The sequence below is a fragment of the Loxodonta africana genome, chromosome 3 (genome assembly GCF_030014295.1).
Source record: "Loxodonta africana isolate mLoxAfr1 chromosome 3, mLoxAfr1.hap2, whole genome shotgun sequence".
NCBI lineage: Eukaryota > Metazoa > Chordata > Mammalia > Proboscidea > Elephantidae > Loxodonta > Loxodonta africana.
Genome location: NC_087344.1, coordinates 154,472,057 through 154,760,414, shown reverse-complemented (window position 1 = coordinate 154,760,414; position 288,358 = coordinate 154,472,057). Strand labels below are relative to the sequence as shown.

Below are 288,358 nucleotides of genomic sequence, written 5' to 3'. Positions count from 1 at the left end.
AAATCCCACTATAATAAGTACCTTAACATTCACTCATTTCAAATAATATTTTCCTTTTTCTGAATCCTCTGAAAAAAATAATTTGGGCTGTTTTCTTTAATCTCACTTTGACCTATATAACCAGAACTCCCTACCCATCTTTTTCCATTTAACCCTAGATTTTTAGATCTCATTTAGCACCAGTTTTTAAATTTAAAAAAAATTTTTTTTTTTTTTTCTATGAAGAAAGTAAGGTGTTCAAGTCTGACTCTTTCCATTTAAGAGGCCTAGCTAAGTGGAAGGAGTCCCTGCATGGTGCAAATAGCTATTGTGGTTGGCTGCTAATGGAAAAGTTGGTAGTTCGAGTCCACTCAGAGGCACCTCAGGAGAAAGGCCTAGCAAACTAACAAAAAAATCAGTCATTGCAAACCCTGTGAAGCATAGCTCTACTTTGACACATGTGGCGTCTCCATGAGTCAGAACTGACTCAACAGTAACTGGTTTAACGAAGTGGCAAGAATGACTACCAATGGTGTGTATCTGAAAAAAAATCTATGTCATTTGGAGCAAATGTTATCTATATTTAATCTTTCTCATTCTCTTCATTATTCAAATTTGTTTAAAAATATCTTGATGCTTTTACACCTTTAATCAATGATTCTTCTTGGTACAACATCAGTAGCTAACACTTAAATAGTGCTTAATAGCATATGGGAGGAGGAACCCTGGTGGCACAATGGTTGAGCACTCAGCTGCTAACTGAAAGGTCAGTGGTTTGAACTCACCAGCCACTCCACGGGAGAAAGATGTGGCAGTCTGCTTCCGTAAGATTATAATCTTGGAAACCCTATGGGGCAGCTCTACTCTATAGTATACGGTTGCTATGAGTCAGAACCGGCTCCACGTGGAATAGCATATGGAGTTCCTGAGTGGTACAGATGGTTAAGCACTAGGCTATTAACTGAAAGATTGGTGGTTCAAATCTACCCAGAGGCACCTCAGAAGAAAGGCCTGGTGATCTTCTTCCAAAGGATCACAGCCATTGACAACCCTGTGGAGCAAAGTCCTACTCTGAAATACATGGGGTTGCCATGAGTCAATCAACTCAATGAGGCAGCTGGTTTAGTTTTTTTTTTTACTTAATAGCGTAGAAGGTGCTTTTACATACATGATTTCACTTGATCCTCACCATAACCCCATGAGATTGGTAGCCACCACCCCCATTTTACAGATAAATTTTCTCATCTGTAATCAGAACAATTGCTCTTTGCTTGAAGAGAAAATGCAGGGGGATGTCCCATATGCCAGAAGAGTCCCAGGAGGCAGGTATTTCCCCCTCCTGATAAGTGCTACAGGAGCCCTGGTGGCAAAGTTGTTAAGGCTCTCAGCTCCTAACCAAAAGGTTAGCAGCTCGAACCCATCAGCCAGTCTGTGGGAGAAAGATGTGGCAGTCTGCTTCCGTAAAGATTTACAGCCTTGGAAATCCTGTGGGGCAGTTCTACTCTGTCCTATAAGGTCACTATGAGTTGGAATAGACTCGATGGCAGTGAGTTTGGTCTTCTTGTTTGTTTGTTTGTTTTTGGTTAATAAGTGCTAGAAGAGCCAATTCTGAATCTGATGCTTCTTCTGTCTACTTTATTACAGCCAGAGATGAGATAGGAAAGTTTTCCATTATAGTTCTTTAATCCCTTCCACTTGCCAGTTCATTTCTGGCTCTGCTCTTTTGGAAAAAAAAAAAAAACCTACCCTTTTTCTCATTCCACCCCCACTACTGCCACCCAAAGTCATAGTCCTTTCCACTCCAAACCTCTTCCTGTTCCTGAGAATTGCATCATATTCTTGGCTTGATGTAGGCCAACACCCCCACATTGGCACCAGGGAGTGTATAGGCCTTCTTTATTGGTTGGAAGTTCTTGTCTGATGAGCACACAAAAAGTCACTCACTTCCTGACTTCCAGTCCTGGCTGCATTTGCCTCTGGAGGAAAAAATATATATATATATATTCCTCAGGCTTTTGTTGGATTTTTTGTTTACAAATCTTCTTTACTACAGTCCTATTTTGGAATGAGCAAGATTTTACCAAGTAGGGAAGTTATGAAAGAGCATTTGAGGTACAGAGGATAAATAGTATGTGCTCCTTGCTGAATGAGCTATTTACCCTTGCTGTTTCTAATTCCTCACTTCACCCTCACTTGTCAACACAGTCTCAGGCTGCTAATCAAAAGTTCAGCAGTTTGAATCCACCAACCATTGCTTGGAAACTCTATGAGGTGGTACTACTCTGTCGTGTGGGGCTGCTATGAGTGGCTATTGACTCAATGGCAATGGGTTTTTTATTTTATATGCAAGCGACACCCAAGTCTCTACCTCCCCTGAACTCCAGAGTCATATATTCCGCTGCCTTCTAGAATCTGTAATTGGAAATCTGGAAGCCACGTTAACTCACTCCCTCAAGAACCTATCCTTCTAATATTTCTTATCCAGATATATGCCAACTCATCTACCCAGTTGCTGTAGCCAGAAACCTAGAACTCATCCTTGATAACTCTCTTGCTCACCCTCCACATTCAATCAATAACCAAGTCCAGTCAAATCTACTTTCTAAATGAATCTTGAATCTATCCACTTCTTCCCATCCCTGTTGTCACCTGCTGGACTTGATGATTATCATCTGTGTGGATTTTTGCAGCAATCTTCTTGCTAGTTTCCTGCCCCCAGTTTTTCTCCCCTAGGAGCAAATGATTGCCAGCCGCCAGAAGGTTCTTTATAAATGCAATTCTGATAAATTTACCCCTTTTCTTTAAAATCCTTTAGTTGCTTACCACTATCCTAAGAAAGTACAGGCTTCTTAACACAGCCCACAAGCCCATCATGATGAGGAACCTGCCTATCTGCCATCAGGCTGCACCCCACTCATGCTAGACTTCCAGTTTTTTTAACATCCTGTTGCCTTTTGCTTCTAGGTCTTTACAAATACTGTTTCCTTTGCCTAGAACACTCTATTACAGGACCTCAAACATATCTCGACTAAATTCTACCCCAGATTGTCATTTATCACATTCCTGAATCAAGACCAAATGTGGATACTTAATTTTTAATTAATTCTTAAAGTCAGAATGAACTCTACCTTATCCTGTATGTTTTTATTCTTTGAGAAATATACCCAAAGGTATATTCTAAGGAAAATGTACTTCAACTAATATTAACTTAAATCAAGATTGACTTTTACCACAGCTGAATGTAAACTGGAACTTTTTTTTTTTTTTAATGTACTGGAATGTTTTCTTGATTGTTACTCATTGTGACATTCTAGCTTTGGAATTTGGTCTTCATTTCCAGCTGGCTACTACCACTCTCTTTTCTTACTTCTCAACCCTGCCCCTCTGGTTGCCCTATACTTGCCCCATGATGGACCCAGTTTGCACGCAGTGGTAGCTGCTGTGGGGCTGCGGTTATGTAGAACTGTTCAAGACTGCAACAGGAAAGCACTGAATCGAAAGCAAAGGGGAGGAAGCACAAACCGATACCCACCACAAAGCTGCTGAGTGCCCAGCGTGACCCAAGCCGCACCCTCTGATGAGGAGTCTTATGGAGGAGTAAGAAGCCACAGAGTTTAATAAGTCATCAGCATGGTCTGTCCTCCACTTCCTCTGATCCAGCCTTCCTGGGTCACCATGAGTGTCACCAGATACTAACCTAAGAAGGTGGGTGGTATCAGAAAAGTCACCAGAGAGGTAGAAGCTGAGGGAGAAGGTCCCTGAAGTCAATGACTCTGGACTATCCATATTACCCACCCCCCCACCCCCCCATAGTCCAGCTCAGTAAGCATGAAGCTGCTGGCTATGAGAGTGTTCGTGAAGAGCTCTCTACCTGGGGTGGTTCCCAGATGAAGGCTCCTGTGCTTCCTAAAAATACATTTACTACTTGTCTAAAAGGCTGCTTCTAGTAGTAGCCAATTTTTTTTTTATTTTTTAACTGAAGAAAAAGGAGCCCTGGTGGCGCAACAGTTAAGTGCTTGGCTGCTAACCAAAAGATTGGTGGTTAAAACCCACCACAGCTCCACAGGAGAAAAGACCTGGTGATCTGCTCCCATAAAGACTATAGCCTTGGAAACCCTATGGGCTAGTTCTACTCTGTCCTCTGGGGTTGCTGTAAGTCCAAGTTGACTCGACAGCATACGACAATGACAACTAAAGTCAAATCCCTGTGAGATACAATGAAACCAAACCAAACCCGTTGCCATCGAGTCAATTCCAACTCACAGGGACCCTACAGGACAGAGTAGAGCTGCCCCATAGGGTTTCCGAGGAGTGGCTGGTGGATTCGAACTGCCAGCCTTATGGTTAGCAGCCAAGCTTTTAACCACTGTCCCACCAGGGCTCTGAGATACAGTTGGAGAACTTTAAATTCACACTAAGGAATACATGCCTATTTTCAGGTTCTTTTCTCGTTGTGGCTTCAGTGGGTGAAGAAGGAGAAAGAAAGGTGATGAGAGCATCAAAGACCTATTTGATCTGCTTTCTGATTTGGCCCATGGCCTACCCTGACTATTTATATTTGCCCCTTTGCTATCAAAGGAGATGCTAATTCTTCAGCAGCCCGAGTATGGGGAACGGAATGAAAAGTGGGAAAACATTGGTGACTAGGTCCAGATTTTAAACATGGGTGAGGGTAGAAACTCTTTGGAATTACAGGATCTCACACTGCTTCATTACCTCAGAATCTGGGAAGGTGAGACTGGGCCCTGATTTTGCAGCTAGAGAGCCAGAGCACAGGGAACGGAGGTGACCATCTCAGCCTGCAGGGCAGCTGCTTTGCTTTACTGGAAATGGGCACTTGCATCCTCTCAGAGTGCCAGCCTCACACTTCAGATAACAGAACAGGAAATACTGTTAGTGCAGCTGGGAGGAAAGAGAACTTACTGTATACCCAAGACCATTAAGTTACTCACCAGCCTCTCTGCACTGCTCTGCCCTATTCGGTATGTGACCGGGACCGACTTTAGGGCAGCATTGTGAAGTAGGTAATGTGTGCCTTGAGCCCTGCCCCCTTCCATTGTAGCAATCTTACCTGATCCTGTTATGCTTAGCTTCTTTAGTTTCTTGAACCCAGAAAATCTTCCAAGATCGAGATCATTCATGAAGTTTAAGAGGAGGAATTTTAGGCACTGTGATAGGAGGTTGGGAAACAAATCCTGCAGTATAGGGAGCTTCTTGGAATCTCTCACAAGGCCAGAGCTACAAGTGGTAAAGATGTGTGTCCTCTGTTTTAGCAACCCCAACAGTAGTGAGCTGGCAGAGAGACCTAATAATAAAGGAAAAAGAAATTGGAATTTGTACTCAGATAACTTTGTTTGGAAATGGCTCTTTCCTTCCTTCCTTGATTCTTTCCTTCCTTGATTCCTTCCTCAGAAGAGGAAGGAAGGGCAAAGGTAGCCATAGAATGGGGAGCCCTGCAAGCCTCCCAAGCCCTGGTGCTTTCCCAGAGTTTGCTCACTTTCCTCAGTTGTCAAAGGCTTTCCTCCTGTTAAACCCTCGAGTTGTGTCCACCTATGTATGATCCAAGCTGCAGGAGCTGGGCGACTGTGCCCCCAGTTGCGGTCTTTCAGCTTGTGACCTGACTTAGTATGTTACATTCCTTAAAAAAAAAAAAATTCCTTAGACAAGGAAAATTAACAGGATGAGTGTGAAAATGGGGAGACAAGGAAGTGTAAGCTACTCTTTGAAAAAACCTGAATGTGAAAAAAGAGAGCTAGGTTAGCTGGAGGGCACATGGAGTAAAGAATGGATTTTTTTTTTTAACTGAGGAAAGTTTGGGTATGTTTATAGACTTGAGGAGAAAGAGCGCAGTGAGAGAATTCAAGCAAGTTATTTAATTCCTAAGCTCTGAAGAAAAACTGGAGTGGGGGGGGGTTGCTATAAAAGTTAAAATTAAATTAAAATCATATACACAGTAGTGGCTTGTGCACTGAGAGCCCTTTGCACATGTTAATTATTATAGCAATTATCACCTAGCGGCTGTACAGATGAGTAAGCCCCGGTCACAGCTGTTCTGTCTCTTCTCCCCTATATGACAAGGCTGCCAGGAAGAGACGGGCTTTTGAGTGGGCAGGGTTAAGACACATCAGGGGGAGGCTGATAGTGGTGTGAATTGTAACTTGGCATGCTTAAAACCTCTGGGGGATGGTGTGTGTGTTACTAGATACAAGGTGTTACCATTGAATTATTCATTTTAAATCACCCTGTATTCTTACTTTAAAATATTTATTTTAAGACTAATGGACCACAAGTACCACAGCCTCCACCAGACTGAGTCCAGTACAACTAACTAGATGGTGCCCAGCTACCACCACTGACTGCTCTGAGAGGGATCACAATAGAGGGTCCCGGACAGAGCTGGAGAAGAATGTAGAACAAAATTCTAACTCACAAAAATAGATCAGACTTACTGGTCTGACAGAGACTGAAGAAACCCCAAGAGTATGGCCCCCGGATGCCCTTTCAGCTCAGTAATGAAGTCACTCCTGAGGTTCACCATTCAGCCAAAGATTAGACAGCCCCATAAGACAAAATGAGATTAAAGGGGCACAACAGCACAGGTGCAATGACTAGAAGACGGGAGGGGACAGGAAAAGTGATAATAGGGAACCCAAGGTTGAGAAGGGAGACTGTTGACATGTGGTGGGGTTGGTAACCAATGTCACAAAACAATATGTGTGCTGTTTGATGAGAAGCTAGTTCTGTAAACCTTCATCTAAAAAAAAAAAAAATCTTATTTAGAAAAAATGGACACATTTCAGACCCAACGTGTCTCTAAAAAGCTCTAGTTTAGGGGAAATATTTTTAGAAAGTAAAAAATTACTGTGGTGAAAAATACATACCCACCTTGAGATGTAAGGGGCTAGGCAAATGAGATTGCATGCATGGACTTCTGCTAAGACAAAGGAGCAGTTTCCTAAAACGTTTTCTAATGTTAATCCACAGCTTTGTCTGTAGGAAGGGTTAACCTTTTGTCTTTTCTAGCTATCTGCAGAATTCCATTATAATTTTGCTTGGATACAAAGTCGGCAACAGTAATCATAATTTCTTTTTCTAATTGGCTACAGTGCTTGCATGCTTTTACCAAATTCTCATCTGCTGTGCGTGGCATTATATACTCAGCAAATCGGTAAAGTCTTTCTCCTCTTAGTTATTTATATCCTGCAAATTCCACCCCTCCTTGTTCTCTCTCTTTCTTACCTGGCTTTCTCACCTTAAGATGATTTGTGCTTCCATTTCTGGGTACATTCCTTTGCCTATTTCTTATCTTTCCTCCTCCATCCCTTATTCCATCCTCTTTTTCCCATGGCCCTTCTCCACCTACAGTGTTTGTCACTAGCAACCCCTTCAGCCAATCTCACAGCATGCTTCTTCATGCATTACAGGAACAAATTTTTTTTGAGGTCACTGAACCAAACAATGGAAACCTTGGTGGCGTAGTGGTTAAGGTTGCTAACCAAAAGGTGGGCAGTTCAAATCCGCCAGGTGCTCCTTGGAAACCCTATGGGGCAGTTCTACTCTGTCCGACAGGGTTGCTATGAATCAAAATTGACTCGACGGTAATGGGTTTGCTTTTTGGTTTGGAACCAAACAATCTGGTGTCTTTTTCTAATAGTGAACAAGAAGTTCCCACTTAGAAAAGAAAAAAAGCTTTATTGAAATGCAATTTATATACTATAAATCTCACTTGTTAAAATATACAATTCAATAGTTTTTAGTATATTTATAGGGTTGTGCAACCACCACCATAATCTAATTTTAGAACATTTTCATCATCCCCAAAAGAAAGGTTGTACCTGCTCACCGTTTCCACTCCCACCTGCTTTCTCCCCCTACTTTCTGTCTCTATGGAGTTACCTGTCCTGGACCAGTCTTTTGTGGCTGGCTTCTTTTATCTAGTATGAAATTGTATAAAGAGGAGTGAGAAGGTACACTTTGGAGTTGTGTGGAGGGTTGAGGTGGTCCTTTGAAAATGATGCCAAACTGTTGGGGGAGGGGTATAAGGGAGCCCAAACGGTTGGTAAACTTCCAACCCGGGTGAGAGGAATGTTTGTTCAGAGGAGGCAGTTTGATCTAGCACCAGGGGTTATTGAGAAAGCATAATTGAAATTGTTAAGCCCATTGATCTCTCCAGAAGAAAACAAGGTCTCTAAGTAAGCAGCATTGTTAGTCTGTTGACTCTTTCAGAAGATTCTCAGCCAAACTAAGGGAAGCAGCTGGCCCTTTCTCAGGGCTATAAGACAAGAGGAAAATGAAGAAATTGTTCCCTGACTTTTCTTACCTTTCTGTGTGGATAGCCCTGACCTTTGTCCATCCTTCTAAGTTCCCTAAAAAGAGAAGGAGGGAGAGAGAGAGAAAAAGAAGAAAACGATAATGGAAGAGATGGTTAGAGGTGCTAGGGATAGGAGAGGAATTCTTTTTTTTTTTTATAATTTTTTTTATTGTGCTTTAAGTGAAAGGTTACAAATCAAGTCAGTCTCTCATACAAAAATTTATATATACTTTGCTATATACTCCCAATTGCTCTCCCCCTAATGAGACAGCACACTCCTTCCCTCCACTCTCTCTTTTAATGTCCATTCGGCCAGCTTCTGACCCCCTCTGCCCTCTCATCTTCCCTCCAGACAGGAGATGTCAACATAGTCTCATGTGTCTACTTGATCCAAGGAGCTCACTCTTCACCAGTATCATTTTCTATCCCATTGTCCAGTCCAGTCCCTGTCTGAAGAGTTGGCTTAGGGAATGGTTCCTGCCTTGGGCTTACAGAAGGTCTGGGGGTCATGACCACCGGGGTGCTTCTAGTCTCAGTCAGACCATTAAGTCTGGTCTTTTTATGAGAATTTGGGGTCTGCATCCCATTGCTCTCCTGCTCCCTCAGGAGTTCTCTGTTGTGTTCCCTGTCAGAGCAATCATCGCTTGTAGCTGGGCACCATCTAGTTCTTCTGGTCTCAGGCTGATGTAGTCTTTGGTTTATGTGGCCCTTTCTGTCTCTTGGGCTTGTAATTACCTTGTGTCTTTGGTGTTCTTTATTCTCCTTTGCTCCAGGTGGCTTGAGACCAATTGATGCATCTTAGATGGCCACTTGCCAGCATTTAAGACCCCAGACGCCACTCTCCAAAGTAGGATGCAGAATGTTTTCTTAATAGATTTTATTATGCCAAATGACTTAGATGTCCCCCGAAACCATGGTCGCCAAACCTCTGCCCCTGCTACGCTGGCCTTCAAAGCCCATTCAGTTTATTCAGGAAACATCTTTGCTTATGGTTTCGTCCGGTTGTGCTGACCAGGAGAGGAATTCTTAAAGACCTCTAATGTACTGCTGTTGAGCCTCCGATGTAATATGACAACATGTAGCAAGAGCCATAAGGGTGATCACATTCTTTGACTAAGTAATTGAACCCCTGGGAATTTATCCTAAGGAAACAAGACATGCACAAAGTATGAGTAGGAACATTAAGCAGAATATTATCTACTGTAATAATAATAGTACAAGCTGGAACAGCCTAAATCTTTAAAATAGGAGCATGTTTTATGACATTATGGTGGGCTCCACTGTCAATATGTACCTGAATTCACACACGTGCTGTGCACTTTCCACCACCCTGGGTCCAAGTCACCATCATCTCTCACCTGAATTACTGCAATGGCCTCGTAACTGGTCTTCCTGCTTCAGTTCGTGCCTCCCCTCCCCCAATTTATTCTCAACACAGCTTCCATAGTAATCTTTTGAAAAACCTAAACCCGCCAATCCTCTACTCAAAGGCTTCCATGGCTCCCTCTCACTTAAGAGCCAAGTCCTTGTACTGGCTCCAGGCTTTTCCTCATCTGGCCCGTTGGCCCCCAGACCTCATCTGACACTGCTCTCCCTCTTGCACATTCCAGTCTGATCAGACAGGCCTCTTGCCTGTGTCTTAAACACACCAGCTTCCTCCTGTCTCAATGACTTTGCACTCTCTTCCCTCTGCCTAGAACTCTTCTCCCACAAATCCATTTGACTTATTCCCTTACAGCCTTCAGATCTTTGCTCAAATGTTACAGGATGTCCCTGATCAACCTATTGAAAACTGGTATCTTCCCTAACCCCCTGGCTCCTAGCATTTCCTAGTCTCCTTTTCTGCTTTATTTTTCCCTGTTGCACTTATCACCTTCTAGTATACTACATACCTGACTTCTTCTTTTGGGTTACTGTCTGATTGACCCCCCTAAAATCTATATGAGAGCAGGGATTTATGCATGTTTTCATCACTACTATGTCCTCAGTGTCTTGACTCTGCCTGGCATACAGTAGCTGTTTAATAAATATTTGTTGAATGAATAAAAAGTAATAATTATAAAGAGTAAGTTGTAATTTGGAAAATGGGAAAGAATAAAAGTAAAACTGACATGCACAGTGGCTTTAGCAAGGTGGTGCAGCCATAATGAGTATTGTTGTGAAAATTAAATGACAAAATACATGTGAACACCTGGCTCATCCCAGACCCCGTTGCCATCAAATCGATCATGATGCATGGTGACCACATGTGTGTCAGAGTAGAACTGTGCTCCACAGAGTTTTCAATGGCTGATTTTTCAGAAGTAGATTTCCAGGACTTTCTTCCGAGGTACCTCTGGGTAGACCCAAACCTTCAACCTTTTGATTAGCAGCTGAATGTGTTAACCATTTGCTCCATCCAGGAACACCCACGTGGCACATAGTAGGTTCTCTATGAATGTGAAATCTTTAATTCATCTCTTCCCCTAAGGAAGAATATAAGTCCTGTGGATAAGAACTGGATGTAACTATGCAAAAATGGAAATGGGAAGTTGTGCCAAATAGAGGGATTATGAATTTTTATAAACATTTTATTTTCTTGAATAATCAAGCAGTCCCTAAACACAGATACTTGTGAAGAGTGCTGGGCTGGGAATGAGGAGACCTGGGTTCTGGGTTCATCTCTGACAATTACAGGGTGTGTGACATTAAGTAAATTTTAACCTCTCTGGCTCTCTTTCTTCATCTGTAACACGAAGGGGTTGAATTTAGTCACTTCTAGTCCCATCAATGCAAAAATGCCATAATTGAAGAAGACAGACCATCCCACCTCGTTTTGCCCCACTTCAGGCCCGGCCTGACTCACATGTGCTGACCAGATGTTTCTAATCTCCAGCGTAAGACGCTCTATTCTTTGGTATTCAGAGGCCAAAGGAAACTGGAACATTTAGGAAAAGCACTAAGCAGGCAAGCTTTCCTTTTTCTCTCTGATGCTTAAACAGCCACATGGATATTGTTGAAACGTAAGGCAACATGAAAAGAGAAGCAAGGCAAATCTGCACATTTGGGTGCAGATCATGTATGTAAAGCTTTAGCCATGAAGGAAGACGTTTTGGGGGAGTGTTTCTGTTTGTTTGTTTAAGCAGCAACAAAAAAGTAAACATCAGCAGAGGAAATACCTGCTCAACCATAACTATAAACCTGTACCCACATGGCTGTGAGCCCAAGCGTGAGGAGGGAATGGCTGGAGGGAATGGTTAGAGGGAACGGTTAGTGCCTTCCCCTGCTCTGGAAAGCTCATGGCTTTGTTTTCTGCATTGCTCCACCAAGGCAGAGAAGAGGAGGATGTTTGGGTTTGAAGGCCGCTGGCCACTGTCAGCAAGTCTGCAGCCCTGGCTTCACTTCCCTGAAGAGGGGTCAGCTGCCCTGGCCTCCTTCCAGCATGTGAGCTGCAGAAGATTCAGATACCCCATCAGTTGCGCGGCTGAAAACTGACGATCTCATAAGGGAAGGGTCAGTTAAAAAATGACAGAATTGCCCAAAGTAAACAGAGGCAGCAACCACCACAGAAACTTTCTCTGCAATGTTTCCTTATAATTACTGGCCATCCCAACAGAGCTCTGGTCAGCCACCGCCCACCCGCCCTGTTGCCCCCACACCGCCTTGTTTGAGTAAGCCCCAGCTGACCTGAGGATCGCAGCCAGCCCTTTCAGCAAGCCTCTGCTCCGCCCTCTCCCCGGAGAGCAGGGAGCCTCCAAATTGCAGGGAGTTTTGAGATCAGAGCTTGGGGACTGTCAGAAAAGAAGGAAGGCACTTTAGAGCTCATTTATGAGTGAATTCAGCTTCAATCCTGTGCCCAAAGTTGGAGAGTAAATATGGAACAGAACTGATCTCCGTATTCCTAACCTAGTGTTCTTTCCAGATTATCATACCCTGTTGTCAGGGACTCAAATAGGGAAGTTAATTTTTCAAGTTCTCTTTGGCCACCTTTTCTTTCTAACCAAATCTTACCTTGTTGATATTCGGGGCTATGTAGAAAACATGTTTTGAATTTAGACTTGAGGAGAAGGACAAAATCTTAAACTATGTGTAACATGTTGTGGACATACTTCAGAGTTCATGAACTGTGTTCACGTTACCTATTTGCTCTTCTGGAAGGCATTGTGAGGTCACCAGCTGAGTGGGTAGGACAGGGCCTCTGGAATCCAGCCTCAGCATCTGGCTCTACACTTTCTAGCTGTGTGAAATTCTATGAGTCGATTAAGTCCTCTAAGCTTAGTTTCCATGCCTGCAACATGGGAACAATTATGATTGTTCTATCTCATAGTATCGTCCTGAGGATTTCGTGAGATGAGACATGCAAAGCACTTAACACAGCAAAAAACTCCATAGATGTTACAGATTGTTAGTAGTACTAGAGGGCAATTCTTGTCCCCTTAATGAGAAAATTAAGGCTCAGTTATGAAAGATTAACCTCAGTTATACAAAGGGTTAGTAAGGGAGCCAGGGTTCACTCTCCAGTCTCCTGACTCCAGATCTAAGGCACTTGCTGCTCCACTGTTGAGCGTAGATAGTTGAGGGTGGCTCAGGGCCATGAATCAGATGTGTCTGTCCCTAGCATCATGGAATGGCATGTTATTTATTAAGCCCTCAAAGACTTGAGGTGCCAGGAAATGGATGCTTTGGGGGTGAGGTAGGCTCTTAGTGTGCAGCCTTTTTATCAAGCAGCCTTTGAGCAGACATCAGCCAAAGAAACCAAGCCTGGTTCTAATCCTGGCTCAAATCTGGGGATGCTGGGCTCAGGGGCTAGGTCAGAAGTCCTCGAATAATCCGTTTTCCTTTTCTCTGGCAATGCTTCCTTGATGCCCTAAGAATACTTTGCCTTCCCCTGATATTAGAACTCTCTTCACACTCTGTAGCCTTACAGTATTTTAGGGTATCTGCAATTACTGGTAGTGCATGCTTGTTTTTTTTTTTTTTTTTAATTGATGGCGTAGCATGATGAAGAGATTTTGGAGATAATCATCCTAAAGTGTAAGCTCCTCAAGGGCAGGGGATATGTCTTATTCTGATTGTATCCTACCCACATCCCCATTATCTAGCACTCCGTGACCATTCGCTAATGAGTGAATTTGGCATCTATGTGAACTTGGTTGTGTTTCTCCATTTCCTTCCCACCTTGTCCTCCGTCTGATATAATATTTGTTCAGTACTGTGCAAAGACCTGAGCAAATAATAAGCTCTGTTTGAGAAGCTGTAATGAGTTCAAGGTGCCAGGAGAAAAACTGGGAAGTACAAGACAGGAAGTTCTAAAGAAGATACTTAGCGGCAGTTGAGAAGTCAAACTTCATGGAAGAATTCATGGATACGAGGTCAGGCATGGAGCACCAGCACTGCTTTCTGCCAAGACAAGTGCGGTCTGAGCATCTGAGAGGTCTCAAACTGAGCACTGCCCTACCTCTTCTGCTTGACGCCGCAGGAAGAAGTTGCAAGAACATTTCATTGTTAGAGAAAGAAGCCCCACCTTGGTCACCATCCTACTTGGTTGATCTTGGGCAAGACACTTTGCCTCCCTCCTCTCCCCCAGGAAAATAATTCCCCACCTACAAATGAAATTGGATTAGATTATTTCAGAGGTTCCTTCATGTTCTGAAGCAGCCCAAATATAGGTGGAATTGGCAGTTTTCCACATGAGTGGATTTACGCTTTGAGTGGCACCATGAGGCCCACTTGACCAAAAGTATCAGCTTACCACCTTACTAAAATTACCTACTTTAAAGTATTCTATATCATTTGCTTGTTTTAAATAAATAAACCATTTTAGTAATTAAAAACAAAACTATTTTGAAAATAAAATTTAAAGTTGTATACAAATGCTTCAATAATATTTGTAATAAATGGTAGCAGCTTGTTCAAGAAGAAGCTCTACCAGAAGTAAATCTGCATCTTGATACTGCATTACCATTTTTGTTAAAGTCCTTTATATACAAAGATTCTAAGGAGGATAGGGCCCTGGACTGGGGGGCAAGAGGCCTTAACCACACAATCAGAAACTCTCATTGGTTAACCTTGGTCACATCATATAGTTTAACTGGAGTTTGGTTTTCTCCACTGTAAAATAAGGCTGGCAAACTAAATGACCTATATGGATGTTTTTACTCTGAAGTTCTATGATTCTCAATACCAGTGCATGCACAAGAGCCAGCCAGGAAAGTGGGTCTGTCAGATGGGAGCCAAGAAAGAGTTTGACTCTCTTCCCCAAACAAAGTGAAAATTTATGGGGAAAGTCCTCCTTTCTTTCTTCTTTCTTTCCTGTCTCCTTCTCTCTTCCTCCAGTTCTTTTTCCTCTCCCATTTCTCTGTGTCTTATTATCTAAACTCTCTATATTTGGGAAATTCCCCTCATTATGAGTTCAGATGGGGTACAGAGACAACATCCCACTATAGAAGCTGAAAATGTCAGATACTTATTTTCCAGACTCCCTTGCAGCTATGCCCAGGCATGTGACCTAAGCTCTGTCATGCGTAAGGATCTGCTCTCCATTTTGATTCAGGAACTAATAACCCCAAGTATCAAAGGCTGCTGAATCTGATCTGCAGAGGGTGGCATCAGCTAAGTAACCACATTCAGTTTCCAGAGGCTGCAGTGGTAAGGATTCCAAGAGCAGGGACGAGCATCCAGACTTGGGGCACTCACTATCCTAGCAGTAGTGCCCATGTAGTGGAGGCAGTGGTGTCTTCATGGGATTGTTCTGCAACATAATTCTAGATGTTGCGTCTAGCTGTGAGGCCTCTAAACCTGGGTCTCCAATCTTACTGTCCAATCTTACTGTGAACCACCCAATATTTTCTGCTAAATTAGCTAGAGTTTGTTTCTGTTGCTTGCAATCAAGAATCTTGATTAAGCATCCATTACTTTTTGAAGAATGTTTTAAAAAATGTTTTAAGCTTTTAAATTCTAAAAATATTTTTAAAAAGTAAATGTTTTTAAGAAAAAAAATAAGTCTCTTTTCCTGACTCCTTTTTTCCAGTTCCCCTCTCTAAACCAAAACCAAACCCAGTGCCGTCAACTTGATTCCAACTCATAGCGACCCTGTAGGATGGAGTAGAACTGCCCCGTAGAGTTTCCAAGGAGCGCCTGGTGGATTCAAACTGCCAATCTTTTGGTTAGCAGCTGTAGCACTTAACGACCACACCACCCGGGTTCCCCTCCAAAGGCATCCATAATAATCTTTTTTTTTTTTTAATGCATTTCTCCAGAGATATTCCGTGTGTCTGCAAGAATATCTATGGATTAAAAAACACCATACTCACAAATGTGGTCTTTCCATATATGCTGTCCTGTACCTTGCTTTTAAACTTAAAAATACGTGTTGGAGATAATTGCATAAATATAAATCTGCTTCATTCTTTTTAATGGCTGCTTAGTATTCCATTGAATGAATATGCTATAATCTATGCAGCCAGTAACAGACTGTGAAAAGTAGGGTTACTTATAATTTTTGTGACAACAAATAATGCTGCAGTGAATACCCTTGTAAATATGTCTCCGTGCCCATTGCAAGCAAGCTCATAGGATAAATTTCTGGCAATACATCTGCTGTATCAAAGAGTATACTATTTAAATTTTGGCAAATAATACTAAACTGCACTACAAAGAAGTTATACCAGTTTTTAGTTCCACTGAAGTGTTTCAGACTCCCATTCTGCCCAGATCCTCACCTATTATCAGATGCTTGGACATATTATCAGACGCTTGGAATTTTGCCATTCTGATAAGTGAAAAATGGTTTCTCCTTGTTCTGATTTTCATTCTTTAAATAATGAGTAAGGTTGGGCATTTTTCATATATTTAAAAGTCATTTGTACTTATTTACCTTTGCATTCTACTCATGTCCTTTGTCTTGTTTTCTATTTGATTTTGGTCTGATCTTAATTGCTTTGTAAGAACTCCATATTTTAAGGAAATTAGTCCTTTTCATATGTGTTGCAAATATTTTTTTCCCAATTTGTTTTTGGTCTTCTGACTTTGTTTATTTGATTTGATAGATTTTTGGTTTTTGCCTTGTAGGAATCTTTAATTTTAATGGAGTCAAGCATGTCTGTATTTTTGCTTGTGGCTTCTGGGTTTGCTCAGAAAGGCTTTTGGTTGGGAAGCTTTTCAGCATCTCAATATCGAAGTTGCTAACTTAGAAAAACAACATGTGAGACTTCTGGTTAAAGACAGCAGACTAAACACATGCATGGTGCACCATTCTCTCCTAGAACTAAATCAAAACTGGATGTTTTCATTAGGCAAACATTCATACGGTTCTAAAACCAAAAAATATAAAGACGCAACAGGGCAAAACGTTTTCTTTATCTATGTCTCCCATTGGCCCAACGCCTGCCTTCTTCTCGTCCATAAGTAAGTGCTGCTGCTAGTTTCTCTATAAATATATAAGCAAATAAGAATGTAGACAAGGGCATTTTTAAAGGATAAACCTATAAGGAAAAACGAGAACATGAAAGAGACAACGGCAGCATAATTTTAAGGGCTGGAAAGTAGATGATGAGTGGTGGCTGAATCAAGAGACCTGGGAAACTTGAATTCTGAGCCAGCTAAGAAAGCTAGAGCTCGTTGATTTTCACATCAGAACCCTCCAAATACCCAGTAATTGGTGGCACCAGGTGCTTTTGGATATAGAGATGAAGGTGTGGCTAAAACAGTGGGATAAGTTGCAAGTCAGTTCAGGAAGCAATGAGGCCCCCTAATCCCTTCTGCCTCTCCCTGCAGTCAGGTGGACTGCCCCTTCCCCGCAATGGCCAAAGGGCAGATGGAATTTTTTAATTCTGGGAGGGAGGGATAAAAGAGATGAGGGTCCAGGCATAGTGTGTGAAAAGACAACATACTAAGAGGAGATTATAAGAAAATTTACCTAAAGAATTTGGAGAACACTCAACTTCTTCCATTTCTTAGGTCATAGAGCCCTGACAGCCTGCCAGGAAATCAGGAGAATCTTCTGTAGGAAACCCGACACACCTGAAAGAAATAACCTAGAGATAATGTGGAAAGAACAATTCGTAAGAGAGATAAGAGTTATAGTGCGTATATGAAACAAGAAAGGGATGTGTCTGTCACCTAGTGCTGCAATAACAGAAATACCACAAGTAGATGGATTTAACAAAGAGAAATTTATTCACTCACAGTCTAGGAGGCTAGAAGTCCAAATTCAGGGTGCTAGCTCCAGGGGAAGGTCTTGAGGAATGTCCTTGTCATCAATCTTTCCCTGGTATAGGAGCTTCTCTGTGCAGGGATCCCAGGTCCAAAGGATGTGCTCCTACTTTCCTGGTGGTTTGAGGTCCCCTGTCCCTCTGCTTATTTCTATCTTTTATATCTCAAAAGAGATTGACTCAAGATACAACTTAATCTTGTAGATTTCATCTTGACTCATTAATATAACTGCCTTTAATCCTGCCTCATTAACTTCATAGAGGTAGGATTTACAACACATAGGGAAATTTTATCAGATGACAAAATAGTGGACAATCAATCACACAATATTGGGAATCATGGCCCAGCCAAGTTGACACACATTTTGGGGGGCACAATTCAAGCCGTAACAGGATGTTATTTTTTAAAAGGAACATTCAGAGGACAAAGAAAGAGATCTTAAAATTTAAGTACGACATCAGGAAAAAAAAAAAAAAAAGAACTCAGAAGTCTTGGCAAGTAGAAACTAAAGCAAAGAGATAAGAGATGGGAAACAAAATAAAAGAGCACAGTAATTTATCCGGGAGATGATCCCAGAAGACACCTGTAGGGGAGTGGAGGAGTGAGATGAGGTAGAAAAGGAAGCCAGTATACCAAGCAAGTTACTGTGGACAACTGTAGCTGTGGACAACAGGAACTTGATTCTTCTGGGAAACTCTGGGAGACCTTCATAAAAAACACACCCCAGAGCTATCTCATCTCAGGGCTAAGCAACCTTCAGTGGCCAGAACAAGCCCTTAGGCAAAGAGATATATGTGCTGACAATTGGTAGTTGGTGCTTATGGATGTGGTAAGTGCCAAGAGAATAAAGGCAGAGCACTGACAGTATCTGCTACATCTTACATGCGCTCTTTCTTAGGAAGTTACTGGAGGATACGCTTCACCAAAACAATGGAGTGAATCAAGAAAGAGGAAGATGTGGAATCAAGGAACCAGAGTATTCAACACAAGAGGTGAAGGGAATCCCCAGGATGTGGTGAAGGGAGATCCCAAAATGACAGCTGTGCAGCAGCCTAGAAACCAATCAGTCCAGAAAGGGGCTAGGCTCTGGAAGAACTTTCTCCAAGAAAATGAAATTGATAGACTGTCAACTTTGTTTGAACATATCGAGAGGAGACTTAAACGACTGGAGGAGTGTTTGGATTAAATTAGTGATATGCATAGAAAAATTGAGCAAATGAAAAATATGAGACAATCATTAGCTCCAGCTGATCATAGCTTATTACATAGCACAGTTGTGAAGAGTATTTATTTTATCATAATGTAAACATTGAGTGTTTATCTAATAATGACATAGGTATATTTGAAGGGGTAAAGCCAGGAAATATACATGTGTGTGGTATGAGAAGGGAATGAAAAATCTCCACATTCCATAGTGGGAAGCCAGTAGATAAAACCAAGTAGAAATATAAAGATGTTACATAGCCATATGGTGATTATTTAAAAAAAAAAAATTAGTTAAAACATTCAAAGTGCCTCTGAGTAGTGAGAAATGGGGAAGCGATGTTTGGAGTGGGGAATTGCTATTTTTGGTAAAAAAATAATGTAGAACTCTTGACCAAGACAAAGTCATAGAAGCCTCCTAGACACAACCAAACACCTTAAGGGACCAAGTTACTGAGGCTGAGGACTGGGGACCATGGTCTCAAGGGACATCGAAGTGAATTGGCATAACATAGTTCATAAAGAAAATGTTCTAATCCTACAGTGGAAAGTACTGCCTGGGGTCTTAAAAGCTTGTGAGCTGCCATCTAAGATACATCTATTGGTCCCATCAGGTCCAGGGCAAAGAAGAATAAAAAACCCCAAAGACGCAGGAAAATATTAAGCCAAAAGTCTAATTGACCACATGAACCACAGTCTCCACCAGCCTGAGCCCAGAAGAGCTACATGGTACCTGGCTGGCTACCACCACTGACCACTCTGACAGGGATCACAATAGAGGGTCCAGAACAGAGTCGGAGAAAAATGTAGAACAATTCAAATTCACACACACACACACACACACACACACACACACACACACACGAAAGACCAGACTTACCGGTCTAACAGAGACTGGAGGAACCCTGTAGACTATAGCCCATGGACACCTTACTAACTCAGAACTGAAGCCACTCCCAAAGTTCACCTTTCAGCCAAAGATTAGACAGGCCTATAAAACAAGCGGTAACACACATGAGGAATATGTTTCTTTGTTCAATCAAGTATACGAGACCAAATGGGCAACACCTGCCCAAAAGCGAAGGCAGAAAGGGACAGCAACTGGATGAATGGACACAGGGAACCCCGGGTGGAAAGGGGGAGAGTGCCGACACATGGCAGAGATTGCAACCAATGTCACAAAATGAATGAGAAACTAATTTGCTCTGTAAACTTTCACCTAAAGCACAACAATAATAATAATAAATAATGTGGAACTATTTGATTCTTCAAACTATGTGCATATTTAATTTGACAAAGTTCAACACCCATTAATGATTAAAAAAACTCTCAGCAAAATAGGAATAGAAGAAAAATTCCTCAACATAATAAAGGGCATTTATACAAAGCCAACAGCCAACATCATCCTAAATGGAGACAGCCTGAAAGCATTCCCCTTGAGATCGGGAACTAGACAAGGATGCCCTTTATCACCACTCGTATTCAACATTGTGCTGGAGGTCCTAGCCAGAGCAATTAGGCTAGATGAAGAAGTAAAGGACAACCAGTTTGGCAAGGAAGAAGTAAAAGTATCTCTATTCGCAGATGACATGATCTTATACACAGAAAACCCTAAGCAATCCTCAAGAAAACTACTGAAACTAATAGAAGAGTTCAGCAGAGTATCGGGATACAAGATAAACACACAAAAATCAGTGGGATTCCTCTACCCCAACAAAAAGAATATCGAAGAGGAAATCACCAAATAAATACCATTTACAGCAGCCCCAGGAAGATGAAAAACTTAGGAATAAATCTTACTAGAGATGTAAAAGGCTTATACAAAGAAAACTACTAAACATTTCTGCAAGAAACCAAAAGAGACCTACACAGGTAGAAAAACATACCTTGCTCATGGATAGGAAGACTTAACGTTATAAAAATGTCTATTCTACCAAAAGCAATCTATAGATTTAATGCAATTCCAATTGCAATGACATTTTTTAATGAGATGGAGAAACAAATCACCAACTTCATATGGAAGGAAAAGAGGCCCCAGGTAAGTAAAGCATTACTGAAAAAGAAGAACAAAGTAGGAGGAGCTGCTCTACCTGATCTTAGAACCTATTATATCGCCACAGTAGTGAAAACAGCCTACTACTGGTACAACAGATACATAGACCAATGGAACAGAATTGAGAATCCAGACATAAATCCATCCACATATGAGCAGCTGATATTTGACAAAGGCCCCAAAACAGTTAAATGGGGAAAAGACAGTCTTTTTAGCAAATGGTGCTGGCATAACTGGATATCCATCTGCAAAAAAATGAAACAAGACCCACATCTCACTCCATGCACAGAAACGAGCTCAAAATGGATCAAAGACCTAAATATAAAATCTAAAACGATAAAGATCATGGAAGAAAAAATAGGGACAACGTTAGGAACCCTTATACACGGCATAAACAGTATACAAAACATTACTAACAATCCAGAAGAAAAACTGGATAACTGGGAGCTCCTAAAAAATCAAACACCTATGCTCATCCAAAGACTTCACCAAAAGAGTAAAAAGATTACTTGTAGACTGGGAAAAAGTTTTTAGCTATGACATTTCCTACCAGCACCTGATCTCTAAAATCTACATGATACTGCAAAAACTCAACTGCAAAAAGAAGAATAACCTAATTAAACAATGGGCAAAAGATATGAAGAGACACTTCACTAAAGAGGACATTCAGTTAGCTAACAGATACATGAGGAAATGCTCATGATTATTAGCCATTACAGAAATGCAAATCAAAACTACAGTGAGATTCCATCTCACTCCAACAAGGCTGGCATTAATCCAAGAAACACATAATAATAAATGTTGGAGAGGTTGTGGAGAGATAGGAACACTTATACACTGCTGGTGGGAATGTAAAATGGTACAAGCATTTTGGAAATCGATTTGGAGCTTCCTTAAAATGCTAGAAATAGGACTACCATACTATCCAGCAATCCCACTCTTTGGAATATATCATAGAGAAGTAAGAGCCTTTACACAAACAGATATATGCACACCCATGTTTATTGCAGCACTGTTTACAAGAGCAAAAAGCTGGAAGCAACCAAGGTGCCCATCAACGGATAAATAGATAAATAAATTATGGTATATTCACATGATGGAATACTACGCATCGATAAAGAACAGTGATGAATCTGTGAAACATTTCATAACATGGAGGAATCTGGAAGGCATTATGCTGAGTGAAATTAGTCAGTTGCAAAAGAACAAATATTGTATAAGACCACTATTATAAGAACTGGGGAAATAGTTTAAACAGAGAAGAAAATATTCTTTGATGGTTATGAGAAGGGGGAGGGAGGGAGGGTGGGAGAGGGGTATTCACTAATTTGGTAGTAGATTAGAATGACTTTAGGTGACAGGAAAGACAACACACAATATAGCCAAGGTCAGCACAACTGGACTAAACTAAAAGCAAAGAAGTTTCCTGAATAAACCGAATGGGCTTTGAAGGCCAGTGTAGCAGGGGCAGGGGTTTGGGGACCATGGTTTCAGGGGACAACTAAGTCAATTGGCATAATAAAATCTATGAAGAAAACATTCTGCATCCCACTTTGGAGAGTGGCGTCTGGGGTCTTAAACGCTAGCACGTGGCCATCTAAAATGCATCAATTGGTCTCAACCCATCTGGATCAAAGGAGAATGAAGAACACCAAGGACACAAGGTAATTACGAGCCCAAGAGACAGAAAGGGCCACATAAACCAAAGACTACATCAGCCTGAGACCAGAAGAACTAGATGGTGCCCTGCTACAACCAATGGCTGCCCTGACAGGGAACTCAACAGAGAACCCCTGAGGGAGCAGGAGAGCAGTGGGATGCAGACCCCAAATTCTAGTAAAAAGACCAGACTTAATGGTCTGACTGAGACTAGAAGGACCCCAGTGGTCATGGCCTCCAGACCTTCTGATGGCCCAGGAAAGGAACCATTCCCGAAGCCAACTCTTCAGACAGGGACTGGACTGGACAATGGGATGGAGAAGGATGCTGGTGAGGAGCGAGCTTCTTGGATCAAGTGGACACTTGAGACTCTGTTGGCATCTCCTTCCTGGAGGGGAGATGAGAGGGTGGAGGGGGTTAGAAGCTGGTAAAATGGACATGAAAAGAGAGAGTGGAGGGAGGGAGCGGGCTGTCTCATTAGGGGAGAGAGTAATTGGAAGTATGTAGCAAGGTGTATATAAGTTTTTGTGTGAGAGACTAACTTGGTTTGTAAACTTTCACTTAAAGAAGAATAAAAATTTTTTAAAAGTGCAAAACAATACACATAAACTAATTTTCACATTGCTGTCTGAAATTCTATCCCAGCTATAGTGAATGGGGATTATTTACAAAAAAAAAAAAAAAACCTTAAAATGGTTCTTTTCATTTTTTCGTTTTTAATATACCAAGTGTTTCAGTAACCAATGTTTTCTAAGCACACAAAAAAAAAGGCATTTAAAATAACAGTGTATTGGGGAACCCTGTCCTTCTGTTAAGAGTGATGGAAAATTTGGGGGATGGTTAATGGTGATGGTTGAACAACATGATGAATATATTTAACGTCACTTAACTGTAGATGTAAAAATTGTTGAAATAGCAAATGTTTTGTAACCTATGTATTTCCACAATAAAAAAAGTAAAAACAAAACAAAACTATGTGCATATTTAACTAAAGTCAGCCATCTCTCTTTTTTTCTTCTGCTGTGTGAAAATGGGAGGAGGCGTGATGGAAAAGGTCCATCACATGCAGCTGACAAAGACCTTCGGCAGGTAAGATGAAATTTCCTTGTTCCATGAGTTCATCAACCCAGCAGGTTCACTGTCTTTCCATCTGCTGTTGAGGCAGAAAAAGAAAAAAAAATTATGAACTTAAGACTTAGGAATGTAAGACTTGAAAAACTTTAGAAGAGCTGTTGTTGCTACCTAACTGATCTGAAATGTGGGGCTTCCCTAGGAGGGTTTTGACCCAAAGAAATGATCCAAGGTAAGTAAGACAAAAAAGATTCTATCAAAATAAAAAATAAAATCAGGATTACATTAAAACCGTCGAGTTGATTCTGACTCATAGTGACCCTGTAGGGCAGTGTAGAACTGCCCCACAGGGTTTCCAAAAAGTAGCTGGTGAATTTGAACTATTAACCTTTTGGTTAGCAGACAAACGCTTAACTGCTGCGCCACTATTGATAACACTTAAGCATCAGTGGAAAATGTTCTGAATTGTGTTTGGATATGAATTTCTTGAAATTTTACTGTAAATAATTTCAGATTAAAAAAATGATTATTTTGATTTATAGTTTTAATTTTACAAAAACCGTGGAAATGTTCTGTATAGTTTTTAATTAACCATATCTTTGACTGAAATCTCATTATTTAGGTGTGTGGCCCTATCAACACACCAGAGTCTACCACTTTCTAATTGCAGGCAAAGCACTCATGGAGATGTGGCCTCTTGAAAGCAGAATCAGTCCTACTTTCTAATCTCTCTCTATCTATTAGGTCCTTTTCCTCAGCCCAGGAAATGCTAAAAATATTCCCAGCCTTAAATAAAAGTAAAGAAGAAATTCTGTCTTTAGCTATCCCCTCAACTTTCTCTTTTCCTTTATCACAGCACTTCTAAAGAGAATAGATGCTCACTTCCTTCTCATCCTTCACTTTCTCACCACATACAAATTCTTAACCTCAGGCAATCGAGATTTCACTATCACCAGCACACTGAACCTGTTACCTCAGGGGTCTCAAAGGACTTCTTACTCTTTAAATCCCTTGATCCATTTTAGTCCTCATCCTCTTCAACCTCTTTAAGCCTCTGGCTTTTAACACCTCACCTCTCTCTCTGTCCTCTCTCTCAACTCCCTTTTGTATTCTCGTGTCACTCTTCTTTCCTGGTTTTCCTACCTCTTTTATTAGTCTTTCTTTGGCTGTCCTCTTCCCCCTTACCCTCTGAAAATAGGCATCTATTAATAACAATATCCTGTCAATATCCCACAATTTCCTGCAAGACTTGGTATATGTCCACCCTGTTCCCCCTTGCTCACTACAGTTACAGTGATGTTTCTTTCAGTTTCTCTAATACACCAATCTCTTTATGGCCTTAGGACCTATTCCCTCTTCCTGGGGCACTTTTTCCCACCCCCACCTAACCCCATCTCTTTATCTGGCTATTTCCAATTCAACATTCAGATCTCAGCTTAATATCACTTTCTCATGTGGCCCTCTCTAAGTGCCACCCACCCACCCCCTCCTGCCAAACAAAGTCAGTTCCCCCATTTTTCTATCTTAGAAACACTTTTTCCTTTTGAGTTACTTGTACAATTTATGGAGCCCTGTTGGCCCAGTGGTTAAGAGTTCAGGCTGCTAACCAAAAGGTCAGCAGTTCGAATCCAGCAACTGCTCCTTTGAAACCCCATGGGACAGTTCTATTCTGTCTCATAGGGTCGCTATGAGTCAGAATCGACATGATAGCAAAGGGTTTGCTCTTCTTTTCTACACAATTTAGAATTATTGTTTTAGTTGTATGCTTATTTGCTTTAAATGTCTACCTTTCTCTCCAGAGTGTAAGTTCCCTGAAGACATGAAGCATGTCAGTTATGTTTACTATATACTTAGCATTCAATGCTGTCTCTGAAACATAGCAGACTAAATATTTGCTAAATAAATGAATGAATGAACAACATACTTTCTTCATGCCAGGCATTGTAGTAAGTATTTCACATACATCACCTCATGTTTATTTTTACAACAACCCTATGCATAGGTGCTATTATCTGGCCTATTTTCAGATAAGGAAACTGAAACTTAGAAAGACTGAGTAATTTTCCCAAGATCTCAGAGAAAAAATGAATGTCAGAGCTAGGATTTGAAAACAGAGTTCTCTGGCTTTATGTAGGACTTCTTAATTTTTGTATTATTTGCTTCCTAGTTGATAAACCTTCTACTTTGCCTTCTACAGCTTTCCTTGTGTTTATTACCTCTCGTTTCTGTGGTTTCTCTTGTGTCCTCCACCCAGGGTCTGTTCCAAGCTGGATAATGGTACATGGGTGGGGAACTGTGGTCATGGCAGAGATTGTGGTCCTGGCAGGTTTCCTTTTCTGACACATGTTTCTGAGGAGCTCTCAGGAAACCTGTGAAGCAGGCAAACCATGATGGTGGTCGATATTCTGACCACTTTCCTGCCCTTGCTGTATACTCTTCTCATTTCCTCTCCCCAACCCCCACTCTAAGTCTTTGAGTGGCTCTCATTATGGTGCCCCACTCAGGCCTTCTCCCCCTGCCCATACACTGGGCATATTCCAGTCCCTTTCCCTGATGAAATGTACCTATCCTGGAAAATGTTCATGGTAGAGTGATAAGTGGGAAAAAAAAGTAAGATGCAATATTGTATAAGTAGTATAATCCTAATTTTTTATTACTTATTTTATTTCTGTTGTTGAGAGTATAAACAGCAGAACATACACCAATATAAACAATTTCTACATGTACAATTCAGTGACATTGATTACATTCTTTGAGTTGTTCATCCAGTATAATCCTAATTTTATAAAACAAACCAAACCGATATATATATACTTACATGTATATATGATGTATATACATGCACACACACAAATTCATAAAAAGATCATGCAAATTATAGGAAGAACTAAAACACACACACACATACAACACTAGAAGGAAATACGTAAAATATGTAATAGATCTTATGGGAGGGTGGCTGAGGGATAATCTTGCTTTGTACTTTTCTTTGCACCTTTGTGTATTTTCTTGGTTCTCTTAGTTCTCTCTGATGTTATGTGTTGTTACATAGACAAATCCCTGAGCCCCAGTTTCCTCATCTGTAATATGAGAATAGCCATCCCGATCTTCCAGTGTTCTTACAAGGATTAAAGTGCCTGGCCCTTAGTAGATTGGCTCGTCCCCCTTCAGTAGGGAGGGCAGCTCCAAACATGTTGAGCAGGGCATAATAGCCTGAGTCCTATTATCATTAGAGGGGACACTAGTTCTTAGAAGAAAGCTTCACAGCCACATCCAAGCAGGGTGTACTGGATGTGGTGCAGCACTGTCCTCTGTGTGTTAAGGGTGCAAGTGGAGAGAGAAGGTGGTACGTACTTGGGTGTGAGAGGGTCAGCAAAGAAAAGCAAAAGAGGTTGAAAGATTGATCAGAGGAAGGTTGGTTAAATGGGGACAACTTAACCCATTTGGGTAATATTAGTTTGGTGTGGTGGGTTGAACATAATGAGAATATTGGACTTCAATGGGCAGGGATGGATTACCCAAAAAGCAAGGTAAGCAAGTGCTTAGGGCATCAACGAAACAGAGTCACCAGCTGTCTAAAGCAAAGACCTGTAGATGCCAAACAGACAGTGCTGCAATGGAAAGGAACTGGAAGAGCACTAAATGAAATTGCTACCAGCTCCAATGCGTGAGATTGTGCTGGCCGGAAATAAAGCAGAGTCACAAGGGTGCCCCGTGCAAGGTTGTTTAAGCTATGAGGCCCCTACCACTTCAATGCCTTTCTTGACATCTGTCTCCTACAGTCCCCTCCCATGTAATTGAAATTCCTTATCTTGGTGGGTCTCTTGCGAGTATACTAATTCTTTCTAATAAACAAGAGGTGGGGGGGGGTGCTGTCAAGTCTAACCCTTGCTACATTCACCCAGTATGCAACTGGATCCAAGATAAGTGGTTACTGGGCAAGGACAGATTATATTAATAGATAACAGGTCTCTGACTGATTTTGAGAGAACCGTCTTGTACATCCACATCTGCTGATCCAGCAACTCCAGCCAGGAGGGCCAGCAATGCTCTTTGCATGATATAAACACAAAGGTATGCTCTTGCACATGCCTTGGCAAACAACCAATGGAAACTTCAGTCCCAGGTGATATGCAAAATCAAGGGAACTGGATTAAGTTGACTGTTGCAATGAATTCAATCAAGTTACTTTTTAATGGCATAACATACAGAATTTTGTAAACAATAATATTTATAGCTTTAACTTTAAAATATGTTTGACATACATGCGGATGCAATGTAGCGTATATTTAATATAATACTAACATGGGGGATAATTTAACATAATACTAACATAGCAAACGTAAAAAAAATACTGGAAATGTTAATATTTATCTAACGAAAAGTTTTAATTTATGTATCAAGTGAGTTTCGTTTTTTACTGTCTGTTATGTGGGACCCAGTGCTGGATGTTACTCTCTATATGATAATAAATGAGGTATTAGGCACATTAAGAGGATGCAAAATTCAATATTTATTTATCATGTGAAATAATAGTAATTTGTTGTAATATTTGTTTTCTGATCTGAATTTTCTCTTATGGCATCTTTTCATTTGTTCATTTATAATCATAGAATTTTTTATCTAACAAGCATCAAAACTGAAGTACGAGCCATTTAAAGAAAAATTGGTGAAAGTCAATTTTTCTTTGTGGGAGATCAGCAGAATTTTACATTGATTGTTGAAACAATTCAGTTCACTGAGCCATTTTCTTTGTTGTAGAATATGTGGAATATGCTTTTTGTTAAAAATGTGGTATGTAGTAAAAATCTTAGTATATAGTAAAAATATATAGTAAGAAATGTTATATAGTAAAAATTCACTAAAAATTTTATAATCCAGTTCATCTCTTCGCTAAAATGGCATATGCCGCTTTTGTGTTCCACTGCTAATAAAGAAGTTACGTCATGGATAGCTAAGACATACACACACACACATATACCTGTATAAATATATAGAACTCACATATCCCATTTGAAGTGTGAGTAAACAGAGGAGGGGAAACCACAGCTTATCAGTGTTTAGGGCCCTCACATGACTTAATCTGGCCCTGCTAATGGGACAAATGAAAAGGAAAGAGGGACCAAGATAAAGTAGAAAACATATTCAGGAAGCCAAACAATTTCCCCAGACAGAACAGCTGCTCTGCTCCTCATTTCTGCTCTGAAAACCCTCGGGGAGTGGGAGAGGGCAATATAAGTTACTTATTGTAATTTTCCACAGCCCATGGGAAGATGTTCTTTCCTGAGAAGGGGTGTGCCCTAAACATGCCTCCTTCTGGCCATATCTGTGGTAAGATGTTCTTTTCTGGAGACTGTTCAGGTAGATGTTCCCAAAACATTTAGACTTGCCTCTGACCTATCTCAATAAACCCACCACTACTGAGTTGACTCCAGCTCATAGCGACCCTGTAGGATAGTGCAGAACTGCCCCATAGGGTTTCCAAGGCTGTAATCTTTTTTTTTTTTAATCTTTACAGAAGTACACTGCCACATTTTTCTACCATAGAGCAGCCAGTGGGTTTAAGCCACTGACTTTTCAGTTAGCAGCTGAATGCTTAAACCACTGTACCACCAGAGCTAGGCCATGATTTCCAGTATTGTGTAGTTGTCCTGCACTTGGTGATCTGATGTACTTGTTCTCCATTTTGTGATGTGTTGTAAATCCTAATCTTTATGAGGCAGGATTAGGGTGGGGTGTATCTTGAGTCACTGCCTTACAAGAAGGTGTGTAACTCAAGTCACACCCTTACCCTAACTCAAATCACACCTCTCATTTTGTAAGAGAGAAAAGGAGAGAGAAGCAAGCAGAGACAGGGGACCTCACCACAACCAAGAAAAAAGAGCCAGGGGTGAAGTGCATCCTTTGGACCTGGGGTCCGTGTGCTGAGTACCTCCTAGACCCAGGAGACAGAGAGCTGTAATACTGGAGATGGCGAAAGATGGTGAGAAGTGGCAGCAGAGAACCGGTATCAGCAGAACCAGGAGACCAGCAGGAGATGGCAGAGTGGGTGTGCCAACAGATGGTGTGAAAGAGCTGAGTACCTTCGGGTAGGGGGCTTGCTGGCAGAGTGGGTTCCTTGTAATACTTCCACAAGCAGAGTAGAGGCCGAGCTGACAGAGAAAGAGAGGCCAACCTGTGGGCATGGCTGAGAAGCTGCCCTGACCGAAGAACTGTATCCTGAGTTGTTTCTGATCCTGAATCGTAGCCTGTTATGGCAAGACACATGGAGATTTCCAAGGAATGCTGGGCCCGCATACGCTGAAAGGAGACAAGGGCCTTCCCCTAGAGCCAACAGAGAGAGAAAGCCTTCCCCTAGAGCTGGCTCCCTGAATTAGATCAAAGTGTGTCAACAAATGGATTCAGCACTTGGAGGTGCTCATTCATTATGCCAAGAAGTTTGGAAGACAGCTACCTGGCCAACAGACTAGAAGAGATTCATATTGTGCCCATTCCAAAGAAAGGTGATCCAATGGAATATGGAAATTATCAAACAATATTGTTAATATCACACGCAAGTAAAATTTCACAGAAGATCATTCAAAGGTGGTTGCAGCAGTTCATGGACCGGGAACTGCCAGAAATTCAAGTCAGATTCAGAAGAGGATGTGGAACAAGAGATATCATTGCTGATGTCAGATGCATCTTGGCTGAAATCAAAGAATACCAGAAAGATGTTTATCTGTGTTTTTACTGACTATGCAAAAGCATTCGACTGTGTGGCTCATAACAAATGGATAATGTTGCAAAGAATGGGAATTCCAGAAATTTTACTGTGCTCATGAGGAATCTGTATATAGACAAAGAGGCGGTCATTTTAACAGAGCGAGGGGATACTGCATTAAAAACAGGAAAGGTGTGTGTCAGGGTTGTATCCTTTCCCCATACTTATTCAACCTGTATGCTGAGCAAATAATCTGAGAAGCTGTACTATATGAAGAAGAATGTGGCCTCAGGATTGGGGTAAGACTCACTAACAACCTGCAATACGCAGATGACACAACCTTGCTTGCTGAAAGTGAACAGGACTTGAAACACTACTATAAAGTCTGAAGTTTTCAGTATGGATTACACCTCAATATAAAGACAACAGAAATCATCACAACTGGACCAAAAAGTAATACCATGAGAAACAGAGAAAAGACTGAAGTTGTCAAGGATTTCATTTTACTTGGATCCACAATCAACACCTGTGGAAGCAGCAGTCAAGAAATCAAAAGATTCATTGCATTGGGCAAATCTGCTGCAAAACACCTCTTTATAGTGTTAAAAAGCAAAGATGTCACCTTGAAGACTAAGGTGCACCTGAACCACACCATGGTGTTTTCAATTGCCTCACATGCATGTGAAAGCTGGATAATGAGTAAGGAAGATCAAAGAAAAATTGACGCCTTTGAATTATGGTGGGGGTGAAGAATACTGAATATACCATGGACTGCCAAAAGAAGGAACAAATCTGTCTTAGGAGAAATACAGACAGAATGCTCCTTAGAAGTGAGGATGGTGAGACTTCGTCTCATGTTTGTTGGACATGTTGTCAGGAGGGGCCAAATCCTGGAGAAGGAGCTCTGGTGGTGCAGTGGTTAAAGCGGTCCACTGCTAATCAAAAGGTCAGCATTTCAAAACTACTAGCAGAGAGGCTTCATGGGAGAAAGATGTGGCAATCTGCTTCTACAGAGATTTATAGCCCTGGTAAACCCTCGATGGCAGTGGGTTTAATCCCTGGAGAAGAACATCATGCTTGGTAAAGTACAGAGTAAGCGAAAAAGAGGAAGACCTTCAACAAGATGAACTGACACAGTGACTGCAACAATGAGCTCAGACATGACAGCGATTGTGAGGATGGTGCAGGACCAGGCAGTGTTTCGTTCTATTGTACAGAGGGTCACTATAAGTAGAAGCTGACTCGATGACACCTACAACAGCTGCCCAAACTGTGAGAGAATAAATTTCTGTTTGTTAAAGCCATCCATTTGCAGTATTTCTGTTATAGCAACACTAGATAATTAATTAAGACAGGATTTGGTCTTAGTTTATCTCAACAGGGTAGGTTAATTGCATTGATTCTTGAATTTAAGCACTTGTGACTCCAAATTAATCCTTGCCCTCCAAAAATATTGCTCTTTTTTGCTTCTTCATACTCCCTTGTGCCTTATCTATCTCAGTTCTCAATCCCAGCAACTCAGAAGAACTGGATTGCCACAAATAATATTCATAATCCATTCCTTTAGGGGAGGTCACTGATGCCCTTTCCCCACTTTCCTTGCCAAAACCTACATGTCTCTTTTCATTCCAAATTTTAATCTGCAAGATTATGTAGCAATGTGAAAAAGAATTTGCATGTGAATTAGGACTCTAACTACGTAAAAAATGCATAGAAGGAATATAAGCCTGGAAGGAAACAATCCAAAAAATTAATAATGGTTAGATTAAAGAACAGGCATTGTGGATTTTTTTTTTTTCTCTTCACTTTCTCTCAAAATTTTAACCTAATGGAAAAAATGCTTTTATAATTAAAAACCAGGCTAACTAAGATAAGGTAAAGGGCAGAATGCACAAAAAAGTTTGCAAAAATAAATAAAAAGGAAAGTTAGTCATAGATAAGGTTTTCTGGGAGTGAATATATGTAACTCTCCACTGAATGTGTGTGAACTGATGGAGAAATATGACCACGGAACTCTTCTGGAAGAAATTTAACCACTTGTCACCACCCTGTTGTCTACTCTGAGAAGGACCAAAAGAAAGAACAACACAGGTATGACTTCATACCTGTTAGACATTTGAGAGGAGCTGGGGGTTTGGAAGGCCAGGCAGATCAGAGGTTTGAGGGCTGCGGGGAGGCTTTGTAGAAGTTATCAAATTTGGGGGTTTCCAGGAAGTGCTTCAAGCATGACATGATGAGGCTGTGATACTGTTTATTTTTAGAAGTCCTATTGAGAGGAGTATCTTTCACCTCGCACTGAATTAACTATGCTCCTTGGAACCATGGACATCTTTCTGCTGTAGCAGCAATAGGATCAAAGCACGTGTTTAGAAAGAGAAGTGAAAAACACCAGATGTGAGCAAAACCACAAGGGGAATTTCAGACAGGCAGCATGCACCAGATTACCCAATTTGGAATGTGGCCCAGGCCCCAGGACAAGCAGACCCGCTAAGGATCAGGCCAGAGGGACAGAGGTTATTGGTCCTGATTTAAGCCAAATGCTTTAACTTGATCTGTGACCTTGCTCAAGCCATTGACCTCCATCATCCAAACCACTTTCACCACCTGTATAATGGCAGGGCTGCTTATTTCCTCAGGAATAGTTAATGGAAACCATGCTAAAAACTGGAGGTAAGAACCAGGCATGCTCTTGTGATCATGAAGATGAATGGTAAATTGTATTTGAGTATGTAAATACCACAACACATACACACTTAGAGTGTATAGATAAACATATTTTATGGAAAGAATGTGTGTAAAAAGCTAAAACGTACTGCCTAGCACATCGCCAGCACTGAACGAATGTTAGAGTAGAATTTAAGCTTCAAATTACAGCTGTCTTTACCACTTAGTTGCTATGTGGCCTTAGCAAGTTACTCCATGATTTTTTGCCTTGGCTTCCTCATTTGTAAAAAGGAGATAATACTAACATCTACCTCACAGTATTGTTGTGAAGTTTGAATAAATATATCTAAAGAGCTTAGAAGAGTGCTGGGCGGATAATGTTTGTTATTACCTTCCAAAACTTCAGTGTGGAGATTACAGCTCTCTGCATTTCTTTATTTTGTTTCCGTTTTCTCATCCAAATGTTTTCCATAATTTGCACTATTCAAGAATGTTTCTTGTCTATCTTATTCATGTCTGTAGGATATTGCTCCCTCCAGACTCTAAGCCAGGCTTTCTCATCCTCACAAAATCCATTCATTTACTCTTTTCATGCCAATTTTGAGTCAATCTCTAAGTTAAACCTATGACCAGAAATCTATGAAGCATCACTAAGTCCACTATTCTCCCACTCCTAGGCAGCCTCCACAACAGATGCTTTCTTAATCAGAGGGGGTGTCCCACCAAAGACGCAAAGTATCTTTGGCCTATCAGGATATGATCGGGCAAAACCAAGTGGAATGTTGGAGAATTACTTCTCCTATAGTATGAATAAGGAGCCCTGGTGGTGCAGTGGTTAAGAGCTCAGCTGTTAACCAAAAGGCCGGTGGTTGGAACCTACCAGCTGCACTGCAGAGAAAGATGCGGCAATCTGCTTCCATAAAGATTTACAGCCTTGCAAATCCTATGGGACAGTTCTACTCTGTCCTATAGGGTCACTATGAGTCAAAATCAACTCAATGGCAATGAGTTTTCTTGGGTCAAAGTACCAACGTGAATTGGCCCTACTTTGGCACGAATCAAAGTAGCAGGGAGAGGACACAATCCTTCTCTGGACAACTTTTGGAGCAGTTTTACCAGCACTTAGCGACATTCCTTTCCATGAGCGTCCTTGTCTTTCACCACTACCAAGTTTGATTATTTGATCATTGTCATTGTCACTGTCATTATCTCCTTCAAATCACTTAGACTGTCTTTCATCCCTCCACCATATCAGCCTTCAGGATGTTTTTACTATGTTATCATGTCGTTGTAGTAGTTAGCTGCCATCAAGTCTGTACTTAATTCATGGTGACCCCGTGCAAAATAGGATGAAAAGCTGCCGAGTCCTGTGCCATCCCCATGATCAGTTACCAATCCGACTGTTGTGATCCCTAGAGTTTTCACTGGCTGATTTTTGGAAGTAGTAGATCTCCATTCTTTCTTCCTAATCCACCTTAGGCTGGAAGCTCTGCTGAAACCTGTTCAGAATCAGAGCTACATGTAAGCCTCCACTGATAGATGGGTGGTGGCTGTGCCTAAGGTGCATTGGCTGGGAACTGAACGCAGGTCTCCCACATGAAAGGTGAGAATTCTACCACTGAAACACCAATACCCACTACATGATCAGAAGAGTCCATAAAGAGAATCCAATCCTATAGAAATTTTTCAGTCCCTATTATACAAAACTAAATCCTGGGAAACACCAAGTAAAATGAAAAAAAATATGGCCAGTTCTCTTAAGGAGCCAATATTACATGATTTAGGCAGAATTAGGTTGTTAACCGATGCTTAATCCACCTCATAGGAATCAGCTTTGGGCTGATGCTGATGGTGATTTTCTCTCCCCCTTATGAAGTTAGAGGAGGCCAGATGCCACCCCTATGCCATTTTTACACTTACCTTTGAACACAACTACAGTGTGAAGGAGCTAGGTTTAAGGTTATACTTGGTTACTACCCGGTACATCAGAAACTCTGGTGGTATAGTGGTTAAGTGCCGTGGCTGCTAACCAAAAGGCCAGCAGTTCAAGTCTACCAGGTATTCCTTTGAAACTCTATGGGGCAGTTCTACTCTGTCCTATAATGTCACTATGAGTTGGAATTGACAAGATAGCAATGGGTTTGGTTTTTACCTGGTACATAGCTACTGCTTAGTATTCTTGTCTCTCCTCCCACAGAGTGGAGTGCACTCCATTGTACTTCCCTCTTTCAGCTATTATGTAGTCAGTCACAGTTGAGACACATTAAGTTCTTATTTGAGCCTATCTTCAGAGGCACTTAAGAGGGAAATGGACAAATCTCCATTACAATGGTGAGCAGCTGGTAACTCCACGTTCTGTGCTGCTCTCCAATATCCTTGTGCCAACACCTTTCTCAGGAACCAAGTACCCTTCATATAACTCCCTGATTCTACATGGGTTAAAAAGATAAATGCAAAATTTCTTAGTTTGTTATTCAATGATCTTAAGTAATTAAAGGTAAAGTCAATCATATAAATATTCAGCTTCCAAGGAAGGACAGGGGAATGGGCTTCCAAGGAAATTTCTTTCTTACTGGAAAAAGCATTTAAGACAAAGGGCGGTATTACGTTTCCATTGATAGTGATCCTACTTCTTAGAAGGGGTCCAGTTAATACTGACCTAATAAGGGATATAGTAAATCTCAGGGTTTCTGGCTACTCAGAATAAAACCCCAAGGCGTGGAGGAATGGCCCACTAAACAAATTCAGGCCACCATAGATTAAATGTGCTCACAGAACAGCATAGCATTAGAATAGAGATTGTTGTTAGGTGCCATTGAGTTGGTTCCGACTCACAGCAACCCTACCGGACAGAGTAGAACTGCCCCATAGGGTTTCCAAGGAGTGGCTGGTAGATTTGAACTGCCAACTTTTTGGTTAGCAGCTGAGCTCTTCACCACTATGCTACCAGGGCTCCAGAACAGAGATAGGTATCATAAATTGTGTCAGATTAACAGACCAGGAATACAATTTGGCATGAGATATTCTGTGTTTAAATTCCAGCTCAGGTTCCTCTTTGCCAACTGTGTGGCCTTGGGCAATTTACTTAGCTTCTCTGCTCCTCAATTTTCTCATTTGCATAAAACAGATTAAAAATCCCTATCTCATCAGTTTTTTTTTTTTTTTAGGATTACAGAACATGACATAATTGAAGGCACTTGGCGCAAGGTAAACAAACAAACAAAACCCATTGCTGTCCAGTTGATTCTGACTCAGCAACACTCTAGGACAGAGTAGAACCGCCCCATAGAGTTTCCAAGGCTGCAAATCTTTACAGAAACTGACTGCCACATCTTTCTCCATGGAGCAGCTGGTGGGTTCGAACCGCCAACCTTTCAATAGGCAGCTGAGCTCTTAACCACTGTTTCACCAGGGCTCCTTATGATTCCCCAACTGTCCACTCAGTTTTGCCCCAATGTATCCCGATAGGCCAAAGATACTTTTGCATATTTGGTGGGACACCCACTCTGATTATGTTACAGAGGCTGCCCAGGAATGGGAAAACAGTGGACTTAGTGATGCTTCATAGATTTCTGGGCTCTTTCAGAGTAGACACTCCATAAATGCGTCATTCTTCCCTTAATTTTGCAGATAAGGAACCAAAGCCTAGAGAACTAATCTAACTGGTCTGAGAGCAACAGTTAACCCGTCCCACCTGGACTAAAGCCCCTGGCTTCCTGACTCCTGTCCAGCTGTCTTTCTATTGTTTCCATAATAGGAGCAGTGGCAAAGATCATTGAAAACCCATTTATCTCTGGTTTCCAAAGCTTTGTTGTTGTTAGGTGCCGACGAGTTGATTTTCGACTCATATAGTCTCTATGTGACAGTGTAGAATTGCCCCATAGGTTTTCTAGGATGTAATCTTTACAGGAGCAAGCAGTTCGCTAGCCCTTTCTCCCTTGGAGCTGCTGGATGGGTTTGAACTACCAACCTTTCAGGTGGCAGCCAAGGGCTTAACCACTGTGCCACCAGGGCTTCTTTGAAGGGGATGACATTAGAAAAAAGGGAGGAGGCTGATATGGGGTGAGAGGTGCAGGAGCCGATTTACTTTCCCGGTTTTACATTACTTTCCTGAGTTTACATTTCTTGAGTACACTCCCACTAATGGTGGAGGGAAGTGGCAGAGCATAGCCAACAAGGGATTAAAGACTGTGTCACATCAATCCACAAAGTAAACAGTCTACATGTGGACAATTGGGGGGTGTGACAGGGTATATTTTTTTCTCTCTTATACATAGCTCTTTGGGTCTCCTGAGGTCACCCAAGATCTAGACTGATTTTCCAGAAGGTCCTACATAAACCTTTTCATTGGAGTTCTGATCTTGCAAATGTGAAGATTAGCAAAGAAAAGTGCAAATTGAAGGGGATATTCATTTTATGAAAAATCATTTGTAATCTGAAAATTATTTCTGTGGGGGGATCAGTGCTCCATGTGACTGAGTAGAAAGAGTCCTGGGTCAGAGACAGGATACCTGACTTCTTCTCCTAGCACTGTCATAATGAGCTGGGGGGACCCAGAAACGGGAGTTAACCCCTCTGGGTATCTGTTTGCCACCTGTAAAAATGCCAGGTAATTATTTCCTAAATATTGCACTCAAAACACCACATTTTCTTTATACTTATAAAAACCCCATGAGGTAGATATTGTCATTGTTGGGTGCCATCGAGTTTTCTAGGTTGTAATCTTTACAGAAGCAGATTACCAGGTCTTTCTCCCGAGGAGTTATTGAGTGGATTCAAACTACCAACCTTTTGGTTAGCAGCTGAGCACTGCACCATTTTCACCACCAGAACCAAACCCATTGCCCTTGACTAGATTCCGACTCACAGTGACCCCATAGGATAGAGTAGAACTGCCCCATATGGTTTCCAAGGAGCACCTGGTAGAGTCAAACTGCCAACCTTTTGGTTAGCAGCCATAGCTGTTAAGCACTACACTACACCAAAAAACAAACAAACAAACAAACAAAAACCCAGTGCCATAGAGTCGATTCCGACTCATAGTACTACACTACAAAAAAAAAAACAAAAAACACTACAGGCCTCCTTAAAACCAAAAAACCAAACCTGTTGCCACTGAGTCGATTTTGACTCATACCAACCCTATAGGACAGAGTAGAACTGCGCCCACAGAGTTTCCAAGGAGTGGCTGGTGAGTTTGAACTATCCACCTTTTGGTTAGCAGCTGAGCTCTTAACCATTGTGTCACCAGGGCTCCACAAGGGCTCCTTCGTCTTCCCGTATTACAGTTGAAGAAATAGAGGTTTAGAGACATTGTGATTTGCCCGATTTCACAGAGCTAGTGGATAGCAGAATACGGATTTGAACCCAGAATACGCTCCTAACCTCCAATCCATACTGCCTGTATTGTGAGAGAGGAAATGGATGTCAAAGCTTAAAGTGCTTTAAAGGCATTCAAACAAATGGTTGTTACAATCATTTACAGGGGGTGTATGTAATCCATAGGAGGTGCCTGTATTCAAGGTATTTTCGCTCATTGACTTTCTTATTTATTGCCTTTCATCTGATCTGTAGGCATCAAACCACAGTTATCCTCTTTCACCTCATTTGTTTTTGGTGTCACTTCTCCTCCCACACTGACTGCTTTCAGGCAGAGCCAGCATCCCTTCTTGTCGAGTGAGGGACTGTTAAGTATAGAAAGCCACTCACACACACACATATGTTCATATCAGTTTTTTCTACCCATACATGGTTTCAGAAACTGACAATTCAAGAATATATCATTATTATGTCAGAGCATATATCGTGTCTAAATAATTACCCAGAATTGGGGTTTGGAGTGAAAACACCATGATAAAGTAATAGGAAGTACAAAGACATGTACAAAAAGAATACCAAGAGACTTAGAGTTTTCTGGCTTCAGCTCCAACCCTAAATTCTGCTATAAGCTTATGCATTTCTCCCAGCTCATTCAGGCACCTGAAAGACCCTTACTCTTGGCAGGCAACAAGTTTGATGCAAGCTTCATGAACTGACTCTGAGCGTTTGCTCTGTTATCTGCCTGTGTGCTTCCTTCAGGCAGCGGTGGTCATCAGACTGTAAACTTCTGAGGTTCAGGGTCACACCTGTGGAATTCTCCCTTCAGTGGTTTGGCACTGCATGCAATTAGCTCTTTGGTGATGACAACATTTTTCATTCTTGCTACTGCTTTTTGTTTGTTTTACTCTGGAGATGGACACAAAAGATCCCGAGTCTCATTTAATTATGTTTAGCTGAGAATTGTGGCAATTAAAGAATGAATTTATTTATTAAACTTACACTTGTTGAACATCTGCTGTGGTAATATTATTTCACTTTTGCATTAACCCTTAATGGTCACAAAGCACATCAAGATTAGCGTCACACCCAGAATTCCCAAGAATCCATCGAGAAGAGCAGAAAGGGATAAAAATTGTCTACTCTGTGGGGTTTGTGAAGACATAATGTGATAAACTACAAAAAGCACTAAGCATGGTAGCTGGCACAGGGCAAGCATTCAATAACTACTAGATGCTATGGAGTTAACTCTGACTCATGGCGACCCCACATGTGTCAAAGTAGAACTGTCCTCCACTGAGTTTTCAGTGGCTGATTTTTTCAGCAGTTGATCTTCAGGCCTTTCTTCTGAGGTGCCTCTGAGTAGACTTGAACCTCCAACCTTTCAGTTAGCAGCTGAGTATACTATTACAATTGTTAGCCCACATTACTGATGAGGAACCACAGCTGAGAGCTGCTAAGTCATTTGCTCAAGGTCGTATAGCCAGTAAGCAGTAGAATTCAGTTAAGAATCTAAGTTTCCAGACTCCAAGCCTGTTTTATGAAACTATCAGCTGAGAACACCACCACAGGAGGAAAAAGGCAGCATCTCAAAGGAAGAGTATACATGCCAGGTTTTATGGTGTGTGAGTGGGCAGAAATGTTTAAGAAAAAAGTACTGCTCAAGGGAGAGGGCGAAGCCCAGGTCATATACCGCAAGCTGTACTATTCATTTTTGGTTCCTCAAATGCTCTGTCTTCCCTCAGGGCCTTCATATACATTATTCTCCTTCCCCTCTGCCTCCCCCAACCACAACTTTCCACTCAAACAACTCTTACGCTCCATGCTGAACCCAAGGAGGCTTTGCCTAAGCCCCCGTCTGGGTTTAAACCCACTGATACATCTGCACCCGTAACACTCTGAATATTTCCTTTTGAGAATACTTGTCAAATATATGTCCTCCCAGTTCAAATGTAAGCTCTGAGAACTCATCAACTTTGTCTCGCTTCCTGGGTGATGCATCCTCAGCACCATGACAGCGTCTGGCACACGTTTGCTAAACGTAGAGGGTGATGGCCAGTATACACCTGGAGAGGAGGAAGCCTAAGAACAAAGTGGGAGGACATGAAAACAGATGCTCTACAGTGTTGCCCTAGAACACCTCTGAGTGGTGGTGTTGGGAGAGGGGAGGCAGCTAGCTGAGGAAGGGAAGACTTTCAGAATGTGGAGGAGGCCACAGCGAGGAGAAGAAAGATGCTAACAACTTAAGAAAGGCATGGTGAAGTAAATCAGCGTAAAGAGTAACAACCACAGGTGTTCATCCTCAAGAGCCCAGGTCATTGTTGTGTGCTGTAGAGTGATTCCAACTCACAGCGACCCCGCAGGACAAAGTAGAACTGCCCCATGGAGTGTCCGAGGCTCTAAATCTTTACAAAAGCAAATTGTCACGTCTTTTCTACCACTGAGCAGCTGGTGAGTTCAAACCACTGACCTTTCAGTTAGCAGCTGAGCACTTAATCACTACGCCACTAGGGCTCCTAAGGAGCCCATAGCTATGCTAAGTCTTCAGGCACAAATTAGAAGGGGCTGAGAATTAGCCATCTGTCCTAAACAGCCCGTTGTTTCTGCCTGCTGCCCTTTTCCAGAAAGAGATCAGGAAGGGCTTTGTGGTGCAGTGGTTAAGTGCTCAGCTGCTAACCAAAGGTTGAATGGTTTAACCCACCAGCCGCTCTGCAGGAGAAAGATGTGGCAGTCCGTTTCCGTAAAGATTCCAGCCTTGGAAACCCTCTGGGACAGTTCTACTCTGTCCTATAGGGCTGCTACCAAGTACCAAGCGGAATCCACTCCACGGCAATGGGTTTGAGTTTTTTTTTTTTTTTTTTGCTCTCTACAGATGACTAAGCATGGAGCTGTGTAGGCAATGCGCAATGCAGTGATAAACCTGCATGAGAAGAGGCAGGGAAGGAGAGTTTCCCTCCACCAGGCTGATATATTTCTGATTCTCCCCTTGGACAGCAAAAGGAGCCAGTTGTGGGGCTTTTGGCAGGAAATGTCCACTACTGGGGGAGTCAGAATGGTGTGGGGAGGTGCGAGCCACCCTGGCACCCCAGTGCTGCAGCTTGCTTTCCTTTGCAGCCCTCACAGCAGTGGCTAGATTACCTCTCATATGCTTCCTCCTAGGTTAGGGCGGTGCTGAGGGAGGATGAGATGCCCTGAGCTTCTCAAGCTACTCATGGTATCAACAGGGGCCATTTTGTTTATGTTCCCAATCCTTCACCCTGGGAAGCCCCGAGTTCCCACACTCACTGAGGCAGGAAGGTCACCACGGACACCTCATCTGTCTGGGTCGTTGACTAACTACAGATAAGCAGCAGCTGCTGCATGCATGTTGGGGTCACCTCCCAGATTGTTCACCCTGGAACCAGGCAGGAGAAGCCCCAACCCTTCCCCATTCCACTGTACTTGAGGGCCGCTGGCAGAAGCTAAGGCCAGGACAACAGCAAAGGCACCCCCCGAAAAATTTGCTTTTGTAGGAGACACTAGATATGGATCAGGAAATGAGAGATGTTGGACATGCCTACACAACACATCCCCACCAAGAGAACGCTACCTTTCGAACCTCATTTTTGTCAATGCTTTACAGTTTTACAGTGCTCTGCTGTAGACATTTTCTCACATGACTCTGACCACCACCCCGTGAAGATGCAAAGCAGGTGTTACGGTACCCATTTTGCAGATGAGTAAACAGCCTCAGGATGTTTGAGAGACTTGCCCAAACTCACAGCTAATTAGTGGTAGACACTGTTTTTCCATCTCCTGTTATATGGTCTCTCCACTAGTCCATGTAAACATACCAAGTCAAGATGACAAGCCCCAACTTTTACGCCTGAAAGGGAACTATTCCCCCCAGGTTTAATTTGTCTTTCACTTAAGCCTAGGGTGTAATGAGAAACATATCTGTCTCTTAGTTTGAACTGTGATTCCTCTTCTTATCAGCCAAGTAATTAAGCAGCTGCGTGATTTGGGGCTTGATTTCTCTGAAAATTCGTTTCTAGTGTGTAAAATGGAGATAATGTTTCTTAACTTGCATGTTGTGTGGGTTAAGAATAGCAATAAACATGTATTGCCTACTTCCTATTTTCTTGGCTCAGTTCTAAGCACTTTCTATGCATTGACTCACTAAACTCTCACAGCTACCTCATGCTATCGTTATCCCAGCTTTACAGAGAAGGACACAGAGAGGTAAAGTGACTTATCCCAGGTCACACAGCAAGCAAGTGGCAGAGCTAGGATCCCAACCTGGGCTGTCTGGCTCCAGAGTCTAGTGTCTAAACTCTGCTCTACTGACTATCCAAAGTATGTTTACTCTACACAATAGGTACTCAATCAATAGCTGTTACTAAGAATTGGGGCAGGGTTGGCTTTATTTATAAGCAAAGTGAACAGCTAACTACCTGAACTAATTAGATAAACCAAATAGCCTGCCCATTCAAAAGTATCTTCTGCTTAACATACTATAGTTTCAAATTTCCCACCACTAGAGTCATTTTTCAGAGCAGGGAGACCCCTCCCACACTACCACCCTCAGGGACATTTGGCAACATCTGGAGATATTTTTGGTTGTCACAACTGTGGGAGTGCTACTGGCGTCTAGTGGGTAAGGCCAGGGTGCTGCTAAACATCCTACAATGCACAGCACAGTCCCCCACAACAGAAAATGATCTGGCCTCATTTGTTATTATTTGTGTGCCCGAGAAATGGTCAGGCTGATTTGAAGATTTTGGCAGAGTTATAAAACTGAAGTTGCTCCTCTATAAAATTATACCACCAACCCCTAAATTGTTGACATATCTGCCAATAAGTTGAAGTAGGTCATCAATAAATTCACAACAATGTCATTTCCCTTTCAGCATGCAACTCTATGAATCCCTAACAGCTCTAAAAGCTCTTGCTTTTTCCCCCATTGTGTACACAACAATCTATATATATATACACACACACATACTATTGGCTCCTTTTGGAAATTCTGCAGGCACTGATATCTTCAAAATTGTAAGAATTTATTTTGCCATACAGACCTTTAACTGGAAGAACAATCTTGGAATCCTGTGATGCTTGGTGGCACATCTAAATTTCTTGCTTTGTTGGAGAGTGCTATGCCTCACATATCATGACTCGTTGATGTTCACATCATCATTCATTAGCTTCAAAGACTTTATGAATTATCTCGAAAGGAATTGTATTCGTTCGTTTAGGTTAGGTTAAGATGCAGTAACAAATGATCCCAATAGTCTAACAATAAGAAAGATTTATTTCTAGTTCATGTTGAGTGTATATCACGAATTAGCTGTTACTGTGTTTCTTGCCTTTTTCTTTGCACAATCTGGGCTGAAGGAGCAAATCCTATTTTGAGACGTGAGGAAAAAGAGCAATGGTAGAACCACATGATTGCTCTTAAAGCTTCTGCTCAGTAGTGGCACCTGTCATTTACGCTCACATTCCACTGGCCAGCGAAAGTCAATGGCCATTGAATGGATCAGAGATGTATATTCTTCCTATAGGCCCCATAGAGAGGGGCAGTGAATATTCTGAACAATAATATAAGCTACTACAGGAGCCTAGTGATTGCCACCAAAGTCATGAACTTCCTCAAAGCCAGTGCCTTGGCTTTGAATCACCATCTTTCTAAGAAGTTTTTATCAAGAGATGGGGGAAAAATATAAAGTGAAGGAGTTGAAGAAGCAAAATTGCCAGAATCTAATGACTGATTTGATGAGGAGAAGCAGAGGCAGGTGGCAATGTCAAGGAAAAGACAAGAGCAAAGGATGACTTCCAGGATTCCAGCTTGAGTGACTGATGAATTATGGTGCCAAGATTTGTGGTTGGCCTGGCTTTTGAACTCTGTACCTGTGTGCTCTTGTCTGAGGCTTAGAAAAGGAAAAGGAGGTTTAGAAAGATAAAAGACAAGTTTTATTTTGATCCAATGAACATGAGGTGTCTTTGGGACATTCGTGTAGAAATATACAGTAGGCAGATGGACATATATGACTATGGCTCCTGAGAGACTACTGAGCTGGAAACAAATATCTGATATTCAATAGTATATAAATAGAAATAATAGCCACTAACCAAACCAAACCCATGGCCATCGAGTCAATTCCGATTCATAGCAACCCTAGAGGACAGAGTAGAACTGCCTCATAGGGTTTCCAAGGAGTGGCTGGTGGATTCAAACCACCAACCTTTTGGTTAGCAGCCAAGCTTTTAACCACTATACCACTAGGGCTCCAATCGCTACTGAATACTTGCTGTAGGCCAGGCATTGTGCTAAGAATTTACATACATTTTCTTATTTAATTATCATATTAATTTTATAAGCTAGTTGGTGGTATTTATCACATTCTGTAGATAAGGAAACTGAGGCCTAGACAAGTTTGAATAAAATATAAAACAAAATTTAGTCTACGTCTCACAGTTAAGAAATTGTAGAAAGGACTCAACTGCTCTTTCTCCACAACCCTCCCTTTAAACAATCATACTCTTAGTCAGAAGAACAGAAGTGGACGAAAACACCCAGGTGCCATGGGTAGAAAGAGAAGAGCATTGGGCCAAGGACAGAGAAATATGAAGATTTAGGGATCAAGAAGAGAAAGAGGAAGCAGAAGAAGAGCCCTTGAAGAAGACAGAGAAGGAACAGGCAGGAAGTGTGTAGAGAGCATCAACAAAAAGGGGGTGTCTATTTAACAGAGTCAAGGACAGCAGAGTACTCAAAGAGCAGGGCTGGAAAATGTCCATTGGAGTTGATTGTGGGGTCTAGCTCCCAACAGCATCTCTAACATCCGGGAAGCCTCTGACCAGCCATGTTACCCCTCCAGAATTACAGGAATAGAATATGAACCAGAGGTGGCTGGTTACATGCTGACATTGGAAGCACTGACCGTTGCTGGTTCATTCTCTTTGATCTCTGCTTCTTGAGACTGCCTTGGCATTTTGCTTACTTTGGCAAGTCTTTGTTTCTGGGTCTTGGTGACCTGGATTTTGGACTCTGTACTTACCTGCACTTCTCTGAGGTCCTGGACTGTCCGTTCAGCTTGGAAAACCAGCCTTGCGCCACATCCCCACTCTTGATTACTACCTGCCTCCACCTTGAGGGAGTGAGGCTGGGCACTGTCCCTCAATCCACAAGTCTGTGTCTCCTGCTAATTCTCTGCAGCTCAGTCTCCAGAAGGGAAGTGAGTAGCTGTGGTCTCAAATGGTGTCTGCTGTCTCATTCTGTAGGTGTGACAAATTACTAACAATGGGACTACTGGCTTTGAGATCACAGGCTGCTGGCCAGACCTTGCCAAGTCTACCAATGTCTGGTGCCAGAGCAGACTTTTTGTCTTCAGGTGAGTCCACCCAGTTTCCAGGGCTTTCTTTTTTTTTTTTTTTTTGGTTGTTATTTTTACTTTTTTTTGAGTGGTATACATACATATATATATATATATATGTATGTATGTACGTAACAAAACATTTGCCATTTCAACAACCTTCGCATGTACAGTTCAGTGACATTATGTTCATCATATCATTCAACTTTCACCCTTAATTGTTCCTGAATTTTTCCATCGCCCTCAACAGAAGCTCACTGTCCCCTAAGCATTGTGTCTTCCTCTCCCTCTCCCTCCTGCTGCCCCTGGTAACCACAAATAAACTGATCTCTACACTCGCTATGAGTTGGAATGAACTCAATGGCATACCTATTCTAGATAATTCATATAAGTGGGATCATGCAATATTTGTCCTTTTATGACTGACTTATTTCACTCAGCATAATGTTTTCAAGGTTCATCCATGTGATATCATGTATTAGGACTTCATTTCTCTTTATGGCTGAGCAACAGTCCTTGTATAGATTTACCACATTTTGTTTATCCATTCCTCTGTTGATGGACATTTAGTCTGTTTCCACCTTTGGCTATTGTGTTGCTATACTTTTAATCCAGATCCGGCAGGTTGTGGAGATATGAGGTTAATATTTGAGGGCAAGAAGACACTTATGTTATGCAACTTCTCATGTCCGCTGAGAAAGCAGGGCACTGGACCATCATCCTGCTACATCCTGGAGGCTCTGCAAGCACCAATGGGACTTCCTCGCAGTCCTGACTGATTGATGAGAGCCCACACTGTTCATAGAGTGGCCAACTGTCATATTAGAGTATATTAGAATAATATTAGGGTAGGTAGTTAAATATCGAAACCAACCTCACTTACAATGACTGGAACTGAATAAACCAGTATTATGGGATACCTCAGAAGTCAGGGCACCAAAATCCTCTGGAGTCCCTGCTCTGTGTATTCAGTTGGAGCCTGCACCCATCCATCAGCCTTCCACAACCCTACGACCCATTGAGTGTTGCCAGATGTAGCAAATAGACATATAGGCTGTCCAGTTAAATTTGAATTTCAGGTAAAATACAAATAATTCCTTAGAATAAATATGTTCCATGCACTATTTGGGATATACTTGTACTAAGAAGTCATTCATTGTTTATCTGAAATTCGGGTTTAACTAGGTGTCCTGAATTTTGTCTGGCAACCCTATGACCACTACAATCTCCATAACCTGAAACTCAGTAGGAATTCATAGGCTTTGGGATCCATTGGGCCTATGCTTCTCCCAAAAAGACTTTGGAACACTTTGTGAAGAAGAAAAGCAGAGAACTGGGTCTCTGCTAGAACTACTGAGGTCCTGATTAAGTCTAGTCTCCTCATGCTTCTGGGCCAGCTCTTGGTGTCTGTGAAATTAGACCTTCTGAGCTCTCATGGGAGCCCTGGTGGCACAGTGGTTAAGAACTCACTGCTAACCAAAAGCTTGGCAGTTCGAATCCACCAGTCATTCCTTGGAAACCCTATGGGGCAGTTCCACTCTGGCCTATAGGGTCACTATGAGTCAGAATCAACTCGGGGGCAATGGGTTTTTTTTTTTTTTTTTGAGTTTCCATGACCTCGCTTGCCTTTCGTCAGCTGAATTTGGAAGGAAGAGAGTGGAAGATGGCTTTCTTCAAGTGTCTAGACAGTTTGCAGAGACCATGATGCCCCTTGACCTGTGTGTGCCAGCACCAAATGTTCAGTGTCCTGCATGACTTTCTAGAGAATGACTTTTTCTCATCTTGGACAATATCTGTATAGACCCTTGAACACTTCCCCACACACACTATCCCAACCATGTCTCATACAATCCTCTAGTCCTGGCAGTCCTAGGTTACCTGAAGCCTCAGAACCTCCAAAAAAGCCTCTAGAAACATCTGACATTTCTGGGCCAGTTCAGTGCAGCCAGGTATCTGTGGATCTGAAGTGAGAGACCCTCTGGTCACTTGCAGACACCTAGAAATTCCCAGATATGGCCATGTATTAATAGCATTTTGTTCTTTTCTGTGCAACTGCCCTAGTGATGACCTACTAAAAAAAGAAGGAAGTTTGCTGATATGCTGAGGTTGACACTATGATCAGGCAACTCAAGGCTCCCTTCACCTCTACTCCAATACTGAACTAGCAAGCACTTACTACGTGCCAGTTATTGTTCTAAGGACTTGACCTGCATTAACTTATTTAATCCGCATAACACTCTATGAGGTATGTACTGCTATTATTCCTGTTTTACAGATCATGGAATGCAGACATGGAGAGATAAAGTAAATCCTTTGTGGTCACACAGGTAAAAAGTTACTAAGAGGTACAAGCTGAGAGTTGAATGTGGGCAATCCAGCTCCAGGGCCTGCCCTCTTAACTGCAATACTTTACCACCTCTGTGCCATCACTAGGCATCCCGGGCCCCACTTGCTTCAGCCTTGTGCTGTTTGGATTGATGTTGCTGACACTGTGGGGGGGATCAGGAGGAATCCTGTTTTGTCCCTCCATTATCTTGTTGGTGAATGGGAATGACTTGCTATTTAGGCTGCCTGGTAGCGTAGTGGTAGAGAGCTACGGCTGCTAACCAAAAGATCAGCAGTTCAAATCCACCAGGTGTTCCTTGGAAACCCTATGGGGCAGTTCTACTCTGTCCAATAGGGTTACTATGAGCTCAAATAGACTCAATGGTGACGGGTTTTTTTTCTTTTGGTTAAGACCCAGAGGGCCTAATGCATGATAGTGAGCTCAGTCCACTGTGACCTGGAACAGCCAGTACAGACCTGGAGGCTCAGTTTATGCTCTGCAAGGTGGTTCACCTTATCTCCATGCTGCAGGTGCTCCATCAGCTGTGTACTCAGCAACCAGAATCACAGAGCAGATGCTCTGTCCTGTAAACCTGAGTATAAGAGGCAACAGAGAGACTCACCAGCAGAAGACTCTGGCTTGAGTATTTCACAGCCATTCAGCCCAAGTGATATCTTTTAGACACTTCTGCAGGGTCCTAATCCAGATCCAAGGCCTCTTGGAGGCAACTCAGAGGTGTGAAATGCTAGGAAGGGCTCTATATGACTAGCATGGTGCACATTCCTGCTGGGAAGGCTAGAACATATCATCAGCCCAGCCACCTACCTGTTTTACAATCCAAACGTGATCTGTGGGGACTTATGGACCCTCTCGGGCATGACATGCTCTGTACCTTGGGCCAAGATAACCTTGGCTTCCAGAAGAGTAGCTATGACTTCCAATCCCCACCCACCTCCAGGATCCCAGGCACTGGACTGCCATCTCTGTGGTGCAGTGAATTCATTGACATGGCCCTTCTAGCCATGTTTTTTGTGACTCCTACACAATGATTGGGTACATCTATGCAAATAAGGTGCTTGTGGCCCACCAAGGGGATTGGACAGCTTGCTGCTAACGCAAATGAGGTGCATGGAACACTTGTGGGGATGGGACCGTGCAAATAAGGTGTATGGAACCATAATGAGGGGATTGGTCACTTTTGCCGTGCTGCTAGGCTTCAAGAGAGACACACAGAGAGAGGAAGTAGCTGTAACACAGAACACAGCAAGAGACAGTGGCACAGCAGTAGCAAGAGTGAAAGTGGCACAAGACGGTAGGAACCAGAAGACTGGTGTGATATGGCTGTGGTGGGGCTTGCCGACCCATGGAGCTAAGAGCTGTAACCTTTGCCCAACAAGGCCCTGAGCAGGACCAAGTAGCAGATGCAAGAAGAAGCTGTCCTGATTAAGAACTGTATCCTGAGTTGTACCCTGTTACTTCCCTAATAAACCACTTAACTGTGAGTATAGTTGGTAAGTTCTGTGAGACGTTGCAGCAAATTATAGAACCCAAAGATAGGAAGGGGGAGTATTAAGGGAAGGGGAGCAGATGATGTTAGAGATGATGGAGTGGTACAGCTGTTTGGAGAAGCTGGACATTTAGGACATCTTTAACCTCCACTGATAGGAACCAGCTTTGTGCTGATCCTTAAAAAAGAAATTATTCATTTAATCTCCGATCTGCCCCCTTGTCCAGTCATGACTGTGTTGGCAGTTGACAGCTGCATTTAGATGTCAAGCTTCACTCCTTGCATTACTCTTCCAGCCTCTGGTACCCTGAAGGGTTAAAGAGATTTTCTGTTTTCATGATCTTTCAGGTCACTGATTTCCAACCAGAGCCCTCAGCTTGTGTCCCAGTTTGGGCCTTTGATATCCACCTGCCCATCACCCCTAGACCGGCAACGAGAATGGTACATAGAGAATGTTGCTGCTGGTTGCCCTTAAGTCAGCCCCCAGCTCAAGGTGACCCCATGCACAACAGAATGAACTACTGCCTGGGCCTGCACCAGCGCCATGATCAGTTGCAGATCGGACCATTGTTTTCATCGGCCGATTTCCAGGGGTAGATCACCAGGCCTTTCTTCCCAGGAAGTCTTAGTCTGGAAGCTCCTCTGAAACCTGTTCAGCATCATAGCAACACACATGCCTCCACTGACAAATGGGCCCTGGCTACACGTGATGTGCGTTGGCCAGGAATAGAACTCTGGTCTCCTGCATGGAAGGCAAGAATTCCACCACTGAACCACCAAGATTCTCATGCTTTCAGAATACCTTTGCTAAAGAATACCTGTACTTTTTTTTTTTACCTCCTACAGACAGCTGCCTGTTCTACTTGATGTCACTGCCAGAGTTTGTTGCTATAATTTATTGTTTCCCCCCTTCCAGAACTACTTTTCTGTGCAAAAGCAGTTTTAATCCTTACCTTTTTCTTGTACCCCTGTATTTGCAGCACTATTGATACTCTTGCAACTAGACAGTATCTAGGGAGCTAAACACCAACTAGAAGGAATTTTGATAAGTGTACCAAGTACTGGCTGGCAGCAGCCTTCAGGGAGAAGATTTGAATTTAGGATGTCATCTAATTCTCCCCTAGCACATTCATTCTATTCACCTAATGTGAAATTTAGAGGATTGCTGATGATAATAACAACATCAACCACAACAGCTAACATTTACTGAGCATGTATTATGGGCCAGGTGCTGTGCTAAATGCTTTGGAATCATTTTCTCACTTAATCTTCACAATAGTGCAGTGAGGAGGGTGCTATTTTATCTCCAACTTACAGCTGAGAAAACTGAATTCCCAAAAGTCACATAATGAGTAAAAGATACAGCCAAATTTTCAAACCCCAGTTAATTTAAAGCCCAGACATTCGGCTGACTTCTCCATGCCCAATCTCCCATTGTCTTCTGGTTTTTGTTTTTCCTCTTCTCCTCATTCTCCAGCCACCTACCTCATGATAAAAAAAAAAGGGGGGGATAAACATGAACTGTGATCCCAAGAGGGAGAAGATTTACAACCACACCATAGCTGACCTCGGCAACTGGACCATGAGAAAGGGGGAGGGCAAGAGGATTGGTTTTAATTTAGCCCTTTGAAAGAGAGATCCTACCTCAAGTAATGAAGGATTTGTTATAAACTTTCCTGTTTGATTCATTGATGAAACCAAACACCTCACATTATGGCTAGCTCATAGTAGGTGCCCAGCAAACGTTAGCATGGAACCCAGGGAAGTCAGGCTTGACCAAAAGAAGAGAGGAGCTTTAGTGAATTGAGGGGTGAGAAGGTGGTGTTTGGTAAAGCTAGATGACAGGATCTTCATTTCTCAGTTACTCTTTGCAGGTTTGCTTCTTTTTGTCCTATCCCAACTTACAAATTCTCGCTATTTACACTTCATGTGTTTTCTCTGCCTCATAATTGATGGTTATTCATAAATTCTGAGTCCTTATCATACTTTTCTGCTTCCTCATAACTCTCCATGAGCCCTACTCCACTACATGGCATCCTTCCAGCTTCAGTTTCCATGGATAACTGCCTTATTGTCTCCACGTTTTCCAGTTCAAATCCAGAAGGAGAGAATTTGATTGACCAAACAAACTGTCCATTCAAGCTCTGGTTTGTAGAGGGACAGCCCTGGTATCAGGGGCTAATCCCTGGTCCAATCAGGAGGCATCCCTGGGTAAAGAACAAGCTAGCTCTGCTTCTCAGAGCAGGGGGCTGTGGGTGGGGCAGTTTCATCTCGAAGAGGAAGTTGGGTGTGTCAGGCACTGTGTTGACATATCCAGTGCTCCTGGGAGCCCATCTCTCACCTCTGAAATCTGATTCTGTAGGTTATGACTTTTTATCAGGCATTCCCAGGAAAACCCAGCCAAATGCACCTGGTAACTTGCTGAGTTTGGAATTCCTCTGGGCCTGCCATCCCCTTCTACTCTTCCTTCTGGGACTACCATGGTTTGTCAGCTCATTACCTGTTTGGAGTTGGCTTGTTTCTGGACTTTCCATTCTGCTTAGGTGACTTGGCTTCTAACTGGACTGTTTGGATCTTGGATAAGGTGAGTGTTTGGATTCAACTTTGGTTCTGATCAGGCTTTCAGCTTGGAAGAAATGACCTCACCTCTTGCTTCCTTGTCCCCTGTCCCCTCCCTTCCACCCAAATCTACCCTGCTCCAAGTTATCATTTACCTGAGGGTACTCTCCCTTCCCAGACCTACTAATATACTGCTGAGGGAATAACATTAAAAAGTAATTGGTGGCTTCATGGAGAGCTATTTTAGAGGAGTGGTCTAGACAACAACCAGATAGAAGCAAGTTGAGGAAGTGGGAACAGTGAGTGTAAAACTACTCTTCTGAGAAGTTTAGGTGAAAGGGGCTGCGGTGGAGGGGATACCTAGGTGGCAAGAATTTGTTATTTTTAAGAATTTGTCTCTGATTGTATAAGTAATACATGATTTTATAAAACATTTTGAAAAAACAAAAAACTATAAAGAAAAAATTTATGTTGTTGCTGTTAGGTACCATCAAGTCGGTTCTGACTCATAGCGATCCTGTGTACAACAGAACAAACACTGTCCATCCTGGGCTATGTTCACAATCATTGCTATGTTTAAGTCCATTGTTTCAGCCACTGTGTCAATCCATCTCATTGAGGGTCTTCCTCTTTTTCACTGACCCTTTACCTTACCAAGCATGATGTTCTTCTCCTGTGACTGGTCCCTCCTGATAACATGACCAAAGTATATGAGACGAAGTTTTGCCATTCTTGCTTCTAAGGAGCATTCTCTCTGCATTTCTTCCAAGACAGATTTGTTCATTCTTCTGGCAGTCCATGGTATATTCAATATTCTTCATCAACACCACAATTCAAATGCATCAATTCTTCTCTAGCTTTCCTTATTCATGGTCCAGCTTTCACATGCATATGAGGCAATTGAAAATACCATGGCTTAGGTGAGGCTCACCTTAGTCCTCTAGCTGACATTTGCTTTTTTAACACTTTTTAAAGAGGTCTTTTGCAGCAGATTTGCCCAATGCAATACATCGTTTGATTTCTTGACTGCTGCTTCCATGAGTGTTGATTGTGGATCCAAGTAAAATGAAATCCTTAACAACGTCAAACTTTTCTCTATTCATCATGATGTTGCTTATTAGTCCAGTTGTAAGGATTTTTGTTTTCTCTGTGTTGAGGTGTAATCCATACTGGAGGTTGTAGTCTTTGATCTTCATCAGTAAGTGCGCCAAGTCCTCTTCACTTTCAGCAAGCAAGGTTGTATCATCTGCATATTACAATCCTGATGCCATGTTCTTCTTCATATAGTCCAGTTTCTCAGATTATTTGCTCAGTATGTAGACTGAATAAGTATGGCAGAAGGATACAACCATGACATACACTGCTCCTGATTTTAAACCACACAATACCCCCCCTTGTTCTTTTTGAGCAACTGCCTCTTGGTCTATATACAGGTTCTGCATGAGCTCAGTTAAGCATTCTGGAATTCCCATTCTTCACAATGTTATCCATAATTTATTATGATCCACATAATCGAATGCCTTTGCATAATCTATAAAACACAGGTAAACTCTTTTCTGGTATTCTCTGCTTTCAGCCAAGATCCATCTGACATCAGCAATGATATACCTTAGACCACTTTCTTCTGAATCCAACTTGAATTCATAATTCCCCATAATTCTCCCACCTAAATAATTATCACAGCTATCAAATCTTGAGCACCTACTAAACAGCAGAATTATGCTAGGCACTTTACAAATGATGTTTCTTTCCCTGTGTAATACAAAGTCTCAGCTGGGCCAGATTTAAGGCAGATATGTCCCTGATGCCGAGTAAGACAATACCCCTTCTTTTCAAGTAATGACTGGCATCCATTGATTTACAAGGGGCTGAGAAGTTTCCTGGTGAAAACCTCAAATCCTTGCTTCAGGAGGGTTTTAGTCATGGACACACAAGTTTGGGGGAGTTTCAGTGGAAGGCAAGTTGCTGAGAGGAAGAGTGGGGTCCCAAGAGAGAGCACGGCCTGCTGAGGAAGGGGTCTGGCATGGTTTGACAGGGCTTTAGTGCTGGAAGGCCATGGACAGTCTGGCTGTCATAGGGCTGGGCCTAACCCAACTTGCCCTATGTGTGCCTTCCCTGAAGAAAACAAAGACAGGCCTCTGTGCAATAGGAAGAGCCATTTTATGAAACTTGGCAATGCCCTAGGGCCTATCGCCCTGTGGGTAACTGAGTGTAACATTGAGGAAGAGAGCTTTTCCTTTCTCACTTTGAAAGAGGATGATGACAGGCATCCTAGGAGCTATCATAGCCCTACGTTTTCCACAAAATAGCACTACAAGGCCAGCTGATGCTGCAGGAAAAGTTTTAGTCCAACTTGCAGCGAGGTAATAGCAATGGATTTCAACTAATTCAATAACACTTTGCCATGAGCATTAGTGCTGAACAAAACAGGCTGTCTTACTTCCTGTTTTTCAAAAACATCCTTGACTAAGGTAACTGTGCAAGGCTCTGTACTGACACCCTGGTTGTGGACTTCTAGCTCACAGTGGTGTTGCCAGAGCTGGCATCACACTGCCTGGCCAAACCAACTGTAGCAATAAATATGAAAGCGCTGATTCAAGAGCACAAGTAAGATCTGCCCACTGACAACTTACTCAATGTCTTGGCACATACATCCACCGTGTACAGAACTGAATAACCCCCTGCCACCACCCACCTCTTCAGTGCCACCTGTTCTTTCTCCCCAGAGCATGTATCACTATTTCACCTGTTATAATTTTTTTTACATCTTCTTTTTTAAAATTTTATTTTATTGTCTCTTTCCTTGTCCTAGAATGCCAACTCCTTGAAAGCAGCATCCAGGACTGTTGGTTTATTGCTGTGTCCCCAGCACTTAGAACAGTGGCTGGCACAGAATCTTTTTTTTTTTTTTTTTTTGATATTCATTGAGTTAATCCATTTTGTGGTTTCCCAGAAATATTTGGGGGAGGGTGAGAACTATTAAGATTTTAAATTAGCATCACCACATTTAGATCTGTAGCCTGTATTTGATTACATTTATAACAGCCCCACAAGGCACATACTACAATAAGCCTATTTTACAGATGGGGAAACTGGGGAATAGAGTGAAAGCAACTTGCCCAAGGCCCCACTGATAACAAGGGCCAGGTCCAGTGTAAACTGGCATCTTGGTCATCTAGTGATACTGTAATAGAAATACCACAAGTGGATGGCTCTAACAAATAGAAATTTATTCTTTCATAGTCTAGTAGGCTACAAGTCCAAATTCAGGGCGTCAGTTTCAGGGGAAGTCCTTCTTTCTCCATTGGCTCTGGAGGAAGGTCCCTGTCATCAATCTTCCCTTGGTCTAGGACATTCTCTGGTCAGGAACCTCAGGTCCAAAGGACACACTCTGCTCCTGGCACTGCTTTCTTGGTGGCATGAGGTACCCATGTCTTTCTGCCCTCTTCTCTCTTTTATACCTCAAAAGAGATCGGCTTAAGATGCTATCTAATCTTGTAGATCTCATCAACATAACGACCTCTAATCCATCTCACTAATATCATAGTGATAGGATTTACAACACACTGGGAAATCATATCAGATTACAAAATGGTAGACAATCATACATTACTGGGAATCATGACCTAGCCAAGTGGACAGATAGTTTTTGGGGAAAACAATTCAATTCATGACAACTGGTAAAATAAGTAAGAAGACCATGTAGGAGGTATCCTGTAGCTGAGGCAAGACCTAACAAAGGCCTGAATCGTTATGGTAGAAAATGGGAACAGAAAGAAAGGGACTGAAAAGAAAGAAGCTGTGAAGACTGATTAGAAATATAGACGACAGTATTCAACACATTACTAGAAGTAGCCTCTAAAAATCAAACAAGAAAAGGAGGGTTTCCCCTAAGAGAGGGTTACTTCAGTGTATTTCAGAAAGAGAAGATTGGCTAGTTGAAAACCAAGAAAGAAACAAACCAAGTAAATTCAAGTCCTTACAGTTTTTAGCAAATCTATGGTAAAACTACGTTAATATGGATTTTATCATTACATTCTAACTGTGCAACGGATAAGAATAAAACACTTTATGACAAAAAGAGTCAAAGTAGAGTGACAACAATGGGAAAGGTGCTCTGGTAACAGTATTCAAGGAAGAGAATCAGAGAGCAGTGCAAAGATTTGGGAAGTTGGGATTCTCAACATGAGGACTCAGGATTGTTAATCATGAGGCTACCGGGCAATATAAGAGACCCTGGAAACGCCTTGGCTTGGGGGAAAGGAACATAAGAGCCAGTTAGGAATGTCAGGCTCGTCCTCTTCCCCACCCATCAGGTGAGGCTACAGACTAAGCTGTGGTCCTCCCAGAGGTTTTAGAGGGAGATCCAGAGGCAGATGACTGGATCAGAAAGGCTAGCTAGCTAGGACGGCCAGCAATACATGGTGAAGGGCAGGTAGAGAAACTGAAGATTAATGCATACGAGAAACCCCAGGAGACTAAATCCATCTCAAGTCACAGTGGATACTGGTGATGGGAGTAGCAGCTTATTTACTCAATTAATCAGTATTTACTGAGTGTCCTTTATATGCCAGGCATTGTGCCAGGCACTGAACTAGGTGCTGAGAATAAAACTTTGAATAAGCTATTTCCTGATTTCTCCCCTCTCTTCTGGAGGAAGGATTGGAACAAGGTCTAGTTCTTACTGGCACAGAGTTTGATCAGGGCTGCATCCACAAGAGACAAACATCGTCTTGGGCAATAGAGTCAGGCTCGGGTCAGAAGGGCCGATCTGGCTGATACAATACTTTTATTGTACCCCAAATTTGTGTTTATTTTCTATTCTCAACTTGATAGCTTGTTTATATTTCATAGGTAAATTAATTAATCTATGCTTTCTTATAAGTAATATTTTGATATACAGAGTGATGACATTTTTGAGGGGTTATTGTGGTACAACTCATTGTTGTCAAGTTGATTCTAACTCACTGCGACCCTATATGACAGAATAGAACTGCTCCATGGGGCTTCCTAGGCTCTAGGGTTGCTGTGAGTCTGAATCGACTTGACAGGAGCGGGTTCGGTTTGGGGTTTCATTGTGGTACAATGGCTAACCATTTGGCTGCTAACTGAAAGGTCAGTGGTTTGAACCCACCAGTCACTCTGCAGGAGAAAAGACCCAGTGATCTGCTCCTATAAATATTAATCAAACTCATTGCCGTCGAGTCAATTCTGACTCATAGTAATCCTGCAGCCTAGGGAACCATATGGGGCAGCCCTACTCTGTCCTATAGGGTCCCTATGAGTAGGATGAGTCAGAATCAACTAGATGGCAACAGTTTTTTTTTTGGGGGGGGTGTATTATATATATATATATATATACATATATATATATATATATACATATGTATGCACGTATGTGTTGTTATGGTTGTTGTTAAGTGCCATTGAGTCAGTTCCCACTCGTAGCCACCTTATGTACAACAGAACAAAAAAACTGCCTGGTCCCGTGCCATCCCCACAATCGTTATGCTTGAGGCTTGAGACATTGTTGCAGCCACTGTGTCAACCCAGCTCTTTGAGGATCTTCCTCTTTTTCACTGACCCTCTACTTTACCAAGCTCGATGTTCCGTTCCAGTGACTGATCACTACTGATAGCATGTGAGATGTGGTATTAGCATCCTTGCTTCAAAGGAGCATTCTGGTTGTATTTCTTCCAAGACAGATTTGTTTGTTCTTCTGGCAGTCCATGGTATAGTCAATATTCTTCACCAACACCACAATTCAAAGGTGTCAGTTCTTTTTCAGTCTTCCTTATTAATCATCCAGCTTTCGCATGCATATGAGGCAACTGAAAACACCATAGCTTGGGTCACGCGCACCCTAATCTTCAAGGTGACATCTTTGCTTTTTAACAATTTAAAGAGGTCACTGGAATTCACGGAAAAAAAGATTACACTGGCAGAAAAATGGGAAAAGGAGAATGAATGAGAAGAGGAGCAAGTATGATCATAGGTAAAGATTCTAGCTGAAAAGATTGCCATTTCTGCCTTCATGTGAACGATGAGGATTCCAGGAGACAGAAAATTTTAGGAGCCACTTTTTAAAATTTCCAGATCTGTCTCAGTCCTACACCCCATTAAAAATTGAAGCCATTCACTGCTATAAAGAATTTTAAAGCAGTATCAGCCAATGTCATTCAATCTTGACTGAAAGAAAAGAATTTTCTTTAGCATTGATTAATTGCTCACAGTATGCCAGGCACTTTTCTAATCATTTTATATGCATTAATTCATTCAACCTGCACCAAACAGTGATGTAGGTTATCATTATTGTTCCCATGTCACAGATGAGGTAATTGAGGCACACAGAGTAAATAACTTGTCCAAGATCTCCCAGCTAGTGAATGACTAAGCCAGGATTCACACCCAGGTAGTGCGACTCCGGAGGTCACACCTGCAACTATTGGTCTACGTTAGCTCTGCAGACTTATTTACCTCAGTACAAATATGCTTCTGTCAGATGATTATAAATAACCTGTGGAAATGTATTGTTTATGTTTAAAAGTGACCAGCTTAGTTTTATAAGTAATTAGTCTGTTGTTCTCTTTTTCACAAGAGGGAGTTGTTTGGATAGCAGCCTTGTAAGAACCAAAGCAAGTGAAATAGAGCTACTTTTGTGGGAGTAAAAGGTGGAAGACAGTTCTTTCTCAGAATTATATGAGCTGGGCCAGCATGCCAGGACCTTGATTGTATAATTGCCAGTATACAAAGATACCTTACATACCAATGGGATTAATATTCAAAAAAATCATAAAAAATGTTTGTTTATATGCATTAAAATCTTCCTATGTTACAAAAGGAACCTTTCATTTTTCTTATCTGCCATTTTTCTTAAGTCAGTACACAGCTCCTTTCCATTTCACCCAGGTTTGATGTAAGACTTGCCTTTTCACAAGTGATGTCCCTACAGAAAAACCAGGAGAAAGGAACTGGATGTAAAGCATTTTTATTTTATATTTAGTAGTTTGTAATTTCAATAGCTCTATCACGCTATTTTCTTCACCTTCCGTGAGGTTTGGAATGGGGGAAGAGAAACTTTGGGGTGACAACATTTCTCCTTTCCATTATTATTTCCTGTATAAAACATTTACAAATGCAATCTTGTAATCATGTCACTTCGGAGATAAGGAAAGGAACAGCAAGTATCAGCCTGCATATTGGGGATTTTCCTAGAGAAATTATTTCTCTTTTCTTCATGAGATAGAAGAAAAACTAAAATTATACCCACTCCTGAGTTTCAGGTAATGCATTTTGGTTTAAAATTAGCTGTAAATTTTAGAACTTCCTATGGTATCTTGAAGACCTAGCTAGATGACTCTTGATTGCTAAGGGCTATTAATTTTATACCTCCAAATATATTTCATATGCAGTTCAAGAAATGAAAATTAGTTGCTCTGAATGGGTGTAGGGCAAATAAGCTAATGAGAATAAGGCCTTTCTTATGTAACAGCCTGGGAGAAGTGAAGCAAGCAAGACTAGTCCTGCCTCGCCTCATGCTCAAGAGGGCTGAGGGGAGGAAGAAGAAGCACTGTAAAAAGGCTGAAGCCCTCTCTGGAGGCAGAGCTGCTACAGTACACATCCTGTTTGCTTAAATGATGTTCTGAGATCCAAATCCATCCTGTTAGCTTCTTCATCAACAACAAGGCAAGCAATGGAAAACAGAATCCAAGCTCCATAAGTCAAAGCCCAGGGCCTTTACTCATCCCACCTGGACCATGAGGGTGTCTGCGAGAGAATAAGGGGTGGGTGATGTCACCACTATCTTTCTCTTTCTGTCCACCAAACTACTCCTCAGGCCCTGTTTCCTTTTCTAAAGGTCTGTTGTAAAGGAGGCTCAACTCAGTTGAGGCAGCTTACAGGACTTTCTGTAGAAATTATGCCCTGACACAAACTTATCAGCTATGTTTATAGTAAAAAGGAACCATAAGACGTAGTTTATTATGAGACTATGGTCAAAGTGAGAATTTTCTTTTATTTTATAGAGAAATATAGACGTTATATTAAGAAATTAGGTAATTTACATCTTTAAACCTTAATACTAGATAAACCAGTAAAACCAGTTGCCATCAAGTAGATTCCAACTCACAGCGACCCCATGTGCATCACAGTAGAACTGTCCTCCACAGGGTTTTCAGTGACTGATTTTCAGAAGTAAATTGCTAGGCCTTTCTTCTGAGGTGCCTCTGGTTGGACTCAAACCTCCAACCTTTTGGTTATCAGTCGAACATGTTAACTAATACTAGATAAAAAAAAAAAATACTAGATACTGAATATTATTTCTTAGGAAAAAGCTAATACACCATTAAACTTTTAAAAATTAAACATACATCTCTGAAAATTTAAACTTAAATAATTACATTCTTATGTCAATGGACAAAGATCATGGTGGCGAAGTACATTCCGGGACCTTATTTTTTAATTAAGAAAAACAACCTCTAAGTAAAAGACAGTAAACTAAAATCATCAGCAAAATCAGATGTTTTACAAGAACTATTTAAAGGCTAATGTGTTATCAAGATACAGATCAAATATCACAGAGGCTAAGAGAAACTTTTGCTTTATTTTTCGGTCAACTGAAATTGGTTCTGTTACTAGAAATCCTGAAATTTAGATTCAGGTAATCATCCCAGCATTATGTGGGTGAAGGAGAAATGTCAGCCCCTATTCTCTTAAGTCAAAGATATACAAGAATTATGAAAGGGGCATGGAAGGCCTGGTAGGGCTCTGGTACTCTGCTGAGCTAATGAAGAGAGAACCAGCTAATTTAAGGTAGATAAAACTGTTGAGTTTCTCCCAGGCTTCTAATGTTTTCAAGGTGTATTTGCCATATCACTTAAAGGCTTATAGTAATAATAACCTTAAGTTCTGTTTATTTTCCTTAAAAAAGGAATAAGCATTTGAGGAGACAATGTTGTACCCCCTCAGCAGGAAAAACCCGTCCTTTTAACCATGTGAACAATATAACCAGAATCATTGCCCATATTCAGGGAATGGTTTATATAACCTTTGGGTCAGCCTGTGTTTCATGGTGCACTAAGCTCTTGACACTCACCTCTGTAAACTGGAAACAGATTTGTTATTTGTATTAACCAAATATTGACTGCAAACTCAAAAAGGAACCTCCCTTACAGAATTACAGAATGTTAGAGCAAAAGAGAATTGAAAGGTGATCTGTGTAATCCATCACTTTATAGGTGGCAGAAGCTCAGCATGACTTACTCATGCCTCACCAAGCTGAGGCACAGCCCAGCCTCCAGCTCTGATCCCCCGACTCTCAGACCCACATTCCCGCACCGACATCACGTAGTCTCTCTCTTACTGCTCGGTGAGTGAGTGTGTTAGGCACCAGGAAGACAAGAATGAAAAAGATGTAATCTTAGACATTAAGAAACTCACAACTGAAATAGGGAAAATAGATACGTAAAACAAAAGCATTTTTAAATGGCATTATATTGCACTCTGTACACCTGCTAGAATGATCTTTGTAAAGACACAAAATGAAACTTACCTGTCTCCTGCTTAGCACCTCCACCTTTACCTGCAAGGTAAAGTTAGGCTCCTTACCATTAGTTTCCTCCTTGTTCTACAACCTCCTATCTAACTGAGTCTATGCTGATGCCCAAGACTTAGCCATGGAGAACCAATTGCTTTTCTCTAAATAACATGCTGTTTCATTCTGATGGGCCTATGCAACATGCTGTTTTCTGCCTGCAGTGCCTGGAATGCTCTCCCCTCATCATCCTCCAGGAGGGTTATTTTCTTTATAAAGTATTTCCTTAGGTTTCTCTCCTCTGATCTCCGATCTCTCAGGTAGGATTGACCACTTTATCCTTTGTTTATTGTCCTTTGTGTCCTGCCCATACTTCTCCTACTGCACCTATAGTGTTTTGCAACATTGATTTTTTAATTAATAAATACACTTGCTATTTAAATTTCTGTCTTTCTCTCCTAATTGCAGGTAATCTCCTTGATGGTAGAACCAACTTCTTTGTACCCCTAGAACCTAGCTCAGGGTCTGGCTCATGAAAACTGCATAGAATGAACTGCCAATAGAGACCTTTACAAAGTCTTATGAGAATGCAATGGAAGGAGAAGTAACTTGTGCTTGGAGGAGCTGGCCCAGGGGATGAAGCATATGCAACAAGTCTTAGATGAACAATGGTCCATCAAGGCAGAGGGTGGCTATTGGTTCATACCCAGTGGCAAGAATGGAATGCACAAAGGTAAGGAAACCCAGGAAATGGTGAAAATGATAGTATGTTGGGAAATATTGAGGAGACCTGAGAGAATAGAATGTGAGGTATGGTGGTCTTTTTGTTGTTAAACTAGAAAAAGAGGCTACAAAATCAGTCAGGGCCTGCATGTGAAAGGCCTGGTAACCCATGCTAAGAATGATTGTATCAAAAAGAGCTAGACGGAGAAGAGCTGCCAAGGTCAGTATTCTAGAGTATGATATGATTAGATTTGCCGTCAAAGAAAAAGGGCAATGCAGCAGCAGAGTACAGGCTGCTGTAGAAAAGGGTAGGACTGGAAGCTGTGAATCCAGGCAGGACAACTGGTGATCTAGGGGTTCAGAGAACTGAGATTGGTCCTAGTGAGAAATGATGACAGGCTGAAGGAAAACAGTGGAAATGGAGAAAAAGAGAATGAGCAGAGAAATATAACATTGGTGGAATGTTGAGTAGTGACTGGTTGAAGATGAGGAAATGGGAAAGGGAGAAGTCGAGAATGAGTCCAAGTTTTTATTCTGAATGTTTATGTAGATGGTGATGTCCCGATGTTGCATGCAGGAAGAAGAAGTTTTTGAAAAATAATATTGAGCTTGAGGTGCTTGTAAGATACTTAAATGAAGCATTGAGAAAGCAATTGGAATTGTGTGTCTCATACAGAGAGGAGAGTTCAGGTCATGAGTGTGTCTAGATGACAACTGAGTCTATAGAAGAGGGTGAAAGCATCAGGATATCATGTGAGAATGAGAGAAGGACTAGGACGAGGCCCTTGGGAAAAGGGGAGAGAGAGACAACAAAGACTACTTTAGAGTAGACAACGCAATAAGAGTAAATCCAATAGGAAGCCACGGAAGACATACAGAGTTTCTTAAGAGGGAAGATAGAATTAATAGTGTCAAAATCAAAGGAACGATAAGGAGAATAAGAACTGAAAATAATAGTGTCAAAATCAAAGGAAGGATAAGGAGAATAAGAACTGAAAAAAGTCCTGGAAGGGCTGAAATATAAAGCCACGAATGTACTCATTGAGGACTGGAAGAAGTCTAGCATATGCTGGCCCCAGTGTTGAGTCACTGAATCAAACACAAAAGTTTCCTTCTGTTTCCTAGTTTTGCCCAGTTTGCCTGAGGTTGATTTGAAACTATGGTTTATGCTAAATAGCCTCATTTACTTAGGGCTGGGAAAACTGAGGTGGTTGGACTAGTTATCTCTGGAAAGAGGAGCAAGGACTTGATGAAGAACTGAGGGGCTTTCATATTAATTTTATTCTTCATTTGTATGAGTTTGAATTGGGTTAAGGAGATCGTTGACAAGAGAAGCAAAAGAAAAACATGAAAAGGAAGGGAGAGAATAAGAAGTATTTACTCTTTAAAAAGGTGATATACCAAATAGCAGTCCTAGAGCTCTTCATTCTCCTAACTCCACATAGTCTAGTGTCTATTTATACGAAAAATATAGACTACTATGGCCATATGGAGCCCTGGTCGTGTAGTGGTTAAAAGATTGGCTGCTATCCAAAAGGTCGGCAGTTCAAATCCACCAGATGCTCCTTGGAAACCCTATAGGGCAGTTCTACTCTGTCTCATAGGGTCACTATGAGTCAGAATCCACTTGACAGCAATGGATTTGATTTGGTTTATGGCCAATATGGGCTTCAGTGGACTAGCAAAAAAAAAAGTGATCACCCTGTAATAAAAGTGATCATCTTGTAATTAGGCTTCTATAGGAAAATTTATTCCAATTTCCATAACACTGTCTTATTCAAGGACTTTGGACTAATGCTACTCAGAGTTGCTCTACGGACAGTGCTGAGACAGAACAGAAATTGAGAGCAAGCATTTAGGAATGTTTAGAGCAAGTTAGGAATGCTGTGACTTCCAAGCATGTTATCAGCGGACTCATGACATTGAACAGGGTATGGACAAGTTTGGGTGTCATAGAATTACACAGTGATCCACATGTGGCATGAGCTATGTCCTAGTCACTTACAGAAGGACCACGTATCAGGACACAACAATTTGGAAATTAAAAAATAAAACAAAAACAGCAAACTGGCTCTTCCCCACAGATAGTTTGAGAAGCGCTGCTTTAGACCACAGCCCACTTGGTTAAGACTTTTTATAGTTAGTTTGGGCCAGCGTAGTTAGAGCAGGCTTGAGCACACACCAAGAAATTTATATGTATAGTGAGAGGAATTCGGAAGTGGTTGTAAAAGATGTGAGTTGGAGGTGGAAAAATCCAAAATTAGCTTCTGAAAAAAAGTTTCTCAACTAAATGTAGGTTAGGTTTTGCTTGTTTTGTTCATTATGCCATTCCCAGAGTCTATAACAGTATCTGGCACATGGAAGGTGCTAAATAAGTATATATTGAATTCTGAACTAGTTGCTCTAACTGCCACATAGGGAATAGATTGAGGAGGTAAAATGCTGAAATTAGGAAATGTGTCTAGGAGGATATACAGATGGTCCAGGCATCAGGTGGTGGAACTAATCAGCCTGGTAGATACAGAAATAAGGAAAAAATCAATCTAAGAAATATTGAGAGGAACCTCCAGTTTTCCCCATCTCAGTAGGCAGCATGGCCATCTACCAAGGTCAGAAATCTGATGTTATCCTTTACTATTCCCTTTTTTTTTTTTTCCCTTAGCCTCAATACCCAGTAACTCTCTGAGGCCTAAATCTCTATTCTGTCTTTTCCATCTCCTTTTTTTACTCACTTTGCTTTAGTTCCAACTACATCACTTCTCCCCAGAACTTTTGCAACAGCTTTTCCTAAATAGTCTCGTGCCCCAGTTTCTTTCCTATTCAGCCTTTTCTCAAAATTGAAAATCCAGTGCTGTCACTTCATTGTTTAAAGCCATTAAATGGCTCTCCATTTACATTCTAAACTCAAGTAACCCCTAAGCACCCAGGTAGGGCCATTCCTTTGTTTTGTTGTTGTTGTGTGCCATCCAATGATTCTGACTCATAGTGACCCTATAGGACAGAGTAGAACTGCTCGGTAGGGTTTCCTAGGCTGTAGTCCTTACAGGAGCAGATCGCCTTACTGGGCTGTCTATCATCTGCCCCTTGCCTCATCTCCTACACTTTTCTTCTGTTCCTTACTTTGTGCTTTTTGAACCTAAGCAATGCTAAACTATTTGTAACCCCTGCCCCAGGGTGTTCCATGCTATTTCATGTGATTTTCCATGCTTTGCTTGTGATTTTCCTTCTGCCTGGAATGCCCTCCACCCCCAGCCCCTACCTGTCTCCCCATCTGTATTATCTAGCATTGCTGCTGCAACAAATACACGAATGTGGTGGCTTAAAACAGCCCAGGTTTATTATCTTACACTTTCAGAGGTCAGAAGTCTGAAATGGGTTTTCTGGGGCTAAAATCAAGGTGTCCACAGAGCTGTGTTCCTTCTGGAGGTTCAGGGACAATCTGTTCTTTGCCTTTTCCAGCTTCTAGAAGCTGCCTACATTCCTTAGCTGATGGCCACATTACTCTGACTCTGCTTCTGTCCTCACATCTCAGTCTCTGACTCTGATACTCCTGCCTCCCACTAACCCCCCTCGTGATTACATAGGGCCCACCTGGATAATCCAGAATAATCTTCCCATCTTTTCTTAATTTAATCATGTCTTCAAAGTCACTTTTGCCATGTAAGGTAGCATACTCAAAAGTTTAAGAAGTGGATGTCTTTGGGGAGCCATTATTCTGCCTCCTGCACCATCCATCTCCAATTGACCTCTTAAAGCTCCGCTCAGATAGCATGTTTTCTCTGATATCCTTTGCTCATCCTCTCACTTAGAGTCAGTTACTCTGTTTAGTGTCGTGCACATACTACCATCACTGCATGCAATAGCTTGTATTGCGGGTATTAATTTTCTAACATATCTATCTCTCTACTAGATATTTATCTTAGTATCCACAGCACCTAGCACGGTACAGACACTATAGTATTGTTAGCTGCTGTCGAGTCTGCTCCAACTAAAGGTGGTCCCACATACAACAGATAAAATGTCGCTCAGTCCTGTGCCATCTTCAAGATTGTTGGTATGTTTGAGTCCTTTGTTGTGTCCACTGGGTATTTTGAGTGTCTTCCAACCTGGGGGGTTCATCTTCTGGCACTATATTGGACAATATTCAGTTGTGATCTTAGTTATCTAGTGCCACTATAATAGAAACACCACAAGTGAATGGCTTTAACAAAGAGAAATTTATTCTTTCACAATCCAGGAGGCTAAAAGTCCAAATTCAGAGTGCCAGTTCCAGGGGAAGGCTTTCTCTGATGGCTGTGGGGGAAGGTCCTTGTCATCAGTCTTCCCCTGGCCTAGGAGCTTCTCAGGGCAGGGACCCTGGGTTCAAAGGACATGCTCTGCTCCTGGTGCTTCTTTCTTGGTGATATGAGGTCCCTCCCCTCTCTGCTCACTTCTCTGTTTTATATCCCAAAAGAGATTGACTCAAAATATAACCTAATCTTGTGATTGTGTCCTGCCTCATTAACATAACTGCTTCTAATCTTGCCTCATTCATCACAGAGGTTAGGATTTGCAACATATAGGATAACCGCGGCAGATCACAAAATGGTGGAAAACCACACAATACTGGAAATCATGGCCTACCCAAGTTGATACACATTTTGAGGGGACACGATTCAATCCATAACATGATTTATAGAGTTTCAGTGGCTAATTTTCAGAAGTAGATCACCAGGCCTTTATTCCCAGTCCTAGTCTGTAAGCTCCATTGAAACCTGTCCAGCATAGGTGACCCTGCTCGTATTTGAAATACCAGTGGCATAGCTTCCAGCATCCTAGCAACATGCAAGCCACCACAGTATGACACACTGACAGATGGGGTGGTAGGACATACAGTAACATGAACTAAATTTTTTTTTAATGAATATAAATAGGTCAGCACTGTGCTGACCCATTCTGATAATGTCTCCCAGCCTAGAGATGTAGATTCAAATGGTGATGAAGCTACAGTGAGTCCTGGACTCTCCAGGGTGATCTCCTACCACCCCAACCCCATTCTCAGACCTGCTTCCCTTCCAGCCACATGGACTTTCTAATCCTGCTTGATTATGCTGTAACTTCCTCATCCTCATCTCTCTATCTATAATGTTCTTCCTCCATCTTTTCTGGTTTATGGACACCCCATTTATTCTTCAAGGCACAGATCACAATGTTTACTTCTGCAATGCCTTTTATGATCACATCCAGACAGAATCAAACACTTCCTTATTTGAGTTCATAAGATATTTTGTACATATATAAATTACCCATCTCTCACCTTGTTTTGCTTGGTTATATATCTGTTTCCCCACAAGAGTATTCAAAGGATATATCTTGTTTGTACCAGTGCTTGGCATATAGCAAGCATTCAACAACATAGTTTTTTTTTATTGTGCTTTAAGTGAAAGTTTACAAATCAAGTCAGTCTCTCACACAAAAACTTATATATACCTTGCTGCACACTCCCAATTACTCTCCCCCTAATGAGACAGCTGGGTGCCTCCCTCCGCTTTCTCTTTTCCTGTCCATTTCGCTAGCTTCTAACCCCCTCTATCCTCTCATCTCCCCTCCGGACAGGAGATGCCAACATAGTCTCAAGTGTCCACCGAATCCAAGAAGCTCACTACCCACCAGCATCCCTCTAGATCCAATTGTCCAGTCCAATCCCTGTCTGAAGAGTTGGCTTAGGGAATGGTTCCTGTCCTGGGCCATCAGAAGGTCTAGAGGCCATGACCATTGGGGTCCTTCTAGTCTCAGTCAGACCATTAAGTCTGGTCTTTTTACGAGAATTTGGGGCCTGCATCCTACAACTCTCCTGCTCCCTCAGGGGTTCTCCGTTCTACACCATCTAGTTCTTCTGGTCTCGGGCTGATATAGTCTCTGATTTATGAGGCCCTTTCTGTCTCTCAGGCTCATAATTACCTCCTGTCCTTGGTGTTCTTCATTCTCCTTTGATCCAGGTGAGTTGAGACCAATTGATGCATCTTAGGTGGCTGCGTGCTAGCATTTAAGACCCCAGATGCCACTATCCAAAGTGGGATGCAGAATGTTTTCTTCATAGATTTCATTATGCCTATTGACTTAGATGTCCCCTGAAACCATGGTCCCCAAAACCCCGCCCGTGCGACGCTGGCCTTCGAAGCATTCAGTTTATTCAGGAAACTTCTTTGCTTTTGGTTTAGTCCAGTTGTGCTGGCCTCCCCTTTATTGTGTGTTATCTTTCTCATCACCTAAAGTAGTTCTTATCTACTATCTAATTAGTGAATACCCCCTCCCACCCTCCCTCCCTCCCCTCTCTCATAACCATCAAAGAATATTTTCTTCTCTGTTTAAACTATTTCTTGGGTTCTTATAATAGTGGTCTTAAACAATATTTGTCCTTTTGCAACTGATTAATTTCACTTAGCATAAAGGCTTCCAGATTCTTCCATGTTATGAAATGTTTCACAGATTGATCATTGTTCTTTATTGCTACGTAGTATTCCATTCTGTGAATATACCATAATTTATCCATTCATCCGTTGATGGACACCTTGGTTGCTTCCAGCTTTTTGCTATGGTAAACAGTGCTGCAGTGAAGATGGGTGTGCATATATCTGTTCATGTAAGGGCTCTTAGTTCTCTACGATGTTTTCCAAGGAGTGGGATTGCTGGATTGTATGGTAGTTCCACTTCCAGCTTTTTAAGGAAGTGCCAAATCGATTTCCAAAGTGGTTGTACCATTTTACATTCCCACCAGCAGTGTATAAGTGTTCCAATCTCTCCACAGCCTCTCCAACATTTATTATTTTATGTTTTTTGGATTAATGCCAGCCTTGTTGGAGTGAGATGGAATCTCATTGTAGTTTTGATCTGCATTTCTCTAAAGGCTAATGATCGAGAGCATTTCCTCATATATCTGTTAGCTAACCAAATGTCTTCTTTAGTGAAGTGTCTGTTCATATCTTTTGCCCATTGTTTAATTGGGTTGTCTTTTGGTAGTTGAGTTTTTGCAGTATCATGTAGATTTTAGAGATCAGGTGCTGACTGGAAATGTCATAGCTAAAAACTTTTTCCCAGTCTGTAGGTAATCTTTTCACTCTTTTGGTGAAGTCTTTGGATGAGCATAGATGTTTGATTTTTAGGAGCTCCCAGTTATCTAGTTTTTCTTTTGCATTATTAGTAATGCTTTGTATACTGTTTATGCCATGTGTTAGGGCTCCTAACATTGTCCCTATTTTTTTTCCATGATGGTTATCATTTTAGATTTTATATTTAGGTCTTTGATCCATCTTGAGCTCGTTTCTGTGCATGGAGTGAGGTATGGGTCTTGTTTCATTTTTTTGCAGATGGATATCCAGTTATGCCAGCACCATTTGCTAAAAAGACTGTCTTTTCCCCATTTAACTGTTTTGGGACCTTTGTCAAATATCAACTGCTCTTATGTGGATGGATTTATGTCTGGATTCTCAATTCTGTTCCATTGGTCTATGTATCTGTTGTACCAGTAGTAGGCTGTTTTGACTACCTGTGGCAGTATAATAGGTTCTAAGATGAGGTAGGGCAACTCCTCCCACTTCGTTCTTCTTTTTCAGTAATGCTTTACTTATCCGGGGCCTCTTTCCCTTCCATATGAAGTTGGTGATTTGTTTCTCCATCTCATTAAAGAATGTCCTTGGGATTTGGATCAGAATTGCATTAGATGTATAGATTGCTTTTGGTAGAATAGACATTTTTATAATGTTAAGTCTTCTTATCCATGAGCAAGGTGTGTTTTTCCACTTATGTAGGTCTCTTTTGGTTTCTTGCAGAAGCGTTTAGTAGTTTTCTTTGTATAAGTCTTTTACATCTCTAGTAAGATTTATTCCTAAGTATTTTGTCTTCTTGGGGGCTACTGTAAGTGGTATTGACTAGGTGATTTCCTCTTCGATGTTCTTTTTGTTGATGTAGAGGAATCCCACTGATTTTTTATGTTTATCTTGTATCCTGATACTCTGCTGAACTCTTCTATTAGTTTCAGTAGTTTTCTTGAGGATTCCTTAGGGTTTCCTTTGTATAAGATCATTTCATCTGCAAATAGAGATACTTTTACTTCTTCCTTGCCAAACTGGATGCCCTTTATTTCTTTAATTGCTCTGGCTAGGACTTCCAGCACCATGTTGAATAAGAGTGGTGATAAAGGGCATCCTTGCCTGGTTCCCAAACTCAAAGGGAATGCTTTCAGGCTGTCTCCATTTAGGATGATGTTGGCTGTTGGCTGTTGGCTTTGTATAAATGCCCTTTATTACGTTGAGGAATTTTCCTTCTATTCCTATTTTGCTGAGAGTTTTTATCATGAATGGGTGTTGAACTTTGTGAAATGTCTTTTCTGCATCAACTGATAAAATCATGTGATTCTTGTGTTTTGTTGGAGTACATTAATTGTTTTTCTAATGTTGAACCATCCCTGCATACCTGGTATGAATCCCACTTGCTTATGGTGAATTATTTTTTTGATATGTTGTTGAATTTTATTAGCTAGAATTTTGTTGAGGATTTTTGCATCTACATTCCTAAGGGATATAGGTCTATAATTTTCTTTTCTTGTGGTGTCTTTACCTGGTTTTGGTGTCAGGGATATGGTGGCTTCATAAAATGAGTTTGGTAGTATTCCGTCCTTTTCCATGCTCTGAAATACCTTTAGTAGTAGTGGTGTTAACTCTTGTCTGAAAGTTTGGTAGAACTCTGCAGTGAAGCCATCAGGACCAGGGCTTTTTTTTTTTTTTAGGAGTTTTTTGATTACCTTTTCAATCTCTTCTTTTGTTATGGGTCTTTTTAGTTGTTTGACCTCTGTTTGTGTTAGTTTAGGTAGGTAGTGTGTTTCTAGGAATTCATTCATTTCTTCTACATTTTCAAATTTGTTAGAGTACAATTTTTCTTAGTAATCTGATATGATTCTTTTAATTTCAGTTGGGTCTATTGTAATATCGCCCATCTCATTTCTTACTTGGGTTATTTGCTTCCTCTCCTGTTTTTCTTTTGTCACTTTGGTCAATGGTTTATCAATTTTGTTGATTTTTTCAAAGAACCAGCTTTTGGTCTTGTTAATTCTTTCAATTGTTTTTCTGTTTTCTGTTTCATTTAGTTCAGCTCTAATTTTCATTATTTGTTTTCTTCTGGTGCCTGAGGGTTTCTTTTGTTGCTTTCTTTCTATTTGTTCAAGTTGTAGGGATAATTCCTTGATTTTGGCCCTTTCTTCTTTTTGGATGTGTGCATTTACTGATATAAATTGACCTCTGAGCACTGCTTTCACTGTGTCCCATAGGTTCTATATTCCATCATTAACGTCTTCTATGATCCAGTCTTTTTTGAGCAGGATATTATTCAGTTTCCAAGTGTTTGATTTCTTTTCCCTGATTTTTCTGTTATTGATTTCCACTTTTATGGCCATACATTTTTTTTTTTTTTTAGTCAGATAAGATGCTTTGTAATGTTTCAATGTTTTGGATTCTGCTAAGGCTTGCTTTATGAACTAATATGTGGTATATTCTAGAGAATGTTCCATATGCACTAGAAAAGAAAGTATACTTGGTTGCTGTTGGGTGGAGTGTTCTGTATATGTCTACGAGGTCAAGCTGGTTGATTATAGCATTTAGATCTTCTGTGTCTTTACTGAGCTTCTTTCTGGATGTCCTGTCCTTCACCGAAAGTGGTGTGTTGAAGTCTCCTACTATTATTGTGGAGCTGTGTATCTCACTTTTCAATGCTGATAGAGTTTGTTTTATGTATCTTGGAGCCCTCTCTTTGGGTGCATAAATATTTAACATGGTTATATCACCTTGGTATATTGTCCCTTTAATCATTATGTAGTGTCCTTCCTTATCCTTTCTGATGGATTTAACTTTAAATTCTATTTTGTCAGAAATTAATATTGCCACTTCTGCTCTTTTTTGATTGTTGTTTGCTTGATATATGTATTTTTTCCATCCTCTGAGTTTTAGTTTGTTTGTGTCTCTAAGTCTAAGGTGTGTCTCTTGTAGGCAGCGTATAGACGGATCGTGTTTTTTAATCCATTCTGCCACTCTCTGTGTCTTTACTGGTGCATTTAGTCCATTTACATTCAGCGTAATTATGGATGGGAATGAATTCAGTGCTATCGTTTTGATGTCTTTTTTTGTGTGTTGTGACAGTTTCTTTTTCCCACTTAATTTTATGTGCTGAGTAGATAATCTGTATATATTGTCTTTTCCTCATATTCGTTGTTGTTGATTTTGTTTCTGCTGTGTCTCTATTTTTTTCTTGTATTTTATTTTGATGTGTAGGATATTTGTCTCCTTTGTAGATACCTTATTATTCACCCCTATTTTTCTAAATTTAAACCTAACTTATTTCTTTGTGTCACGTTATCTTCCTCTCCATATGGAAGGTCTGTGACTACATTTCTTAGTCTGTCTTTATTTTTTTAATGTTGTCTTCTTTTACATAATAACATCGCTGTTACCCTGCTTTGAGTGTTTTTTTTTTTTTTTTTTAATCTTGATTTATTGTTTTGATTTCCCTGTCTGGGTTGATTTCTGATCGCTCTGCCCAGCGTTCTAGTCTTTGGTTGATACCTGATATTATTGATTTTCTAACCGAAGAACTCCGTTTAGTATTTCTTGTAGTTTTGGTTTGGTTTTTACGAATTCCCTAAACTTCTGTTTATCTGGAAATGTCCTAATTTCACCTTCATATTTGAGAAACAGTTTTGCTGGATATATGATTCTTGACTGGCAATTTTTTTCCTTCAATTTTTTATATAAGTCATCCCATTGCCTTCTTGACTGCATGGTTTCTGCTGAGTAGTCCGAGTTTATTCTTATTGGCTCTCTTTTGTAGATGACTTTTCGTTTATCCCTAGCTACTCTTTAAATTCTGTATCTTTGGTTTTGGCAAGTTTGCTTACAATATGTCTTGGTGACACTCTTTGAACATCTACCTTATGTGGAGTTCAATGAGCCTCTTAGATAGACATCTTCTCATCTTTCGTGATACCTGGGAATTCTTCTGCCAGCAAATCTTCAACAATTTTCTCTGTATTTTCTGTTATCCTTCCCTGTTCTGGAACTCCAGTCACTAGTAGGTTATTTCTCTTGATAGAGTCTTACATGATTCTTAAGGTTTCTTTATTTTTTTAAGTTCTTTTATCTGATTTTTCTTCAAGTATATTAGTGCCAAGTGCTTTATCTCAAGTTCAGAAATTCTGTCTTCCGCTTGCTCAATTTTGCTTCTCTGACTTTCTATTGAGTTGTCTACTTCTGCAATTTTATTGTTAATCTTCTGAATTTCTAATTGCTGTCTGTCTATGGATTTTTCCAGCTTACTAAGTTTTTCATTATGTTCCTGAATAATCTTTTTAATTTCTTCATTGGCTTTATCTGTGTGTTCCTTGGCTTGTTGTGCATATTGCCTCATTTCCTTCCTGATATCTTGAAGGGTTCTGTACATTAATCTTTTGTATTCTGCTTCTGGTAACTCCAGGAAGGCACTTTCATCTAGAAGATCCTTGGATTCTTTGTTTTGAGAGCTCGTTGAGGCAATCATGGTCTGTTTCTTTATGTGACTTGATATTGACTGTTGTCTCCAAGCCATCTATAAGTTATTGTATTAGTTTATTTTATGTTTGCTTACTGTGTCATAGCTTCTTGCTTTGTTTTGTTTTGATATGCCGAAATGGGTTGCTTTGGTGAGCTAGCCAGATGGCTAGAGCTGTTATCAGGTATATCAGTCTAGGAGTCCATTCAGTTTTCTTGTATGAATTCAGTTCAGGTGTCATCAAATGCGTGGTACAGGCTCTGTCCTACAGTCTTAGAGGGGCAGGGTGATTGGTGTAGGTACTGGTATCTGGTTGCAGCAGGGGGTCACACTCTGAACAGGGCAGGGGGTTGAGAATTGTCCCCAGCGTGTCTCAGAGGAAAGCGTGTCCTTGTTCCCTAGAGCATACAAGTGGGTGGGCTCTGCAGAGGGACCATGGGCACTCAATGTTTTGGGTTGTAAGGACTGGGAGGTACCAGTTATCCTTTGACCTAAGTGGAGCTACTAGTCCTTAGGCCCCTGACGTGGGTAGGTGAGGACCCTGTTTAATAGGCAAAGCAATGTGAAACATCAAACACCCACCACTCCACCGCACAGCTGAAATGGTTGGAGTCTGCCAACAAGGGCCTATTCTCCTGAAATAGGCCCACATAGATCCATGCAGAGGGGAAACATACTCGAAGTCCACGGGCCGTTTATGCCTGGACAGGAGCCACTTCTGTCCTGAGTTCCTCCTGTTAGTGGAGCTGGCAAATTATCTTTTCCCCTAATTGCAAATTTATTCCTTCTCCAAGGCCAGAAGGATGGCTCTAGGAATTCAACAGGGCCTATCTCAGGCCCAGGGAAATCAGCCACTGATGCTGGCTTGGGAGGGTGGGGGCAGTAAAATATACTCAGGTACTTAGCTTTTGCAGAGACTGCCGTTCTTCTCTGGTTCTGGAGGTGCGAGTAGGCTGTGTGGCTGGCTGCTTTTCCTTGAGGAAACTGCGGCCGAACACTAGTACCAGCCCACCGCCACCACTCTGGGAATGGTGCCTGAGGGCTCCTCGTGATTCAGGTCTGGTAACTCCTCTCCGCTTCTGAACCATCTCTTCCTCCGCCTGCCCTTCAGTTCACTTTCTAAGCTTGCCTTTGATGTTCAGGGCTCCTAGCTTGTCATAGATATACTCATTTCACTTGTTTTTTCAGGTCTTTGTTGTAAAGAGGGCTCGCTGGAAGTGTCTGTCTATTCTGCCATCTTGACTCCACCTCCCAACAATGTTTATTAAATTAAATTGAACATATGAACAGATAAAATTTTAGAGGAGCTAAGCATGGAGGGCTGTATGACAGAACCAAAGGACAAAGAATGCCTTTGATAAAAGGTAAGGAGGAAGGACAAGATAGAGAAAACACTTTCAGGGAGCATTCAGAAGACTCAGGAGGCAGAGTATGATGAAGGCCACAGTTAGAATGGCTGACCTGAATTAAAGAGGAGAGCTTGAACAGCAGCACCAAATGCCACTGAGATACTGACCAGTGAAATCAGTGAGGAAAGTCCATTAGATTTTACAATTAAGAGATCCTAATGACTTTAGGCAGCACCATTTTGGGAGTGCCCTGTTAGGACCTTGGTTCTTCTCCTGTTTTTTGGTTAAGAGAGGCAGGATCTCCAGAAGATAAATGACTTGAGGGGGAGGAAGACCGGGCTTTTTATTTGATTAAAACCTTCGTGCATGTCTGAGGACCTACATACCCCAACACAGCACCAAGTCAGATTGGAAGACTTGGTTCTTTTATCAGACACAGAGAGTTTAAAGTACTGGGGAATGTGGATGGATTTCAGGTAATACAGGGACCAATTTGATATGTTCCCCTACAATAACAGAGGTTTTCATCAGTAGGGCACAATCAGCCTGGTAGTCCAGGGATTCTCAAGATCAAAGGTGAAATGTCGTAGGTCCGGTCGGACCTGATCAGAGTAGTTTCATTTCCAGGGAGCTTTTCTGGATGTTGGGATTTCTCTGTATGTGGCATTCTCTCATTGGACCCAGTGGACCAATATTCTCCATGTCCCTGCCTGCCTTGAACCTTCCTCTTCTGTCTTCGACCAACACTGCCCTCAGCTGCATTCTCTATGTCCTGCTTGGCTAACCTCTATGGCCAGCAATCTGTCTTGACCCATACTAAGCCTGACCTAGACAAACTCCTATGCCTGCCACCTGCCTGGATTTTTGCCCAACTTGATTTCACCTAGCATCTATTTCTGAGATCTGCATCTGTTGTGTCCTAGATCAGCCTACTGTGACCTGATGGGTGATACACTCTCAGTGGGGGGAGGATGGCTCCTGTGGAACAAAATAAACCTTAGTCTTCTTATATATAAAGCACATATATATACAGTACATAAACTGATGTAACAATATATCCATGGTATTAAAAATCCTTGGAGGAAGCTGTTAGGGAAAAAAGGTAAAAAGTCTGGCGGTGGTTGTTGTTTGCTGGGGAGTTGATTTTGACTCATAAGGACCATAAGATCTGTCCCAGGGGGTTTTCTAGGCTATACTCTTTATGGGAGCAGATCACCAGGTCTTTCTCCTACAGAGCTGCTGCGTGGGTTTGAACCACTAGCCTTTCGGTTAGCAGCCCAATGTTTAACCATTGCGCCACCAGGGCTCCTTAACCTTTTGGTGACCCATGGACTTACGGTATCCCAATCACTTTTTATGCCTCTGGAGTTCTTTGGGAGTATACTTTATCACTGAAAGTATTTGCTGCCCTTCGGCAGGGACTTACATAACAGCAAAAAGCAAAAGAAACATTTAGTTGAAGCAAAATACACACCTGGAGTGTGAGGCTTGAAAGTAAGGTAGTGCAAGCAGGAAGTGTTATTGGGTAAAAGTTTTGTCTCATTTGGCTTTTGAACCCCTAGATAAGCCTTGTAATCAAATTTATATTTTCCTGCGTGATAGTTAGGGAACCCTGGTGGGCTTGGTTTTGATTTTTTTGTGTCATATTTGGAAAATCAGAGGTTCCTCATGTAACCTAATGGAAGGTACCCCACCATATTTTCAGCAATGAAGCCCACCATATTTTCTGCAACTAAGGCTCATTGGGACAGATGGTCACCCATTAATCAGCAAGCTTGAGAATACAAAAAGTTCAGTGGTAACCTTATAGTCCCGGATAATATTTCTAAAAATCTGTATTACCAACCAAAAATTTAAATACACTCCATGGTTCAGCATACCTCCATCAGTAAAAACACATGGTATAAAAGAGAAAAAAAAATCAAAGCAGAAAATAATAGGGCCACCAATTAAAAGGCTCTTTAAACAAAACAAAAACCAAACCTGTTGCCATTGAGTCAATTCTGACACATAGTGACCCTATACGACAGAGTAGAACTGCCCCACAGGGCTTCCAAAGAGCAACCAGTGGATTCAAACTGCCAATCTTTTTGTTAGCAGCCATAGCTGTTAACCACTATACCACCAGAGCTCCAAAAGTCTCTTAAGAAGAGCAATAATGAAAACACAGATTGAAAAACAGGTGCCGTGGCTGAGATTCAAGTTGCAAGAGGACAAGAAGAATAGATAGTGAGAAAATAAAGATGGCCATGGTTGTTATTTGGCTGAGAAGCAGATTGTGGAGATGACTCCAATTCAGGAAACATTTTGAGCACATATTACGTGCCATGAACTCTATGAAACCCTTTCACAGTTATTAGCAAAGAGCTCTTCCTTATTTTAGTCTCAATATACATATTCCTTGCAGGAGCACCAGCAACATTTTTCATTTAAACAGTAGCTCACCTACCTCCTCTCTACTTCTGAAGCTTTTCTTATAATTACCCACTTAGAGGTAACTCCTCATTCACATTTTGCAACAAAGGAAAATGAAGAACACAGCCCAGTTTGTGTTTGTAGAAGCTCCTTTCATGGCAGCCTTTCAACGGGTTGTGCAATTTAAAAGATGCAATTGTAATCATGACTAACTCATTAAGATGCTTGAGGGAAACCTGAACATCCTTAACCTACTTTTGAAAAGAAAGGCAAGGAAAATTCTGGAGTAGGAATGATCCAAGGAAAACAATTCTAAGTCTTTGAACAATAGACTCTAAAACCTCCTTAGCTGGTTGTCTTAAGCTGGGTTCTCTAGAGAAGCAAAACCAGTAAAGTGGATAAATATATAGAGACAGAGATTTATATCAGGGAAAGGGCTCATGTGACTGTACAGGCTGGAACATCCCAAGTCCATCATTAGGATAGAGGCTTCTGCTGATTCGCGTAGCTGAAGGGGCTGGCGAACTCAAGAGAGCAGGGCTCTTTTTCACTGGCTATGAAGGTCCACGAACCCCAAGATATGCAGATAAGCCACTAGCTCAAGTCCCAAGAACCGGAGGCCAGACGAACAGGAGCCACCTGTAGAATCCAGAGAGAGAGAAAGCCAGAACGTCTGCTTATACCCGGATGCAGGCCGCATGCCCAAGGAAACCCCTTTTCAACTGATTGGCTACTCACAGCAGATCCCATCATGGGGGTGATCCCATATAAATACTAAGAATCATGACCCAGCCAAGCTGACACACAATCTTAACCATCACACTGGGCTTCAATTAGGCTATGATAAGAAAAGAGAATGTTGCTTAAAGGAAGCCCAGAAATCATGTGTGTCTACTTGCTCTTCTGGAGTGTGACCATTTTTTTGTTAGTTTGTTTTGATTTAAAAAACGCTCTTCTTTGTTTTCTCACAATATTCACTAAGATTTACTACTGAGTCTTTGCATTTAATCTTAGGCAGATCATCTGTGCTATGTACTCATCTGTTCTTGACCCCTGTGCTGGTCTTCTAGCCTATTCCCGACTCTTGTCATCAGTGTTGAAGCAGGGATGATGTTGCGGTGGAAACCTGAAGTGGGGAGATGGACGAGCCATGGAGTCCACTTAGGATCCACCACCAGCTCCTAGCAGCTTATCCTTGATAAATCTTGCTTTCAGCTTTTTGTTGGCTTTATTACCCACTCTGTATGCTTAACTCGGGATAGATGGACATTATCACCAGCTTTGTTTATACACAATGCCAAGAGTACTGGTTGAATAGGAAAATATCAGGCAAACCAACTATTTAGGCGTCAAGTTGAAACAGAAAAAAAAAATCATGATTGTTTTACTGCATTTGGATTGTTTTAGAAATAAACAGTCATTTATATTTTGTTAAACTAGTTGTGCAGGTAGGCATGGTCTCACATAGTCTTATTCCTCCTTTATGGTCATATTTTGCACTCCTGAGGGAGGAGCAGAGAAGGAAAGCTTTTTTTTTTTTTTTTTTAATTTATTGTGCTTTAGGTGAAAGTTTACAAATCAAGTCAGTCTCTCATACAAAAGGCCATACCCACCCCACCGTGCACTCCCAGCTGCTCGCCCGTTAATGAGACAGCACATTCCTCCTCTCCACCCTGTATTCCCTGTGTCCATGAGGAGGAAAGATTTTTAAAGTACTGCTCCCAGAGAGGCTCTGGACCACAGGTAAGTGTGTGAGTTTAGGGGAGAGAGGAGCATCTCTGTTCCTGCAATCAACTGACAGAGGTCATTAACTACAGGAGAGTAGAGACCAGGGAACCTGGATAAGTATTCAGACAGCTCTCTCAGTTCTTGCGAGCCTTTTTCACTTCAGTATGTTTTTTGAAGTCTTGTGAATTCTTGGAATACCAAACATAACCATTCAAATATAAATGAAACAATTATACAGGAATTCTTTTGACATAGTGGATATTTGTGGGCTTCCCTGGAAACTAGGACACTTGAGTTTCATCCCTGCTGTGACTTTGGCTGACCATGTAACTTTCAGCCTTTTCAGTCCTCCAAGATGGTATGAGTACTGGAAAGCATACAGGCTTTGGAATTATTACAAAATGAGTTCAAATCCTACCCTTACATCTTATTAGCTTGCTGACCATGGGCAAGTTATTTGACTTCTTTAAGCTTCAGTATCTTTATTTGTCAAATAGATGGACATATATCTCCCTTGCAGGGATGTTGTGAGGATCTAATGCAATCATGCACGTAAAACACCTAAGCACATTTAGGAGTCACTAAATAAATGACTCCTCTCATAGGGATATCAGCACAGAGGTAGGGAAAGTCTAGGTGAGAGAGGCATGGCTGTGCCGAGCTCATTAGCTGACAAATGTTTCCCTAACCTTATGGTATTATTAGAGAATGAGGAGAATGTAGCCTGGTCACATAGAAACCCAGGCCTGTTTTGTTTCTGCAGGATCTGGTCACCACAGCAATCAGAATGTGCAAGGGCAAGGGAGAGGGAGAGGGAGAGAAATAAGAAGAATGGAAAGGACCCGTTTTCCCCATAGGCAGAGTCTCCCAGCACTCCTTCAGCAATACTGCCTGCTGGTGATGTGCACCAAGCCAAGGTACCAAGCTGTTCCCTGCTCATTCTCCACAGATGTTCCTCCTTAGTCCTGAGTAAGACCCATAGCAAATATTTTGCCAAAAGCAGGAAAGGCAGCTGCATAACCGCCTGCTCCACTATTATCATCAAAGAAAAATAAAGTTATGGGGAAAAAAAGCACATGGTGCATCCTCTCAGTCAGGGAGTCAGGTAGCTGTGAGGTGGCACGTTTGACTTGCTCATTAATGAAGTTTCTCTTTGTGTTCTCCTCCTCCTCCTTGCATGCCTGCCCACTGCTAAATTCCAGGGGGTAGGCAGCGAATGCCAACCCAAATCATTATTTATTGAGTGTGTACTACGTACCCAACATATATTCAACACACCTACATTGAATGTCTTCTATGAGAATAACAAAAATATTATGATGGACTCAGTGTGTGCACTCAGTAGCTCCCAATACAGTAGTGATGTGTTCAACTAATTGTTAAACGGTATAGGTAATATGCAGAAACCAACTGCAGGGGGATCAGAGAAAGGGACAACTAAGCCGAGGGCTGAAGAGAGGAGATGATCTTTGAGCTAGGCCTTCGGCTAGGATTCCACAGGTTGTGGGGAAAACAGGGGAGGGGAGTGGAAGGGGTAAGGGCATACCAGGTGCAGGAAAGAGCACGTGCAGAGGTGAAGAGGACATGAGCCCACAGAATGTCTTGGGACTGGCCAGTGGTTTGATGTGTCTTGAGCATAGTCTGTGCAATATGGAGCAGCAGCAGGAGAGGAGATAAATGCTGCTGGATGCAAAGGGCTTTCTGTGCCAACCTGTGGAGTGTGAACTTTAACCACAGGGAAAGGTGAGCCCCTGACGGGTTTTAAGCACAGAGTGATGGAATTATATTTGTATTTTGGATAGTCCTGTGGGCTTCATGGTAATGAAGTGACTAAAAGAAGGTTGGACTGGAAGCTGGGAGACAGGTAAGAGGTCACTGAAAATCCCAATGGTGTCAAATGCTGCAAACTGTTCAAGGAGGATGAGAACAGAGAATGAGTTCACTGGGTTTGGCAGTTGGAGATCTTTGGTGACATCTAAAAATGATTTCAGCAGACTGATTCAGGCAAAAACCAGGTTACACAGCACAGCTATAAACCCCAAGCCAGTGGTTCTTAAAGTGTGGTCCCCAGACCAGCAGAACCAGTATCATCTGGGAACTAGCTAGAAATGCAAAATACCAGCCCCCATCCTAGACCCTACCCCAAAACTCTGGGAGTGGAGCCCAGAAATCTGTGTTTTCATAAGCCCTCTGGGTGATTCTGATACATGCTGAGAACATTAGTTTAAACAAATCTTTCTTCATCTCTTTTCTACACATTCCTTACTATGAACTCAACTCTTCCAATGATTGAGCTGGCAGTGTTTTGTTCTGTTGTACACAGGGTCACTATGAGTTGGAACCGACTCAATAGCACCTCACAACAACAAATAATAATCAATATTGTGTTTTTTCAGCCCTTTGGATAAGTTGCGTGTCATGTGCTATCCTCACTCAATATAGTCTCTACCTAGCAATGCTGAAGTTATGCCCAAAGCCTAACTCAAGTGTTATCTCCCTAGGAATTCTCTCCAGTTTTCCCCCAGGTGGCACTTTTTAGATACTTTTGCATATATTTCTATTATGACACTTAGTTGTGTTGTTTTGGTTTACCAGCTGTCTTTTACACTAACTATAAGCTCCTCAAGAGTGAGGACCACTTTGTTTATCTCTATTTCACCAGTGCTTTTCACAAATGATGCTCAATAAGTGTAGGAAGACGAAGCTGTAATGAGTTGAGAAATTAAAGCAGCAAGGGATAAACTGCTCTTTTAAGGGATTTGGGATTGAAAGTAAAGAGAAATTTGTCTGAGTCTACAATAGAAAGTGAGTGAGTGAGTGAGTGAGTGTTTGAAAGGCTAGGAGACAATCGTTTGTTGCCTGAGGAGATTAAGCCAGTAAAAAAGGAGAGAATGACAGAGATAGTGGAGGATAGGCCGAGCAAGGTGGGTAATGAACAGCAAAATTGTCTTGGAAAAGGCAGAAGGAGATGAAATCAATCGCTAATGCAGGATTAGCCTTGGAAAGAAGGAAAGACTCTTTTCTCTAGATATAAGGGAAGGAAGTAAAGATGAGTCCACAAAAGAGAAGTTGTGAGGCTGAGGGAAGAGAGGTTGGGGAGTTCTTAAAAGGCCTCCCCTGTATAGAAATGGTGAGGGAGGGGAAGGTTTTGCAGGGGAGGTGATACTTGTGCTAAGAGAAGTCTTCAGTAAAGTAGGAAGTGAGGCCTTTTGCTGGGAAGGCAACAGGGAACAGAAAGAAGGAAAGAGGCCCAAGGAGAGTGGTAAAGACTTGCAATGCTATGGAGGGGGCAGGCAGTCAGGCTGGAGAGTAGCAGCAGGAGATACTTTTGGGTTGGCCAATCTACCCGATTCTAGATAAAGAAGAGTCTACCTATTCACCCCGTTGGCTTGGCAAAGGATGCAGTATGAGTGGATTGTCTGCAGGGGCCCTTTCTGCAGTAAGATAGATATCATCCGGATATAGCCCAAATAATAATATAGAAAGCATTCTAGGTCTGCATATCATCAGTGTTGAATATTATTCAGACAATAACAATGCTACATATGGCAACTATGTAGCAACAAAGGAACATGTTTATGATATATGGGTTAGGGTACAAACTATATGTATGTCTTGATTATGATGTCGTTGTTGTTGCGTGCCATTGAGTCCATTCCAAGTCATAGCAATTCTATAGGACAGAATAGAACCCCCAAGTCTGAAATCTTTATGGGAGCAGATTGCCAGGTCTTTTCTCCCAAGGAGCAGCTGGTGGGTTTTAACTATGTAGAAATACGCGTATGAAGAACAAGTAAATAAAATAGGCCACAATGGTATTAGTGCTGGTATTATAGGTGATTTTTTTCTTTAAGTTTTAAAATGATCTTTTATGCTTATAATTTAATAAAGCCATGGTAGAGAAATGGCTAAGCACTTGGCTGCTACCTGAAAGGTTGGTGGTTCAAACTCACCCAGTGGCTCCGCAGGAGAAATACCTGTCGATCTGTTCCCTTAAAGATTGTTGTCATTGTTGAGTGCTGTCATGTCAATTTCAACTCACGGCAACCCTACAGGACAGAGTAGAACTGCCCTGTAGGGTTTCCTAGGCTATAAATCTTTACAGGAGCAGATTGACACATCTTTTCTCCCACAGAATTGCTGATGGGTTTAAACCACCAACCTTTTAGTAAGCAGCCGAGCCTTAACCTTTGTACCATCAGGGCTCCTTCCATAGAAAACCCTATGAGATAGTTCTCCGTCACATGGGGTCACTATGAGTTGAAAATCGACTTGACAGTACCTAACAATAACAATAATATAGGATAAATAGAATTAATTCTTTTGTCTTTTATTAGGTACACTTAGAACAGAATATTTGGAAATACAAAATTGTAATGAGGAGCCAGCCAGCAGAGTTGTTTGACTTTCTCCAATTTGGGAGGCAGGAACAGGGAAAAGATACCCCTGAGTTGCCCTAAGGATGGGGGCTGACAAATCAGATTGCGCACCATGCTATAGGGGAGCACAAAGGAAGGAAATGATCAAACCCTTGTTTCACAATACACTTGGGAAACAAAGCTTACAATAAATGACTAGAGAACAACTTAGCGCTCAAGTGGGTTATCTAAACAACAGGTGTTGGAGCTCTGATGCTCTGTGGGCAGGCACTACCATGCAGAGGTCAACTGTGTGCCACTGGAGTTGGTCAGAGGTACCTGGGCCTATACCCCCACACCACTACTTAGCAGCTGTGTGATCCTGGGCAACTTATGCAAGCTTCACCCTCTGTCAAGTGGGAATAATAATATCTATTTGTAAGCTGGCTGGAAGATTACAAGTGATGGAGCACTTAAAGTACTTAATATAATGCTTGATACCTAGTCAGCACTCAATAGATGTTTACTAATTATTATTGCTGGAAATTCTGGTGGCGTGGTGGTTAAGAGCTATGGCTGCTAACCAAAAGGTCGGCAGTTCGAATGCACTGGGCGCTCCTTGGAAACTCTATGGGCAGTTCTACTCTGTCCTATAGGGCCGCTATGAGTTGGAATTGACTGAACGGCAATGGGAATTATTATTGCTACTATTATTATTCTTACTATTATCCATGAATATTTATGATGGAGGGAACTGATTTGGGCTGGGGACACCTTGAATTCTTTGGAGAGAGTTCAGTGGGGTGTCCTGAGGGCGGTTCTGTCTTACCCCAGGCCTTCAGGAGGGAAGAGGGAAATGTACAAGGGGGAACTACACTTTGGTTCTTCATTTGATAGCGTTAATGCTACTTCCCCCCTTCTCAACAGGTGCGTGTTACTCCAGAGCACCCTTTCACCTTCCTCTCCCACTCTTCCGTTCTGTTTTTCTTCTCTTCAACTCTTATTACTTCCCTTTTCTCCTCAAAACCCCAAATGGTGGATGAGTAAGGAACTATATTACCTTTCATATGTTCTAAATTTGCCTCTTTGTAACTTAAAGGGTATGTCCTAATTCTAGTCCTTTGAGTTTACATAAGCAAGTCTGTGTTCATTCCATCCATTTCTTCCCTTGCTTTAAAAAATTTATACCCCCAAGATCAAAGATGTGGCAAAACCCACATGAAATTGTGCAATACAGATTAGTAAGCGAACACAAGTAAACCCCTGCGTACCTTGCTTACTGGTTAATCTGCCCCTGCCCCCAGCCATTGTCTTAAGTAAATATCCTTAAGTGGTGGCCATTGGTAAAGTGACAAAGATTTCAGAACTTAAGAGTTCAATTAAGGAAGGCTCTTTTGAGGTAACTATCTCTTGCAGTAGAAACCTACAGAGGTGTGAACTGTCCACAGGACTGTTTTTGCACTGTTAGGTACCTTCCTGGACACAGATACAGATCACGATGTAGGAAAGTCTCTGTCTTGCTAGCACCTGTTCTTTCTCTTCTTGTTTAGGCCTTTAGTAAGTATTGTAAGTGGGAAAGAGTTCAAGGTTTGAAAGAAAAATGATGGGACCGGTGGTCTGAGAGAGGGAACAGAGTAGTTACATTAAATAATTTTAAACAGATGCCAGAATGATTAAAAACAAAAACAAGTTGGTATCCAGAATATTCAGGTACAACTACTACTCGCCTGCCAAATTCCAATTTCACATTCCATTCCACATTAATGAATAAAAATTATGTACTTTTACCTTTGTGGAGGCCACGTAGTGCAGTGGTTAAGTGTTCGTCTGCTAACAAAAATGTTGGCAGTTTGAATTCACCAGCTGCTCCTTGGAAACCCTACAGGGCAGTTCTACTGTGTTCTACAGGGTCGCTTTGAGTCGGAGTTGACTCCACGGCATGGGTTTGGTTTTCTCGGGTTTTTACCTTTGTTGGAAACTTTATTTGCATATTTACAAGAGCATTATCTTCAGCAACAGATACCTCCTCTGCGCCCAGCAATTACCACCTGTCTCTTTGCGCACATTAGCAGACATATACACCACTGATTTGTACTTGCCCGTAAAATTACTCTTTCCCGTTTTAATTAGAATGTTTTCAGAAGTACACCCCATCGTTAAGGCCATGTACGCTTCCATTATAAATACCTGTTGCCAGCCATTAATTATCTCCTGAACAATTATTTATTTGAAAGGAAACTTTTTTAATGCCTACTTTTAAAAAGTGGGATTTCTTTTCCTTACTTTTAAGGCCCTGGCCTTCTGCTTAGTTAACCATTTTAAATTCCACATAACAAGGAAGTGTTCCCTTTTCTTTGGCTTCAGGGGATTCGTATGTGATCTGCACCCAGGTCGTATGAAGGTATTCTGTACTTTAAGGTGGAAACCTTCTGTATGCCTGGACCTCACTGCTCAAGAATTTCTTGGCTAATTGTGAAGGAAGAACATGAGAATGTTGGTAGAAACAATTGAATAGTCTCTGAGAATAAACACCAAAACATTTCACAAATACCCAGAGTTGCATAACCATTTTAGTGACTGAAACACTGCGCAACTCATCCAATAATATTGTGGTTTGATAATTACATAGTTGTGGATTTATGCTGTTCATGAACTGGGGCGATGTCCTGATACATACAGGTTGGCCCTTTTGGACATTGTTATATATAAGGAACATATACCAACTTAGGAATTAAAGTGTAATACCTTCCAGCATAAAATACTTAAAAGAAGTGTAGAAGTCAGGTAGTGCTAAAGTGAGCCTTCCTACATTAACTTTCCTGCTCAACTCTTGGGTTGCAGAGAATTTTAGATTTCCAGTTACGTTTTATAGGTACCATTTGTCATACAGGGCGTGCACTTGAGAAAGCATCAGTTACACAAGGACCCTCTTCAGTTGTCCTCTCCTTGACAGAAATTAAATCGAGATCATTCAATTCCTAAAAGAGGAAAAAAAAAAATATATATGCCAAGAAGCCCAAATTACAGCTGCTTATTTTTTTTTTTTATATATATATATTATTTACAGGAGTCCCTGGGTGGCAAAAAGCACTCAGCTACTGCCCAAAAGGTTGGCAGTTTGAACCCACACCCAGAGGGGCCTTGGAAGAATGGCCTGGAGTGCAGTTCTACTCTGCAAATATGAGGTAGCCGTGAGTCAGAACTGACTTTTGACGGTAACTGTTTTTTTTTTTTTTTTGGTTTTATATTACTCACAGCCTTGATCAGGGCAGACATTTGGGTCTATGTCCTGTTGAAGGATGTAATTGGCTTCTAATTCTCAGAGCTGGTTTGAATCTTGAGGTTAACTCCCAGCTTCTGGAGCTTGTCCTCTGTTTGGTTAAACCTTGTAACCTTCTCAGAATGTGGGTCATTATCAGCAGAGCTGTATTGAGTACTCACTCTATGCAAGGCAAAGAACCAACTACTGTGGAGTTTTATCAACATGGGTAAAAAGAGATGGTTTGTGTCTTAAGACTGTTCAGTCTTCTTATATAGGCCACCTCAGTCTATACCTTCAGGCTGGGGACAGGTTGCAATGAAAGTGACCTTAGAATTAATCACAGGGCTCTCCTCTTTCCCAGGGCCCCATGCATTATCTCTGTTGTAGTTACATTGTTTGTATGTTGGCCTCCTTCAGTGCACAGAGGCTGGGTCTTACTTGTGTCTGTATTGCTACAGAGTCAAGGACATGATTTGCAGAGGGTATGCTCTCCAAATACAAGAATGCATTCACTTGTTTAGGTTTCTTCATTACAGTGGGTCAGCTTGTACCAATACGGAAGTGATAAGAAGCTGGTGGACCTCTGCCCAAAGGTCCCTGCACTAAATATTCTTTCAGATGTGCTTCACACCTTTGCAAGACAGTGCAGTGAAATGAAACCAAGTAAGTCAGAAACAGTAGAGTTTTTGTCTCAGCTCTGTCACTAATTACTTATTTAACCTTGGGCAAGCCACTTAAACTCTATCTCAACTTTTTCATATGTAAAATGGGAATAATAACGACTGGTCTGCCTATTTCCCACGATTGCTTTGAGGATCAAATGAGATAAGAGTATCTTGGAAGGTCTAAAAAAAAAAATAAATAAAGCACTGCATAAATGCAAGCTATTATTTTGCATAGAAATCTCCCTTTTAATTTCTACTTCCACAAACGCCCTCATTACACACCCTTGAGTCCCTAGGTTATGTGGTAAGATGTGTGCGGTAGCTCAGATATGCTTGAGGTGTATCCTAGAATCTCTTCTTCCACATCTATAGTGTCTAACTGATTTAGCCTGGGATTCTCCAAGACATCTACACTTTCTGCCAATTTTGCAAATACATCACTTCTCTCCAATTTATATTCCTCTTTCAACATTTATTTAAAACATATACTATTGAGCACTTATGTGCACTACTGTGCTAGAAACTGGGGCAAAATAGACAAATAAGACAAAATCTCTCCCTTGAGGGATAGGGTCTGAGAGGACAGACTTGACCGCAATTAAGTGCCCAATTCTACATTTTTGAGGGGGAGGAAATTTTACATGCGAGTTTTAATTAGTAACAACATGAATGTATTTAGTTTTGACTGAAGCTAAAACTAGCGTTAGCCCTTATCCATGTTTTTCCAATGTCAATGGTCTGCAGATTTTAATTTAATCCTGGAGACAGATCTTTTCTCTATTTAGAGGAAAGCCCGTGGGATTCCATTTTTCTTTGCATCGGTGAAATTATGAAACTTCAAGGAATAGCAGAAGCTATGATTTGTTGTAGGATCACCTGAATGTTTTCTTGCTAATTTCTTCACCAGAAGCACTATCCTTGCAAAAGACCATTCCCCAATCCAGTTGAATAATTAAACTGCTGAGTACTATGGGACTGACATCCCTAGGCAGATCCCGGAATGTCATGTTTTCAGCTGCTACTCAAGTTGTGAGACACCAGCACAAGTCCCCCTGGATTCTAATAGGAATCAGAGAAATACTCAGCTAAATGAACACAGTGGGATTTAGGCTTAGCTTTGGGAGGAGGTCAGTAGTAGAAGGCGTGTTTCAGTGACATTCCATCCTGCTAATGAGCTCCTACCAAAAATCAAAAAAGAACAAAGGCTGCTGCCATAGTGTTGATTCCAACTCACACAAAACCTATAGGACAGAATAGAACTGCCCCATAGAGTTTCCAAGGAGTGTCTGGTGCATTCAAACTGCTGATGTTTTGGTTAACAGCTGAGCTCTTAACCACTGTGCAACCAGGACTCCAGCCTCCAGCTCTTCTTAATTCAGTCAACAGCCACACTGGTACTCCTGGAAAGTTTTCTATCTGCTCCTCCCTTTCCCCCCTCCCCTGCACGCCAGCTATATTGATCTCTTGCCTACTTCTCTACCAAACCTCTTCTGTTTCCCCTATTTTGGATTAAATCAGTTTATGTCTGAGTCATCTAGTGCTGCTATAACAGAAATACCACAAGTGGATGGCTTTAACAAAGAGAAATTTATTTCCTCACAGTAAAGTAGGTTACAAGTCCAAATTCAAGGCATCAGCTCCAGGGGAAGGGTTCTCTCTCTGCCAGCTCTGGAGGAAGGTCCTTGTTATCAATCTTCCCATGGTCAATGAGCTTCTCAGGTGCAGGGACCCCAGGCCCAAAGGACGTGCTCTGCTCCTGGTGCTGCTTTCTTGGCGGTATGAGGTCCCCAACTCTCTGCTTGCTTCCTTTTCCTTTTATCTCTTGAGAGATAAAAGCTGGTGCAGGTCACACTCCAGGGAAAATCATTCTACGTTGGATCAGGGATGTGGCCTGAGCAAGGATGTTACATCCCATCCTAATCCTCTTTAACCACAGGCAGAGATTATGATTTATAACACATAGGAAAATCACAAAATGGAGGACAACCACACATGGCCTAACCAAGTTGACACATATTTTGGGGGCACATAATTCAGTCCATTACACTGTCATTGCACTGAGTGGATTCTAACTCATGGTGACCCCATGTGTGCGGAGTAGAACTGCACTCCATAAGATTTTGAAGACTGTGACCTTTCAGAAGTAGATCATTAGGACTTTCTTCTGAGGCACCTCTAGGTGGGTTTGAACCACCAACCTTTTGGTTAGTAGTTGAGTGCCCAACCATTTGCACCATCATACCTCAAGGCATTGCTGATTCCTCCATCTACCTTTCCTCTCTCATCTAAGCAGTCACTAGTCTTAGAAGCCAATGCCCACCTTCTCGCATTCTCACAGCCCCTGCCTAAATTATCTTCCCATTTTAGGGAACGGGTCTGGTCTGTTTTATTTACCTGCCTCTATACCTGTTGTTCCCTATACCTGGAACAGCCTTAAACCTCCAAACATGAGAAATCCCCTCTTCTTCTTTACCTGATTAAATTAACCTTCAACGCTTAGTCCAGCTGTTGGGTTCTTCCTGGAAGCCTTCCCTGACCACTCCTGGGCTGGGTTAAGACACACAGCCCCTCAGCTGTGAGCTCACAACACTCTGTACTTGTTACACGGGATTTTAATTATCAGACTCTGTATCTCTCTTGCCTTATGAGTGTATCCTCGACCCCTCCTAAAGAGTCTGGCCCACAATAAATATTCACTAAAGTGCTAGTTGATGGGTTGGCTGACTTGTTCTCATCTATCAGTCTTTGCAGATTCCAGTTTCTTTCCTCTATTTTCAGCTCCTTATTTCTTTCTTTATTATTATTATTGCCAATTTATGTCTATGCCCAAACAAACAACCCATTGCCGTTGAGTTGATTCTGACTCATAGCGACCCTACAGGACAGAGTAGAACTGCCCCATAGGGTTTCCAAGGAGCGGCTGGTGAATTTGAACTGCCAACCTTTTGGTTAATAGCCGAGCTCTTAACCACTGGCCTCCTTCAAAACCTTTCAAAGCACCTCTTCAGTCAAAACCTTCTACTTCCATTTATAACGTTTACTCTTTATTCCTCTTGCCCTTGTGGGAACATATATAATAAGTTTGACATTATAAATATCCAACATAAGTCATATGTGAAAATAATAGTTGCTTTCTTTAAAATAGTCACCTTGAGAAATTGCATACCTGTTTTAACAATGTTGTCATAGCCATGGCCATTTCAGGAGCTGCTCTTTGGAAATGACTACCTTCAAAGTACATTCTTCTGAATATATTTTAATAGTGACATATTCAATCTTTTTAGGTAATTATAAAAAATTGTGTATAGCCAAGTCATACAGCTATACTTAGGAAATAATGAGGATGGTCGTGCTGGGAAATACTGATTTGGGTCAACAACTAAAAATTAATGTTATTATCTTTCTCTGAACACAAATGCACAAAAGAAATTCCAAAATTATTTTGACTACGTTATTTTTGAAAAGAGTTTCTAGCATCTCAAAAGTGACTACTTTTAATAATAGTACTTGATTATCTGTGATAAAGTGGTTATTAAAATACAGTTTGGAATTTCATAGGCCTATTGCTCATACTGATTTGCACTTGTTCAGCATTGTTTTCCATTCTTAATTCAACATCCATTATGTGATAGACCCTGGGGATACAGAGATGAATAAAGCCTTGATCCTTGCCCATTTTGTTGTTGTTAGGTGCTGTCGAGTCAGTTCCAACTCATAGCGAACCTATGTACAACAGGACGGACCACTGCCCGGTCTTGCGTCATCCTCACAATCATTATGCTTGAGCCCATTGTTGCAGCCACTATCAATCCATCTCACTGAGGGTCATCCTCTTTTCTGCTGACCCTCTACTTTATCAAGCATGATGTCCTTCTCCAGGGACTCCTTGCCTGTAAAGACCTTCTAATCTGGTTGAGAAGACAGACACATAAGCAGTCCTGTGAGAAAAATAGATTTCGGCACAAGAGAAAACAGCAGTATAGAGGAGGCCCTGTCTGTGAGGGGTAGAAATTTGTTATAGTGTAGGCAAAGCCTGCTGGGGACTGAAGAATGGTGATGGTCAGTTCACCAAGTGGGGCAGGGACGGAGGCTCCAAGAGTCATTCTAAGCCAAGGGAACAGAAAACAGAGATTTAAACAGCAAGGTTCAGGCCTTGGGTGGTCTGTTTCTCTTTGCCATCTACTCTCATTTCCTTTTAATTTTCCAGAAGTTGCCTCTCCTAATTTTTTAATGTTAATGTGGTAAAATTTATATTACAAAGCCTTTGCCATTTTAACAATTTTTAAGTGTACAATTCAGTGACATTAATTACATTCATCATGTGCAATCATCACCACTATCCATTTCCAAAACTTTTCATTACACCAGAAAGAAACCATGCCCAAAAAGCTATCACTCCCCACTCCTCCCTCCACTGAGTCCCTGGTAACCATTCCTTTTTTCTCTACGTGTTTGCTTACTCTATATTTCATATAAGCGGGTTCATATATGTTCTTTTGTGCCTGACATTTCACTTAGTATAATGTTTTCAAGGTTCATTCATGTTTTAGCATGGATCGCAACTTCATTTCTTTTGTATGTACTGCATTTTGTTTATCCATTCATCTGTTCGTGGACATTTGGGGAGTCTCAAGTTGTTCAATATATATTGTTGTTGTGTAAAGTTCAAGGGGCAGGGGGCAGGGATGAGAGGAGATGAGGCTGGAGACCAGGCAGGAGTACAACGACGGAAAGGCCTTTTTAAAAGTTTGGACTTTATCTTATAGGAACCAGGGAGAGGCTTTATGGATAGGATTTCCCATCCCAACTAGACTGTAAACTCCCACATTGAGTTAGTCCCATAAGTTTGCCCTCCTTCCCTTTATTTCATATTGCCTCAGATCTGGCAGAATCAACTCGACTGCAGTGGGTGTGTCAAATCCATCCTTTCTCTCCCATGGTGATTTCCACCTCATTAATTTAGGCCTTCATCACCCCATGCCTGGGTTTTTTTTTTGTTTGTTTGTTTGTTTTTTTTTTTAGTATTCTTCTAATTTTTTTAAATTAAGTTTTGTTGTGCTTCAAGTGAAAGTTTACAAATCAGGTTAGTCTCTCATACAAAAATTTACATACACCTTGCTATACACTCTTAATTGCTCTCCGTCTGATGAGATAGCACAGTCCTTCCCTCCACTCTCTCTCCTTGTGTCCATTTGGGCAGCTTCTGGCCCCCTGTGCCCTCTCATCTCCCCTCCAGACAGGAGATGCCAACATAGTATCATGTGTCCACTTGTTCCAAGAAGCTTGTTCTTCACCAGTCTCATTTTCCATCCCCTATTCCAGTCTAATCCCTGTCTGAAGAGTTGGTTTTGGGAATGGTTCCTGCCTTGGGGCAACAGAAGGTCTGGGGTCCATGGCCTCCGGGGTTCCTCCAGTCCCAGTCATGCCTGAATTTTTTCACAAACTCCTGAGTGGTCCTTGGGCTCGAGTTTACCTCTGTCTCCAAACAATCAATTTTGCACGGGATATCAGAGCAACCTTCCTTTCCATCAAGTCTCACCCTGTTCAAGAACTGTCAGTGGTTTTCTATGGCCCTGCATAATCTGGTCCCAACCTGCCCTTTCCTCCTTGACTCCCCGCACTACTAGCAATGCTGGAACTATCTACTTATTCCCTTGTCTGCGTCTTTGCTTTTAGGGTGGCTCTCCCCTGGAATGCTGCTCTCCCTGTACAACTTTTTGGTTAATTCCATATGAGTCAGAATTGACTCGACAGCAACAGATTTGGTTTTTTTTAGTCTTACATATGATGACCCAGGCCTGATCACACCCCCCACTCTTCTGCCCTGGAAGTGGCCACCATTCTGGTTAGATCCTTTTACTATATACATATGCATCCATAAACAATATATAGCAATGTTTTGAAAAAAGTTTACTTGTATATGAAGGGTATTATACTTTGTCACCTCTGCAATTAGTTTTTTCCACTATCATTTTGTTTTTAAGATTTATCCCTGTTGACATATATGAATACAGTCTTTTCAACTACTGTATTGTATTTCATTTTATAAATATAAATATGGTAATACATTATTCATCCATTCTTCTATTGGTGGGCCTTTAGGTTGTTTCCAATTTTTGGCTATTACAATGTTGCAATGAGTATTCTTAGCTTGTGTTCTTATACAAATTTTACTAACCTTTCAAGATCCTGCTCCCTTCCCACCTCCTCCATAAAACCCTTCCCTGGACCCTCCAGCCCACAGTAGTCTCTCTCCTCAGAACTCAGAGTAGCTTGTACATCACGAGCCTTTGCTATCATTCCATTGTGCCTAGCACACTGCTTCACAAAGTAAGGCGCTTAAAACGTATTTGCTGAATGAATGAATAGTGCAACACAACTCAGTTGATGGTTCTGTTCATTTAAAATGGACTTTGGCGCCCTAGCCCCCATTTCCTTCTTTGACAGCACTGGACCCTCTCTACCGCATCCCTTTAGCTAGCAGGGGGTGTATGGATGTGTGAGTGTGTGGGGGTGATACCTGTCTCACTGGATGAGGTCTGTCTCTCCCTGCAAGTTCACGGTCCAGGCAGCCTTAGTGTTTGAAGTTCAGAGTCCTAACGTCCACCCCCTTCAGAAGTGTGCGGCCCAGGCAGGCACTCCAGCGTCGATTGAGTTAAGGCGCATCGGGACCCGGGTTGAGGGGAGATGGGTGTGTGGGGGGTGGGAGGGGGTCTAACAAGTCGTAGTAGATCCCTCCGCGTGGAGCTTTGACCGGCGCTTCTTCCTGCGGGAAACCCCTGGGTGCCGAAGGCGGCGGGCCGAGGCCCCGGCGACAGGGGGGCGGGGCTTTGCGGTGGGAGGAGGAGGCCGAGGCGGAAGGACACACGAGGTTGCTTCGCTGCACACCCGAGAAAGTTTCAGCCAAACTTCGGGCGGCGACTGAGGCGGCGGCCGGGGAGCGGCGACTTCGGGTGCAGGGAGTCGAGGCATTTAAGCCTGAGCTTCAGGGCGCCGCGCGAGGCTGTGAACCGCAGAAGCAGTAGGAGGGAAGGAGAAAGTGGGGGCTCCTGTGTAGGGACCCCCTCCCCATGTGGATCTGCCCAGGCGGCGGCGGCGGCGGAGGAGGCGACGGAGAAGATGCCTGCCCTGCGCCCCGCTCGGCTGTGGGCGCTGCTGGCGCTCTGGCTGTGCCGCACCGCCCCCGCGCATGGTGAGTATAGGGCTGGGGGGTGCTGTCCCCTGAGCCGGGGCCGCGCACCGCCGCCCCCGCCGCGGCCGGGGCCACCTGGGGCGACCCTTCCTCTCTACTCTTGTCCTCCCGCTGCGCGCAGGACAAGGCCGGGGCTTCGCCACCGGAGCGGAGTGGGGCCACTTGGTTCCCGAAAGTTTGGACATCATCGGGGGGCCCCCTCTCCAGGCGCCCTCTCCCCTGCGCTCTCCTCTGCCTCCTGCTCCCCTCGGCCCATTGCCCCACACACGCCTCCTTTGCCAGAGGGAGCCGGGCAGCAAAGTCTTAGAAATTCTCATTTTCCAGTCCTGAAGTTCGGGGAGTTGGGCAGTTTTGCCTTTTTGGTTCCGCGTTTGCTGAGGTCGGGGTAGAGGCGAGGCAGAGCCACCGAGGCGAACCCTCGCCCGCAGCGGACCACAGTTGGGCTAAGCCAAGGAATGCCAGATTCCGGCGTGGAGAGAGCGGGGGCAGGGCCGCCAAGCCCAACGGCTTGCACCTTCACAGTCAGACAGAGTTTTGCCAAAGGCAGGCACACAGTCTGGGTGGAAGAGTGGGTTTTTGGGTGGGGACAGGATTTTGCAGTGCGCCGGAGTTTTGACACTCCAACCGGATGGTCCCGATGAGTCGGGTGTGTTTTGCTGGCGTCTTTGAAAGGTGGTGGCAGGAGCAGTAGAGAAACTGGTGTGGCCGCATGCTGAGCCACATGATTTAAAAATCTCAACTGCTGTTATTCTTTCCGAGGCGCGGAGCTCGGGCGCTGTTTCAGTCTGTGTCCAGCCCCAGGAATGTGGTGTGACGATCACCAACTCCGCCAACCTGGCAGCAACATTTTACTGTTCTTTTGCCTTGGGGTGGGGGGAGGGCGCAGGAGCGGGTGAGGAAAAGTGGATACGTTGATTCAAAATGCTTCCTTAGAAAGCCTCTTTATGGTTGGATATTTGCAGCAGCCTTTTCGAATACAGTTGGACCAAGGAAAGGAAATTGAATCATATTTTAATCATCCCACTGCACTCTGAGATTCTAAATTTCTTCAGGCTGTTCAGTGGAGAGTTTGGGCTTTGGAACCCTGCTCACTCTCTAATCCTGGGTTCAAATTTGGTTCTGCTGTATGAGCTCACCAGTAAGATGGAAATGAAATTACCCAGCTAAAAGGATTAATTAAGATAAGTAAATTAAACCCATGGTACTCAAAAGTTGTTCGGAGAGCACTTTCAGAGAATGGGCTGTGTTTTATTTTTTCTGTACTCCCTGTCTCCCTCCTTGTAGTAGGATGTGTGTTGGGTATGTTTATTGAATGGAAAGGGGCCCCTCTTTCCTGAGTGTAATCTAAGAAAGATCTTACCTTTATTTGTATATGTAGGTGTGTATATATATATACACACACGGATATATATGTGTGTACGTATATGTATATACACACACACATACACACAACACATGCACGCATAAACAAAAACACCATGCTACATGAGCTTGGTCTCTTTCAAAGAAAAAGTTATGATGAGTTTCAGGAAAAGTTGGTCTTTGTTCATTGTCAGCAGGCAGTGGATGTTCCTGTCACAGATGCTTAAAAGAGAACAAGCTATTTATCACCTGAAAAACGTAGTACTGGGTTATTCAGCACCAGATACTTCTTGGAAGTTCAAGTTCCATACACCTCGAAGTCTCTGAGAATTTCAAAAGTGGACCAGGAGGTTGTGTGATGATGAACCATGATTGTAGTTTCTAAAGCATTTAATTAAAAAAAAAAATATGATGGTATTTTTGTCTTTCCTTTTGTCCTTGAGTGAAAGGATTAGTGTAAGTGTAGATTTAGGATAGAGAGGAGTGGGAATAATGGGCTAGTCTGAGAGTTACATTCCTGGTCTACCATTAACTTGTTTTAGTAAGTAATCTTCACCTAAGAAATGGGACCAAAGGAATAACCTACCTCTGAGATTTATAGGGAATAACAAATAGGACTGTAAAATGATTTGCAAAATTAAGTGTTAAGTTATAAGACTGATGTCAGGAATACAATGACCATGACACATAGGGCGTGTCTCATCTAGGACCTCAGTGCCTTGAACTGTATCCTCCTTTATGCATTTGTACTGGGAATGTCTTGCTATTCTTAGCTTTTAGGTGGATAAATTGAGTGTTAGTCAAGTTAGCTCAAAGGACAAGATTTAGACATTTTGATTTTTAGACAGGTGTTTTTCAGGTGCTAAACTACTGCAATGGAAGAGATTAAAGCTGGTTACTTAGTACAAAATCTTAAATCTCAGATTCTAACAGCGAAGGCTTCTTGGATCTTCTTAATCTGTTGTCATTGTGTTTTATCAAGGTACCAATTATAACACACCCTTCCAACCTTTTGAGGGTTCCTGAATTTGGCTTGTAGCCAATTGTTAATTTAAACATCACTGAGTTCCTAACCCAAGGAGCTGTCAACCCATCTGTCTGATTGTCTAAACAATTATCCAGGACCACCAGTTGCTCCTTGTTTTCTTCTGCTTTGCAATGGGAAGTGACTGCCTGGGTTAGCTGCCTGCTGGATAATTTCTCAGCTGAATTCTTACTTTTTAAAAAAAATTACAAAGAGCAACTTTTTTTTTCCTTTCAGCTGGAGATGAAATTTGCCCTAAAACTATTTTCTTTTTCTCTTTCTTATTGTTCCATAATTTCTTCTAAAAATTCTTTATTATGATACCTTTTTGGGGGGAGGGAGGAGAGTAACTACTTCTAGTCACTCTTTTGTTTTTTTGGTGTTTTGATTTAAGAAAAAATCTTTACCCACATCCCCTTAACATCTCTCTGTCCCATTTCCACTCTGCTGCCTCTTCTCTAGGCTTTTTATGGCACAGAGGAGGAGTTTGGGGATCACCTGGCTTGTAGTTGCTGACTTCAGGACTTTTAGAGAATGTTTAAATTCAGTGGGATATGCTTGGATGCGTCAGAGCAGCCTTACAATACATTTTAAAAATATCACACCCACAGAAATTCTATTTTGCCCACAGAATTTGCATCGATCTAGTTCCCACTCTCTGATGCCATTCCTAATGATCTTCCTCCCTACCCCTTCCGTAGAGTTATTGTGGCAGAACAAAGCTTCGTGTTCTGGCTGCATCAAAATCGGCTGGAGTGATTCTGGGGCCCAACACCCAGGGATTCTGATAAAGCAGGTCCAAGAATCTGTGGGGTTCCCCCCCCAGGGCATATAGGTGATTCTGATACAGTAAGTTGGTTACCCCCACAGCCTTTGAGTCAATTCCAGCTCAGCACCTTATAGAACAGAATAGAGCTGACCTATAGGGTTTCCAAGGCTGTAGTCTTTATGGAAGCTGACTGCCACATCTTTCTCCTGCAGAGCTGTTGGTGGGTTTAAACTGCTGACCTTTTGGGTAAAAGCTAGCACTTAACCACCGTGCCAACAGGGCTCCTTAGTAAGCTGGTCAAAATCCATTAATTCAGTCCAGTTTTCTGCGTTCAGGTGTGTATGTAGGGTGTGGGGCCTTTCTTAATTTTAATAATTTCCAGAATGAGTTTAACTTCAGTCATCCATTTCTGTTTAACCTTCCTGACTTTCAAGGAATTTTAAAATTGCTATAAGCTCAGCTGCTAGCCAAAAGGTCGGCAGTTCAAATCCACCAGCCACTCCTTGGAAACCCTATGGAGCAGTTCTATTCTGTCCTGTAGGGTCGTTATGAGTCAGAATCAACTCGACAGCCACAGGTTTAACATAAAAGCTATAGAGTTTAACATAAAACTTATAGGTTTAACATAAAAACTATAGAGTATAATGCCATTTCTTCTTGTTTTACCCAGGCAGAATGGGTCCCTTTTGTCTCGTTAGAAGAACATATATTTGAGAGGTCCCTGGGTGGTGCAAACAGTTAACATGCTTGGCTGCTAACCGAAAGGTTGGAGGTTTGATCCCATCCAGAGGCACCTCAGAGAAAGGCCTAGCAATCTACTTCTGAAAAATCAGTCATTGAAAACTCTGTGGAGCACATTTCTAATCTGAAATCCATGGGGTTCCCATGAGTCAGGATTGATTTAATGGTACTTTTTTAGTATTTAGGTCATATATTTGAGTGATATTATTATAAATGCCTTCGCTTCCTTTTCTTCTCTGTTATCACTTTTCTCTCAGGCTTCATTCGTATGTGTCATTTTTGGACCCTTTATTTATCCTTAATGGTTTCAGAGTAAAAGACTCTAAGGTATGATCTGAATGAAAATTATACATCATTGTCAATCTATGCTACTTGTGCGCCTTATCTAAGTGCTTCCTTTGTTGACGTCTCTATCTGGATGCCGCAGCTTGAAGCTTCTGTTTTCCTCCCACTCTTTCCTGATTCTCTTTCTTCTGTCTTCTCTTTTTCTGCAAATGCCTTGAAACCAGAAGACATTTTCTTTCTTTTTTGTCCCCCTACTCTTTTTTCTTCTCCAGTCTACTGGTATGTATAGTATTTTGGAAAGATCACTGGGTTAGGATCCAGTAGACCAGAATTCTACCCCAAGTCTGTTCTTAATTGGTCTTGTGACCCTGGAATATTGGTATTGTTTTAGTCCTCAGCTTGTTCAGGTACCTTGTCCACAGTCACAGGTGCCAGTTACAGAGTTGAGACTAGAATCTCTGTCCTGTCCGCAATCCGGTGCTCTGTCCACTCTCTGCACTGCCTTGATCTCATGTACAAATGAGGCCATGGACACAGAAACACTTAGAACATCTCCAAGTGCGTGTCGTTAATGTGTGCTTCTGGAGAAAAAGGACTGTTTTCTCATTTATGTGTTTATTCTCATGTTCCCAGCTCTACCCCCATAATAACCCAAACCCATTGCCTTCGAGTCAGTTCTGACTTACAGAGACGCTGTAGGACAGATTAGAACTGCCCCATAGGGTTTCCAAGGAGCTGCTGGTTGATTCGAACTGGTGAACTTTTTGGGTAACTGCTGGCTGAACTCTTTAACCATTATGCCACCAGTGCCCCACCCCTGTAATAGGCAGTCGATAAACAATGGTTTAGTTGACCAACTACTGTTAGTTATTTTCTCAATTTGAGCTATTATGATACTCTAAGACAGTTTTTTGTAGTATTTGCAAGAGTCATTGTTTACCTTACATTTGGGGAAATACCACATTTTTCCCTCCTTAGATGTTTTATTTAAACTTGCCGCTTTGAATTTCTGTGTGTGTGTTTCTGATCACTTCTGCAATTTGTAAAGGTCACTTTGACTTTGGAATCTAACATCAAAGACACTGGCATCCACCCCCAGCCTCTCATTTCATTACTTCTAGTGCTTCCTGTGCAGTAGGCCAGCAATTTCTATTAATTTTGTTCAGAGTTTCCACACCTTAATGTAATTTGGCCATTTCTGGCCCTATTGTAATGGTATTTTTTAAAATGAGTTAGCTAGATTTATGTTTGTTTTGATGATTTTTTTGTTGTCGTTGAGATTTTGCATCTTCAGCTAGATATTACAAACTTGTACCAAACTAAAAGTATATGTCCATTTTAGTAAAGTATATTTGTTCTCTCTTTTTTTTTTTCTCCCACCGTGAGATTTCACTGAAAGCAAACACCACCAACAAAAACTCTAAAGGCAAGACAGGATAAATTTCCAAATGAACAGTACAGTGTGTGAGATATCTCCTTAACAAGGTTTACTCACTGGGGGCGGGGCTATGCCCACACATCCCTTGTCTGTCTGTGGAACTTGTCTGGGATATGCCTAGCATGCAGAGTCAGCTGAGCAGCAGGACTTGGTCATAGCACCTGTGACTCCTGCCCAGCCCTCCTCACCTTTGGGACATTCTGTAGGAGAGGCTGATCGTGAGTTAGGGGTGTGTCTCGATGCTCCTTTCTTCTGTGAAGAGATGAGATCAGTTGAAAGTGGACCCCACCTACAGACTTTTATGCCATTCCTTTTTATTAATTAATGGGTAGCTGCAGTTTTCCTCTGTTGATTTATGTGTTAGAAGGAACTTTAAAATTCTATCTATCCCATGCTGGATCTGATCCTCTTAAAAATCTTGGTCAAGCAATAGCCTTCTTTTTTTCTGCATTAACATCTCTCGTGATACGCAGCACCCTGCCTCCAGACGCAGTTCAGTCAATCTTTGGACACCTCTGTGTAGCTCTGACTCCTAAAAAGATCTTATACTCAGTCTGATCTTTACCCATTGGCATTTTCTCAGGAATTTGCCTCATAGAGTCCTGAGCCCTGTGTGGGTAACAGGGATCCAGAAGGGGTGGCTTATGTACCCATTACTGAACTGATGCGTACCCTCCCATAAAAGGGTGAAACCTAATGAGGGTCATGAAGAGAATCCTGTCCAGGGTGATTGTTTAAGTTAACTATTTTAGCCCTATATGTTGGAAGGAAAGGATTTGTGGAGCAGTGTTGCCCTAACCTTTGTTATGTTAAAAATGCTCCTGAGTGTTCTCCTGGAGATTCTGTTCAGTGGTACTGGAATGGTGTCTGGGGACTTGCAGGTGTAAGAAATTAACAGGTGATTCTCTCATCAGGGAAGTTTTGGAATCACTGCAGAGTGCATCTGGGAAGGTAAGTTTTTGTTTGTGTTTGGTTTTGGTTTGTTTCTTTGATAGTGCTGGAGATGTGTTGCTTTGCCTGGGTCCTGTGGTCATTTTTTTCCCTTGAAAGTGCCTGTATTTTGCTGAATGCCTAGTTCACTGGGGAGGAGGCCGCTCTGCTGTTATTATAAGGATAGTAAAGTTGTTTTGTTCTTTTAAAAAAATCTGCAAATTATCTTATGTCACAACTGTTGCGTGCGTCATACATGAGTTTAGTGGAAGCTTTCTTATCTCTTCATCAGAATATTACCTGGGATGCCAGATTATATACGAGCTTCATAGTCTTTTTGGTGACCATTAGGGAATTCTGGTCTCAGCCCTGGTGAATGACACTGTATTTGAGGATGCATGCTTTGTTAGCCCATCAACACGTATTTGGTGTTAGGGACTTCCCTTAGATGTGTTAGTGCAAATAGATATAAAGGTCATTCATTTCAAGCAGTCCTGCTTTTGGGGTGTCTAGGCCGCCAGCAGCAAGTGGAGTAAAGAAGGGAGAGTAAAGGAGGAACCAAGAGCTTCCCGAGCAGAACAGAGTAGCCTGCAAGGAGGAGCCCATGATTGCACCTCTGACAAAGACACTTGATCTTGCTATCCTTGATAGGAAGAAGGAGGTGGCTTCAGATCTGAAAGGAGATGCTCACAGGCTCTGTATGGGACAAACTGTGTCATCTCCACTAGTAGCAATAGGAGGTTTGCTGTAGACCAGTTCTTTCTCTCCTTTTCTTTCTAAGGGGAATACTGGCTGTGAGGCAGAAATGCCTTGTGGCCTTAAGAAGAAGAGTAAAGCCAAGGAGGGAGGATGATAAGAGCCATATCTTGGAGTGAGCAAAGCAAAGCAATTATTGTATCAGTTTATTTGTATATGGAAATAAGTGTCTACCTAATTCTCTGGTAGGATCCCTAACTGTTGGCTCTAAGATTTATTATCTTTGTAGCTCTCCTGTTTTAGCAGTGTCAGGATTGTGGTGTGTTGTCATCCTTAATTTGTGTGTTTCCTTTGGCACCGTGTGGTAGGAGGTCCAGGGAGTTCTCCTCTTCCAGATGTGTGGGGATCATTGACCAAGCAGAAGATATGGTCCCTGCCCCCAAGGAGCTGACACCATGATGGAGACAATTCAGATGAGCACACAGTTAGGAATATCAAGTACAGTCATTTATCCATGCTCTCTGAAAGCAGTTTCTGGCAGTCAGAGTGACTCAGAGCTATAGGGTCTGTGGGGACTAAACTTTCAGGTCCCTGATACTACCAGGGAACAGCTGCCCCCAACTCAACCCTGTTGGGCTTGTCTGTTGTTTTAAGCTCTATGCCATTTTCCTCTTTCTCTGTTGTTCATTTAGAAGGAAAAAAACTTGAGGTAAAGACAAAGACCCCTTTGTCCAGTGGGAGTGTAAATATATATTTGGCACATATTATGGTGTCTATTATGTCTGTTAGTGGGTTTGTGAGAAGAGAAAAGATTGTTTCTGAATCCTGGATGCCAAGCCTGATCTAGGACAAGTGAAGATAGAAGAGTCTCCTGTGGAAGGTCCAGTTCTCAGTGAGAGTAATTGAAGGAACCTCTCCCCACGCCAGGCAGTGACTGAGGTGTGTTATGGACACACCCAGAGTTACTGCCTCAGGTGGCATTGATTAATTATACCACCATCTCTCTCACTCTCTTATGCTTGTCTTGGCAAAACCCTGTTCTACCAGCTCCTCAAAAGTTTGGGTTTTTACTGGTTATGATTGCACAAGCTTTTGGGGGTTCATTTTACTTTCTCTTGCCCCTTCTGAACTGCAGGTCATTTGCCTTAGTTTAGTTATGGTGCCCTTGATCCTCTGGCCAGGCTGTGAGGAGTCTGGGTCTCTCTTCTCATTGTATTGAAGCACCTTTCCTCAGAGGCCTGCCTAGGGTGGTTTCTGGTCTCTAAGTCAGTTCCTTGTGCAGGATATTGGCAGCCAGGTAGTGACTCTGGGTTCTTTGAATACATCATGCCAAGACGGACTCATTGCCACACAAATACAGGTTGGATCTCTAAGTGTTGCAGAACCTGTTTCTGGGTTAAGAGTAGCTCTCCCACCCTCATATATATTTATTCATATGAAGTGTGTGTGTGTGTATTTGTGGAGTAAGGAAAACATGATCACAATATCTTGATAGGAGTCGAGTATTGTGTCCTTCATGATATATTTTAACAAATAGCATTCCCTCAAAATACAGTTTTGCTCACTGGATAAGGTGTCGTGTAAGAAACTGCTCACGTCCTAAAATAGACTGCCCTGTTCAGAGGCATTCTCATTTTTTAAGTTGTATTTTTCTTCCAGTTTCTTTTGATCTTTTCATTCTCATCTTTCTTTAAGGAGAATACTTTGGAAGGGTCTTAAGAATCAACAATTAAATAAGCGATTTTAACTGGAACCTACCCAGCAGGCTGAGGTTGCTATTTTGGGACACTTATCCACCATTCAGATAAGAATAATTGAATCCTCTCTATTCACTAATATATTCTGTTGAGTTTCTGAATATGAATAGTCACAAAACAAGGTAGTGCTAAATGCATAACTTCTCTAAATGGTAAATGTGGGGAACTGCAAAGAAACTTTTGAGTTAATTCCCTGCTTTCATATCTTTTGTTTGTGCAGAAAGTGCTGAGACTCATTGAAGTTTGATTATTTTGATTATTGCTTTTATTATGTGTTTGCTGTGAACATGGATCTTCTTTAATTGGAAACACTAGGAACATTTACTTTATTACGGTATTTAAAGTACTTTCAAATCCTTGTGAGGACTATTAGAGAAAAACATGTACATCACCCAAGTCTGACAGTATGCTACTGTTTAAAGTAAGTAACAATATATAGTGATTCCTGTGAGATATGCTTTTGAAGAGATTTAAGGAAATTGGTTATAACTAAAAACAAACATTGTAACCTGTTAAGGTAGGTTTACTTAGCAACAGAATTATTTCCTAATGTTTGTACAGAACTCAGATTTCTACTTTGTAGATTTTCTCTGGCATCTTTACAAGTTTTTTTTAATTTTTATTTTTTGGTTATTTTAAAAGTAGTTACTTCTAAAAGTACTTAAGCAGGTTTGAAAAATGTGGAAAAATGGAAGAAAAGTATCTATGATCCCACAACTCTTAATATTTTAGTATATAACTTTTGGTTTCTTTTCCTACCCTTAAATTAAATAAAAAAGTGGTTGATTCATGGTATTTACAGTTTTCTGTTCTGCCTTTATTCATATAAAAAAAAAAGGTGGTTATAAATATTTTTCATATTTTTAAACATTCTTCATCGATTTATTTCTAATAGTTTAATAATATTCTAATTAGTAACTTTACTATGTTTTTACCATTCTCTTTTCTTTGGATATTTGGTGTTGATGCCCTTTTTTTTTTTTTTTTTTTTTGCATTAGTAAACAGTACGGATCATTATACTTAAGATTTTTTCCATTTAAGCTGGGTTTTCATAAGAGAAGTTACTACACCAATGACAGTGAATATTTTTAAAATAATTTTAAAATGTTTTTAAAGAATATGTGTTCATTTTTGAAAATTTAGGACAGAAAAACATAAGAGAAAATGAAAATCTCTAGTAGTCCCATCACTCCAACCAAAACCCACTGTAAACTTTTTTTTTTAAATATCGTGACTAGATATGTAACAGAACATTTGCCATGTCAGCAATCTTCCCATGTATAGCTCAGTGACATTAATTATGTTCATTTTGTTGTTCACCCATCAGTCACCCCTATCCATGGTTAACATTTTAATGCATTTTTCAGACAGTTTTTTTTTTATTGTAATTGAAATTTTAACCTACATACAGTTTTATCATCTGCATTTGCATCATTTAAAATACTGTGAAAAATTTTCCACATATGTAAATATTCTTAAAGAACATGGTTTTAAATGCTCCGTACTGTTCTACCTTAAGGACCCACTATATTTTATTAAGACTGAAATCTGTTTTTAGTTCTCCGTTTTAATAATTCTAAATAATGCTGTGATGAACATTCTTATAGGTATATTTATCTCAGTAGGCATATTTATTTCCTTAACATAAAATCTCAGAAATGAAGTTACGGGATCAAAGGGTACGGACCTTTCTAAGTCTTTTGATACATACCGCCAAAGTCTTTACCGTATAGTGTGTACCAAGTTCTACTTCCATTAGCAGAATACACCACTGTCAGTTTTCCCAGCCATTGTCAACAATAGGTTTTATTTTTAAAACCCTTTGATAAGTGGTAAAATGCTAGCTTGTCTTAATTTGCCTTATTCATTATCGTGATGCTGAATGTTTTTTCATATGGTCAGTGGTCATTTGTATTGCCTTCTTTATTGATTCATTTATTTTGCTAAACTGTGTCTTACCCATTGAGGTGTTCATTTTTTTTGTTACTGATTTGAAAAAGCTCCTTAAATATTACAGGTATTAGTCTTTTGTCTATCTTAAATGTACTGCAATGCCTATGGACAAAAGTCAAACCATGTAATATCAAATTACTACCAACATTGTTATCAAAAGTTGTTTATTTGATAGATTAATTTTTTTTATCCTTTGATTTCTTATGAGGCCGGCCAATTTTCTGTGTAATTTGCTAAGCGGTATTTTCTGTAGCCACTTCACAGTTCTAATCTGACAGTATCATAACCAGCGTGCTGTCAGTCTATGTGCCTGGGAAATGCACGTTTATTTTATTATGCAATAAAAAGATACTGGAGGAAAACAACACATTCTGGAGTTTTGGAGGGAGGTATCTGCTACCGTGCTTTCTTCCTGCATATCCAAGATTGAAGTCGGTGACACTCCTGAAAGGCAGGACTAATGCTGTGTGCATCCTGCCCTGCTGAACCTGACATTGTGACCTAATTGATAAGCTGGGCAGTGGTCTAGTCCGTCAGTTTGGTCAAACAACAGGATGACTAAGATTCCCTTCCCTTGCCCCTCACCAAATTGATTAGTTGTGGGATGGAACTGACTAAATCAACCTGTTGTTTTGGCACCCCATGGACACCACCTGTTTCTTCCATTTCTCCCTCCAGCCCCCCACCGCTCTAGCGCAGTGCTGTGTGCACAGTGGGTAGGAGATCAGTGTTGTTGCTGAAGAATGTTGCAGTAAAGAAGAGTAGATTGCTTTTTCTTCAAGCTCGTGAGTTCTTGAGGCGCCCCACTGCTCTTGACATTCAGAGCTACAGCTGAACTGCTCTCTGCTCAAGTCCTTCAGGTCTTAAGTGCTTGGTTCAGAGTAATTTAAGGCAATATGAATGCTTTCTTAAGTATCATTGGAATTTACTGGTTGTTTGCCAGCTATTACCACATTTAACATGAGGAGACCTGGGGAACAAGAACATTTCTGATCAGCCAAAGAAGAAAACCCCTTTGAAGGATTGTAACCTTTTGTTTTTTTAAATTGTTGTTAGGAGGCTGCCGGCTAAGAGTAAGATTCCAGTTCTGTGCCCCCTGGTCTTTATTTCTGTGCTGTCTCCACAAGCTGAATTTCTAGTTGAGAAAAGAGATTTGATAGTGAAGCTGTTTCTCACCCTGAAGCCTAACACTGTTTCTGGGAGGAAGTTCAGAGAATTATTATGCCCAGACTAGGCTCTGACAGAATTAATCCGCAGGTGAAGCTGCTGAGTAAAAATATCGGTCAGGTGGAGTTTGTGCTCATCCCTTTAAGGCTTATTCAAAGTTTTTGGCTTTGTCCTGGATTGAATTTATTTTGGCCTACCTCTTGCATCCACCCTGCTTTTAGAAATAGCAGCTCCTCTCTGTGGCTTAAAGTTTCTCTGCCGCAGTTTTTCCATTTAAAAGATGAAGATAGTACTTGGAAGGACTGGTAAACAAAAATTAACATAAAAATTATTTTTACAAAGTGTAACAACCTCTCACACTTACATAAAAACAAAAATCAAATCTGTTGCCATCAAGTCAATTCCAACTCACAGTAACCCTATAGGACAGAGTAGAACTGCCCCATAGGGTTTCAAGGCTGTAATCTTTATGGAAGCAGAATCTTTCTCCTGCAGAGGGCTAGTGGGTTCGAACTGCCGACCTTTCAGTTAGCAGCTGAGCTCTTTTAACCACTGCACCACCACAGCTCCTTCACGTTTACGTAGCACTTTATAATTTACAGGGAGCCCTGATGGTGGAATGTTTAAGAGCTGGGCTCCATTTAATCCATGAAGCCACCCTTGGTTAGCAGCCATAGCACTTAACCACTACGCCACCAGGGTTTCCTCCTTTGGGGTAGATAGTATTTATCCACTTTATAGGTGAGGCAATTTGAGCTTAAATTCATAGCTTTGGGTTTTAGGTTGAATCAAACAGTTAGCGAGGGACGGAGCTATGATTCAAACCCCTCTCTGGCCTTTGGGGCTCCGCATTCAGTCACAGTGCTTTAAGTATGTGCACAGAGTTATACCTCACAACAACCTTATGGGGTATGGAGTAGGCTGATGGGGAAACTGAGACTTGTAACATGCTTAGGATAATAGAACCAAGTAGTGGCAGAGTTGAGATTCAGCACGAAGGCAGACTGTCTCCATAGCCTGTGCTTGTTCCCCTTCAAGTTGTCATTCCCAGCATAGTACACCATGTGATTGTCCGATTCAAAATGGCCAATTCCAGTCCATTTCAGCTCACTAATGCCTAGGATATCTATCTTCAAGAGTTCCATTTCATTTTTGACCATTTCCAATTTTCCTAGATTCATACTTCCTACATTCCATGTTCTGATTATTAATGGATGTTTGCATCTGTTTCTTCTCATTTTGAGTCATGTCACATCAGCAGATGAAGGTCCTGAAAGCTTTACTCCATTCACATCATTAAGGTCAGCTCTGCTTTGAGGAGGCAGCTCTTCCCCAGTCGTCTTGTGAATGTCTTCAACCTAGGGGCTTATCTTTCGGCACTATATCAGACAACGATCAGCTGCTATTCATAAGGCTTCCGCTGGCTAATTTTTTTCAAAAGTAGATTGCCGGGTCCTTCTTCCTGGTCTGTCTTAGTCTGGAAGCTCAGCTGAAACCTGTCCGCGTGGGTGACCCTGCTGGTACCTGTGAATGTGGGTGGCATAGCTTCAGCATCACAGCAACACGCAAGCCCCTACAGTATGACAAACTGACAGACGTGTGGGGGTTTTATGATATATAGAACTAAAATTTAGCTCATAAAATTGTCAGCTCTTTGAAGGCAGGGGCCAACTGTTAGGAGTCTAAGCCAAAATAGACCACAGCTCTGGGCTCTTCAGAGGACTGTTCTCAGGAGAAACAGCCCACTCCACGGGCTCTGCTTGGGGGCATTCTTGTTTGTTTTTCTGAAGATGTCTCTGAGGGAGTTGTCAGCCTTTGGGGAGAGAGGAAAGAGATACTTACAGGTCTGACTCTAAACTTATTAGCCATATGTCTTTGGGCAAATTTCTTAAACACTCTTTGCCTCACTTTCCTTATCTATAAAATAAGCATAATAGCAGTATGTGATTGATAGGGTTGTTGTGAGAATTAAATTAGTAAGTGTTCAGTTCCTAAAATAGTGCCTGGCATGTATTAAGAGTCTATATAGTAAATACTTGTAGGTGGCGGTGTTATTTTATGTTGTGGTATGGGCTGACTTTTTTTCTTTAATCAAAAGTGGATAAGTGATGGGGTTTTTGGAGGGAATAGGAGCTTTACCTTAGCAGCATGTGGATTGCTCTTTGGTTCTGTGTGACCTTATTAATATTTCAGGGTACTGATCTTGAGTCCATTTTCTTAATGGGGTATACCTCCAATTTGGAGAAATTTTGTCTAGTACACGAATTGCCAGTGGCAAATCATTCCACCCTTATTCATTAACCAGACATTCGTGATTAGATAGTATGTTTAGTACAGATACCATGACTTTCTGAGGTGTAGCTCTAAGGACAATATCAGGTCCCATACTCTTGTTACTGAATTTCCTATAACATGGCAGTCACACAGATTACCACGTGCCATCCAGTGTCACCATAGGAAATACTAGCCTAAAGCCAAAATACTTGATGCTTTATTTAGACTTATAGCAGTTAATGGACTGTCTCTGTTGTCGTGTGCCGTTGAGTTGATTTTGACTCACAGCAACCCTATAGGACAGAGTAGAACTGCCCCACAGGGTTTCCTAGGCTGTAGAATCGACTCGACGGCAGTGGTTTTTTTTAAGTCTTTATGGGAGTAGATCACCAGGTCTTTCCTTCCACAGAGCCACTGGGTGCGTTCGAACTGCCGACCTTTCAGTTCACACCCAAGCACTTAACGGAGGTAGAAGGAGCCATCCGGACTCCTTCTACCTCCGTTAGACATTTTGAAACAATGAAAATATCTTGTGATCTCTTACTACAACCTCAGGGACCTCTGTAGATTCTGGATCTCAGTCTGAGAACCAATCATCTAATGCATTTCATTTTTACAGATGAGTAAACCAAACCCCAAAGAAGCGAAGTGACTGGCCCAAGGGCCCAGAGGTAGGTCAGAGTTGAGGCCAGAATCCAAGCTCTTGATTTCTGATAAGTTTGCTTTCCTGTAAACTCATTACTCAAATGATGTATCAATATGTTGATAATCTGCTTTTTGAGGCCTGTAAAGGGTTGGTGTCAGACCCAACAGAAGTGAAGGAGTGCGAAGGTGGGAGAGCGGGGTAGGGAAGGTGTGGCCGTGTTGAAAATGCCTGTGACAGGGGAGAAAATATTTGCTTGTGAGCCCTCGCCTGTCCCTTTGGACTTCTCTGTAGTAAAGACAACCCAGCAGGGCTGGTCTCATTAATGATTCAGAATTGGATTAGCTAGGCCTGGTGGAGTTACTTTCTCTGCAAAAGGCTTCATATTTTGACGTTTGTTTCCCATGCCACTTTGCTTATTCTCAAGTTCTGGCAGCTTTGACCAAATGGTTGTCAGGTTTTTGTTTTGTTTTAAGACAAAACTCCACATTTTATTTTGAAGATTTAGTAAACTGTCTTCCATTTACCACTCCCTTCTGCTCCCTCTATAATTATATCTAAGACTTTGTTTTTCAGTTGTGGGAGCACTATGAAAAATGTTCTCCTGTAGTCTATTTATAATTATGTGCAAGCATACTGTTTACAGAAAATATAAGTAGTGCATATGTTAACCCAAATACCCTTAAAGCACTTCAATACTTAAGTCTTTCCAAAATGCAGTTGAAGCAGCTTATAGTAGAAGTATGAACTAAGGATAGCCGCATTTGAGTGTAATCAGTATTGATAAATGTCTATGTCACTCTGGAGGAACTGGAGTATTTGTATGAAAACTGACCAAGGCATTGTTGTTAGGTGCCGTCATGTCAGTTCCGACTCATAGCAACCCTGTGTACAACAGAACAAAACACTGCCTGGTCCTGCTCCATCCTGACAGGGGTTGCTATGCTTGAGCCCATTGTTGCAGCCACTGTGTCAGTCCATCTCGTTGAGGGTCTTCCTCTTTTTCGCTGACCCTCTACTTTACCAAGCATGATGTCCTTCTCCAGGGACTAGTCCATCCTGGTAATAGGTCCAGAGTACATGAGATGTAGCTTCACCACCATACCTCCTTATAAACCGAGTGAACAACAACAACAAAAAAAACGAGAGTAACTTTGGATTTAAGAGTAATTTGTGTACTAATCTCACATAAGTTTTACTCTTCTAACATCTTACCTCTGAACGAACATTTGCATGATATAGCAATTGTTTAAACTGTCAGAAATCCATTTTGAGAAACTGCAATGTTTTTAAAATCTTTTTGAAAGTGAGGAGAATGGATTTATGTTTGTTGTAATCTAAGGAAAGTTGTTTCACATTTCTTTCCCTTCACATTTCCTTCTTGACCCCAAAAGAAAATCTTTAGTAGATTAAGACGAGGAATCAATCTGTGGCCTTTTTTTTTTGAAGTAAAAATCATTTAGAAAGATTGAAAATGGCAACTCAGAGCCATATTTGTTCTCAGTAATATTTTATGTCAGCCTTTTAAATTAGAATAGCATTTTTCTGGACTGTTCAGTGGTATTCTTATTGTGTCATTCTGAAAGGGATGTACGGGACCATAGAAAATGATTCGAATGCCTCAGCATCTGAACAATGGGCATAGCCAATTACTAAAAGTACCCAGTACTAACCTACCTTGGCCTGGGAACTCTGGAATTAACTGTGTACAGCATATCATTACAGAACAAGCATGAGAACAGCCTTGCTTTTTCTTCTTTTCTGTGAACTTTTTCCTTGTCACTGTCTACTTTGTTCATCTGTGCTAACAGATGGGAAAGTGTGTTTGATACCAGCAGATAATCCCAAATAATATACTTCTGGTTTTAAAATGCAATCCTACACACCCATGCCTAGAGATGTGGGTAGTTCCACATGTACTGGACTTTCTCTTTAAGTATTAGCTATGTTAGCCTCCAGTTGAATGGTGAAAGAGAACGCCTAAGCATGTTAAGGATACTACAAGAGATAAATGACGGTTAAGGTTGATTATTTTTAGTGACTGTTTTAGATAGATACTCTCTCACTACATTTTGATTTTTATTTCAGCGTAGCTGCTCAGTTTTGGAGCCAAATAGACCTGGCTCTGATTTTTAACTAGCTAAGAATCTTGGGCAAGCTGCTTAACTTCTCTAAGCCTCAGTTTCCTTATTGTATCACGGGAATAATAATCATACCTACCTTACAGGATTGTCTGTAAAGATTGAAAACAACATATTTAATAGTGCTTGCATGGTTCTGGGGCACAAAATAGGCGATCAGATGCAGGGGCCCTGAAGCTTAAACTTCATTAAATCAAAAAAACCAAGCCAGCTGGCCGTCAAGTTGATTCTGACTCACGGTGACCTCCCATGTCAGAGTAGAACTGAGCTCCATAGGGTTTTCAAGGCTGTGACCTTTTGGAAGCAGGTTGCCAGGCCTTTCTTCTGAAGTACCTCTGGGTAGGTTCAAACTGCTAACCTTTGGGTTAATAGTTAATAGTGCTTAACTGTTTGTGCCACCCAAGGGCTCCTTAAACTTCATTAGCCGCATGGTAATTCTCCCTTTGACTGTACAGTCTGGGAATGCTTATCTCTGGACTACCTTGTTGCAGTTTACTGCCTCCCTTTAGGCTCTGCTTCAAGCCAAGGCAAGATTATGTATCACCTAAAGAACAGGATAAAGACTATTGTCTAATAATTTCAAGTTTGTAAGTTAACTGAAAAGTTAACTGAGTGCGAGTTAAAAGCCTTTATAACCCTTTCATCTCTTCAGAGTTTGCAGCCCCTTTCTCCTCTCACCTCAGAAGCAATTGATTCATAGGGAAGAATATATACATATACATATGCATATATATAAATATATATATGGAGAGAGAGAGTCTAATACAGCTGAAGAACCCAATTCTTTGGATAAGGAAAGGTCTTCATAAAGAAAGAACTTACTTGGGTGGTTTATTTGTTTCCTTCCTTCACCCCTGAGTCTTCATGGAAATCTGGTTTGAAATGCTAGAAGCAGTTGGGTTTCAGCATTGGAAAGGCTTATCTAATCAGGCATGTGAAGTGGCCTATGTCAGATTTCTGTGCCAGAGAAAGCTAGAGGAGATTATCCCTCTTGCTTGTAATTCTTGAGCGTGGTTGAGACACTAGGAAAGGAGTGTAAAATTGTTTTTTTAAAAAGTTTTACAGTTGGTACACTAGCATAACACACTTATGCTTCCCAACCCCACCTGGGCTGGAGGAATGGGTCGCATCCTATAGGTGTATGTGACCTAATTTGAATCACATAATAGTTTATCGTTTATGGTGAGGATTTTCTGCTTCACAGAACTTTGGATAGGGAATTTTATGTAAAATGAAATTAGTATTAAATAGTGCTTTCCAGTTTATAATCACCCTTGTAAATATGCTCTTATTTGTGCCTCAAATGAACTTGCAAAGGTGGGAGGGCTGGTGATATTATTTTCATTTTACAGATGAGAATAATAAGTCTGAAATAGCTTAAGTGACTTTCCTAGATCACATGGTTAGCATGGGGAAAAGCCAGGGCTAGTATCCAGGTTCTGATCTCTAGGGCAGTTCTCCTTGCGTTATACCACATTACTGCCTCCATAATGTCCCTAAATCTGAATTCTGTTCCCCATGATATGAAATGATTCTCTTCCTTTCTGTTTGATTCGCTGTGTCAGTTTAAGACCATGATGATCATGAAGCGGAAGTTGAGAAATTTTTCCTTGGATGGGTCAACTGGCTTTCCTAAAACCTGTCCTGTGCCTGCATTTAACTATTGTCCAAAGTGAAGCAGGCAAGAGAGTGTGGCTGACTCAGCTTAACCCATCGCACCTTCCGTGTGTTCTGCCAGTGGGTCTGTAAAGTCATGCTCACTTACAACATTCTGTGTGCTCTGATGTCTTGGTAGTTTTCCGTGTCTGTTTTCAGCATTTCAAGCCTTAGTTCTTCCTGAATGGGCTGAGGTGATTTTGCTTTTCCTTAAAATTTCCCTAAGGTTTCTCAAGGCTGCTCCTTAAGGTAATTTTATTTCATAGCTCTTGGCATTTCTCTCCTTAAGCATTTTAGTTTTACATTTAGATCAACTACGTATTTTGTATACAGATAGGCGTGTCTGTATTGCACTGTCACTTATGTAAGTGCTCTTCAGCATTTCTTCTTCCCTTTTAATCAAAATGAGGAAATAGAAAATGTTTTCTTATGGTAGTTTTGCACATGCGCCTACAAGGAAATGTGTATCTAGTCTCTGTGGGAACTGTAACTGATACATCTCAAGGAAGCAAATGCATGATGGCTAAAATTTTAACTCTGCCAAATGTTTACGGGGAAAGACAGAAAAATCAGCAAACTCACATACTGTACTTCAGTTTAACCTAGTAATTCTAAGGCTAACAACTCATGTATGAGCCTCTGTTTACACCCATTAGTGTATGAATTCGTTACGTTGTGCCTCTCATACAAGGGAACCCATTTCAAACATCCTTTCGTGTGTACAGTGTAGGAAAGCTTACTCCAAGGAGTGGCCAGTTAGTTGAAGTACCCACAAGATGCAAAGTGGACCCTTTTGACCACACCCTGTGGTCAGCTGAGAGCTTCCTTGATGAAGACGACTGTCATCTAACTACATCAGTGCCATACATCTCTTTCACTGGGAAGGATTTCACAATTGTATATCACGAGAGCTGGGATTCCCTATTCTGTGTCATCCTGGGGAAAGCTTTGATAGCAGGTTTGTTCCTGAGACACATAGATTATCCAGAGTGTGTGTCATTTGTTCGTAGATAATGGGGGATTGATTATATTTTTTATTCATGACAAGTTGTGATTAATAGACTTCTTATATTCACTGCAGTAAAGGGATATTTATTGTTTTGCTAAAATTTTAAATTTAAATTTGATAATTTGGATAATTAAGCTAAGATTCCTGCTTTAAGTGTGTGTATGTGTGTGTGTGTGCGTGGTGGGAGGAGGAATAGCTGTTGAAACTGATTTTTTTTTTCTAAGTAATGGTGCCTATTCTCAGTTGGCAGAGAATAGCTATCCAGAATGCTGTTCAGGTCTACTGAAAAGATTTAGGGAAGTTGTAACTAGTTTAATAACCATCTGTGGAGTGACATCGATTGACACACCCAATTACACAAGAGCTGAGTCTGAGAACAGTTGATGTGCAATCATCCCATCAACATCTGCTCATCATTATCAACAACAATAATGGCTCAACTATTTGGAGCCACATGAAAAGACAGTGTACCCATAGCAAAGGGTAAGTCAGACCTGACAAAGCCATAACCTTCCCCATCCCCTTGTTCCCAAACTTCTCTTTAAGCATACCCTTTTGTGAGGTTTTGAAAGAGTTCATTTTACTTCTTGTTTTTCATTAGTTTTCCTTCTTTAATACCATGTACTTTCAACTCAGATTCTTGCCAAAACCAGGAAGGGCCAGTGTACTGTGGGTGATTTTTCTAAGTTGTTTCTTTGCCACGTGGGAGCCTTCACTTCTATGTTTTCGTGTTGCTTTATGTATATGAAAGTATGCAGGGATCTTTTCAAATTTACATTTTTGTCACAAATGCTATTAAACCACAGGTGGGCATTTGCTAATATGAATTATTTTGGCTCACTGTGTATGGAAGAGAAGGGACCAGCTCACAGGGATACATTTGCATGTTGAGAAGATAATATCTAATAGTTTGCAAAGCACTTCTGTGTGCATTGTGTCTTTGAGACAAGGCAGTGTATGCATTTGTAGAAACTGAGACACAGACCCAATGAGACCTAATCCAAGGTCACACTACAAATAGCTGGGCTAACTGGGAGAACCAAAGCCAGGTCTTCTGTCTGTTCCTTGGCATGTGATTGGATCATTGTTTTATTGGCAGAAATATGGAATCTTTCTGTTTTTAAAAGGCACCCTTTTGCCCTCAGAAGGTATGTTAGAAATTTTTTCCAGAATGGAAAAAAAGGTAGTTACATTTTATCACTTTAGATAAAAAAAAACTTTTGGGTTTTCTCTAAATCTTGGTGATTCTGATGAGGGTCCCATGGCACCGCAGGGCTTCTGAGTAAGACTCCTTTTGAGAAATGAAGATTTTATAGAAATTACTGAGCTTTTCCATGGCTTTCTGCAGTAGTAGGCTCAGTCTAGTGATAGATGTATGTTCTTTAATTTATCAACACATTACAGACCTTAGCTCGATAGCAGTGGGTTTTTTAGTGGGTAGTGTCTTGTTATCTTCTTTACGAGGTATACATCTGTGTACAGATTGGATGCTTAACAAGTTCTTGTCGATTTGGCAACCAGTGGCCAAAGACCAGGCAAGAATTGCTAGAGTAGTGCCATGTATCTTCAGCACCAAAATGGCTGTTTGCAGGCTGACCGTGAGACTTCGCTCATCTTTTAGAACTGATAGAGAGTTTCAGGGAAGCAGCCTGGGCCTGCAGTCCAGCAGTCTTGGTACAAACAGTGCAAGCCCAGAGAACGTAAGAGATCATTTGGAAATAGGTTTTGCATTCCTTCTAGGATTCAACTCTTGCTGAAAGAGGGCCTCTGTGTTAGTTTAGGCTCCTCTTGGTGCTGTTACTCTGAGTTGGAGTTGATTCACAGTAATGGTTTTGTTTTTTTGGTTAGTGATGTAAGGAAAGTAGGAGAAAAGTTGAGAAGCAACCCTTGGGACTTCCTTAAAGGTTAATAGCTCACTCTAAAGGTCTGAGTTGAGCTAGTAATGAGTAGTTCATTACGCACTAGGAACAAGATGTACAGAAGTCCCCTGGGATGTATGTGTAGTTCCCTGGTGTGCATCAAGTTTTGGAGAGCTTGTTAGGATAGTACAGGTTGATGGGCTCACCTCTGGAGTTTCTGATTCTTTTGGCTTGGGGTGGGGCCCTGGTAATTTGCATTTCTTTCCTTTTTTTTTTTTTAAATTGTGTTTTAGGTGAACATTTACAGAGCAAATTCGTTTCTCATTCAAAAATTTATACACGAATTGTTTTGTGACATTGGTTGCAATTCCTGCAATGTGTCAGCACTCTCCACTTTCCACCCTGGATTCCCTGTTTCCATCGTCCAGTTGTCCTGTCCCTTCCTGCCTTCTCTTTGCTTTTGGGTAGATAATTTGCATCAAGTTCCTAGGTGATGCTGATGCTGCTTTTCTGGGAACTATGCTTTGAGAACCACTGACCTAGAGCCACCTCGGGGTGGTTGGATTTTTGGGCAGGGGGTGCTATGCAGGCTTGGCTGGGATCTCTTCATAGCTCTTCCAGTGTGTAGAGGGGATCTTTCAGGTGTATTTATTATTCATTCAACAGATATTTGACTGCCTGCTATGTGCTGGGCACTGTTACAGTTCTTAGGGGATACTTTGAAGAAAACAGACAAAAATTCCTGCCTTATGGGAACTTTAATGAGTATAAACCAAACCAAACCCACTGCCATTGAGTTGATTCCGACTCATAGTGACTCTATAGGACAGGGTAGAACTGGCCCATAGAGTTTTCAAGGAGCGCCTGGCGGATTTGAACTGCCAACCTCTTGGTTAGCAGCCATAGCACTTAACCACCACACCACCAGGGTTTCCATAATGAGTATAGGCCAGGATTAACCAGATGGCAGTTCTGCTGGTTACTTACTAATGCTTGAAGTCAACCAGTTCCTCTTCCTAGCCTCTTCCACTTATTCTGCTTTCTTTTGGAATCTTCAAATTTAGTAATAACGATACTGATATTAATCAGCATCAGAGTAGCTTTTTATTGCACACTTATTATATGTCAGACACAATGGTATTTTAATCTCAATTTAAAAGATGATGAGTTAAAGCTTTGACAGAGTTGATAACTTACCCAAGATTATACAGCTAGTTAGTGGTAGATCTGGGATTCAAACCCAGGTCTATTTGACTGCAAGCCACCACTCTTTACTACCATAGTGTAGTCCAGTGTTTGTAAAACTGCAGGTCATGACTACTAGTGGGTCATGAGATCAGCTTCATAGATCTCAAATAGCACTTTGGGGGAAAAAAAGGAATGGAATGGAAAACACAGGCAGTCCCCAGGTTGTGAGTGTCTGATTTACATACAACCTATATTTATGAACCAACCCTGGTAAAGCCTATTATATTAAAAATCCAAGGTACATACAGTGGCTCGTAATAACAAATGGGCACTGCTTTGTGACACACATCAAACGTTATTATTACTCTATTACTACGTAAAAGATGTTTTAGTGTATATGGAAGTGTTTCTTTAATGATTTCTATGCATAGAAAAGTACACTATACTAAGATAAACATTTAACTAACTAATGTTAGATATGCACCATACCTAACTGTTCCAGTTTACCTATAAATTCAACCTAAATACAGACTTAGGAACAGAGCTCATTTGTAATCTGAGGACTGCCTGTGCTACATAGTAAGAGAGCACTCTGATGTAAAATATATTTCTTATTGTGGGTCATAGTAAAAAATGTTTGTAAGCTATTCCCTAATTAGCTATGAGACCATAGGTCATCTAATTATTGCTCCCTCTTTTTAATTATTTTGTAAACAGATTAGAAAACGTAGGCCCTAGAAAAGTAAGTTATTCTTCAAGATCACAAAATAGTCCATGGTGGTACAAAGATATGCCATCTGACTTTTTAGCTTGTGTTCACTGGTTTATCCCTCACACTGTGCCTGCTTCCTTAAAATGCACTAAAATCATTGGGAATTGAGTCTTTTCATTCCACATGATGGGAAGTATGCCACTGAATCTTAAGGGATATGGACAGAACCTGAGAAGGGAAGTTGAATCCCAGCCTGCCCTGGGTAGGTAAAAATTCTACCATGGAGCCACCAAAGCATGTAGATAAGTATGTAACATTTCTGCTGTTAGATCTGGTGTACTTGGTGGAATGAAGATAATAATAGTAATATTGATTAGCAGTGCCGGGCTGTAAGCATGTTTCATATATTAACTCACCGAATTACTAATTGTTTTAACATGGCTGGTACATGAACTTGGCTATTTTGAGTAACAGAGGGCATCCCACCAGCATGAGTTAACACTTCTCTATACTGTCCCCAGTTCCTCATTTTGTTCCTGCTGCATTCAGAGCTATTTTCCTCTTAGCCTGGCTTACCTGGGGATGATTTCAGCTTTATTTCTTTTGCCAAACCATTGGTCTTCGTTAGGGCTCATTTTGGTTCTGGTTTCTTTCCCCCTTAACATAGTACATTGCTGATTTGGACCAGGGGCAGGACTATGCGTCATCAGTGTGATCAAGTGATGGTATATGTTGGCCTCCCATGCATGATGCTGCCCCAGCCACTTTACGCGACAGAGCCTACAGCCTGTCCAGGAGCAATGAGGGACTCTTTGGAAATCACTTGAGAATACTTAAAAACCCTACTAGTGCCATGTAGCATCTTCCAAACAGTCCTTCATCAGGGAGGGAGGCTGATATATTCTAGTTAGAAGAAGTGCATATGCCGGGCATGAACCAAGTCAGGATGGGATGAAAAACTTAACTGTGGATCATAAGTTTCGAGAAGGAGCCTAAGAGACCTGGAAGATTGAAGCGATTGGCCCTTGGTCAGATGGCTGGATGATAGAGACCCTGGACTGGAATGAGGTCATCACTCTGTGGCCTCTTTCAGCCACAGATATGCTCACCGGTTTTCTTCCAAATACCTGGTTACAGGAAAGAGTGTATGTCAATTACCCTGTTGTTACCTGACTCATGGTGACCCCATGCTCAGTGGAACGTAATGCTGCTGGTGATTAGTTCTGGATGGATTAGACCATTGTGTTCCATGAGATTTTCATTGGCTTATTTTTGGAAGTAAATTACCAAGCCTTTTTTCCTAGTCTTAGTCTGGAAGCTCTGCTGAAACTATTCAGCATCGTAGCAACATGCAAGCCTCCACTGGATCGAACCCTGGTCTCCGCTATGGAAGACAAGAGTTCTACCACTGAACTACCAATGCCCCCTTCACTTACTCTGTGTTGTTGTATGTTAGCTGCTGTGGAGTCAGTTCTAAATCATGGCAACCCCATGTGTGAAATAGTAACCCCAGGAAGATGTACCCACTTTATCCTGTTTCTTTATATTTTTCTGGCATACTGTGTACCCTCAGGGGTGTATGTGCCCTAGTTTGAGAAATGTGGGGGTAAAACAAGAGATTCCAAACTATTAAAAATGTATGCCCCCAGAAAAACATTTTTGAGCGTAGACACCTCCCTAAATAAATAGATATTTATAAATTTTATACATGGGCAACTACTAAACCATATAACCCTGTTGCTGTTTAGTTGATCCTGACTCATAGCGACCCTATAAGTCAGAGTAGAACTGCCCAATAGAGTTTCCAAGGAGTGCCTGGTAGATTTGAACTGTTGACCTTTTGGTTAGTGGCTGTAGCACTTAACCACTACACCACCAGGGTTTCCATATATGCATATGTTAACTATTAAACCAAAACCAAGCCAGCTGCCATAGCGTCGATTCTGGCTCATGGTGACCCCATGTGTGTCAGAGTAGAACTGTGCACCATAGGGTTTCCAATAGCTGATTTTTTGAAAGTAGATCCTCAGGCCTTTCTTCTGAGGTACCTCTGGGTAGACTTGAACCTCCAACCCTTCAGTCAGCAGCTGAGTGCGTAACCATTTGTGCTACCCAGAGACTCTAAATTAACTGCCATTAAAGCCTAATCTTATATTTTTTAGACAATAAATATATAGAGGTTCTAAAATTTCATCCAGTATTCCAATGGATAGTCTTGCATCTCTCCCCCGCTCAGGATACAGACACCCCGTTTTGCAGACCACTGGTCCAGACTGTAGATGGAGAAGTTTAAAGTCAAAGCTATTGGTTCTTTTGTGAGATAGGTTATTTTTTCATCCCAGTGTTTCTGATTTCCATCTGGAAAAAAGTTTTTGAATTAAAAAAGCTGTTTTTCCATAGTGAAGATATGGATGGAGAATGTGAATTATGTGAAGTAGGGTAAATGTCTTCTTGAGAAATAATATTGTTAAAGTATTTATCTAAAAAGAATTGACACCTTTTCTTTTGTGTTCTGGATTGGTGTAAAACACTTGTTTGACACCTCTGGGTGGATTTGGATTGCCAATCTTTAGGTCGGTAGTCAAGTGATTAACCATTTGTACCACCGAGAGGCTCCTAATCCGTAGTTGCCAAACCAAAAACCAAACCCGATTCCACCTCATAGCGACCCTATAAGACAGACTAAAACTATCCCATGGCATTTCCAAGGAAGGGCTGGTGGATTCAAACTGCCAGCCTTTTAGTTAGCAGCTGAGTTCTTAACCACTGTGCCACCAGGGCTGCTTGGTAAATGTTTAGTAATTTTTTTTTTTAATTCCTTCAGTCTTAATTAGACATCAGACTGCAAATGACAGAGCAATAGGAGGACATTGTATCAAATTTTCCTATAGAATACCTTGAGTGATACTGGAGGCGTTCGGGGGTTGTTGATTTGTGGTAGGCCTTCTTCAGTATCACCCAAAGTTGAGTAGGACATTTAACCAGAAGTAATTAAAGAAAATAAAGTATATAGTTCGTCTCAGAGTTTGGAAGCCCAGAACCATAGAGATTAAAACAAGGATACATGGAACAAAATCCACTGAAAGGTTTTTTGGTAATTAGTAGAAATTCCATTTTTATAATGAAATTGAAAGTAATAACACTGGTTATCATTTGTGGAGATACTTTGGAGAGCAAATTACAGAGAGATAAAACTCACTTTGACTATACAGTTAGCAGAGCCAGGCAAACTCAGGGACAAGTATATATATATGTAGGTATTTCTAAATAATTTCTATGTTTCTTCAGCTGTGGGGATACGAATCACATAAATATTAAAACAACTCAGTTCATTACTTAAGTTACTAGAAAAACAAGTTAAACCAAGCACATGTCCTATGGAGGGTGAGTCAACAGTGTCATTTTAACATAAGGAGGGGCTGTACATAAAATGAGTTATTCCGAGGCCTGTGGTTTTCCTCCAGCTGAGCAAAGACAGCTGTTGTTTCAAAAGTGGAGCTTAGATGCGCAAAAAGAAGTTGCCCATTTCCTTTCTTTCTTGATTATGACCTTTTAGTTTTCTTTCAAAAATCCATTTCCCCTAGATTTCTGTCATCAGATTTCCTGAATTCTGACGGTGTTTATTTACATCCACAAAAAACAAACCTGTTACATAGATCACTTTTTCATTTTCCTTACATAATTTTTTAAAAGGATATTTGGCATCATATACCAACCCTGGTCCTTGAACTGGTGGATGATTTAAAATAAATTTTTAAACTATGAAAAAGCCTATAACAAATATTATGTTCTATACTTATTTACAAATAGGTCTGTAACAAATACCATGCTCTATGTTTATTTACAAATAGATCTATAACAAATAATATGCTCTATGCTTATTTACAAAGAGCGTATTATTTGTTATAGACCTGTTTGTCAATAAGCATAAGCATATTATTCGTTAGAGACCTATTTGTAGTTTAAAACTTTGTTTTAAATTCATCCACCAGGGTTCAAAGACCAGGGTTGGTATATGATGCCCAAATATCCTTTAAAAAAATATCATTAGGAAAGTGAAAAAGTGATCTATGTAACATGTCACTATTCTCTACAGTGGGTTAGTGGTGTGGGCATGAAGTAAGGTGGTTATTTTATGGAACAGTATACCAAAGTGTAGTAATGAAATTTATACTTTTTGCTGTGAAAGACAAGAGACTGGTGTGCTCAGCCATGTGGGAAAACAGTGCTGTGATCAGTCTGAGGTTTGCTAAACTGGGATCCAGCAGCATTTAAGGGAATGTGTCTGGATAGTTCATTTCTTGGTTTGGGAAGATGAATTTTTTGTCTGTTTTTCCTCTCAGCTGATTCCTTCAATTGGAGAGAAGACCAGATGAAGAAAATATTCTGTCATGGCAGTTCTTGGTTTACCACATTAGTTATTACCCGCCTTCTCTGAATAGCAGGCCACACTTTTCCTGTTTAGTGGTTCAGTGTTCTCTAACTTAACTGTAGATGTGTTCTTTGGAGGGATTATTTCTAATCAATTGAATTACGGGTAGCATGGTCAAATGATGATGGGTTGCCTACTCTTAATAGTTGTCACCATTTTTAAGAGTAAAATCCTGTCAAAATGAGGTATGGTTATTCTTAGGATCTGATTTTATTTCTAATTCTGTAATTTCCTTCTGCTTCTGTGATGTTACTCTATTAGTGGAAAGAAATGGTATCTAGTTACTGTTTTACAAAGGAAGAAGTCTATACAGTTTCTGCCATTCTTTTACCTCATAGGGTAGGGTGTCCCCCCCCCCCCACCCTTTCCTGAGAAGTAATACTGAATCCTAGAGTTGGCGAGTTTTCAAAAATGGGGTTCTTTTGTTGTGGAGGTAAAGGTGATACTAATGAATGGATGTCAGTCCTTGTTAGGGCACATGTGTGAAGGGTGGTTCTGAAATGCAGGAGTGGTGGCCCCTCTTGTCTCTGAAACTCAGTCCTGGTTTTGCCTTTAACAAGCACATGGCCATTAGCTGATCTTTGGAGTAAAAAAAAATTTTTTTTTAATGTACATGGCTGATATGTGGGTGTTTATCTGTGTGAGAGTATTATAATCACAAATGTATAATCACAAATGTATATTATAGATATTTGCAGGTTATAGTAGATACCAGGTTTTTCCAGCTGCATATCTACAGATGTAGTGAGTAGAAGGAACCCAGGACCAGTAGCTAAAAGACTTGCATTCTAGTCCTGGCTCTGCCACCTTGGCTTGTATGATGTTGGGCAAGTCCCTTATTTCCTTGAGTCACAGTTTCCTCTTCTGTGAAATGGTGCTAATACCAGTGTTGCATGTCTCCCGGGGTTGTTGTGGGGATCAAATGAGATCATTTGTATGAAAATGTCTTGTAAACTCTGAAGGTATTTTTATTATAACATTGTCTTTGGCCAGTTGATGTGGGTATGGTCAACCTTCTCAGGATTAAGGGTTCCAGAGTTATGAACTGACTTTGTGATTTGTTTGGCCACAGTTTTTACATAGGCCATAAAATACTTGCAGGCTTGGGTAGGTGAGTATAGGTGGAAATCAACTGAAATCCCTGCTCATTAGATGTTGGGATGTTAGTCTTAAGTACACTCAGTGGAGTGCTGCCTGATATCTTACTTTTCTTTATGATGCCAGTCAACACTGACTCCATCTTTGTTAGAGTAGGAGTCCATTACTCTCATTTTACTTGAAGGACATTGACCAGCCAACTGACTTAAACAGCTAAATTCTGAAATTCACATCTTTAGTTAACTCTTCTGGGGTAAGGTATTGTGGGCTAATAAGCAACATCATGATAAATGGAGAAAATATTGAAGTTGTCAAGGATTTCATTTTACTTGGATCCGTAATCAACGCCCACGGAAGCAGCAGTCAAGAAATCAAACAACGTATTGCATTGGGAAGATCTGCTGCAAAATACCTCTTTAAAAAAGCAATAAACCAGGGACTCCAGCAGCCTGAGACCAGAAGAACTAGATGGTGCCCAGCTACCACCAATGACTGCCCTGACAGGGAACACAACAGAGAATCCCTGATGGAGCAGGAGAAAAGTGGGATGCAGACCTAAATTTTAGTGAAAAGACTAGACTTAATGGTCTGACGGAGACTAGAGGGACCCCAGAGGTCATGGCCCCACACTTTTAGCCCGAGACTAAAACCATTCCCGAAGCCAACTCTTCAGACAAAGATTAGACTGGACTATAAGACATAAAATGATTCTGGTAAAGAGTGTGCTTCTTAGCTCAAGTAGACACATGAGACTATGTGGGCAGCTCCTGTGTGGAGGCGAGATGAGAAGGCAGAGAGGGACAGGAGCTGGTTGAATGGACATAGAAAATACAGGGTAGAGAGAAGGAGTGTGCTGTCACATTGTTGGGAGAGCGACTAGAGTCACATAACAATATGTGTGTAAGTTTTTGTATGAGAAACTGACTTGAACTGTAAACTTTCACTTAAAGCACAACTAAAAAAAAAAAGGTATTTTCATGGCCCAGCCAACTTGACACACAACCTTAACCATCACTGCCCACACCTTATCGACTTGGTGCCTGTACCCAACGCCTTAAACCATATACAATCTCTAAATAAAGATAATTACAGTCAAATTTGCACCTAACTTGCTGTAACAGGCGTACAACTGAAATTGCACTAGCCCCATTTACATCTTGTATTTCATATTAAGCAATGGAATAAGGGAGAGAAGATACACGTTGTCATGGACTGAGCTGTGTCCCCCAAAACATGTGTTGACTTGTTGAGGCCATGATTCCCAATATTGTGTGGTTGTCCTCCCTTTTGTGATTTTCCTATGTGTTATAAATCATTATCTCTGCCTTTGGTTAAAGAAGATTAGGGTGGGATGTAACACTCTCACTCAGGTCACATCCTTAATCCAATGTAAAGGGAGTTTCCCTGGGGTGTTGCCTGCACCACCTTTTATCTTACAAGAGATAAAAGGAAAGGGAAGCAAGCAGAGAGTTGGGGACCTCATACCACTAAGAGATCAGTGTTGGGAGCAGAGCACGTCCTTTGGACCCAGGGTTCCTGAGCAGAGCAGCTCCTAGTCCAGGGGAAGATTGATGACAACTACCTTCTTCCAGAGCAAACAGAGAAAGCCTTGCCCTGGAGCTGACCCCCCTGAATTTGGACTTCTAGCTACTAAAAAAAAAGACTTTGAAAAAATAAATTTCTCTTTGTTAAAGCCAATTAAAAAAAAAAAGTGTTAAAAAGCAAAGATGTCACTTTGAGGACTAAGGTACGCCTGACCCAGGCCATGGTATTTTCAGTTGCCTCATATATATGCATGTGAAAGCTGGACAAATGAATAAGGAAAAATTGATGCCTTTGAATTACAGTGTTGATGGATAATACTGAATATATCATGGACTGCCAGAAGAAGGAACAAATCTGTCTCGGAAGAAGTACAGCCAGATTGCTCCTTAGAAGCGAGGATGGCGAGACTTCATCTTGCGTACTTTTCGCATGTTCTCAGGAGAGACCAGTCCTCGGAGAAGGACATCATGCTTGGTAAAGTTGAGGGTCAGCGAAAGAGAAAGACCTCAAGAAGAAGATGGATTGATGCAGTGGCTGCAACAGTGGCCTCAGACATGTGAGGATGGTGCAGGACCGGGCAGTGTTTTGTTCTGTTGTACTTAGGGTCACTATGAGTCGGATCTGACCCAGTGACACCTAACAACAGCATCGTGCCTTCCGAAGGTGTTGACTTTGGGTTATTTTCTGTCAAGGTGGGAGGGCACATAAAGAAGCAGCTTACTGAGCTCAAATTTATAAACTTGTTCTACTTAGCAATTCTAAAGCCAGATTATATTGGGGGAAGGGGAGGATACTTGATTCACTTGTTTTTTCTACAAAACTTAGAGAATTTGAGACTTTCTATGGTAACTTATATTGAGCTTATATTCAAAGTGATTACAATGCCTTGGTTTTAATATTTTCGATGAGGTAATGGGTTCTTTGGTGGGGAGGAGGAGAAATGTTATTTAATCACAAGTACTACACTAATAACCACATTCACTAAATCCTTTGTCCCATTGCTTGATCTGAGGGTTACTTACTTTAATAATGGTTTTCCAAAGCACTTAATCCTGTTAATGTGATGAAGTGATGGTGGGAAGGCCATTCCCACTGGGCCTGGAGTGGTGTAACTGGTAAAACTCCCTTTGTAAATCTTTCTTGTTCAACACTCTCATATCCCCAGAGTGGAATCAATTTTTATTAAGGACGTTATATTACGAGTGATAAATAAAGAGATTAAAGTATCTCCTCTGCCAGGTCATTGTGACCTTAGAAAGGTAGAATAAACTTGTCCTGATTTTGCAGACTTTCTTTTTGCCTTCTTTTATGAAAAATTAAGGACTTATTTATCATTTTCTTGGAGGGAGAGAAAACCACTTGCCTGCCCCTTCAACAGTTTCGTGTGGGAAACACTTGCCAAAGCATTTACTGTGTACCTGGCATTATAGCTGGCTTGAAGCCAGGTGGAACAGACATGGCTTAGGTGTTGCCTAGCCCCAGAATCTTTTGCTGCAACTCCCTAGGCCAGGTAGGAGGAGTGACAGCAGAGCAGATGAAATGGGATGTGGGACAGGGCATCTGCTTTTTTTTAAACCTCTAGGATTTATGAAGGGGCCCTGGTGGTGCAATGGTTAAGCACTCAGCTGCTAAACAGAATCTTAGAGGTTCAACCCACCCAGCAGCTCTTTAGGAGAAAGGCCTGGTGAGCTACTCCTGTGAAGATTTTACAGCCTAGAAAGCCCTATGGGGAAGTTCTGCTCTGTCACATGAGGTCGCTGTGAGTCAAAAACCACCTTGATGATGGCACCTAACGACAGGCATTTATGACTCATTTAAGAGAGTAGGGGAGGCACTGACCTTAAGAAAGTCAACACCCCTAACAGGACTTATTAAAAAATATACTTATGTGTGTGTGTGTGTGTGTGTATTTATTTTGGAGTTTCGGTTGTTTCTTTGTCCTGTCTGAGAATTTCAGACTCTGGAGCTGGAATAAGAGAAGTTTTTTGGCCTCTCTGGAACCAAGAAAGGCTTTGTCAGAGGCGAATCAGCTTTTCCTGTTTGCCAGATCAGGTATTGCTGCAAATGGAGAAACCTAGAGTTTCCTTCTGTGTTTGAAGATACACAAACATGGAAGGTTTACGTTCCAAGGTGGTCGTTTTTTGATGTAGATAGGTTTTGCTGCTTTTGCTGTAGATAGCCACAACAGGATGGGCGAGGAAAATGGATGTGCACGTTTACAAACCAGATCATGACTGTTAGTGTACTGGGCTGTTTTTGTTAGAGTGTTACAACTCCACAGAAATCTGAGTAATCTCGGAGATAAATTCTTGCTTACACTGATAATAAAGAATATGAGTAGTTGAAAGGTTTATGGAGTTGGAGGACTAGTTTGTTGGTTTTCTTTTTTAAAGAAGAATATGATTAGCATTAAAATTATCAGTTGTTTATCAAATTTCTTTAAGTGTACATTATTTTTCCTCCCATGGGCCAGTGGTTCCACCTTATGGTGGTATGGGCTGGCATTGGTTTCTATTTTGTTTGCCTTGAAGAAACAAGTCAAACATAGGGAGCAATTGAGACCAGAGCTCTAAATAAAAATACAAGTTTGGGGCTATATATTATGTTTTCTTCTCCCCTCAGTTTTTAATAAAGATATGTTATTTTCCTGCAGTCTACCTTTTTCTGTTCCAAAGTTGTTGACCCCAGGGATGTTCTCTGGAAGAGGGAATGGTATGCATGGACCATCTCCAGATTAATTTTCCTCTCATTGCTAGTTTCTATGCTTATCTGGAATATCCTGGGTATGAGCCCAGAGTTTAGAATTTTTTGAGGCTTTTGAGTTTAGATAATTCTCAGTGATGTGTGCAAGAATTTTGAGTTGAATACTGTCCACAGGTGAAGACTGTTTGTTTTTGGCTGCAGGTATAGCGCATCTGGAACCTAAATAATAATACAGAAATAAGCTGAATGTTAGGAGGACTCAGGGCTTCAAACTGGTTCATTCCAGTTCAAACCCCTGGTGAGAATTTGCATTTCCACCCTCGATATACTGAATCAGAATCTACATTTTAACAAGATCCCTAGATGAGTCTTATGTATAATAAATTTTGAAAACCACTGCTGTACTAGTGGTTCTTAGAATTGGTCCCTAACCAGCAGCATTAGCATCACCTGGGAACTTGTTAAAAATGCAAATTCTTAGCAGGGGTTTGAACCAGAAGGAACCAGTTTGAAGCCCTGGGAGGACCTTAGCTTCTGTAGTCCTGACTTTGAAACAGCTCTACATGTGGTTGGACTTTCTGTAGGACTCCCAGATCTCCTGACCACCCATTACACTGAATACGATGTTCCGGCAACCCCTGTCTCCAGCACTGATCTCTGTGAGCAGCCTTCATGGCGACCACCCAAGGGTTTGTTTGTTTGTTTGCTTGGTTTTTTCTTTATTGTGGTAAATATATATGTAGCAAAACATTCCACGTTTCAGAAGTCTTCACATACACAGTTCAGAGACGTTAATTGTGTTCATCATGTTGTTTAAACATCACCCTTATTCATTCCCAGATTTTTCCATCACCGACCAAGGATTTTTAAAAGAGCCTGTGGGAAAAGGATACGTTTGGGGAAATCTGAGGCTGTTCTCTTAGTTTTCCCTGTTTGGTCTCTTGAAATCTCCCTAATTTTACATGATAACATGTAACAATCTTAAAATTTTCCATTTTTATTTTTAACGTAGATAATTTTGTCCCTTCTTTCTTTTTGGTGCCTCTAAATTAACAAACAATGGAAATTGTCTACTCCATTTAAACAGTGTTCTTAACGATTTAAGCTAAAAGAACGCTTTGTTTCTTTTGGGTGGGTAAAAAGAAGATTATATGTATTTATAAAATTCTTTTCCAGCAAGGGTATTTAAAAGCATGTATTTAAAATTAAGCACTTTTTCTTTATTAAGCATTACTTAACAAAATAGTTTCTCAAAAGCTTTAGAAGGGACCGTTTACTACAAGCACAAGAAGTTGGTGACAGGCAGAATTTATCCCTGATAACAGTAGAAGGCATAGATAAGACAATGAAATAACACCTTGGATTGGCCTTTCTTGACCACTGATGCAGTGGTTAAGTGTTTGGCAGCTAACTGAAAGATCGGCAGTTCAAATCCACCAGCCGCTCCTTGGTAACCTTATGGGGCAGCTCTGCTCTGTCCTATAGGATCACTATGAGTCGGAATCAACTTGATGGCAATGGGTTTGGTTTTTTTTTTATGTGGGGGATAATTTTACTTCTAGATATGGTGTAACTTCTTCCTCTCCGTTGGGTTTTATTACACGGAGATCCTGATCATTCAGAATTTGTAAAGCCTTGTAATTATTTTAAGGAGTCCTTTTTTTTTTTAGTAGTGCAGTGGTTAAGTGCTCGGCTGCTAACCAAAAGGTTGACAGTTCAAACCCACCTGCCACTCCTTGGGAGAAACATGTGGCAGTCTGCTTCTGTAAACATTGCAGCCTTGGAAACCTTATGGGGCAGTTCTTCTCTGTCCTACAGGGTTGCTATGAGCTGGAATTGAGACGGCAATGGGTTTGGGTTTTTTTGTTTTGTTTTGTACTTATTTTGGTCAGTGTCTTTTTACAGAGGGGTTAGGTACTTACACTGAAGAAATAAACTTTGACTGCTTTGGATTAGAGTGGTGCTCATTGTTCTGTGTATGTGTGTCAGTGAATCTCCTTATGGGGAAAATGGTACTTTGTAATGAAAACAAACTAGCTTACAGTTCACATGGAATTTTTATTACTTTGTTTTCATGATTTTCCGTTTAGATGTAAATCATTTTGGATTCCTTTCAACCCATTTCAGTCATTTTTCTTTTTAACCCATAGTACACTGGCTTAAGATTCACCTGGGGCTATCTTCATTTATGCAAATTTTAAGTCAGGAGCTATCAAAGGTGTTTTAGTTTTGCGAAGAGTCTAGAGAAGTACAGTTCCACTTTCTCAACTTTACATCCCTGTTAAAGGCCAGGAAATTTGCACCATTTTTTTTTTTCTTTTCATTTTTTCTATTCCTTACACAAAATGAAACCTGAGTCATTGGGCACAGTCACATTTGGGTGTCCTTATGCTTACTAAAAGTAGAGCCTTAAACAACCTTAGACATGTAAACTGACTATTGAGTTTGTTAATAGGTTCTGTCTTAGTTATAGATCTTTAGTTGTCTGAATACCTTATTGAGTAACTGATTACCTGCTGAGGCCCAGGCACTGCGCTGGGCCCTGGGTAAACAACGTTGAGTCAATCATGGGGACTGCCTTCAGGAAATTAGCACAGAGGCAGGGGAGAGAGCTGGGTAAGGCAGCACTTATAACGCATCTTCACAGGATGCTGTGGGAACACAGAGAAGGGAGTTAGCAAGATGAAGAAGGAAGGAAGGGAAAAGATTCTCCAGGTAGAAGAACATACAGAGGGGATCATTCACAAATGAGCCACATCCTGACAGATAAGTACATGTGGATTTTTCAAATCTCCAGTTTCATATCGAAGAGCTAAATGCAGTAGTTTTATCCCCAAAATCCAGAGATTAAAATTTGACTCATGAGTAGATTTGAATCTTTCTGCAGTTGTTGAAAAGATGGAAAGATAAAGAGAAGAAACAGTGCATAGTACATTTCAATATAGCACAGCAGATACTGACAAAATTTTTTTTTTGCAATAAATCAATATTATAAAATAGGACAAAATTAGACTCTTTAGAATAAATGATTATTTTAGATCCATCACATCCCTGGGATGAATCTCTGTATAAAATGAAAATTCTTTCAGTAATGTAAAAAATACATTTATGTGATTTATAAACTAAGTTTTTGCTGATTATGTTTCCTTAAATCAAGATATAATTGAACAGCGGTAATATTTGTCCATGAACCGTATCACTGAAGCCGTAAGCCCTGTGGGTTTGGTATTGATATCTCTTAAGTAGGAAACATATTTTCTTTTAGATGATTCTGTAGAGGGCACAGAAATCCTTGGAGAAGTATCAGAAAAATAAAAATAAATGCAAATCCTTATTGCATTTATTTGCCTTTTAATCAAGACGCGTTTCAGGGAGGAGGACAGATGTTCTCCCACTTTGTTTTTATTTAAACGTGCCACTTGGGATTTGAAGCTTCCGCACTTCTTCTGTTTGTTTGGATTTTTTTTTTTTATGGCCTGATCCCAAAAAAATGGAATAAAAAATTTAGCGAAAGCTTTGTTGTTCGAAATTGCAGGGTGCTGCAAGAATTATTGCAAATCCCTGATGTCTCCTTGTCTGCCCTCAGTCCGCCTATTTTTGGTAATAAGCAAGCAGTCATTTTAGAAAACTTTGCTTTGTTCATTTTACTGAGCTTCTTCCAGACGCCATGTGCCAGAAGCAACAAGCCAACCACAGCCAGATCCTGGGGTGTTAACTCAGACTTCATTTCTCTGAAATACTGCTATTTGAAATTTGCATAAACGTTGAAGAGAAAATTGAAAGGGCCCTGTATAACCCCTCTTCACATATTTCAGGAGCCCCAGCCATTAGGGGCATTAAAATGTCTTCTGAATGAGCAGTGGCTACACAAACATACCATACTGCAGGCAGAGGGAGCAAGATATGAAAAAAGTCATGTGAGACCCACAGCAGACAGAGGCTTATTTGAAGAGGCTACAAAGCAACAAGTAATGCCAATTTAAAACGATTACATGTTAATATAAAGAGTGAAACACACTGAAGGCTGCTCAGATTACACTCGGCTGGGGTGCAGGCTTAATTAGTCATGTTAAAGAGATGCCTAAAACAAAGAAAGGCTTTTAAGCAAGTGATGTGTAGCTGGCATGATACTGAAAAGTCCTGGACAACCTAGGTACATGCCTAGAGGAAATTTTAAGAAAGCTTCCATCAAGTCTGGATACTGTTGGCCTGTCCCTAAATGGGCAAATTCCTGAGGAACTGGTACTGGTTAAAATCAATGACAGCTTATTCTGTTGTTTGTAGTATTTATATACAAATGAGGCTGATAAACTGGAAATAAGTACTAGAGCCTTATCTAGACAAACTTACAGTTAGGACTAAACACTTATCAAGGGTTCATGTATTTTGTAAAGATTCTTTTTGGAGTGATTCTGAGATTGATACTGAAAGAGTATGCTGTGGGTATATAATAAAAGCAATTTTTATTTTGTTCATTTATTTATCTCATTTGGGTAGGCCAAAATCTCTCTGCCCTTATCCCCAACTATTATCAATTAGGTTGTAGGGAGTCTGAGGACGGGGATTGTTTTATTGATCTTTGATTTCCATATAATGTCTAATAGAGTGCCATGCTCAGAGTAGCTCAACAAATATTGATAGCATTGTGTTAAAATTGAATGAAAATTTTGCTCATGTTTAGTGTTTCTTTTACTTCTAGTGAATCACTCTTTTTGTTTATTTCATTATGCTTAAGAAGAGCAGTGACCTTGGAGTTTTTGTAGTAACGGCCCCTGTAATGGAACTCTTAAACGCTTGGCTGTTAACCGAAAGGTTGGTGGTTCAAACCAGGGCTTCGAACTGGTTCTTCCTGGTTCAGTCATGGCCAAGGAAGCGAAATCAGAACAGACTCAAATTTGGGTGAACCGGAACCATAGCCAGAATAGGAAAAGTTATGGGTCAAAGGCTTGCTAGAAACCTAATCTCCCTCTTGAAAACAAGGACAGTGTATGCATTGCATAGAAACGAAATCTCTTGCCCTTTGGATTTTGAGCAGAGTCAGAAACACCAGTGCCCTGCTCAAAAATGGTGGCCGTGCCGACTGCACAGCTTTGAATGTATGTTGCTCTCCACAGTCCCACCAATAATCCAATTTCATGCATCAGGCTTCTGAAAGGGCTGACTATGCCTGACTATGCCTCTTCCAAGTCTCCCCTTCCAGGGTTTCAACCTGTAATTTTTCCCATTCTGGTTATTGTTCTGAATCACCCAAATTGTCAAAATTCAAGTCTGTTCCAGTTTCACTTCATCAGCCATGACCAAAGCCCTGGTTCAAACCTACCCAGTGACTCCTTGGGAGAAGGACCAGACAATCTGCTTCTGTAAAGATTACAGCCAAGAAAACCCTATGGGACAGTACTACTCTGTCACATGGGGTCACCGTGAGTCAGAATCAACTTAACAATACCCAACAAAAATTGCATCTTGTGATGGTAAAAAAAAAAAAAAAAAAGGTTGCCATTGAGTTGACTCGTACTCGTGGCAACCCCATGTATATTAGGGTACCACTGTGCTTCACAGGGGTTTTAATGGCTGATTTTTCAGAAGTAGATCACTGGGTCTTTCTTCTGAAACACTTCTGAGTGGACTCAAATCCTCAACCATCTGGTTAGCAGCTGAGCATATTAACCATTTGTACTACCCTGGGACACCATTCTTTCCAAGCAGAAGAATTTATTCCATTGATTGATATCACATCCTAAATTACCTAGTGCTTTCCAACTTTTCCAGGTTTCTGAATTTGTATAAACAGGAGTTAGATTAATAGAACAAGTTTCCTTAAAGGCATTGTTTATTATGTCGTCAGTTACCAGTAATTTAAGTACCTACTGTTTGCATCGTGGAAACTCTGATGGCGTAGTGGTTAAGAGATACAGCTGCTAACCAAAAGGTCAGCGGTTCGAATTTACCAGGCACTCCTTGGAAACCCTTCGGGGTGGTTCTCCTCTGTCCTACAGGGTCACCATGAGTCAGAATCGACTCGATGGCAACAGGTTTGGTTTGGTTTGGTTTTTATTTGCATTATACACTCAGCATTTCTCAAGGTGAAAGAACTGAAGACAAAATTTAGGCCTCGAGTTGCAAAACTGAAGGGTTCTACAGGGGAGGAAACCCTGGTGGCATAGTGGTTAAGTGCTATGGCTGCTAACCAAAGGGTCGGCAGCTCAACTCCACCAGATGCTCCTTGGAAACTCTATGGGGCAGTTCTAGTCTGTCCTATAGGGTCTCTATGACTCGACTGCACTGGGTTTGGTGGGTTTGGTTTTCTACAGTGAAAATATTTAACGACACAGGAAGCATCAAAAGAAGTTGGAAGGAATACACAGAGTCATTATACCAAAAAGAATTGGTCGACGTTCAGCCATTTCAGAAGGTAACATATGATCAAGAACCGATGGTACTGAGGAAAGAAGTACAAGCTGCACTGAAGGCATTGGCAAAAACAAGGCTCCAGGAATTGACAGAATACCAATTGAGGTATTTCAATAAATGGATACAGTACTGGAAGTGCTCACTCATCTATGCCAAGAAATTTGGAAGACAGCTACCTGGGTAACCAACTGGAAGAGATCCATATTTATGCCTATTCCCAAGAAAGGTAATCCAACCGAAGGCAAAAATTATCGAACAATATCATTAGTATCACACACAAGCAAAGTTTTGCTGAAGATCATTCAAAAGCAGCTGCAGCAGTTTATCCACAGGCAACTGCTGGAAATTCAAGCCGGATTCAGAAGAGGACATGGAACCGGGGATATCATTGCTGATGTCAGATGGATCCTGGCTGAAAGCAGAGAATACCAGAAGGATGTTTACCTGTGTTTTATTGACTGTGCCAAGGCGTTCGACTGTGTGGATCGTAACAAATTATGGATAACATTGCAAAGAATGGGAATTCCGGAACACTTAACTGTGCTCATGAGGGACCTGTACCACAGGTCAAGAGGCAGTCGTTTAAACAGAACAAGGGGATACTGTGTGGTTTAAAGTCAGGAAAGGTGTGAGTCAGGGTTGTATCCTTTCACCATACCTATTCAGTCTGTATGCTGAGCAAATAATCCGAGAAGCTGGGCTCTGTGAAGAAGAATGGGGCATCAGTATTAGAGGAAGATGCATTAACAACCTGCGTTATGCAGATGACACAACTTTACTTGCTGAAATTGAAGAGGACTTGAAGCACTTACTGATGTAGATCAAAGACCGCAGCCTTCAGTATGGATTATACCTCAACATAAAGAAAACAAAAACCCTCACAACTGGATCAATAACCAACATTATGATAAGTGGAGAAGAGATTGAAGTTGTCAAGGATTTCATTTTACTTGGATTCACAGTCGACACCCATGGAAGCAATAGTCAAGAGATCAAAAGATGCATTGCATTATGCAAATATACTGCAAAAGACCTCTTTAACGTGTTGAAAAGCAAAGATGTTACCTTGAAGACTAAGGTGCACCTGACCGAAGCCCTGGTTTTTTTTCAGTCACCTCATATGCATGAGAAAGCTGGGCAATGAATAAGGAAGACCAAAGAAGAATTGACACCTCTGAATTGTGTTGGCGAAGAATATTGAATATACTGTGAACTGCCAAAAGAACGAACAAATCTGTCTTAGAAGAAGTAAAACCAGAACGTTTTGCATCCTTTGGACATGTTATCAGGAGGAATCAGTCCCTGGAGAAGGACATCATACTTGATAGAGGGTCAGGGAAAAAGAGGAAGACCCTCCAGGAGATGGATTGACACAGTGGCTACAACAGTGGGCTCAAGCATAACTACAATTGTGAGCATGGTGCAGGACCAGGCAGTGTTTTGTTCTGTTGTACCTTGGGTCGCTATGAGTTGGAAGCCGTTCTTGAGCTCTATCTATGTAGCAGGCATTGTTCTAGACACCTTAAATGTCTTAATGTAGTTAATCCTCACCACAGCTCTAAGAGAGATTATCGTTATTTTCCAGATGAAGAAATTGAAGCACAGAGAGGATGCAGAGGTGGTAAATGATGGCACTAGAATTCAAGCCCAGATTTGTCTGATTTTGGGGTCCACACTTTCAACCACTACACTGTACTGTCTTAAATATACAGAAAAGAATAAATGTTTTCTATCCTCTAGGAACTTAGAAGCGAAAACAGAGCTAGAAGACAGCATAGAATTAAATGCTGTGTTGTGAGTTATGAGTGTTATTCAAGAGTAGAGGGAAATCTGTGAGCATGAGAACCACCCAAGGAGGCTTTTTGGGCAAGGCAGGAGGTGAGCTGGGGCTCAGGAGGAATGGGTAGAATTTAGACAGTGAAGGGGAAAAGACAGCAGTCAGAGGAAGCGGAGAGGCAGGTGGAGGCATGGAAATGAGTTCAGTGGTGATTCGTTCAGACAAGAGGGGCTATACTGCGCAAAGACTGCATTAAAAACAGTAGGAGATAATAGTGGGTAGGCTCCACGGGAGAAAGATGTGGCAGTCTGCTTCCATAAAGACTGCAGCCTTGGAAACTGTATGGGTCTCTTCTGCCCTCTAGGGTCGCCGTGGCAATGGGGTTTAAGGTAGCTCCAATCTTGAAGGCCCAGGCAAGGGTTTTGCCTGAAAGAAGTACAGAATGGCCTGTCTCTGGAAGAAAAGGTGCTGTGGCTCAGTGACAAGGCATGTGCTTTAGCATGGGCCAGACCACTCAGCTGGTTCTCCTGAGAATCAAACTGAGGGGAATTTCTGAGAAATGAGTAAGAACTGAAAGCCACTGTAGGTTGGACAGCAGTGGAGTGACACGCTGGAAGTGGTGCTTCTGGAAGTTTAGATGCAATTAGAGTAAAATTCTTACCATTTTGGGGGAACTGGGAAAAATGGATGTCTTCGTTCTCGTCTAAAAATGGATTCTGTGAATAAGCTTATTTAAGAAAGAAAGGGGGAAAAAAACCCTTTGCTCATTGGAACATTTCACAATCTTGACATTTTTCAAACATATGTAAGTCTGAGTGTGTCATTTCCCTTGCTTAAGACGGCCTCGGAGCTCACCCTCACACTTAGAGTAGAAGCCTTGATCCTTACTGCGGTCGAATCCCTACCTGCTTCCCATGCCTGCTCCTTTCACTCTGCCCCTCACTTACCAACCTCTAGCCACAAACCTGGACTGCCTGCCTCATTCCCATCTCAGGGCCTTTACACTGGCTGCTTCCTCTGCCTGGGCTGCTCTTCCCCCATATCTCTGCACAACTTCAGTTTATTTAAGTTGTAGCCGAAAGGACACCTTCCTAAGGAGGCCTTTCCCAGGCACCCTCCACCCTAGCCTCCGTGATTACTTTTTATCCCATTACTCGGTTCTGTTTTCAACATAGCAGTTATCACTGTCTGAAATGATTTCATTTATTGATTGATTTATTATCTGTCTTTCCCAAATAGGAATAAGGTTCCTAAGGATAGGGACTTTGTTTCATTAACCATGTTATCCCTGACATCAGGGCCTGCGCCTGAAATAGTAGATGCTCAGTATATTCTGAATATTAGGAGGCTAGTCGCCAAATAAGGAGCCTGGCGGTGCAGTGGCTAAGCACTCAGCTGCTAACCGAAATGTTGGTGGTTCAAACTCACCAGTTACTCCAAGGGAGAAAGATGTGGCAGTCTGCTTCCGTAGAGATTACAGCTTTGCAAACCCTATGGAGCAGTTCTACTCTGTGCTGTAGGTTGCTATGAGTTGGAATTGATGCAATGGCAATGCGTTGGGTTAGTCCCCAAATATACCACACTCAATATGTGTGAAAATTGTAAATTGGCTTCTAGATGTCCTGTCACATTGCCAAATGATGGAGTGACAAGATTGAAATCTACTGCTTCTCTTTGTTTTTGCAGGTGGGGTAGGCATACACATACAATACAGAGATGCGTACACACCCACAAACAGTACATAAGATTAATTTCAGTTAGCCAGCAATTATTGAGTGCCACTGTTTGTAGCTTAAGATGAAAATTTGGGAGAAAAAGTCACTCTTTTTGTGACTGGTTTCTCTGGGTCTAATCATCAGTTCTACGACTATAGTAGAAGCATTTCAGTTTTCACACTACAAATGGGAGTGATGTTGACTTCAGTTTCTTTGTTAAATTTCAGTGTTTTACACTGGAGACATTTCCAGTGTTTTATACCGGAAAAAAATTAAGTTGAATTTTCAAATGAGGCCTTTCCCAGTTTCACCTTCATGGCTTTGCATTATCAACATTTCAACTTCGCTTTGTATGGCAAATAATTATAGTATTCATTTAGAAGTAGCCCCTGAGCAAAGTCATGAGTCTCAAATTTTTATTTTTCTTTTGTTTATTCAGGCAGTATGTTATTACTATCTAGATTATCCAAGATCTTTAATGTATTATTATGGAGTTTTAGGGGATTCCTTAAAGTGGCCATTCATGGCTTAGCACAGTTGTTCTTAAAGTGTGGCCTCCCACTCAATAGTATCAGCATCACCTGGGAACTCCTTAGGAATGCACATTCTCAGGCCCCACCCTAGACCTGCTGAATCAGAAACTTTGGGGGTGGGCTCAGCAATCTGTGTTTCAACAAGTCCACAAGGTGATTCTGATGCACACTAAAATTTGAGAACCATGGCTTAGTAAAGTTAAAGGTTCAAGGTTGCATGATCCCACAGATCAACCAAGTGGTATTAATTATTAGCCTGGTAAGCCCACCTCCTTTGAGGTTACTGCATTTTTGATTGGTTCTCTAAGGCTAGGCTGTAAAGTTATTTGCTAGATTGATTGCTACATATTGACTTTGGAATGTTTGTATTTCTCTGAACCTGTCACTGTAATGATTTCCCAGGACACTTTGTAGGAACAGGCTGTGATTTTTGTACCCATGGCTTTCTGAGCCATGAGTGGCTGGGCTCTTACACCTCCTGGATAGAGTTCTCCAGGTCCCAGGCCTGCAGTTCACATGCTTGAATGAGCGAGTGTCACTGTTGGATCACAGGGGACCTGCATGTGCATTTTAGTCATCCCCAGTTTAGTTGACAGAGAAACTGAGCACGCATGAGGTGTGCTTTGCTTGAGGTTGCACAGTAGAGGAAGGATTTCAGGCCTCCTGACTCCCCACTGCACTGGGATTCCTGCAGGGGGAAGGAGAGCTGCATACAGCTTGCTCTGTGCCTGGAGGACATTCCTTTCCTTCTGAGTGAGAGGTTTTCTTTTTATTTAAATTAAAAAAAAAAAAAAAAGCAAATAGAAAAAAAAATATAGAAAGCCAGGAAGTTCTCATTGAGACTAATAAAAATGTCTACAGAGAATGAAAAAATCAGTTTGAGAACTTTGGTATGGAGGAAATAACCTGACATTAACTGTTTTAATTATAGTTTCAGCATTGGGCTTATCAGTGTGGGAAGAGGGAGCATTTGAGCCCTACAGGGAAGTGGGATATGGACAATGAGATGATCCTCTTCCTGAATCTGCCTGCACAGCCCACAGCCTAGCGACTGCTTGTGTGCTTGCAACAGCTGGCATGGAGAAGGAGCTGGACTCAGTAAGAGAGCCAGGTCCTAGGCTCAGCTTGTGGTATGAGGCTTCATGAGGAGGCCTCTTAACCTCTCTGGCTTTCACTTTCTGTTAAATAAGTATAATAATACCTGTCCTGTCCATCCTGAGAAGGAGAGCGTAGGCTAGCAGGAAGCTGTGTATTACTGTAGTTACGAGCACAGTCTTTGAATCCAGACTTCCTAGGTTCAAGTTCTGGCTCTGTAACTCAGTGGTGTGACAATAGGCAGGTCACTTATCCTCTTCGTTCCTTCACCTGTGAAACAGGTATAATGGACTTTGCTAAGTCACAGGATTGTTGTGAAGACTGAATTAGTTATGTAAAGTACTTAAAACAGTGCTTTGTGTTTAAAAAGGGCTATGTGAATCCCTGGTGGCATAGTGGCAAGCCTTGGTGGCTTGTTGTTCTTGTTGTTAGGTGCTGTTGAGTCAGTTCCAACTCAATAGGGACCATATGTACAACAGAACGAAACACTGCCCCGTCCTGCGCCACCCTCACAATTATTGCTGTGCTTGAGCCCATTGTTGCAGCCACTGTGTCAGTGGACCTCGTTGAGGGCCTTCCTCTTTTTTGCTGACCCTCTACTTTACCAAGCATGATGCACTTCTTCAAGGACTGATCCCTCCTGATAACATGTCCAAAGTATATGAGATGAAGTGTTGCCATCCTTGCTTCTAAGGAGCATTCTAGTTGTACTTCTTCCAAGACAGATTTGTGCATCCTTTTGGCAGACCATGGTATATTCAATTTTCTTCTCCAACACCACAATTCAAAGGCGTCAGTTCATCTTCGATCTTCATTTTTCATTGACCAGCTTTTGCTTGCACATGAGGCGATTGAAAACACCATAGCTTGGGTCAGGTGTACCTTAGTCCTCAAGGTGACACCTTTGCTTTTTAACACTTTAAAGAGACCTCTTAAAGTCGATTTGCCCAATGCAGTGTGTCTTTTGATTTCTCGACTGCTGCTTCCGTGGGTGTTGATTGTAGATCCAAGTAAAATGAAATCCTTGACAACTTCAGTCTTTTCTCCGTTTATTACAATGCTGCTTGTTGGTCCAGTTGTGAGGCTTTTTGTTTCCTTTATGTTGAGGTGTAATCCATACTGAAGGCTGCGGTCTTTGATCTTCATCAGTAAGTGCTTCAAGTCCTCTTCACTTTCAGCAAGCAAAGTTGTGTCATCTGCATAATGCAGGTTGTTAATGAGTCTTTCTCCAATCCTGATGCTCCATTCTTCTTCATAGAGTCCAACTTCTTGGATTATTTGCTCAGCATACAGATTGAATAGGTATGGTGAAAGGACACAACCCCGACGCACACCTTTCCTGATTTTAAACCGTGCAGTGTCCTCTTGTTCTGTTAGAACAACTGCCTCTTGATCCATGTACAGATTCCTGATGAGCACAATTAAGTGTTAAGGAATTTCCATTCTCCTCAATAGTATTCATAATTTGTTATGATCCACACAGTCAAATGCCTTTGCATCGTCAATAAAACACAGGCAGACATCTTGCTGGTATTCTCTGCTTTCTGCCAGGATCCATCTGACATCAGCAGTGACATCCCTGGTTCTACGTGCTCTTCTAAATCCAGCTTGAATTTCTGGCAGCTCCCTGTTGATAGATTGCTGCAGCTGCTTTTGAATGATCTTCAGCAAAATTTTGCTGGCGTGTGATATTAATGATATTGCTCAATAATTTCCTCATTCAGTTGGATTACCTTTCTTGGGAATAGGCATAAATATGGTTCTCTTCCATTTGGTTGGCCAGGTAGCTGTCTTCCAAATTTCTTGACATAGACGAGTGAGCACTTCCAGCACTGCATCTCTTTGTTGAAACATCTCAATTGGTATTCCGTCAATTCCCGGAGCCTTGTTTTTCGCCAATGCCTTCACTATAGGTTGGACTTCTTCTTTGAATACCATCCGTTCCTGAAATGGTTGAACGTGGACCAGTTCTTTTTGGTATAGTGACTCTGTGTATTCCTTCCATCTTCTTTTGATGCTTCCTGCGTCATTTAGTATTTTTCCCATAGAATCCTTCAGTATTGCAACTCGAGGCTTGAATTTTTACCTCAGTGCTTTCAGCTTGAGAAATGCTGAACGTGTTCTTCCCTCTTAATTTTCTACGTGTATCATTACACTTTATCTTATTAGCTGCCCTTTGAAATCTTATGTTCAGCTCTTTTACTTCATCATTTTTCCGTTTTGCTCTAGGTATTCTACATTCAAAAGCAAGTTTCAGTGTCTCTTCTTACATCCATTTAGGTCTTTTCTTTCTCTCCTGTCTTTTTAATGACCTCTTGCTTATTACTTCATGTATGATGTCATTGATGTCATTCCACAACTCGTCTGGTCTTCAGTCATTAGTGTTCAGCGCATCAAATCTATTCTTGAGATGGTCTCTAAATTTGGGTGGGATATACTCAGGGTCATACTTAGGCTCTCGTGGACTTGTTCTAATTTTCTTCAGTTTCAACTTGAACTTTCGTATGAGTAATTGATGGTCTGATCCACAGTTGACCTCTAGCCTTGTTCTGACTGATGATACTGAGCTTTTCCATCTTCTCTTTCCACAGATGTAATTGCTTTGATTCCTGTGTGGCATAGTGGTTAAGAGCTCGTCTGTTAACCAAAAGGTCAGCAGTTTGAATCTGCTAGCTGCTCCTTGGCAACCCTAGGGGGCAGTCTGTCTTATTGGGTCACTATGAGTCGGAATTGACTCGATGGCAGTGGGTTTAGTTTGTTTGGTTTGGTTTGTGTTAGCAAAGGAGCCCTGGTCGTGCAGTGGTTAAAGCTATTGACTGTTAATCTAAAGGTCAGTGGTTCGAAATCACCAGCAGCCCCGCAGGAGAAAGATGGGGCAGGCTGCATCCGTAGAGAATTACAGCCTTAGAACCCCTATGGGGTTGCTGTGAGTCAGAATTGACTCGATGGCTGTGGGTTTGGTTATGTGTTAGCAAAAAAAAAAAAAAAAAAATGTTTTTTTTTTCTTTAGCAAGGAGCCCTGATGGCACATTGGTTAAGGAACTTGGCCACTAGCCAAAAGCTCAGCAGTTTGAACCCACCAGGTGCTCTGTGGGAGAAAGATGTGTCAGTCTGCTTCTGTAAAGGTTACAGCCTTGGAAACCCTACGGGGCAGTTCTAGTCTGCCCTGTGGAGTTGCTATGAGTTGGAATCTTCTCAGCAGCAACTGTTTTATTTTAATTTTTTATGTGTCAGCAAGTACAGCCAGAATGCTCCTTAGATGTGAGGATGAGGAAACTTTGTCTCGCTTACTTTGTCATCAGGAGAGACCAATTGCTAGAAAAAGACACATCCTGTTTGGTAAAATAGAGGGTAAACAAAAACAAGGGAAACCCTCCATGAGATCGGGATGGTGGCTGCGACAGTGGGCTGAAACATACCAAAGATTGTGAGGATGATGTAATACCAGGCAATGTTTTGTTCTATTGTATATAAAGTCACCATGAGTTGGAGCCCACTTGACAGCAGCCAACAACATCGGAGTGTTAGCTTGAGTCCTCAGGTGATGAAATGGTTGCGCGCAGAGCTACTAACCTGAAGCTTGGTGGTTCAAAACCACACAAAGCCACTTCAAAAGAAAGGCCTGGCAATCTACTTCTGAAAGGCCATAGCTATTGAAAACACTATGCACAGTTCTATTCTGAGACACATGGGGTCACAATGAGTCGGAGTCAACTCCATGGCAACCTTTTTTATTTTTTTGGTTTATGTGTTAGCTGTTATTTAAAAAATATATATATTATTTTAAGAATGAGATGCTATTTCTTTAAACATGTTCTCAGGTGATTCCACCACTTGATACAGTATTAGACAAACAGGGGGTTTTTATGCAAATAATTATTAAGGGAGGGGTTCTTCTGACATCCAGTTTGTGCCTGGACCCTGCTGTGAAAAGAAGCTTGTTTTTTCAGCTCTTGTGTGATCCCCTCAAAGTTAGAGATGGTATCTTATTCATATAAATACATATACCAGCTCCTCTTTTCCCTCTGGATCCTAATTATACTGCCTGATACATACTAAGCTCTTAGCTATAGCTTGTTGAATGAATATTGTTGATGTTTCTGATTACTTCTGTTCTGAAACTTCACCTGAAGGCTTAAGTAATTCATTAATATGGTGACCTAATATCTGCCCAGGTCTCTGATTCATTCATTAATGAATCTTTATATCACTCATCTGAAGTATTAAAATCCTAAGATGCTCATGGCATAGCGTGGACTTTATAGCTTTAATTTTCTTAGTAGCTTATGGAGATAGGAATGTAACACTGGAGGAGATTTAAGCACAGAGAGCTAAGAGCCTCATTGGAGACCACAGAGCAGTTACTGGTGGAAAAACACTCTTGGGATGGGTCTTTCTAAGACCCAGAAACCCAAAGGATAAAAACCTGATTAAAACTCTAGAGGGAAATGCAGGTCAGGTTGGACGTGGGACTGAATATTGACCTGGACTGTATTACACTTCCTTTGGTGTCTGAGGGCTGTATTATTAGGGATTTATTTCTAATTTGTGTTTGTTTTTATTTTTAGCATTGCAGTGTCGGGATGGCTATGAACCCTGTGTAAATGAAGGCATATGTGTTACTTATCACAATGGCACAGGATACTGCAAGTAAGTTTTTCTCTGGATTTTCTCTTCTTCATATATTTTATTTTTCTGTAACTAGGACACTGGACGTGATTGGGTTCTACTGTTCTGTTTTAATACTTTTGTGAAATGTCACTGGTTCTCCAAGTTTTCTGATGCTTTTTTTGTGGAAGGATGGTTACAGGGGGAGGATGTGGAATCAGAGGAAAAGTTTTGATAAATGGTTAATATGAACTTCTTACTATCTTACTATTACTATTTTCATTATGAAAAAGACTTTTCAATGATTGGGTAGTTAATATATATATTGAGTACATTCTCTTGCATTTTTCAGTATCTCATATCTACTGTTTAAGGCCAAGCCTTAATATCTCCCCTCAACATGTTAGCCACGGTATTGTTCTTAAGTCAAACCTAACAGATACCTACTTCAGTTCTGCCTGATGTAAGTGAATATTACAGTGCACTGAGACCTTTTCTTTCTTAGTGTGAAAAAATTCAATTCTTAAAGTGAGACTTATGAGAGAGAAAGCTGTGTGTCCGTGTGTAGTGGTGGGGTGGTGAGCAGGGGCTGTAGGTGCATGTCAGGATATGGTGTTCAAAGACTAAGGAACAAGGAGGAAACATAGGCTAGGTCTATGCTCAAGAGCATTTCTTTTTCTCCAGCCATCCGGTGTAGCTAGATGGTTTGTTTGTTTGAGGAAGGTTGTGAGATAATTTCGTAAACAACTTCTCTAGGTTTTCTAAGGACCATTTTCCCCCTTCTAGCTCAGTTGAAAATTTCCAACAGGAACATATCCATTCTATTTATATGATGAAAAATATTGGGAAATAAGACTTGATTTTTAGCTCAGTTGAAAATTTCCAACAGGAACATATCCATTCTATTTATATGATGAAAAATATTGGGAAATAAGACTTGATAATATGAAATTTCTCTTTAGCACTTGTGTGGATTGTGTTTGTTCTTTACTTTGGGGGAGGTATTTGCTTGATAAGCATTTTAAGTGAGCTTATGCAACACATTTTTCTTCCTTCTTATTGTATTTAATTGAACACCATAAATATAATTATGACATTTTTCTCATCAAACCCATTCTGATACTAGAATCTAAGTTCTTTAATGTCATAAACAGGAATTTTTCCAGGTCAGAAACAATTTTCTTAACCAAAAGTGAAAATATTTTAAGCTGTGATGACAGTAAAGTTTAACAATAGGCTGTTTGGATTGGGGTAAAAATAACATTGGAAATGAAGTTTCTTATGTAACTGATTATGGGCTGAGCTCTTAGTTTTTTTCACTGAAAACACACACACACACACACACACACACACACACGGTACAGCCCCCTCTAAGAATGGAAACACAACTGGAGGTGATAAGGAAGGACAATCATACCTTAGAATTGGTCACTGAAACCTTGTTTAGTCCCTTAGTGGAGTCTGGTGTCTTAGTTACTTGCTCGGCTCTCTTGTGGCAGTTAACTCACTATATTATGATGTGTTTGTATCTCCCACTAGATTTTGAGCTTCTGGTCTCATTCATTTTTCTATAGTTAATGCCTAGTATGATGCCTGGTATATAGCTAGCACTCAAAAATGTGTTTCTTGAACTGTAAGATACTGGCCATCACCATTCATTTAACTTACATATGCACATGGTTCTCTATTTGTCTTAAATAAGAAGACACTGGTCCTCTCTTCTGAGGATATTTTTGCCTTATATAGCATCCAGGATAGCAGGACCACACAGATAAGCAATTTAGGTCTATTTAGAGATAATTCAACTAGATGACTTATGTAGGGAGAATTACGAATAGGTTTTAAGTGCTGGCCTATGTATTTGCAGTCTGACAAAGGGAGAGAAGGCCTCAAGGGGAGATTAATCTCTAGCACTTAGCAAAAGAGGACACTATGGGTCACTTTTGAGAGGAAGCAGATTTGTGGACTGCCAGTCTCTAGCTCTGAAATGAAGGTGAAAATTTTCTGGAAGAGATACTGCTAGGGTACAGTAAACTGACTTTGTGGTTGATAAAAATGGAGTTGCCTGAGTTCTTTCCCTGGATACTTAGTAATTGTTGATAGGGTGGGATGTTTATAGACACAATTCTGGGTTGATCTGTCAGATGTTCTACTCTGTTTTTGAGGAAACAAGTTCTTGGCGGAAGGGGGTGGTAATTAAAAAAAAAAAAAGAAAACTGGTGAGGCCGTCTTCCTGGGAGACCAATATGAACAACAAAACTTGTGAGAAGAGTGTTTCCCGACCTGAGTAAGAGTAGTGTTAGTGTCTTCAGGAGTGGTAGGGTCAACATAAGCGGCCATGGGACAAGCAAGAACAAAATCAGGGAGGCCAAGTCAATCATTCCTAAAACACCATGCCAATCTCTACAGAATTTTAAGCAAGCTTTTAATAAGCAAAAATAACATTTACTGAACAGACCTTTCAGTATATCTTCACTGGCCTTGGTTTTTTCCCTGGGAACAGAAGGTAATCCAGCTTGTTCAGTAAATATTATTTTCACAAAAAGGTAAATAGAGTTAGAACACTTAGAAGGTTTATAACAATTATATCAGGCATGCAAAGCATGTGATTATCTTTTTATTCACAAGATTGCTTAATGGAACAAGAAAAGAAAGTTGAAGCCAAATTCCGTTTATGAGGGGGGTGGTGGGAATTGGTGGAAAGTGTTTTAAAGCAGAAGGTATCTATCTGCTTAAGGAGCATAATGCTACTGATTCAGCTAAAATATAATGATTGTTTATAAAAATTATAGAAATCCTTGATAAGATCACACTGACAGATGAGGATAAGTACTTTTAAAGTTTAGTTTCGTACACATCTCAACTGTTTTTTCTCACTGTTAGGAGCCTAAGTACCCTATCTGCCCGTGATTTAGATTGGGATGCCAGACAAGGAGAACCTGTGTAATCTTGCACAAAGCTCAACTACTGCTGCTAAACAGTTGCTGTCAGATTTTAATAAAGCCCTCTCACTACAGAGAGATAAGACGTTTATTCTCTCACCTGTCCTACTGGGAGGTGTAGATATGTAATTAAGTTGGGATGCCATTCATAGCTTGTAACTTGTTTGCCCCAGACTTTCAAATATAAGCTATTCCAAATCCCAATTTGATTAAAAATCATGGGCAACTCAAGTTCACTGGCATGTTGAGGGTGGGTGAGGTCATGATTTGTAAAATCTATAAAACGTGTGTTTTTAAGCATGTATTTATTTTCGTTACCTTAAAATCCTATCTGCTAATTCTAACATCTGGGTTGTCTATGGGTGTGTTTCTATCAACTGCTTTTTCTCTTGACTATGGGTATAATTTCCCTTTTCTTCACATGTATGGTAGTTTTTAGTTGTGAATGATGCATTTTAAAGCTTAAATTTACTAAAGAATGCTGAGTTTTGTTCTGAGAAGTAATTACATTACTAGCAGATCACCTTAACCGTATGGAGGTCTGGTTTTAGTTAGGGAGTCTATTTTGGTTTTGCCCTGAGTCCAGAGTTATGAATCTTCGTCCTGGGATGATATATGGTCCTTACTCTTAAGGTGTGGCCCTTATAGGGAGTTCAGTGGAAAGCCTGAGGTATTTATCAAGCCCCTCTAATGTGGTAGGACTTGAATTCAAACCTGTCTCCCCAGCACCAGGAGCCCTTCTGCTTAGCCTTCCAGTTGTTGCTTCCTCTTTTGTTCCTGAATCTCTTCCTGATTGTGCAGTTAGGAATCATTTAAGGATTTGAGTGGAGCCATATGCATATTTTGGGGCTCTTCCTCTCTTTGGTTCTATCTTTTCCAGATTTCTTCCCTCAAATTCCAGCTCCTTTGACAGCTCCAGACACTTCTGACTCCTCAGCCCAGTAAGGCTACCATTTTCTGCTTGTGCACTATTCTTCTTGCATTGCATGGACTAGGGAGTACCTTCAGAGGAAAAGCTATGTAAATGTGACTTTTGTACAGTTTGCTTCCATTTTTTCAAGGATCATAGCCCCTCCAGTTTCTGCCTGCTTTTGTTTCCTCTCCAGTGCCTTTAATATTTTGTCTGGAGTTTATAATTGTTACGAGCAAGAGAGTTGGTCTGATATAAGTTACTCTGCCATTGTTTTTAATGATTAAAAATGGAATTATAAAGGAGTCTTAGGATTTTCTAAATACCACTTAGGAGTTATCTAGCAGTGTTTGTTAAACATTAGGAAGTCACCATGAGTTCCACATGCTCCTGTGGATGGGTGATTGCATTTGAGAATCTCTACTTTTTGCCAAAGTGTCTGTCTGGAAACTGCATTTTAAAGTGAATCATTATAAATATAATAAAGTATAACTTTGTCTCACATTTCAACTAAAACTTGTTTGATAGCTATAATAGCATTAAATATTAACAACTGAGAATTTTTCCTTGCTGGGGTTAGGGAGTAATGGTGGTGGTCCAGGCCTCCTAAAGCTATCCAAGAAAACTGGAGCCATTGCCGTCTTTGTCCTTTTGATAGGTTTCTGTAGAAGAAGTAGAGAGTAGAGACACTGAGAATCTTTAAGAACCTGGCTTAGAGCGGAGGATGCATTGTCAATGTTTATGATTGTGGGATGCTCCCCAGAAAGATATTTTCAAGAGTCATGGATGACTCAGCATTTTCCCCTTTTATTTACCTTGTCAGTTCTTTTAATGCTATACAGGGGCAGTGTCAGGTCAAAGAAATACACTGGGAAAAATAAAAAAATATATCAACCATTAAATCACTTCCTCTTTCTTCTTTGCTGAAACTGGGTCTGCCAGCATGGTTTCTTCAAGTGGGTACTCTGTTTAGCAGAACATCGTATATGTAATTTTTCTGGACAATGCTAGCAGAATCCTGGCTACTCTTCTGTAGTTCCTTTATCTTTTCACTATAAAATGAAGAATGATAACTTTTGGCTCTCTAAATACCTTTCACAGAGTAATCTTTTATCTCTTTTTTTTTATATAATGCTTGAAGATTTATAAATTCAGAAATTATTTGTTGTATGTTCTCTATATAGTCTACTATACTACAGATAATTCAAGTCTGTGGTACTATTTGCAGTCAATCGATATTGCTATCACATTACTTCACACTTTTGTGGGAAGTCATAACATAATTATCAATTCATTAACCCAGACTTTTCAAAGATGTTTAGAATGAGTCTTACTGGAGTGTTGAAAAGTCAGGTATGAAATAGTAACTGACTGTGAGTAGTGTGGTCTTCTCTGCAGGAGCCACCAGCGAATGGCAGGGCTGGAACTAAGGTGAGATGAGTGAGGTACTGGCCTCAGGCACAAAGTTTAAAGGAGCACAAAAAAACTCAGTAATGAAGATAACTAGTATTTTAATGCAGTATTTCAAAAAAATCAAAATTAATGCAGAAAAGCCGTGATGAACAAAATATCAAAATTTTAAATACAGAGATCAGTGTTACTAGAGTTTTTTCTTTCTTTCTTTCTTTCTTTTTTAACTCCAGGCCCCAGTGTGGTTTGATCTGGCACTGACAAGTGGGTTAGGGCAACTGGAAGAGGGCATGGGTTTTCATGCCCAGCTGACTTGAGTTTGAATTCTAATTCTTGCTGGCAATCAGATCTTTGTTTGCTAGCTAACATTTATTGAGGACTTATTTTCCAGACTCTGTGCACGATTAAGCCTTTACATGCATTATTTCTTTTAGTCCTCATATGGGGTACCCAGAATATGGGGTGGACACTGTTAATATCTGTGATGTAGTAAATTACTTAGTATGGCCCTTCTAGCCATAGTCTTTGTAACTTCCACCAAATTACTTCGTGGGACTATGCAAATGAGATGCTTGTGGCCCACTAAGGGGACTGGATAGCTTGCTAATAATGTAAATAATGTACATGGCATGCTTGTGGGGGTGGGACCATGCCAATAAGGTATATTGAACCATAACAAGAGAATTGGTCAGTTTTGCCATCCCAGTAGGCTTAAGATGCCATCCCAGAGGCAGGAAGAGAGGATCTCACCACTACCAAGAAAGAAGAGCCAGGAGTGGAGTGTGTCCTCTGGACCTGGGATTCCTGCACTGAGAACCTCCTAGATTCAGGAGACAAAGAAGAGGAGCTGTAACACAGAAGGCAGAGAGAGGCAGCAGAACCAGGAGAGGAGGAGAGCTGTAACGCTGGCAACAGCAAGAAGCAGCAGCAGAAAAACAATGGTAGCGGAACCAGGAGACTGGCAGGAGACCAGCAGGAGACGGTCAGAGATGGTACAGTGGGCTTCCTGGCCCATGAATTGAGAAAGCTGAGCACCTTCGGGTAGAAGTCTTACTGGTGGAGTGGGGTGCTTTTGGCCACTTATCAGCAGAGCTAAAAGAGCTTTGTAACCCTTGCCTGCACCAGGCCGAGGGACTGAGAGGCTGAGGGGGCCAGAGAGAGGTGTGCCTATGGGCACGGCTGAGAAGAGGCTGTCCTGATGGAAGAACAGTATCCTGAGTGTTCCTGAACGTAAAGTGTAACCTGTTACTTCCCTAATAAACTCCATAATCATAAATATTGTCTGTGAGTTCTGTGTGCCATTTGCAATGAATTATCAAATCCAGCGGAGAAGTAGAGAGCACTGTGGGAGGGATAGTTGGTGTCAAAATTGGTAAAAAAAAAAAGTTGGAGGGAGAAGACATGTCTGACCTCCACCTCCTAGAAATCAGCCTTGGGCTGTTGATTTTGATTTTCCTCCCCTCTTGTGCAGTTAGAGGAGGTCAGATGATGCCTCCCACTGCACCATTTTTATAGTATCCTTATTTTACCAATGAGCATTCTGAAGCTCAGAGAGGTTAAGTAATTTGCCCAAGATGACATGACTGTTAAGTAGCTGCCTGGGGATATGCTCTGGGCAAACGTACTGCCACTCTGAGTCTCAGTTTATCCATCAGTAAAATGGAACAAAAGTGTTGTAAAGTGCTAGTTCAAATAGGATCTTTAGAAAAGGAAGTGAGAAACATTTGGAAGTACATGAAAGGTAACTTTTCAAATCAGGAAGGTATGATTAAAATTCTGCTTAATATAGTTCCTGATTTTGAAATGGAGACAGTAGCATTAGGTAGGTCTGGGCAGCTCACATGATAAGAAAATGTTGAACCTGCTTGTAGCTACATGAGTGTATATGGGCCAGGCTTGGCTAACACTACATTTCTGAGGAGTGGCCTTTTACTTGAAAGCTCATTGCAGTTGCTGTAGAAGAAATATAAGAGGGCAGTAAGGGCAAGGATAGGATCTGTTGTCTATGACAGTGTTCTTCAGTAAAGAAAACGAAATTGAAAAACTTGAAACTTCTCCCTTCTTTTTCCTAATGGACCTAAAGATGAGCAAGTCCAGACAGATTTTGTATAGCTGTGAAATTGAGACATTTTACCCTCCAGGTCAAATTCAACGACTTTTGATAAATGTTGCTGCCAGCAAGTAAGTGACAAGTTGTTAAACATACCATCGTACGTTTGCACAGTGCTGTACAGATTTATATTTATATATTCCGTGAGGTCTGTCCTTGTTTAGGCCTGAAGGTCTGACCCCTTACTAGTACCATTCCTAAGTGGTTCTTCTCATTAAACCTTGTTATTGGGTGCCATTCAATCAGTTTTGGCTCATAGCAACCCTGTGGAAGAGAGTAGAACTGCCCCACAGGGTTTTCTAGGCTGTGATCTTTACCGAAGCAGATCACCAGGTCTCTCTCCCATGGAGGGGCTGGTGGGTTCGAACTGCCAACCTTTCAGTTAGTATCCATGTATTTAACTGCTGTGCCACCATGGCTCCTTCCTTAAAACTTGTGTCCTTTAAAATTCTTTTAACAAATATGTTAATTGTCCCTGATGAATTTTTCATAAAAGAAACCTTATTTACCAATCTCTTATCAATAAATAGCAGCAGAATTCCCATGTTCTTTTCAACTCATCTTTATTTTTTAGGTTGGCACCTTTATAAACTTCAGTGTTAGGTAGAGAGGTAGGAGAAAGTGGTTCCTAGGCTTTGCCTGTATCCTTTTGCCCATCTTGGGCAACTGCCAGTAAGTTAAATCAACTAATTTTGGCCTCTGAACCTGGTGCTAATAGATGTGAGTTTAGCTAGGCTTCTTTCAACACACTCCCTAGGTTAACCATAATCCTATGTAAAGTTTCTTTCTTATTGTTCGGTTGTGGCTTGTCAGCACCATTAATTTCATAGTGGAATTCTTTTTTTCCCCCTTTTTTCTTGTGACTAAGCAGGATAAGAAATATTTCACTTTCAGGATTTGGAGTAGCTTAATTAAATCCCTCATTTTAATTTTGGCTATAGCTATCTCTAATCGAGGCTAACAAGAATGAATGCAAAGTGGTGGGGGATACCAGAATGTGATAAAAAATGTAATTATCTGAAAATTCCCAAGTGCTTTTTATTTGTTAAACTAACATAAATATGTGGGCGTGATGGAGGTTTTCATTAAGCCCTCTTCTCAAAGTCCTTTAGCTAGGAATTTTTAGCTAGGAATGAAGAGAAGTTTAGTGTCTCTTGCAACCCCAGTCATGTGTATCTGTGTGTGTGTATGTGTATATGTGTGTATGTATGTGCGTGTATGTGTGTGTTTTATTTTCATATTTGACCTTGTTGCGTTTACCTTATATTTCAATGTAAGGTAAATTAAAATTTCTCTAAGGTTTCCCAAATTTTTCTGTATCCTGTTTATTCACCATCACTAGCACTTAGTTCTCTGTGTCCAAAATATATTGCTGATTCTTAGACTGATGCTATCAGCCTTTACTTATTAATTCAGTTACCTTTTGTTTAAAATGTTCCTCTCCTAAATAGTCTCCTATTTGGATCTTTATGAAAAGGCCTTTATGAAGGAAAACTGAAAGCAAAGACTAAGAAAGGCATTATTTAAGGGATAGGTGGTAATACTCAGAGAACACATTCAACTAGAACATTCTGTTCTTTTTTTTTCCCCCGTTACGTAAGTATGAGGAGAAGGTAGGTGTTAATGAGAAAATAACCTGATTAGAATTTATGTAGAATAGTAGCATTTAGGGTACTGAATCTGTATAGGTTCAGGCCACTTTCCGAAAGTTTCTACATTTATAATCCTATGTCCTGAAAACCAGAAGCTTGATTTTGAAGCACTATAGGACCCTCACTCTTCAAAGAAAAGTTTAATTTTCATCAAACCTGTATTCATTGGGCAGGCTACTGTGCAATGTGCTGGGCATTGTGAATATACAGAATAGCCCAAGAGACCTGTGCCCTCTGACCTCCTTATCACAGGCATATATACCTTGAGTGTATCTGATAATGAGTGCCATGTTTCTCTTGCATAAGACATGGTGGCAGTCCTCTGAGCTATTGCTGTCTGGTTGGGGAGATGAGGAATACATAAATATACGAAACAAACAGACAGAACAGTCTGTGATTGCCAGTGTAGTAGAACAAATGATAAGAACCATGGGGCATCAGATGAGGGAGTGACTTCTGTGGGGCAGAAGACTAAAACCAGAGGATCTTTGATGGTTCACTTTAATTCTAAATCTTAAAATGTGAATGGGGCCTTAGGGGACAGGTAGGTAGGAGCAGGATGGGGATGGGGGAAGTGAAAGTACTAGAGGGGACTGTTATTTCCTGGAATAATCATTACCAGTTTCTTCATGACATAGTTTTAAAACTTTTCTGCATCCTGGTTGCTCTCTTCTGCCTTATACTCCAGTTTGTGTGAGGTTTAGTAAATCAGTATGTGGTTTAATTTGGTTTCATAGTGACAGGTAAGGATTTAAGAAACCATTTCCTTAGCACATGTTGAATTGAATATTTAAAGATGGAATGCCTAGAGAGAGGGCTGAAGAGGAGGATCAGGGGACAGGAAGAGAGGCCAGCTGGGAGCAATTACCTTCTCCCCTCTTTCAGACCTTTTTTGGCCTTGACTGTTGATTCTTGTGCACTGCCTGAACAGAGCAGCCAGGTAGGCTCATGGTGATAAATATCGCCATGAAATTCAGAATCCAAGGATCTTTAAGGCAAAAAAAAAAAAAGTTGGGATAGGAGGAGTGATTGAAAAACAAAGACACTAACAACAGGGTGGGTTTTCCGTATATTGCATAGTGCATTTTCCTGGCTGAGGTATCCCAATCTCAAATTTCTTCTGTCCAGCATATGTTATTTGGCAGACCCAGTTCATTTCAGGGACCTGGGGTAATGAAGCACTTATTACCAACTCTCTGATTACCCCAGATTTGCTCATGTCCCTCACAGCTTGTTTCTTCTGATTATATAGTACATATCCAACCCTTCAATTGTCCAGAATAAACCCAGGCTGTCTATTCAATGTGGAAACATTCAGCAGTGGTTACAATTCTTTTGCCTAGACCATAGTAGTACCTTAGTCATTTAACCGCCTGCCCCTTTAAGATTTTGAAATGCTGGTTCTTGTTGTGTAAGCCAGACACAACTCCTTGAGGAATTATTTTCTTGGGCAACTTGCCCCTTCTAAAACCTCAGTCATCTTGAAAAGTACCTCAGGAACCTCTTTGACTTCAATTTTTCAGTCTTAGTCCTATTTGTATATAATGTTTGTGGTGTCTGATTCTCTGTCTCATATTGTTGAAACTCATGGCCTTGAATTTCTGGGTCACTCTTAAAAAATGGGCAAAACTTGATTACTAATAAAAAGTTGACTCACTTCCTTCCAGCCAAAGGCTGACGCTGACTTTCAGGGTCCCTAATTGGTCTCTGCAGTAGCAACCTCACTAATTATGGAACATCACCTATTCTCTCCTAAATTTTATAAGAATTAATGATAGCATCATGAGCTGGGGCAGTGAGTAAGATGGGCATTTATGCTTCATTGAGAGGGTACCGAAAATGGTATCTGAAGAAAGCCCTTACATGAATTCTTGGTTATTTAATTATTAAGCGGTAGATTCCCTGTGAGTTTTAATTTGGTGCTTGTCTTCCCAGACCATTGTTTTACACCCACATCAGTCGTTTTTAGCCATGTGTAATTTATCAGTGGGTAAGTTTCCATAAAGAGACTCTACTGTGTACTGCCCTTCTGTGCTGAAGAAGGTAGGTTCTCATGTTGGGTGGTTGTTTTGGGGAAGATGTAGTAAGATTTTGTCTCCCTTTTAGGCTGCAGATTTGCTTTTCATTCCTCTTATTTTGTTTAAATACATTGTTCTTTCTTTTATACTTGTTCTTTGCTTCTACATACTGCCTACGAGGGGTGAGCAGGAAGTATGGGTTATGCAACAATTCATTTACACAACCATGTACTGAACTGTCTGTGCACTTAGAAGGATGGTAGGTAGGCAGTGCAGGGGATGTAAAGACAGAGACATGGTGCACAGTTCCCCAGGGAACCCCTGCTTGGAGGAGGGTGGTGATCAAGACATACATGACCACTGACCCCAAGCATAACACCAGCAAGCATTGTTACATGCTTGAGCAGTGTTGCAGAGGAGTTTGAAAGCTGCTGTTGTAGAAATCACCACACTTAGGAGGATGAAGGGACTTCGGAGAGCACTTTTCCAACTCATTGTATTTTGTATGTGAGAAGCCAGAGGCTTAATAAGGCTGAGTGATTTGCCCTGTATTACACAATTGATTAGAATATAGACCTGGGACTAAAAACTGTTTCTCCAGACCCCTTAGGCAACATAAAGACTCAACATTATTATTATTATTTTCATTCATGGCGTCAGCTGTTGAGGAACTGGTGTCAACATACATATTGACATAAAAACCTAATTAAGAAACAAAAACTTAGCGTTCTCGAGAGGCAGTTTGAAAGATAGGAATTTTAACTACCTGTTGCTGTCGAGTCAGTTCCAACTCGTAGTGACCCTATAGGATGGAGTAGAACTGCCACACAGGGTTTCCAAGGCTGTCATCTTTACAGAAGCAGAATCCCACATCTTTCTTCCGAGAGGGACTCGTGGCTTCAAACCACCAACCTTTCAGTTAGCAGTTGAGTGCTTAACCACTGTGGCACCAGGACTCCTTAATTTTAACTCTAGTTGTGCAATTTTATTTTTTTTAAGTTCCATAAAGTAAAACTGTGTGGAAGCTCTTTTGATCTCAAATTATCCTATATTCATGTCCAAGTGGCCAGTGGCCTGAATGGAATCATACAATTTTAGAGTTAAAAGGAATCTTAGAGATTATTCGCTCATAGCATCTTGTTTTTGTATATGAGGAAGCTGAGGTCCAGAGAGGTAAAGTGCTTGTTCAAGGTTATGCAGCTAGTGGCAGAGCCAGGGCAGGCCCAGAGGAAAGATTTGAGGGGAGCCACTCTATCAAATACACCTGGGAACATCCTGAAGTCTGAACTGTGAGATTTTTTTTAGTATGCTAGTTTTATTTTTATTCACATAAAAAAAAAAAACCACATAACTATTAAGATTAAGAAAAATTATTTGCTCAAGGAGGCCCTAAAAAGTCTCACTTACTAACTTGCTGTTAGTTGTTGAGTCGATTCCGACTCATGACTCCATGTGTGCATAGTAGAACTGCTTCGCAGGGTTTTCATGGCTGTGATTTTTCGGAAGCAGATCGCCAGGCCTGTCTTCTGAGGAGCCTCTGGATGGGTTTGAACCGTGAGCCTTTCAGCTCGTACCTACCACTAGGTATGGGTTTTTTAAGCAAAGTCCTCTTAAGAGAACGTAACTGTGTCAGGCTTTGCTTTGCCCTGACCTAGTTCAGTAAGCTAAGTGCCTCCCCAGAATTTGTATAAAAACATGAGTTGCAATTCATATATGGTTTCTGTTATAATACTGCTTCTTGGTTAGACTTGGGGCCTTTATTTGGAGCTTCAACTTGATTGCTAAGTAAAGATCTCACATGCGTCATCTCAGGTTTCCCAGGGTCTGTTGTGGTTGTTACCTCTGTCCTTCAGTTTTGGAGTATACGTAAGGTACCCTCAGGATGCATTTGTCTTCACTTGGAGTAATTTTTTTTTTTTGGAGTAAACCTGAGCGTGAACTTGAAGGATGCTTGTTTGATACTCGGCTTCTGTGCAGAGTTATCGCAGTTGGCAGCGATGACCCTTTGACCATTGGATTACCTTTCAGAAATTAAACCTAGTTTGTACACGACTGCCCCTAAAGCAGTATAACTTTTAGTAAACAAAAATGTCATTTAAATTGGAAGCATTTAGAAGTGTTTTTGGCTGCATATACTTTAATGCTCTTATGGCCTCAGAGCAGGGGTCAGCAGACTTTTTCTTAAAACGCCAGATACTGAATGTTTTAAGCAAGCGCTGGTGGGGCAGTAGTTAAGAGCTTGGCTGCTAACCAAAAGGTGGACAGTTCAAATCCACCAGCTGCCCCTTGGAAACCCTGTGGAGCAGTTCTGCTCTATCCTGCACTATGAATCAGAATCGACTCGATGGCAGTGGGTTTGGTTTTTTGCTTTGATGTGTAGGTACTTGTATATCCATTTTAAAACAAGTAAAAGGCAGTTTTGGTGCCTGTGCTGGAGTTGGTTCAAGGGCAGTAGTGTGTTGACCCCTTCCTTAGAGTATCATCATGTCCTTCCTGGGCAGGGCATATAGTTTTGGAAAACCATTCTTTGTGGTCATTTTTCTTTTTTTTTAATATGCAAAAGAAATTCTTGCAGCAGACATTGTTGAAGTTGGGAGAAATGATTATATCTGAATTGTCCTGTATCAGTTTTGAATTGATGCCACTTTTCTAGTTTAGATGATCTATACTAGAGTTCAGGATCAAGGCTGAAATACTGTTAAATTAATGAGCAGTGTTACTCTAACATAAGGTTTTTTCTTTGACAAAAATTATTCTTTTCTTGCCACAAAAGTAAAAAAATTATGAATTGTCGTAAAGTTATCATTTGTGTGGAAAAGTTCTATGGCTGGCTGTTGTAATGGTGATGATTTTAATAATTGTATTTGTTTCAAAAGTTTACAATCTAGGGGGAGATAAATAAAATCCAGCAGTGTACCTGGTGATAGAGTGCGCCTAGGCACTGGTAGGCTCAGCCTGTTACACATACACTAAAAACCAGTTGCCATGCAGTTGCCTCCAACCCATGGCAACCCTATGTGTGTCAGAGTAGAACTGTGGTCCACAGAGTTTTCAATGGCTGATGTTTCAGAAGTAGATTGCCAGGCCTTTCTTCCAAGGCACCTCAGGGTGGATTTGAAACTTCAACCTTTCAGTTAGTACTGTATGTTTACGCAAATAATGCATCCCTTCTATGTTTGTTTGCCAACTGCTCCCACCCCCCATGAAATGTTTTTGTAAGTGAACCATGCTGATTTTTTTACAGCAACATGTAAAAAACAATTGGTATAGTGGCATTTATGAAAATATCTCGGGAGGAGAGGGAGTGGTTGGTAAGCAAGTGTGGAAGGCGTACGTTAATTATATAAAAATACAGTAACCGAGCACATTAACCTTTTGTACCACCCAAGGACTCCACATATACGTTCACGTCATCCATATGATGAGGGTTCGTGGTTTGTGTTGTTGTAAGAACGTAAGAGTACATAAAAGAATAGCAGTGTACCATGTATTTTTAAAAGGAATAATCTCTATATTGTTTAGATGTATGTCAGAAAAGCTTTCTCATTGGACCATGATTTAGCTTTACAGCATTTTCACTTTGTTCCTGCAGAGGGACTTTGATTTCACAGAGCTGATCAGGCAAAGGGGAAGGAATTTTCAAAACAGAGGAATGCTTTATTTTCAAGATACATGAGTTTGAATGTATACTAATAAACCAGCACCACTTGTAGGAAACTTTTCTATTCAACCAACATTTAGGAGTGCCACATACTATGCTGCTAAGACCGCTTTGTAGGCTGTTCGATCATTCAGGGCTTCTAGGTCCTGGTGGTTCATTTAGCCAATGTTTTATGAAAGACTAATAAAGGAACAAGAGAGAACTATGACTGTGTGTGTGTGTTGGTTAACTTTGTATTTCGAGAGTGGGGAGGGGGGAAGTGTGATTAAAAAATAATGATGTAGGGGCAAGGGTTAAGAGAAGTGCTCTATATATCAGGAATCTTAATTAGTTTTGATAATTCTTTGGGTTAATAGCTCAACCTAGAAGTTCCCAAACTTTAGCTGTAATTAAAGAGTCTTTAAGGTATAAAGATTCCACGAACCCTTGGATTTTGCCCTTTGCCTTCTGTTAACAATATGAGCACTGACAAGTAATATTTGAATGACTTCTATTTGCCACTTACTGTGTTAGGCACTGGGAGTCTGGTGTTGAACAATTCTTAGTCTACTGGGGTAAAAACCCAAACCCAGTGCCATCGAGTCGATTCTGACTCATAGCGAGACTCATAGTGATAGCGACGCTAATAGGACAGAGCAGAATTGCCCCATAGAGTTTCCAAGGAGCGCCTGGTGGATTCTAACTGCCGACCCTTTGGTTAGCAGCCGTAGCACTTAACCACTACACCACCAGAGTTTCCTCAACTGGGGTGGACAAATGAATAATTAGTAGATTTTAGCTTTATGCATTGTATTCCAACAACAGACTAGGAAGTGACTTCATTTCAAGATCCTCTCCGCTTTATGCACCACTTTCTCTCGCTAGAACCAGCTCAGCTCTCAGAACATGCTGCACCTTCAGACCTTTGTGCGTGCTGGCCATGCAGCCTAAAACCCTGCTCCCCATCCTCTTCTCCTAGCTAAGCCCTAAAATACCTTCGAGCCTCAGCTTACATGCTGTTTCCTCTGACGAACTAACCTGACAGTCTGGGCACTGTATGTGCCCATAACCCTGACATATCATATCACTCATGATCCCTTAGGTGCATAAAGGGGAGAGGATCTTGAAATGAAGTCACTTCCTAGTCTGTTGTTGGAATACAATGCATAAAGCCAAAATCTACTAAGAATTTAGTAACCATTTTTAATAACTTTATTTTTTAATAATCATAACAGCATATGTTTTTATATATGGAAAAGACATTATTCAGTAGTCTAAACCAAAAATCAAACCAGACCCTCTGTCATCGAGTCAATTCTTACAGTGACCCTATAGGACAGAGTAGAACTGCCCCATAGGGTTTCCAAGGAGTAGCTATTGAATTTGAACTGCTGACCTCTTGGTGAGCAGCTGTAGCTCTTAACTGCTGCACCACCAGGGCCCCTGTAATAGTCTGTTGTTGTTATCGTGGAGTCAATTCCGACTCATAGCAATGCCATAGGACAGAGTAGAACTGCCCCATAGGGTTTCCAAAGAGCAGCTGGTGGATTTGAACTGCTAGAGAGTGCTTTACAAGCACAGGGGACTCTGCAATAACTCTGCAGCCCATAGCTTGGGAACAATGGGCTTAACTCATTCATTTTTGCGTTGAACTATCTACTACCCTATTATTGTGAAGGGTGCTTTTGGTAAACTCATATGTTTAGAATGTTTTCCATGTTTTAAACACAAGTAGGCATTTTCTCAGGGTCCAGTGCAGTGAAATATGGTAAGGTACAGGTTCTGTGCTGGAAGATGGAGGAAAGGCCACTTTCTGTTCTAGCAGCAACGCAGGTCTTTCAACACTGTTTGTGTGCCCATGCCCAATCTTTCAAGTGATGATTGAAGAGACTAGGCCCTCAGCTCAGCTTTTGAGTTTTGATAAATGAGCCCAGACTGTAAACTGGAAGATAAGGGTGTTTGCAAAGTTCTTGTGTAAATACGGCATGGTTTCCCATTGCAGTGGTTACCGATTTCAGAGTCTCGATGAAGATGAATGATGCTGTGAATTAATAGCTTTAAAACCTGTAACACTTCAGCTTCCTTTTGGTTTGGGTTTATTAAAATTAGTGTGAGTTTATGGTTTATTCGCATGAGGAGGGCGAAAAACCTGAACACATGCAAACCAAGTGAGGTGGAGTTTCAAAAATAATTCCCAGCCTCACAATTCCCTGTGAAGTTATTTTCCTGTGGGAAACTTTTAATTTGCAAGCATTCAGCCTAATGTGGGAACCAAGATTAACATTTTCTGAAATACTGCTACAAGAAAGGCAGAAATGTTCTGTTCAGGAAGCTGCATTTACATAGCAGAAAAATAGGCTGTCCTGCAGTATTTGGTAGTCTTTGTTTATTAGTTGTGGTAAAATGTTGTGTGTGTGTGTGTGTCTCAAAGAGAGAGAGAGAGATTGAGAGAGAGAGAGATTGATTATATCCTTGTCTTTGTCTCCCTTACATTAAAGCAGCAAGGCCCTGGAAAGTGTATTTTACCACAAACAGCCCAGTCTTGGGCCCTGACTTTACACACTAATACTTTTTTAGTTTTGTGCTTTTCCTGCTTGCTGAGTAAGCTATAGTGTTTCCTTTTATTCTTTGTCTTTCTATTTTGGGGGAGGGGAGGCGAGAGTTGGAGTGGGGATGGCAAGAAGAAGTTAATGTAACAGAACTTCTTCCCTTTTCTTCCCCCCTTTGCCAGGAAGTTAACTAGAAATTTTCATGAACTTTTTTTTTTTTTTACACAGTTAGTAATGAGTGTTACCCAGTAAATTACCTTTATTCAGGGTTACAGAATGAAAAAGTTGACGATCGAATGAGACATCAAACTGGAAGTCCTGGGTAGAGGGGGACAATGAAGTTAGACTAGTGGGTTGGGCCATTTGAGTGTAGCCTGGGGGTTTAGACTTGATTCTGTAGGTTTTGGGGCATCTAGAAACTTGGAGCCAGAGCCTCGGGAATTGACTGTGATATAGGAACTTTCACTGGTTACAGCAAGCCTTGGTGGTTAGAAATTATTTTTATCTACTTTAACAAGGAGAATGGGGGGTCGGTGCAGGAAACTGAGCTGGCATCACGGTCACAGGAAAGAACAGACTGATTTGGGGCCTTTTCAAACCGCGGACCTTTGTTACTGACCAATGCTTCATTGGGTTTCTGGGTTTTGTGAGTTTTTTCCCCTGCCCTTACCTCATTCACCTTAACGACAGCCCCCCTCTAGAGCTCAGCTAGGGCAGGCTGCCACTGCGGATTGGGGGGCCGAGAGGCCCAGAGCAAGAAGAAAGTGGGTTGAAAGCAGAGTTCTGTTTAAAGAATTTTCTGCTGGAAACTAGCCCAGAGGGAGTAAAGAGGAGCTTTAATGAGGAGCAGCTGCAGGGCCGACGCAACCCACATGAGACATTTTTTTCCCCTCCATTCCACATTCTGTATAGCTTTTTAAAAATCATGATTTTGAAATAGCTGTTTTGTGAAGCACGCCTCTTTTTCTTCTTCTTGTATGTGGTAGGGTTTTGCTTTGTTGTTTTATTTTTTTAATGGCCAGATCCTTGCTAAAAAAAGCTAAAGGCAGAGCTACAGCAAAGCCATGGATGCAATTTGGGCTCACCCTGCTGATACAGAACATTCGGTGGAAAAAAACAAGGAGAGGGAACACTGGCTTTTATTTGGAAAAGGGGCTTATTTCCTGCTCAGACTCCAGTCATCTTGGAGCTGGCACAAGCTGCTACGGTGTTTTAAGCTTTTCTCTAGACGAGTGGCTATTCACTTAGGAAACTTGAAAGAAGGAATTTTTCTGTCCTGTATTACTAGGGAAACTGATCCTGAACTGCACCCATTGCCAGATAGGTTGGAATTGCTATTCACGTCGCAGCTTCGTTGAAATCTGTGAAGTGGCTACATGTAAACTAACCCAGGCTGTCGGTGACATGTGAGGGTTGGGGTCTGGTTTTCATCTGTTTTATTGAGGGGGGACTGTATGGGTATCCTTTCAAATGGAATGTTTTCTAGTTCCATTAGAAGAAATCCTTTGTTTTTCCTCTCTCTTTTCTTCTCTTCCTCCCTCCCTCCTCTTTACCCCATTCCTCATGTGTGTATTTGAACAGAAACAACAAAATAGTAGAGTTCCCCCCCACCCAGAAAAAGTCATGAATATATTCATATGGGTCTGGTAAGTGTTCAGATAGTTCATGGAATTGTTTTACGGGGAAATTTTTTTCCTGAAAAACTTAAATAAAAAAAAAAAGATTACCCTGTATTCACAGCCTCGTCTGTGAACTTCTTTCAGAGTTCCCGGGTTAAAGAAGGCAGTCACTGAAGAGTGACTAAAGTAAATGATAAATTCCTTCCAGAAGTGAAGCATTCGTATATAGATTTGGGAATGAAGGGCAGCTGTTAGATTTATTTGGTTATTTTTTAGAAAGCTTTTTAACTATACCTTTTATTCCAGATATAGTCTGTGTTCTAAAATCTCACATACTTTATGTTTGAAGTAATATTATTAATATTCCAAAATAGTTTCCCCAAATTATGAAGTTACTGGGGTCACTTAATAGAATAATAGACTTGTGAAGGAATTTGAATGTTTATCTATCCCTGTTTCCAGCCTCTAACCAAACTGAACTTGAGCCATCTTAGGAAGAAAGCTATTTGAGCTCTTGTTTTCATGAGTCTTACTAACCACCCAGACCAAAAGGGTGTATCCCATTGCCGTCACGTCGCCTCTGACTCATGGCGACCCCATGTGCTTCAGAGTGGAACTACACAAGGTTTTCTTGGCTGTAATCTACGAAGAGGGATTGCCAGGACTTTCTTCCATGGTGATGCTGGGTAGGTTTGAACCACAGACATTTTGGTTAGTGGCTGACAGCAAACTGTGCCATTCAGGGACCTCAAAAGGGTATATAGTGTCCTTATGCAGAGGTTTGCAAAATGGAAGCTCTCCTGCTGTAGGAAACAGGGATCCTTTATTTCCCACAGTCTCACTTACCCATTATTCCCTCTTTCCTCCCACGTCCGTAATTCTGCTTAGCTTCCTGGGGAAGGAGGGATAATCCTGTACTCAGGATGATTCTTAGGGTAGATTTGGCTGCGTTCTACCAGGCAGGTCACAGTGTGGAACTGAAAGAGGATTTTTGAAGGGGATTTGGATTGAGAGACGGACTTTATCCATCATAAGAAATTTAACCTTCCTTAGAATCAGTTGCTTAGTCATATTTAGGTGTTTATGGTATTCAAGGAACCTGCACCAGGAACTCAAGACATGCCCTTCCCCACAAAAAGTATCTCAACCGGCATTTGAGAGAGGTACAGGAAAGACACAACAAGGGCTTAAAAGAAGAGCCACCTGGAGAAACAATGTAGCGCACAATGTGGTACCCCATCTACTGCTGAAGGCATCAGAAATGAGTGGGATTGTTTCCAGGAGGCTCTTAGTGGAAAACATAGGTTTCAAGCAGATCTTTAAAGGAAGAATGGAAAAAGGGAATATAAATTGGAGACCTGTCAGATGAGAGAGCATGATATTTGTCACTGGAAATTAGAGACGAGATTACACATAAGGGATAATAGATAAGATTGTGGAGATAATCTGTATTGTTTGAATCCAGGATTACTAAGGGTGAGATGGTTGGATAGTAGTGGATTTGAAGGGTAGATAGTAGGAATGGATTTGAAGGGCTGGACAGCAATGCTATTTTCTGAGCAGAGTGACACGGATCAAAATTGTGCTTGAGAAGGATTGTTCTTTAGTAGTATGCTTAGTTTAGTAAGCAATTCCCAGGCTGTCTTTATGGACAGGTGTGGATAGAATGCTGGTACAGTTAGGGTAATGGAGCTGACTGAATTGATGCCAGCCTTGGGGCAAGACTTAGTAGCATGCTTTCAGTTAAGTGCTGTTTTGTATTTTGATGAAAGATCTAGGTGAAAATAGGAATACAGTTGTAGTTGATGCAAAACTGGGGGAAATTTCTAGACTCACAGATGACAAAACTTGGTGTAGGTCAGTTAGCTCTGGTTTCCTTAACCAGTGCCATAAGGGGTTTGGACAGGCTGACTTCGCAAACAAAGTGTAAAAATTATCTCAATCAAGGAAACTTGGGGTAAAGATTAAGCAAAATCAATTCAAAAGGGACAAATTACAGGTCCAACAATTGAGTTCAAAAAATGTTGCACAAGCATAGGATGACAAAAATATGGTGTGAAAGTAGCTCATGTGGGAAAAAAAAAAAATCTGGGCTTTTTAGTTGATCATCTATTCAATAGCATATTTCTGAAACATTTGTGAAAATACTGCTAAGTAAAAAAGTGAAAAGTAAAAAAGTGAATACAGCTTTATGTTACAATACTAGAAATTTAGTATCCAGATAGGAGGAGATGGGCCAGCTCTGTGCTGCACCTGTAAGAACATATGTGTTATGTTCTTTTCCATTTAGGGTCCATATTTTAAAGAGGTTTTTAATGACAGGAATCACCCAGCAGAGGGGGGCAGGACAGCCAAGTGCTGAAACACACGGGCTCTGGAGTCAGACCTGGGTTTGAATCCTGCCTCTTTCGTCTCCTAGCAGTGAAATCTTAATGTTTCTAAGCTTCAAGTTCATGTATCAAACGGAGATCATAACGTAGAACAGTCATGCGCTACGTAATGTCCAAGCACATATAAGTCTGTGGTCCCATAAGGTTTTTTTTAAAAGGAAAGCAGCTCTCTTTTTATTATTATTTCCCCTAATGGTTTTAAAGACCCCAAACCCAGACTCTTGCAGCACCGATGGGCATGGTGTGGATGGAGATGGCACGGCCCTGGCTGGGCTGGTGGCTCCTGCCAGCGGATGAGGATATGGCTGTGGGCACCGGCTCTCAGGCCTTGTCCAGCAGGCAGGTAGGTGGTGGCTGTGAGGACCTGGGCTGCTTCTGCTCCTCAGGTGGGTGGGACAGCAGGCAGGGCTGGGTGCGCTCTGGTCCCTCCTCACTCTCTTTCTCTCGCTCTGCTCCAACAGCTACTCCAGCCTCCGCTAGCAATTCCAGCAGCAGCAACGACTAGAAGTAGGCTCCTATAAGGTTTTAATCTGGACTTAGAACCGATTCATTCCAGTTCAAACATCTGCTGAGAATTTGGGTTTCCACTCCAGATATACTGAATCAGAATCTACATTTTAATAAGATTCCCAGGTGATTCTTATGTATAATAAATTTTGAGTGGTTCTCAGAATAGGTCCAGCAGCATTAGCATTGCCTAGGAACTTGTTAGAAATACAAATTCTCAGCAGGGGTTTGAACCAGAAGGAGTGGATTTGAAGCCCTGGTTTTAATATAACAGGCTTTACGGGGGTTGTTGTAACCCAGGGACTGCCTGTATATACTATGATGTTCACACAACGCTCAAATCGTTTAACATCTATTTTACAGAATGTATTGTGAATGTGAAACAGTCATGACTGTACAGGCTTTAGCGAGTAGCTGTGTAAGGTGCTTAGCAAATGCATGATGCGCAGTAGGTGCTTCAGTAATGTTGGTTGTTAAGATTATCATGACCGTTGTTATCTTAACCGTGGACGAGTCACTAAAATGGTAGGAGAGTCTGGGAATAATTTCATACTGATGAATAGTCCAAAGCACTGCATCCTGGAAAAAAGAAGATGAAGGATAAACAGAACTCTCTTTAAATACTTGAAAGCTATGTATAAGAAAGCTAGTAAGCTTATTCTTTATTGTTCTAGAGAGTAGGGATAGCCAGGGGATGAAGTTGTAGGCAGAGTATTTTTGGTTTTGCCATTGTTTTTATTGATATAACGCATATACTATAAAATTGACACATTTAAATGACATAATTCAGTGGTTTTTGGTATATTCACGGAGTTGTACAACCATTATCACTATCTAATTTCAGAGCATTCTCATCCCTCCACTACTGCCCCTGGCAACTACCAATCTACTTTCTATCTCTATAAATTGCCTTTACTGGACATTCCATATAAATGGAATCATAGATTATGGGTCTTTTGTGTCTGACTTATTTCATTTAGCATAATGCTTGCAAGGTTCATCCATGTTGTAGCATGTATCAGTACTTCATTCCTTTTTATGCCCAAATAATATCCCATGGCTATACCACATTTTATTTAGTTATTCATCAATTGATGGGCGTTTGGGTGGTTTCTGCTTTTTAGCTATTATGAATAATGCTGCCATGAATGTTCTTGTACAAGCTTTTATATGGAGTTATGTTTTCAGTTTTCTTGGGTATATACCGAGGAGGAGTGGCAGAATGTTAAGGATTAAGAAAGACAGAACTTTCTAAAAATGGGATCCACCCACACTGAAGACTTCTGTTGTTGAAATAGTGAACCAGTAATTTTATTTTACTTAACATGCATAGAGTGTTTATTATGTGCTATACACTGTTCTATGTACTTTACAATTATTTTAATCACGTAAAACCCTATGAGGTAGGCACTGTATTATTAAATCTGGTTTACAACAGGGAGGTTTAGGAACTTGCCCAAGGTTGCACAGCTAGTAAATGGTAGAGCTGAGTGAGATCCAAACCCATGTGGTCTGGTTCCAGAGTCTATACTCTTAATAGCAGAAACATTAATAACTTCAAACATTTTATTAAGTTCTTCCTGTTTGCCAGGCACCATGCTAAATGCTTATATTCAAGCAGAGGTTGTTGATCATCCTACATGGACATTTTAGAAAGTATTTTTTCATTGGGTAGAATTTACCTTAGTGGCCTTAAGTCCCAAGGGTCTGTTATTCCAAGAATGAATGGAAGTGGGGAAAAGCCAGCAGCAAGAGTGTCTGGCCTGAAGGCTTTTAAGATGATCAGAGTTTGTATCAAAAATCAAAGTGTAGAAATGACAGATAAGCAGTGTAGGAATTCAGTTGACAAGACTTGTCAGAACATGGTAATAAATTATATATAACTTAAAGGGGTTAACCAAAAGTGATTTTGAGATTGTGAGTGGGAGTCTTAGAAAAATGGAGGAATTAAGGTTTCCTGGGGAAAATGATCCCACTTTTCACAAGTTTAGTTTCAAGTATTGTAGGACACGGTAGGGTAGATGGGTGGCTTTTAGAAAACTGACCCCATGGGACTAGAGAGGTATGTTCTGGAGTCAGTTGCATGAAGGTAGCTGTTTAAAACCAGATGAACAAAAACAACAAATACAGATGAAAGAGAAGTGCAGCCAGGGTTGAACTTTAGGGTTGCTAACCAATTGATGAGGAAGAAGGCAAAGGAGATCAGCCATCTAGACTAAGAATTTACCAAGCTTCTTCTCAGAAGAAGCCATAAAATAAAAGCCAAGGGTAAAAAGATTAAAACGAAAGCTGGAGTGGTCTGAAATAGCTCCTATAGGAAAGAGAAGTTCCTTATGATGAAATCTCTGATGGGACCACTGAAGTTGGCAAGGAGAAAGTTATTGCTCTTAGAATGTGGTATCTGGGCAGTAATTACAATGAAAGTTTCATTGCAAAAGGACAAGTAAGAAATAGGTGGAAAAGAAAGAGAAAATACCTGTAAAATTAAACTACAATTATAGAGGCTTGGTTGTGAAAGTTGTGAAAGAAGAATTAGGAAAGGGAACTGGGACTTAGTGAAAAGTTTAGGTTAAGGGAGACGTGTTCACGCTTTAAGGTAAAAGTAAAGAAATAGACTGATTTTTTGTGTGTGTGTGTGCTTTAGGTGAAAGTTTATAGAACAAATTAGTTTCCCATTCAATAGTTTGTACATAAAGTGTTCCGTAACATTGGTTGCATTTCTCACAATGCGTCAGCATTCTCTCCATTTCCGCCCTGGGTTCCCTGTTTCCTTTCCTCCGGATTTTCTACTCTTCCTGCCTTCTCATCTTTGCTTTTGGGCAAATGTTGTCCTTTGGATCTTGTATAATTGAGTACTCTAAGGAACATGTTCTTCTCAGGCGTTAACGGTTTATTTTATGGGCCTGTCTGTTGTTTGGCTAAAAGGTGGTCTCCAGGAATGTCTTCAGTTCCAGGTCAGGAGGGTGTCTTAGGGCCGTAGTCTCAGCGATTCCTCCGACCTCTTTCAGACCAGTAAGTCTGATCTTTTTTGTGAATTTGATTTTTTGTTCTACGTTTTTCTCCCACTTTGTCCAGGATCCTCTGTTGTGAGGCCAGTCAGAGCAACAGGTAGCAATAGCCAGGCATCATCTAGACCTTCTGGTCTTTGGGTTGTAAAGGTTATGGTTCATGTGGTCCATTAGTCCTTTAGGCTAATTGTTCCCTTGAGTCTTTGGTTTTCTTCACCCTCCTTTACTCTGGACGGGAAGAGACTAATAGTTGTATCTTAGATGGACACTTGCAAGCTTTTAAGACCCAGATGCTACTCACCAAAGTAGGATGCAGAACATTGTCTTTGTGGACCATGTTGTACCAATTGACGTAGATATCTCCTGAGTCTATAGGCTGGCATCTATAGCTCTCTAGAGCATTTTAAATAAGAAATCAAGTCTTTATTAAAGCAATAATGAATCCAGTTTCATTAAAGATAAGATGCAGTCTGTACGTGGGTTGTAGGAGAGGAAATCAGTTGTACATTGTATCAAAGTATTATCTCACATGAGTAAAATCCTAAAGGCTTACAGTGGCCTCATGACCCCACATGACCTGGCTCCTAGTTACAACTTTCAACTATTTCCTGCTTCTCTTTTTCTTAGCCCCTTTGGTGTAGCCACAGAGGCCTCCTTGCTGTTTGTTCCTCAGACATGCCAGGGCTGCCCCCTGTCTTAGGGACTTTGCTTTTGCCGTTGCTTCTACCTTGGACACTCTTCCCCCCAGATACATGCACGACTAGTCCTTGTTCAAGTCTTAAATCAGATGTTGCCTTCTCAGAGAGGCCTTCCCTGAATTTCCAATTTAAAATTGAAATACTGTTCTTTAACACCCCCACTGTCCCTAAGCCTACCCTTCCTGTGCCCGTTTCCTGTCTTATTTTTCTTCATAGCGCTTAACTCTGTTTGACATCCTATATTTTTTATTCATTAATTTTGTCTTTTGTCATCCTCTACTAAAATTTAAACTCCATGAGAGCAGGGATTTTCCTATGCTAAAATGTACTGGTACGTAATAGGCACCTAGCAAATGTTTGTTGAATGAATGAGTATTATGAGCTTAGTATTCTTTTGTGGAGGCTTATATGATAACATTCTTTATTAACATCATTACTAATAAGCATACTGGCTGCTGGTTATAGAATTATATTTTATATGTTCTCTTAGAGTTGGCAATTTTTTTTTCTATAAAGAGCTAGATAGTGAATATTTTTGTGAGCTCTATGGTTTCATTGTAATATTCAACTCTTGTTACAGTGCAAAAGCACCCACAGACAATACGTAAGTGCATAGGCATAGCTGTGTTCCAATAAGACTTTATTTATGGACACTGAAATTAGAATTTTATGTAATTTTCAAATGTCACAAAATAGTGTCCATCTTTTGATTTTTTTTTTCCCCCAACCATTGAAAAATGAAAAAACCATCCTCAGCTCATGGACCATACAAAAAGAGGGCAGTGGGCCAGATTAGGCCCACAGGCTGTAGTTTGCCTATCCCTGTTTTTATTGGTTCCTTAAACATATTTGTTGAAACTTATTTTTCCATACTTGGTAGGGAACAACAATGTAGATTAAACCCGTGTAACAGATATTTCAGGAGTACTTTATGTTTGGCTCCAGAATCCTGGGAACTTTATATTTCCATTCCATGTTTATGATGCTCATATTAAAATGAGTTTGCATTCTCTTAGCAGATGTCGCATGATAATAGTGTATGTTGGCGGGGGTGGACTCATGGTCCAGGAGCAGAGCCAGGCAGAGCCCACCCAGGATTAAAAGTTTGCTGTTATTTACAAGGTGGATAATTCCCATATGGAATAATCAAGAGTCATCTGCCAGGCCTAATGCCCAGGGAACTGTCACTGTGAATGAGAACTGTGTTGCAGTTTTTAGTATCATCCGTAACAGATTTCTTGAATAAGCTGCAAATGCTTTTAATAATATAGCTCATGGTTAATTTTAGCTGTGCTTCCAACTTCACTGGAAGTTTTTGCTATTAAAAAAAAAAAAACTATTATCAAATCAAGCTGTGATTTTTTTTTTTTTTGAAAAAGGCATCATGTTTTCCTCTGTAAGAAGAAAGAGGAAAGAGAAAATGTTTTTCATTTTAATGCTTTTCAGTATTTATAAGGTTTTTTACATAATTGATTTTGCTTAATTCCCACAACAACCCTGTGATGTAGGTAGCCTTATTAACAATCTAGAATTTGAGAGAATTGACAGTCCAAGCAGCTTGTCCAAGATCACAGCCCCAGGACTCCAAAGTCTCTCTGACCTCCCGAAATACAGACTCTTCACTGTCAACTTCAGCCAGTCCTGGGTTTCAGTGCTATGCACTGTCTTCGCTGCCACTTGATCTCTAGCCTCTCCCACTCATTAAGGTGCTCAGAGCCCTAGTTGCCTCTGGTCTTGCCACACTTACCTTGTACAGCTCTGGAAAGGAGTGAGGAAACTGTGGCCAATTACATCACTACCACTGTAGCTATTTACCAGCTATGTTCCATTTTAACCACAGTGTAATTCCTTTGAGCATGTTCTGTCTTCATTCCCTAATATCAGGCCCTCCTTCTTTTCTCAATAACAGTGACCCCTGAAGACATCACCTTGCCAATTAACAGTTAATGAAAGGTCTTGGATATGATAGGCAAAGACAGGCAGTAGTCAAACATGACCCCAGTACTCCAAGTCTGGGCGATTAGGAGAATCAGGACACCAGTGACTGGGCCCGGAAAGATCTGACACAAGCTGGTTTTAAGGGGGAGAATACAGTTTGGTTTAAGTGTGTTGTCTTTGAGGTAATGATGAAACAGTCCTGTAGATTTAGTTTTTTACTGTCTAAAAAAGTTAAATGGAGAAATAGGTTGAACCAAATATCTAGGAGAGACAGCTGCATGGTAAAATTTATAGCACTTCTTGATATATGCACACCCATGTTTATTGCAGCTCTGTTTACAATAGCCAAAAGTTGGAAGCAACCACGGTGTCCATCAACGGATGAATGGTTAAATAAATTGTGGTATATTCACACAATGGAATACTACGCATCGATAAAGAACAGTGACGAATCTCTGAAATATTTCATAACATGGAGGAACCTGGAAGGCATTATGCTGAGCGAAATTAGTCAGAGGCAAAAGGACAAATATTGTATAAGATCACTATTATAAAATCTTGAGAAATAGTAAACCTGAGAAGAACACATACTTTTGTGGTTACGAGGGGGGGAGGGAGGGAGGGTGGGAGAGGGTTTTTTATTGATTAATCAGTAGATAAGAACTGCTTTAGGTGAAGGGAAAGACAACACTCAATACATGGAAGGTCAGCTCAATTGGACTGGACCAAAAGCAAAGAAGTTTCTGGGATAAAATGAATGCTTCAAAGGTCAGCGGAGCAAGCGCGGGGGTCTGGGGAACATGGTTGGCGGGGACTTCTAAGTCAATTGGCAAAATAATTCTATTATGAAACATTCTGCATCCCACTTTGAAATGTGGCGTCTGGGGTCTTAAATGCTAACAAGCGGCCATCTAAGATGCAGCAATTGGTCTCAACCCACCTGGAGCAAAGGAAAATGAAGAACACCAAGCCCACACGAGAACTAAGAGCCCAAGAGACAGAAAGGGCCACATGAACCAGAGACCTACATCATCCTGAGACCAGAAGAACTAGTTGGTGCCCGGCCACAATCGATGACTGCCCTGACAGGGAGCACAGCAGAGGACCCCTGAGGGAGCAGGAGATCAGTGGGATGCAGACCCCAAATTCTCATAAAAAGACCAAACTTAATGGTCTGACTGAGACTAGAGGAATCCCGGTGGCCATGCTCCCCAGACCTTCTGTTGGCACAGGACAGGAACCATCCCCGAAGACAACTCATCAGAAATGAAAGGGTCTGGTCAGCGGGTGGGAGAGAGACGCTGATGAAGAGTGAGCTAATTATATCAGGTGGACACTTGAGATTGTGTTGGCAACTCTTGTCTGGAGGGGGGATGGGAGGATAGAGAGAGAGGGAAGCAGGCAAAATTGTCAAGAAAGGAGAGACTGAAAGGGCTGACTCAAGAGGGGGAGAGCAAGTGGGAGTAGGGAGTGAGATGTATGTAAACTTATATGTGACAGACTGATTGGATTTGTAAACGTTCACTTGAAGCTTAATAAAAGTTATAAAAAAAAAATTTATAGCACTTCTTAGAGATTTCCATTTGAACAACCTTTTTGTTATGAAAATGGATATTTCCCATGCTTTTTTGACATTGTTTAGAGAAAATTGTCATAAATATTATACAAAATCTGGGATGATTTTGTATCTTATGGCTCAAAGGATGACATATAAAAAGATTCCTCGAAGCCCCATGTAGAATGTGGAAAAATGTTATTGAATGTTATCCTAGAATTGTTTTTCCTCCTTCACTTTGAAGTGTATATGGTATCTTAGATATTTGAGGAGTTCCTGGGTGGTGGTCCAAATGGTTAACACACTTGGCTACTAACCAAAAGGTTGGAGGTTCAAGTCCTCACAGAGGTACCTCAGAAGAAAGGCCTGGTGATCTACTTCCAAAAAATCAGCCATTGAAAACGTTATGAAGCACAGTTCTACTCTGACACACATGGAGTGGACATACACTGGAATCAACTTGATGGCAACTGTTTTTTTTGTTTTGTTTTCAGACATTTTATGTTATTTTCATTATATTGTGTGCATTTTTATTTGGTTAGAAAAGCTGCCTGCTACTTATGTTGACAGATTTCAAAATGCCCCTTTGAACCCTTCCCTATTCTTGTACCTCGTTCCCCTTTCTGTAGCTCAGTGTCAACCACTTGAACATAACCCAGCAAGCCAGATAGAGGCCAATTGATGTTTCATTGCAAACAAGAGAAAGAAGAACTTAAAATTGCCCAATGTTTGAGAGAAAACTCAGTAGTATCTTATATACTTCAAATTGGAGGGGATATTAGGGCCAGTCCATGTATTATCATGTGAATGTTTTAATTCTGTCAAATGGCTTAGTCAAAATGACAAAGTTAATGAATTTAAACAGACAAGTAAGACAGTGCTCTACAAAAAGTTGCTGTTGCTCCATAGCAACCTGTACCCAATGAAAAGGTCATATCTTGCCTTGAATAAGGGTCATGATGATCAGCCATGCCAGACCATGCTGCATCACCCACCTGGTATTCTGTCACCTACCAAGGTGCAAAAATACATGGGAGCATGTGGTTAAGTTCTCTAAGCATGTCTTCCTGTCTTAGCGTTAGGCAGCTTTACAGGCAGCTTTACAGGTCATGCCTTCAGATCCCTTGATTCACAGTCTAGTGTTCCCTTGAATGGGCTGCATTGTCTTGCTGCAAGTTTTTAGACATAGAAGAAGTCAGATATTTTCATGGACTCATCTCGTTTTCTATACAGATGTCCAGAGGGCTTCTTGGGAGAATATTGTCAACATCGAGACCCCTGTGAGAAGAATCGCTGCCAGAATGGTGGGACCTGTGTGGCCCAGGCCATGTTGGGGAAAGCCACATGCCGATGTGCCCCGGGGTTCACAGGCGAGGAGTGCCAGTACTCCACCTCCCACCCGTGCTTCATGTCTCGCCCCTGCCTGAACGGAGGCACCTGCCATATGCTCAGCCGGGATACCTATGAGTGCACCTGCCAAGTTGGTTTTACAGGTAACAAATGGAACTTGGGCTCATACTTTCCTACTCTCAGCAGGTGAATTTCCTTGGCATCTTTTAGATCTTGGTGTCTGACTCTTAAGAGCCCCCCAGTTCTGTTACTCTTTTAACATTATGGTAAAGAACTGGAATTTCCCAGGTAATTATGCTCAGCTTCCTTTTGAGGGTTTTAAGGAGCAAAGTTAGAGAAAGAAAAAAGGGATTACTCAGAAATATTTAACCGCATTAAGTGTGTGTATCAGGATTGGAGTCAGAATTATTTTACTAAAAGAAATACACTCTCACCAGAAGAAAAGTTTTGGATGCCATTGACTACTCCCTTCTTGAAATCTTTTCTCCTTTGACATTCAGGACATAGGGTTTTCTGAACTCTGATTGCTCATGCTGCTTCCCCATTACCTTGTCTTCACCCATTTATCATCCCTTAAATGCTTGCGTTCCCTGCAGTTCTGTTTTGAGCCCTCTTTTCAGCCATATTGCAGCTCTCTCTATGGAATAGCACTTTCCACAGTTGCTTCAGCTTGTCATTATCTGCAGCAGTTGCGGATGGTTCCCATAGTCATCTCTTTAGCTCTATCCTCGCCCTGACGTTCAGGCTCATATTTCTAACTATCCATTGCGCATTCTCCTTGGAAATTCTGTAGGTACCTCAAACTCAACATGTCAATATAAATACACCCCAAGTGACCCAAGCTAGAAACTTCCTTTCCCTTGTCCTTACCCCACTTAAACTCAGTCACCTGTCCCAGCCACTGAGTTACCTCTCACCTGTCTCTTCTTCTCCATATATACTCCCCTGGTCTAGTTTAGAGCCATTCCGTCTCTTACCTGGATTCCTGCAGTAGTTTCCTAGTCTCCTTGCCTTTAGTCTCTGTGTCCAAAATGTATTGCTGATTCTTAGACTGATGCTATCAGCCTTTACTTATTAATTCAGTTACCTTCTGTTTAAAATGTTCCTCTCCTAATTAGTCCCCTATTTGGGTCTTTATAAAAAGGCCTTTATAAAAGAAAAGTGAAAGCAAAGACTAAAAAAGGTATTATTTGAGGGATAGGTGGTAATCGTCAGAGAACACATTCAACTAGAACATTCTATTCTTTTTTTTTTCCCTTTATGTAAGTATGAGGAAAAGGTAGGTGTTAATGAGAAAATAACCTGATTAGAATTTATGTAGAATAGTAGCACTTAGGGTACTGAATCTATATAGATTCAGGCCACTTTCCTGAAGTTTCTACATTTATAATCCTATGTCCTGAAAACCGAAAGCTTGATTCTGAAGCAGTATGGGACCCTCACTCTTCAAAGAAAAGTTTAATTTTCATCAAACCCGTATTCATCGGGCAGGCTACTGTGCAATGTGCTGGGCATTGTGAATATACAGAATAGCCCAAGAGACCTGTGCCCTCTGACCTCCTTATCACAGGCATATATACCTTGAGTGTATCTGATAATGAGTGCCATGTTTCTCTTGCATAAGACATGGTGGCAGTCCTCTGAGCTATTGCTGTCTGGTTGGGGAGATGAAGAATACATAAATATATGAAATAAACAGACAGAACAGTCTGTGATTGCTGGTGTAGTAGAACAAATGATAAGAACCATGGGGCATCAGATGAGGGAGTGACTTCTGTGGGGCAGAACACTAAAACCAGAGGATCTTTGATGGTTCACTTTAATTCTAAATCTTAAAATGTGAATGGGGCCTTAGGGGACAAGTAGGTAGGAGAAGGATGAGGATGGGGGAAGTGAAGGTACTAGAGGGGACTATTAATTCCTGGAATAATCATCCAGTTTTTTCATGACGTAGTTTTAAAACTTTTCTGCATCCTGGTTCCTCTCTTCTGCCTTATACTCCAGTTTATGTGAGGTTTTAGTAAATCAGTATGTGGTTTAATTCGGTTTCATAGTGACAGGTAAGGATTTAAGAAACCATTTCCTTAGCACATGGTGAACTGAATATTTGAAGATGGAATGCCTAGAGTGAGGGCTGAAGGGGACATTCAAGGGACAGGAAGAGAGGGCAGTGGGGAGCAATTACCTTCTCCCCTCCTTCAGACCTTTTTTGGCCTTGACTGTTGATTCTTGTGCACTGCCTGAACAGAGCAGCCAGGTAGGCTCATAGTGATAAACATCACCATGGAATTCAGAATCTAGTTAATCTGTCACATTGTCACATCTCTAATTAGAAATGCAAATCTTCTCACAAATTCACCTGCTCTCAATGCCCAGTGACTTTTAAAGTTGTTTGTTTGCTTGGTTTTTTACTTTTAACTTTTTTTACATGGCTTCCATGGCCTTTCACAGTCTAGGCCATCCATCTTTTTTTCTTTAAATAATTTTTATTGAGCTTTAAGTGAACATTTACAAATCAAGTCAGTCTGTCACATATAAGCTTATATACACCTTACTCCATACTCCCACTTAATCTCCCCCTAATGAGTCAGCCCGCTCCCTCCTTCCAGTCTCTCCTTTCGTAACAATTTTGCCAGTTTCTAACCCTCTCTACCCTCCTGTCTCCCCTCCAGACAGGAGATGCCAACACAGTCTCAAGTGCCCACCTGATACAAGTAGCTCACTCTTCGTCAGCATCTCTCTCCAACCCATTGTCCAGTCCCTTCCATGTCTGATGAGTTGTCTTCGGGAATGGTTCCTGTTCTGGGCCGACAGAAGGTTTGGGGACCATGACCGCCGGGATTCCTCTAGTCTCAGTCAGACCATTAAGTCTGGTCTTTTTTTGAGAATTTAGGGTCTGCATCCCACTGATCTCCTGCTCCCTCAGGGGTTCTCTGTTGTGCTCCCTGTCAGGGCAGTCATCGATTGTGGCCGGGCACCATCTAGTTCTTCTGGTCTCAGGATGATGTAGGTCTCTGGTTCATGTGGCCCTTTCTGTCTCTTGGGCTGATAGCTATTGTGTGACCTTGGTGTTCTTCATTTTCCTTTGCTCCAGGTGGGTTGAGACCAATTGCTGCATCTTAGATGGCCGCTTGTTAGCATTTAAGACCCCAGACGCCACATTTCAAAGTCCGTCCATCTTTTTGTAGCCTCACGTGCCCACAAGCATCTAGCTCTAGTCATACCACAGTTCTCCTTGCTTCCTGAAAATGCCAAACTTCCTATTGCCTCCACGCCATTGCGTTCCTTTGAGAAGAATCCTTTGCCTAAAACGACCTTTTCTCCAGTTGATGATTGCCCAGTGTCATTTAAGACTCTGTCTTAGTGACCCTTTCATGATTCCTTTAGCCATTTAGTGTCTCTGTTTTATTATTTTATGTATCACACTTTTATTGTGATTAATTTTTTATGTCTCTTACCTGATTAGGTTATGAATTCTTTAAAGGTGGGTCTGAGCTTTATTCACAGTGGACCATAAATATTTATTAAATTAGATGAGAAACATTCTCCATTTGTCCCCCACTTAAAGCACTAAACCAACAGTCGTTTAAATCTAATAAGCAAAAAATGAAAAACATACTCAGAAAACTAGCCTGTATCATTTGGGAATATTTGTTCTACTCATTCTTCCTCAAAAGGTATTGGTAGGGATAGACGGTAGTTAGGATCATCTGTTATTTCCATCATGCCTGTGACAGCATTTGTGAGTCTTTGAAGAGATTTGTTGGCTAAGAAAATAATTTCTTCCTGATTGTCCATTTTGATATTTTTGCTACCACAAGGCCAGATAACAGTGGGGAGGACATACCCATTCAAAGCATTTTAATCCCGACTGGTGGAAATGGCAGTAATGTCTTCTTTATAATTAAAATGTCACTCTGAGATGTTCACCAAATCAAAACTCCTTTCTTTGCCATTACAAGGATCTCTTCATGGTGTTCAGCAGTGTTCTGATCGTCTTGACACACCTGTCACTCTTGTCTATCACTTTAGGAATCACCACATTTATCTTTTTGGTTTTTGTGATATCCTTATACCTTGCCTGTTAAGACCTTCTTAGCTTATCTCTGCTCATGGATGAAGAAACTGAGAAGCAGGTTAATGCCTACATGTGACATATACAGGAAATCCAGCTCAGAGACCTCCTTGCTTCCTCCTACACAAGGTTGCCAGAGCAAGTATTTCTGTGTCTTCCCCACTGTAGGTAAGTCTCAGTGGAATGAGGGAAAAGGTAGGACGAAAATGTGTACTTCCTTCATTTTCTCTTTGCTTAGTACTTTGACATACATGTTATCTTAGTTATCTAGTGCTGCTATAACAGAAATGCCACAAATGGATGGCTTTAACAAAGAGAAGTTTATTCTCTCACATTCCAGCAGGCTAGAAATCAGAATTCAGGGCGCCGGCTGTAAGGGAAGGCTTTCTCTCTCTGTCAGCTCTGAAGGAAGATCCTTGTCATCAGTCTTGCCTTGGTCTGGGAGCATCTCAGAGCAGGAACCTCAGGCCCAAAGGACGCACTCTGCTCCCACCGCTGCTTTCTTCATGATATGAGGTTCCCATGTTTCTCTGCTTGCTTCTTTCTTTTATACCTCAAAAGAGATTGACTGAAGACACTAATCTTGTAGATCTCATCAATATAAATGCCACTAATCCATCTCATTACATCATAGTGATAGGATTTACAACACATAGGGAAATCACATCAGATGACAAAATGGTAGACAGTTATACAATACTGGGAATCATGACCTAGCCAAGTTGACAGATATTTTGGGGGGGACACAATTCAATCCATGATATATGTGCTGTGTCCAAATTTTTATTTCACTTTTTCCCATAGATTTGGCATTCCCGGATACGTAAAGAGCATTTCTGTGTGCTCATGTTTCCCTTCTTCCTCCTTTTAGAAAGCTGTCATAGCTCTCATTTGTTTTTCTATGAGGTCAAAAATTTGGATGTTTTCCTAGACAACCAGTTAGAGTATTAACAAATTCAGCGGCTTCTCACCTCTTTAGTTAAAAAGAAAAAAGCTTAGGCTAATGAAAACAAAAAGCCACACAAATACCAAGTTTACTAGCACCATGGGAGTATTCTTCCCACCCCAGAGAGTGTGCTTTACTTCCCGTGGAGTCATCCCTTAGGATCCAACACACCAGTCTTCCTACTTCTACTGGTACATTCATACCTGAGAGAATGCACAAGCGTTACCTTTATAGACCTTTATTCTCATGACAGCCTCTATTTCTTTTAATATACAAGGAGCCAAAGATTTTTCATCCTCTTCAAACATGTCAAATGATATTTATAGCAAGAGTACAATTAATGTTTCCCAAAATATGTATGCACGTGTGTATATACAAATTGTGTTTAAAGGAAATAGAAGTAGTATTGACTTGTTTCTGTCATTGAAGTTGTGTAATTAGTAATTACAAATTATGGAAAAGACTAGTACATTTCATTCATTGAACCAATGTGATTTAAGAGCTATTATAGGGATCCTCGACAGGACTGGGTCTTGGGATAGGGATCCAGCCTTTGCTAGTGTGACAGGCTGTAAAATAGAAGAAAACAGCAAACTTGGGGGTGCGTTTGTGTGTACCTGTACCTGTGTGTGCATGTGCATATGCGTGGATGAATGCCTGTGCCTACGTGTGTACATTCATGTGTGTGTGTGTGTGTGTGTGTGTGTATGAGTAAGTGATTTGGAGAAGTGAGGGAACATGAAGGATGACTTTACAGAGGTGGTGACTTTTAAGCAGAGTTGTCAAGATAAGTGGGAGTTCACTAGGTGTACAAAAGGAAAATGGCATTCCAAACATGAGGAACAGCTCACGTGATGTCGAGAAGATGTGAGGGAGTAGATCAATTCAGACCTGTATTTGCTGCAAGGATTAATGGAACCCTGCAGGACTGGGCTTTGTATGACTAATCCTGCAGTCCTCTCCATGTGCTCCACTGAGTCTTTGTGTCTCAGCTGAGCACCTTGGAGACTTACTGGAGAGTGCCCTGTGTCAGATGATCTCGAGGAAGCTCTGATTTGGCTTTCCTGTTACATTTAAGAGCTCAGGGATACTCCATGCAAGAGCTCTGTGATGTCGCCTCTTGAGTGGGAGATGTGGGGTGTCGATGATGGGCCTGGCTCCTGTTTTTCTGGGCAGTGCTGAGTTCTGTTATCCTTCCTTAGGTATGCTGTGCCAGTGGACTGATGCCTGCCTGTCTCATCCCTGTGCAAATGGAAGTTCCTGTACCACTGTGGCCAACCAGTTCTCCTGCAAATGTCTCGCAGGCTTCACAGGGCAGAAGTGTGAGACTGACATTAATGAATGTGACATTCCCGGGCGCTGCCAGCATGGTGGCACCTGCCTCAACCTGCCAGGTTCCTATCAGTGCCAGTGCCCCCAGGGCTTCACAGGGCAGCACTGTGACAGCCCCTATGTGCCCTGCGCCCCCTCCCCCTGTGTCAACGGAGGTACCTGCCGGCAAACTGGTGACTTCACTTTTGAGTGCAACTGCCTTCCAGGTAAGGAGCCCCTTGAGTGCCTGGGGTGGGGGAGCATAACACCACAAAGGAGGAGGGTGGTGGGTGTGGACATATTCTTCCCATCAGGGAAAAGGGGAAGTGAGAATTTTGTGTGGGGTGGGTTGCTGGTGAGGGTGGAGTTTTATGGACTCACCGTGGTTCATAAACTGAGCAGGGGGTAATTTAACATGTCAGGATTTATGATGATGAGTGGCTAGGAAATTCTTTATTGTCCTTTTTGAAAAAACAGTGAGAGATAGGAGAGACAACTCTGGGAAAGGAACAGACAAGCCTGTGGAATTGAAAAGAACACAATGAAAGTGAGACATAGAAAATATTTGCATGTGTGATTTATAAAGGATTTTAAACTGAATTGATGATAATACCTAGGTGGTCAGCTGTCCTGTGTGCTTTCACCCCTGACAGAGTAATAGGTTGTCTTCCTATCCATCTATGTGCACCCACCTACCCTTTCATGATTGTCTCTGAACTTCTGGCCTTCGGAACCTTCTCCCATTGTACCCTTACTGACCTTGCGGTAACCCTGCCCCAATTTGAAACTGAAGAAGTTTGAAACTAGGGTGTGGGGTCTGTTGGTCAGTGATCGCTTTTTGATAAACTCTGATAGATTATGTGTGAGTGACTACGCAGGATGCAAGTATCTGCGACACTTGACTGATGTAAGTCCCCTACAGTGCACATACAGCCCCAGGATAGAGGGAAACAGAGGAGCAGTGTATGGAAGCTTGGGGCCCCTGTGCCAGTAGAGATGGAGAAAGGAGCAAGCGCAGCCAATTACTTTAACTCCGTATAAAAATGATGAGGAGGCTGAAAACTGAGAATTTTGATTGGGAACAGAACATAAGCAGCTGGAGCAGATGAATTACTAAGCAACAAAGATCTTGTTTTTATACAAATATCCTTAGTACAAAAACAAAAGGAGGAAAACTGTAAGGGAGAATAATGTGCTAAGTAAGCAGAATTGCCTCTACCCACTCTTTTTCAGAGTGGGAATCTTAGATTCTGGTGTTTTAGATGTGGTTCACATATAGTGGGATTGTCAGCTTTATCTTTGGAGAATTAAAGGTCACAGGTTGGTCCTTGGTTTAAATCAAATGGCCATTTATTCATTCCATTCAGTAAAAATTTATTAACTGCTTTGTATGTTCTGGCACTATGCTAGGTGCTTGGGATACAGCAATACCAGATACTGTCCAATAGTAGAAGTGAAAAGTTAATATTATTTAATGACAAGACATAAGAACAAACAATTTAATTGTATGGTTTTCAGTTTCTCTTTCAGTAAAGAACAGATAATGCTGTCATTCTAGATACTAAATAAATGTTTAATGTTACTATCATTCACATTATCTTGTGGGAAGAATAAGAGATATCTTTCTTCGTTCCTTTGTTTGCATTTTAAGGGTTAAAGGCGAAAAAAGAAATGTAAACAATTTCATTTTGCAAATACCCTAATAGCCTAATACCGTAATTGTCCAGTAGTCTAAGTGGCTAGTTAATTGATGTTAGTGTAATTTATTGTTGGAGGCTAAATGTGTTTTTCAGTTTTAAGAAAATTACTTTCAATAGTTGCCTAGAGCAAGGGGTTGATTTGGCAGCAAGATCCTGATGGGAAGTTAGAGAAGTCAATAAAGGAAGGAAGTTTTTAGCTAGGAGAAAGTGATGATTCATTCCCATCGTCTCTGCATTGTTATCCGTTAGCCACGATAAGAACCTTAGGGAATTCTGAGAGTGTGTCCAGGAAAGTATCTGTCAAACCAGAATAGTGTCTCCTCCTTGAGAGAGGAAATAACCAGGGATTCCACAGTCGAGAGGCTGCCAGGGCTAGTGGGACAGAGTGAGGAGATCTTGGCGGTCTCTGACATTCTGCATGTAGTTTAAATCAAAACGTTTATTTACTCACAGATGAAGTGTGTGTGTGTGTGTATGTGTGTGTGTGTTGGGGGTGAGGGGTGTGACTGGGGAGAAGATTGGAGAGAAAAGAAAACTAACATTTAATGCCTTTTATGGCTCAAGCATTGTGCCAAGTACTTCTGCATCCATTAGGTCATTTCCACAAAAACACTGGGGAGAGGTGTTGTTTTTTGAGATTCTCCAGGTAAAGTAACAGGCTTGGAGATGTTAAGGGATTCACCCAAAGCGGCATAGCCAGGAACCAGGCAGTTTAATTCTGGCACCCTTGCTTTGCGCATCTTCCTGATCTCAGGGCACCTCTCCTCTCCTTCCCAAAGGTGCTTTGAAGATGTGTGGAACTTTTTGTTAAATGTTTTGAGTTCTTTGGGTTAAAAAAAAAAAAAAATAGATTCACATTATAAGAAAAACCAGATACTCCTGATACTCCTAATTTTAATCAAGTGGTATTTGTTACGTATCGGCCTATGTTCTTTTGTGATGTATTCCATGCAGACGTTTAAGAAAAGTCAACTAGCTCTTGCCTCATGGGGTCCTGTGATCTAAAACAGATGGCATCAGCTCAGACAAATGTATAGAAGAAAATTCAGAAAGAATTCAGAGCAATAGATGATGCAGTAACACCGTGAATAAATGTGTGCACACACAATTTGTAAGATTTTATGTTCATTGTTCTTAAGTCTCAATGGAGTTTGGAAACTATTCACTCTGTTTCCACATAGGGAAATAGTGCCTGGAAACAATTTTCTTTAAGGAGATCCTTTTCCTGATGCAGTACCATTTTCTTTGGCCCTCCCTCCATTAGTCAGGAGACTAAAATGTTCCTTGAAATATCTCAATGTAAATCACATCCTTATTTGAAGAAAACTATTATTCCATTTCTAAAATTGGGGAAACCAAGTCAGCACGAGGCAAAGTCGCTTGTTAAGGTATTATGCAACTCCCAGTGGCTATTTCCCTCTGTTTCAAGGCTTTGCGCTTCTAATTGAGGCCTATCCTGACCACGCAATTTAAAATTGTAACCTCCCCCTCAACACACAACCTTAATTCCTGACCCTGATCTACATTTTTTTTCTTTTTCTATAGTGCTTATCATCTTCTACTATGTAATTTGCACTATGTAATTTTCTTCATTATGTTGATTGTTTATTTTCTGCCTTTTCCAAATTCTGCCTCGTCTTACACTCTCCAAAATGAAAGTTAGGATCTTTGTCCTTGGGTCATATATACTCCAAGCACCTAAAACAGTGCCTGGTACGTAATAAAACAAAACCAAACCCACTGCCCTTGAGTAGATTCTGAATCATAGCGACCCTGTACAACAGAGTAGAACTGCCCCGCAGGGATTCCAAGGCTGTAATCTTTACAGAAGCAGACTGCCACATCTTTCTCCCAAGGAACAGCTGGTGGGCTTGAACTGCTGACTTTTTAGTTAACAGTCAAGCACTTCACCGCTGCACCACCAGAGCTCCTTCTGGTACGTAATAGTCCCACAAATATTTGTTAACTGAGTGACCCTAACATCATGTCATAGTATTGAGAATATAACTTTGGTCTTCTCATTTTTCTCCCTGCAGTCATGCATTTTATACTTAGTTTGGCTTGCTCTTTTCTACCTGTGTAGCCTAAAACTGGATAAGAAGAACTTGAGGGTCTTTTTTCAACTCTGAGAGTTGGTGAACTCCACATAAATTAGTGATTATATTTAAATGGTTAGGTTATAGTTATTCTCCTAGCAAAGGGTGCTATAGTTGCTGTGAGTTGATTTTGTATTTTTTTATTTTATATTATTGTGAGGCTCATGGGGAGGGGATTAAAACTTCAAAAATAATCTTTTGTGACTTAGAAAAAAAGTGTTTTTCCACGGTGAGGAGGAGAAGGGAGGTAGAAAAATTTCAAAAGGGAATGTATAGAATCTAACCAAAGACTTGCATTCCATCTTCTTCTTGGATAAGCAACAGTTAACAGTACAGATCCTTCATGGGCTCCTATTATGTAGCCTTGAGCAGAAGTCCAAGGAGCCCTGGTGGTGCAGTAGTTAAGCACTTGGCTGTTCCCCAAAAGGTCGGTGGTTCGAGCCCACCAGCAGCCACTCCACAGGAGAAAGATGTGGCATTCTGTTTCCATAAAGATTACAGCTTTGGAAACCCTATCGGGCAATTCTATTCTGTTCTATACGGTTGCTGTGAGTCACTATGAATTGACTCGATGGCAACAGGTTTTTTTTTCCTTAAGCAAAAATCCTGAGGAGTGGTACCCAGCCAGAGTAATTTTAACAGGAGAACAAAATAGGGTGTGAAAGCAAATTATGAAATCATTCACTCCCAATATTTTTGAGTTAGGGCCAGATAATGGAGAGAGAGTGAGTTAGGCTGGTTTTGTGTTTGTGGATATTTTAATGAAGTAGCACAAGCAATCAGAAAAGAGTGGGCTGTTTAAATCTACTGGTTGTCTCTCGTCAGTTAGCAGCTGGATTGCCCAGTGCTCAATATACTTTCCCTTTTTCTCCTACATTCCTTTATTCCTCTATGATTTCTTTTAACTTTGTAAAAAGATGTGTTTGATCTGTCCTCCCCAAACAATGAAGGTTTATACTTTATAAACCACCTCTACAATTCCCAGACTGATTATATTTAATATCCCTCTATCACTAAAATAAAGCTCAAGCACATTTTGTGGCTTTTGTGTCTGCTCTGTTTGTTGAGCTTTTGAACTATTAGAAATAATTTCCTCTCGCATTCTCACACTCAGGGGCATGTGACATTCTCTCGGGTATTACATTAATCATATTTTGGCAGGTTTCTCTGGAGTAGATGCAGAAATGATCATACCACTTCCTAGGGTGTCTTATTCTAGCCCTGTGCGTTGGGCCCTAAGTCCAGCTTTATTTGGTGTCACTGAAGGTTCATACTGAGCACCCTGTTGTGCATGGTGCTTTTGTCCACACTCTTACCTCAGCTTTCTCTCATCCTCTCCCCCCTCTTCATATAGGACTTAATCCTTTACGATCTGTTAAAGCACTTAGTTCAATGGAATGTCTCCTATATTCCCTACCTTTAAAGGGTTTTAGCACCCTGTGTATACTTCTAGCTCATCACTTATCAAACTGATTGTTTACTTGTTCATCTTCCCCAATAGACATTCTTGTTTTAACTGCCCCCCCCCAACACAATGCCTGGCACACACCTGGGACTCAATAAATATTTGACAAATGTGTGAATTGGATGTAATAGACAGAGAATTCCTATACTCTACTTTTTTTTATGACCTGAATTTGTTGTTAGTGAATCCCCTTATTCATTCCTTTGACTTCTTTGGTGGTAAAGTTAGAAAGCAAAGTGGGGTTTGTTATAGAGATTTCAGGGAAGGCAGGTGGGGCAGCAAGCTGAGGAGAGCGGTGGGCCTGGGGCATGCTTGGAGCATTGACCTACTTAGGGCCCATCCAGAGGATGGAAGGGATGTATCAAGAAAACCAGCTGGACAGGGTTAGGACTGGTTTGCTGTTGTTACAAGCTTCTTTACAGGGGAAAAAAAAAAGTAGCTTTGTATTATTTTGACTTTGTCTAGTTCCATATATCCCTGGTTTTTCTCCTCTCTCATCGCTTCGAGAAAGCCTGGTGGCACAGTGGTTAAAGCACTCAACTGCCAACCGAAAGGTTGGCAGTTTTAACCCACCAGCCGCTCTGTGGGAGAAAGACATGGTAGTCTGCTTCCGTAAAGACGACAGCCTTGAAAATCCTATGGGAGCAGTTCTACTCTGTGTTACAGGGTCGCTGTGAGTCAGAATTGATGGCAGTGGGTTTAGTTTGGTTTGGTTCATCCCTGCTTACTGACACTTTAACCAGTGGACTTTCTGCCTGGCCTGGTCATGTCCTTTCACATTCCCCTTGCCGCTGTCCCCTCTGCTCCTCTCCACCAAGCTGTCAAACCCTCACACCTCCTGGGGTTTGAAAACAAGAAGATGTAGCTGCTCACTTGGGAGATGCTCTTCTCTATGTGGGATAATGGATTGAAAAGACTTTTCTGTGCTCCAATCTCACTGTCAAAGGAGCCCTGGTGGTACAGCGGTTAAGCACTCAGCTGCTAACTGAAAATTTGGTGGTTCGAACCCACCAGCCGCTCCACAGGAGAAAAATGTGGCAGTCTGCTTCTGTAAAGATTACGGCCTTGGAAACCCTAGGGGGCAGTTCTGCTCTGTCCTACAGGGTCACTATGAGTCGAAATTGGCAGTGAGGTTTTTTTGGACCCTCACTGTCATCATTAATCAGTTAATGGCCTCACTACATGGGCCTATAGTTTTATAGCAGCAGCCTTAAAATGTTTCTTCTAAGTTTAATTCCTCTCCTTTTGGCCTTTTAAGGACATGAATTGGCTTTAAGCAGTAGACTCCTTATACTGCGGCCCTGTGAGCCTCTGTGAATATGCCACACCCGTCCCCACCCACGGGTCCACAGACTTGTCTATTTCCCTTTCTCCTAAAAACTTAAAATATATTTTTAAGAAGTGATTGCACTGTAACTTATTCATATAAACCTTTTCTTTTCCTTTTGGGTAGATTGTTTCTTACAAGAATTTGCTAGTTATTTTAAAAAGAGTTCTGTATCTCTATTTTTAAAACATAAATCCTGTCTTAATATTGCAGGAAAATTACTTTGACCTGAGTTTTCTCAGATTTGGGAACTTTTGACTTAAAGTCAGCTTTTCAGACCATTCAAAGAAAACCCAGGGGTCCAGTTAGCATACTGCACTAAAAGTGGAGAAATCTGTTTGAGTGCCAACTCCTACCTACTCATCACATCACACCTGGTAAAGCAGAGGGTCAGAGGGTCAGTGAACTAGAGGAAGACCCTCAATGAGATGGGTTGACACAACGGCTGCAACAATGGGCTCAAACATAGCAACAATTGTGAGGATAGTGAGAAACCAGGCAGTGTTTTGTTCTGTTGTACGTGGGGTCACTATGAGTTGGAACTGACTTAATGGCACCTAACAACGGATTTTTAACAACGGCTTACCTACTAGTCATGTAAACTTGAGTGAGTCAGCTACGTGGCCCTCAATTTCCTTATTTTTGTAACATAAAGGGATTAGAATAGATAATCTCTAAAGGATGCTGTGATCCCATTGATATGTAACAATATTTGCTGATATGTGTAGAACAATTACTGTTTTAAATCCTTCCCCTCCCCCCAATATAGCACCTTTATTGAGATGTAATTCACCATGAAGTTCAACCATTTAGAGAGTACAATGTAATGGTTTTTAGCATAATCAGAGTGTTGTGCATCCGTCACCACGATCCATTTTTGAACATTTTCATCACTCCCAAAAGAAATCTTTTACCCATTAGCAGTCATGCCCCATTCTTCCTTCCCTCAACCACTAATCTACTTTGTCTCTATGAATTTGCCAGTTTTGGACATTTCATATAAATGGAGTCATAAAATATGTGTTTTTTTTCATTTAGCATAATGTTTTCAAAGTTTATCCACGTTGTAGCATGTATCTATACTTCATTCCTTTTTATGACTGAATGCTATTCCATTGTAAGGATATACCACATTTTATTTTCCCATTTGTCAATTGATGGGCATTTGGGTTGTTTCCACGTTTTGACTATTATGAATAATGCTGCTGTGAACATTCATTTACAGGTTTTTGTGTGGACGTATATTTTCATTTTTCTTAGATGTGTACCTGTGAGTGAAACTGCTGGGTCATGTGGTGACTCTGTGTTTTATTTTTTTGAAGAATTGTGAACCCATTTTCCAAAGTGACTGTGCTATTGTACATTCCCATCAGCAGTGGCTGAGGACTCCAATTTCTCCACATCCTTACCAACTCTTGTTATTATCTGTCTTTTTTATTATAGCCATTCTAGTGTGTGTGAGGGAAACCTTGGTGCTGTAGTGGTTAAGTGCTATGGCTGTTAACCAAAGGGTTGGCAGTTTGAGTCCGCCAGATTCTCCTTGGAAACTCTGTGGGGCAGTTCTACTCTGTCCTATAGGGTAGCTATGAATAGGGTCTGACTTGACGGCACTGGGTTTGGTTTTTGGTTGGTTAGTGTGTGTGAAGTAGTATCTCACTGTTCATTTGATTTGCATTTCCCTGATGGCTAATGATGTTGAGCATCTTTTCACTGCTTGTTGGCCGTTTGTATATCTTCTTTGAAATGTCTATTCAGATTCTTTGCCCATTTTTAACTAGATTATTTGTCTTTATACTATTGAGTTGTAGGACTTCTTCATATATTGTAGATACAAGTATCTATCAGACATATGATTTGCAAACATTTTTCCCCTTCTCTGGGCTATCTTCACTTTCTTGATGGTATCCTTTGAAGCACAGAGGTTTTTAGTTTTGATGAAGTTCAGTTTATCTGTTTTTTTCTTTTTTTGTTTGTGCTTTGAAGGTCATATCTAAGACTTTGCCTAACCTAAGGTCACGAAGTTTTACACCTATGTTTTCTTCTAAGAGTTTTATAATCTTTACAATTACATTTAGGCCTTTGATCCATTTTGAGTTGATTTTTGTGTATACTGTAAGGAAGGGGCCCAACTCTATTCTTTTGTGTGTGGACATTCAGTTATCTCACCACCATTTATTAAATGGGGTATTTTTTATATCTAACTCATTTAATGTTTGCAACAACCCTATGAAATAAGTCCTGTTAATTCCTCCAATGAAGAAAAGAAAGGTTAAGTGTCTTGCCTGCAGTCACTCAGCTATTACATGTAAGGCTGAGATTTGAACCTAGGCAGTTTGGCCCCAGAGACCATACTTTAAACCACAAATTAACTCTCTCACCTACCTGTCTTCTTACCCTAAACCAAAAAACTCAAACCTGTTGTCATTGAGTCGATTCCCACTCATAGTGACCCTGTAGGATAGAGTAGAACTGCCCCATAGGGTTTCCAAGGAGCAGCTACTAGATTCGAACTGCAGACCTTTTGGTTAGCAGCCATAGTTCTTAACCACTGCGCCACCAGGCCTCCTTTTCCCTACCCATCTACCTACGTATCAGCAGGGAAGAACTACCTAAAAAACAGTATCAGTCATGAAAAGAAAACATTTTATTTTTTATTTGATGTGGTTATGCTGAAATGCTGCTGCTTTCATAATTTATCTGTGGTTGCTGAATTTAGTTGGATCTCCAAAAACCAAACCCACTGCCGTCGAGTCGATTCTGACTAGTTGGATGTAGCACTTGCTAAATAAAATCAGAGTCACAGTCTCTAATTCTTATAGCCTGACTACAGAGGGCTTCCCCCAGTCCCCACACGCCCTACCCAACCACATATAGTCTTAATCTCCAGAGAGATCAAATTAGGGTCTCTTGACCATCACCACTTCTAAACCACACAGATTCTAGCAGTGGTAGGCCAGGAGACTCATTTCTCCCCACATTTGCTGGGCAGGGACCAATTTAAAAGCATATCTTTAATTTTTCTAAAGAGTGCCTCCACTGAAAACTCTAGACGAGGAACACAGATCTCAATTCAAGTTCACGTGCTACTACTTGGTAGATCTGTAGATTAGGTCTTAGTTTCTTTATCAGAATTAATGTTGCGATTAGAAAATTCAACACTTTCTGGTTCATTATTCATAAAGCTTTCATATGATTAAATGTAAGTATGAGTAACATGATAAATTTTTAAAATTCTGAATCTACAAAATTTTCCACGGTCTTTCTCAAGCTTACGTAGTGATTCATCTGCTTGAAGTGAGTAAGTACCTGGAGAAATACAATTCTCTTCAATCATGCTTTCACTTATTCTCATCTTCCATGAGGCAATTTCCTCTGGTGTCTAGGTAATTTTTTTGGCCACTTGGTTTATAATCAGTCACATGACTGCCACTGTGTTCAGAAAAGCCAACCGCGTTCCAGATAACACAGCACATGTAGAACACCCCAGTAGCTTGTGGGAAGGAATGAATAAAGCACGGTGTGGTTGATGTCTGTCCCAAACACCAGACGGTAAATGCCACGAAACCAGGGCCTGTCTCTTTGTACTCTCTGTTACATTCCCAGTGCCTTGTATAAGACTCAATAAATATTTTGAGTGAGATAGAGGAACCTTAAGGGATATTTTGAGGAGGCCAAATACTTAGTTTAGACATATACTGTATTTCAAATAGGAGAATGTTCAGTGAACATTCTCTTGTCCTAAAGCTGGATAGCCTTCTGTTTTATTAGCTAAGGGATTTGGTCGCAAGGAGGAAGAAAGGAAGAAGCCCAGTACATAAATTACAGAGGAACCTTTGTGGGCAGTTAGGGTGGAGTTTGGTGTGCTAGTTTCAATTTTCATAAAAGGGAAAAATGAAGAGGAAGGAAGCAAGGCTATAAATATAGAGAAGAGCAGGAAGAATTTTAAGCGTTGTTAAGGTGAATGGTAATAATGCTACCCCGTTTTCATATAGCTCTTTACTTTTGTATAGCACTTTACTCACAACAATTTATAATGGCCTGTTAAGGTAGGATAGACAGGTGGAATCAACCTCATTTTACAGTAAGAACACCAATTCAGAGCTTGTGACTTACTCTGTGTTAAATAGCTGGTAGGTGATGCGGTTGGGACTTGACCCATATCTTCAGACTTTAAGTTCAGTGTTCTTCCTATGGCACTCTCCCACCCCTTCCTCACCCCCACTTTAGTTTTGGAAACCTCCTTGAGCATTCATCCTGGAAAAAATTAAAGGAACTTAAATTTAATTAGGTAATATTTTATCTGTTCTTCCCATTAATCTGGGCCTGAAGAAATCTTAAAAAAAAAAAAAACCCAAAGCCATTGCCATTGAGTTGATTCCCACTCATAGGGACTTACAGGACAGAGTAGGACTGTCTCATAGGGTTTCCAAGGCAGTAATCTTTATGGAAGCAGACTGCCACATCTTCCTCCCAAGGAATGGCTGGTGGGTTCGAACCTACAACTTTTCGGTTAACAGCCTAGCATTTAATCATTTCGCCACCAGGGCTCCTTTAGAGAAATCTAACACCCTGTTTTTTGGAACCAGTGAATATCTGTCCCAAGTAAACATTTATCTTCACTGGAATTTTATCTCATGAAAACACTTTGACGTTTTTGTGAGGTAACTATGAAGGTATGTCATTGATATAATGAGTCACTTTCACTGTCTAGCTATGCTCGAAACCTGAGAAGACAGGGAAAGGGCTTTTTTTCCCCCCAGTATGGTGAGTCTTGGGTTGAGCAGCTGCTGACTACTGAACTGAAATAATGAAGCATGTCTATTCTGATGGCAGTGTCCTTTGGGAGAAGAGCAAGTCACTTCTTCTTTTATGAGAATTCATCAGTACCTTTTGTTCTTCTCTAAAACCAGGTTTTGAAGGGAGCACCTGTGAGCGGAATATTGACGACTGCCCTAACCACAAGTGTCAGAATGGAGGAGTTTGTGTGGATGGGGTCAATACTTACAACTGCCGCTGCCCACCTCAGTGGACTGGTATGTGTGGTGTGGTGGGTCCCCCAGAATGGGGAATGGGTTGGTAACCCGAGGGAGGGTGTTATTGAAGCGGACACCTTTCACAAATTACCTCAGGGCTGCTTTGGGGCCAGTGTATGAACTGAGCAGGATCATTGGGTATGTTTCTATAGTACTAGCCTCACGTGTTCTCATATGTCCACTTGATAAAAGAAATATTTTCACAGCTATTTAGGGGGAGCTGCTCTGAACTTGGCACTACACTAGGTGCTACGGCAGGTACGAGAGAAGAACGTCAGTGACAGACCCTGAGCTTATTATCTGGGAAAAGCAGCACATTGCCCAGAACATAGTAGATGCTCAGTAAATATTTGAGAGGAAAAGGACAAGTTAAATGCCAAAATAAGTTGTACAGACTGCAAAAAGTACAGAGCTTGTTGTTTGTTCATGGGTGAAACTTTGTCCCATCTTATTGTTTTATCCTAGGATTTGGCAAGTACTCTTTATGATCCCATCCTACATAGCTCCTTTTTTATATCCCTTTGAGCACATAGAACAAAAATAGACTTTTCTGCCTCTGACATTAGAAGAGTAACTGCTTAATTTTATAGCCTCTTGGAGATTTCTGAAGTTGGCTTAGGCAGGTTGTTCACTTATTTTTGAAAGTTACGGAATTTTATGCAGATATTTGGTTCCAGTTTCTTTCTGTATCTATCAGAAGTAGAGACAGTTAACAACTGGTTAAGCAATTAATAACTGAGCCTTTTTGAGAGAGATTGGTTGACTTACAGTGGAAACCCAAGAAGCAAGCAAGTTAATGTTACAAGGAAGAGACTTCAGTACCCATGACGGACTATGCCCAGCCAAGAAGTTTTGATGTTGAATTGCAGACGTTACTACCTGATATTCTTTAGTCTCTGAATTGCTTTTCCTTATCTGTAGCATCTAATTATTTAGAGTACTCTAGAGCTGTAGACTATGAATAGAAAAAAAAAAAAAGGAGGGGTTTAAACCTTCAATAATGTGATTTCCTAGAAGGGCACAGTCTTTCTGCTTTTAATCCTCAAACTGTCTTTTTAAATACTTTCCCACCGGGTTTCCCTAGAATTGGACTTCCCCTAGAATTCTTCATGGTGTCTTGATTCTAGGACTTCACTCATATTTTGTCTTCTCTCTAGCTTTTCCCATTTCCGTGGTAGATTTTTCAGAGGCCTTTTTTTTTTTTTTTTTCAACTTAAAAAAAAAAAAAAGTACTGTGAACTGAATTACATGACAGACAATAACTGGAAAGATTTTAATTTCTTTCCTCTTCTTCATGATGCTCACAGCAATATTGGGTGGGACAAGGTATTTCTTAGGAACTTGACCGCATTCTAACCTATCCTTGCCCTGTGAGAGAGCAGCTCTGTGTGGTACTAATTTCTGATGCCAGTGAAGATTAAACAGTGTTGTAATTTTGTTCCTGATTTTTGTCTGATACCACACTCAAGTTTCCTGCTTTGATATTAATTAGGAAGGTCCAAGTTTGGGGAAAATTTTCTCAGCGAAATGCTATTTTACCAAAATTGCTTGCTTTCGATGTTTAATAAATGACTTTTTTCTGTAAAAGTCCAAGTAAAGCGTTTCCTTCTCCATGTGTTTTTATGCTTACCAGAAAGGACAGCAGAGATGATGGCTAACTTAACGGTGGCAATATCTGTTTCTTTTGATCTGCTGTCTGTCATTTAGAGTGACCCTCAGTCTTTGGTTTCCTACCACAGGTTTTCTTCTTCTTTTTCACTCATGCCAGTTCTTTGATTTCTGATGACAAGCCTTGTTGTTTTGCCCTCCCCATCAGCAACAGGATGAAGATTCTTGCTCTGTCTTCTGAAGCCCGTTGTGGCCTCATTCCTGTCTGCTCCTCTGGTTTGTTCTCCTCTGCACCCAACTGCACTTTATGCTCCAGCAATAAGAACTGCTTCCGGTTGTCCTGTATCTACCTTGTGTTGTTTCACATCCTACGTCTTCATTCATACGTTCCTTTTTTCTTTATTTCCTTTCTCCACTCCTCTCCCTGTTTTCCTCACCATTTTTTGCCTGCCTGATTCTGATCAGGTGGTTACCTCCTTCACGAAGCCTTCTTCAGCCGCTCTCCAGGCTGGACTGAGTGCCCTCCTTCTGGGCTGCCTGGATATCCTGTGCATCCTTCTGTGATGGTGCTCGTCACAATTGTATTGACCCTTACATGCCCGATATGAGGGAGGAACTGAGTTATTGGGTGACTGCACTGTGGAGGACAGCAGTTACTAGTGCTAAATACTGTGCTAATTTATATGTTTCATTTCTTGTTATCTTTACAATAACTGTGTTAAGGGTTGTTGGTAGTTGCCATTGAGCCAGCCGCCAACTCATGGCAACCCCGTACACACTGCAACACAGTACTGCCTGGTCCTGCAGTACCCTTTCTACAGATGATAATGCACATTCAGAAGGGTTAAATCATTTGCCCAAGGTACATAATGGTTGGGGTAGCGTTTGCTTCTAGGTTTGTTGACACTCCAAATCTTGCTTAGATCTGTGCCCTGGGTTCACTCCTAGGGCAGACTCTATAAGCTGTTGTTTTTTGTTTGTTTGTTTTTGTTTTTTAGGATTTTGGGGCTTATGTTACTGACTGGATGTTCAATTTATAATTTTATTATTCTAAGATTTGGTAATTTACTCCTTGTATTTTTCCTTTTAAGAAATTTGCTGGTTACTTTGAGGTTAGAAGTTAGTAGTATATGAATGTTTTAATATTCGAACTGGTAATTTTTTCACTATACCTAAGACCCTTAATACAGCTTTGTTCAGAATTCCCTTTATATTTTACAGCTGTAGAGTTAAAGCATGACTTGTTTGGCCCAGCTTTTGACAAAATAGAAAGGGAGAGACTGGAGTAGGCTAGTAGGAGAAGAAATAAAGTAGCCAGCTATCTGAAAAAGAAAGGGTGGGATTATATAGCTGAAAAACCTTGGTATTAATTTGAACTAACTGGAGATTTGGAAGTTTGCCACTGTTTTAATGAGAAAGCCTGGTAGATATGATTTTGTTTCATAAGTGTACATACATGGAAGGCTTGGTCTTTTGTAGTAAGTTCTGGACTTTAGATGACCAGAAATTTTTCTTGCTCTAGTTATGGTTTAATATGAGGCAAATAAGTCATCTTATTTTTATTTTTTTCTTTTATTCATAAGGCTTTATTTTCCATCCATGTGTCTAAGTTATCTAGTGCTGCTATAACAGAAATACCACAAATGAGTGGGTTTAACAAAGAAATTTATTTTCTGAAAGTTTAGGAGGCCAGAAGTCCAAATTCAGAGTCCCAGCTCTAGGGGAAGGCTTTCCGTCTCTGTCGGCTCTGGAGGAAGGGCCTTGCCTGTTCAGCTTTTGCTTTATGGTTCCTTGAAGATCTCCTTGTGTCTTGGCATCTGTGTTACCCCACCTCTGCTCCTAGTTTGATTGTTTAATCTCTTTATATCTCAAAAGAGATTGACTCAAGATACACCCTACACTAATTCTGCCTCATTAACATAACAAACACAGCTCATTCCCAAATGGGATTATAACCACAGGCATAGAGGTTAGGATTTACAGCACGTATTTTGGGGGGGACACAATTCAATCTGTAACACCATAGAACTAATGTCTCTGTTACTTTACTGGGTATTAGAAGAATAAATGACAGTGTTTTCATTTATTCGTTCTAAGCACTGTAGATCCATGCTGTTCATATGGTCGCTACTAGTCACATATTGCTATTGAGTATCTGAAATGTGGCTGCTTTGAATGTACTATAACTATAAAATACCTGATTTTAAAGACGTGCTATGTAAAATACCTTATTAATAGTGTTTAAAATACTGATTAGATATTAAAATGATAATATTTTGGTACACTGGGGTTATCAAAACATAAAATGAATTTTGTCTGTTTCTTTTTCTTAGGTGGCTACTAAAAAACACATCTGTGGTTCTCATTGTATTTCTGTTAGACAGTAGTATAGATGCAAAGGTGTTCTGTAGGTATTACTACCTTGCTGCTGTTGTGTGGGAGCATCTTCTCTGACCCCGGATGGTTGAGGGATATACGTGTTCTGGTGGAGTTCCCCATCAGGTATGGCCAGAACTGTGTTGTAGCCCAACTCAGAGCCATTTTACCTGGCATGGCTGTCCAGAATAGTGTCAGTTTGTGTCTTCAAAAGTTACCACTTTTCTGGACTACCTTAAACTCGGATGGAAAATAGAAAGTGGTGAAGGGAGTGGTGGGTAGATGGTTTGTTTTCTTCTTTATAGGAATCTTGTTTTAGAGATCAGTCTGAATAGCTGGATATTCCTTTTTGGAAATAGAAGTATATCCAAGGATTTGATGAAGGCTGAGCATAAATGTCTTTACTGTACTGTATTTGGCCCTCGGCCATCTTATCAGACAAGTTCTGCTCTAGCAGATAACCATTTTAGGAAAAAGAAAAAGCTTTACAAAGACCGAAATTAATTAGAGCAGTGTAGAGTAATGTTTTGTCTACATATATTATTGTTTGAATTTTCTTTTTAAAGGTTCATTTCCTTCAGAATTAAAGTTGACTCTAAGCTCAACTCAGAAATTCTTCTCTGTGGCTGATTTTGGTTTGGGTTCACTCGTAGGGCAGACGTGATTTATTTTCCTGTGCTTGTTATTCATCCAGAAATGTAATTTCAGCTTGGGCTTGGAATAGTGCTTTGGGACACTAAGCAGAGGTGAGCAGTGGAAGTTAGGTTAACACGAGTCCAATAAAACTGACCACATTTTCTCTCAGCTCTCCTTCATGGAATGATGAGCCTGAAGAGTTTGTTAGAATTCCCACTGCTGTCGCTGTCAGTTGCTCCAGTTTCAGTAAAAAAAAAAAAAAAAAAATTGTCATGAATCAACAACACATACAGCCAGAGGTGGTGCTTGAGCTCCTTGTGTCTGGGAATGAAATCTTTTCATGGTGGTTTTTATTTTTTTTTTAAGCTGCTTAGTCAATGAGTTTATTGTCTTTATCTGAAAAATCTTCATAGAAAATTGTGGTTTGGTTTAGCTCTCAGCAGCCCACTTCTGAGCTCTGAGGAAGCTTGCCTTCTTCTGAGCTACCCGGTCTTTCTTCTGGGCAAGAGACATTTTGGGACAATTCTACCTCTTCTTTTTAACATTTTTCTTAGGCTTCTTTCCATAAAGTGGATTCTCTGGTATAGCAGCATGTGCTTTCTTGTATATCACCTCCCTCATATCTAGAGTTACATTGTTCTTTGTGTATTGAGAGAATTGTTTCTTGTAAGCATCTTCATCTTCTTCCATTTGGTAATGCATATAATCTGCAATGTTTTGACCCGTGATATATTTCCGATGTACTTCTGCATTGAATTCCTCACTTTCGGAATCATAACCAGGGAATTGTTTGGTACTGTCAAAAAAAAAAAAGTTCTTTTTTTTTTGTCAAGGTTAGACAAGCCTCCATCCACAGCTTCCTTCAAAGCCCCCAAAACTTTATTTCCTGTGGTACTTCTAACAGGGCCTGCGTGCAGATAGCAAGTGTAGGCACCAAGTTGACCATCATTGCTTTCCACATTGTATTCATCTCTGGTTACCCCCAGTTGGCCTTCATAGATCTTGTCCATGCCAAACCTACTGAGAAGCCTGTGGGGCAGCAGCAGGCCAGTACAATATGCCACAGCATAACTTGTCAGGCCAACTTTCACACCATACTTTGGAAGTTCCTGAGCTTAAGCTGCACAGACTATCATATCCCCTTCTATACGGGCATAAGCAATCTGGCAAATGATATCTCTGTTGGTTACGCTATCATCCTGTATTTGGGTGTGTTGTATTTATTTTTATCCTGGATTAGCAGGCATTTCTGAGCATAGAAATCAGTTTTACCTTCTCGTCGTCTTCTGAATTTCACTTGGTATCTCTTGAAGTAGCCTTGTTCTTGACAGCTCTAACAAACCCCATCCTGCGGAACAGAGACCGGCCTCTGTGGCTTTCCACAGACCTGCCAGCCCAGCAGCTCTACGGGGGTGAAAAGTTCTGGTGGTGTTTTTATTTTGAACTAGTTGTCCCTGTTTCAGTCCAGCCTTTAGCTGGTGTTATGGATCGAATTATGTCCCCCAAAAATATGTGTTGTAAATCCTAACCTCTGTGCCTGTGGTTATAATCCCATTTGGAAATGGGTATATTTGTTATGTTAATGAGGCAGGATTAGTGTAGGGTGTATCTCAAATCAATCTCTTTTGAGATATAAAAGAGATTAAGCAAGCTAAGAAATAGATGAGGGAAGAGAGATGCCAAGCCACATAAAGATTGTTCAAAAGCAGAACCTCAGAAGAGACAAGGACCTTCCTCCAAAGGGACAGAGAGAGAAAGCCTACCCCTTGAGCTGGCACCCTGAATTCAGACTTCTGGCCTTCTAAACTGTGAGAAAATAAATCTCTGTTTGTTAAAGCCACCCATTTGTGGTATTTCTGTTACAGCACCACTAGATAACTAAGAGAGTTGGTGACAACGTATTCTTGAGGATGAGGCTTTTCTTAAAACCACTTTTCTGTGTTTTTAAGACTATTGGGATGTAGCCTTTTGGCTTACAATGGGAACTGTTTATATCTGGGGATGCAAAAGTATTCTTACTTATGTTCTGCAAGGGGAAATGAGAAAATGCATCTTACTTTTCAATTTCTCTGCTGTCAGCTTAATTGCATGGACTCCATAATAGGCCTATTCTCTGGAATTCTGTTTCCCTAACCCAGTTTCCAATTTGCTGTCAGTTGGGCAGACAGCCAGAGTGCTAACCTGAAGCACCGTCATCCCAGAGATCCCAGAGCTGATAAGTGGCTGTGTTGGTGGGAACAGGGGTAAGTGGATAGAATAGCCTGAAAAATGCAGAAAGTGAGACTGAGGGCCTTTCCTGCCCTTGTGGTCCATAACTCAGTGTCTAGCTTTGGCTACATTCCAAGCAAGATCTGGTTTAATGTCATGACTTTTCAAGCCCCCAAGAAATAATTATAAGTAGTTTCAGTAACAGATATTTATTGAACAACTGTTACATCCAACATACTATCTGTAATGCTAGATGCTATAAGAGATACAAAGAAGAAAAATATTAATTCCTGCCTTTGAAGGAAGAAATATTAGGAAGAAATAAAGTCTACACATAACCCCAATAGGATGTAGAAAGTATGAATGAAGTGAGTTTGAAAGAAGCATGAATAAGAATTGGGGACCATCTAAGTACTTGATGGGATGAGGTGGGAGATGGAGAAGAGTTGGCTTTTATTTTGAATGTGAGTAACAGGAGATGGTGGGGATTATTGACAGAGATAGAGAAGTAGGGTAGAGATGATGGTGAGTTTGAAGTGAGTTTTCCAAGTGAAAAATATGAAGCAGTAAAATTCAGGTGCTCAGAATAGAGATAGGGGCAAGAGATTCAGATTTTGAGTCTTCTTCAGCTGCCATGGGAATGTATCAAGTTGGTAAGAGAAAGTATGTGGGCTGAGAAGAACAGAGGGTTCAGGCTTGAATTGTGAGAAATGTCCACAAGTAAGAGAATGTACCCAAAGATAAAGATCCAAAGAATGAAGCCCGTGAAAGGAGATGTATGAGAGGTGGCAAAAGAAAAAAAAAGAGCTCTGCTTTATAGTGTCACAGAGTCAGAGGGATGCATTTTAAGGTTGTGCCCTTTACTCAACTGTACATGCATGTCTCTGTTGTAGCACCTATAGTAAATTTTGCTGCTCTTACTGGTTTATATGCTTAGCTTGCCCAAGAGGCTTATCTTCAGCTTCTTGAGGATCAGAACATTGTCATACTTATTTTGGCATTCCCAGGACTATTTTAACAAAAGATGGTTATTGAGTGAATGACAGTCAAGAGACTCCAATGATAAGAATGAGACCTATGAAAAGTTAATCAGAAATTTGGAGGTCATTAGAAATTTTCTAAAATGTAGTTCCAGTACAAAGGAGGGAAGGAAGCCAGATTGCAGGGGGTTAAAGAGAAAAGTGGGTTTTGAGGAAGGGGAAGAGTGCCTGAGTGGTGATCATTTGTTCAAGATTTAGCACAGCTAAAATAAGAAGAGAGATGCAGGTCAGTAGCTATAGAGGACAGAAGCTTCATTCATATAACTAACCAAAGAGTCTTGGCCAGGCTAAGAGTTAAGGTTGCATGAAGCAGATTGGCTAATAAACTGGGTTATTTGGGAAGGGTTTACTTTTAAAAATTTTGATGGGGAATAAATTAGTCATAATGGTTGATAGGAATGGAGAAGAATGGGGAAATTATAGCCTGAGAGTGGAAGTACCAAGTATAATCTTGGAGCTGGAACAGTGAGCATCTTGTAATAAGGTTCAGAATATGAGAGTGCTTGTGATGTGGATGGACATGGAGGTCTGTAGAGTTGAGGAAAGTAACTCTTGGGTCAGATGACATTATTGGTCCTCAACCCAGATATTGATTTCATGGGAAATGGAAGAGGAAGGAATAAGAACATAAGCCATTATGTTCAAGTTATTCAAGAAAGTGAAAATTGGTCCATGAGGACAACTGATAGAGGTGGTGAGGATTTATATTGTGGTGTTTAGTGTTTTTTATTTTAAAAGGAATACATGTTTAGAAGTATTTGGACCTGAATCTGCTTCTCTAATTACTAGTGTCAGAAATGAAACTGTGTTTATTGAATTCCTTCTGTGTAAGATGAGGAATTATTTTACCATTGCTTCTCCTTTGTCTTTCCTTCACGCCCCAGATTTTGTGTATATAACATTGGATTGAATAATCCATGTTATAGTAATATCGTTATTGAATTTATTTGCTGCTTTCAGAAATTATTCTTGATATTATACCATTTTTAACTCATTTTACAATATTTAGACTTGCTTCTGTATGTAACTTTTTGTGCTAGCTACCAGTAGAATTATATCACAACTTTCTCATTCCTGAGTTCTTTCTTTTGATTTATTTGTCAGTCAAATAAGTATATCTTTGCGTAATTTTTTTCCAGAAAGGGTATATGTTGGTATGTTTTCTGAGCTCTTGACTATTTGAGAAATCTCTTTTAACTTCATTGCCTTCATGCACAGATGACATAACATTCAGTGCCTAGCTTTGATTACATGCCAAGCAGTATCTAATGTAACTTTATGACTTTTCAAGTTCTCACAGAATGGTTATAAGTAGCTTCAAAAAGAGATATTTATGGAACAATTAACTATTATATCTAACATATTCTCCTGGTTGCTATAGAGACCCAAAGAAGAAAAAGATTAAATTCCTGCCTCAGTATTGAATTCTTGAGTCATGACTTAATCTCATCAAGTACGTAGACATTGTTCCTTTGCTTTTTTGAGGTAAAAATTATAGGGAAATCCAGTGTCAGACTGGTGTTTCTCCTTTTAGGATAGGTACCTGTTTTGTTTTGTTTTGTTCTCCTGTCTTTAACCAATATTTGTCAACGTATATTCTCTTCTTCTTATTTTTTTCTCCCAGTATTTTTTGAGTCCTTTGAATCTGTAGACTTGGGTCAACTCAGAAAAGAGTGTATTTTTCATTTGTTTTAGTGTCTTCAGGAACATCTATCGTCTTTACATTGGGTCTTTATATTAGCAGTTCTTTCTTCCTCATAACTAAAATCTTCTCTCTCAATATTTTAATCTGCTTCTTTTTTCCTTTGGATTTTACTAGCGCTTCTTAAGCTTTTCCTTCATAACACTGACTTATTTTTCTACATTGTCAGTTCTGTCACTTATAGCTTTCAATCCTGATTTTTATTTGGATTTTGTTCTAATTTTTAATGATATGTACTCATCTCATCTATATCCTTTCTGTTTCTGCCTGCCTCTCAGCCAGCTCATCAGAGTCTGGTGTCCTAGATCATTTTTCATTTCCTTATAGAACCTATAAGTGTCTAAATTTTTTGAGAGCACAGAACCAATTCTTTCTAAATTTTATTCATTTCTGCAAGTGAATATTATTCACAGGCATGTTCCTTGTCTGCATCTTAATTGGTACGTTTCTATCTTTTATGTTGCAGAATCTTTTAACAGGCCCCATGTTGGTCTTTGTCATTTTACTCAATCTGCACAGTTGCTGTTTGCCCATAAATAGGGTAGGTTGATTCTCTTTGGATCCCTTACTCTCAACCTGGCTGCAGTTAAGAGTTTTTTCTTCCAGTGAGGTAAGGGGCTCTTTATGTAAACTGATTTAACAGCCCAGCAGCCTGGAGGAAGCAGGGGGCCAGAGCCAGAGTGTGGGCCTCCTAGCAGGGGATCGAAGCTTGGCTCCACTTTCTTCTCTGTGTGGAGAAGCCTCTGTGTCAGGGGCCAGCTTTCTGAATGACCGGCCTTGTCTCAGCCTCCACCACTCCCTGTACTGTGGTTGAGCCTGGTTGCTCTTTGGTGCTGCTGCAAATGGGATCCACTCCAGATACACCACAGCCTTTCTCGTTGCCATAGCGGCCACAGGAGTGCTGGGACTCCCGAGTGCTTTAAATTGCTGTTGACCTTCAGGGGTGAAATGGAGTTCAGTCCATTCTCCCCGCTGCAACCAGAGTGGGCTTTCTGAAACACAAATCCAACCGTGTTGTTGCTTTGCTTAAAACGCTTCAGTGAGTTCCTCTTGTCTTTTGGATAGAATTTCAAGGCTCTGCATATAACTTCCTCTCTGGTCACATCTCTCTCCCCTCCCCTGATGCAAACCTTATAATGGAACCACACTGAATTTTTTTTTCATTGCGGCCATGCTTTCTGATTTATTCAAGCCTATTTTTTTTTTTTATACATATACACTTCCTTCTGCCTGAAATACTACTCCCTCTCCCACCCCCACCACGACGGTGCTTGCACACCTATACACACTTTTCACAACCTGGCTAACTCCGCCGGGCTGTGTCACAGACTTTAACTTACAAGCTTCTTTCTCCAGTTTTTCTCTGTTCTTCCTACTCTGTGCTCCCAAAGCAAGATGTACTACCTCTGTCAAAATACTTATCACCCTGCATCATAATTGTTTGTTTGGTTGTAAAACCCCTTTTTCTCTGCAAGCTCCTCAGGGTAGACACCATGCCTATTTCGTTTACCATTATAATTCCAGTGTGTATAGCTCAGGGCCCGGCGTATAGTATATGCATATCTGTTGAATGAATGAATGTGAATATTAAATTTTCCAGTTGTTCCTGACCTGACCTCACCCCTCCAAATTCTGGGCTCTTAGTCAGTTCTGTCAGCTTCCTGCCTTCTTACCTCCCCGAGATACTTTGGTATCTTTCTTTAGTTCAGACAAAGTTTGTTCTACATCTGTAAAACTGTACTAATTTTATGTGAAGATTACATTTGTCATTCAATGTAAAGCATTTACCACAGTGTCTGAGTCCCAAAGTTAACAATAAATACATGTTTATTGTCTGACTTGGAAGTCAGTAGTGACTATTTAAAGAAACGATTTAAATTTCAAAGGAGGACAGAGAGAAGGTGTCTTGCTAAAAGGGGCATTGGGGAATAAAGAGAAAATCCCATCTTTTCTCCTCTTAATTTTATGCAAATGGTGGCACTTGGAAGAGGAGGATCAGAGGGCCTCTGTAGGAGAGGGCTGGCTGGGATAACGTCTTGAGGGAAGACTTAGGTTTCCATTAAAGTAGGAAACCATAGTAGGCCCCCCATAATGTAGAGTTCACCTTGGGACATAGTGGAAGGAAGAGAGAGAGGCAAGGTGAGTTTGGGTGTGGTAGAAATGAATTGTAGATGAGAGGTTAAAGAGGGGAGTGAGATGAAAAGTTTGTGTACTGACTGGTGAATAAGTGGGTAATGGGAACTTTGGGTTTGAATGGACAGAATAGAGACATTGTTGAGAGCTATGAGAGAGGTGAGTTGAAAGATTATTATTTTGGAATTAGGATAACTTAAGTAAGTGAAGTCTGGGGCAGATAAACATTCATTTAACAAATATTTATTGAGCACTTCTCAATAAATATTACTAGCCAGACACGGTGGTAAGTTCTGGGGATTCAGTGATGAGCTAAACAGTTACCACCCGTGTCTTCATGGAACTTACAGTCTAGCGAGGGACCCAGACAGTAACCATATAATTATCTGTAAAATTTTGAACTGTAATAAGTGCCTTGAAGAAAAAGCAGAGGGTATTATGAGAGCATATTAACAGGCAGAACGAATGGATTTGGGGTAGGCATGTGAAGGCACTTTGAGAAAGTGACATCAGCTGTGGACAGTGAGTAAAATTAGTTAGGGGAAAGGTGGGAATAAGAGTGTTCCAGACACAGGGATCATATGCAAAGAGCCCAAGGAGGGGGAAGGAATGTGATCATTTTGAGAAATGAAGAAAGGCCAGAGTGGCTGGAGCTAGTGGTGTTTCAAGGGGAAAGACTGGCAAGGCAGGCAGAAAACATGGGTAGGATTTAGAAATTTATCCTAAATGCAATGGAAGTCATCAGAGGGTTTTGAACAGACAAATAGCATAATCCACTTTACATGCTGAGATCATTCTGGTGGCTGTTTAGAAAACATTGGCAGGGATGCCGGGGAACCAGTTAAGAGGCTTTTGAGGAGTCCAGGAAAAGATGATGGTGTCTAGGCTTGGTGGTGGGGGCATTCACAGAAATTGCTGTGTGCACCTTTGTGTGTATCCTTCCACCTCTGCGTTATTCACTGAGCTACCTCTCCACCTCCAAGCCACGTACACACAGCTGTGTGCTTGCACGCATGTGGACACACACATTCTTTCATTAGGCAAACTGTAGACGCTAGTGTGTATACGGAATGGTTCAGCTAGCATTAGTCCCGCTAGACTGTAGAACACTCAAGTTCTTGGTTCTTTGTCTCCAACAAGGGAATAGAAAATACCCTATATAGAGAGGAGAAGATTTTGTAGGATAGAGGTGTAAGAGCACTCTGTTATGATATGGAAAGATACGAAACTCCAGAACTCAGGAGCTTGGGTGATGGGTGGGAAGGATATATCAGAGACTGAATCTCTTGATTTAACCAGAAAAAGGAGGTAGCAGGGTCAGGGCAAGGGCCAGCCGAGCTCATTTTTTACATGTTTCTCGTGTAGGGATTGTTGTTGCAATGAGAGCTGACCCTTAACATGGCCAATGATGTGATAAAACTTTTTCCCAGAGATTTCACAGTTGAGAGATGACTGAGTAGGGTGAAGGCGTCTTCAAGGAGTGCTAAGGCTCAGCGATCATTGGTTTTTGTTTTGTTTTTTTTTTCCCTTTCTGGTCCTCCTCTTTCCAATCAGTTTCTGGTACCTTTATGAGAGACATAAGGAGGTGTTTGTATCCCAGGGTGTTGTAGTTCATAAATGGTGTGTTCTGTGGGCCACAGCTCACTTGGCTAGAGCTTGATGCTAATGAGGCCCAGGTCATGGCTTCCATTTCACTGCAGACCTGTTAGGTTCACTCTGTTGTATTTACTGCCACAGGCTTCCCCATAACCTTACTCAATCATTCTGTAGTTTTAAGACCATAAGATGGGACAGTAAGAAAAGATCAGCATGAAACTGTCCATACTCCTGCAAAAGCATCACAGGTTATTGTTTTTAATGCAGATTAATGGTGAGTTAGTAGTGTTGTTATCATGTGTAGTGCTGCTGAACCATCTGCCTCTTCCTCTACTTTGCTCATTCCTGCCCTGTGCCTGAACGGTCAGCTCAGATTCCCCTTCCTCATTTTGAAGACTTACTTGATCTGTAGTGACTTCACGCCCTCAAAGTCCTTTTTCGCACTTAATGATTTCCATCTCTAATTCTTCTCCTATCTAGCCGTACAGACTTGGAGAAGGCACTGTACTTCTCTGAGTCGTAGCGTCCTCATCTGTAAAATGAGCATATTGGACTAGATGCTCTCTAAGATCTAGTCCACCACTGTACACCAAGTGTCTAATATAGCCTGGCATGTGTACTGAGATGAATGATAGGCACAGTCCCCGCCCTCATGGTGTTTAAAGTCTAACAGGGGCACAGAGTATAAAGAGTAAACAAATACATTTAAAATGATAATTTATGATAAATGCCAGGATGGGATTGAGTGGGATAGATGCAATGATGGAGGATAATGGGGGAGGTATATTTGGAGGTCTGCTTAGGCTCTAAGGGAAGTCTGAAGGGTAAGAAGCAACTGGCCATATGAATAAGAGGGGGAAGAGTGTTCCAGGTAGAGGGAACAGGATATGCAGAGGTACTTAGGTAGGAAAGAACTTAGTGTTTGAGGAACTACCAGGAAGCCATGGTGGCTGGAGCAAAATGCATGAAGGAGAGACTGGAGCCCAGTAAGAACGGTGATAAAGGAGGGCCAAGATCATGCAGGATAATATAAGCAATGGAAAGTAGTTGGAAATTTATTTGAGGTGTAATGGGAAGGAATTGGAAGATTTCGAGCAGGGAACAATATTATCTGATAATGCTCCTTAGAGGCAAGGATGGCGAGACTGCGTCTTACATACTTTGGATGTGTTGTCAGGAGGGATCAGTCCCTGGAGGACATCATGCTTGGCAGAGTACAGGGTCAGCGGAAAAGAGAAAGACCCTCAACAAGGTAGATTGGCACAGTGGCTGCAACAATGAGCTCAAGCATAACAACAATTGTAAGGATGGCTCAGGACCGGGCAGTGTTTGTTCTGTTGTGCATAGGGTCGCTATGAGTCAGAACTGACTCGACGGCACCTAACAACAACAACAACATCTTAAACAATTTCTCTGGCTATTGTGTAGATAATAGATTGAAGAGGGGAAAGAGTGGAAGTGGGACACCCAATATGGAGGCTACTGCAGTAGTTAGAGGAGAGACCTCGATTGCCTAGACAAATGTACTGGCATGGGAAATGGAAAGAAATAGATAGATTTGAGATATAGTCAAGAGGCAGAAGTAATTGGCCAGAAGACTGTCGGTAGCTACCGGTGACTCTCAGTGTTTAAGGTGTCAATAGCCAAGGGTTTGGTAGTGTGACATTTCATAACCAGGTTAGTCCAGACTCGTAGTGGCAATAAAGAAGATAGTTTTTAAAAACAAGTTGTTATTTCCTTTTCTTTTGCATATGGGGAATGGCAAGGGACTAAATAGTCCACTGTCTTAGTCCAGATGTTAAATGTCAGTAGCCTACAACCTCTGGCAGGTGGAAATTACTAACAGGAATAATTGATGCCCTTAAAAACTTGCCCAGCTGAGCTTTGTCCAGCACATTTTGGAAGTTCACCAACACAGCTTGTGTGTTTACAAAGATGATGATGTGTGCTGAGACTTGTTTAAATAGAAGAGTTAGTAGCTTGGTGGGGCATGGAGAACATAGCTCTACCTTTTCACCAGAAGGCTTTTATATGCTAGGTAGCCCATAACTTAGCTCTGTCTCCTCCTCTTGCTACTAACATATGCTTCTCGTCCCTCCTATATTACACTGGCAGACTAATCTTCAAACACAACTTTAATCATGTCTTCCCCCACTCATGAACCTACAATCACTCTCCTTTGTATTTTGTATCAAGTTCTGAATTCATATTCGAATTCAAAGCTCCAAACAACCTCCAACCTTTTCTCCTTTTAAGCCTCAACACAAAGAATGCATTCCATTTATTTCAGTGTCTTCAGGACCTAACCTTACTTCCCTCATTAAGCCTTCTCCCTCCAGCCCAGGATGGTGCTTTCTTGGTGTGGAAAACTGGGAAAAGCCAGATGACCTTAGACAATACACCTACCACTATGGATGGTCACCAAGAACTTTTCCTAGCCTAATATCTAGTGACCTTCTGCTTTTATTTCATTCTACCACATGTGTTCTTTAATTGTCTTAAGACCCTAAGATCAGGGACCTAGTCTGTAGCTCTTGTGTATCAAGTCCAGGACTGGGTACTTTATTGTGCTGCTGTTGAAGGAGCATTCGAGTTGGAGTCGGACTGATCTGGGCTTAAATGACAGCATTCTCACTTACAAGCTTTGGGACCTTGAGAAAGCTATGTAACCTTTCTAAGCCTTAGGTTTCTTATTTTTAGGCTTCTGCATTTGTTTCCTCCTGTGCCAAAAGGGTGGTGACATGAAGGAAGTGCAGTATCTTAGCAGACATTCCACTAGAAATTTTGGAACGAGCAATTGTAGTGACCATCCTGGTTACTACTTTCTACATTCTGAATTTAAGAACTGGTTGATAGTATTTGGAATTAGGAAGGAAAAAAAAAAAATCTGACAGAAATGAACCTAGGAGGAATGATGTTCAGGAGAAATGTACTGAACGTCAGGGAAAGATTATCCGTTCTGTAGAAAATTACCTATAAGCCAGTCGTGTTTTGACTCATTGGATTTCATGTCTCTAACAAACAGTATCCTAACAGATGCTGGTCCTAAAGTATTCAGTGAAGGTATCTAACCTTCAAAAATAAGTCTTGTTTAAAAAATCGTGAACTGTACCCAAAGTACATTTTATTTTTGGATAGTAGGTTACAGTCATGACTTTTCCCAGTAATCTGATCATGTGAGTTGTGATTTTAATCCTCACCTTCTCACCCCGTCCATTCCCCATGCCTCTGCACTTGGGAAAACAGACACAGAGACGGTGTGATGGTCAGATTCACCCTGCAGGTCTTTGTGAAAAATTTTAGAGTCAGGCAGCTCCAGTATTCAAGTCCCAGCTCTTCTGCATTCACTGCCTCACGATGGACAAGTTATTTTACCTCTCTGAGCCTGTTTCCTCAACCGTAAATGAGATCATTTTTGTGATAGCCCCAAGTACAGTACTTGGTTCATAGCAGACAATCAGCAACTATTAGTTTCCTTCCTCTAAAAGCGCAATTTCCATTCCAAGAATTGGCTTATTTACTTAATACATCTTACTACAATATTTAAGTGTCTAGGTATTATAAGAAAGGCACGTGAAATACTTTTAAACACACAAGGTCTTATACTCAGAATTGTCACAGAGCCAGTCAGAAAGAAAAAGTGCCCCTGTTCAGAAAGTAAGTTTGGTCTGGGGACAGCATAGATTCCTCGAGTTAGCATACATCCAAGAGACAAGAATCTCAGCAATTTTCCATTATAGGAGCTCTTCACCTATTTCTCAGTTACGTTTTCATTTCTAAATCCCAGCTGCATCCAAATGACATACCTGTTTTTATTCTGAGGGAACTATTTCAGCTAGCACAGTAAGGGAGCAAAGTTTTCTGTAATAAATGATATCATCTGCCCTGAGGGAGATGGTTGCCCAAGTGTCTGCTTCTGAGACTTACCAACTCACTCACTTACTTATTCGCTGTATATTAGTTAATATTCTTGACGATAAGTGACAGAAACCCAGCACAAATCAGCGTAACTAAAACAGGAAGCCTATTGCAAAGGATGTCTCTCAGAATGGCTGAGCCACTGAATGGACTCAGGAGCAGTTGGGCTTCAGAAACAACTAGAACCAACAACTCGAATGCTGCCAGGGCTCTGTTTTTCTCTTCTTCGTACAACTGACTCATCTTTGTCAATTTCTGTGCAGGCTGTCCAAAGTCCCTAATCTAAAATGAGTCCCTAGTTCAAATATTTGTAAAAGAGACACAGTGATACATCTCGATCAGATGCCCATCCAGGTTCAGTCAGCTGGAGGCAGGAGGGTGAGATCATGTAAAGACATGGTGGTTCCTTCAGGGATTATATAAATAAAATGGAGGAAGGTAAGAGCACAGTTGGGGGTTGCTTGGCAGAGAGTTCCAGAGATGCCCACACACCCGTCCTGCCATCTTAAGCAGTGGACTTATGGCTGGAAAAACAAAGAAAATCTCCAAACTGAGGTTCCTTGTAGCCAAGTGATGGGAGATGGGTATACAAGCAAAGAAGTGCAGTGGAGTGTCACTGGTTCTGTAATCCTGTGTATACAGGTTAGGAGTACAGTAAATGTGGTCAGTTGGGTTAGACCAGACACAAGAGCTAGCAATGATGGCTACATAGCTGGACACACTGGAGGCCTTCCACAACTACTTGAGTCAGTTGAATTGTTGTTAGTTGTTCTGGGAACTAGAGATAGCCTTGGCATTTTCTGAGGAGAAACATAGTGTGTTTTTTCATTAAAAAGCCTCTTCATCAGAATGCCTTTTTCAATTATTCACTGAGTTATTTTTAAAAAGAACAAATGCAGAACACATTGAAGTTTTTGAGTTTCATCACCTTGTCAAGTTTTAGAGAATTCAAATTATCTAAATTTTAGCTCCCTTTTTTTTTTTGATAGCTGTCTAAACTGGGTTTTCAAAGACTTCCAATGAGGCTAGTTCATCAACTTGTATTATAATTCAGGTGGTTTGACACTAAACTTCTTGTTAATAAAAAATTTCTTGGTCATAGCTTGAAGTCCTACCCTTGTTCCTTGTTATGAGACCCAAGCCTTTGCCTTAGTAATGGCCTGAAACATATCCATAGGTGGCCTCATATTTATCGTTCAGTTCCCTCTTTTTCAGGCAGAGCAAACCTATCCTTTTCTTATCTCCTGTTATATTGGGTGGGCTTTCTGTGTCTTGTTCCACAAATCCACATCCTTGAAGATTGCTCCACTCGTGATTCTTGGCTTTGCCTTTTACATCCATATTTTACCAGAGTTTTTCATTGTCCTTAATCTCTTCTCTCTATTCTTGTTTGTCCTAAAATTTTTCTTTATTAAACTTTTTATTTTGAGATAATTATAGATGCACATGTAGATGTAAGAAATAACACAGAGAGATCCTGCATACCATTTACCCACTTTCTCTCAGTGGTGATATCTTGTGAGACTATCTTACAATGTCAGAACTATCGATACAGTCAAGGTACAGAGCAGTGGCTTTAACATTGGGACACATAGATTCCTTCCCATTATCCTTTTCCTTACTCCTCTCTTAGACTCTTCTCCCCTTGCTCTTCTCATTCGTATATTCATTGCCCCTGGTGTTTAACTGTGTCAAGGTTCCTACAGGTTTTATATTCTCTCCGATAGTTGGCTAAATTCTCGTGTTGTTAGTTTCTCCCAGCGGCAACTTGTGTTCTTTTGTAAATTACTTGCCTAGGATAAATGTCATTTGGATAGGTCAAGGCCGCTTTAAAATCCCACAAGGGTCTGGTCTTCTGTGAGCTCTATTGTGCCTCAGTTTCAGGCAAGTCACATGATGGTGAAGAGTCTGTGGGGACTGGTGTGGTCCTAATCCTTTGAGACTTCAGAGCCCTAATCAGGCATTTTCCCCCAAAAGGACAATTCTGCACTGAAGATGTGGATGAATGTCTTCTACAACCCAATGCCTGTCAGAATGGGGGCACCTGTACCAACCGCAATGGGGGCTACGGCTGCGTGTGTGTTAATGGCTGGAGTGGAGATGACTGCAGTGAGAACATCGATGACTGTGCCTTCGCCTCCTGCACTGCAGGCTCCACCTGCATTGACCGTGTGGCCTCCTTCTCTTGCATGTGCCCAGAAGGAAAGGCAGGTAAGGATAGCCGAAGGACAGAGCTGGGGACCAGGGGAAGGGTGGGTGAGTGTTCAGGACTTCTTCTCTTTCATTGCGATAGCAGTGTTCTTTGAATTATATCGTTCAAGACTATTCTTCTGGAAGTGTAATCTGCCAGCTAAAGTGCTGTGAGTTAGTCTTCTCCTAGGACTTTCCAACTCTTATGTACCTCAGTTTTTAAAAGAAAAAAAAGAAAGTAACCATGGTCTTCGGAGGTATCTGTTGACCTCCTTGAGATCTCAGGCTGAAAAGCACTCAGAAATTAAGACGACTAATAAATGGATTCAGGTACTTCATTTTAAAAACAAATAATCTATTTTCTCAGAAGAAGTTGGCAGGAGAGAAGTATCTAAGTGCATTCTAGCCCTCGATGTCTATGGAAAAATTCCTGTAACGGAGGATTTTTACAGACTACAAAGTTAATATCACGCCAGCCTCTGTCAGTCTAACAGCTTCTAATTCTAGGAGTAGGAAAGCAATGAAAGGAGGAACATGATGGAAGAATGTAGCTTAAGTTGAGAGAACATTCTGCCCAGAAGTTTTGAAATGTTCTTATACCTAAGTCTTCCTAAAAGCTGCACCTCCAGCTTTGTGGAAGACACATTAGTTACCTGTTCTTAAGCGAATTGTGGACTGGAAAATCCAGTTCCCGTGTGAACTAGGCAGAACATGGAGCCTGGTAATATCTTCAGAGTCCTGGGGCACCAGAGCCAGGAATGTTGATACTATAAAAAAAGTCTGCTTTTGGAATGGCAGATGATGTTTAGCTGCTTTTTTCTTCTGAGGCTGGTGAAATGCTGATGGCCCTGTGCTCATCAGGCAGCCTGCTTTTTTTTTTTTTTTTTTTAACCCCTGCACTGAAACCAGCTTTATTTAAATGTATTTCCAATTTCTAAAAAAAAAATAAAGAAATCAAATATCAGACTCCCAACCTGATCACAGCTGAGTGACACTTTGACCTGTATACGTCCATACTTTTTTCTTAAATGAATTTGGAGGTTGGATAACCCACAACAAAGGAAACAAAACAAACTTGAAAAGTAATTTTTAAAATGTATTAAAAGCAATGTGTTAAAAATACTTTGGAAATTTCTTGACTAAATATTGCGCATTGGGACCAGGAGAAAAGTAGAATCATAGCATATTAATCTTGTAGGAAATCATTCAAGATTTGACATCAGAATCTCCAAACAATCTAAAAGTCATGTCAAAGTATTGAGAGATGGTTTGTAATTAGATGACTCTTGAATACCGAAACTCTGGTGTCTTCACGATCCCTGAAACAGTTTTGTGCATAGGGGATGGAGCTGAGTACAGAAAACAGGAATGAGAAGGGGCTTTATACAAACCCCCATCTTTGTAAGTGAGGCTGAACTGTGTGGACAATTACTTTTGCCTGCACTCAAGTGGCCTAGGTCCCAGCACCGAAAAGTGTTTGATGGCCAACTTCTTTCTTCCCATCCATTCATACAGTCGACAAATATTTATGGAGTAGAAACTATGTTCCTGAGTTTTACCCCAACAATAGCAGTAGCCAGAAAAGTGCCATTGAGAGCACTGTACCCACAAAAAAGTCTGCAAGCCAGAGCAAAAATGGTTTTCTTGAAGCTTAGGAGAAAGAATGGAAGCCGCATCTGAGGTGATTCCAGTGTCTCACCTCCCTCAGGCAGCATGATTTTTCAGGAAGTAGGGTTGCCAGAGAAAAAAATATAGGATGTCTGCAATATGTGTGTGCATTTATGCTAAAAAGAACTTGTTTATCTGAAATTCAAATTGAACTGGGCATCCTCTGTTTTTATTTTCTAAATCTGTCAACCATATCAGGAGAATACCTCCAGTTTCCTGTCTCCTCATTCTCATTTTCTAGCCTGTAGGTATCTGCCTGTGAGCAGAGGTCTAGCCAAGGGATCAGGGGAGGGCACTAGGGTCGCCTGAAGCAGCTGGTTGCTTTGCTGATGGTTGCAGGCTGCCCTAAGGTAGTGTCAAGCAAAGGAGAAGGTGCACCTGAATCTCCATGTTGTGTTTTGATCAGATGATCATGAGATTTTTTCCTTCCCTGTGAAAGAGAAAACTCTTTTCTAAAGCAAGGAATGTTTTCTCTTCTTTGCACCAACCTGTGACAGGTCTCTTGTGTCATCTGGATGATGCATGCATCAGCAATCCTTGCCACAAGGGGGCACTGTGTGATACCAACCCCTTGAACGGGCAGTATATTTGCACCTGCCCACAAGGCTACAAAGGGGCTGACTGTACAGAAGATGTGGATGAGTGTGCCATGGGTAAGTATACAGACCCTTTTTCCAATCATCGTACTGTCTGTTGAGGTCAGCAAGCATTTAAACATAAGCACATTTTACTGTATTTGTCACCATCAATTCCAGTTTATAGCGATCCTGCAGGACAGACTAGACCTGCCCCATAGGATTTCCAAGGAGCAGCTGGTAGAGCTGAACTGCCGATCTTTTGGTTAGCAGCCATAGCTCTTAACCACTGTGCCACCAGGGCCCCAAAATTTTACTGTAGGACCATATTAAACCTAAACCTCAGGTCTGTCCTGTTAAATGCCACTGTTTACAGCCAACCTCTTCAGCAGGACTATATGTTCCATTATGGGAATTCAAATATATGAATGGTCTGTACTTGACTCTTAATAGAAAGCTCTCCCTCAGTGACAGTTTGGTCAAAAGTGCAGAGATGCATGAGCTGAGATTGCCCTAATCTCATCTTGGTTTTTTTAAATTTGGGAAGGAAATGGGAGATTGAGAGCTAGATCATTAAGGGACTGGCCCTTGTGCTATAAACACCAGATCCATTTCTGTAGTCTGCATTTGTTGCAACTCGGTCAAGAGCTTTGATCCCAGTAATTGGTGCTGTGTATTCTAGCCAACAGCAACCCATGTGAGCATGCAGGGAAATGTGTGAATACAGATGGCGCCTTCCACTGTGAATGTCTGAAGGGCTATGCAGGGCCTCGCTGTGAGATGGATATCAATGAGTGCCATTCAGACCCCTGCCAGAACGATGCCACCTGCTTGGATAAGATTGGAGGATTCACATGTCTGTGCATGCCAGGTAAATGGGTCCATCCATGCGTGGGCTCTAGAGAGAAGGGACTGTACTACACTTCTCTTAGGTGGAACACTCAATACGCTGTAGCAATTCCACTAGCTTTGTCAGCATTGAATTCCCTATGTTTACTGGGGGAGTATATGAAGAAAGAGATCCTAGCCAAAGGAACCCTTAAAGAATGAGGTGCTGATGGAATTTTAAGAGCTATGTAGATAAAATTAGGCAAGCCCATTATGTCAAAATCCAAATATAGGGACAAAAAATTTCAGAAGTGATTATTTTTTTTACTTAAGTCTAATTTAATAAAGGGTGTACCATAAGAATCCTTTATATAGCAAGCACTCCCGATTCTCTGATGTATTAAAAATGCCATGCCCCCCCCCCAAAAAAATGCCATGCCCCCCCCCCAAAAAAATGCCATACCATTCAACTTATTGAAATTATTTTACCCACAATTATATAGGCTCTTGCCAGTTATCCAGAGTGAGGCACATGCTTAGGTGTGTTTTGGAGCTCTTCTGCAGAGATCATTTCTTGAGTCCTCAGATGAAATGGCAGGCATGGCTGCTCTGGCTAATTAAGGATGCAAGGCCATCCAACCTTTGGAAGGCCCCCTGACCTTGACCTGCACCCTAAGAGCAACAGCAGCTCAGGCTCTGCTGGTCTTTGGAACATAGAGTAGGGACACTTTGTGGCCTGGCACCATCTTGAAAGTATGGATTGATCACAGAGAATGTGAACAGTCTTAGTTTGCATGCCAGGTCTTAACAGTCTCTTTGGAAGTAACCCTGTCCCCCTTTGCGGTGACGTGGTTTTCTCACATTATTCACTGTTCTCTCTGATGCTCCGAGTGACTATTTCCTATCATTGCAGAGTCCCCTCTCCCTTTGCAGAAATGTCCATGCTTGTAATTTTTGAAAATGTGTGCCTTTCTTGGCTCCATCGCGCCTTCCTAAGCCACTTGTGTGGTCCACTTTGTTCAGGTTTCAAAGGTGTGCATTGTGAATTGGAGATAAATGAATGTCAGAGCAACCCTTGTGTGAACAATGGGCAGTGTGTGGATAAAGTCAATCGCTTTCAGTGTCTGTGTCCGCCTGGTAAGTGCCCACCACCTGCCCCTGTTTTCTTTTAAAGCACAAAGCCTACTGGTCACAGGGGAGGGAGGAAGGAGAGAATGTGTGTGGGCTGAACATGAGGAAATCATTAAAGCGAGTACTTCATGATAGGAGTGTGTGTGTAAAGATGGGGAATTTATTTTAGCTAGTGTATCTTCCAAATCCTTTGTGGCCAGAAGTCCAAGTCTATTCTTAAATGGCCCACGACCTCTCTGTCTGTGTGTATTTCAGAAAGCTCATAACTCACAGAAGCCTTAGTAGTAGCTTATTCAGAATTTTATTTTTTTTCCCCATGGGTCATGTTCCTGAAGCCCCTCTTTGAGACTATTGTTTTTAGACATTTCACCCATGGGCCCAGAAACAGACAACATAAGTCAGTTTCTTCCAAAGAAAGCTCTGTCTGTCCTTTTCCTTCCCAAAGCTATTGTTGAAGACATGCCAGATTGTCTGCCTTATACTATATATAGCCTCTTGTTTCTTCAGAGAAGGTTTCAGTTGCTTCTCAAGCTGCATTTACTTGCTTGAGGGCTCCCCCTGTAACATTTCAGTCCCTCCTTGCACCAACTGGAAGGGAGATCTATGCCAGGAAGAAACAGTGGTGGAAATACACCACAGGTGTCTTTGATGTCTCTGAGGTTCACGCAGTTATTTCAGTTACCTGCCAGGGAGAATGATTCCCTGTATTGCTGACCCATTGGTATAAGCCCTGCTGGTAGCCTAACCCAACCCTTCCTTGACATCATTCTTATATTAAAGGAAGACGTAGGATAATCCTTTGAAATGTATCACTGATGTTCCTTTTTAAGGTTTCACTGGGCCAGTTTGCCAGATTGATATTGATGACTGTTCCAGTACTCCATGTCTGAATGGGGCAAAGTGTATCGATCACCCAAATGGATATGAATGCCAGTGTGCCACAGGTAAGGTTCTTCTCACTTTTCGTTCTCCTGGTAGACCCACCCAAACAAAAGTAGGATGATGGTGCTCAGCTGGCTGCCCTCCCAGGCTGGTCCACTAACAGGGGCTGCTCTGTGTTTTTGAGAGGGCCCCTTATAGCAGATTTTTTGCTGCTGTGTTTCTTTCTACAACATCTGCCTCCTTCTCCACCATAATGGTGGCCTGGCCTGGTGATTTCCACTTGGTGCCCATGTCTTTCTGGGACAGAGTTTTGCAATGGTGGGTTTCCAGCTGGCTTGACTCACTCCTTTGGGAAAGATAAGAGTTCCAGTTAAAGCTGTTTTTCACTGAGGATTCTCAGCAGGAGGTTTGTCTCTGTGTTTCTTGAAGCCAGTGACTGAACAAAGACTGAGAAATTTAAGGGCCAGTTGTGTGAAGTACAGAGGTTTTTCTACATAAAAGACAGTTAATGCTATTGAGAGTTAGATGTGTAACTGTCAGGAGAGATAGTTCTAACCGGGAATGTTTGGGTCCTCTTTGCTGGCTTCTGCTACTTGTTCACAAATATTCTGTATTTTTTATCTGTGGCCCCATTTCTTACTTGGGAAGTGGATTTGAATGAGTGTAACAGCCCCTACTACAAATTTGCTTGTGCACAGGCCCATATTCTAGAGAATGGCTAGCCTTTTAAATATATTAGTAAAAAAGGTAAATTCTCCGTTTCTTTTTTCTCTTACTGCTTCAGACAGAAAAGAAGTTATGAATGTAATTCAAAGCATTATCTTATTTTAGAAAACTGGATTCTTAAAGTATTGTAAGCACCACGTGCATGGTTTTCTTTCTGACCGCAGGAAAGCAAACTTAACAAAAGCCAATGTAGAGAGTTCAGATTTCTTTAGTATTGGAGCACTACCATCTATCAGACCTGCTTAGATTAGGCCATCTTAGATGATCCTCTCAACTTCCTTGTCTTTTCATGACCTCTTGGCTCTGGGTGAGAAAGTTCTAGCATTTTGTCTTCCACTGGCCACATTCTTCTCATGGAGGATAGGCATCACTAGAGAGATTAAAAATCTTGAACTCATGTTTAAAAAAGAAGAGAGGCCTATTGGTGCCTTTTAGGAAGAAGTTTAATGTTGGTCCATTGAAGCCTCAAAAGAAGGAACTCTTATTTGTTCCTTTCCCTTTTAAATCCTCGTAACTGTTCCATTTGTTTTATTGAACAAGTATTTATTAAAAACCTGTTATATGTGTGTAGCACTGTGAGAAAGGGGTTGAGAGGAATATAGAAAAGTTCTCTGTTCCCCAGGGTTAGAATTGGGAAGATAAGATCCACAAAACCACTAGTGCAGTACCTGTAGGCTGGGTGTAGGGAGAAAGGGTTACAGTGGTAAACATATAAAGGAGAAATATTGAGAGCTCTTACCCACTGAAATCCGACAAGAAACGAAGATGCATTCATCAGTCAGAAAGTTATTTGAATTCTACAAATTTGATTTATAAAACGTTAATCACAACTTTTCAGGTTTGCACTATGAATCGATGCAAATAGCAAGTTTCAACTGCTCATTATTAAATACAGTTAACAGTTATCAGTTGTTTAAGATGTGGGGTGTGTGTCGTGAATGGACGTAGCTACAGTTTTGTTCCAGTGTGGAGTATCTGCCTTGGTTTTATGACTCCTTGGTAAAATCCTTTCCTAAGGCTTCACTGGTGTGTTGTGTGAGGAGAACATCGACAACTGTGACCCTGATCCTTGCCACCATGGCCAGTGCCAGGATGGTATTGATTCCTACACCTGCATCTGCAATCCCGGATACATGGGTGCCATCTGCAGTGACCAGATTGATGAATGCTACAGCAGCCCTTGCTTGAATGATGGTCGCTGCATCGACCTGGTGAATGGCTACCAGTGCAACTGCCAACCAGGCACGTCAGGTAAGCCCGCAATGTTTACGTTTTCACTGTTTCTCAAAAACACTTTGCGTAGATGACTCAGACTTTCTTGGCATGCTCTCAGATACCTAAAAAAGAGTCCTCATTCTGAGAAATACAACCAGGGTCACGACTATAAATATCTCAGAAGCAGATGGCCCCATCCAGTCAAGAAGTTAGGAAAAAGAGCTTTGCAAAACTGGTGATGTTGTGTGTGTGTGTGTTTTTAAAGGAGGCATTTGACTTCAAAAAATTGAAATTCTTATTTAAAACAGAAAAACCCTCTTGGCTTTGTGGCTTAGTTGGATTTTCTTTTTTTTTTTTAACCCCCCACCCCAGATTAATGAAATCTCTTCCCGTTCCTTCCTCCCTTCCTCCCTCTCTGTCCCCTTTCTCCAGTAGTCTCTTCTCTGATTCAGAGTCCAGTTCCTTTAATGGGACACTTTTCCTCTGCCATTTGTCTCTGGTGATGCCTTAGGCAGTTTTGGGGGGTTCTAAAGGAGGGAAGTTACTTTACAGCATGCCACAGTAGTTCAAATTAGAATGCAGAGCCATCATTTCCCATCCCCAGAGTTCATTGCCTCTCCCTGACCCCAGCTGAATGACCGATTGTCAGTTGTGAGGGCATGCTGCTCCTTTTTGGGGGGAATGTTGAATTATTTTCTCAGGCAACAGCATTTCACAGGTTTCTCTAGATTCTGTTTTACTTATTAGATGAATAATTATTGTCACAACTGTGGTTAATGGACAGAGAAGTACTATTTCTTAGATCAAAGGAAAATGTATTAGTGGAAGATTAACCAATGTGTGCCTTTGCTAGAAGGGAACCTTCCAATACAAGGGAGTGATTTATTGGGAACACATTCAGGACTTAAGGAAAATGGCCTGTGTAGGGGGCAAAGGTGGGGGAGGTGGTTAGATGCCCTCATTTATTTTGTTATTTCCAAACCCATTTCTTCAAACTTGTCAAAGGCCCTGGTCTTCATCCAGCACCTCATACATGCCAAGTTTGAAAACAAAGTCCTTTTTGAGTTGCTCAAGCATATGAAAAACATCCCATGCCTTCACAGCTAAAAATGCCGTCCCCTCCCCAAGTTTAGATAACTCACTAAAAGGGCTGAATAGATCTTTGTGAAACCTTCCAAAAGCAATTTGCTTCCGGGCTGGTCCCCAGACATGAGAAATTGCAGTCCGAAAAGAAATTTGAGAGATTTACAAGCAATTGAATGGATGCCTTTAGAATGGACGGGCTGTTTTAGGCTTTGCTATCATTCCCATTATAACAAACATACGGGACAGCTGGGTGAGTGGTGGGTTGGCAAGCACTTTGTTTTCTCTGGGATTATATCATCATGCCAGGATGTATCAGGTGTGTTCCCTGGGGAGGGCAGGGTGTGACTAGCTGTCACTGAGAAAGGCAAGAAGTAAATACGAGTGGTGTACAGGCAGCATGGAGAAGGAAGGCCTGAATCTCTCAGAAAGCTGCCAAATCCATTCCTGAAGCTGTTTGGAGAATTAAAGCAAAGTGATGCAGGTGACATAAAGAAATGTCAATCTGTATTGGGTGAAGAAAGAGCTGTCATAGTCCAGGGGCTTGAGTGAAAGCATCCATTAAATGAGCCATTATGAATAGACTCTTGCATTTTAGAGTAAGAATTCAGGATCCATTTATAATACGGTTCTAAGTTGGTAGGTTGGGGTTTAAATGGGCGTGTGGATGGGAGGGAGACTTTGCAAGTTGCTATGTAACAACTGTGGTTTGTCACTCAACTGGGTACATAAAGGGAGATGTACTACCCGGAATCACTTTTGGTGCCTTTTCATGTCTGTGATTTTGTGATGGGAAACTGTTTTAAGTCAGTTTCTTTGGGTTTCAAGTAACAAAAACCAGCTTGAGGTGGGTTAAACAAGCATCCACAAACAAACAGAAAGAATTTAGTGAGAGCACACAGAAGCATCTCACAAACCCCAAAGGCAAATTGACCAATAAGGCACTGGGGAGAGTAGCAGGTAGCAGGGCAGTTTGCTGGCCATAGGTCACACGCTTAAATTTCAGTGTTCCAGATGAGAGCATCTCATTGGGCCAGCTTGGGTCAGATGTCTGTTCCTGCTTGAATAAAACATAGCCATGGTGGTGTAGTTAGATTATACTCTTCCTGCCTTTATCATCTAGAGGGAACCCATTCCTAGGTAAAGGAGTATTGTCACTCAAGGGCTAGACACATCCCCTAAAGGTATCCACTTGTATATAAGGAACATGGAAGTTCTTTGCTGCATTTATGGTTAGGGAGGCAGCATAGTCTCAATCATAGGCAGTATATGGCCTGATGGAAGGGGGATAGATCTGTGGAACCAGAAAGCCGGGTTCATATCCCAGCTGTGCTCCAGTAACTGGCATTCTATGAGTCAGTTATTTACCCCATCTATGAATTGGGTATAACAACTTGATTTGAACGTTAGATGAGAGGATTAGGCATAAATTATATAAAGTGCTAAGCTAAGTGCTTTGTACATAATAATGGCTCAATAAATTGTTCCTGTCAAATTATTAGTAATAAACCTTAATACAAAATGTGAGTAAATTAAAATTACGGCATTTTGTCTTATAAGTTTTTGTTTCTTTGTTTATATTCTTATTACCAAGTTTTATTTTTAGACGTTTCATACTACCGAGGTATTTTTCTGTGATACTCAGAAAGCATCACTGAAATTCATGTTAAGTAATTAAATATCCTGGGTATTTTTTCAGAATAATGGTAATAGTAATGATTGATGTGTCTCTCCCATCCCATTGCCATCAAGTCAAGTCCAACTCATAGCGACCCTGTAGGACAGAGTAGAACTGCCACATAGGGTTTCCAAAGAACTGCTGGTAGATTCAAACTGCCGACCTTTTGGTTAGCAGCCGAGCACCACCAGAGATATATCTCTGTTTACTTACCTGTATCCTCTATTCAACCTGTGTTATTGTAACGAAAGTCTGCCATTCATCTGGGGAGTTGACCAGGAGTAAGGCAGCATACCTCAGATTAAGGCAGCATACCTCAGGAAGAAGTTATTAGACTCATTAAGATATGTCCTGAATTTTAGTCTCTAACGGTGACAGTAAGCCATCAAGCCTATAGTGGTGGGTACCAATATTCCAAAATCCTCCTTTTCACTTGGAAGGTCAGAGTTTATCTTTGGCAAAAAATACAGTCAGTTGTTTTCTTTGAAATGACAAGTTTACTTTGTTCACTTAATGTCTGCCTCTAGTCTGAATAGAGTCCCTGCATCACACTTAGCTGCTAACCAAAAGTTAGAAGTTCGAGTCCACCCAGAGCCACCTTGGAAGAAAGGCCTGGTGATCTACTTCTGAAAAATCAGCCATTGAACACCCTAAGGAGGACAGTTCCACTCTGACACACACAGGGTTGCCATGAGTTGGAAATGACTCAGTGGCAACTAGTACAGGCACTGGTAGTCTGAATAACCATGGTTTGTCTGTTGTTTTTCAGTTAAAATGGGGTTCCATGAACAAAGCAGGTATTTCCACTCACAACTCAAACAATCACACAGCTACTTTTCCGGAAGACGATTGTACTTTGGCAATGCCACAGAAGTGCTTCATGTGTACTTCCCAGTTTGTCATACAGAATATTAGATGTATACCCAAGCCTTGAGATTTAATTAAATTGTAAAATTAACCATTTTGACTGCTCCACCATGACCATTCTTAAGTAAACTGGCCTGTTTGTTTTTCTAACTGCCAGTGGCATTGTGGTGAAGAATATAGTAACTCCTGGTCCAATTTGGTGCCCTGGCCTTGATTCACGCGAAGATGCCATTGCTTTTGCACCATCAGTGAGAATGTCAACACAGTTTTAAAAAGGGAGAATAATGGCTTAGGATTGTTAAAATCATTTTGGTGTCGTGATTTCCAGGAAAGGTGTTGAGGACGCATAAGAGTTCACGGACAACGCTTTGAGAACTACTGGTTTATTGGATCTAGGGCTGTCTAGATACTTTTTATATTTAGATTTCTTAATCTGAACAGGAAGTATTTGCATTTCCATGGTAATATAGAATGGTTTGTCTTTGCTTTTCTCTTTGCAGGGATTAACTGTGAAATTAATTTTGATGACTGCGCAAGTAATCCTTGTGTCCATGGAGTCTGTAAAGATGGCATTAACCGCTACAGCTGTGTCTGCTCACCCGGATTCACAGGTAGTGCTCTTTTTATTGGGAGACCTGCTCATTCAGTCCCATCACTTTGAGAGACTGGCATCTAAGGGAAAATTGCTTTTCAAATATCTCCTTATTTGTATATTTTTTGTGTGTCTCTGGAAGGTTAGAAGTCTGTTTCCATGCTTACCGGACCAGTTTTCTGCCTATGGGCCTTTCCTAAACTGAAATATGATATTTGTCATTTCTTGGGGTTTTTAGACCATATGTTTATCACTACCTGAAAAGAATTCCCAGTCAGATCATGATTTTCCTTCTCTGGGCTTAAGTTAGATTGCTTGCAAAATCAACTTCATTTTTCTGTGGTGAGTAGTAATGTTTTTCGTAAAAGCATACCCAAGGTAAATCTCTATGAAAATACTCAATGCTCATTTCTGAGCTTTTCTTCTTTTGGGAGTTTGTTGCATAAGGTCAGAACTTGGGAGGACCAACTTAATTTGGCTACAGCAAGTAAGTTCTTTCTACTCAAAAGGAAGACTTTAAATGCCCAAAGTAACCTGGGTTATAACTTTCTAAATTATGAGCAGCTAGAGCATTGACACATGCACACACACACACACACACACAAGCATGCATCCACTGACACACATTTCTGTTCTATCTTTTGCTGTTAATAATAGTGCTATTATCTTTTACCCTCCTGATGAAAAAGTACTAGAAGCTACTGAGGAAACCTGAGTTAGTTAATGGCACCGTCAGAGGGCATACACTGTGTCTGTCCTGTTCATTTTGGACAGTGCCACACACAAGCAGGCACTAACACAATGATATTCCCATTTAACAATTACGGCATGGTCATTATCAACCAATAGGAGAAAATTCCCTCTGAGCTTTTGAAAGTGTGACGTCAAAAGGCACCCAGAGCCAACTAAAGTGAATGTGTGCCATTTGCTTGCGAGGCCTTACTTTCTTCTGTGTGTCACAGCCATTTGCATTCTCCTGCTTCATATGTTTGTGCCAACTAGAGAGGAATGTTGTGGCCCATATTGAGTCACGGTAGTCCCTGTGTAGTAGAAGATCACTCACAAGCAAGGTACGATGAAAGCCTTCATGCCTAGCGCCGCTGCCATAGCCAAATGTACTTCTGTGCCCTGAAACTTATTACTCCAAGGTTAAGCGGCAGTCAACTGAATACACCAGAATCCCTGCTAAATAGGATGATAGATGTGTGACTGTTGAATGGATAACAAGAAGAGAATAGCTAACATTTTTATTAAGGACTCATTTTAAGCCAGGCACTAAATTAAGTGCCTAATCTCATCTAACTGTCACCGCCATTAACATCCCTATGGTATTGATAAGAAAGGAAAAGCACTGCAGCCAGGAATCCAGCCCAAGGGGCCTAACTCGAAGCCCATACTCGGGACCACTTCACTCCACAGCTTAAGCAGTGCCTGCTGTGGTTTCTTTTTGGATTTATGTAAGCCTTCAACTGGACTTATTTTTTTTGGAAACGCCAGTGAAACATATTCTTCCTCTCTTTTTTTTAAACATTTAGCAAATGGGGAGGTCAAGAAGGGAGGACACAGGCTAAAAATATTCTAAAATAAACTTAAGGTGTAGCATGAAACTACATAACCAAGAGATGGAATGTTTTGGTTACTGGGTGGTACCCTCTTCTTGGAGCTGTTTTCTATATCTGGGAGTGCTATTTTTTTATCAGCTGCTGAAAATATCAGATACGCCTGTAGTATATACTTACGAGCACTAAATGTGGTGTTTTATTCTTTCCCTTTTTCAATTTTACTTTAATAGTTTTTTGTTGTTTACCATTTTAGTAACAGCTTGGTGGGATTTGAGAGAGTCTTTTGGGTTTTTTTTTTGTTTGTTTTTTAAACTAAATTCTCTGTTTCCCCATGATCACTTTACATTTATTGATGGAATGGGAAAGTAAAAAATCATACGGTGCTCCTAAAAACTGCATTTCGGTTTTACAAAGCATTTTGATATCCATTATTTTGCTGAATTCTTATCACAGTCTAAAACGTAGGTGGTGGTGTTCTTGTGTGTTGATGAGCGGACTCGGACTCATAACGACCCTACAGGACAGACTAAAACTGACCCTTAGAGTTTCTAAGCCTGTCGTCTTTATGGGAGCAGATTACCAGGTCTTTTCTCCCTCCGAGTGGCTGGCGGATTTGAACTGCCGACCTTTTGGTTAATAGCTGAGTGCTTAATCGTTATTATCCTCACTTAACAAATAAGGAAATTGGGAGATAGAGCTTGATATGTCCATGGCTTCAGCTAGTCAGTCACGTAACTAGGACTGCGAGTTCCCGGAATGCAGGGATCTCCCTTAATTATTTTAGCCAGTATCTAAAACAGTGTCTAAAAACAAACAAACAAAAAAACCCAAAACTATTGCAATCAAGTTGATTCCAACTCATAGAGAACCTATAGGACAGAGTAGAACTGCCCCATTAGGGTTTCCAAGGAGCGGCTGGTGGATTTGAACTGCCCACCTTTTGTTTAGCACCAATTACTTAGCCACTGAGCCACCAGGTCCCCAAAATAGTGTCTAGCACAGTGGAAATACTCGGTAAATGTTGCTGAATGAATGAATGAATAAACAACAGGACTCAAATATGAAACTTTTGATATCTAACTCCAGACTGTATTCTGGGCTGTACTATGTTTTCATTCATTAAACTCCAATTTATCTACCTGTAAGAAACATTGGTTCATCTTCTCGATTCAGTAGTTACTGAGGCCAACAAAGTATATACCCTTATACTGGGTTTTTCTGATACCTGGTGGAAACTTCTTGAGGGTGGGACCTTGCTAGGGAAGTAGCTATTTGTTATGGATTGAATTGTGTCCTCCCCCCAAAATATGTGTTGTAAACCCCAACCCCTGTACCTGTGGTTATAACCCCATATGTGAATAGTTTTGTTTGTTATGTTAATGAGGTAGTATTAATGTGCATTGTGTCTTAAATCAGTCTCTTTTGAGATATAAAAAAACAGATTAAGAAAGAAAGATAGATGCCAGGGAAGACTGATCACCAAGGGACTGAGGAACAGAGCTGAAAAGAGACAAGGGCATTCCTCCAGAACTGTTAGAGAGAGAAAGCCTTCCCTTAGAGCCAGTGCTCTGAATATGGACTTCTAGCTCCTATACTGTGAGAAAATAAGTTTCTGTTTGTTAAAGCCACCCACCTGTGGTATTTCTGTTATAGTAGCACTAGATAACTGAGACACAAATACTCCAAACAGTAGACTGCACAATCAAAAACCGAAACCAAACCCATTGCCGTCAAGTCAATTCCAACTCATAGCAACTGTGAAGGATGGGGTAGAACTGCCTCATAGGGTTTCCAAGCTGTGAATCTTTACTGAAGCAGACTGCCACATCTTTCTCCCATGGAGCAACTGGTGGATTGGAACCACTGACCTTTTGGTTATCAGCTGAACATTCAATTGCTGTGCCACCAGGGCTCCTTAGACTGCATAAGAAGGCACTTAATAAACGTTCTCTGATAAAGGTGACTTTAAAATTGATTTTCAAAAGGATTTTAAAAGCAAGTTAAGAAAACTTGGGAGGAGTGGCTATGGAGAAGATGCTTCCAAAAAAGGACTGAAAATGAAAAGGCTTTTTCTTCTATTCCTCCACTTGATTGCAGGTTGAAGATAGCTCTGTAGTCCAAGAGCTGTGGTTCATGTCTTGGGGCCAGTGGCAAACATCTAAAAAAATCAGAGGTTGTGGACAAGGAAATAGGATTTTAAAATAACTTCTTAATAAAACATTTATGAGGAAGACAGCAACCACTAGCAGATTGTGGGTCTTTACCACAAGAACCACCAATAATGGTTTAGAGACCAATGGAGGGTGAAAAAATGTTAATACCCATACTTTAAGGGGGTGTGTATCTATTTCATTTGGAATTTCCTGTTCTAAATGCAAGGTTGCTTGTTCTTAAATAAAAATACATGTTTTTATCTGAATCACAACATTGTATTCTTTGAAATTTGTAAATTTCTTCATAGCAGTTGTTTGTTAACACTCATTATAGAATAATAGGTAATTTTAAAATTTATATGGTTTAGGAATGTGCAGTTAAATCTCAATTATTCAGAATCTATCAAAGCAGAAGTCTTAAATAACTGGCACATTGATTCAGCTTAAACCAGTAAATACCAAGCTTGTACAAGCATCTTTTCAAAAGTACAGTCTAGGTGGGCTTAGAAGAACAGATTCGTCTCAGTTGCTGCACTCTCAGTGTCTACAGTGCTATATGATGAGAAGCAGTAATTGTTTAGAGCAGAGTTTCTCAAAATGTGGTCTTTGAACCACCTGCATTTTTTAAGGTGTAGGTTATTGGCCCAATCCATCACGACCTATGATAAAAGAGCCTAAGAATCTCCACTTAAAACCAGTGACCTTTTTTTGTGCATTGAAGTTTGAGAACCACTGGTCTAGACTGAGAAACTCTGAATTGTTTCCTGAATCATCAGAGGACAATAACAATATGCTTAGAGTATTCTATTTATGGATTAAATACAGAAAATGGATTAATAGAACTCTAGGAATGAAACACTTAGAAACTAAGAACACTTAATTGTGCTCATGAGGAATCTGTACATAGATCAAGAGGCAGTTGTTCGGACAGAACAAAGGAATACTGCGTGGTTTAAAGTCAGGAAAGGTGTGCGTCAAGGTGGTATCCTTTCACCATACCAATTCAGTCTGTATGCTGAGCAAATAATCCGAGAAGCTGGACTATATGAAGAAGAACGGGCATCAGGACTGGAGGAAGACTCACTAACAACCTGCTATATGCAGATGACACAACCTTGCTAGCTGAAAGTGAAGAGGACTTGAAGCACTTACTGATGAAGACCAAAGGTAACATCCTTCAGTATGGATTACACCTGAACATAAAGGAAACAAATGTCCTCACAACTGGACCAATGAGCAGCATCATGGTAACAAAAAAAAAAAAAAAAAAAAAATCCAAACCCAGTGCCGTCGAGTAAGTGGAAAAAAGATTGAAGTTGTCAAGGATTTCATTTTAATTGGATCCACAATCAACACCCGCGGAAGCAGCAGTCAAGAAATCAAAAGCCACATTGCACTGGGGAAGTCTGCTGCAAAGGACCTCTTTAAAGGGTTCAAAAGCAAGGATGTCACCTTGAAGACTACAGTGTGGCTGACCCAAGCCATGGTATTTTCGATCCCATCATATGCATGCAAAAGTTGGACAATGAATAAGGAAGACCGAAGAAGAATTGATACCTTTGAATTGTGATGCTGGCAAAGAATATCGACTATACCATGGACTGCCAAAAGAAAGAACAGATCTGTCTTGGAAGAAGTAGAACCAGAATGCTCCTTAGAAGCAAGGATGGCGAGACTGCGTCTTACATACTTTGGACATGTTGTCAGGAGGAATCGGTCCCTGGAGAAGGATGTCATGCTTGGTAAAGTACAGGGTCAGTGAAAAAGAGGAAGACCCTCAACAAGATGGATTGACACAGTGGGCTCAAGCATAAAAAGGATTGTTAGGATGGTGCAGGACCAAGGTGGTACATAGGGTCACTATGAGTCGGAACCAACTCAGCAACACCTAATAACAACAAGAATGAAAACAAGGTAGCTTTTCTGTTTAACCAATCGAATCGGTAAATCAGTAGTTCAGTCTCTAGGCATTCCAGTTAATTGAGATTTACAGTATGTAGAAACATAAGAGATTTAGTAACTAAAAATACGGATTAGTGGTAAACCAGCAGAAAGCAGTGGTAAGAAAGGCTTCTCTGAGAGTTCTCTGAATAACATCAAGAGGAGAAGTCATCTTTGATAATATTCGACGCTCTCCTTTTGAAACCTTGTGAAACTTTCCTGCTTCTAAGGTGAAGTGAAGAAATACATGTCAAAACTGTATTTCTACAACACTGTTCCAGCATTTCATTAATTTTCCTTCATTATCAGAAGAAAATGATGTTTGCTCCTTTCTTGCCTGGAGCTAAGTGCTATTGGGTATCTTATTCCTTAAATCTTGGCATTTGGTGGCCCGGATAGGTTACAGCCTGTGCAGATGAAGAATGTCAACAGAATATGTCTCAATGTGCTGTGTCTTTTCCCAGAGCATTTTGGATTTGACTAAAATATCCCCTCACTACAGGGCAGAGATGTAACATTGACATCGATGAGTGTGCTTCCAATCCCTGTCGGAAGGGTGCAACGTGTGTCAATGATGTGAACAGTTTTCGCTGTATATGCCCCGAGGGGCCCCATCACCCCAGCTGCTATTCTCAGGTGAATGAGTGCCTGAGCAATCCTTGCATCCATGGAAACTGCACTGGTGGCCTCAGCGGGTGAGTAGCAGCCATGTATTAATGGTTTCTTACTGATCTTTGTCAGGCCAGTTGGTTTCAGTACTGGCAATACCCTGCAGAAATCAGTTGGGAACTTGAGCTGTGACCTAGCTGAAGATTTTGGTAGTCTGCATCAAGGCCTTCAAAATCACGGGTTCGTTCATGGAAATTGATCCTCTCTTTGCTGTGACTAAGTACCGAAGTAGAAAATAAGGAGGAATTGTCTCCCTTATCCAGGGAGTCAGCAAGGACCTCATGAGAGGAGTCCAGGGTTATTTTATGATCTTTGCCAATTCTGTTTTTGTACTTATTACAGGATTGGGTTCTGAGGGATGTTCTGGTCTCTGGCTTTTTCCATCTGCTTAAAAATAGCCCAACTGTGCTCCACTGCAGTACCAGTATATGCTGCTGAAGTACAGGCTAGTCTTGGCTAATTTTAGACATGATCCCGATGAAACATTTGCAATTTGTAAGCCCCTTGGAGTTGTGTGACGTGTTGGCACTTAAGTTTCTGGAATCAGAGATCATGACCTTAAGTTCCATGAGGTATTCTTATACTCTTGCTATGCTTGCTGTAGGATAGGGCTCTCTGGGCACTGCCATTTCATTCCTGAAAGAATGAAGAGTGTTTTTAGAGATAAGTGAGAAATTTATTTCCAAAGTTAATTAACTCAGTATTCTTTTTTCAGAGTATGGCTGCTTCTAAAACATCCCAAACCATCTATCTGCCTTTTTCTTAAAGATCTCTAGGTCTTTAAGGTATCTCCTAATATCACAGCCTACGTGCGATTGATGTTTGAATTAGAAACGATAAACACGTGTTTCAGATACCTTCATTTGTGTTCCTTTTGCTGCTCAGGACCCCAGTGCTTCCTGAACCAGGGTTTTAGGTCAGGACAAAGCATGATTTCGAAGGCAGACGTCCCAGGAACTCCTCAGGGTAGCTTAGAGTCCCTGGTACTGACATATTTCCTGGGTGTCTATTTTATACCAGAAACAGGTGACTCTAAGGTTTACTTTTGCTTTAATTTTATATGTAAGAAAAGAAGCCATGCAAGTTTACCCGTGTCGTTTCCTTCAGATAGGCCCAATGTATTGTACCAACCATTGTTTATGTATGAAAGCTCATTATAATTAATTTCTCTAGCGTTTTGGTGAGCCCGGGAAGCACCAGGTAGGTCTCTTTACTGTATATACCAGATGGAATCACAAAAGCCACACCATGTGCATGGTGATCCAAATATAGGTTCATAGAATAGTGCAAATGAGATTAAGTTACCCATGGGATTTTGTATCCCCTCAGTTCTTCACCAAAAAACCAAAACCACTGCCGTTGAGTCAATTCCGGCTCATAGCGACCCTATAGAACAGAGTAGAACTGCCCCATAGAGTTTCCAAGGAGTGCCTGGTGGATTCAAACTGCCAACCCCTTGGTTAGCAGCTGTAGCACTTAACCACTACACCACCAGGGTTTCCGTTCTTCACCAAGTATGGCATTTTTCTCTGTGACTCACCTTGGACCATCATACCTCCCACGGTAAATAATTCTGTCTTCTTTCAGATACAAGTGTGTCTGTGATGCAGGCTGGGTTGGTATCAACTGTGAAGTGGACAAAAATGAATGTCTTTCTAACCCATGCCAGAACGGAGGAATTTGTGACAATCTGGTGAATGGATACAGATGTACTTGCAAGAAGGGCTTTAAAGGTGAAGGCAAAAGTACATGTTTCTACCTCCCTTCTTTGCCTTTGTGTTGCATATTGCTTGGCTCACTTCATTTCCCTTTCCTTTTTGTCCGTTCGTTCATATAGCCAGCGTCAATAGAAGTGAATTCTACCTTCCATCTAGCAGAGAGGTCAGCTATTGAAACAGTACTATTAAGATGATTAGCTAAGATTTGATTTAGAGAGCTTTTGAACAAGTGTTCTAATCCAAAGCTTCTTAGAGAAGGTGTGGTTCTATGATAAGTCAAAAGAGAAATATGGCAATAGGATAAAAATATTTGTGTTCACTGTAATTTTGCATTAATAATAACATGGAAGAATCCTGTGTTCAGAACCTTTTCAACAAACCTTCTTACATATTGAGATAGTCTTAGATACATAGTTGCCTGTGGTCTTCTAGAAAAGTATATAGTAGAGGGAATTATGTAAAATCATTTTGTTGAGTTGTCACTGTTGTATGTCTACCATAAATTCTCAATTGGAAACTCAGAAGAGAGAATTTGCAGGTAAATAATTTTTGTTTTTGCACACATTTACTCCCCGACTCAAAATTTTTGTGCCAGGCAACTGTGATACATGAGTGTATTTCAGAGCCACTTTATTTGATGACTTAGAAATTTTCTGAGACTGTGTTTCAGTCATTGATTTTCAGATATACTACAATCTCATTTGCTTAAAAACTTACAGGTTTAAAGCGCTTTTATTTATCTCATTAATACTTGCTTATCAATGAGCCACGTAGAAATCAGAATGTCAAATCCAAAGTCATAGAGCTGTTGAGCAGGCCTCCACAGGCCTAGGCATCTTTTTCTCTTTTTACAGTACCCTCCTTCGGTGTTCTGAGGCTCTGTGCTAGGCTCTGTTGAAGATGTAACGACGTCTAGTGTTTAGGCACTGTCCTAACCCCACTAATCCTTCTTTACTTTCTTCCTTTTCATGGGGTGGTGGGGGGTAGATTTCTGCCTCGGATCTGGAAGAAGACAGTTTTGTGACTTCAGGAAGTACCACATAGTAGAGACTCACATATGAAGGAATGGACATAAATCAAAGGCATTGATTAATGTATTTGGAAAAGTTATCCCTTATCTTGACCAGATACTTTGCATATGTATCTGTGGCTGTAGAGTCGATTCCAACTCATGGCAACCCAATGTGTGCAGAGTAGAACTGCTCCACAGGGTTTTGATGGCTGTGACCTTTCAGAAGCAGATTGCCAGGTCTTTCTTCCAAAGCAGTTCTGGGTGGGTTCAAACCAGCAACCTTTTGGTTTGCAGCCAAGTGCATAAAGCTAAGCATTTAACTGTTTGTGCCACCCAGGGACTCCACGATAAGGGGAGTATAGAAAGGGGCTTATTTTTGGAACAAGCATCAGGCTTTTTACCCTTCATGGACTTTTCTGTCCTTTATTAAGAAATCACTTGTGTTTGCAGGTGCATTAGACTTTCAGGCCTTTAGAATATACTGTTGCTCCATTCATCCTTTTGACTAGTAGACCACTGCCATTTACTATCAGGGACTTGTCACTGAAACAAATGCTGGGGCATCTTGGTGGCTGGAAGAAAGGAATGCACTATTTGAAGTGTTTCATTTTTACCATCGAGAGCATTTGAATTAGTAATTGAGATAATGAGAGGCTGACAGAAAGTTTTACTTTCTTTTTGTTTTTTCCCCTTTTCTGTCTACAGGCCATAACTGTCAGGTGAATATTGATGAATGTGCTTCAAATCCATGCCTGAACCAAGGAACCTGCTCTGATGACATAAGTGGCTACACTTGCCATTGTGTGCTCCCATACACAGGTAGGTCCTGCAGGCGCCAAGCAGGGACCGAGCAGGTACTTGCCTTGGCTGTCAGAGTCTGAGTCTCAGTGATGCATGTCAGTGAGGCCATGATAAGTCTCCGAGAAGTCACTCCCTGTTTGCCCTTCTTGACCTCACCAACCAGATTTTGAGCTTTGAGAAAGCCTCCCAAGAAACAGACAGTGGGGACACCCATTTGTCTTCTTTGTAATTAAGGACCTTAAATGGTTTTTAAATTATAAATATCGCTGGTGCATAAAGTCTCACAGATATAGGAAGTACCTAGCTATCCCCAGGCTGCTGTTGTGTGCCATGGAGTCAGTTCCAACTCATAGCAACCCCAAGTGAAGGGGTAGAACTGCCCCAAAGGGTTTCCTAGACTGTAATCTTTATGGAAGCAGATAGCCAGGTCTTTCTCCCGTGGAGCCACTGGGTAGGTTCAAATCGACCACCTTTTGGTTAGCAGCTGAACACTTAACTGCTGGGCCACCAGGGCCTCTTTCATCCCCAGGCATGATAGTATAAATAATACCATCCTGTAATTACAGCACTGGTCACGTTTGTTGGTAGTGAGAAGATTATCTCACTTGCAAACATAAAGACAGAATTGGTGGTTATGGAGAGGTGTAAGCAGGTGTCACTGTGCTCAGTCACATCATGAAGCTTACCTGAGTGTGACTTAGGTGTACAGTTCATCTTGAAAATGTTTATTTTTATCACGCTATTCAGATACCGTAACTATATTTGACTGTATGCTGGCTATTGATTTTTATGTAGAAAAGGATCTGAATTAAAAGAATTTACTATGTGTGACTTTAGAGAAATTATATCTGACTGAAAGTCCAGGCAGATTGAAATTTCAGTGTTGAGTGTGGCTAAGGTTTCTAAGCTGCACTGAGTATGTCTAGCATGAAAAGAACTAAGCACTTTTTCCTTTGTAAGTCACTTTTTTGACCGAACACATAAAAAACTGGTTAGAGATTTTAGTGAAAAATTACAATTTTTTTTTTCTTTTTGAATACAAAATTTTAGGCTGATATTTAAAATTGAATTAGTTGTAATTTGACCTTAAAAGGAGCTGCTCCCTTTTAATAAAATACCCTTATTTTGATTTTTTTTTTTTTTGGTGCAATCTTATATTTAGCGTAGTCAATTTTTTTTAATGAAGTTCATGGCGTTTGTTTGCTTTGGGTGCATAAAACCACAATGACTCTGGTAATAACATAACTTTGATAATAATATAAGAACTTTCTTTTTAAAAAGTTGACTAAACAAATTTTTGCTTCTACATTTGTTTCTAGAGGCAATTTATTTGAAAAGTTTATTTTATTAGCTATGTTGAGGTGAATTTGAATATTTTAAAAATTGATTTAAAAAAAGATAAATAGATTTTAAGTGGCCAACCTTTACTAGCTTATTTATAGTTTCTAAAATGTTTCACATTCACTAGCATTTAATTATCACAATAATTCTGGGAAGTATTGTCCCATTTTACAGATGGGGAAACTCAGGTTCCGAGATGGCCAGAAGTTTGTCCAAGTAAGTGAGTTAGCTAGTAGTTGTTGGAGTCAGAACTTTAGCCCAGGTTCTTCTGAGCGAAAAGGTCAGGAGTTCAGATCCACCAGTCACTCCTTGGAAGCCCTATGGGGCAGTTCTACTCTGTCCTGTAGGGTCACCGTGAGTTGGAACTGACTCGACAGCAATGGGTGAGGTTTGGTTTTTTTATGTTGCACAGAAAAAGAAAAGGTCTAATTCTCCAGAAAGTCAAGAAACTGTTCTAACTTTTTAAGGTGGTGTTGTTTGTTATTCTTAGGTGCCGCCGAGTCGGCTCCTACTCATAGCGAGCCTACGCACAACAGAACGAAACACTTGCCCGGTCATGTGCCATCCTTATAATCAATGTTATGCTTGAGCTCATTGTTGCGGCCACTGTGTCAATCCACCTTGTTGAGGGTCTTCCTCTTTTCCACTGACTCTGTACTCTGCCAGCATGATGTCGTTCTTCAGGAACTGATCCCTTCTGACAACATGTCCAAAGTATGTAAGACGCAGTCTCACCATCCTTGCTTCTAAGGAACATTCTGGTTGTACTTCTTCTAAGACAGATTTGTTCATTCTTTTGGCAGTCCATGGTATATTCAATACTTTTCGCCAACACCACAGTTCAAAGGCGTCAACTCTTCTTCGGTCTTGCTTATTCATTGTCCAGCTTTCACATGCATGTGATGCGACTGAAAATACCATGGCTTGGGTCAGGCACACCTTAGGCTTCAGGGTGACATCTTTGCTCTTCAATACTTTGAAGAGGTCCTTTGCAGCAGTTTTGCCCAATGCAACGCATCTTTTGATTTCTTGACTCCTGCTTCCATGGCTGTTGATTTTGGATCCAAGTAAAATGAAATCCTTGACAACTTCAATCTTTTCTCCGTTTATCATGATGTTGCCTATTGATCCAGTTGTGAGGATTTTTGTTTTCTTTATGTTGAGGTGTAATCCATACCGAAGGCTGTAGTCTTTGATCTTCATTAGTAAGTGCTTCAAGCCCTCTTCACTTTCAGCAAGCAAGGCTGTGTCATCTGCATAATGCAGGTTGTTAACGAGTCTTCCTCCAATCCTGATGCCCTGTTCTTCTTCATATAGTCCAGCTTCTTGGATTATTTGCTCAGCATACAGATTGAATAGGTATGGTGAAAGAATACAACCCTGACGCACACTTTTCCTGACTTTAAACTAATCAGTATCCCCTTGTTCTGTCTGAACAACTGCCTCTTGATCTATGTAAAGGTCCCTCATGAGCACAATGAAGTGTTCTGGAATTCCCATTCTTTGCAGTGTTATCCATAGTTTGTTATGATCCACACAGTCAAATGCCTTTGCATAGTCAATAAAACACAGGTAAACATCCTTCTGGTATTCTCTGCTTTCAGCCAAGATCCATCTGACATCAGCAATAATATCCCTGGTTCCACATCCTCTTTTGAAACCTGCCTGGATTTCTGGCAGTTCTCTGTTGATATACTACTGCAGCCGTTTTTGAATGATCTTCAGCAGAATTTTGCTTGGGTGTGATATTAATGATATTGTTCTATAATTTCCACATTCGGTTGGATCACCTTTCTTGGGAATAGGCATAAATATGGATCTCTTCCAATCAGTTGGCCAGGAAGCTGTCTTCCATATTTCTTGGCATAGATGAGTGAGCACCTCCAGCGCTGCATCTGTTTGTTGAAACATCTCAATTGATATTCCATCAATTCCTGGAGCCTTGTTTTTCGCCAGTGCCTTCAGAGCAGCTTGGGCTTCTTCCTTCAGTATCATCGGTTCCTGATCAAATGCCACCTCTTAAAATGCTTGAATATCGACTAATTCTTTTTGGTATAATGACTCTGTGTATTGTTTCCATCTTCTTTTGATGCTTCCTGCGTTGTTTAATATTTTCCCCCATGGAATCCTTCACTACTGCAACTCAAGGCTTGAATTTTTTCTTCAGTTTTCAGCTTGCAAAACGCCGAGCGTGTTCTTCCCTTTTGGTTTTCCATCTCCAGCTCTTTGCACATGTCAGTATAATACTTTACTTTGTCTTCTCAAGAGGCCCTTTGAAATCTTCTGTTCAATTCTTTTACTTCATCAATTCTTCCTTTTGCTTTAGCTGCTCGACCCTCAGGAGCAAGTTTCAGAGTCTCCTCTGACATCCACCTTGGTCTTTTCTTTCTTTCCTGTCTTTTCAGTGACTTCTTGCTTTCTTCATGGATGATGTCCTTGATGTCATTCTGCAACTCGTCTAGTCTTCGGTCGCTAGTGTTCAATGTGTCAAACCTATTGAGATGGTCTGTAAATTCGGGTGGGATATACTCAAGGTCATATTTTGGCTCTCATGGACTTGCTCTGATTTTCTTCAGTTTCAGCTTGAACTTGCATGTGAGCAATTGATGGTCTGTTCCACAGTCAGCCCCAGGCTTGTTCTGACTGATGATGTTGAGCTTTCTCATCATCTGTTTCCACAGATGTAGTCAATTTGATTTCTGTATGTTCCGTCTGGTGAGGTCTGTGTGTATAGTCACCATTTATGTTGGTGAAAGAAGGTATTTGCAATGAAGAAGTCATTGGTCTTGCAAAATTCTATCATTCGATCTCCGGCATTGTTTCTGTCACCAAGGCCATATTTTCCAACTACTGAGCCTTCTTCTTTGTTTCCAACTTTCACATTCCAATCGCCAGTAATTATCAATGCATGTAGATCACATATTTGATCAATTTCAGACTACAGCAGCTGATAAAAATCTATTTCTTCATCTTTGGCCCCAGTGGTTGATGCGTAAATTTGAATAATAGTCGTATTAACTGGTCTTCCTTGTAGGCGTATGGATATTATCCTATCACTGACAGCGTTGTACTTCAGGATAGATCTTGATACGTTCTTTTTGATGATGAACGCAACACCATTCCTCTTTGAGTTGTCATTCCCAGCATAGTAGACGATATGATTGTCCGATTCAAAATGGCCAATACCAGTCCATTTCAGCTCACTAATGCCTAGGTTATCGATGTTTATGCGTTCCATTTCATTTTTGACAATTTCCAATTTTCCTAGATTCACACTTAGTACATTCCAGGTTCCGATTATTAACGGATGCTTGCAGCTGTTTCTTCTCATTTTTAGTCGTGCCACATCAGCAAATGAAGGTCCCGAAAGCTTTACTCCTTCCACATCATTAAGGTCGGGTCTACTTTGAGGAGGCAGCTCTTCCCCAGTCATCTTTTGAGTGCCTTCCAACCTGGGGGCTCATCTTCTAGCACTATGTCAGACAGTGTTCCGCTGCTATTCATAAGGTTTTCACTGGGTAATGCTTTTCAGAAGTAGACTGCCGGGTCCTTCTTCCTAGCTTTTTTTAATACAGATACAAAACTACATCTCAAGAAGTGACATTTTTGCTCACAATTGTGAAAGTGTAAATTGTTACATTGAAGGGCAGGTTAACATGAGGTTTTAAGAAAAGCCTTTAAAATGTACTAATCTTGGATATAACTCACTTTTAGGAAGTTTTCTTAAGGAAATAATCAGTGATTTTCAGCACTGATTTTTAGCATTTTTAATTGTTAGAATGGTTTATATTATAATGCTCAAAATTGGAAAGAGCCAAAAAGTATTAAAAATAAGGAATGAGTTGAACAAGAATGAAATTAAGAAAAACAGTTTATTGATAGATCACTATGCTTCATTCAAATATCTTACAGGGTAGTTTTACACATGGGTTTCAAACTTTTAGTTTTTGTTAGCAGCAGATCCCTTTCTTCAGACAGAATCTCACCAGAAGTATAGTAAACGAAACAGATGACAGCTGAGCTTCTCTGGTTAACATAAAGGCTACACCAGGACTTGGCCTTCATTGCTTCAGTTGTACCACTGCAGAAATCCACGGCTCTTGGATCACAGTTTGTAAATCACTATCAGGTGAAGAGTATGTGGTGGTAGACTTTGGAGTCAAAGAGACCTGGATTTGAATCCAAGCTCTGACACATTTGCTTGCTGTATGACCTTGGGCATGGTATTTGACTTCTTTCAGGGTCCAATTTTCATTATATTTAAAATGGGGTACATGATATCTCTCTCAAAGAGTTGTTGCCATTTAAGGGGCTCCGTAAGGTTTCTAACACAGAAGTATGCTTAATAAGTGTTTAATGAATAAATGAACAATTTGAAAAGAAAGCTAAGGCAGGAAGTATTGGTGAGCAGTTATCAATGATCCTAGTGATGTAAGTGTAAGGAGACCTGCTTCTAGGCAATCAGAATTTCCTCACTGTTTCCCCATCTCTGATGTGCCTTCTGATCAACCCATTCCCTTCTGGATCAGGTCAGCAAAGATGGCGAGGAAACCGTTTTGAGCCCATCAGTGACTGAGGCACAAGAGGCCACATTGCTGCTTCTTCCTTGCTCATGTGAAGGAGGATCTCAGTGGCTGAGCTTTTGAGTAGCTGAATCTTAGCTATGGAGGTGCAGAAACTATCACACCTGATTGACATGGGTGTCCAAATCCACACGCCCATCAATAATAAGTAATAGTGAAGATGATTGCCCAGCGGTTGTTGAGTATTCATTCTACTTGCCTGACTCAATGCCAATGATACTTTGTATGATTTTTTTCATTTAATCCTCAAAAAAGTCTCTGTGAGTTAACTTTGACTCTAATTCCTATTTTACTAAAAGGAGGATTCAGAGAAGATAAATAACTTGCCTGAGGTCACATAGTAATGTCAGAGCCAAGACTCAAAGCACTGAGGATCTCTCAGATTCCAAAGCCTCTTAACCACTTTGTTGTTATTGTGGTTAGTTGCTGTCAAGTTGACTCTGATTCGTGGCAACCTTATATATAACAGAAGGAAACATGACCCAGTCCTTTGCCTGTCTTCATGGTTGTTGGTATGGTTGAGTCCATTGTTCTGGCTATTGTGTCAGTACATTTCATTTAGAGTATCCTTCATTTTCCTTGACCCTCTACTTTACCAAACAAGTGTTCCTTTCTAGTGATTGGTCTTTCCTGATGACGTATCCAAAGTAAGTAAACCGAGGTCTTGCTGTCCTCACCTCTAAGGAACATCCTAGTTGTATTTCTTCTAAGACTGATTTGTTCATTATTTTGTCCGTCTATGGTATAGTCAGTATTCTTTGCCAACACCACAATTCAGATCCATCAGCTCTTCTGTGTTCCTTTTTTCACTATCCAACTTTTGCATGCACAGTAATGATGGAAAAGACCATGGCTTGGGTCAGATGAACCTTAGTCATCAGAGCTTTTTAAAACTTTAAAGAGGTCTTTTGCCACATATTTACCCAATGCAATACATAGGGAACGGAGGAGAAAACTTCAGTGAGGCAGCTGCCCCTTCTCAGTGCTGATATTGCCCATGCAAAAAATTTATCTAGTGTCTCTAATATTAGTATTTTTTTTTTTTTTTCTTTTCAAGCTAGTGTCTTTAGAAAGTCATTTGGTTTCTTAACTGCTGCTTCCATGAGAACATCCTTTGGAATATAGTTTGGGAAAATTTCTGCTTCCTTGGCAAGTTCTCTATCATAAACTCTGTCATTTGCTTTACAGGCAAGAACTGTCAGACTGTATTGGCTCCCTGTTCTCCAAACCCTTGTGAGAATGCTGCTGTTTGCAAAGAGGCCCCAAATTTTGAGAGTTATACCTGTCTGTGCACTCCTGGTTGGCAAGGTAACAACACAGGGGTGGAGAAGCCAAGGAAAATTCGTTCTGAACTTTAAACAGAGTGATGAGGTTATCAGGTGACATGGAAGGCCCTGGTCTTCTGAGGCCTGCCCATCTTCTTCAAGAGCACAGGTCTTGCACAAGAGCTGCTTACATAGCCATTCTGTTTTCCGTGTCTTTGGAGCCCCCTAGTGGTTTGTTCTTTTTGTTTGTTTTAGTGGCTAGAAGACTACAGCCCTAGAGTCTCAAACCAGGGTGTTTAACAGGGAATTTGGGTACCTTGGAAGCAATTTTCCCAGAAGGAACAGAAGTTTTCATGGGACTTCCCATGCCAGGAGACCAACCAGGATATCTCTGACGTAGCCTCATCCACCCCAGCTGAAGCTCAGGCTACCCATAAATGTCTGTGGGAATCAACTTCCAAAGACTGGTCCATTCATTGCCCCTGTGTTTCTAGGTCAGCGGTGTACAATTGACATTGACGAGTGTGTCTCCAAGCCCTGCATGAACCTTGGCATCTGCCATAACACCCCAGGCAGTTACATGTGCGAGTGCCCTCCAGGCTTCAGTGGTATGGACTGTGAGGAGGACATCAATGACTGCCTTGCCAGTGAGTATGCCAGCCAGCGCCTGAGCCCTGTCAGAGAGAGGAAAGCACATAGGGAACAGATGAGAAGGCCTCAGGGAGGCAACTGCCTCTTCGCAGTGCTCATACTGGCCAGGCAAATCATTTATCTAGTGTCTTTAATATTAGTTTTTTTTTTTTTAGTTTTCCCTTCCAAGCTAGTGTCTTCAGGAGTTGAGACAATGGAATCTCTTTTAAGCATTCCCCTATTAGATTTCGTACGTTGATGAGATGGGTGGGGACAGTGCTATGATAGGTTTTTTTTTCCTTCTCTCTGGTCAGATTTCTTGAGGTATAATTAACTTGTAATAAACTATACATGTATGAAGTACACAATTTGATAGGTTTTGGTGTATGATACCTGTGAAACCATCACTAAAAATAGTGAACATATCTCTCCCTGTGAAAGTATCCTCATCCCTTTTGTAATTTGACCCTCCCCACCACTATTGCCTTCGGACAATCAAGGATCTACTGTTCTGTCCCCATAGATTAGCTTGTGTTTAGGTTTTTTTTTTTTTTACAATTTGATGTAAATGGAATCATATAATACATATTCTTTTTGTTGTTGTTCTGACTTCTTTCAACCAACATATGATTTGAGATTTGTCTGTATTGTGTGTGTATCATGCGCTCATTCCATTTTATTGCTGAGTATTATTCCATTATATGGATATACTGCAATTCATTAATAAATGAACATTTGGGTTTTTTTTTTTTTTTTTTTTCCAGCTTTGGGGTGTTAACAAATATAGTTGCTGTGAATGAGTCTTCAGATAGACATATGTTTCATTTCTCTTAAGTAAATACCTAGGAGTAGAATGACTGAGTCATATGGTAGATATATGTTTAAATTTTTAAGAAATTGCCAAAATGTTTTCCAAGGTGTTATACTGTTTTCATTCCCACTAGCATTGTATGTAGGGGCAGTGGTAGTTCAGTGGTAGAATTCTCACCTTCCATGCGGGAGATCTGGATTCTATCCCCAGCCAATGCACCTCAAGCACAGCTGCCACCCATCTGTCAGTGGAGGTTTGTATTTTGCTATGATGCTGAACAGGTTTCAGTGGAGCTTCCAGACTAAGAGAGACTAGGAAGAAAGGCCTGGAGATCTACTTCTGAAAAACCTGCCAATAAAAACCCTGTGGATCCACAAGGATCTGATCCCTTTGTGTGGGGGGTTGCTGTGAGTTGGGGGCTGACTTGGCAGCAGCTAACAGCAACAACAAGCGTTGTATGAGAGTTCCAATTGCACCACATATGCAGGGGCATTTGGTATGGTTAGTTATTTTAATTTTAACCCTGGTGGCGTAGTGGTTAAGAGCTACGGCTGCTAACCAAGGTTGGCAGTTTGAATCCACCAGGCTTTCCTTGGAAACTTTATTGGGCGGTTCTACTCTGTCCTATAGGGTCGCTATATGTCGGAATCAACTCCACAGCAACGAGTTTGATTTTGGTTTAGTGGGTGCACAGTGGTATTTCACTGTAGATTTACTTTGCATTTTCCTATTTACTAATATTGTTAAGCATTTTCCTGGCATTCTGTGTGTTGGGGCACATATTTGATTTACAAACATATAAAATTAAGAGGTACAGAAGTTGTAAATATGTGGGAGAACAGTACAACTTTTATACCTCCTAATGTTACAGAACTATTATTGGAGATGTGTAGGTAGTTTATCCCAATTACCAAGCAGGTTATCAGACAATTAGATGTTATCGTATGCATCTTCACAAATGGGAGGATTATGGGAAAAGTCAGAATCGTTACTGCCCCTAGTGCAACTTAGTTCTTATTTCTCACCTTTGCGAGCCTAAGATGAAGTTGATGCTGATGTTCGGAACTCTGATTCCCACGTGCAATGTCTTAGATCCTTGCCAGAATGGAGGGTCCTGTGTGGATGGAGTCAATACTTTCTTCTGCCTCTGCCTTCCGGGGTTCATTGGGGACAAGTGCCAGACAGACATGGATGAGTGTCTGAGTGAGCCCTGTAAGAATGGAGGGACCTGCTCCGACTATGTCAGCAGTTACACCTGCAAGTGTCAGGCGGGATTTGATGGAGTCCACTGTGAGAACAACATTGATGAGTGCACGGAGAGGTGAGCCACCCTTGCACACAAGCACAATGTCTTATGGGAAAAAAGGAGAAGGGGAAGTTTCAGTGCTGGGATGGGCAGAGATGGTGCATCCACTTGGGTTCCACGTCCACAACCATCTCCTATTGCCTAGTCCCCAAAGGTCAGGTGTTGAAAAGCTCAGGGGGATAAGCATCATCATTTATTTCTCACTCAGAGAACAGAAAGAGCTATAATCCTTTTCCATTCTCGCCTTGGCCTCTTGTTCATTTCAACTGACAAGTGATCCAAAGATGCCTCTATCTTTGCAGATTTGTCACTGCTCTGTAACAACTAATTTCTGGGAGGTTTTTTGTTTTTAATTAATGAGTTTGTTCTGTTTCTCTTTCGTAAAGAAATCTAAAGTCAAGAGCTGTTTATTTAGCACTTTTCATATAAGTTAAACTGACTTAGGGAAAAAATGAAGTGTGATATGTGGAAAACCACAAAAGGACTGGGAAAAACCTAGAAGAAAACTTTACCTTCCCTAGGTATCTCTAGTGAGTTCAGCCTTCTGAATTCTCCTAAGCCTGTTGGGATTTGGGTTGCTTGGGGTGTTTTTTTGTAGGGTTTTACCTCTATAATATCTTAGATTCCAGAAACCTTACTTTTCAAATAGCAAGGTCAGAGGAACCAGGTTACAAAGCTGATGTTGCTGTCATGTTTGCTCCTTAGCTCCTGTTTCAATGGTGGCACGTGTGTTGATGGGATTAACTCCTTCTCCTGCTTGTGCCCTGTGGGCTTCACTGGCCCCTTCTGCCTCCATGAGATCAATGAATGCAACTCTCACCCATGCCTGAATGAGGGAACGTGTGTTGATGGCCTGGGTACCTACCGCTGTGTCTGTCCCTTGGGCTACACTGGGAAAAACTGTCAGGTAATTAACTTCCTCCCCGCTCAGTCAGGACCAGGCAGTATTTTGTTCTGTTGTACATACGACAGGGTCGCTATGAGCCAGAACCAACTCGATGGCACCTAACAACAACAACACTCATTCAGCTGCCTCACAGTAGCTGAGTCTTAGACTTACTTTGTTTCTGGACAGATTCAGTCTGTCCTAAAAGAGAACATTCTGGTCTCAGGGATGTCTCTGAAATAATCCGGATGACTTCTTATTAGCTGGTAGATTCCAAAATGGCGACACTGACAAGATTATATGGATTAACAAACATACGTAAGATTGTTAATAACAGGCTTACCAAGAACATCAGAAAATAAGCATGGGAAATAAGCACAGAGCTACCTGTTACACTGGGAACACAGAAAGAGAAATAAAGAACAATCAAGATAGTCTTTAAAGAACAGATGCACCATCTAAGGGGATAATAATATCTTGTAATGTTGTAACATTCCCAAAACCAAACTATTCACATATCCTTTTAATTCAAATAAATAAATACACCTTTTCATAGAATCTTAGGATCAGAAGAAGCACTCACGGGCAGCTCGTCTAGCCTTTCGTGTCATGAAAGAAAAAACTGAGCCCCACGGGTGACATGTCTCTTTAGCAATGTTGGAATATCAGAATTCCAAAGAATTCAGGAGTAAACGGCCAAACTTGACTCCAGGGTGCACTTCAATAAGGCTTTGGTTATTTTGGATGTGAAAGCAGTCACTTCTGCATATTAAACAGCTTATTCATGATTCTGTGCGTCAGGACAACATTCTTCACGGGCTCCGACCCGTTATCACGGGGTGAGATTGGAGGTGCTGGCGAAGCTCTCTGCCTTCCCCCTTTTGCCCCTTCTTTCAGCACCTAGCCTCTGCTCTAAGTGGGGCCTTCCTCTCCCCAAGGGGCCGAGCTGCCACCTACGAATCACGAATCACGAAGGAGAAAGGCGCTAGTCCCCTCTCACTCTTTGCTTCATGTTTTATATCAGCCTGTTTTTTTTTTTTTTTCCCTGTAGAATAAGCTTTTGACAGTCTTATGTTTATTAAACAGTCCTTAAATGCTTTTACCCATATTCGTCACAGATTGGGTCAAGACAAGACCGCTGTGGATCTCTCACAGGCTTAGCAGAGGAACTTGTCTGACAGCTTCCACTTGTTCTTTCTCTAGCCCCACAAAGGCTGCTGCGTGTCGTGTCCAGAGCACAGGGAATAACTGAATTTACTCGGTTCCCTCAAATGATTAAACTTCTGTAGTAAAAACTTCCTAAATAGCAGAACTAGGAAGAATTAGACTATGTAAAACACAGTTAAGTGTTAAGGTGCTAACTGAAAGGCTGGTGGATCGAGCCCACCCAGAAGCACCTTGGAAGACAGGCGTGGTGATCTGCTTTGGAAAGGGCACAGCCTTGAAAATCGTTTGGAGTACACTTCTACCTCTGACACACATGGGGGCGCCATGAGTCAGCATCAACTCAACAGCAACTTTTTTTTTTTTTAAAGAACTAAATATACCTGGGAACACTAGATCTAGTTTAAGATTGGGTGAGAGCTTTTTTATTTTTGTTTTTTATAATTCGGTGAGTTAGTGTGCTTTCCTTCAATTCCTTGAAACACAATGTAACTTATTTTCTTCATTTTTGCCATTTGGATTTTGATGTCTGTGCCCCCCTGCCTCTGTTTCAGACCCTGGTGAACCTCTGCAGCCGGTCTCCATGTAAAAACAAAGGTACCTGCATTCAGGACAAAGCAGAGTTTCGGTGCCTGTGTCCCTCTGGATGGGCTGGTGCCTACTGTGACGTGCCCAGTGTCTCCTGTGAGGTGGCAGCCTCCCACAGAGGTGAGCTCTGCCCCCTTGGGCTTTAGGGTCAGGTATTCACTCAAGTATTGACTTCCCAGCGCTGTTCTATAGTGAGGGTTATTACTGTGGGATAAGATGGTAGTGAATGGGCAGCGCTCTGGAAAAAGGGCCTGAGATAGAAGGTGAAAGGGCAGAGGACCAGGTTTAGCAATTCCAAAAACAGACTTGTATTTGAAATGAAACTAAGAAGTATTCCACTTTCAGGGTTTGTTGATTTTTAACAAGAATCTGGTGCTGTGAGCTGGTAAAGAATAAAATTGGATGTGTTAACTGGCTTAGATTAGCTTGCTCATTACTCAGTCTGACCCTGATGTGTGCTGTGCGCTCTTCCGTGATGTTTTCTTCCCTCCTCTGGGCTTCCAGGGTTGCCTGTCGACCGTCTGTGCCAGCACTCTGGGATCTGCATCAGCGCCGGCAACACACATCACTGCCAGTGCCCCATGGGCTACACCGGGAGCTACTGTGAGGAGCAGCTGGATGAGTGCGCGTCCAATCCCTGCCGGCACGGAGCCACCTGCAGCGACTTCATTGGTGGATACCGATGCGAGGTGAGCCGGGCAGGGGCATACACCACAGAGCTCCGGGAAGGTAGTGCATCTGCTAGGAACACTGATACATTGACATTAATGGCTAATGGCTTATTTTTCCAGTTTGTAGATTTTTTATCAGCCACCCTTTTAATGTTTACCAGTCACTGTTTCTTACTGCCTCCCCGTGAAATAAGTTAACATAGCAAAGTTCTGGTAAGATATTATTATAGCGATCTGGAGCCATCCCACCCCCCAGAGGGTTGCTTCTAGGATTCAGGGCCAACATTCATTACAGAGTGACTTTTACAGGCCCACCCAGCCCAGTAGCCCATGGTGCTTCCCTGAATAGCAGCTGAGGTAGGAGTAGCCACTTCGAGGAATGTTTCCTTGACCCATGCCACCTTTGTATACAGCCGTTGAGGAATGAACTAATAACTCTTTTAACAGACACATGGCTTAGCCTGTTCTGCCAGCACCATGGTGTTACATGTGTGTATTTGAGGAAGTAGGGTCATTCGAGGGACATGTGACTGTCTTTTTAATGCCCAGGCAGATAATGGTTGGAGTAAGACATTAACAAAACTTCAGAAACAGGAATTTGATATTAGTTCAGGGCACCAAGCAACACTGAGAGCACGGAGAAGCCTTGTTTCTCTGTCACAGCCAGCCCGCCCACATCCCCCTACCCCCACTCTAGCCCAGCCAGTGTCTCATATGTGCATGCAATTTCCTGAACCCAGAGCTTGAGAAATGCAACTTCTTTACTACCAGCCACATGTACCATATGACAGAGTCAGTAGGGCCCTCATTACATACAAAAGAATATGCATGTCTTTTTTAAAATGGGGAAGCCTGCTTACAGAAAGGATAAAAGTTTTGTGCAAGCTCATGTCTGAAACACCCCTCAGAATATTCAGTCCTTGCCTTCCTATAAAGTGTCATCTTCAGCTGGAAGAGAAACAGGTAAATGCTGACAAGCGCACTGCACACTGACCCTGCATAGCCCAGAGTGTGATGCGAAGAGTATGACGACTCCAGCAACCCTGGTGGCGCAGTAGTTAAAGTGCTCAGTTGCCAACCATAAAGGTTGGCGGTTCGAACCCACCAGCCACTCCGAGAGAGAAAGATGTGGCAGTCTGCTTCCATAAAGATGTACAGCCTTGGAAACCTATGGGGCAGTTCTACTCTGTCCTTTAGAGTCGCTATGAACCAGAGTCGACTCAACAGCAGTGGGTTTGGTTTTGGTTTGGTGATGACTCCAGAAGAGCTAAGATAGGGGGCCATAGGAACGTCTGGGTCTTACTTGGCCTAGCACTCTGTTTCTAACACTGGTTCAATATTCCATGCCCGTTTCGCTTCCACCTGGCAGTGTATCCCAGGATATCAGGGTGTCAACTGTGAATATGAAGTGGATGAGTGCCAGAATCAGCCATGCCAGAATGGAGGCACCTGTATCGACCTTGTGAACCATTTCAAGTGCTCCTGCCCTCCAGGCACTCGGGGTATGAAGTCTGCATTACCTGTTCCCTGTCTGGGCATCCTCTAAGTTACAGTCCCATGTTGAAGAGTTTTCAAAAAATGAAAGATAGTAAGACTAGCTGCATTCCAAGCATTTAGTTCTCTATCTGGTAGTTCAAACCATTTCCACACGGAACCTTTTTATTTTTAATGAGGCTGACTTTATCAGTCTGTTCATGGCTTCCGAATTTTGAATCCTAGTTAGCAACACCTTCCACGCTCCAAGATTATAACGGAATGCTCCCTTATTTTCAATACTAGAGTACTGGAGTACTTTGGCCATGTGGCTAAGAGTTCGTCCCAACACAATTTATTGACTATTTGTTCTTTGTAGCCAATGATTTGAGATGGCATCTTTATCAAATTCGAAATTCCCATGTGTATTTTGGTGTTTTTCTGGACTTTCTTTTTTATTCTGTTGTTCTATTAATTCACCAGTACCACTATGTTTTAATTATTAAGGATCTTCTTTTTCATGGTTTTCCTGAAAATATATTTTTTTCTAAAACTTTAGAATCAGTTTGTCTATTAAAAAATGCTATTGGCATTTTTTGGTTGAGATCACATTAACTTTATGAATTAGCGTAGAGAGAACTGACATCTTTATGATGAAGAGTCTTCCTAACCTAATCATGGTGTGTCTCCTTATCTGCCTTTCAGCATTATTTAAAGCTGTCTGCATATAGGTGTGGCACATTTTTTGTTAAGACTATTCCTAGGCGTTTTGTCTTTTGTTATTGCTATTGAAAATGGGGCCTTTACTTACATTTATTTTTCTTTTTAATAGTCTTGCTTATATTAGAATATGCTACAAATGTGAATAGTAGGAATACAGAAGTGTTTTCCTTCTTCTGTAACTTTTCAGAATTTATCATGGAGTGGTATCTAGAATAGTCATTGTTTTCTTTTGTTTCTTTCTTAAAAACGTTTACAGCTGTTCATACAAGTTGGCTCATTTGCATCACAGTACATCAAATGAGTTCTGTCTTAAGTTGAGTAACCTTTGGACTTTCAGCAGGACATTTTCCCCTCTATTTTTTTCAGATAAAAAACAATAGTGTACTCACACTATTTTACAGAAGAAAGTCAATAATTATAAAATGTAAAAGTATACATCACTCATAATTCAGTTCCTATTCTTACCATTTTTTTCACATAGTTATAATCTATGTATTTGTTATGTTCTTTTCTGAACTTTTTTTTTAATGAAAATTTACTGACTCTTTAGCTTCAGTTTCCTTCTGTTTACGTGGCACAAATAATAGTACCTATGGAAACCCTGGTGGCATAGTGGTTAAGTGCTACTACGGCTGCTAACCAAAAGGTCAGCAGTTTGAATGCACCAGGTGCTCCTTGGAAACCCTGTAGGGCAGTTCTACTCAGTTCTGTAGGGTCTCTATGAGTCAGAATCGACTCCACAGCAATGGGTTTTTTTTTTTTTTTTTTACTCAGTAGGGTACTGCTTCATTAGATAATGGGATAATATATGTGAAGCCCTAGGCAAATTCTTTCCTTTGCTCAGGTTGCTCACTAGGAGGATCCAGGAAACGTCATGGAACAAGAGTGTGCTTTTCCCTACCCAGCCTAAAAGATCCCACGGTAGATTGAGAAAGGAGCCCTGGTGGCACAGTGGTTAGGTGCTCGGCTGCCAACCAAAGGGTCAGCGCTTTGAATGCACCAGCTGCCCCTCAGGAGAAAGATGTGGCAGTCTACTTCCATAAAAATTCCAACCTTGGAAACCCCATGGGGCAGTTTTCCTCTGCCCTATAAGGTCACTATAGGGTTGCTATTAGTCAGAATCAACTCAAGGGCATACAACAACAGATTAAGGAGTATGACCTATTAATTGTGGAAGCGCCAATAGCGGTAGTTGTCCCATGCTGGAAAGCAGCATTCAAAGGATATCATAATTCTGTATCTCTCCTCTCTTTCCTCCAGGCCTGCTTTGTGAAGAGAACATTGACGATTGTGCCAGGGGCCCCCACTGCCTTAATGGTGGTCAGTGTGTGGATAGGATCGGGGGCTACAGTTGTCGCTGCTTGCCTGGCTTTGCTGGTGAGCGGTGTGAGGGGGACATCAACGAGTGCCTCTCCAACCCCTGCAGCTCTGAGGGCAGCCTGGATTGCATACAGCTTACCAACGACTACCTGTGTGTCTGCCGCAGCGCCTTCACTGGTGAGAGCCTCTCCAGCCTCCGCAGCCTCTCTTCCTTTGAGGGAGCTACTAGTGAGGATATTGGGCCATGTGTGACTTCTCCCAGACCTAAGTGAAGTATTTCTTATATGTGAAAGACTAGACCAGCCTAATGTAAGGGCCCTTTTTTTCCAAAGTCTGGCTTATATGCTGTGTTGTAATCAGTCTCTACCTTTTATTTTTCCTGAGAGACTCTTTCCCTTTTGGAGACATTGATTAATATGCCATAGTAGGAAAACAGAAAAAATGATAGGCAGTTGAGAGTAGTTGAGCAAAATAGTAGTTCCTGACTCCCTAGGAACCTGGTCACGCCTCGGTGTGAAATACTGCCAGAGTATACGCTGTGGAATGACTCCAGAAAATGCAGAATTTCAACTCTGAGTATTCAGTGATACCCAGGAACTTTACATCTAACCCTGGTTTCGTTACCCGGCCTCCTTGGGTATGTAATGACTTGAGTTACTAGGTAATTCCTACCACTGACACCTTCTTTCTACCTCTGGAACCCATAGAAACTTAGGGCCTTCTAGGGCATTTAAGGGAAGTAGGTCCACATAGGTGTGTGTTAACCCAAAGTTCAGCTGGTGGGAACAAGGGCTAGAAAGCTGCAGCGGTCACAGGTGTGCTCTGTACAGCTCAGGCTTGGCCATGCTCCCAATCTATTCTTATCGCAGGGCATGAAGACTCTGGAGAGGGCCAGGTTGATGATTTGTTGGGACCAAAATAGTTTCTTGTATCTAGATAGGGTGGTATCATCAAATACTTAGACTTGAAGTCTTGGATTTTCTGGAGTCATTCCAAAGCTTATTCTCCAGCAGCATTTCTTATACTGAAGGCGTGATCAGGTTCCTAGGGAATCAGGAAATAGGCTGTAATGGCCTATTTATTAATAATTTGGCAAGATGGACTCTGCTACATCCTAAGTCCATCTCCAGTCTTCCTTCCTTCCAGTTTTAAAGATATGCTACTTTTAAGAACCTTGGAATTTTACAAAGAGAGAGAGGGATTTTGTGGTGTGGAAGTTGCCTGCATGCAATAGTATAAAGTGGGAAAGAATCTATTATAAGCATCACACACAGGACAGGAAGAGGATGAATGGCCTCACATTAGCCATGATGTACTTAGGAGGCCAGAGGAGCAAAGCTGGCTCCTTTTCCTTTCATGCCTCTGTGACCCCTTTATCTGGAAACCCTGACAAACACACAGTAAGGGAGAAATAGGAGGAGGGAGGATGAAGACCATCTGAAATTAGTGTATTACAGCAAAGCAGTAGTGTTTGTGCATTTTCCACACTTGTAAATGAAAAAAAATCTCTTGAGCTCTTTGTGTGTGCATAACAAATGATCCCACGGATTGCAACTATTGTGGAATGCTGAAGTCACCAGTGAGGGGCCACTGGTCCAGTGAGCAGCGAGTCTGTATGATGGCTGCTCTTGGTTGTTGGCTATTACCGTAAATTGAAGAGACAAACATTGTAACTCTTGCCTCATAATTGTGTATTAGTTTTCTAGGTCTTTTATAACAAATTACAACAAACTGGGTGGCTTAAACCAACACACACTTATTGTCTCACATTTCTGGAGACTAGAAGTCCAAAATCAAGGTGTCAGCAAGGCCATGCTGTCTTGAAGGCTCTAGAGGAAGGTCTTTCCTTGCCTCTTCTAGCTTCTGGTAGCTCCTGGCAATCCTTGGCTCCTTGCGTTGTCGATGCATCTCTCCAGTCTCTGCTTCACATGGTGTCTTAGTCATCTAGTGCTGCTATAACAGAAATACCGCAAGTGGATGGCTTTAACAAAGAGAAGTTTATTCTCTCACAGTTCAGTAGGCTAGAAGTTCAAATTCAGGGCGCTGGCTCCAAGAAAGGCTTTCTCTGTCGGCTGTGGAGGAAGATCCTTGTTATCAGTCTTCCTTTGGTCTGGGAGGATCTCAGTGCAGGAACCTCAGGTCCAAAGGATTTGCTATGCTCCCTGCAGCTACTTTCTTGGTAGGATGAGGTTCTCTCCTCTCTGCTTGCTTCCCTTACCTTTTGTCTCTTAAGAGATAAAAGGTGGTACAGGCAAAAGCAAAGAAGTTTCCGGGATAAACTGAATGCTTCAAAGGTCAGCGGAGCAAGGGCGGGGGGTTGGGGATTATGGCTTAAGGGGACTTCTAAGTCAATTGGCAAAATAATTCTATTATGAAAACATTCTGCATCCCACTTTGAAATGAGGCATCTGGGGTCTTAAATGCTAACAAGCAGCCATCTAAGATGCATCAATTGGTCTCAACCCACCTGGATCTAAGGAGAATGAAGAACACCAAGGTCACACAATAACTATGAGCCCAAGAGACAGAAAGGGCCACATGAATCAGAGACTTACATCATCCCGAGACCAGAAGAGCTAGATGGTGCCCAGCCACAACCGATGACTGCCCTGACAGGGTGCACAACAGAGAACCCCTGAGGGAGCAGGAGAACAGTGGGATGCAGACCCCAAATTCTCATAAAAAGACCAGACTTAATGGTCTGACTGAGACTAGAGGAATCCCGGCAGTCATGGTCCCCAAACCTTCTGTTGGCCCAGGACAGGAACCATTTCCAAAGACAACTCATCAGACATGGAAGGGACTGGACAATGGGTTGGAAAGAGATGCTGACGAAGAGTGAGCTAATTATATCAGGTGGACACTTGAGACCGTGTTGGCATTTCCTGTCTGGAGGGGAGATAGGAGGGTAGAGAGGGTTAGAAACTGGCAAAATTGTCACGAAAGGAGAGACTGGAAGGGCTGACTCATTAGGGGGAGATTAAGTGGGAGTATGGAGTAAGATGTATATAAGCTTATATGTGACAGACTGACTTGATTTGTAAACGTTCACTTAAAGCTCAATAAAAATTATTAAAAAAAAAAAAAAAGGTGGTACAGGCCATACCCCAGAGAAACTCCCTTTACATTGGATCAGGGATGTGATATGGTGTTGGTATTACAGTCCCACCCTAATCCTCTTTAACATAAAACTACAGTCACAAAATGGAGGACAACCACAGAATAATGGGAATCATGGCCTAACCAAGTTGATACACACGTTTTTGGGGGGACATAATTCAATCCATGACACATGGCCTTCTTCCCCTGTGTCTGTGTCTCCGTGTCACTTCTTTTTTTGTAAGGATACCACTCAGATTAGATTAGGAGGCACCCTACTCTAGTATGACCTCATATTGACCTAACTGACAGCATCTTCAAAGACCTTACTTCCAAGCAAGGCCACATTTACAGTTACCAGGAGTTTGTACTTCAGCATCTCTTTTTAGGACATGCAATTCAACACATAACAGTCACCTCTTCCCTTCTGAGTGACCATAGTCCAGATGGGGCCCATCTCCTGCTGTTTGCCAACAGGCCTCAGCTGTACTACAACATCTTCTCCATATTTTCCGTTTCTTAGTTCACTTTGTCATAGACCAACAGCCTAGAAGATACCTTCTGTTTCAGAACTGTGTCTGGGGAAAATTAAGCTACATTTTAAAGCAAAGCCAGGCAGGGTACGGAGTAGCCAGAAATGATTGAAAAGAGACATTGTAGATGAAAATTTTCTACAAACTAGAAATCACTATATGGATGTATTGTCCTGGTATAGCCTCTTGTCTGACGTAGATAATGTTAATAAAACGCAGCAAATGATTTTGTTAAATGTTTGTTTTAAAAGCTATAGTACCTTCAAAAAGCTGAGGTTTCATTCCCCCCACCCCCCTCCCCCTGTTTTTTTTTTTTTTGATAGGATTAGATTAGAGTCAGTTTTTGCATCTATCCTGTTAATATGAGTTGGTTCAGGGATATATGTCACATGTGCTTATTGTGTAGGCCAGAGAAGTGAGGGGTTGAACCAGTGATGGGGCCAATAAATCTTGAGATTTAGTTAGTGTTTTCTTTGTCTTCTCATGTTCCCAAAGGGTTAGAACTGAACTGTCATCTGTATCTCTTGCTCCATCTCTAATCCTCTGGCTAACTCACATGCCAGCAGAGTTCCATCTAGTAACTTGCTGTCTTAGTTATCTAGTGGTGCTATAACAGAAATACCACAAGTGGATGGCTTCAACAAACAGAAATCTATTCTCTCACAAGCTAGTTGGCTGGAAGTCCAAATTCAGGATGTCAGCTCCAGGAGACGGCTTTTCTGTCCGTGTCAGCTTTGGGGGAAGGTTCTTTTCATCAATCTTCCCCTAGTCTAGGAGGTTCTCAGTGCAGGGATTCTGGGTCCAAAGGACACACTATTCTCCTGGCTCTTGTTTCTTGGTGATACGAGGTTCCCCTGTCTCTCTGCTCACTTCTCTCTTTTATATCTCAAAAGAGATTTGCTCAAGACAAAGCCTAATCTTGTAAATTGAGTCTCATCCACGTAACTGCCACTAATCCCATCTCATTAACATGGTAGACGTAGGATTTACAACACGTAGAAAAATCATATCAGATGACAAAATGGTGGATAATCATACAATACTGGAAATCATGGCCTAGACAGATAGGTAATTTCGGGGGACACAATTCAATACATGACACTTGCTGTCACTACTTCTACCTTTAAAACCCCCTTTTTGTTTTCTGCTTTGAGGCCGTCACTGTGAAACCTTCATGGATGTGTGTCCCCAGATGCCTTGCCTCAATGGAGGGACTTGTGCTGTGGCCAGCAACATGCCTGATGGTTTCATTTGTCGTTGTCCCCCGGTAAGTGCCCTGCTGTTGATTTAAAGAGCATGCTCTCTCTTGTACAGTCTGTGTCAAAGCTGAGATTAAGCTGTTTTGTTTTTTCTCACTCCATAATGGGGAGCTTTCTCAGTTTTAGATCCTTCAGAAGAAAGTGCTTTGGTTTTTCCTCTCAATGCCACTTAATCCCTTCCCAAAAGAGTAACGCCCTAATCTGTGACCATCAGTTGTCAGAAGGAGCAAAGGAAAAAAATCACAGGAAGGGATGGAATGTTCCCTTGAAAACAGGCTTCTCAATCCCATGCGGGAAAGCAGTCTTGCTGCCCAGGTTGGACTGAGCTGGTTGGAAACTCTGCTTAAACACTTTGGCAGGAACCACTTGGGAGTGAGCTGCTTCTTACACTAGAACAAAGCCTACTTTTATCCTTGTGCTATGCAGTGTTCTACCTGTGCCAGAGGCCGAAACCCCCCTAAAATGGAGATTACTGTGTGGAGAGATACCAAAAGGAACCCTTTCCAGTAATCTTGGCTTGGGCTAAGCAGGAAGTTTGAGTGAGATGAGACATGGAAGTTTTTCAGACACCTAAAACTCTAAGATGATTTTTTTTCCCTATAAAGGCATTATCTGACTGATCTCCTGATGGTTAGGGAAGGTGCGTATAGATAGTGTCACCTGACTCTCATCCACCATGACCTGTGGACTTAATTTCTAGAAGTGCACTGTTTAAGTGAGAGAATTCTGCATTCATCCTGTGGAACCTTGAGCCCTGGCCTATAGGTTGACTTGAAGAGGCGTTTTCCTAGAATTTGGCCCAGGAAGCACATGGAGGGATCTTAGTGAAGTGTCTAGTCTTTATCTCCCTGGAGGTATGGCAGGGAGAGGCTTGGGAGAGGAAAATGGGCAAGCCCTCAGGACCTGGCCTGCCTTCCTCATCCCTTCACTCATTTCCACAGGGATTCTCCGGGGCAAGATGCCAGAGCAGCTGTGGACAAGTGAAGTGTAGGAAAGGGGAGCAGTGTGTGCACACAGCCTCAGGACCCCGCTGCTTCTGCCCAAATCCCCAGGACTGCGAGCCAGGCTGTGCCAGCAGCCCCTGCCAGCACGGGGGCACCTGCTATCCTCAGCGCCAGCCCCCTTATTACTCTTGCCAGTGCCCTTCCCGGTTCTGGGGCAGCCACTGTGAGCTCTACACAGCCCCCACCAGCATGCCTCCCGCCACCTGTCTCAGCCAGTATTGCGCAGACAAAGCCCGGGACGGCGTCTGTGATGAGGCCTGCAACAGTCATGCCTGCCAGTGGGATGGGGGCGACTGCTCTCTCACCATGGAGAACCCCTGGGCCAACTGCTCCTCCCCACTTCCGTGCTGGGATTACATCAACAACCAGTGTGACGAGCTGTGCAACACGGCTGAGTGCCTCTTTGACAACTTTGAATGCCAGAGGAACAGCAAGACATGCAAGTAAGGGCTCCAGGTCCCCAGAAGCTGAGAGGCACTGTCACTAACACACCTCGGTCTCTTGTTCTTGCTCCTAACCACTCCAGTGCTTCAGCCCAAGCTGCCTCTGCTTTCCAGACTGGTGCCCCGAGGCCCTCTTCTCCTGGGCGTCAGCCTTGTCCCATCGCACACGACCCCGTGGTCTCTCTGCTGACCGAGGCCCAGGAATGCTCCCTGCACAGTCACCCTCTCTCTCTGCCTCTCTCTGCCTTCTCACCTGCTGCTCTCACGACCTCCTGGGGGAAATAACTTGTGGAAGTGGTGCTGCCCACTCCCAGGCAGCCTCTCACATAACCTGCGTGCAGGATGGATGGAAAGGTCTGTACCTCTCCCTTTTCACCCCACTCCGTTCCCTAAGACTGGTTTTCCCCATCCAGATTTAGCAGGAGGCATAAGCTAAATGAGGTCACTTAACCTTCCTTGCCTTCATTATTGCAGTTATTCTGCATTTTTATGGTGCTTCCATGGCTTGCATAGTACCTTTCATATCTACCATCCCATTTGATTTAACCCCAGTTAACTCCTAACAACCTTGTAAGGCACAGATATTATTAATGTTCTTCCACAGTGAGGGAGCAGAGGCCTGGGAAGGTTAAAGAACTTTCCAAAGTACATACGGGCTTCTCCTGACTCCTAATTTTTCCACTGAGCTAGGATGGCAAGCTGTACCAACTGATGTAAATATCAAAGGGTATGCAGGCAGAGGAGAGTGTAGCTGAAGTGTCATGTGCAACATTTAGGTTTTGGCCTCGAATTCCTTTTCGCAATATTTGATCTTGGTAAAGAGACTAGAAGAGGCTGTACAAGTTAGCCCTGGTGTCCTGTATGGAACGTACACTTCCCCCTACCTTCCACAGCTGAGATTCAGCCCTGACAGGGGAAGAACGGACCGTATTGACCTGGTCCTGTGTATAGCAACTCTTGGTGATTCAGGGCTATTTATCCATTGATACTTCACCAGGGGCACTGGATACAAAAATAGAGGAAGCATGAACTGGGTTGATTTTTATTTCAGATATATAGCTTTATTTAAAGATTTAACTTAGGATTGCAAGCTCGCTGGGAACCCCTAAGCCCATGTAGCATGGTGAACACAGTGCTGTTTCTCATTCAGGGAGCACCCATTGATGTTAAGTGGCATAGGCTACGTGTATGTACTCTAAGATGCTAGAGGTAGGAGAACTCAAGGAAGACTCCATGGGGCATATGGGGCCTGACCTGGGCCACAGAAAATGGATTGGAAAATCCCTGGTAGTTGCAGATAGAAAAGCAAATAGAGCTGCAGGCTAATCTGAACCCCTTTCCCTTTTTTCTCTCCCCTGTGTCTCCCCCTACCTAGGTATGACAAATATTGTGCAGACCACTACAAAGACAACCACTGTGACCAGGGATGCAACAGCGAGGAGTGTGGCTGGGATGGGCTGGACTGTGCTGCTGACCAGCCAGAGAAGCTGGCAGAGGGAACCCTGGTTATTGTCGTGCTGATGCCACCTGAACAGCTGCTCCAGGATGCTCGCAGCTTCTTGCGGGCACTGGGCGCCCTGCTCCACACCAACCTGCGCATTAAACGGGACGCCCAGGGGGCCCTCATGGTATACCCATATTATGGAGAGAAGTCAGCTGCCATGAAGAAGCAGAGGATGACACGCAGGTCCCTTCCTGTTGAAGAAGAGCAGGAGGTGGCTGGGTAGGTTTTTTGGTTTCTGAGCTTCTTAAAGGTGAATTTTATAAAGCTGAGCACTTTGATACCCAGCATAAGTCAAAACCTATGAAACCCCAAAGCTCAGACAGATAAAGCACCCATCAAATAGATCAAGTCCATTAACCCAGTACTTCTGTTTAAGGGTGAAGATTTGTCTTGATCTTGGAATCCGCAAAGGTGGGCTGGAGTAAGCAGGAGGCAGGATTTCGGGAAGGCCTCCTCAAATGCTGAAGCCCCTAACCTTTGCCGAGTTGCCTCAAATGGCCCTATTATTGACTCCCCGCCTGTATGATGCACTGCCTTCAGGCCCTTCATTTATGATATGTCTCTTGACATTATTCTGTCATTCACACTGCACTTTTTGTTGGTATATCCCACAACTTTTATTCCTACAGCTAGCCAAGCTACGGGTACAGAGACAAAGGAGGATAAGGGCCAAAAACGTGGAGGGAAAGATTTTTACAGTAGTATTAAGTGCCAAGGAGCCCCGATGGTTACAACCGTTAAGAGCCAGCTGCTAACTGAACGGTTGGCGGTTCAAACCCACCCAAGTGGCTCCGTGGGAGAAAAACCTGGCGACCTACTTCTGTAAAGACTGCAGCCTAGAAAACCCTATGGGGCAGTTCTACTCTATCACATGTGGTCACTATGAGTCAGAATTGACTCAGTGGCGCCCCACAACTACCAAGTGCCAGTGAGAAGATGGGAAAGGGGTGGAAGAAGATCACCAAAAGCACAGAAGGAGAGCACTGAAGGTTGCCTTTTTACAGTTTTATCACTTTGTCTTGAGTTGCCCAAGTCAGAGGCTTAGAATCAGCCAGACTAAGAAAAGTGAGAAACTCCCAAAGTGAGAATTAGTGTTTAGGATCTGAAGGGATGAAGTCCTAATTTTTTAGGTCTTTCTGGAAGCAGTATCACTGAGGTGGAGAGTCTGATCTTGAAGGTGAGGAAGGAGGGGTCATGTAACCCATCAGACTCAGCTTGTTGACCTGCACCCTTCTGTGTTACTCACCCTTTCCCTTCTTCTTCTTTTCCCTTGGCATTTCATAGCTCTAAAATATTTCTGGAAATTGACAACCGCCAATGTGTTCAGGATTCAGACCAGTGCTTCAAGAACACCGATGCAGCAGCAGCTCTTCTGGCTTCTCACGCCATCCAGGGGACCCTGTCATACCCTCTTGTGTCTGTCATCAGTGAGTGGCACAGGTGTTAAGGGGAGAGGGCAGAGGGGAAAGGTGTCACTTGGGGGCAGAGGGAAAGGGCACACTTTTCAAGGTCCAGCCCTCTATTTTTCAGGGCTGGTGAGGTCAAAGTTGCCCCCTAAATGAATTTAATCCTAATATTGAGAAGTTAATGTTTATTCATCACTTTCCCTGTTTCTCTGAACTTTTCAGGTGAATCCTGGACTCCAAAAAGCACTCAGCTCCTCTATCTACTTGCTGTTGCTGTTGTCATTATCCTGTTTATTATCCTGCTGGGGGTAATCATGGCAAAACGAAAGCGTAAGCATGGCTCCCTCTGGCTGCCTGAAGGTTTCACCCTTCGCCGAGACTCCAGCAATCACAAGCGTCGTGAGCCGGTGGGACAGGATGCTGTGGGGCTGAAGTAAGAGGGCTTGCCAACAAAACGTTATTGACAGTAATTATGAGCAGTGAGAACTCTAAAAGCTGGTTTGGTTGAATCATGATTTTAAATTCTGAACTCTAGCCACAAGATCACACTTGGACCCTGACTCCGAATGCTTACTGAGTGACTGTGAGACCACAGTCTGGGTACTTCTAGTCTGCACATTGTAGCCCAGTGGTGCTCAGCTTCCATGTTGAAGCATACTGGTGTAAGCTCTTGATCAGTGGGAAGGGAAAGGGTGTATGCTTAGGAAATGGCACATAAACTACTGCTCATCTCCTCTGGTCCAGGGCCCCCAAAATTCTGCAGATAGCCATGGGAGTGTGTCTTGGTGTGCAAAGTGTTGAAAACAACTGTATTGATTTATGGCATAACCTCTGCTCTTCTCTCTCCTCCCCCTCACCCCATAATATCAGAAATCTGTCAGTGCAAGTTTCAGAGGCTAACCTAATTGGTTCTGGAACAAGTGAGCATTGGGTCGATGCTGAAGGACCCCAGCCCAAGAAGGCCAAGGTAAACTGGCTGTGGTAGAACCACCACCATTGTCACCCATTCTATCTGATCACATTTCAGATTTCTGTCCCTTGCTATCTAGAGTATCCTGAATGGGAGGAAAGGGTGGTAGTCTTTATATATTGCCCACGTAGTGGCCATCCCAGGTTCTAATGAAAGGCAGGAATCTTGAGGTCATTTATGACTTTGGGTTACCTATGTATGTTTTCCAGTAAGAATTCTTCAAAAATAATAAATCATGCCCTCTTCCTCGTGTAATGCTGATAGTAGTCGAATGAGGAATGGTAAGTATAAATAGCAGTCTCCTTCATGGCTACATCTCTCCCTTATCTTTTCTGGGCACTTTCCTTTCTGAAAGGGAAGAGGAAATTAAACAGTGAAAGAAAGCCAGTGACCATTGAGTTTGGAAGCTCCCCATCATCAGCCCAAGAAACTAAAACCCTACTGAAGTAAGAGGTAGATTGGGCTGATGCTGATGTGGAAAAGAGACTGTCCATCCATAGCTCCACGTGGCTGAGAGCCAGTAGCGCGTGATGGTTAAGAACGTTGTTTTAGTTACAGTCAGAATGTGGTTGAGGTCCAAAACTCTTTCACTAACTAACCGGGCAAGTTACTTAACCTCTTTGTACTTAATTATCCTTATTCATAAAATGGGAATAATAATAATTCTTACCTCTAAGAGTGATCGTGAGGATTAAACACAGCAATGTATGTAAAGTACCTTACCTAGTTCCTATGATATGCTAAGTATTCAATAAATGATAGCTGCTTTTTAAATGATGATAATTAGTATTATTCAACACATATTCTTGAGTGCTTGCTGTGTGCTGGGCACTATGGTAAGTGCAGGGGTACACTATGAACAAGGCTCATTCGCTGCACTCAGCAACCTTACATTTAGTGGTAGAGACTGCCACATGGTGCCGTGTGAGCACTTAACACAGTGTAGTAATGGAGGTAAGCAGGGTGTGCTTCTTAGGACCAACAACAGGAAGTAAGATCTAACTTGAATTGAAGGGTAGGTGGAGCTATTCCAATAAAAAATTGGGGGAGACCATTCCAGACAGAGGCAGCAACATGGGCAAAGGCCTAGAAGCAAATATATGGTGCTGTGAGGATCTACAAGTTGCATATTAAGGCTGAAGTCTAGGGTTTGGAATGGGGAGGTGAGGAGAGTTGTACAGAGAAGTAAGCAGGAACCACACTGCAAGAGCTGTAGGAAGCCAGCTGGGTGATCATGTGGAGAATCGGAGTAGAAGTGGACTGAGTGGGTGACTGGGAGTGAAGTAGTCAACTCTGGACCTGCTCCTTATCAGCAAGTTCTGGCGGAGGGTCAAATTGACAGAAGGTACTGTTTTCCCTTTTCAGGGTGAAGATGAGGCCTTACTCTCAGAAGAGGATGACCCCATTGACCGACGCCCATGGACGCAGCAGCACCTGGAAGCTGCAGACATCCGTAGGACACCATCGTTTGCACCCACTCCTCCTCAGGCAGAGCAGGAGGTGGATGTGCTGGACGTGAATGTCCGTGGACCAGGTCAGCACCAGCAAGCCTCCCCCTCTTCACCAGGTGGTACCTGCCCTTGGATCCCCATTGTCCCTGTGTTTGTCCCACCTGGTGATATGCCATCTGCCAGTTTCACAGACTCTGAATCAGTTTGATGAAGTGAGTGCTTTAGGAATAAATGCATGCAGAAATGATGAAATCGTGTGAGAAGAAAAGGAAGGAGTTTACCTTGCTCCCTATATCACATGCTTAAAAAAGACAGGCTGATTAAATGGCTTAGATAGTAGTAGAATAGAGAAGAAATATCTCAAAGCAGAGGAATGGAGAATTAGTCTAGCTGATAGTTTAGTATATATTGAAATTAGTTGTGTCAATATTGGGTAACATAGCACTGAGAAACATGAACGGAAAAGCTTTTTTTTTTAAACTTAGAGAAGCGGCCTCAGCTTAAAATACTCTTACTTCCCCATTATGTTATATAGAAAGGACATTAAAACCAAAACCAAACCCACTGTTGTTGGGTCCATTCGGACTCATAGCAACCCTGTAAGACAGAGTAGGACTGCCCCACAGGGTTTCCAAGGCTGTGATCTTTATGGAAGCAGACTGCCACATCTTTCTCCCGCAAGGCGGCTGGTGGGTTCAAACCACTGACCTTTCAGTTAGCAGCTGAGTCCTTTAACCACTGCACCACCAGGGCTTCTTTAGAAAGGACATTATCAGAGGAAAAGTAGGTGGCAGATGCAAAGCTAATTATCAATTCCACAAGAAGGACATGGTATTTTTTTTTTCCTCCATAGGAATAACTTCAGTCAAATAGGACTATTCTAACAATAGGGTCAACTGATCATTAACTTCCTTCTCCTCCTTAAATACTTACCTGAATTTTCCTTTTCTGCAGATGGGTGCACCCCGCTGATGCTGGCATCTCTCCGAGGAGGCAGCTCAGACATGAGTGATGAAGATGAAGAAGCAGAGGACTCCTCTGCCAACATCATCACAGACTTGGTGGGCCAGGGTGCCAGTCTCCAGGCCCAGACAGACCGCACAGGCGAGATGGCCCTGCACCTCGCAGCCCGCTACTCGAGAGCAGATGCTGCCAAGCATCTCCTGGATGCAGGTGCAGATGCCAATGCTCAAGACAACATGGGCCGCTGCCCTCTCCACGCCGCGGTGGCAGCCGATGCCCAGGGTGTCTTCCAGGTAAAGAATAGGAAATGAGTCAGCTTGAATAATAAGAATTCTTTATGGAGCTATGTCTTACCTTGTCAAGGCACTCAATATGTCATGAAATTCATTTGCCAATCCTTTGAGAGAGTTAGGGCAGGTGTTAGAGCCATGCTTGCTCCATGAGGACTCAGGAAAAAGAAGGCAGGCAAACTGACCTAGGAATACACAGCCAGACAGTGACAGAGCCCACTTCCGATACCACCAGTCTTCTGATTCTTAAGTACCATTCTTTCTGCTATGCCAAGCTGCCTTGCAAATAAATAGATCAGATGGGAGTGGTACCTATCCCAAACTGTCTGCTCCTTGGCTGTTTTCTTGATGTGAGTTCACAGTATTCTGTAATGTCCACAGATTGGAAGCATTCTGTATCACCTTAGACTGTATACCATGACTGAGGGTTTGAAATTTTCCCACATCCCTCTTCTTTCCTTAGACAGTAGAAGTACATGGGCCATTGTCCTCGAGCACCCACTCATTCATTCATTCAACAAATATTTATTGAGCTACCTACCACGGTAGAACCCTGGAACACAAAAATAACAAGACATCCCTTGCTCTCCGAGAACTTAGAGTGTCACCTGAGCTCTGATGCTCTTATCTCTTCTCTTGGTTTCATTATTTTCCTTCATCCAGGTAACTCTCTTTTCTGTACTTTCTCATCTTCTAGATTCTGATCCGCAACCGAGCAACTGACCTAGATGCCAGGATGAATGATGGTACTACGCCCCTGATCCTGGCTGCCCGCCTGGCTGTGGAGGGCATGGTGGCAGAGCTGATCAACTGCCAAGCAGATGTGAATGCAGTGGATGACCACGGTAGGGACGAGAGCCAGGGGTTTGGGTTCGTACCTGCAAACCATGCCTTTAGGAAGGAGAATTGTTACATTCACCATAAAGAAGTGTCTTGGCTCCAAATCTCAGAGACTCATCCATCCATCCATTGTCTCCTTCTTTCTTTCAACATATATTTATTGACCCAGAGAACAGAGCCTGTGGGAGCTCCCGAGATGAAGATGAGAAGGGATATTTAGTGAGGGTGTTTGAACCTCAAAGCAGGTCCATGAAAGCGTTGCCTGTGTGGGTTCCTGGGCGTACCGCTTCTGATAAGAGGACTTAATGAGAACTGATTTCACTGCGAGGATTGTGGGACATCCTAAATACACCTTCTGGCATGTAATCAATAGGATATTGTCTTCAGTATGTGACTTGGTCAGTTCTGCCATGGGGAGGAAGTAAGCACCACAGACAAGTGATCCTTTTACCTGGAGGTCTTCTGAAGGCTGGGCAGCCTATACTGAAGTTCAAGGTTTCCTTGTACAAGTCATGGTGCCTCCTTATACTAGAAGGTAGGACATGTCCTCTACTCTTTATCTGCTTATTAAGGTGTTTTTCCCCTGCAGGAAAATCTGCTCTTCACTGGGCAGCTGCTGTCAATAATGTGGAGGCAACCATTTTGCTGTTGAAAAATGGAGCCAACCGAGACATGCAGGACAACAAGGTATAGTGTGGGCTCTGAGCTTGAGCATGCACATAACAGAGCACCCAGTTGTGAGGCCCGTTCCCTTTTAATTGTATAGCTTCTCTGGTGATAGCTGAAGACAAAGATGGAAGCAGGTTGGGCAGGAATTGGGTCCAGAGACCTTGATGAAGGATGCTGGGGTCATCCAGGGAGGTGCCGGGATTGAGCCCTCTGCTCACTCCGTGCTCAGTTTGAGCCAGGCTGTTCTGTAAATAAGTTTGGTTGCTTTTTGTTCACTCATTCCCCCCTCTCTTGTTCATCCTCTCTCATTAACTTCTTCTTTCCCATTATCTTACTTTAGTCCTCTCTTACAGATGTTTCGTCTCTTCTTTCTTCGTACTCTTTTCTTTATTTTTCCCAGTTCTCCACTTGCCTGAGCTTATTCTCCTCCCAACTTCCCTATCTCTAACTCCTTTCTCCCTTAGAAATTTCCTTCAATAAGCTCAGTGCTTTTTTAAGTGGGCCTGTGGCTCAACGGCACACTTTATTTCATGTATTGTCAACCGGGAGTGATATCACCCCCAAGGAGGCAAATTGGTTCTTGGAGGGTGAGAAAAAAATCTTACTCTTTTTATGTGTAAAGCACAGATGTATATGTAGTACCTAAACATATATACTGTATATCTATGATATAAAATTTCATAAGGCGAGAGGCAATTATAATAAAATGTCTAAAAAAGGCTCCTTATGGAGGTGATGACAAAAAAGCAAAGACTGAGAAACACTACTATATTCTCAAGAGTGTTACTAAAATATGTTCTGTGTGCATGGGCTTTTTCTGTAGGAAGAGACACCCCTATTTCTTGCTGCCCGGGAGGGGAGCTATGAAGCAGCTAAGATCCTGTTAGACCATTTTGCCAACCGGGACATCACAGACCACATGGATCGCCTCCCCCGGGATGTGGCTCGGGACCGCATGCATCATGACATTGTGCGCCTCCTGGATGAGTACAATGTGACACCGAGCCCTCCAGGCACCGTGCTGACTTCTGCTCTCTCACCTGTCATCTGTGGACCCAACAGGTCTTTCCTCAGCCTGAAGCACACTCCTATGGGCAAGAAGCCCAGAAGGCCCAATGCCAAGAGTGCCATGCCCACTAGCCTCCCTCACCTGGCCAAGGAGGCCAAGGATGCCAAGGGTAACAGGAGGAAGAAGTCTCTGAGTGACAAGGGCCAGCTGTCTGAGAGCTCAGTGACCTTATCACCCGTTGATTCCCTGGAGTCTCCTCACACATATGTTTCTGACACCACATCCTCTCCAATGATTACATCCCCTGGAATCTTACAGGCCTCACCACCCAACCCTATGTTGGCCACTGCTGCCCCACCTGCCCCTGCCCACTCACAGCATGCATTGTCTTTCTCTAACCTTCATGAAATGCAGCCTCTGGCTCATGGGGCCAGCACTGTGCTTCCCTCAGTGAGCCAGTTGCTGTCCCACCACCACATTGTCCCTCCAGGAGGTGGCAGTGCAGGGAGCTTGGGTAGGCTACATCCAGTCACTGTCCCAGCGGACTGGATGAACCGCATGGAGATGAATGAAACCCAGTACAGTGAGATGTTTGGTATGGTCCTCACTCCAGCTGAGGGCACCCACCCTGGCATAGCTCCCCAGAACAGACCACCTGATGGGAAGCACATAACCCCTCGGGAGCCGTTGCCCCCCATTGTGACTTTCCAGCTGATTCCCAAAGGCAGCATTGCCCAACCAGCTGGGGCCCCTCAGCCTCAGTCCAACTGTCCTCCCACTGTTGCAGGCCCCCTGCCCACCATGTACCAGATTCCAGAAATGGCCCGTTTGCCAAATGTGGCTTTCCCTACTGCCATGATGCCCCAGCAGGATGGTCAGGTAGCTCAGACCATTCTCCCAGCCTATCATCCTTTCCCAGCCTCTGTGGGTAAGTACCCCACGCCCCCTTCACAGCACAGTTATGCCTCTTCAAATGCTGCTGAGCGGACGCCCAGCCACAGTGGTCACCTCCAAGGTGAGCATCCCTACCTGACACCATCCCCAGAGTCTCCTGACCAGTGGTCAAGCTCATCACCCCACTCTGCTTCTGACTGGTCAGATGTCACCACCAGTCCTACCCCTGGGGGAGCTGGAGGAGGCCAGCGGGGACCTGGGACACACATGTCTGAGCCACCGCATAGCAATATGCAGGTCTATGCGTGAAAGAGTCTGCCTCCAGTGTAGGGACAGAACTGCCTATTGTAAATGCTGCTGAGGAACAAAATGAAGGTCATCCGGGAGAGAAATGAAGAAGTCTCTGGAACCAGCTCCTGGAGGCAGGAGAGAAGAGATGCTCTTATCTTTCAGATAATGCAAAGAAGCAATTTTATCAGCTTCACTGGGTATCTGCAGGGTTTGTGCTTGGGGACATGGCTCCTTCTAATCTCTTGCGCATCAAGCCAAGTTCATGGAATTGCAAGATGAAGACAAGCCCAGAGGTTATGTTTACTCCCTTCCTTTTGGAGAATAAGACAGATGCCTATTGTAGCCCAGACATTCCTGCAGCTTGGACTACATTTTAAGCCCTGAGGGCTTTTGCCATATCTGTGAGAAGTTTCCACAGTAGAATCCTATTGGGAATTGTGCCCTGGAATTCTGCCTGAGTTGACCTTTCTCATCTTTTTATCCTTGGACATTCTTTTGACTTCATTGGTGCTTTAATTGTTGCACCTCTCCATGGTTGTAGCCCCGCCAGTATGTTAAAGGGCAAGACCTTTGTGCTTTAATCATTCCTGCCCTAGAAAGCAACTTCATCCTCCTTTTTCCCTCCTATTTCCCAGTGTCCGTCGGAGTCTCACAGGGTTTATTTTGATTATGCACAACCTCCTAAGTGTTTCTTTAGGAAATGGACACACTGCATTCTCCTACATAGATCATTCCTAAAGGCAGAAGGGGAGCAAAGCATGTTTTGTTGGACCAATTTGGGGGGTAGGAGATCCTGTCAAGAGGCTGCCACTTTAATTCTCTTGCCTGCATGCAGGGCTGTATATAAACCTTACCAGGAAGAAGGATGAGTATTTGCTGTTTTTCTGTTTGCAGGTCTAGTCATTGTGAAGTTTTACCCTTTGCAGCCTAGATACTATGACTTTTTTTTGTTCGTTTTGTTCTTTTAAGCCAGCAAAACTTTTGGAATGGTCAAGAGGTAAGGTAACTCATGCAAGAGGTAGTTACCACCCAGCAGGTGCCTTCCGTTCCTGCCAAGCATGACTGCCAACGTGAAATGCGTTTTCCCTGAGATTGTACAATGCTCAGCCCCGCTTCCCTCCCTCTACCATCAGATGAAGCCAGTTTTAGCTGCTGAGCCTTTCCTTCCACACATCTCCACAGAAGAAAATGTCTTCAACCATACACCCTCGCCACTTAAAACAGTTTTCCCCAGCTCAGGGGGCCCAGTTTCAGTTGTCTTCGTCTTACAGGCTCATTCACCAATCTTCCCTCCACATTTGGGTGTTCTGAGTCACTGGGTTTACCTGGTACGTTCTCGAGGAAAGATGTCTTCTATATCCAAAGCTAGAAAATGGAAAGTTGGCCTAATTTCTAGAGTCCAAGCCAGCCCTTGGACTGGAAGGTTGGAAAGGGGAGGAACTGTGACGTGGCCTTTGCTACGGATTGCTGTCATTTCTCCTACCTTCCTCGTGACATTCCTTTTTGGAAACTATACAGGCTTCCCAAGCTTGTTTCCTTGCTTAAGTCACTTCTGGGTGATGATTACAAACTCTTGTCATTATTCTCCTTATGTTCAGATTGTGACTGCACCACACCTCAGTCCTCTCCCTTTATTTATGCTCTCTGCGACTCCCTTGACTTTTCTGTCAAGGGTAGAAGCATTCTACTAGACAGTTGTAGAAATAGAATGAGAATATTTTTCTTCCACTTCTCCCTGAGTCAACTAAAAATTGGCCCCTTGGCCAAAGTGTCACTTCTACCCAGTGCTATGGAGCCCCATGGAAATTAGTTCTGCCATGCCATTTAGTAGCTGTTAATATGTTAACTGCCTACTCTGTTTTGCTTTCAATGGTAGTCCTCATTGCTGCCAGAGCCAGAAGTAGTTGTCAGTAGTCTCCAAGTACCTGATTATCTGACCGTGGCCCCATGTGGAAACCCTATGTGTTTGTTGGCATGACAGTCTACAAACGGTTTTTCAGTCCTGCACAAATTCATTGAACCAACAAAGATAACCAGTCCTGCCTTGATATAAACAGATTTTGTTCATTTTGTATTTTATTCTCTCACGTAAAGGCATTCTACCAGCCTCTTTCAAAGCATGTGAACATTTTATCATTCTAAATGGTGACTCTCTACCTTGGGCCCATTTGTCAGTTCATGGATAGGGAGGACTTGCGTGCATGGGCCATTGTGAACTATACCACATCTGCTCCTCTCTGCACCCCTTCTCCAGCCCCGCTTCCCAAAAGTATCAGCCTTGGATCCAGCGGCTTTGATCTTCTGTAGTCTCCTCCATCCCTGAGCACAGTGTAGGACTAACTTGCTTGTTGCTCCTTCTTGGAAGACTTTAATTTCAGTCCTTTGGGTTTGGAGAAGGGAGTGTAAGAGCTGCCATTCACATCCAACAGGCTTCAGTGATGAAAAGGAGGACACTGCCTTTCAGGCATTTTATCAGATTTTAAGGACCCCCTGAGTTGTGTAATATTTAATAAAAGGGAAGGTAAGATGGAGAGTCACTTTCTCAGTTGGGTTCTGAATTGAAGACTAACTTTTTATAGGATACATCTTTCATGCCACGTATAGATGCCTTCACCCCTTTTTGTTGTTGTTGTTTTAAGTTCTTTTGTTGTTGTTTAAGTTCTTCTGCCTGCCCTTGGGGATAGGTTTTCTATTTGTTTGTTTCTTCTGTTTTAAGCATCATTTTCTGACCTACATGATAGTAGGAGAGGGAGAAGTCTGAGGGAAAGAGAGACTGAGAATTAAAGAATTTAATGTAAACAGCTGTGATGCTCAAGTCCATTATGTGTTCTTATTATTAAATTTGCTAGTTTGTAATTCTTGCATAGAAAAGAACCAAAGGTGTAATGTCTCTTTGGTGGGTGGTTTGGGAATTTTGGCCTTAACCAGTACATTGAATGTATGACTATTTGGGAGGACACGTTTATATACCCAGAAGCCCCCACTAATAACTGTTTGGTACTATGGCGACTTCCTTGTGTACATTTCTCTTAAAAGTGATATTGTACCTGTTTGTATGAGAAAAGCAATAACCGAAAAAAATGACTGCATATTCCTGACTGGTTATAGTAAGGAAAATGCACACTTTTGTTTTTACTTTTCAAAGTTTCATTCTAAAAGTAGTTAAGAACAAATTTATATGAAAGCATTTTTATCACAAAATAAAAAAGGTTACATGTCAAGTTCAGTGGCATTTCATTTTTTATTTTCCAATCCTGTGTCCTTGGCCGTCCCATTATTGCTTCTATTTTGTCGTAATTTGTGGAGAGAGAAACCAGTTTCTTTTTGTTCTGAATATCACAAAACCTAGCACAGTGCTTTTTTTTTTTTTTTTCTTTTTTAGTTCCTGAAGGTAGATCATAAATAAATGCTTTTCTAATGAACCACAACTACCACAGTCTCCACCAGACTGAATCCAGCACAGCTAGATGGTGCCCAGCTACCGCCACCAACTGCTCTCACAGGGGTCACAATAGAGGGTCCTGGACGGAGCTGGAAAAAAATGTAGAACAAAATTCTAACTCAAAAAAACTAGACTTACTGGTCTGACAGAGACTGGCGAAACCCCAAGAGTATGGCCTCCAGACACCCTTTTAACTCAGAAGTCACTCCTGAGGTTCATCCTTCAGCCAAAGTTTAGACAGGCCCATTAAAACAAAATGAGACTAAAAGGGCACACTAGCCCAGAGGCAAGGACAAGAAGGTAGGAGGGGACAGGAAAGCTGGTAATGGGGAACCCAAGGTTGAGAAGGGGAAATTGTGGACATGTCATGGGGTTGGCAACCAATGTCACAAAACAGTATGTGTATTAATTGTTTAATGAGAAACTAATTTGCTCTGTAAACCTTCATCTAAAGCACAATAATAAGAGAAATGAATGCTTTTGAGGAAAAAGCTTCTTCCAGATTGGAAGCATTGCAAGACTTAGTCACTCTGCTATGCACTAACAGTAGCTGGTGAGAGACAATTGCTTGGGACAAAGTGCCTTCCAATGGAAGTAGAGAGTGTTTGCTAAAGGAAGAATTGAGATATAAGTGATAATCTTGATACTCGTACGTAAACCATTGGTTTGCAATATTATTCCTCAAAGTAAATTTTGTATAACCTGTTGTCAATGAGATAATTCCAACTTACAGCAACCCTGTAGGACAGATTGAAGTAGAACTGCCACATAGGGTTTCCAAGGCTGTAATCTTTACAGAAGCAGACTGCTACGTCTTTCTTCCATGGAGTGTCTGGTAGGTTCAAACTGCCAGTCTTTCCGTGAGCAGCAGAGTGCTTAACCACTATGTATCTTTCAGTCAACAGCTGAGTGCTTAACCACTATGAATCTTTCAGTCAGCAACTGAGTGCTTAACCACTACGCCACCAAGACTCCTTTAAATTTTGCATAGACCCTAGTATATAAGGATGTGTAATGTAGTGTTTTGTGCATAAGTTTGTTCACAAGGTTATATTCATAATATTTACGTTTAAAGTCAATCAGTAAGATGTTTGAACACAAATATTTGACTTTGGCATTAGCAGCCCTGTAGCAACCTTAGCATCTTGTTTATTTCCATACTAGTTTTGAGAAAACTTCTGAATCTCACACACTTAAATATTTATAAATGGTAACAGTATTTTTTTAAACCACTTGACTAGAAATTTTGCAATAAGCTTCAGTTAAGCAGATAAAGGAGCTTTATTCAACATCTGCACACAAGTATGTTTTAACACAGCTGGTAACATATATTGGTTATCCCCACTGTGTTATTTTATATAAAACACATTTGAGTGTTCATGTTGTGTTTTATAATGGTATACAAAGAGAATGAATTTGGAAGGTAAGGAATGACCTACCCAGCTGATCCTCTGCAGGCTGGCCTCTTAGGGCTGGGTTTTGCCTCTTGTACACTATTTGGGAATGAAAACTTTCTCTAGGAAACCTGCTTCAGTGGACCCAGGTGCAGCAGGCCATCAGTCCACCACATCCTATACCTGCAATTGTAAGCTGGAAATGTAGTCCCTGATCGTGCTGGGGGAGGATCCTTGCTTTCCCAACCGGGAACACCTGCTACTGCCCCGCCTCCGTGAGTCCTCCATGATAAACACAGTCACTGTGAGTTGGAATCCACAGCAACTAACAACAACAGCACATTTACGGGGCCAGGCTGGGCGTTGTCTATGGTCAGGTCACTCACCTGAGTTTGCTTGACAGTGCTTTTTAAGTGAAATACAATCAAGTGTTTTGAAAAACCCTTGAAGAGTGTGTGTGCGTGGTGTCTGTGCATGTGTGGGGTGTGTGTGTGGTATTTGGGTGTGTATGTGGTGTCTGTGTGTGTGTGTGTGTGGTGTCTGTGTGTATGTGGTGTCTGTGTATGTGTGGTGTCTGTGTGTGTGTATGTGGTGTCAGTGTTTGTGGTGTCAGTGTGTGTGTATGTGGTGTCAGTGTTTGTGGTGTCAGTGTGTGTATGTGTGGTATCTGTGTGTATGTGGTGTCTGTGTGTGTGGTGTCTGTGTGGGTGTATGTGGTGTCTGTGTGTGTGGTATCCGTGTATATGTGGTATCCGTGTGTATGTGGTGTCTGTGTGGTGTCCTTGTGTGTGTGGTGTCCGAGTGTGTGTGGTATCTGTGTGTATGTGGTATCTGTGTGTGTGTGTATGTGGTGTCTGTGCGTCTGTGGTGTCTATGTGTGTGTGGTGCCTGTGAGTGTGTGGTGTCTGTGTGTGTGGTGTCCGTGCGTGTGTGCTGTCTGTATGTATGTGGTGTCTGTGTGTGTGGTGTCTGTGTGTGTGTATGTAGTGTCCATGCGTGTGTGGTGTCTGTGTGTGTGTGGTGTCTGTGTGTGTGTGGTGTCTGTGTGTGTGTGGTGTCTGTGTGTGTGCTGTATCTGTTTGTGAGACACAGAGAATATGTTTTCTTCTTTTGACTCAGCAATGCACAAAACATTTGCATCAGTCAGGCCCCAACCTCAAACAGAGGGCACACTCAGACTGGGGTAATTCAAGGAGGGTTTCTTTACAAAAGGACTGATGATGAAGGTGTGTGTGAGGGCAAGGGAGCCACAAGGGATAGTGCAGAAACCCTGGCTAGCATGAGCAGAGCTATTACCACCCCTCACTCCAATGGGACAAAGGCAGGGAGAGCTGACTGGGACTTGGAAGGAGAAAGGGTCAGGGCAGGTCACCTCAGGAAGAGCTGTGATGTCTATGGAGGGGTGCAGCGATGAGGCTCCTCACAAGGAGGAATTCAGTGAAAGAATTCCCTGATCTTAGTTACCTATTCAGTTTGTAGAGACTGTTTTCTTATTGAAAACATTGTTACTTGCAATAGCTGATCCATTGAAGAAATATATTTTTTCAAATTCGTTGTATAAAACATGTTGCTGTTATTTGCTATAGAGTCAATTCCAACTCATAGCAACACTGTAGGACAGAATAGAAGTGCCCCATGGGGTGTTTCCTAGGCTGAAATCCTTATAGAAGCAGTCGCTGGTGGGTTCAAACTGCCAACCTTTTGGTTAGCAGTCAAGTGCTTAACCAATGCGCCACCAGGGATCCTCCTATAAAAGATAGACTGTGTAATTTGAAGCTAATTAAATGACCAAGGAGAACCAGCTCGGCAGGAGTTCTGGGGTTAAGCTCGTCAATCCATATCTGTCTGGGTCCTGGCTACCGTGTGACACTAGTTGGTGGCATGTGTCTGCCTCAGCATAAAGAGGTTTGAAGTTGATTCTGTGTTCTGTAACCTGGCTGGGACTTTCAAGAACCTCATCCCCTGCGTCATCTGTCTGTTTCTGAGAATTTAAGCCAGGCATGTAGGGGCCCAGGCTCTAACTCTGTGATGGAGTTGTCTCACACTTCTCTCTTTCTTCCTTCACTCTCCTTTCCACTTCCCTAGACTCCCAGGGAAGATGTAAGAATAAGGGCCTGGCAGAGGATGGGCAGCAACCATGAATCATGTTACATCAGAATCTGTGTCACTGGGGGAGAGAGACTTTTCAATGTGCTTTTCTTCCCTTTTTCATTATGGTGAAAATATACACACCAAAACGTTCCCCACTATAGCAGTTTCCACATCTACAATTCACTGACATTGACTACGTCCTTCGTGTTGTGCAACCGTTATGGCTATCTTTTCCCAAAATCAATGTACTATTTAATAAAACTTTAATTTTGAGTTGGAACCATGAAAGTGATTAACAAAAAACATACTATCACATCGACAGATGCTGAAAAAGCTGTCAACAAAATTCAACATTTGTGCAGAATAAAAAGCTCTTAGCAAACATCCCTAACCTGGTAAATTGGGGAGCAGGTACTGTGCTTCACTGCCCAGATTCCCCTTTAGGAATTCAGGGCTAATACTCCCAGCTGTGCAGAGCACTGATGAAGACAGCCTGCACTGTCTGCCTTCCTGAGGAATTGCCTTAGCTGAAGGAAGATGTCTTGCCCAAGAAGAAAGATGTCTTCCCAGGATCGTGTTCCCTTCCCATGACAGCCTACATCCAATGCCTGGTCAAAGTCACTGTATAAAGGCCCAGCCCCCTCACTGCAGCTCTGGATAACACTGACAAGCTTCTCCCAGCTTCAGAGCTTCCCATGGTGTAAGGCGAAGCATCTGCTGAGGCTGCATCACAACCCTACTTTGCCCCCTTGCCCTATCCTGCTTCCTTCCTTTCCCTTTGGCACGTGTTGATCCCAAGAGCACTCCTTAAAAACTTCTGCCGGCTAATGTCCATCTCAGAGTTTGCTTCCCCAGGGATCCAGCTTGTGACAAAACGTATCTACCCAAGCTTACTTAGACATCATTCTCGGTGGTGAAATGCTAGAACTACTTCCTGAAAAATCAGAAAGAAGACCCAAAGGTCCGCTATCACCCACTTCATTTCAACTTTGCACTGGACAGCCTAAGCAGCACAGTAGGCACTCTCCTCCCTAAAGTGTGCAGTGCTCTCAGTTGCAGATGATATATTCCACTCTGTGAACCAGTATAAGGATCCCTGGTGGTGCAGTGGTTAAAGTGCTCAGCGGCTAACTGACCGGTCAGTGGTTCAAACCCACCAGCTGCTCTGCAAGAGAAAGATGTGGCAAAGATGGGGCAGTTCTACTCTGTCCTGTAAGTTTTGTTTTTGTTTGGTTGGTTGGTTTGGTTTGGTTTTGCTTTATGAACCAATATACTTATAAGCTCAAGGGAACCCTAGTGGGCCTCCGGATACCTGGTAGAGGATAGTGCTGTAGAATGGGCAGGTGGCTTCTCACCCTTCCATACACACACTTGTACTGGTATAGAGCTAAATAGATCTAGGTCAAAATTCTGCTTGGACTGAGACCTTGACTAGACGCATTCCTACCTCACTAACCATGTGCCATATGCCAAGCTCTATTCTTGGCAATGGGGATGTATCAATAAACGACATATAGAAAGTGACTAGATCAGTACTTATTATAAAATATATTAGACAAAATAATCATATATGTATAAAGCAAAAAAAAAAAAAAACCCTGTTGCCATCCAGTTGATTCTAACTCATAGTGACCCTACAGGACAGAGTAGAACTGCACCACATGGTTTCCAAGGAGTGGCTGGTGGATTTGAACTGTTGACCTTTTGATTAGCCACCAAACTCTTAACCACTGCACCACTAGGGCTCCATATACAAGTATATATATACATATATAAAACCCAGCAACCAAAAGTTATACATACATATAGGAATATATATATATAGGAAACTCTATGGGGCAGTTCTACTCTGTCCAATAGGGTCGCTATGAGTCGGAATTGAATCTATGGCAGTGGGTTTATATATATATACGTGTGTGTGTGTGTGTGTGTGTGTACATATATACACAAGTTTGGTATCTCAGTAACATCTTGGAATTGAGATATATTGTAAAGAAATATGCTAACAAAGTAGTAGAAAATGGGTGAGAATGAGACCAAGTTCCAGGCCATAATCTAGGAAGACAGAATTCTCAATACATAGTAGATTAAGTAGACAAAAGATTGGTAAGGATGTGAATTTGAACACTATAATTAATAAGACTGAGCTACTGGATATGGCAGACTTATTGGAGAGTTGGACTTGGTAAGGTATAAGCAGAGAGCAACTTTATTCTTTTTCATCATTGTCCAATTCACACCCACTTGTTCTTTCCTGTCTCTGGATAAAATCTTAAGCAGGCAATTCTAACAAAATAAATGAAGAGTCTCATGCATTTCCTTTTTTAAAAAGCCCTGTGTAATGGTTAAGGTTTTGTACCAACTTGACTGGGCCATGATTCTCAGTGGTTTTGTAATTATGGTGTAGTTTGGCAGCTATGTAATGGTGTAATCACCTCCCTGATGAGATCTGATATAATCACTTCCATGATGAGATCTCCTATAAGCAGCCAATCAGTTGAAAGGGAATTTCCTTAATGTGTGGCCTGCATCCAATATATGTGGACTTTCTGGCAAAGCTCACCAGCTTTTGCTCACTCTGGATCCTGCAGCTGGCTCCTCATCTGACCTGCAGTTCTTGGGAATTGGCTAGAAGCTTACCTACCAATCTTGGGTTTTCCAGCCCCAGCAGCTACCTGACTCAGGAGAAGCCTCCAGCCTGACCCACAGACTTGGGACTTTCCAGCATCTATGAGCTATTCAATCTGTACGCTGAGTAAATAATCCAAGAAGCTGGACTATATGAAGAAGAACAAGGCATTAGGATTGGAGGAAGACTCATTAACAACCTGCATTATGCAGATGACACAACCTTGCTTGCTGAAAGTGAAGAGGACTTGAAGCACTTACTAATGAAGATCAAAGACCACAGCCTTCAGTATGGATTACACCTCAACATAAAACAAAAATCCTCACAACTGGGCCAATAAGCAACGTCATGATAAACTAAGAAAAGATTAAAGTTGTCAAGGATTTCCTTTTACTTTTATCCACACTCAACGCCCATGGAAGCAGCAGTCAAGAAATAAAAAAAAAAAAAAGCATTGCATTAGGCAAATTGGCTTCAAAAGACTTCTTTAAATTGTTGAAAAGCAAAGATGTCACCTTGAAGACTAAGGTGCGCCTGACCCAAGCCATGGTATTTTCAATCGCATCACGTGCATGTGAAAGCTGGACAACGAATAAGGAAGACTGAAGAATTGTCGCCTTTGAATTGTGATGTTGGCAAAGAATATTGAGTATACCACAGACTGCCAAAAGAACAAACAGATCTGTCTTGGAAGAAGTACAACCAGAAGCTCCTTAGAAGCAAGGATGGCAAGACTGCATCTTACATACTTTGGACACGTTGTCAGGAGGGATCAGTCCCTGGAGAAGGACATCATGCTTGGTAAAGTACAGGGTCAGCAGAAAAGAGGAAGACCCTCAATGAGGTGGACTGACACAGCGGCTGCAACAATGGGTCCAAGCCTAACAGCAATTGTGAGGATGGCGCAGGACTGGGCAGTGTTTCATTCTGTTGTACATTGGGTCACTGTGAGTCAGAACTGACTCAAAGGCACCGAACAACCTTGTGAGCCATTTCCTTGGTATAAATCTCTCTCTCTCTCTCTGTGTATATATATGCACTTCATTGATTCTGCTCCTCTAGAAAACCCAGTCTAAGATACCAGTCTAATCTAAGAATCATTCAACTCCATCCAGTGTAATATTACAACTCCAGAATCATATTCGCCCTTTTTCCTAGCAAGGACTCCTTCGGCTATCAATGCCTACAGCTTTATCTTTGTTTCCTGGATCCATCACCTCCTCCTACCCACTAGCTGCTTATTTTGGCCCCACCAGTGTTGGAAGTGATAGGGAAGAAAAGTAAGGGTCAGGAAAGATTTTCCTTGACTTATAAAAGGGGTAAGCTGGCATCAAGGTCCTAGGGATGTGGCAAATGCACACTTGTTTGGCTTTTTCTTTTATTAGACAACATATTCGTTTTCTTGGAGTACTTCCCCCCTACCCCCTGGAGATTTTCGTTGCAGTGTCCGTGATACAATCCTTTTTAGCTTAGGACCCTTCCAAGTGGTTCTCTTGGGCAAAGTACTTTTATGTATTCCTGCAGGCCCATTCCCTCTGGGCCCATACTATCACCAGGAAATATTCACATGTGCCCCACCTTCATAGAGGAACAAATACCCAAACCAAACAAGTTGCCAAATACCCAAGCCAAACACATTCTGTCAATTCCAACTCATATAGACCCTAGGGGACAGAGTAGAATTGCCTCACAGGGTTTTCAAGACTGTAGTGTTATAGAAGCTGACTGCCACATCTTTCTTTCGAGGAGTAGCTGGTGGGTTCAAGCCCCAAAACTGTCAGTAGCTGAGCACTTAACCACTGCACCACCAGGACTACTTCCTAATGAAGGTTTCTCTTGCCTTTAAGATTTATCCAGGCAAGAATCAGACACCAATCCCTATGTCTTCTAATTCTCAGAGACCCATCAAGCTCTCAGAGTGGTTCCATTAAAGCTCCCCTTACCCTTGCAGTGAGGGGGCACAGCATACAGACACATTTCTCCAAATCAGTCTTTCCCTCCATCTCTAGATAGTATCAGCAATGTGTAAAAGAACCTCGACGTGGGCTAATGATAGCAAGAAGTTTCACAATCGCTTAGTGAGCCCTGTATAAGTGGTCTAGTGCCCTTTTGGGATATAGCAAAACTTGGATGCATTGTGTGGTTTTGGGGCTTGGGAGTGAAAAAGAGAAAAGGAGCACTGGGAGCTGGCCTGGAATTCACAACCAGGCTGTGGACATCTCCTTTTAATGTAAAAGTCTCACAGATCACCAATGACATGGCAAGGCCACACTGTGCTCATGCTGAGGCAAGACAAAACAAGACCACTCCATAACTAGATAGACAGATAGATGGGTAGGTAGGTAGGTAGATAGACAGATAAATAGGTAGGTAGGCAGGAAAGAGGGAAGGGGAAGGGAAGAAGGGAAGGGGTTAGATAGACAGAAACAAATAGGTAGGTAGATAGGTAGGGAGTGAGAGAGGGAGGAGGGGGGATGGAGGAAGGGGAATAGATGGGGGAGGGTGGGGTGGAAGGAGGGGGAGGGAAGGAGTAGATAGATGATAGATAAATAGGGAGGTTTGTAGGGAGGAAGGGAAAGAGATAGATAGACAGAGACAGAGAGACACACAGACAAGTAGGTAGGTAGGTAAGTAGGGAGGGAGGGAGGGAGAAAGAGAGGGAGAGGGAAGGAAGGAGAGAGATACCACTGAGTTGGCTCTGACTCATTGCAACCTTTTGTATAACAGAATGAAACGCTTTGCTGTCCTGCACCACCTTCACAATCGTTCCTATATTTGAGCCCATTGTTGCAGCTACAGTGTCCAGTCATCTCATTGAAGTTCTCCCTCTTTTTCACTGATCCTCCAGTGATACTTCCCACTTAGAAAAGTTCATTAAGATCCCCTATTCTTTGGGCCCACACCAAAATCACTGAATGCACAACCAAATCCTATAAAAACGCCTCTTAACACCCACTGCCTGAGACACTCACAGTTCCCCACAGTGTGCAATTTCTTCTGTGGCAACAAGCATCAATAAATCCAGCTTTGACTCACAGAGGTGCTCCTGACGGTCTTTGACAGATGGACATCAATAGGGACCTCTGCTGAAACTCCCAGACAGAAAGAAGGTCATTTTAACACCCTGTTACATGTAGAACACCAACTTCACCATGAGACTTTATTCACTTATTTCAAGAATGTATGTAACACTTAATGGGAGGCGGGGCCAAGATGGCTAACTAGTCAGGAGATTCCACTGAACCCTCTTGCAACAAAGACCTGGAAAAACAAGTGAATCAATTACATATATGACAATCTACAAACCCTGAGCATCAAACACAGAACTAAGGAATCTACCTGAGTGACAGGGTAGAGAGAGACCATGTAGAAGCAGCGACAAGTTGCCAAGCCCACACAGCACCTCAGCTCCAATTCCTTGTTGCTGTTTTTTGGTGTGAATGCGGAGGGGCTGATGTTAGTTTCCTGAGACACGGAAAACACAGAACGCAGCCCTAACCCCCTGGGGCAATCTTGAGAGGGACCCATCCAGCGCTCTCGACATAAGTGATTTAGTCTAATTTACTGCTTTGCAGATATAATAGCTCCTTCTGAAAGTACTCTCTCCTATCTATCTGATCTCTCCCCTCCCTGCCCCAGCCAGCTTCATTAACATTTGAAGTCCCTGGGCCTGAGATAGAACGTGCTGAGCTTTTTCTGACCCATTCTCCTGGTCTGGGAGAAGGAGCAAATTAACAAACAGGGGAAAAATACTTTTCCAACTTCCCTAAACTGGAAGCTCAGAGCAGAAGTGGCTTCAGTCCAGGCATAAGCTATCTACAGACTTTGGCTTTTGCCCCTACTTGGAACCAGGTGGCTATTATAATGCAAAGGCAAATCTGTTAGAGGTCTGACTGTAATTGTTTCAGCTGTGGGTTGGATAGGCAAGTTTTCGAGGTCTGATACTGCTCTATCTATTAAACAGAGCCCTCACCTACCCACAGCACGGACCTGAGGGCTGAGTCTCCACCCACACCACCTAGCCACCAAGGAAAGGGGCCTGATGATAGTGGTGCCTACCAGTCTTTACAGGTATAAACATTGGGTGGCTAAGGTACAGCTGCAGAGCCCACCCACCAGAGAACTCTAGAGAATAGAGACGCACCTTCCTCACTGACATTTGGGGGAAGGCTGTTAGCAACCCACCCTCTTCAGAGTGTGGCCTCCGCCACTACCAGAAACCAGTGCATACAGCCATCACCACTACTCCTCTAAGATAGTAGGTGAGAGCCTACGCCACACACTAGGTGACCAAACATCAGGCACCTGAGCTAAATCTATTCTAGAATAGTGAATGGACTCAGAGGCTCATATACTTGGTAACAGCTCTAACCAAAGGGTACCAGGACATTAGTGCTTCAAAGGCTCCAATAATCAAGTTAGCGCACTCTAGTAGCCTATCTGGGTATATTGAAACAAAACAAAGTAAGAAGATAGGGCAAAGTAAGAAGACAGTGGAAAAAAAAAAGAAAACATAAATTATTGCAATAACTTAAAGATGGCTTGGAGACAGCAGTCAATATCAAATCACATAAAGAAGCAGACCATGATGGCATCCACAAACTCCCAAAACAGAGAATCAAGGCCTCTCCCGGATGAAAATGTATTCCTGGAATAGCCAGATGTAGAATACAAAAGATTAATAAACAGAATCCTTCAAGACGTCAGGAAAGAAATCAGGTAATGTACAGAAAAACCAAAGGAACACACAGACAAAGCAGTCGAAGAAATGAAAAAGATTATTCAAGAACATAATGAAAAATTTAATAAACCACAAGAATTCATAGAGAGACAGCATTCAGAAATTCAAAAGATTAACAATAAAATTACAGAATTAGACAACTCAATAGGAAGTCAGAGGAGCAGAATTGAGGAATTGGAATGCAGAATTGGGGAGATGAAGGATACGGCACTTGGCACCAATATATTTGAAGAAAAATCAGATAAAAGTTAAAAAAAAATGAAGAAACCCTAAGAATCATGTGGGACTCTATCAAGAAGACTAACTTGAGAGTAACTGGAATTCCAGAATGGGGCGGGGGATAACAGAAAAGACAGAGAGAATTGTTGAAGATTTGTTGGTGGAAAACTTCCCTGAAATTGTGAAAGATGAAAGGATATCTATCCAAGATGCTCACCGAACTCCATACAAGGTAGATCCCAAAAGAAAGTCACCAAGACATATGATCATCAAACTTACAAAAACCAAACATAAAAAGAAAATTTGAAGAGCACCAGGGATAAGTGAAAAGTCACCTACAAAGGAGAATCAATAAGTTTGGACTACTCGGCAGAAACCATACAGGCAAGAAGGCAATGGGATGACATATATAGAGCATTGAAGGAGAAAAATTGCCACCCAAGAATCATATATCCAGCAAAACTGTCTCTCAAATATGAAGGTGAAATTAAGTCATTTGCAGATAAACACAAGCTTAGAGAATTTGCAAAAACCAAACCGAAACTACAAGAAATACTAAAGGGAATTCTCTGGTTAGAAAATCAATAATATCAGATATCGACCCAATACTAGGACACAGAACAAAGCATCCTGACATCAACTCAGATTGGGAAATCACAAAAATAAAATGAGATAAAAAATGCTCAAAACAGGGAATCACTGATGTCATTATGTAAAAGATGACAATAATCAATAAAGAGGAACTAAATACAGTAGGCATAGATCTTCCATATGGAGAAGAAATCAAGACGATATAGGGAGATACAAGTTAGGTTTATACTTAGAAAAATAGGGGTAAATATTAAGGTAACCACAAAGAAGATTAACAATCCCAAACTTCAAAATAAAAACCAAGATAAACATAAAGACTCACCAAAAACAAATTCAACTACAATGAAAAAGAGGGAACACACAATTTTCAAAGAAAAACTTCTCAGCACAAAAAAGTAAGTGAAAGAATGAAACTGTCAACAACACACAATAAAAGGCATCAAAATGAAAGCAATAAACTCATACCTATCTATAATTACACTGAATGTAAATGGACTAAATGCACCAATAAACAGAGAGTTGCAGACTGGATTAAAAAAAAGCATAATCCAGCTACATGATGCCTACCAGAGACACACCTTAGAGACACAAACAAACTAAAACTCAAAGCATGGAAAAAAATATATGAAGCAAACAACAATCAAAAATGAGCTGGAGTGGCAATATTAATTTCTGACAAAATAGACTTTAAAGTTAAATCCACCACAAAGGATAAGGAAGGACATTATATAATCATTAAAGGGAACTTTACCAGGAAGATATAACCATATTAAATATTTATGCAACCAGTGACAGGGCCGCCAGATACATAAAACAAACTCTATCAGCATTGAAAAGTGAGATACACAGCTCCACAATTATAGTAAGAGATTTCAACGCACCACTTTCGGTGAAGGACAGGACATCCAGTAAGAAGCTCAGTAAAGACACGGAAGATCTAAATGTCACAATCAACCAACTTGACCTCATAGACATATACAGAACACTCCACCCAACAGCAACCAAGTATGCTTTCTTTTCTGGTGCACATGGAACATTCTCTAGAATAGACCACATATTAGGTCAAAAAGCAAGCCTTAGCAGAATCCAAAACATTGAAATATTACAAAGCATCTTCTCAGATTATAAGGCCAGAAAAGTAGAAATTAATGACAGAAAAACCAGGGAAAAGAAATCAAATACTTGAAAACTGAACAATATCCTGCTCAGAAAAAGACTGGGTTATAGAAGACATTAAGTAGGGGATAAAGAAATTCATAGAATCCAATGAGAATGAAAACACTTCCTATGAGAACATTTAGGACACAGCGAAAGCAGTGCTCGGAGGTCAGTTTATATCAATAAATGCACACATATGAAAAGAAGAAAGGGCCAAAATCAAAGAACTGCCCCTACAACCTGAACAAATAGAGCGACAGCAACAAAAGAAACCTTCAGGCACCAGAAGAAAAAAAATAACAAAAATTAGAGCAGAATTAAATGAATTAGAGAACAGAAAAACAAAAGAGTTAACAAGACAGACCAAAACCTGGTTCTTTGAAAACATTAACAAAATTGATAAACCATTGCCCAGACTGACAAAAGAAAAAGAGGAAAGGAAGCAAATAACCCAAATAAGGAATCACATGGGTGATATCACAACATGCCCAACTGAAATTAAAAGAATCATATCAGATTATTATGAAAAATTGTGCCGTAACAAATTTAAAAACCTAGAAGAAATACATGAATTCCTAGAAACACACGACCTACCTAACTTAACACAAACAGAGGTGTTGTTGTTGTTGTTGTCGTCAGGTGCCATCGAGTCGGTTCCGACTCATAGCGACCCTGTGCACAACAGAACGAAACACTGCCTGGTCCTGCACCATCCTTACAATCGTTGTTATGCTTGAGCTCATTGTTGCAACCACTGTGTCAATCCGCCTCGTTGAGGGTCTTCCTCTTTTCCACTGACCCTGTACTCTGCCAAGTATGATGTCCTTCTCTAGGGACTGATCCCTCCTGACAACATGTCCAAAGTATGTAAGACGCAGTCTCGCCATCCTTGCCACTAAGGAGCATTCTGGTCGCACTTCTTCCAAGACAGATTTATTCATTCTTTTGGCAGTCCATGGCTTATTCAATATTCTTCGCCAACACCACAATTCAAAAGCGTCAACTCTTCTTCAGTCTTCCTTATTCATTGTCCAGCTTTCACATGCATGTGATGTCATTGAAAATACCATGGCTTGGGTCAGGCACACCTTAGTCTTCAGGGTGACATCTCTGCTCTTCAACACTTTGAAGAGGTCCTTTGCAGCAGATTTACCCAGTGCAATGTGTCTTTTGATTTCTTGACTGCTGCTTCCATGGTTGTTGATTTTGGATCCAAGTAAAATAAAATCTTTGATAACTTCAATCTTTTCTCCGTTTATCATGATGTTGCTCATTTATCCACCTGTGAGGATTTTTGTTTTCTTTATGTTGAGGTGCAATCCATCCTGAAGGCTGTGGTCTTCGATCTTCATTAGTAAGTGCTTCAGGTCTTCTTCACTTTCAGCAAGCAAGGTTGTGTCATCTGCATAATGCAGACTGTTAATGAGTCTCCTTCCAATCCTGATGCCCCGCTTCATATAGTTCAGCTTCTCATATTATTTGTTCAGCATACAGATTAAATAGGTATGGTGAAAGAATACAACCCTGACGCACACCTTTCCTGACTTTAAACCATTCAGTATCTCCTTGTTCTGTCCGAACAACTGCCTCTGGATCTATGTAAAGGTTTCTCACGAGCACAATTAAGTGTTCTGGAATTCCCATTCTTCTCGATGTCATGCATAGTTTGTTATGATCCGCACAGTCGAATGCCTTTGTATATTCAATAAAACACAGGTAAACATCCTTCTGGTATCCTCTGCTTTCAGCCAGGATCCATATGACATCAGCAATGATTCCACGTCCTCTTCTGAAACAGGCCTGAATTTTTGGCAGTTCCCTGTCGATATACTGCTGCAACCATTTTTGAATGATCTCCAGCAAAATTTTGCTTGCACGTAGTATTAATGATATTGTTCTATAATTTCCACATTTGGTTGGATCACCTTTCTTGACAATAGGCATAAATATGGATCTCTTCCAGTCAGTTGGCCAGGAAGCCGTCTTCCATATTTCTTGGCATTGACGAGTAAGACTAAGACAGAGTAAGACTAAGACAGACTAGGAAGAAGGACCTGGCAGTCTACTTCTGAAAAGCATTAGGCATTGAAAACCTTATGAATAGCAGCGGAACATTGTCTGATATAGTGCTGGAAGATGAGCCCCCAGGTTGAAAGGCACTCAAAAGATGACTGGGAAGGAGCTGCCTCCTCAAAGTAGACCCAACCTTAATGACGTGGATGGAGTAAACTTTTGGACCTTCATTTGCTGATGTGGCATGACTCAAAATGAGAAGAAACAGCTGCAAGCATCCATTAATAATCGGAACCTGGAATGTACGAAGTATGAATCTAGGAAAATTGGAAATTGTCAAAAATGAAATGGAATGCATAAACATTGATATCCTGGGCATTAGTGAGCTGAAATGGACTGGTATTGGCCATTTTGAATTGGACAATCATATCATCTACTATGCTGGGAATGACAACTCAAAGAGGAATGGTGTTGCATTCATTGTCAAAAAGAACGTTTCAAGATCTATCCTGAAGTACAACGCTGTCAGTGATAGCATAATATCCATACGCCTACAAGGAAGACCAGTTAATACGACTATTATTCAAATTTACGCACCAACCACTAGGGCCAAAGATGAAGAAATAGAAGATTTTTATCAGCTGCTGCAGCCTGAAATTGATCAAACATGCAATCAAGATGCATTGATAATTACTGATGATTGGAATGTGAAAGTTGGAAACAAAGAAGGATCAGTAGTTGGAAAATATGGCCTTGGTGATAGAAACAATGCCAGAGATCAAATGATAGAATTTTGCAAGACCAATGACTTCTTCATTGCAAATACCTTCTTTCAGCAACATAAACAGCTATTATACACATGGACCTTGCCAGATGGAACACACAGAGATCAAATTGACTACATCTGTGGAAACAGATGATGGAAAAGCTCAACATCATCAGTCAGAACAAGGCCAGGGGCCGACTGTGGAACAGACCATCAATTACTCATATGCAAGTTCAAACTGAAACCAAAGAAAATCAGAGCAAGTCCATGAGAGCCAAAATATGACCTGGAGTATATCCCACCTGAATTTAGAGACCATCTCAAGAACAGATTTGATGGATTGAACACTAGTGACCAAAGACCAGACGAGTTATGGAATGACATCAAGGATATCATCCATGAAGAAAGCAAGAGGTCACTGAACAGACAGGAAAGAAAGAAAAGACCAAGATGGATGTCAAAGAGACTCTGAAATTTGCTCTTGAGCGTTGAGCAGCTAAAGCAAAAGGAAGAATTGATGAAGTAAAAGAATTGAACAGAAGATTTCAAAGGGAGGCTCGAGAAGACAAAGTAAAGTATTATACTGACATGTGCAAAGAGCTGGAGATGGAAAACCAAAAGGGAAGAACACGCTCGGCATTCCTCAAGCTGAAAGAACTGAAGAAAAAATTCAAGACTTGAGTTGCAGTAGTGAAGGACTCCATGGGGAAAATATTAAACAACACAGGAAGCATCAAAAGAAGGTGGAAGGAATACAGAGTCATTATACGAAAAAGAATTAGTCAATATTCAACCGTTTCAAGAGGTGGCATATGATCAGGAACTGATGGTACTGAAGGAAGAAGTCCAAGCTGCTCTGAAAGCATTGGCTAAAAACAAGGCTCCAGGAACTGATGGAATATCAATTGAGATGTTTCAACAAACAGATGCAGCACTGGAGGTGCTTACTCGTCTACTCGTTTAACAAACAGAGGCAGAACAACTAAATAGACCCGTAACAAAAAAAGAGATTGAAAAGGTAACCAAAAAACTTCCAAAAAAAAAAAAAAAAAAGCCGTGGCCCCGACGGCCTCACTGCAGAGTTCTAAACTTTCAGAGAAGAGGTAACACTGCTACTAAAGGTATTTCAGAGCATAGAAAAGGACAGAATACTCCCAAACTCATTCTATGAAGCCAGCATATCCCTGATACCAAAAACAACTTAAGACACCATAAAAAAAGAAAATTACAGAATTATATCCTTCATGAACTTAGATGCAAAAATCCTCAACAAAATTCTAGCTAATAGAATTCAACAACATATCAAAAAAATAATTCACCATGACCAAGTGGGATTCATACCAGGTATACAGGGATGGTTCGACATTAGAAAAACAATTAATGTAATCCACCATATAAATAAGACAAAAGACAAGAACCACATGATTTTATCAATTGATGCAGAAAAGGCATTTGACAAATTCCAGCCCCCTTTCATTATAAAAACTCTGAGTAAAATAGGAATAGAAGGAAAATTCCTCAACATAATAAACGGCATTTATACAAAGCCAATAGCCAACATCATCATAAATGGAGAGAGTCTGAAAGCATTCCCCTTGAGAATGGGAACCAGACAAGGATGCCCCTTATCACCACTCTTATTCGACATTGTGCTGGAGGTCCTAGCCAGAGCAATTAGGCTAAATAAAGAAATAAAGGGCATCCAGATTGGTAAGGAAGAAGTAAAAGTATCTCTATTTGCAGATGACATGATCTTATACACAGAAAACCCTAAAGAATCCTCAAGAAAACTACTGAAACTAATAAAAGAGTTCAGCAGAGTATGAGGATACAAGATAAACATACAAAAATCAGTTGGATTCCTCTATACCAACAAAAAGAACATCGAAGAGGAAATCACCAAATCAATACCATTTACAGTAGCCCCCAAGAAGATAAAATACTTAGGAATAAATCTTACTAGAGATGTAAAAGAGAAAAGTACAAGACACTACTGCAGGAAACCAAAAGAGACCTACATAAGTGGAAAAACACACCTTGCTCATGGATAGGAAGACTTAACATTGTAAAAATGCCTACTCTACCAAAAGCCATCTATAGATACAATGCAATTCCCATCCAAATTCCAACAACATTTTTTAATGAGATGAAGAAACAAATCACCAACTTCATATGGAAGGGCAAGAGACCCTGGATAAGTAAAGCCTTCCTGAAAAAGAAGAACAAAGTGGGAGGCCTCACTCTACCTGATTTTAGAATGTATTATACTGCCACAGTAGTCAAAACGGCCTGGTACTGGTACAACAAAAGATACACAGACCAATGGAACAGAATTGAGAGTCCAGACATAAATCCATCCACATATGAGCAGCTGATATTTGAGAAAGGCCCAAAGTCAGTTAATTGGGGAAAAGACAGTCTTTTTAACAAATGGTGCTGGCATAGCTGGATATCCACCTGAAAAAAAAATGAAGCAAGACCCATACCTCACACCATGCATGAAAACTAACTCAAAATGGATCAAAGACCAAAACATAAAATCTAAAATGATAAAGATCATGGAAGAAAAAATAGGGACAATGTTAGGAGCCCTAATACATGGCATAAACAGTATATAAAACATTACTAACGATGCAGAAGAAAAACCAGATAACTGGGAGCTCCTAATAATCAAACACCTATCTTCATCCAAAGACTTCACCAAAGGAGTAAAAAGACTACCTAGAGACTGAGACAATGACAGAATTCTGCTGAAGATCATTCAAAAATGGCTGTAGCAGTATATTGACAGGGAACTGCCAGAAATCCAGGCCTATTTCAGAAGAGGACGTGGAACCAGGGATATCATTGCTGATGTCAGATGGATCCTGGCTGAAAGCAGAGAATACCAGAAGGATGTTTACCTGTGTTTTATTGATTATGCAAAGGCATTTGACTGTGTGGATCATAACAAACGAACAAACTATGGATAACACTGCGAAGA

The 288,358-nt window shown here is 41.5% G+C and overlaps 1 protein-coding gene and 1 pseudogene across 3 annotated transcripts; one reads left to right on the top strand and one right to left on the bottom strand.

Moving 5' to 3' along the window:
* Window positions 1–51,686: 51,686 nt before the first annotated feature.
* NOTCH2 (notch receptor 2) lies at window positions 51,687–269,552 on the top strand. Of its 3 annotated transcripts, XM_023547517.2 has the most exons (35): window positions 51,687–51,917; window positions 61,893–62,157; window positions 144,149–144,230; window positions 174,368–174,627; window positions 180,708–181,043; window positions 192,315–192,437; window positions 211,632–211,865; window positions 214,010–214,165; window positions 214,770–214,958; window positions 215,939–216,052; window positions 216,877–216,990; window positions 218,672–218,905; window positions 222,998–223,108; window positions 229,248–229,440; window positions 231,002–231,147; window positions 232,850–232,963; window positions 240,058–240,177; window positions 240,629–240,781; window positions 242,668–242,896; window positions 243,587–243,788; window positions 245,486–245,639; window positions 246,024–246,208; window positions 247,560–247,692; window positions 249,647–249,883; window positions 254,493–254,605; window positions 255,539–256,044; window positions 257,420–257,767; window positions 258,833–258,975; window positions 259,177–259,387; window positions 259,825–259,921; window positions 261,290–261,458; window positions 262,330–262,631; window positions 263,326–263,473; window positions 264,058–264,155; window positions 264,961–269,552. In XM_023547517.2, the coding sequence occupies exons 2-35, from the start codon at window positions 62,061–62,063 to the stop codon at window positions 266,347–266,349; spliced, it is 7,440 nt and encodes a 2,479-aa protein (XP_023403285.1). In that variant the 5' UTR covers window positions 51,687–51,917; window positions 61,893–62,060; the 3' UTR covers window positions 266,350–269,552. The 3 variants fall into 3 exon arrangements, with proteins under 3 accessions (XP_023403285.1, XP_010587927.2, XP_064138425.1); XM_010589625.3 differs by lacking the exons at window positions 51,687–51,917; window positions 61,893–62,157 and adding an exon at window positions 94,228–94,666; XM_064282355.1 differs by lacking the exons at window positions 51,687–51,917; window positions 61,893–62,157 and adding an exon at window positions 123,086–125,902.
* On the bottom strand, window positions 197,326–198,416 carry LOC100666253 (large ribosomal subunit protein uL18-like; annotated as a pseudogene).
* Window positions 269,553–288,358: the final 18,806 nt, after the last annotated feature.

Coding starts and splice junctions, on each gene's coding strand:
- NOTCH2 (XM_064282355.1), top strand. CDS start 125,776: ATGTTCTCAGGAGAGACCAGTCCTCGGAGAAGGACATCATGCTTGGTA. Junction 214,166..214,769: donor TGTGGATGAGTGTGCCATGG/GTAAGTATACAG, acceptor TGTGTATTCTAG/CCAACAGCAACCCATGTGAG. Junction 216,991..218,671: donor TGAATGCCAGTGTGCCACAG/GTAAGGTTCTTC, acceptor TCCTTTCCTAAG/GCTTCACTGGTGTGTTGTGT.